Source organism: Meriones unguiculatus, chromosome 1 (assembly GCF_030254825.1).
Source record: "Meriones unguiculatus strain TT.TT164.6M chromosome 1, Bangor_MerUng_6.1, whole genome shotgun sequence".
Taxonomy (NCBI): Eukaryota; Metazoa; Chordata; class Mammalia; order Rodentia; family Muridae; genus Meriones; species Meriones unguiculatus.
The window spans coordinates 25,838,605-26,075,018 of NC_083349.1; the positions used below are offsets into that span (position 1 = coordinate 25,838,605).

Sequence of the window (236,414 nt, forward strand, 5' to 3'; positions counted from 1 at the left end):
ATATGAAGACAGGACTGAGACATGAAAAGGGCAGGGAGTAATACTGTAAGTGTGCCCAACAGGGAAAATGGGTGTCACCAACTATTGTATGAAGAAACTCACTCGTGTCTAGAGACAAGGGTTCCAGTAGTGGCAGTTACTGTTCTCTCCATGGGAAACAGGTCTTATAGTCTGGGCCCCTCCTTAACCCTGGCCAGGGAAGGCAAAATACTTGTGAGCAGGGCCCAGAGACCGTGTAACAAGGACTTAATAAGTCTGTGGCTGTGTCTTCACCTGAGAACTTCTGTCAGGCCCCAGGCCCCACCTGCACAGTAAGACGAGGCAGAACTGAGACACAGCGTGGCATACTGTCCTGTCCAAGCTGGCCAGCCTGGAGAGAGGCAAACAGTGACACAAGCAGTGGTGGTGCCTTCCACCTCTTTTATCAGGATGGGGCGGGGGGTTGTCACAGCTGTCATAACAGAAACCGCATCCCATTATCTGTAGAGGTTTGGGGTCTTCACAGTGAGGGAGGCAGAGCCAGCCAGAAGATGCTTACTCGAGCAGGGTGGTTAACTGAGATGGTACCCTGTTCCCCATACAGGGAGACAAAGGATGGCAGGAGAGATCTCCAAAAGGTCCAGGTCCTGGGCAGCTTCCTCCCAGGCTGAGTTAGTCCTCCTATGCTCCCCTCTTCTCCCACCAGAAAGGGGCCTGTGAGGCAAATGGTCCTGTGGAGTCTGGAAACAGCTTGTCACTTTCGCAGCTTCCGGCACCTAGGGCGTGGAGGAAGGCATATTAGTGCTGGCTGGAGCTTAACCTCAAGCTCTTCTTTTACATTTATGCATTTTGTTTTTTAAATCTTATCAAATGGGCTGGAGGGATGACTCAGTGGTTAAGAGCATGGCTGCGCCTCCAGAGGACCCAGCACCCACACGGCAGCTCACAACTGTCTGTACCTCTAGTTGCAGAGCATCTGGCACCCTCACACAGACACACATGGAGGGAAAACACCAATGCACATAAAAATAAATAACTCTTTTTAAAAATGAATGAAAGGGGACTGGCCTGTGCTCGTGGGTGGCACTGCGTGTGCCTATGTGTTTTATGTACTGTGGCTTAATCATCTACTTTGATCCTTTTTTTTTTTTAAGATTTATTTATTTATTTTACATGAGTGCTCTGTCTGCATTTATATCTGCATGCCAGAAGAGGGCGTCAGTTCACATTATAGATAGTTGTGAGCCACCGTGAGGTTGGCGGCAATTGAACTCCAGACCTCTGGAAGAGGTCTTTTTTTTACGACTTTTTTTTCTTTAAGATATTTTTTATTATTTATACAGTATTCTACCTGCATGTGAACCAGCAGGCCAGAAGAGGGCACCAAATTTCATTATAGATGGTTATGAGCCACCATGTGGCTGCTGGTAATTGAACTCAGGACCTTTGGAAAAACAGCCAGTGCTCTTAGCCTCTGAGCCATCTCTCCAGCACCCACAGACAGTGCTCTTAACTGGTGAGCCATCTCTCTAGTCACCACCTTTATCCTCTTTGCCAGGCATAAGGAGGCAAAGGCAGGCAGATCACTTGAGTTCAAGGCCCTCTTGGTCTACATAGTGAATGTCAGGACAGCCTGGGTTATACAAAGAAACCCTTTCTCAAAAAACCAAAAAGGGAAAAAAAAAGTATTTTACATCACTTTTAATCGCAGCATTCGTGAAGCAGAGGCAAAGGCAGGTGGAGCTCTGTAAGTTCCAGGCCTGCCTGTCCTACAATGAGAGTTCCAGGACAGCCGGGACTACATAAAGATCCTGTCTCAAACAAACAAACAAAAAAAACTAATATTCTAAAGCAAAAAGCAGGGTGTAGTAGCACAGCCTTTTAATCCCAGCATTCTACTGGAGGCAGAGGCAAGAGGATTTCTGTGAGTTCAAGGCCACTCTGGTCTACATAGTGAGTTCCAGGACAGCCAGGGCCACGTAGAGGTACACCGTCTCAAGAACAAAGCCAACCAACCAAATACGTACTTTGCTATTTTTATTCAGGGTGTGTGTGTGTGTGTGTGTGTGTGTGCGCGTGCGTGCATGTCTGTATAAAAACATGTATCCAGTACCTGAGGAGGCCAGAAAAGGGTCACTGCAGCTGGAGTTGCAGCCCTCAACCAAGTAGGTTCTGGGATCTATAGTCAGTCTTCTGCAGGAGTAGTGGCCACTCTGAGGCGTCTCTCTACACCCTCCTCTACCTCTTATCTCTTGAGACAGGGTCACTATATGTGAAGCCCCCTGAGTCTGCTGCTCTCCCAACACTAGGTTACAACCCATCACTCCTACCTTTTTCATGGGAATTAGGGATCCAAACTCAGGCCTTGATGCTTGCATGGCAGGTGCTTTACCAGCTAAGCCATCTCTCTAGCTCCTATGTACTTATTTATTTGTTTACTTATGGTTTACGTTATGTACCAGTAGTCTGCTTGCATGCATGTATCCCTGGTCTCTGCAGAAGCCAGAAAGCGTTGGATCTTCTGGCCCTGGAGTTAGGAATGGTTGTGAGCCACCATGTGGGTGCTGAAAACCAAACCTAGGTCCTCTGCAAGTGCAGAAAATGCTCTTAACCAGTGAGCCATCTCTCCAGCCCCTGTTTACTCATGGGAGCCAAGCTAGCTTCATACTCAATTATGTCACCAAAGAATGACCTTGAACTTTTGAGTGCCACCATACCTGGTTTCATTTGGTGCTGAAGATCAAACCCTAAGGTTCTTTTTGCAGAGTAGATAAACACTCTCCCAACCGAGCTACATCCCCAGCTCCTGTTTACTGTTATGTTTGTTGAGAGCACTTTGCTCTACAATCTAATTGTCCTTAAAAATCGTAATCGTCCTGCTTCTGCCTCCAGAGTGCAAGAATTACAGGTGTGCACCATCATACCCCGTCGAAGTCCCTTTTTGTCCTCTTGTGGGCTTGCTTTTGTTTTATAAACAGGGTTCCTTGCCGCCCAAGCTGGCTTCAAATTCTCTCTGCAGCTGAGGATGACCTTGAACTCCTGATCATTCTGCCTTCACCGGAGTGCCAAGACTCCTGGCATGTACCAGCACGCCCAGTCCCAGCCCTCTTGATGTATTTCCTATTTGAACCCACTTTATCCTGATAGTCTCTGGAAGCCTCCAGGGCCTGGCCCATAGATGAGCCCATGGCCTCTGTATGGAACCCAGAAGAGCTACGGAAGCACTCCAGGCAAAGGCAGAGGCTCGCATACATCCCTTTTCTCTCAGAGCCTGTAGAAGTGGCACAAATGTCTGTCTATCACATGGGCTTCTGGGAAGCCATAAAGCTCTGCAGATTGGAAAAAGCCTTCTTTAGGTACACTCCAGGAGGTGGCTGACTGCTCAGCTTAGATCAGTGCCCCTATCACATTGCTCAGCATCCTCTTCTGGTCACCACCATCTGACTTGTGCATCTAGTCTTGAGCTGAGTTTTTGCTGACCTGGTTGCCAGCGTATGCGCAGTGAATGTTTTAACATGTGGAGCTGGCTTCTCCTTCCCTGGTCTTTCTGCCACTGGCAGGCTCACCCGGACCTTCTCCAGGACACAGCCTTGCTGCCTTCCCACACAAGGGCCACCCCACAGACTCCTCACCTGCAGGTGGCTGGGTTGAGCTCTAAGCCCCGCCCTTGGCAACGGAGGAAGCTGCGGCGTCGGCAGCGGCAGCGGCAGGTCCTGGGGTCAGGGCGCTGACGGTGCTGGGCGCAGCGTGGACAGAGGGTCCTGGGGCTGGAGTGGGATGGATGATGTCAGCTGGGGAAGGTGCTCCCGGGGCAGAGTCCCAGCCCGGAACAGAGCGGGGCTGGGGACGGTGGTGGGGTGTGGCAGCCCTAGGAGGAGAAGCGACATGTCTGGGGTGGGAAAGGTCTTCCCAGGAGCTAGGGTTGGGACAGAGTGCATGGGTTTGGGGAATATAAAAGGGAAGGGGAGTCAGTTGAGAGGAGAGGGCAGAAGGGGCTGCAGCCTCCTCGCTCACTTGTGTACACGAGTTCCAAGAACTCACCTGTCTGGCTTCACAGCACTCTCCTTTTTTTTAGGTCTGAAAAATGAAAAATGAAAGAGAGAAAGAGGTTAGAAAGCGCAAGGGTCCCGTTCTCTCAGCAGGACCCATCCTATTGCTGGCTCTCCTCTTAGTTATCTGGTCCCTCCTACAGCACAATCCCATGCCTGCTACCCCCGCCCCATGCTACACTTCTCCGTGAACTTGGAAGTTGGGCCTGGCTGGCACCTGCATTCACATTGGCTGTGTTCTTCCTGGGACATCTCCCCCAGCTGACTGCTCGGGTACTGGATCATGAGGATCTGTACTCAGGAGAATGAGGAAGAGACAGTGAGTGGTGGGGACAGCAGAAAGAGAAAGGGGATACTCGGTGGGCTAGAGGAAGAATGGCCAGAGCCTGCCCCCTCCTGGATGCCTGTCTCTGGGCTGACCCAGCTCCCGGGGCTTTCCTGTCCCATCAGCATGCCTGACCTGACCGGTAGGCCCCCAGTACCTGCATTCGGACTTCGTATTGCCTAATGGGCACACATTCCAGGCCGTCGTCAGGGCAGCAGCCACCACAGCGCTGCACAGTCACACAGCTGGGCACTAGCTGTTTGACCACATTGCCCACGAGCTCCGTGCTCAGAGGCACCACCACCTTCCTGGGCTGGCATGAGGCACGTGCATAAACATCTATCCAGGGCACCACTGTGGGCAGACCAGATGGATTAAGTCCTTTCCAGGTTTCCTGCAGCCGCTTTGAGCATGTAGCCTCTATGATACGCCACCACCCCAACCTTCCTTTAAACCTGTCTTCCTCTGCCTTTTTTTTTTTTTCCTCAAGAAACCACTAGGCCCTCTGCCTCAGTTTCCTCCTCTGTGAAACGACATCTCCCAAAGGAGTTGGGATCACACAAGATAAGGGACATGAAATCACGACATATGCCAACCCCTCTTTAGTACTGGCTAGTGTCAAGTTATTGTTAACTATTGTTACCTTTCTTCTGGTGACTGGGGCCATCAAACTGGGACACAGGGGCCTGTGGGAAAGAAGATACCTGGGCCCAAGATGCATTCTAAAAGGGTTGGCCCTGTGGCTGTGTAAGGGCTCCGTGCTTGAGTTGGACATCTTTTCCTTTCTTTCCAGATTGTCCTGTTCCCAGGACTTGGGCTCTAATTTTCCTTGTACACTCGGCCATCTGGGACTTTCCCTGGCCCAAGACCCACCAGGCATACTCTGGGAATGGCACTAAACTCCGTCTTGGAGCTAGGCTTGTTTCAGGTCAGGAGCGGGATAGCGGGAAAAAGGTTCGGAGGGCACTGAGGCAGCTCCGCCCCCTAGGCGCCCAGGGAATGGGGTGAGACGGGGGAGTGGCCCAGGGGCTAGGGCTAACGGTCTTGCGCAGAGGGGCACCCCTAACAGGGAGATTCCGGGTCGGAACAGCGGATCCCTAGGCAGAGGTAGCGGGTGCCTCCCCACTTCCGCCAACCTTGAAAGGGCACCGCGGGCGGGTGAGCGGGTTGTCGCGGACGCACGTACCTGGGTGAGAGCCAGCTGCAACAGCGCAGCAAGCAGCAGGCGGCGGAGCAGGGGCCTCATGGTGCCCGCGGGGGCCGAGCGCCCGGGGCGCCTGCACTGCCCTAACCCGGCGGCGCGGGGGGCGGCGGCAGCCAGAGCCCCATGGCGCGGGCCCGGGTGCGGGAACCCGGGGCCGGGCGCGGAGGGCGGCTCCTCCGCGGCCCCTTCCCGAGCCCTAGGCGCAGGCAGCGCAGCGCAGAGCGGTGGCGGCCGGAGGAGCGGGACGGGCAGGCGGCTGGTGGCGGGGACTGCGGGCGGTGGGGACGACAGGGGTGGCAGGGGGCCTGGCCGGGGCTGGCGGGCAAGAGGCTCATGTGACCTAAAACACACGCTCCCCACCGGGCCACAGGCAGAGGCGGGGCGGGGGCGGGGCCGACCCCCCTCCAAACGCTCCCTCCCGCCACTGCTAGGGAAAGGGGACGCACCGCCCTGGAGGCTGGGCTCCCGGGGTCTCTGCCCACCAGGGGAGTGGGGAGATGTGTGACTTAAAGGACAGAAACCGACATGAGTCTGAAAATGAGTTTATTGCATGTATTGAGAAAAAATGTGTAGTCCCGCACGGGCAGCATAGAGAGGGCCAATGCTGGGGGACCTGGGCAAGCCTCTCAAGAGCTGGTGTCCTGGGGCACGATCCCGGAGCTTTCTGGAGATGGGGAGGGTTCTGTCCGAGGCTGCTGCCTCAGCTGGCGCTCCTGCTGAATTCTGGCTCTGTTAGCCCTGAAGAAAAGATAGATGGGAGAGGGATCCAGGGGGATGGTGCGGAGCAGGGAGCCAGATAGGTCGGGAGAAGAATCCAGGGGGGTGGTGTGGAGCAGGGAGCCATGCAAGGCAGAGCAGTGACACACCTGGCCCTGGCCCGAGTGTCATTGTAGATGGCTGTGATGATCCGGTCCTTTTCATCCATGAAACTCCGGTGCACCTGCTCCAGCTTCCTGTGAGGGAATTGCAATTAACCCCGGGTCTCCAGACTGCTGCCTGTGAAGCCCTGAAGGACCAGGGCCCTAGTGTCTTTTACGAAACTTTACATCTCTCTCCATAAGAGACAGTCCTGTGGTACACTGAAAAGAAAGACACCAAATGGCCCAGGTCCCAGGTACCCTAAGTCCCTGGCCATCCTGTGAAGGTTGGTGAAACAGTTCTAAAATCGGGGTGCCCCTCCCAGGAGATTAGGAAGGGGTGTGTCTCATCTCCTGAACTAGACAGTTCTAGCAGCCGGCATCATGCTTTGGGTTTCTGTGCTCCAGAAAACTGGCATTACAGCATTATTGAGAAAGTGGGGTAGAGTCCTGGCTTCTATCTCTCTTACACTGTATGTTTCTTCCCCTCACCCTCTCTCCCTCCCTCCCTCCCTCTCTCTTTTTGAGACAGGTTTTCTCTGTGTAGCCTTGGCTGCCCTGTTTTCCCTTTGTAGACCAGGCTGGCCTCAAACTTACAGAGATCTGCTTGCCTCTGCTTCCCTGAGTGCTGGGATTACAGGCGTGTGCCACCATGCTGGGCTCATTCTTTCTATATTGAGACAAAACTTAATGTAGCCTGGGCTGGCCTCAAACTAGGTATGTAACCAAAGGATGACCCTGAACTTAAAAACTTTGCTGAGCAGTAATGGCTCACACCTTATTCCCAGCACTCGAGAGGCAGAGGCAGGCAGATCTCTGAGTTCAAGGCTAGCCTGGTCTACAGAGGGAGTTCTAGGACAACCACATCTACACAGAGAAACCCTGTGGGGAATGTGGAATCTCTGTGTGTGTGTGTGTGTCTGTCTGTCTGTCTGTCTGTCTGTCTGTCTGTGTGCTATATGTATGCCATGTGTGTGCAGGTTTGCTTGAAGGCCAGAAGAGGGCATCACATTTCCTGGCAGTGTGACCTGTCATATGTGGTTGCTGGGAATCAAACTCTGTTCCTCGGTAAGAGCAGCAAGCAATCGTAACCACTGAACCACTTCTCCAGCCCCCAAGCTTCTGCTCCTCCTACCTCTATCTCCTGAGCACTGGGATTATAGGTACACACCACCATGCCTGCTTTATAACATGCTAGAGAGAAGCCCAGGGTTTTCTCCATGTCCTCTTTTGTACATGGTTTTGGTGGCTCCAGCCCCACCAACAACCAGCCTCAAAGATTAACATTTGAGATGGGTGTGGTGGCACATGCCTTTAATTCCAGCACTCAGGAGGCAGAAGACAGCCTCTCAGAGTTCAAGGCCAGCCTGTCTACAAAGCTAGTCCAGGACAGTCAGGGTTACACACAGAGAAACCCTGTCTCAATAAATAAATAAATAATAAAAAAATTAACATTCACATTATGAAAAACAGAAAACAACTTTAGCCCTTGCATGCAGTGCTGCCTTTACCCAGCAAGGCAAGGCTCCAAAGACTGATTTCACAAAGTTCTTAGCTTGAGAGAGACGAAGTATGCAGGTCATAGGCTGCTATAGCTGGCTGGACACACAGCTCTTGACCCACCCTCTGCCCAGTATTCCAGGAAGGATAGGGAGGCACCTGAAGGCGACATAGTGCAGGCCCATGCCTGCCACCATGAGCAGGAGGCAGTATCCCAGGACCCGCAGGTTGTGCTTATGCTGCTGCTGCCTTGACTCAGGCCCCTGTGGCCTCACATTGTGAAACTGGGCCCAGTATTGTGCGTTGGGGGGTTCCCAGGAGCTGCCGAGGAGCAAAAGAAAGACAATGGAAAGATGAAGCTCTCTGGAAGGCTTCAGGGTAAGGACAACAGGGGCCAGGACCACTGTACCTGTGTGTCTGTTGGGTATACTTAGGCTGGGCTGTGGTCCCTGAAGACCTTGGGGAACTGGCTGAATGCAGCTGATGGTCATAGTTGCGACGACTCTCTTCACGGCTGAGCACACGATATGCCTCACTCAGCTCCACAAAGCGGCTATGCAGGGCTGGGTTTCCAGGGTCTCGGTCAGGGTGCAACTGAGGTGAGGCAGGGGTCTCCTTATCTCATTTTCCATGTCTTTTCCCAGGGCCTATGCTGACGATGTCCACCCATAAAGACTGACATATCTCCTATAGACCTTGCCTGGACACTGACCCTCACGTACAGCTTGCTGACCCCTCCCAAAGGCCAGAGTCAGGAAGGACAGACTCCTACCCCTTTTGTTCAAGAAAACAACCAGAGCAGGGCATGGTGGCGCATGCAGGGAGACAGAAGCAGGTGGATCTCTGTGAGTTTAAGACCAGACAGGTCTACAAAGTGAGTCCAGGACAGCCAAGGCTACACAGAGAAACCCTGTCTCAAAAAAAAAAAAAAAAAAAGAAAGAAAGAAAACAACCTTTTGTTGTTGTTCTATCTGGCTTCTATCTCTCTTACACTCACTGTATGTTTCTTCCCCTCACCCTCTCTCCCTCCCTCCCTCCTCTCTTTTTGAGACAGGTTTTCTCTGTGTAGCCTTGGCTTTTTCTTCTCAGATAGAAGAAAACAACAAGATACAATAGCTCACATCTGTAACTCCAGTTCTAGGGAGGTAGAGACAAAACCATTTTAAGTTTGAGACCAGTCTGGACTACAATGTGTGAGCCTGTCTCAAAACAAAACAGAAAGACCCCTAGCCTTGCCTGTTCCTTTCTGATCCTTTTTGTCATAGAAGATATTGAGTGCCTCCTACCCATGAAGGTGGAAGGAATATGCTACCAGCTGGAGATAAAGGCCTACCCCAGGAAGCTGGGGTGCCCCTGTGTTTGGCTCAGATCTCTTCCTCCCTCCTCACCTTGGGGGCATCAATACCTCTTTTGACTTGGTGAAGAAAGCACGTTTAACCTCTTCGGCACTGGCACCGGGATGCACCCCCAGCAGTTCATAGTAGTTAGTAGGGGGAGACCTGTGGAGGGAAGCCCCAACCTGCAGAGGCGTAGGAGGCCAGAGGGCGCCATCGCCCTGCCCTGCCGCCCTTCCCGAGCCACACCTTCTAATCAGATTACCCTTCCCTTTGGGGTGTTTTGGGAATGGTCAGGACTTCTCATTTTCAAAGTGTAGTCCTCAGAGTCCTGCCCCTCTCTGACAATTCCCCCCACTTAACAAAACAGGGTCTCACTACCTCTGTCTGGCCTGCAGCTCCCTAGGTAGACAGACTAGCCTTAAACTCAGAGTTTGCCTTTGCCTCCCGAGTTCTGGGACTGAAGGCATGTGTGCACCACCATCCTGGCTAAAACACTTCTCTTCAAAACAGGGTTTCTCTGTGTAGCCTTGGCTGCCCTGGACTCTCCTTGTAGACGAGGCTGGCTTCCAACTCACGGCAGCAATCCACCTGCCTCTGAGTGCTGGGATTATAAGTGTGTGCCATGGAGCCTGGCTTGCTAAACTGCTTCTAAAGATTTTTTTATTTTATCTTGGATATATGAATGTTTGTATATATTTATGTGCACCCCTGGTGCCCCCAACAGGTAGAAAGAGGATGTTTTTGAGTCACCATGTAGATGCTGAGGAAATCAAACCTGGGCCCTCTGTGAGAGGGCAAGTATTTATAATCTCTGAGCCATCCCTCCAGCTCCTAAAAACGTCTTTAATGCAGCAGGTTTGGTGATATGAGATGGTGTTTCCCCCCCCTCAATCCCAGCAGGGTGCGCGGTGGAGGCAAAGTCAGAAGTTCAAGGTCATCCCTTGACTACTAGCAAATTTATGGCTAGCTTAGCCTACATAAGACCCTGACTCACATAAATAAATGATACAGATTTCCTGGTCTCTTATACATGTGGTTCCAGTGCCAGTACTGAGGGAAATGAAGGACTTCCAAGCCAGGCGTGCTATCTGTGCCTGAACCCTAGACACTATGGAGATTGAATTTGGAGGCTCACCTGGGCAACACAGGAAAAGTTCACCTCGCCAGAAAAGAAACAAAGCAGATCCCCAACCTCGTTCCTCCTGACCAGCATCTCCAGAAGTCTGAATCTTTGTACCTTACCTCCTCTTTCCCAGCGTACGAACAGTGAAGCCCAACAACATACCAGAGCTATGGAAAGAGCACTGAGTTTGACCTGAGTCAGATTCCTGTTCAGTCACTTAACTCACTTAATCTTAACTCTTGATGTTCAGTGTCCAGCACGGAAGGAGGTTATCTAGGACAAACCTCAAAAGACACTTGACACACACTGCAGAGACAACTATCTCACAACTATCTAATAACGAGCTCTCTACAGAAAACCACTGAACAACATGGCCAAGTTCTGACGCTCAACTCACCGCTGCCCCTTGGCTGTGAGAAGCCGGATGGGAGGGCTGCGGGGACACAGCTGGCATAGGCGCTGGGGCAGCAGGAGCAACAGGGACGGCATGAAGACGGCGGGCGGGCAGCTGGGAAAGGGAGGCCCCCAAAACTGCATTGGGTCCCGATCGGGCCAGACATTGGGGATTGGGGCAGAGGGAAGGGCCTTGCCTCGGTTTCCCACGAAAGCAAATTCGGGGACGGGCTCTTTACTCGAGAATCGGACACGGATGCCCTGGCCCTTCCATCACCGCCCTCCAAGTCCGGGCTACCCGCTCAGCACCTAGGACACCCCTTCCCACCCAAAGCGTTAGGTGGGCGTGCGAAGGAGGAGCCAGAGCCAAGCCCCGCCCCTGCCCCACTCACAGGCTCGGTGGTCGCCGCCATTTCCTGCCCTTGTGCGAGCTCCGCCCCCGCGCCCTCATTGGCGTAGACGCTCAGGCCACGCTCATTGGACGGCGGCAGAGGGCCCGCCCCCGCGTGCTCATTGGCCGAGAACACCGGGGCACGCCAAGAGGAAGCATTGGAGGTGTTGAAGGTACCAGTGTCGAGGGCGGGGGCTTCAACCGGGATATATGATGAATAAAGTGTGAAAAAAAGTAAATTAGAAAATAACAAGAGAAAGGTACCAGTGTCTAACACGAAAAGGCCGTGGGACCGAGAAGAAGGCCTCTCGCCCCGCCCCATGCAGTTCATTCATCCTTGAGGCGCTTTCTCGGTGTGGTGGCCCTCACTCCTCAGCTAAGAGGGTCACACAGAGCCCGCACCGTGGGTTTTCTTGTTTTGTTCTCTTTCTGCCACGTGCTCGGCCCCTCTTACCCACCCCGGGTTCTCTCAGAGGACCCCAGACTTGCAGGAAAGCAACAGAAGCCAACGGAATCCAAGAATGAAGTCCTTTATTGTCCTCAGAGCGGCAGCGATAGGGCTGGGACGCTAGGATGACTCAGGCCGGACTTCCCAGCGCCCGACTGCAGAGGTGGGCGATTGTAGAGGAGAATGGCACCCTTGGCCGAGGGGCAGAGTTGTGCCCACATTTCCGTCTCCTGCAGTCTCGGTACCTTCTGTGGGAAATCAACCAGACCCAGATATCAGGCTTCCCTTCCTTCTGGGGCCGTGCCCGGAATTGCTGAGCCTCAGTACTCCTGTACTGTCCCCGTTACTGGGTTTTTCCCCTTAGGTAGGAGCCAAGCTTTGCACCCCTGTAAACTCTGGGAGACTTGAAAATCCTCTGCCCCACCCAGATATGCTTTCCCCCATCACCTCTGTCTCCACAAAGATGATTCCTGTAGACTCGTGGGCCTCAGGTCCCCCACTCAGGTAATAATTCCTGACTTCCTCTGAGGTCAGGCTGCACCTAGACAAGAACACGAAGGTGGTGTGGTGGGTATCCAAGACCCGTGTAGAACTCCCGTTGCCTCAAACCACTCCTTCCCCACACACTTCACCCAAGATTCTGCAGCCCGGAGTTCACTCACTGGACATAGAACTCCGCACTGGCTCTGCCCGCGCTGGTCTCATTGCAAGCGATGCCCAACAACAGTGGCTGGCTCAAGGTGTGCAGTGGCAGGTTCACCTGTGGTAAAGAGTCCCAACCTGTCAGGCTGACTTCTCAGTGGCCCAGGGTTTTTGGTTGGGTTGGTGTTTTCTATTTTTGGTTTGTTTGGTTTGGTTTGGTTTTTTTTTTTTTTTTTTTTTTGAGACATGGCCTCCTGTAGTCCAGGTGATCCTTAAACTCAAGATAACCTTGAATTTCTGATCCTTTTGCCTCTGCCTCCTGAGTGCTGGATTACAGGTATGCATCACAGTACTTGGTTTACATGATACAAACACCAGGCTTGTGCATGTTAAGCCTGTGCTTCTCAACCTGTGAGTTGTGACACCTTGGGGTTGGGGGTGGAACAATCTTTTCACATGGGTTGCCTAAGACCATTGGAAAACACAGATATTTACATTATGATTCACAACAGTAGCAAAATTACAGTTATGAAGTAACAATTAAAATTTTATGGCCGGGGTCACCACAGCCTGAGAGTCACAGCCTTAGGAAGGTTGAGAACTGCTGTGCTAGGTAAACGAGCTATATCCCCAACCTTAAATAGCTTTGTGACCCTTGAATTTTTGTTTTACTGTTTAATGCTCCATAACACAAAATATAGGTTGTGGGTTTGTTCATTTTACAGTTGAGAAATGGAACAGATTGTCCAGAGAAGTCCTTTTACCCAAGTGAAGTTGATTTAGTAACTAAGACTCTTCACTCATTACTTTTTCAACAAATAATTGAGATAGACTAGACATCTTTCATTGTTCAGAGGATCAAGAGATCATGGGCCCAGCTTTAATGCCACACTCATCCTCAACACCAGCTAGGCATGCAGACCCTCACTCTGGCCCAGACCTGTGGATTTCTAGCAAATTCTAGCCCCTCACTCATGCCCCCATGCTGTCTGGGGCCCCATCACTCACCTCATCACAGATCTCCTGTAGGACACTGGAAAAGAGTTCACGTACCACCAGTTCCCCAGGGAGGTCCTTGTGCTGGGGGCTGCCACCGGAGCATAGGGCCTGTGAAAAGTTTAGGCCCAGCCTTCATCTGCCCTGCTTCCCACACTTTTCCTTTTGCTGGCCATGAGGGCCCAGGGCAGACTCTGTGTGAGAGCCTTGGCAATCCCTAACCCACCCCCTCCTATTCCAAATAAGCAGTCAGAAGCCTAGCTAGGAAGGATTACATGGATTGGCTAAGAAAAGTCATCTCCTTCCCTTCAGTCTCTCCTCCCATGTTCCCTAGCTTCCATAGGTATGCCCCAGCTTAGACCTATGGCTGGGTCTCCTCCCAGTAGCAGTGAGAGTCCTGGGCTGTGCTCAGCTGGGCCTCCAGCAGGGCATGCAGCATGGGAGGCTGCAGGCTCAGAAACCCCAGGCCAGTTTTCCCTTGAAGAGAAGGTGAAACCAGATCATCTCACCTGAGGTTCCGGGTGTCCACCGGGCACATCCACCAGCCCAGGTGCCTCGGCCACCTGCTGAGAGCGACGCAGGAAGACAAGGAAGTCATCAGCTGTAACCAAAGCAGCACCCACCCCTAGTGGGTCTGCCAGATAGGCCTGCTTGTCACCCCAATCTGCAGCTCCCTGCTGTCGCAGCCAGGAGGCTGAGCTAGACCAGTTGGTGCCCAGGAAGTCCCGGTAGGAAGTTAAACCCAGGTGCAGGAGCAGCTGTGGTCCAGGTGAGCTGGATGCCAGTGTGGCTGAGTGAAGGCGGAACTTGGGGGCATCAAAAATCCAGGGTTGAGCCTGTAGTCGAGTCTCCCAGATGGCAGTGATGGTCTCGTCTCCTCCAGGCAGTGGACGACGGTCATGAGCTGGGCTCAGCTCCACGGCTACCTGCTCCTGGGACAGTCCCCCAGGAGGGCACAGCAGCAGCAGGGACACCTCAGGGTCCATGGTCTGACAGGGCAGCTCTGGGGGAGGACACAAATGGCTATCCTGTCACTCTAGGAAACGAGTTGACCCTCTCTTTCACAGAACTCTTGAAAGTGCTCCCCTGCCTTTCTGCAGATCCCTGACTACTCAATTCTATCGGCCAGTATCATCCTAGCAAGAGTCCTGAGTCCAGCGAGCTCCTGGACTCCTCTGGACATCCCTACTACCCTGCAGCACTAGGTCCCCAAAACGCTCAAGGACCCCCAAACCCAGGAGTCGTACCTCCAACCTGGAGGCGCTTGATCTATTACTCCCAAGGTCTGAAAACTGGCTCTGCACCGGCCCTCCCGGCACCCAAGCTCCACCCCTTTTCTCCCAAGCGGAAGTACCCGCCCCTTTCCTTTGTGGCTTTCCCATTGGCCAGAGTGTGTCCGGGTCTGCGCCCCGCCCTCCTCAGTGGAGCGCTTCAGGTCCGCACCGAGCTCATCTTCCTGTCAGCAGCCCGGAGCAGCAAAGCTGCGATCTGATTTCCGAGCTCGGAATCTGGTCCTGACCCCTCGGGCCTCGTGGCTGCCAATGTGACCTTGAGCAAGTCTCTCTCGCTGGGCCTCAAGTTTTCTTGTGGAAATAGGGTAGGGTGAGCAGTGTGGTTCTCATCCTGCGCCTTTGTGACTTTCTGAGCGGAGAAGCCATACATCCCTGTTCCCTACAGGTTTTGGTCATGAACGCCTCTGGAGGAAGGAGGCAGGAAGGCAGAAGGACTCACAGACCCCGGGAACAGGTGTGCACCTTTCCACTCTCACCCCAACAGTGAGAGGACAGGGAAGGGACCCTCTGAGCCTTCGCTTCTTGGTGGCTTCTTCCTGGAGACCACAGGAACTGTTCTGGTCTGCCTTTGCAGTAGGACATTTAGTGCTGAGGGCTAGCTACTGAAACACTGGTCTCTTTCAGGACCGAGACGTGCAGCTGTCGAAGGCTCTGTCCTATGTCCTACGCCACGGGGCCTTGAAGCTGGGACTTCCCATGCGAGCTGGTAAGTGAACATGGTGGAGGCTGGAAGGAGTGGTGGGAGCCAGAGGAGCAACTGGAACCCTGTCTTCTCAAGTGTAACTATAACACTGCCCCTAGAGGAACGCAGAATGCATACACCCTCTGAATGCCTGTACCTCCCAAGTACTAGGTTTTTAGGCATATACTAATATGCCCAACATGAAGCCACCTTTCCATGCAAATTAAATAAAATGAGGCCTGGGTTAGAAATGTACTTCCTTACTAGACTCTCTCCTAACAGGTGCAAAGCCCTGCATTCCATCCCCAGCACAACCACAACAAAACAAAGGCTGGGCAGTGGGTGGCACACATCTTTAATCCCAGCACTTGGGAGGCAGAGGCAGGAGGATCTTTATGGGTTCCAGGCCAGCATGATCTACAGACAAATTCTAGAACAGCAGGAACTACAAAGAGAAGCCCTGTTTTGAGGGGTGAGGGGGAACAAAACAACTCAAGGCCCAAAAAGGGAAGCCTTCCTGAAGGTCACACAAAGGAAGCTCATGTGAACGCCCAGGCCTAGCCTGTGTTCCAGCTGCCCGTGGCTCCCCTGTCAAGCATAGCCCTGGCTCCTGAGCATACTGCCTCCTGACTACCTGCAGATGGCTTCGTACCCCTGGGAGCCCTCCTGCAGCTGGCCCAGTTCCACAGCTTCTCAGCTGAGGATGTGCAGCGCGTGGTGGATACCAATGGGAAGCAGCGCTTCACCCTGCAGCCAGGCGAGCCCGGCACTGGGCCGCTCATCAGGGCAAATCAAGGCCACTCCTTACAAGTGAGAGCCAAGGGGCAGGCGGCAGAGCCGGGTGGGGTCCCAGCTCATGAAGGGGTCTCACTGCTGCCCACTCACACCCTCGTTTACAGGTACCCGAGTTGGAGCTGATGCCCTTAGAGACACCACAAGCCCTGCCGTCGATGCTAGTCCATGGCACATTCTGGAAGCATTGGCCATCTATCCTACTGAAGGGCTTGTCACGCCAAGGAAGGACGCACATCCACTTGGCCTCAGGATTGCCTGGGGACTCTGGTGTCATCAGTGGTCAGTGTCACCCTCACCTATTCTGTCCGCCCAGGCCCTCCACCAAGGGCCCCAGCTTCTTCTGTGTGAGGCCACCACGTAGCCTTGCATGGAACAGTGTCTCCCACCCCACCACAGGGTCCCATTCTAGTTGTCCCTGCAGGCATGCGTCCAAATTGTGAAGTGGCAGTGTTCATTGACGGACCCCTAGCCCTGGCAGGTAAGTGTGGGCCCTGTGGCGGCTCTCCCAGGGCTGTCAGAGGGGGACACCGGTCACATCTCTAGCTCTGTGAGCAGATGGAATCCCCTTCTTCCGCTCCGCCAATGGGGTGATCCTGACTCCAGGGAATGCTGAAGGCTTCTTGCTTCCCAAGTACTTCAAGGAGGCCCTGCAGCTCCGACCTACCCGTGAGAACCAAACCACTGCCCACCCTGTGCCCAGCCCTCAAGCTCTTTGAAAGGTCCCTACCCTAGGCCCTCTTAGATGTTCCTCTTTCTTAGCAGCTTTTGTCTCTACCTCAGGAAAGCCTCTCTCCTTAGCTGGTGATAAGGAGACAGAGTATCAAAGCGGCACCAAGCACAGCTCCAGAGGAGGAAGGAAAAAGATCCAACAATAAAATATTTACTTATTTATTTAAAAAAAAATCTGGACCAGACACACCTAGTCTGGTCTGAAACCAGGATTCCTTGTTCCTTATCCACACCTGGCATTCCTCATGTGCTTAGGGTCTGTATATGGGTCAGGAGTGTGAGGTGTCACAATGGCAGGACAGCTCTGTGTGGCTCAGGGCCCACCATCCCTAGGCTGGGTGGTGGTAGCGCCTCTCTCAGCCAGAGCCCTGGCCAGCTGGTGACAAGTGAAGGTGCCAGCATGGTGCATGCTGGGAGTGGTGGGGCAGTGAGTTCAGGTGGGTGTGGTCTTGGAGGGTCCCCGGAGGTGGTGAGTGGAGCAGGGGCAGCCTGGCTGCCATCAGAAGGCCTCGTGGCCACCTGTAAGCTGCAGGAACAGATCCTCATCCAGCTCCTCCCCGCGGGCCCGCTCCCGAGTGGACAGGAAAATGTAGCCCCCAATGTACTCGTGCACGATCCGGCAGCTGGCAGACACGCAGCTGAAGGCCACATTGATGTGTTCATCAAACTCAATGGCCACCTGCGGGAGGTGAGCACAGGTCCGTGGGCGGGGCCGACGAGCGGCAGCCCCCACCTCGCCCTGCTTGGGTCTGAGCTGAGTGGCTGGCCCTGTCCCCGCCCTCCCCTGGGACCTACCTGCCGAATGTCCCAGTTGACGTTCCACTGACGCATGTTGCTGAAGCGCCAGGTCTTGACCACATCACCCACCGCCAGGTCAATGCGGATCAGCCGGTTGTTGGCAATGCCCAGGACCTCATCTTTCCTACTGCCCTTGAACCTGATTCCCAGGGGGAAAGGAATGAGTGAGAGTGCACTGTAGGTGGCCCTGGAACTCCACCCATGTGTATCCTGCTCCAGGGCCCTCGGGGTGGAGCACAGCCTCGCCTGCCTGGCCCAGCAATGCAGCCCAGCCCAGCCTGAGACAGCCATTCAGCTTCTCTTAGCCTTAAGCTCCTACTCTGAAAAAATGGGGTTTTTCATGGACTCATGCTAGCCAGGCATGGTACTGCAGGTCTGTCATCCCAGCAAAGGGGCTGAGGCAGGAGTTCACATCGGATCGCCACACATGCCGAATGAAGCTCTGTCTCAGAAACCGGAGGGGGAGGGCTAGGAAGATGCCAAAGCCGAGATAGCACCTGCCTTGCACAAATGAGGACCCAAGGTTGATCCTCAGACCAGGGGTGCATGCTTGTGATCCTTGGGGCTTGTTGGCCAGCCAGCCCATCCCTGCTGTGTGACTGCCAGGCCAATATGAGACCTTTTCTCAAAAACAAGGTAGACAGGCTTGGAAGATTGCCCAGTGGGTAGAGCTCTTGTCACACATGTGAGAACACACAACCGTCCCAACTCTAACGTATCTGCAGCGGGCCTGCAGCAAGCTGGGAGGCAGATCCAGGAGAGTCTGGACAGAATGGGGCCATCAAGCCTGGAATACACAGTGAGGATAGGAACTCTTGTCGCAAACAGGATGGACGGTAAAGACTGACCCAGAGGCCACCCTCTGACCCCCACATAACTGCTAAAGCAGAGGCAGGCAGATCAGATCGCTGTGAGTTCGAGGCCAGCCTGGTCTACAAAGCTAGTCAAGGACAGCCAAGGCTACACAGAGAAACCCTGTCTCAGGGGGAAAAAAGAATAAACGGGGAGATGGCTTAGCAGTTAAGAACACTGGCTGTTCTTACAGAGGACCCAGGTCCAGTTTCCAGTACCCACATGGGGGCACACAATCTCCTGTAACGCCAGCTCCAAGGGGAGCCCATGCTTTCAAGCCTGCAAGAGCACTGTGGACATGTGCACAGACATCCGCACAGGCCCACGCCCATGCACAAATAAATAAATACAAGTAAAGAAAAAAATAAATAGGACCAGCAAGATGGCTCAGCCACTCTCAAGCCTGGCGACCTGAGTTTACCCCCAGGACCACATGGTGGAAGGAGAGAACCAGGTTCCTAGAAGTTGCTCTTTGACCTCCACATGTGCACGCACAAAACAAATACACTGAGAATGTAAGCAGAGGGCCTGGGGAGATGGCTGTGCTGTTAAGAACGCTTGCAGAAGGGCATGGTCTGCTTCCCAGCGCCCACAAGGTGGCCACAACTCCAGTTCCGGGGGATCTGGTGCGTTCTCTGGCCTCTGCGGGCACTGGGCAGTATATGCAGGACATACATACATACACTAAAAACTAAATCTTTTTCTTCCTTTTTGTTTGTTTTTCAGGACAGGGTTTCTCTGTGTAACAGCCTGGAACTCACTCCCTCTGTAGACCATGCTGGCCTCAAACTCATGGAGATCCACTTGCCTCTGCCTTCTGAGTGATGGTTATTAAAGGCATGTGCCATTATCTCCTGGTAAAACTAAATCTTAAAAAAAAAAAAAGTGAAAAAGAAAACCCGTATGGGCAGCTGCTGAGGAACACCTGGGGTTACCCTCATCTACACAATGCACACAAGTGGGGGCATCATGACAGCAAATAGTTCAGGCCTCCAAGCAATGATTGTGTATGTGTGTATCGTCAGCCATGCGTGGCTCATTCCTCTGTAGACTCGGGAACCTCGTTCTTAGGGGCCTCCCTATAACACCATCCACCTTACCCCATCCTGCAGGACAGCTGGCCAAGGCCCAGAAAGGAAAGCATCCATGACAGAGCTGGGATAAGCACTGGGGCTTCTGCTTGCCTGCCTTGGTTCTGTCTCTTGGTTATCTATGGCAGTGCACATTGAGGAAGGCACAGAACTCCCAGGGAGAGGTGCCTCAGAGGACAGGGAAGGGAGACACTGGGTTGTGTGCCTGGAGTCCAGTTGGGATGTAAGCACACGGCATCAGACAGCAAGTGAGCGCAGAGACAAGGCTTGGTAGGGTGGAATCGTACCTGACCATCACATAGGAGATGCCAAAGTCAGGCAGGGATTGCCAGGCCTGGATGAAGCGCAGCTGGGCATCAGTCAGTGAGAGCTGGGCTACATTCTGGTGAGCTTCTAGAATCCGTGGGGTAAGCTGTAAGGCCATATTGGTAAGGGATTGGTAGGACTTCCCCTCATCCAAAGTCCCTGAGATCTTCTCACAACCTTCCTACCCTGTTGAGGGCACAGTATACTGAGGCAAGAGAAGACAGGCCATTGTGCTGCCACCAACGTACAGATGTGGCTGAGTCAGGTCCTACAATTGACCTGAAACTCTTCCAGGCAGGTGCCTGGGACACAGCAGAAGGAAGGTGTGAGCACAAGGGTTTCCTAAGGAGGTTCAGGGGTCAAGGAAAAACATGGTGCTGGGCCCCACCCCTCCCCTCCCCCAGGCACCTGCTTGGCCTTGAACTTTCTCTGGAAGCGGGGAGCCACAAGGCCATAGGGGTTAAGGCTCTCAGCAGAGGTTTCAAGGTTCTGAGGTTGGTTCCCTGAGCCTCCACTGCCACCGCCTGCCCGCTGCAGGCTGAGGAAGGCCAGGATGGCCTGCACCTCGCTGGCATAGCTGCTGTCCGCCATGGTACGGCCTTTGGAGGCTAGTCGGCAGGCAGCCATCCACTGTGCATACTGCTGTTCCTGGAGCAAGGACAGAGAGGCTGGTGAGTAAGCTGTCTTACCCTGAATGCTATTCCAGGCCTGCCCCGTGCCTCCTCTCACCCACGTCCCTCCCCCCTTGAGCCAGCCTGCTCACATCCTGGCACCGCAGGTAGATCTCACTCATGCCCTCGGGTGAGGGTACCAGGAGTTTGATGCAAAACTTCTGGCCAGACACATTGACGTCAGGGACCACCTCGCAGCCTGCAAGGAGAAGGAGGCGCTGTCTAAGCGGCCCCTGTAAGAAAGCCACAGACGGAAAGCAGTCACTCCCCGAATTCCCTCACCCTTGAGGTTGAGCTGCTGGACAGGGTCCCCCGGTGCTTCATCTTGGCTCTTATAGTAGGACAGTGTGGTGTCCTTGAATACCACCCAGTACTGGCGGTAGCCCTTCAGGGTCAGCTTCCGGGGCCTGGAGGGAGCGGGAAGCTTGTGAGCCAAGGCCTCCCTGCCTTCCCCCTCCTCCACTCTCTCCAGGCAGGCCCCACACTTAACCGAAAGATTCGGAGATGGTCCTTGAGTTCCGGGATGGTGGTGAGGCTATCCTAGGGGAGGAGAGAAGTCAGAGGGATCCTTGGGTCCCTACCTGTCCCTGACCCACTCCTATTCCCAGGCCCAAGCCCCGTCTCACCAGCATGTCTGACGGTGCTGACCCCTTCAGCTTCACCTCCAGGTTATTCAGCGCTGTATCCAGGTCATCCAACCCCAGGTCCCCAGAGGCCGGCTCACCCACATCCCCACTCAGGGTCAGTTTATTGATGTGGTACTAGGGAGACATAGGTAGAGCTGAGTCTGAGGCCCATCTGCCCTACAGAGGCCCCATGAAGGCTATCCTGGGGAGGAGAGACGTCAGAAGGACTTCTTTGGAAATGGGCCCCCTGCTGGAAGGCCTTTTGACCCTATACCCCATCATCCCCAGGGGCCCAGGCACCTGCAGAGCGGCAAACACCATCATTTCCTCTTCAGTACAGTCGATTTCCTCTGTGAGCAAGTCCCAGCGGGCCTGCTCATACAGCTGGGTCAGCCGCACTGGGTCTGTCTGGAGCAGCAGGGGATGGGGAGGCTAGTCAGATGGCACCCGTCCTGGGTACCCAGGCCAGCGCGGACAGCAGACTCCATCTCCACCCTGCTGAACTGCCCACTGCCTAGACAGGCAGTGCGGTTTTTCCCATATACTTCTGCTCTACTGTGCAATATGCTACAGGCTAGCCTCCTGCTGAGGGCAGACAAGTGAGAAGAAGACAGGCCTTGAATAAAGTGTTCCCAGAACAGAAAGAATCTATCCCAGTTTCCCCTGGGGTGGCTCCCTCGAGGAAGTGACCTACAAGGGACAGGCCTGCAAGGTGACAATGGACCACCAAAGGGAAGAGTGAGTAAAAGTACTCTAGAGTCAAAGAACAGGGAGGGCCTCCCAGGTACCCATGGAAGTTCATACTCTGAGGCCTACCAGGCTGGAGAGCAGGGGCATGAAAGAGGCAAAGAGAGCAGAGGCAGCCTTAAATGAGCAAAGCCCTTGGCTGGATCCCCAGTGCTGCCTGAAACTGAGCCTAGTGGGTGCTTGCTCATAAGCCTACACTTGGGAGAGAAAAGCAGGTGGATCAGGAGTTAAATGTCTGTGACAAAGGTCAGCCTGGGCTCCCTAAGACGGTCACACACACACAAATACAATGACAGAACAGAACGGTTTCTTAAAACTTAAGAGAATTAGAAGTCAAGCGAGGCATGATGGCACATGTTTTTAATTCCAGCACTTGGAAGGCAGAAGCAGGTGGATCTCTGTGAGCTCAAGACCAGGTCTACAGAGTGAGTTCTAGGATAGCCAGGGATACATAGAGAAACTCTGCCCACACACCCCGGGGGTGGGGGGGAGACAAAAGAATTAAAAGGCAAAGCATAGAAGTAAATTCAGGAGCTATCTCTCTGACAAATATTCCAGAGTGCATAGAGCACACCCACAAATTAGTAAGGAAAGACAGTACAGACACTGCCAAAAGTATCAGCAGAAATGGCACTGAAGAGGCTAATAGCTAAAAAAGAGCTAGACTCTATTAGTCACTGGGGAAACATGAATCAAGGTCACAGGAGAAGCTGGACTGTGGTTGTCTGGGGTGGGTGTTGGGGACAGAAAACTGAAAATGGGTAGTAGGGAATTTTCTGGAAGAGCAAAAAATGTTTAAAGCTTAATGTAATGGTGGTTGTATAACTATGCATAAGGACCAAAAACAAACTGCTCAAGCTAGACAGTGCTTGGGCATGTAAGTTGCACAGTGATGCTTTTAGCACTGTGTGAAAAAGGAGCAAGTGCCAAGGGCTGCTGAGGTTGGGGCCACCAAAACTGTCACTTGCTGTTAAGGAAGGAGGTCCTACTTCAGCTGACTCTGCGTGTCCTGAGCCCCACCTATTCCTCTGAAATATAAGCACACAGTGTATACATTCAGCCGCAGATCTGCAGGCTCCAAATCCTGATTCAACCATCCACAGACTGATTGGATCTAGTGAGGTGTGGTGGCTTATCCCTGTAACCCCATAATTTGGGAGGTCAAGGCAGGAGGATTATCACAAGTTCCAGACCAGCCTGAGTGACATATGAATTCTAGAACAGTCAGGAGTACAGAATGAGATAATGTTTTGTTTTTGAGACAGTCTCACTATGTAGCCCTGGCTGTCCTGGAACTCGCCATATAGACCTGGCTGGCCTTAAAACTCACAGAGAGGCTGGGCACAGTGGTGCACACTTGCAGTCCCAATACTCAGAAGGCAGAGGCAGGCAGATCTCTGTGAGTGTGAGACCAGCCTGGTCTACAAAGTGAGTCCAGGACAGCCATGGCTACACAGAGAAACCCTGTCACAAAAAAATAATAATAATTTGACCTCATAAGGTACATACATTTATACATATATATATATACATGTTTTATACATACAAATTATTATTATTGTTGTTGTTGATGTTGCTTGTTAGTTTGAGACGGCTCTTGTGCTGCCCAAGCTGGCCTTGAACTCATTATGCAGCTGAGGCAGGCCTTGAACTGTCAACCTTCCTGTTTCAGCTTCCCAAATTCCTGGAATTACATCACCAGGCCTGGCTTTTCTCACCTGCTCTGAAAGTGGTACTGTGCTGGGTACTGTGTGGAGGGGCTGGGTTAAGATGCCCTGTGCCCAGCAGCAACTCACTGTACATGGGGAATGTCCAGGCCAACTTTTTACAACCTCTCTTACCATTGTGAACAGTTAACTCTGGGTATAGGTAAAGCTCAGTGGTGGAGGAGCCCAGCCCTGCAGGCCCTGGGTTCAACCCATGACACCATATATGTCATCTATCAGCTCCAAAGAAATTTGCCCATGAAAGGAAATACAGCTATTCTGGGTTCTGCTAAGAACACTGTTTATATGTTACTATTTGTAGTCATAGCCACGTCGTTTTCACCAAAAACACTATAAACACCGCTAGATTAGTAAGACTCTCCGAAATGTGTGTGCTGTGTGGGAGGGGAAATGATGGGAGGGGAGGACGGAGGAACAGCTAAGCCTTCAACTTTCTGACAACCATAGCTGTGGGCAAAACTGCAAGGCCATGGGGTAGGAATCTGGGCTCAGGAACACACAGAAGTCCTAGCTGTTCAGGAGATTGAGGCAGAAGGATGGCTTTGGCCTAAGTTCAACACTAGCCTGGGTAACAAAGTGAGACTCCACTGAAGGCAGCAGAGAAGGAAGGAAGGAGGAAAGGAGGGAGAGAAGGACAGAGAGAAGTTCATTATATAGAAGCTAAGTTATAGGCTGAAACAGAGCAGAACGGTAGAGAACTTACCTAGCACATACGTGGTCTGGGCTACAGCCCAGCACACACAGAAAGGTAAATGTGGTACATGCCTGTCATGTACCGCACTTGGGAGGCTAAAACTGGAGGATTGCTTTGTTTGAGGCCAACCCGGGCTACGTGTGAGTTCCAGGAAAGCAGGCTCTGCAGAAACCCTGTGACTATAAGGCACTTAGAAATGGCTCAGTGTTTAAGAGTTTTAACATCAGTGTTTAACATCATCAGCTGTTCTCCCAGAGAACCTGGGTTTAGTTCCCAGCACCTACACGGTGGCTCCCAACTGTTCTAGGTGAGCCTTCACCCACTTCTGGCCTCTACAGGCAACAGGCACACACATGGTACGCAGACCACATGCAGGCAAACACACATTAATGAATAAACATGCCATTAATCGCAGCACATAGGAGACGGAGGCAGGTAGATCTGTGAGTTCAAGGGCTACGTAGTAAATTCCAGGACAGCTAAGGCTACATAGTGAGATACCTACCGTCTGAAAACAAAACCCAGCAGAACAAAGCTGGATGTGGGACAAGTTTGTAATTCCAACACCTGTGAGGCCGAGGCGGGGGGGGTGGGGGGAGGGAGGTAGGGGGAGAGAAGTGCACCTGTAGAATTAGTTGCACTTAATTAAAACTTAAAATTAGTTTGGGGAGGCCAGGAGGTGGTGGTGCATGCTTTTAATCTCAGCATAGGCAGGTGGATCTCTGTGAGTTCGAGGCCATCCTGGTCTACGAGTGAGTTCCAGGACAGCCAAGGCTACACAGAGAAAACCTGTCTCAAAAAACAAAACGAAATGAAACAATCAAAACAACAACAACAACAAAACAAACAAAAACGGCCTCTGACCCTGTGGTGGTTTGAAGAACGGCTCAGACCTATTTCTCCAGCACCATGTCTGCATGTCTGCATGTCTGCGTGCTACCCTGACAATATAATGGAAGAACCCTCTGAAACTGTAAGTAAGCCCCCAATTAAAGTGTTTATTTTATAAGAGTTGTTTTGGGCCAGGCAGTGGTGGCACACACCTTTAGTCCCTGCACTTAGGAGACAGATCTCTATGAGTTCTAGGTCAGCCTGGTCTACAAAGTGAGTTCCAGGATAGCCAGGGCTAAAAGAGAAAAACCCTGTCTCAACCAAAAAAAAAAAAAAAAAAAGAGTTGGTTTGGTCATGGTGTCTCTTCACAGGGATAGAACACCCTGCTTCAAAAACAAAATAAAAACAAAACACTTGAAAGTAAACACTAAGGGTGCTGGAGAAATGGCCCAGTAGTTGAGAGCACTGGCTGCAGCCCAGTAGTGGTGGTAGTGGTGGCACACGCCTTTAATCCTAGCAGAGACAGTCTCTGAGTTCTAGGTCAGCTTGATCTACAAAATAAGTTCCAGGACGTTCAAGGGCTACACAGAGAAACTCTGTCTCGAAAAACAAAACATAATAAAACAAACAAACAAGCCAAAGAAACAGCACTGACTGCTCTTCCAAAGAACCCAGGCTTAATGCTGAGAACCAATATGACAGTAAACAAGAGTCTGTAACTCCAGTTCCAGGTTACCCAACACCCTCACACAGACATGCATGCAGGCAAGACACCAAAGTGCAGGAGAAAGAGAGAGAGAGAGAGAGAGAGAGAGAGAGAGAGGAAAGAAAGAAAAGAAGGAAAGAAGGGAGGGAGGGAAGAAAAAGAAAGAAAAGAAAAAGAAATCAAACACTCAAAAAAAAAATATAACAAAAACCCTTCATCGTTTGATTGTTTGGATCTACTTTTCCCAGAGACTAGAAATCTGGGGTAGGGAGGGGCAGGACAGAGAATGGCTTTGCTGTGGGTACTGAGAACTTGCAGGGATGGAGTTAGTGTAGTTCCATCCTGGGTAGCAGCAAACTGCACAGAGCCACCTGCTCTCCCGGAGGAGGCCCGTGTGGTGGAGAAGCAGGCCATCCAGCAGGCAGAAGAGCTGGAGCCGAAAGAGCAGCAGGCAGAGGCTCACAGCTTACAGGCATGACACCAGCCCTGAGCATGCTGCCTCAGTCAGTCTGCACTGGCGGGATGGGGGGGGGGGAAGGTGAGAGGTGGGGGTTTACTGAGGTAAGCTAACTGGAGAGGTCAGACTGGTTTCCTAAGACCTTAACTCCATCCCCAAACAAGGACTTGAGCTCTTTATCTGCAGTGCTGTGGATTACTCCAGGGTCTTGCGCCTGCTAGGCAGGGGCTCCACCTCTGGGCTACATCCCAGCCCTGTAAACGAGACTTTGCAATTCTGTGATGGTCCGTGTTGTCAAATTGACTATAGCAGAAGCACCCAGGAGACGGGCGTCTGGGCATGTGTGTGGGAATTCTTTTATGTTAGTGACGTGGGAAGACCCACCCACTGTGTGTATTGGGGAAGGGATAGCCTTATCTGGGTCGTGCAAAATGGAGAGGGGGAGCTGAGCAGCACCAGCAGACATTCATTCACTGCCCTCCAGCCATCCGTGCGATGTGAGCAGCTGCTTCAAGCTCCCTGCTTTATGGACTACATGTACCTTGAGCTGTGAGCTAAAACAAACCCTCCCTTTTCTGAGTTGCTTTGTCAGAGTATTTTATCTCAGCATCAGGGAACAAAACCAAGAAAAAGAGCTAAAGAAGTATTCTACGAGTGATCATAATCTCAGCACTCTTTTTTTCCCTTATTTTTTCCCCCTCTGTATAGCTTTGACTCTATTTGTAAACCAGGCTGGCCTCAAACTCACAGAGATCCTCCTGCCTCTGCCTCCCCAAGTGCTGTGATTAAAGGAGTGCGCCACCGCTCTTGGCTAGTGGCACTTTTAAATAAATATGGGCTTGGGAAGTAGCTCAGTGGATTAAAACAGTAGCCATACAAGACTGATGCCCCAGGTTTGATACCCAGAACCTGCGTGGGAGAGCTCTATGTGATGACCCAGTCTGTGACACCAGCACCCAGAGGCAGATGGGACACAGAGACGGGAGAATGGCTTGGAAGGGTAAGGCCTGCAAGCCTGCTGAGGCAGTGTAGTCACAGAAACAAGAGACCTGGCTTCAGCAACATGGAACACGAGAGCTGACTCTCAGAAGCTGTCCTTTGACCTCCACAGACTGTTTTCACCATGCACACACCAGTGTTTACACAAAGGCACATGCACGCACACACACACACACACAAATAAGTAAATTTAAAGTGAACACATAATAAAAAAAATGTAAACACATTTCTTTCTAAAGAAGGCAGGGACACCAAAGCCCCAAGACAAGGAAGTCTTCTGACTCTTCTGAGCATATTAATGGTTGCTTAAGACAATCTAAGACACAAGGGGCTGGGGAGATGACCGCGGTGAGAGCTTTTCACAGTAGTGGGGCTCAGTTCCCAGCACCCACATGGCAGCTCACAACTGTCTGTAATTCCAGTTCCAGAAAATCCATTGTCCTTATCTGAACTCCATGTGCACCAGGCACATTCATGGTCACAGACATGTATGCAGGCAAAACACTAAGACAGGAAAAGTAAAAAAATGAATCTATTTATTTATTTCGGTTTGTCAAAACAGGTTTTGCTCTGTGTAGCCTTGCTGTCCTAGAACTCACTCTGTAGACCAGTCTGGCCTCAAACTCAGCCATCTGCCTACCTCTGCCTCCCAAGTGCTGGAATTAAAAGCATGCTCTACCACTGCCCAGCTGTAAAAATAAATCTTAAAAAGGGGCGTTGGAGCTGCCCATTCCAGGAATGAGCAGTAAGGTGCAGGCTTGCCATCCCAGCCACTGGAGGAGCTGAGGCAGAAAGACTGAAAATCCAAGGCGTGGCATGGCTACAGAGTGAGATCAAGGCCAGGTTCCACAACTTAGATAAATGAGCAAGACCCTACTTCCAATTGAAATAAACAACGAAGAACTCGGGGATGGAGAGATGGCTCAGCAGTTAAGATGGCTGGCTGTTCTTCCAGAGCACCCAGGTTCAGTTTCCACACCCACACAGTGGCTCACAATCCTCAGGGGATCTGACACCCTCCTTTGGTCTCCATCAGTACGAGAAGGAAACACTCTTATACAAAACGGTATTAAATAATTTCAAAGGGCCTGGGATAGTAGCTCAGTATTTGTCTAGCATGTAGGAAACCCTAGGTTCAATCGTTGTTACCAAAAACCAAAAAAAGTGTAAGTGGGATGCAACCATGGGACTGGCATGGGACAGAGATCAAGTACACCATGAAAAGATGAAATCTAAGAATAATAGGAATTGATGAAAAAGAAGACTCCAGGCTCCAAGGTCCAGAAAATATTTTTAAGAAAATATTTGTCCTTTTGTATCTGGGTGTGGGGAGAAGGTTCCAGCATAGTTTGGCTCAGAAGAGAGCACTGAGGGAGCCTGTGGACAGTTTGGGCCCAAGTGCTCTGTAGACCGCCATGTGCATCTTTGAAGTGGAGGGCCAGGATAGAAAGAGGAGCCTGTGAGGCTCTGGGCAGAAGCTTGCAATGTTGCCGAGGAGAAAACAGGTAGGGAGGCCTAGGAGCAAGCACACAGGCCACCCGGCAAAGCTCCTTCGCCTGCCAGGCCTTGCAGGTCGGGTAACCCCCCTTCTCCCTGCCAGAGAGCCATGGTCCCTAGCACATGACTCTCTTCCGTAACCCACGACCAGCCAGCAGGGCCTAAAGAAAGTAGCACTGACAGCCTTGTCTCCATCCATCTGCCTTGGCACTGAGGGCCTGCAGGGAGGGCACTGGTAGCATGGACACACAAAGGCACAGATGAACATACCGCCAAACTGAGCCCTCCAGTGGCTAACCTCCCAGAGCTAGACCCTCTTCTTCCAGAGCCTGGCTCACCTTGGGATCCAGGTCAAAGAAGCTGTAGTACTTAAATCGAAGCCAAAGCACATCCCCAGCCTTGACGCCTTGCTGCATGAGGCACCGTGATGAGTCCAGCCACCTGGGTATGGCAGAGGCAGGGTCAGAGTACAGAGAGGAAGAGCCTGGAAGGTGGAGGCAGGGTGTAGGCAAGCCAAGCCCTGGGTAGGGTAGCCTGGGTGGGTGTGGGCCATGCACCTGCTGTGCAGCTGAGTCTTGTCGGACAGGGAGCTGGGCCTCGGCAGGCGCTGCAGCAGGAGAGGGTCAGGCGGTGGCTGTGGCCGGCTGAGCATATGGTAACAAGCCTCAGTCTGGGCGCTGTCCGAGAAGTGTGCTGGCATGCCCCGGAATAAGGTGGGTGCCACACCTGCAGGGTGGGTGGGATCCAATCAGGCCTGGCTGTGGTCCTGACCCCACAGGTCTCACTCTGTCCCGGCCCCAGCCCAGGCCAGCCATGTTCACTTACCCCCAGCTAGGACAACCTTGGTCAGGTCATGCACCTCCTCCTCAGGCTCCTTCTCCTTTTTCTTCTTCTCCTTCTTTTCTGGAGCATGCAGCAGGGACAGCTCTTCGGGGTGCCTGATACCTGAAGGGAGTAAGACCTCAGTGCCAAGGGTCTGCTAGGTCACCTTCCTACCTTCTCCTCTCGGGAGGTCACAGCCCTTCGGTAGGCTGTGGAACAGGCTATGGCAAGAACAAGGTCATGTGGCTGGGCCTGGGGAAGGGAACGGCCCCCAGCTACTCACTGAGGAGGCGGCAGATGGCAGCCACAGTCTGGAAGAGAGGCTTGGAGAAACTGGCCCGCAGACGCAGCACCCGACGGTTGGGCAGCCGCAGGATAATGGGTCGGTGCTGAGGCCCAAAGAAGAGGCGGGCGTCTGCCAGGATCCCGTACTTGTCCAGCGTCCAGTGTGTCTGCAGCAGCCACTGCCTCTTCTGCTCCCACCAGATGGCATGGTCAGACCAGTCCTGCTTGCGATCTGTGAGGACCCGAGGTGCCCGTTGGCCTTTGGAGGCCCTGCCAAGCCTCTTCATCCTGTCCCAGCACTGGTGCCTCAGCTGGGCCAGCTTTGGTTGGCTCCAGAGTGATGGTGGAATGGTTGTTTGCTAGCTGACTCCCGCTAGTCCTTCTGGGCTCAGTTGTCACATCACTTCCCAGGGGAGCCCCCAACCCAGAATATGGGTACCCCAAATCAATGACCTCACCTCATGCACTATTGAGTTTACTCCACGCAGCTCCAAGTGTCTTCTGGGATGCTAGGTTCAATGCCCTTTCTCTATATCTGTTTGTCTATCTTTTCTTTTTTTCTTTCTCTCTCTCTTTCTTTTTCCCCCTGCCCCTCTTTTAATTTCTATGTGTACACAGGGTACAGGGTTACTCTTTGTAGCCCTGGCTGTCTGCTGGGACTTACTCTGTAGACCAGGTTATCCTCGAATTTACATATATCCATCTGCATCTGCCTTTCCTGTGCTGGGAATACAGGCATGTGCATGTGCCACCAGGCCCAGCTTCCTTTTTTTTTCTAGACAGGGTTTCTCTGTGTAGATCTGGCTCTGGCTGTCCTGGAACTCACTCTATAGACCAGGCTGACCTTACACTCACAAAGATCCCCCTGCCCCTGCCTCCTGAGTGCTAGGATTAAATACCCAGAAGCCACCGCATGGCTTCCTCTTGGGCTTTTGCTGTTAGTTTTTAAAACTTGAGGCAGGGTTTTCCTATGTGGCTGGTACTGCCCCTGTGCCTAGCAATCTTTCTTCTCTTCAGGAGACTGTCCCCACCTACTCTTTCTCTTTTCCCAGGGCTTTAGTCTGGAGCCTCTCCTCAGCCATGCCTATCCTGGGGGTTGGGGAGGGTCTCCTGTTCGCCTGGGCCCTGTTGCCAGGGGTACATTCCCCTGTTGCTGGAACACTAAATGTACCAGGACTAGCCCCACCTTCCAAGTGCTGTGCTGAAACCTTCTGGCTGGACAGAGGCGCCCTTCCTCCCCAGATGATCCACACTCTTGCGCTATGCTTCTCACTTCTAGTTCCACCTTGAGTTAATGTCAACATCACCTCTAAAGCCACCTTTTCTGTTTTTCCTGTCTGGCCTCTGGAGCCCTCATCATCTCTCCCATGGATGACTGGATGGCCTACTTGGATCTCCCTAGCTGCAGCCTGCCTCCCCCTCAGACAAAGCATCCTGCAAAGGTCTTCCTTAAGGCGGCCCCACCCTTCGTTTCCAAGGGAAGCACTTAGTCCCTCAGAAGGTCCTCAGGGCCTTCCCAGGCTGTCAGGGCATTACTTGGGCTTCCTTTTAGTCTTGTCACAAACCAAGTGTTTTTTACTGTTCAGACGCCCTAACTCAGAACCTCCTCAAGTCCTTGGCTTCAATGCTAGGTCTTCCCTATTGTAGAGGCCTCTCCAGAAATGTTCTTCCTATTGTCAGGTCCCCCAAGGAAGCTCTCACCGTTTGGCACCAGCATGCAGGAAGGTTGGCCTCAGCACTGACTGGCAGTGGACAGGTGGGGATAGTGCTCCTATTGCAGAGGGCTGAGGTTCTGGAATTGAAGCGACTTGGCCGAGGAGCCCAGTAGTGGTACGTGGTGAGGTCTACGGTCTACCTGGCTCTGTGTCAGCCCTCTTGGGGTTGCAGTTGGGACCCAGTGACCTCTCAAGCCCATCTGTCCTCACTTAGTCCAGATCAAGCTTCCAGCTCCATCTGACATCTAGTTTCTGAGGGACCAACACTCTGTTCCTTACTTCTGCTTTCACAGCCTTATTGGGCCCTGCCTCAGGCAGTCCCCCTCCCTGTCTCAGCCCCGTTATTTAGCTATTGGGGCTTCTCCTGCCCAGTCACTCTGGTCCCTGTCTTGGACTGCACACAGAGGGTTAGCTAAATCTAGAAAGCCTGCCCCACATCCCTGTCCCAACCCCAGAGGCCTTGGACCAAGCTCATAGCGCGATGCCTTCCGGCTCAGGCTATCAGGAGCTCATGGTGGGATGTCTTCCGGCTCTGGCTATCGGGAGCTTTCCTGCCATCCTCCCAGGAAGTGAGGGCGCTCATTCTATGCTAGGAAAGTTGAGGAGAAGCCCCCATGTGGCTTTCTGGGTGACTCTGGGTGACTGGTATCACCCCAGACTGCCCTGCCGTAACTTCCTGTGGGGGCAGGGCCTTTCACCCATTGTCACCAGCCTCTCACGTAGTTGGCTGGGGAGGAAGTTTAAAAGAGTAAGCTCCCAGGTCCCTGAACCCTCCTAGCCATTCTTCAGACCTCAGGAACATAACTGAGGCCTCAGCGCAGGCAAGGTGTACAGGGGACCATGTTCTGGTTGTCCCTCGTAAACTGGACAAAACCAGAGTGAGTTGGAGGAAGTATGGAGGGAGGGGAAGTTGAAGAAATGTCTTCCTTGGAACCAAACAATTAAGCTGTTGCCTGAGTCATTGTGACAAGGTTATCATGAGAGGCAGGGCAGAGGTGGCCCAGAAGTGCCAGGGATAGCCATCATGACTGCCTGTGTGCCAAACTGGATATATGGGGTCACGAGGACTCACTGATCTCTTCCACGATCTTCAGAAGCACCCCACCAATGTGCGACTCCCCTGTGACTCGGAGGGTGACAGACTGGGCCTCAGGGTCCTCCTCGCCCACAAACACCCGCAGCTCCCAGGAAGAGTCAATATAGTCCCCGGAGGCTGTCTTCATCCCCGCCATGGCTGCGGCTGCTGCTGCCGAGGTAAGGTAAGCAGATACTGGGACCCGCTGGGCTGCCTACAAATGAACAGGAGCCCTGTGTTAGCTTGGGTGGGTGGGTAGGCAGGCTTTAGGGGCACTGCCACAGACAGCTACTGTGATCAAGCCAACATAAGACCCTCTCAGTCATAAGTGGAGACCACGTTGTCCAATCAACTCAGGTCTCACAGAATGGGAACAAGGCCCCAAAAAGACTCACTCAGGAGCCCCTTGCTAGACGCCAGAACAGGTCAACTCTCCTCACAGCTCCTCCAAGCCCACCTATCCCAGCAAACAAGTCCCAGCCCACAGCTCATGGCCAGCACTCTAGCCCACACAAGCCTCTGGGGCGGTGGCAAGTGTGGCTGCTGTGCACAGAATGGCTGCGCAGGGGACGAATGGGTCCCTGGCCTTGCACTTACCTAGCCTGCGAGGGGCTGTGGAGCACCTGTTATTCCTGGTCTGGGGCTGCCTTGTCCTGCTTCGTTGCTTCCTTCAGAGATCAGCCCGTGGTGGACTTATCAAGAAAGTTGTGCTGGTCCCTCCCCAGGGCGGGCTGCTGCTGGGTACAGGAAGCACACTGCCAGCACGCAGAGGGCTCCACGGGGCCCTTGCTTCTGTTACCACAGGAAGTGAGGGAAGAACAGAGCTGGGTGACACCAAGAAGCTCTCCCCAACCCATTCCTAGGCGTCCACCTATGGCCAGCTGCGAATGGGATTTCCTACCCCCAAATAGGATGTTTCTAAACCCAGCAGCTTTAAATCTGCCGAAGTGGGCAGTAACATGTCAGGGCCTCTGTTACCCAGCCAGAACCTCTCTGCTTGTCAGGAAACCTCCAGGACCCCTTATACAGGGCTCTTTACAGGGCTCTGGTGGCCTAAAGCAGCTGCATGGCCATGCCTGGCACTGGGATGTAAACTGCTCTAAGTGCAAGACTCTCAGTGCTAGCTAAGCAGGAACCCAGGTTTTCAGAGTTAATTATGAAAAGTGAGGCTGTTCATAGTATTTTTAAAAATACATGCATTGGTGTTTTGCCTGCATGTCTGTGAGATCCCCTGAAGCTGGCATTAGAACTGTGAGGTGCCATGTGGGTGCTAGGAATTGTACCCAGGTCCTCTGGAAGAGCAGCTAGTGGTCTTTGCTGGTGAGCCATCTCTCCAACCTCAACCCCTTTCTTTTCTTTTTGAAGGGTTTCTCTGCGTAGCCCTGACTGTCCTGAAACTCAGTCTGTAGACCAGACTGGCCTTGAACTCCAGAGATCCACCTGCCTCTGCCTCCTCCAGTGCTAGATATTAAAGGTGCGTGCCCTCATACTCCAGTTAAGGCTTTCTAAGTGTGGGTAGGGAAAGCTGCTTTGGGGAGTCCCAAGAGGCGGGACAGGAAACCAGTTTATGCATGAATACAGGACATGGAAGTAGAGCTTGCTGCTGGCCTCAGCATCTTGCAGCCCAGAAAGCAGCCTTCTGGGAGCAAATGAGGAAGTTCAGTGTTGGCCCGTATGGAAGGAAGACAGTGGTATGGAGCTCAGGATTAGGGCGGCAGCTGTTGACGGGAGCTCTCAGAAGGTATGATTCCTGATCCACCTTGGGTGTAGGTTGGGATTTGTGTTCTCTGCATCTAGCTGCTTGACTGAGACATGCACAGAACAGGGTGAACATCAACCCAAAGCTGATCAGCTGTTGAGCAACACTTCCACCTAGTGGCCACTCTGACAAAGCCAGCAGTTCACTTTTCAGCACCTTCCTTTCAAGGCCACCAAGAAAAGGTGGCCATGTTCATTCAGAATGCTGGCTTCCAACTCAGTGCTAATGATGGGTCTTTAGAGAAGAAAAACTCACTGGAGACCATAGCAACATATAACCACGCCTGATTGGCTTGTTTTATTGAGGAGGAACATGGGGTGTAACAAGTGAAGACAGCTGGGACCCTAGATTGGGAAGAATCCCCTCCCCTCCCCCGTATGCACCCACTGCCCCAAATAAAAAATAACCAACTATAGGGGAGCAGCCGAGACAGTGACGGGGTGGCTGGGGGTGGGCAGGGAAGGACACTGGGAACTGAGGGCAGCAGTAAAGAGACCATGCGTGTGCTGGGAGGGCCCGTGGTGGCGCTGGATGAGTCTGTCTTCCTTGCAGGCATGTATAAATATAAAGATAAGCCTTTCTTCCCCGCCTCCTGCCCAGTGCTGCCTGCCACCATCCCAGCTCGCCTTTCCTCGTTGGCGAAGGGAAGAAGGAAAAAGCAAGCTATCACCGAATTGCGATCAGACCAACATCCATCAGCTTCTGGATCTTCTGTGCTATTACAGGGTTCTTTAAGTGTCTAGGAAAAAAAGATGGGAGTTACCAGAAACTTGTTCCTACAGAGCGGCTATCTCCCTCCATCCAGGTTCCCTAGCCTTCAGCTCATGCTCAAAGACCCTGTGCAGGCAGCAGTCGTCTTCAGGAGACATGGCAAGGAGAATCTGCATGCCCTACTGTATGCCTGCACAGCTTTAAACCTAGAAAAAACAGCCTTCACAACAGAATCTTAGGCTGTCAGACTAACAGGAAAAGAAAGGCTCGCTGCACTGCCAACTTTTTCTGCTATAACTTGGGGCTAAAGATATGGCCCAGTGGTTATTGATGGAGATGACTCAGAGCACTACTGCTCTTGTAGACCTTGGTTTGGTTCCTAGCACCCACATAGTGGCCCTCAACCCTCTGTATATTCAGTTCTAGGAAGTTTAACACCCTCTTCGAACCTTTTCAAGCACCAGGAGCACATGCAGCATACATACATACACGTAGGCAAAATGCTCATACATACAACCCAAATAATACATTGAAAGATTGATAGAATTCCACCTGGACATATTCCTCTCACTTCCCCAGCATCCCCACTGGACTTACTCGCTCAGAGCCTGGGGGTCCTTCTGCATCTGCTCCAGGATGAGCCTCATGGCCGGGTCACTCATTATCTGCTGCACCTCAGGGTCGGCCATGGCCCGCCGCTTCACATCCTCAGGGCTATCATGTCTATTGTACTGTGCCATCATACAGCGTTGGTAACCATCTGCTGCCTCCTGCATTCCAGAAAAGACCGAGGGAGGTAGGAGTCAACACTGCCTGAACCACTGCTTCAGCAAGTCCAAGACAACAGATCACAAAAGGAAAGAGGAGAGACAAAGAGAAACTGAAGCATGTGGGAAGGACATTAGGGACCACAGAAAACAGCCAAAGGAGCAACGAACGGATAAGGGTGGCCCTTGCAGGACAGCAGCCCACCTTACAGCTGGAGTCCAGGTCTAGCGCCTTCTGGTACACATCCATGGCTTTTGTATAGTCCTTCATGGCTTCCAGGGCAGCTGCTTTCCGTGTGTAACCCTTAACTACAAACAGGAGAGGTAAGGCACCGACTTAGTAGCTCCTGGCACCCCTTCTGCCTACATGCCCCAAATCCTTTAACCGTAATAATCTCTGGGGGCAAAATTAGGGCACAGAAGAAAAATGAAAGGAACTTACTGAAGGTTGGCTCCAGTTGGATGCACTCTTCACAGTCCTAGGAAGGAAGGAAAGTAATCAGGCTCTTTTCCCTCTAAGGTGTCAGTTCCTGTGCCCTCCTAAGGAGCCAGACAGAGGTCTTGGTGTTGACTCTGCTGCTTCTGTCAAATCCAGGCCCAGGAGATAGCAAGCTGGGCAGGGCACACACCTATAATCCCAGCACTCTGGGGGGGCACAGCAGGTAGATTTCTGTGAGTTCGAGGCCAGTCTGGTCTACAAAGTGAATCCAGGACAGCCAAAACTACACAGAGAGACCCCTGTCTCAAAAAGCAGACCAGACCAAACCAAAACAACCACCAACTAAACAAACAAATAAAAAGAAAAAAGGAACTAGATGAACTAGAGTACCAGGAAAGACAGCTCCCAATCAACACACTTGTTATATGAGAGCAAGCTTATGAACAACACTCACTGCCTTGAGACTTGTGTTCAAAAGCCTTACATACTTTGGACAAACAGAAAAATTGAAATAAATGATCTGAGTTCCAGACCAGCCAGGCTTACAAGAGACTCTATCTCAAAACAGAAACAGAACGGAAAGAAATGCTATAGTCACAAGTCAGTGCCTAGTCAGTCCAGTTGTCACCAGAGAGGCTGCTCTGGCTGCTAATGGGAGCAGATGGAGAGACTCCTATCCCAACCTGGAAGAGAGGCCAGGTTGGAGGTCTCCACTGGATCCTTTCCCTTGGAGCTTGAGAAAACCCATGAGAGAGAGAGAGAGAGAGAGAGAGAGGAAGAACCACGGAAGCCAGAAGGCTCAAAGACACCAAGGGAGCATGGCCTAAGGAATCAATTAAGCAGGGCTCAGGAGGACTAAAAGAAACTGAGGTGGCAATCATAGAGCCTGCATGGGTCTATGTTAGGTCCTCTGCATATTTGTGTTATGACTGTTTGGCTTGGTGTTTTGGGGAGACTCCTGAGGGTAGGATTTGGGTTGTCTTTGACATTTTGCTGTTTTTGGGACCCTTTTCCTCCTATTGGGTTGCCTTGCCCAGCCTTGATGTGAGGGTTTGTGCCTGGGCCTTATCTTGTGCCACATTTGGCTGATGTTCCTAGGAGGCCTACTCTTTGCTATGGAAACTGGGGAGTGGATCTGGGGAAAGGGAAGGTGGGTGGGGGAGGTTGTGGATGTAAACATGTTTTTGTTTTAATCCCAAGTGTGGGATATGGGACTGACTCAGATTGTCCACAGTAGCAAACTATTTGCTTCATGTGGGCTCTGAGAGAAGCCCTTTGCCAGCTGCAGATAGTTTAAATCTGAGGACTCAAAGAGAATAAAAACCAGAGCTTAGAGAGTATTGGGGAGTTCCCCAGACTGCTGATACAGTTGGATGAGAAGAAATTGGAGATATCCTGAAATGAGGATTGATTAGCCCTAAGGAACCTGAGACCCTAACCAGCAGGGAGCAGCTAAGAGAACTGTCCCCCCCAACCTCATTTTTCTCCTACCTGGTATTGGGGTGGAGAAGGGAAAGAGGATTAAGAAACCAAAATAAAATAGTATAAAAAGTAACACTAACAGGGGAAAAGACTGGGAGGAGTGGAGGGAAAAGAAGCTAAAGTTGAGATATTTAAAAAAAAATAAAAAGTCGGGCTGTGGTGGTGCAACATTTTAATCCCAGCACTCAGGAGGCAGAGGTAGGCAGATCTCTGATATGGAGGCCAGCCTGATCTATTGAACAACTTCCGGGACAGCTAGGGCTACACAGAAAAACCCTGCTTTAAAAATGAAGAGAAAAAAAAAAAAATTAGTTAAGAAAAGTACTGCTGGCACCTGGGTCAATCTTTATCTCCCATGGCTACCATTGCTGCCCAAGCTAATCAGGTTTTTTTGTTTTGTTTTTGTAAGACAGGGTTTCTTTGTGTAGGCTTGGCTGTCCTGGACTTGCTTTGTAGAAGACTAGCCTCAAACTCACAGAGATCCGCCTGCCTCTCCTCCGAGTGCTAAGATCAAAGATGTGCAGCACCACGTGCAGCTGCTAATCAGGTTTTGATGTCACCCTTGCAGCCTTAAATACAATATGTCACTTTCAGGCCACACCACAAAGATGCTGGCATCAAACAAAACTTAAAGCCCCATACTGTGGCACATCTCTAATTTCAGATGAGAGTCAAGGCAAGAGCAATTCAAATTTGAAGACAGCCTGAACTTATACTACTGAGACCCTGCCACAAAACAAAATCAGTATCAGGAGCTTATGGGCTGGCTGAGTTAGGGAGGCACAAGCATGAGGACCTGCATTCATTCTCCAGTACCCGTGTAAGAAGCAGAGAGGTAATACCTGTAATCTCAAGTACTGGGGAAGCAGTTAGACTGCTGGGGCTCACTGGCAGTAAGCCAAATCAGGACACCAGGTACATAGCTGGTGTACATATATACAAAGCAGGCAAAATACTCATATACATTTAAAAAAAAATACAGGAAAGGAAGAAAACATTGAGAAAGAATAGTGAGGAAAAAGCACCAGGGAATTCAGGGAAGCCAGGAACCATAGATGCTTATATAAGCTCAATCACTGACTTTTTTTTTTTTTTTTCTCTTCCAAGAATGGTTTCTTTGTGTAGCCTTGGCTGTCCTGGACTTTGTAGACCAAGCTGGCCTCAAACTCAAGAGATTCACCCGCCACTGCCTTACCCAGCATTCGGATTACAGGCATGAGCCACCAGACTAGGGTCAGGCAGACAAAGGCCTCCAACGTCCCCACAAACACTACCTACTGTCAACCTAGAATCCAAATAAGAACATTAGTCTACTGAGGAGAGAACAAGGAAAAAAGGCTTGGTTCCTACAAAGGCTTACAGTGACTGCAGGTCTCACCTTGAGTGCCAGCTGAAACTCCAGGAGCTTGGTGTAGCAGGCAGCTCGGTTGCTGTACAGTTTGGCATCTCTTGGGTTCCGTTTAATGGCTTCTGTATAGTGCTTCATGGCCTGGGGGTAGTCCCCTAGATAGTTATATAAAGACAATTTTTATTAGCTCAGCTGGCTTGGAACATATTATGCAGCCCAGGCTGCATTCCTACCTCAGCCTCCTGAGTATTAGGATTGCAAATGTACACTTCCATGTCTAGCTAAGGATGATTTGCTATCTATTTATGTGGTTTGAGACAGGGTTTCTCTGTGTAGGTCAGGCAGGCCTCAAACTTAGATCCTCCCCCCAGCTGCTTCTGTTTATTTTCACACAGGGTTTCATTCTGTAACCTACCATGTTCTGCCTATCTCAGACTCCCAATTGCTGAGATTTACATGGATGTACCCTCAAACCAGGGTGTACAGCTTACCCAATATATTCAACACAGTAGATTCAACCCCAAATATTACCACCACCACACACAAAAAAATAAATAAACAAAAATAAATAAATCTGTCTATTGCAGGATATTAGATCCCTCTATGATCCCCAAAATGGTGAACTGTAAAAAACCCTGTTTATTGTTTGGTTGAGCCCTAACATACACCTTTAATCCAAAAACTTTCTGTTTATTGTAAACAGATGATTGTGTGATTTACCCAGCCCTAGCACACACCTTTAATCCAAGAGCACTCTACACCAAAGGATCTAATAAAAGTTAGCCCTAGGTCAAAAGGCACAGCAATAAACCAGATGACAAGGATTAAAGAGTGGAAAGGACTTTAAGTTGAGGGGTATTTAAGACAGTGTGGAGAAGAGGCTTTAGCTTGAGCTTCAGCTCCTAAACTCTCTGGCTTTTTGGGCTTTGAACAAGCCTTCAGTCTTGGGGTTTTGGCTTTTTCCTCCTGGACTGTCGGTTGTACTGGTGAGCCTTTTGGCTTTTTCCATCTAGACTTGAGCTGAGAAGGAAGATTAGCTGGTTACCTTTTCTGCCTCTCTGAGCTAGCAGGTTTTCACCCCAGCATCAGGCTCCTGAGTCTTTATTGATAAAATAGAAGGTTGGGATTTTCATCGTTTATAACATGTTTGTTTTTGAGACAGGGTCTCACCATATATGATCAGCTGGTCTGAACTATTTTTTTGTAGACAAACCTGGAGTTCCTGCTTACATAAGCCACTCCCACTACCCAAAAAATTGGCTGGGCGGTAGAGGTGCGTGTGTTTAATTCCAGCCCTTAGGAAGCCAAAGGAGTTGGAAATGAGTTCAAAGCCAGCCTGGTCTACAGAGTTTCAGAACAGCCAGGGCTACGCAAAGAAACTCTGTCTTGAAAAACCAACACTCTCCCAACAAGCCACAACATTCAGCAAAAGAAGACTTTTATGATAGCCAAAACCACCCTTTCCCCACCTGCAATGTGTGCCTTGCAAGCAGGCAAAGGAAGCCACACACCAGAGCCAGGACTTCATGGACAGTACCTTTCTGGAAGCATTCATTGCCCTTGTTCTTCTCCTCCAAAGCCAAGTCAGGGTTGATATAGGCCAGTCGCTCTTGCTCCTTCAGGATTTTCTCTGCCTAAAAAAAGCAATCACCGGCATAGTAATTAAACATCTAAACACTGATTAGACTGAAATGCCAAATAGGAATTAAAAAAGAAAAATTATTTGTGTGTATGCACTTACAAACTGCAGTGTGTATGTGGAAATCAGAGGACAACTTGAAGAAGTAGCTCTCTTTAAGTTCCCTGAAACATGTTGGTTCTGTGGACTGAACTCAGGTTGTCAGGCTTGGTGGCAAGCACTCTAACCTGCCGAGCCCTTTGGGTGACCCCTAATTAGAATTTTGATTTTCAGAGTTCTTTGGCAAGATTTTCATCTCATTCTTGGGCTAGAGATGTTGCTCAGCTGAGCACACAGGCACCAAGGTATATATTAAAAGCATTTCTCCTTGCCAAGGCACACTATTACAATAGTACTTGCATATATTCGGCTCAGACCTATGCCCTACTTAGGGGGATGTAGCTTGGTTGGCAGCACGCTTGTTTATCACACATGAGGACCTACTTCCAATCACCAGTACTGCACAGCTCTGTTGTGGCAGCCCACACCTGTGATCTCAGTTCTCATGAGGTAGAGGCAGAAGCAACTTTGTCTTTTAAAACAAACAACAAAGTCTTACATGATGGGGCTGTCAAGCTGGTGGAAAAAGAGAAATGACTACCCTAGCCCTCTGACCTCCAAACCTACACTGTGGCATGTACCTAACCCCACACAAATAAAATGCATAAAATGTAAAAATAAATGACAACAAAGAACAAATCTATGAAAGTAAAACATACGACAATTAACTTTCTGACACTATTTAGAGGGAGTTAGTGAGGGGACTGGTTGGGATCCTTCACTATGCTACTCAAACTGGTCCTGAACTATTGTCTTGGACTCCAGAGTGGCTCAGAATACAGTCATGTGCCAGCATGCTGAGACTGATAAAGCATTTTGTGAAATTATTCAGTGCAGTGGCTTGAATAAAAACAGCCCCCACAGGCTCATATATTTGAACGCTTAGTTGTAGGGGCCTGTGAGAATATATGGGACATTGAACTGTTTACAAGAATTAGAAGGATTAGGAGGTGGGGATTTATATTAAAGGAAGTAAGTCACTGTGGATGGCCTCTGGTGTTTCAAAAGCCCATGCCAGGCCCAGTCTCTCGGATTCTGTGCCTGTGTGTCTGCCACCATGCTCCCTCACAATGACAACGGACTCTGAAACTGCTGGCATGACCCCCAATTAAATATTCTCTCTTAAGAGCTGCCTTGGAGGCTGGAGAGACTGCTCAGAGGTTAAGAACATTGACTATTCTTCCAAAGGTCCTGAGTTCAAATCCCAACAATCCCATGGTGGCTCATAATCATAAATAATGAGATTTGGTGCCCCCTTCTGGCCTGCAGGCACAAAACTGTATAAATAATAAATCTTAAGAAACAAAACAAAACAAAAGGCTGCCTTGGTTAGCAGGTTAACACTTAAAAAAAAAATGCCTTTAATCCCAGCACTCTGGAGGCAGATCTCATGAGTTCAAGGCCAGTCTGGTCTCCAGGATAGCCAGGATTTACAGAGAGAAACTGCCTCCAAAAACAAAAGTTGCCTTGGTTATGGTTTCTCCTCATAGCAATAGAGGAGCAAGTGTAAGACACTCTCCCACATTATTTATTACAAATAGTAGCATACTACTCTCGTTATTAAAATAATGAGATTGGGCATGGAGGTGCCAAATCCCAGCATTCAGGAGGCAGAGGCAACTGGGCCAGTCTGGTCTAAACAGAGTTCCAGGAAAGCCATGACTACATACTAGAGTGACCCTGTCTTACCAATCTCTCCAAAACAAGAAAAAAAAAAAAAAATGTAACAATGATATCGGAACCTTGCTAATAGGGCCACAGCATTTCCTATGTGACAATACCAAGCAACTAGGCTAGAATCATGTAAATGGACCCAACTTATCAAATGATAAACAGTGACAACCATTAAGAACATAACAGCCAAGGCTACAGAAATGGCTCAGTGGTTAAGAGTACTGGCGGCTCTCCTAGAGGACCTGGGTTCAATTCCCAGCACCCACATGGCAGCTTACCCTCATCTGTAACTCTACTTTCAGGGGATCCAATACCCTCACATATACATGCAAGCAAAACACTACTGAACATAAATATAAAAACAAAAACCCGCAAACAACAACAAAAAGAACCCAACTTACGATAGCACTATTCTTTTCAGACTCACCTGCTGGCACTTCTTCAGCACGTCTGGGGTTCGGTGCTCTGCCAGAGATTTGTTGTAGAAATGGATAGCATCCTTATACTTTTCTTCTTTGAAATAGGAATTGCCAATTCGGGCGTAAGCTCTGATGAATAGTGAAGGGAAAAGGGCAGAGTAAAAAAAGGTAAACCCTCAAAGAAAATACACACGGATTACAAGCAGAGCTGACTCTACAACCTAGAAACCCTGCCTCCCTAGGGTTTCAGTCTACCACGGCGGGTTCAGCGGCATACTTGGCGATCTGTCGATAGTCCTCTCGGTTCTCTCTGCCCACTTCAATGGCCTTTTCACAGAGCTCCCGGCATTTGTTGTAGTCACCCTTCTCAAAGTGCACAGCTGCCAAGCAGAAAGGTGAGAAACAGTCAGTCCTTGTTTCTTCCCTCAAGAGTGCCTAACAGCTCTCTTGCCCTTGGTTTCTGGGCCTCACCTGCTTGATTAGTTATGTAAGTCATATTGGTGGGGTCCAGTTCCTTGGCCTTGTCATAATGCTTCAGGGCCTTGTCAAAATCTTTCTTCTTGTAGGCATCATTTCCCAACTCCTTTTCTTTCAGTGCCTAAATGGGGTTGGAACAAGTGAGGGCTTAGCATCTCTACTAGATGGCAGCAAGAGCAGCAGAGTCCATACTCTGTCAGGTATCAATCAGCACGAGCCTCCAATATGAGCAGGAAGTAAGCTCTCCCTCAAAAAGGCCTCTTCATACACTAACCAGAGTCACATGAGTCTTGACTCTGTACTTTATCTTTACTTCCTGACACTGACTCCTTTTCCTCATCTATTCTCTTGGAGCTTTACCAGGTAGCAGAGGGATTCTCTGAGGGAGAGGAAATCCTCTCAACTCAAAGAATCTGAAGATCGTATAATTTTGAGAGGCAGACACAGGCTGGTTGTTGTGGCCATCTTGGGATCCTAGCTGTTAGGAACAGCAGGCATGGTAAGGGGATTGCAAAGGGCCAAAGGAACAGCAGGAGTCTTCAGCAGTCTTCAGAATCACTCTCTCCACCTACACAGAGGGCCTTTTTCCAGCTGAGACACCCTGAGCAGTCAACACTCCCCCATTTAAGAACACTATCTTTGGCAACAATCTGCTGTTCCTGACTATGAGAAGGGAAACACAATTCTTTAGGCACATGTCTCCTGCTCTCAAGTGTGTTGCTAAGTGGACACCCACCTCCCACCACATCTAACCAGGAGGCCAAAGCGTCAGGACTGATGCAGACACCATGCCCGATGAGAGCAGGAACCAGTATCCCTCACAATCTATGTACTCTACTCAATGTTCATGCCGGCAGCTCCATTTTCACTGCTGAAGCACTCAGAAATTCAGCATTACTGAGAAATGGCTTGTAAAGAGCATCATTTTCAAACATAACACTTAAAAAACAAACACCAGGGTCTCCCTATGTAATGCAGGCTGTCTTCTAACTCATAATCCTCCTGTAATCACAGGTATTATTTCTGATGTATCTTATATATCTACTAAAATAAATTTTGGGGCTGGAGAGATGGCAGTTAAGAGCACTGGCTGCTCTTCTGAGGACCGGGATTCAATCCCTAGTATCCACACAACAGGCCACAACTGTCCGTAATTCCAGTTAAAGGGGATCTGGCACCCTTTCACAAACATATACACAGGCAAAGCACCAAAGCACAGGGAGATAAAAATAAATGAATCTTAAACAAACAAACAAAAAGAGCTAGGTGTGGTGATGTACCCCTTTAATCCCTGCATTTGACACAGAAGAAGCTGTGATTTCAAGGCCAGCCTGGTAGACAAAGCTAGCCCAGAACAGTTAGGGCTTGATAGCTTGATACATAGAGAAACACTGTTTCAATAAACAAACAAACAAACAAACAAAAACAATCAAACAAATTTTTGGTGGCAGACGCCTTTAATCCTAGCACTCAGTAGGCAGAGACAGGCAGATCTGAGTTTGAGGCCAGCCTGGACTATACAAAGAACCCTTGTATCAGAAGTTAAGAGCAAGTGTTGCTCTTAGAAAGGGCCCAAGTTCAGTTCCTACTACCCACACAGTGGTTCACAACTGTTCATGTGTTAACTGCCAGATGATCTAACACCTTTTTGTAAACCTTCATGGAGTACTGGCATAGATACACACATGCAAGCAAAACACTCACACATAATCATAAACATATATTTCTTGGGGGGTGCTTTTTAAAAAAAACATTTATTTATTATGTATACAATATTCTGCCTGCATGTATGTCTGCAGGCCAGAACAGGGTACCAGATCTCATAGATGGTTGTGAGTCACCATGTGGTTGCTGGGAATTGAACTCAGGACCTCTGGAAGAGCAACCAGTGCTCTTAACCTCTGAGCCATCTCTCCAGTGGGAGTGGGGTGCGAAGGCAGCTTTTTTTTTTTTTTGAGAGAAGGTTTCTCTGTAAGCCTCAAACTCAAGAGATCTGGCTACCTCTGCCTACTGAGTGCTAGGACTAAAGGCATGTGCCACCAGTGTCAGGCAAATTTTTTTTGTTGTTGTTACTATTTATTTGGTTTTTCAACACAGGGTTTCTCTGTGTAGCCCTGACTGTCCTGGAATTCACTCTGTAGACCAGGGTGGCCTCAAATCCAGAGATCTGCCTGCTTCTGCTTACTGATTGCTGGAATTAAAAGGGTGTGCCACCACTGCTCAGCTATGGAGGCAGAATCAGGCAGATCTAGAGTCAGCATAGTCTATAAAGCAAGTTCTAGGAAGCTAGGCCTACAGAGAAACCTCATTGCAAAACAAACATTTTTTTTTTAATTTTTAAAATATTTTATGTGTATGAATGCATGCATACCATCTGTACACCTGGTGGCCATAGAGGACATCAGATCCCCTGCAACTGGAGTTACTAATGGTTCTAAGTCACCAAGTAGATGCCGGGAATCAAAACAAGGTCCTCTGCAAGGAATAACTGCTTTAATTGCTGAGCATCTCTCCAGCCCTACTGTTTTATCTACTTATGTGTTTAAGCACAGATGCCATGATGTGTGTGTAGAGGTCAAAGGACATGTTACAAAACATTTAGCTCTTTCTTACCATGTGGATCTCGGATGGAAATAAGGTTAACCTTTTCCTACTTAGCCTCTGGTACATGTATTTTTTTTCTTTCAGGCACAATTTCACTATGTTGCCCAGGCTGGTCTCAAAACACCTGCATCCCAGGTGATCCTCTATTCTCAAGTCACTCAAGTAACAATAATAAGCTTAGAACATACTAAGTATTCAAAATTATGGACTAGGGAGAGTCAATGGTCAGCTGGTGAAGTGCTTGTCTAAAGGCACAGGGACCTGAATTCAATTCCCCAAAATCCATGCAAAGAGTTAAGACAGGATATCGGTAGCCCTGGAGTGATGACTCTGCAGTTAAAAGCACTTGCAGGGGATCCACAAAGGTGGCTTACAATCACCTATTAACTCCAAATCCAAGGAACTGACAACCTCTTCTGGCCTCCACGGGCACTAGGCATGAATGTTGTAGTGGTCTGAATTGTAAAGCCCCATAGAATTGTATGTTTTAATGCTTGGCCATAGGGATTGGCACAATTAAGAGGTTGTGGCCTTGTTAGAGGAAATGTGTCACTGTAGAGATGGGGCTTTGAGGTCTTAAAAGCTCAAGCTGTGCCCAGTGTGAAGCACAGATAGTCTCTTCCCGCCTTCTTTCCAATCAAGATGCAGAACTCTTGGCCCTCCACACCATGTCTGTCGGCATACTGCCATGCTTCCCACTACCATGATCATGAACTAAACCTCCGAAACTGTAAGGAAGCCCCAATTAAATGTTTGCCTCTATAAGGACTGCCTAGATTGCCAGGCAGTGGTGGCACACACCTTTAATCCCAGAAGTAGAGAGGCAAAGAGAGGCAGGTGGGTCTCTCAGTCTGAGGCCAGCCTTTTCTACAGTAAGATACTGTTTCAACACTTACAACAAACAAAACATAAAACTTTACTAATTCCAGCAGCTAGAAGGAGAATCATCCCGAGTTTAAGGCCAGCCTGGGATGCAGAATGGAACTGTTTCTGAAGGTGTCAAACCGAGGGCTCTATGTATACTAGCAGGCATTCCACAAACTGAGCCATTATCCCCACCTAGCCCCAAACCATTTCTCAGTTACAGTCTGCACACTTGACCATTTAACATTCTTATTTCTAGTTGGTTTGCCTGTAGGTAAATGCACGATAGTTTAGAGGAGAAAAAAACAAGACCTGTTTCTTATTCTCTGGAAGATCCTCTTCCATTGGTTCTGGCTTGGCTTCCTTTTTGGGAGGAGGTGGGGGTGGGGGTGTTGCTGCCTCTTCCTCTTCATCCATACTGCCCAGATCAACCCCGAGGAGGACACTGAGAGTAGTCATGACCCGGGGATCTTGGAGTTTTCTAGATTGATAACAAAAAAAAGACTGGGCTGGAGAAATGGCTTTGTGGTTAAGAGGGCAAACTGTTCCTACAGAGACTGTTCCAAACCCCATGCTGGGTAACTCCCAACCTCTGGAAACTCTACCTCTAGGAAAGGCCAACCTCTGGTGCTCTCAGGCACCTCAACTCACACGCACATTCCCATACATAGACACAAGCACACATAACTTAAAAAGATAAAGTAAAAATGTCAAGCCAGATGTGGCAGTGTACACCTTTAATCTTGGGAGACAGAGGAGGGTGATCTTTGAGTTCAAGGACAGCCTGGCCTACAGCTAGGGCTACACAGAAAAACCCTCAGAACAAATTAAAAAGAGAGAGTGGCTGTGTACTGTGGCACAAGCCAGTAATCCCAGTATCCAGGGAAGCATAGGCAGGCAGATCTCTGTGATTTTGAGGCCACCCTGGTCTACAAAGCAAGTCTAGGATAGCCAAAGCTATAGAGGTTTTACCTCCCCCCCCCCAAAAAAAAAAAACCCCAAATAATTATCTTCAAAGAGAAGCAAAGGCTTGGAGAGATATCTCAAAGATTTAGAGTGCCTATGGCTTGGGGCTGGAGAGATGGCTCAGAGGTTAAGAGTACTGGTTATCCTTCCAAATGTCCTGAGTTCAATTCCAAGTGCTATGTGATGGCTCATAATTAGTCTACAATGAGAACTGGTGCCCTCTCCTGTCCTGTGTGCATATATGCAGACAGAATACTGTATAAAATAAATCTTAAAAAAAAAAAAATGGTGGAGAGGCGCCTGTGGCTCCAGCATGAGGGCCAGAGCTAGATCCTAGCATCCCTATCAGGTGGCTCACAAATGCTTAACTCCAGCTATAGGAGGAAAAAAAAATCTTTAAAAAAGCAAGACAAGTCAGGTTTAGTGGTACATTCCTTTAATCTGGCACTTTAGAGGCAGAGGCTAGTGGATCTCTCAGAGTTTGAGGCTAGCCTGATCTACATAGTGGTTCTAGAATACTCAGGGTAATGCAGAAAAACTGTCTCAAAAAACAAAAGAACAACAACAAATCAACCAAGTAGCTGGAATTACATGTACTATAATTGTGCCTGTAATTAATTAATTAATTGCCTGGCTGCTCCAATTGCCCCTACCCTGTTTACTGTTAACAGATTCCTATATATAGACAGTTCACAGAATATTTGCCTAGCATGGGCAAGGTCCTGGATTTGATCTGATCCTCAGCACTACAAAATAGGCAAAACTAGAAGTACAGGAGAGGAGGGATTAGAAAAAACATCTCTGAGTGCTCTGCTATTACAAGCTACCCAACCCTTTCTATAAATTACACCACCCACTCAGCGGTCCAAACCAGAGCACTTCTAGTATACCTGTGGCTGTACTTACGTGCCCAGGTCTGAAGGCTTGTTCTGAAGCTGTTCTATGAGTTCCCGGTAGGTGGGGTCATTAAGCAGGGTCCTTGTCCTGGGATCATTCTCCAACTTCTGGTACAGATTAGGCAAGTTGAAAGGATTCATGAATTTCCTTTCTGTCCAAATGAAAGAAAGTGCATCAGCATGAAATGTTTACGTGAGTCACCGTAACACCACATACCCCACTGACCCACCCACCCCCTTCACTTTGGGGACGGCAGGACTCTTTTCCATTACATAAAAGATGTGAGTACCCACCTGCCAGCCTGGCCTCCATGTTCTGCAAGCCTTCCTTAAGCTGGAGGTTATTGGCTTCATGTTTTAAACCCTCTTCGTAGGTTCGTTTGGCTTCTTCAAATCGGTTTAGAAACTCAAGGGCTGCTGCTTTTCGTGAATAACCCTTAACACCCCCAAAATTATAGAAAATAGAGGTCATGCACAAGTAAGGACAAATCAACTCAAAAGCCTACTAGGGTTTTGTTTTTATTCATGTAGTGCATAGGGGTTCTCCCTCCATGTGAATTTATACACCACATGTATGTCTGCTGTCTACAGAGGCCAGAAAATGGCCCTGGATTCGCTGGGGCTGGAGTTGAAGACAGTTATGGTCTACCATGTGGATGCTGAAAATTAAACCCAGGTCATCTGTGAGAGCTGCCGGTTCTCTTTAACAATAGAGTCATCTCACCAGTCCCCTCCCCCTTTACCTAAGACAGGGTCTCATTATGCACTCTGGGTGGCCTCAACCTACACCTATCTCTACTTCCCAAGTGCTGTGATTAAAGGCATATGCTACTCTGGTTGGCCCTCCTGTCATGTACTTTTTAGACCCACATGACATTCCAATGCTGACACTAAAAAGAATCCAGGCAAAGGTACATAAATCGCCATGCAACCCATGGGCACAAGCTGCCAGTTTCTTTAGCAATTCCTTATCTGTACAACTAATAAAACCTGTTTTACAACTGATGGTAACAAACTTAGAGAAATAAGTGTCTCCTTCAAGGGGTACCTTCAGATAGGGTGGGCAAGCAGATCATAAGGAGCAATCTATAGTCATCTAAACAGGTCAGGAGGGCCGCTGATGGGGAACTGCAGACCAGACCCATAGTCCTCAGGAAAACCGTACAGCTTGACTCGCCAGCTTACCTTGCCCCAGTCAGGCTTCAGGTCAACAGTCTTGCAGCCGTCCTCATAGGCCTTCTGGTAGTCCCCCTTCTTGGCATAGGCTGCAGAGCGATTGCTATAGAGCACATGGTTCTGGGGATCTAGTTTAATTGCCTCAGAGTAGCACTGTAAAGCATCGTCGATGTTGCCAGCACTCAGGGCCTTGTTGCCCTTCTCCTTCAGCTCATTCACCTGAGGAAAGGACGACATCAACAGACTTCACTCCACAGAACGCTCATTCTCTCCCCTGGGGTGTTAGATTACACTTAGTCTTCCTAAGTATGAACTAGGTGGTCACTACTGATCAAGAGAAAAAAAAAATCCTAATCCATCCACATTCTGCCACACCTCTGGAAACTAGCAGGGAAAACAAAGCAGAAGCACGAAGACTTCTCTGCCCTCCACTGGTGGAGGCTGGCAGAGAACTCAGCTCTCCAGAGCACACAGGCTCCTGGGAGATGCAAATTTACTTGTCAAAGCTTTCCAAAGACCTGAATTGTAAACTGGGTGCAGGAAGAGCTAAACATGTTCAGATATACGATTGAGAAGCCACATGGTGTCACACACCTGCACTCCCAGTACTCAAAGGCTGAGGCTGAAGGAATTTGAGCTCCAGGAAAGTTATACTAGAAACCACTGTCTATAAAAACAAAAAACAAAAACAATAACAAACAACTCATGATGTGGGCCCAATGAAATGGCTCAGTGTGATGAAACACTCAAGCCTGACAATCTTAGTTTGATACCTGGACAGTTAAGAGGGTGGAAGAGAACCAACTCCATGAGTTGTCCTCTAACCTCCACATACACACATCTGTCTGCACAAACCATGTACATACATGCTCTAGTGCCCTAGAAGCTTCAGAGGAATAGGCTCTTGTTTCTCTGTGTTCATTATGGCTCTACTGTCATCTCAAAGACAAATGGGACTTTACTGTGCTGATCCTTAAGGACAAAACTGGTCCCCACCAAGTTCCTGCTGAGACTTTACTATTAGGCTATCAGGAAGAGGATGAGTATAAAGACAAACATCAACTAATCCCATTGTCTGTTGCAAGGAGCTTCATAAGTGAAGGAGACCTTGCCTAAGCAGAATGCTGACTTTCCTTTGTCATAGTCACTACAAAGTCACATCTCCAGCCTTTCCCCCTCCCCTTCTTAACATCTTCGACAGGGTCTCAATTTAATTTTGAAGGTTAGACTTGAACTTGAGATCTTCCTGTTCTGGCCTCCCACTATCTGAGATTAGAAGTCTAAGACGGCGTTTCTTTTCATTATCTGTGTGTGTATGCATAAAGGGGTTTTCTTTACCATGCTGACCTATAAAAGGTCTGGAACTTCACACTGCTGAGCAGTGGGGGCCCATGCCTCGGGAGGTACAGGCAGGCAGACCTCTGAGTTCGATGCCAACCTGGTCTACAGAGCAAGTTCCAGGTTGGCCTGGGCCACAAAGAAACTCAGTCTCAGGAAAACAACAAAAAATACCACACATAAACTCAGCTAGGGGAAACTACAGCTTCATAAGCCCCCCAACACACATACACCTGGTTTTCCAAGACAGGGTTTCTATGTAGCCCTGGCTGTCCTCAATCTCAGGGATCTGCTTGCCTCTGGCTCCAGAGTGCTGGTACTAAAGGTGTGTGCCACCACGCCAGGCCCCACAGCTTCCTTTCAAAGGCAAGCACAAAGTGAATACAAGCAGAGTAGGAGTCACACTTATGCCATGGGGGTGGGGACGTAATGTAGCTGAAGACCAGGTTGGATTCCAGCACCAGGCATGGGGACATATACCTGTTATTACAGCACTTATGAAGTGGAGGAAGGAGAGTAAGAAGGTTCATCTCTTGGCTATATACAGTAAGTTCAAGGCCAGCCTGGGATACATGAGACCCTAACTCAAGCAAGCAAGGCCAATCCAGAGTCAAGCTACACTGAGGTTATTATAAAGCTTTTACAAAATTATCATCTACTCAAGATTTAGTAGGTTGACATAAAATTTACTTCTTTCAGATGCTTTTAGAACCCTAAGGCACACTCATCAGGAGCTTCCATGGAGCAGAGGTCCTAAAGCACAGGTAAACCGGGTTTGCCCTGTAATCTCAGTACCTAGGAAAAGGCAGGAGACCCTGTTCTCAAGGAAGGAAGATGAAGTAAAGATAAGCAGAAGTAAAGAAAAAGACCAAAATTCCATTCCTTTATAGGAATACCAAGGGAGAAAAAGTGCAAACAGTACACAAATAAAAATACATCTTTGTTTGCAGTCAGGGTCTCTATGTAGCTCTGGCTGCCCTGTAACTCCAGTATGTAGACAAGGCTAACATATCTGCTTCTGCCTCCAGAGTGTTGGGATTAAAGACCTGCGCCACCACACCTGGCATTAAAAATAATGTTTTGGGTTTTTTTGAGAATTGGGTCTCCCTAAACAACTCTGACTGTCCTATTACTCAGAGATCAGCTTGTCTCGGCCTCATGAGTGTTAGGATTAATGTCATGCATCACTACACCTGGAAAAAAATATATCTTAAAAATGCAAACTATGCATGACTATAGAATTAACCTAAGAGTTCTGTTCTTCAAATACACATCAATAATCAAATTAATTTTTTGTGTGCACGCCAGTGCAAGGGGCAGAAGCTGGAAGTCAGGGTGTCTTCTTCTATTGCTCTCCACCTTATTCTTTGAGACTGGATCTCTGAAGGAACCTGGAGCTCACAGACTGGCTAGTGTGCCCTGAGATCCTCCTCTCTCCCTTCCCCAACAACTTTTTAGTGGGTGCGACAATCTGAACTCAGGTCCTCATTCTTACACATCAAACTCTTTACCAACTGAGCCCTCTCCAAGCCCAACACTCAAATCTGCCCAACCTCATTCTAAGTTTGCAGTCCTGAGCTCAGTCATTCCCTTACAGTCTACATGTTCAGATGCACACTTGTATAATGGCAGGCAGGATCTTTTTTTTTTTTTTTTCTCCTGAGGAAGTTAGGATGGGTGTACAGCTATGGTAGACCATAAGCTCCGAATTCTCCAGGCCCTGGGTTCAATCCCCAGCACCACATACTAGATAAATGAATGAATGAATGATAAAAGAGAACAGTCCCTTTTTGTTCTAACAGAGCAAAGTGCTCCTTATTCCAAATAGTATTCTGTCTGTACTGCAGCCTATCTATCCCAGATACCCACAATTACTTCAAGGGTACAAAAACTTGATTAACTCCTCCACTTCCAGTCTTAGTAATGAAACATGGAGGCCCCGCTATTCCAGAACAAAAGGCTTCAGTTTGTCCATCACAGTAAAAGTAGTAAGCTGTTCTCCTTTCCGTGTGCGTCTGGATGAAACACAACGGTTCAATGACAGCTTCCAAGGTAACAAAACCTCTTCAGGCCTCTCTCAGATGCGGGCCACTGTGGCCCGAGCTAAGTCATCAAGGAAAGGGCACCAGGTTTGCCTCTTTGCCACAGATGCTGAGCGGGAGAGGCAGAGACTTCTAGCTCCTCACTATCGGCTCGCAACTGTCTGAAACCACTAAATCCCGGGTCATCGGAAACGGAATTTCCAAGCGTCGGATCCTCAGTCACCCTACGGCCACCAAGGAAAAAAAAGGGGGGGAGGGGCGACATATGTATCGGGAGCCTCGGGGAGCCTCGGTGACACTGTCCGCGCCCGCCTCCCCTGCACGGCCGCGCGGGCCCCCTTTCCCGGGCGCACGCAGATGCCGTGCCCCCCGAAGGCTGCCCGGGTGATCGATCACCGGATCCCTCCAAGTTCGCCGAGGCCGACGGGGGCCTCCCCGCGCCTAGACGGCCCGGCCCCCAGAAGCCTCGGGGCCCGGCCGCAGCCCGGGCCTGCGCCCGCTCCGCTCGGCGGGTCGCGGGGGCGACGGGCGCTCCCCACTCTCCCCTCACACGCCCGACCGCGGCCTCCTCGGTCGCGCGGCCCGGCCCCCGACCTCCCGCCTCTCCCCGCCGCTCTGCCTGCGCCGCCGCGGGGCTCCGGCCGCCCCTCCCCCTTCACCTGCTCCATAGCTTGGCCCGGAACCCCGTTGAATCGAATTCGTCCGCTCCGCGTTCCCAACCGCACGCGCCGCCTTCTGGAACCTACTAGAAGCTGCCGGGACCCCCGGGTTCCCGCCCCTTCCTCGCCTGCTCACTGGTTGAGCGCCTCCAGGAGCCCTTCGCTCTCCTGCTATTGGCTTTAAATTCCGTCAATCATCGTGACTTCGCTCTCATTGGTTCTCTGCGGGTCTTCTCTTCAGGCCTGCCTCCTCTGCATTTCGGGATTGGGCGCTCCGCGACAAGCCCCGCCCAGATCACGGCTCGGCGAACTGAGGGAGGAGCGGACCTTGACGACACGGATTGGTTGGCGAGTCCGTCAATTGTGGGCAATCTGGCCGCGCCCATTGGTCCTGTTCTTTCTGGAAATTTCCACGACTCTTATTGGGCTGGAGGACTCCTAGACAGAACCGCCTTCAAAAAAAAAAAAAAAAAGAAAGAAAAAGTTCAATTGGGCGGCTGGTGGGCAGAGGTTGGCGCTGATTGGTGCAGGCCGCTGCCCTGTAAGGAGGCGCTCGGCCGGTGGTTTGTGGGAGCAGGGATCTGGCCGGATGTCGCCCAGGCCGCGGCCCCGGCGTTGTGGGCTGGGCTCCCTTAGTCGGAGCGTGGCGGTCGTGGCGGTCCAGCCGGCTAGTTGACAGTCCCGGCCGGCCCGCATTTCCCACGTCCTGGCTGTTAGGCCCCGAAAAACTCCCGAAATGCCGCGGGGCGCTAGACAGGCCTGCGTTTTGCCCGCGGTGGCCCGACCGGCGGCCGCGTGTCCTCGGTGAAGCCGCACACCCTCTCTGAAACTCAAGTTGCAAGCTTCGGTCACCGAGGGCCTGCCGACAGAAATGTTATTTTGGTTGCAGGCTTGGCGGTGTGGCTTATGGAAAAATAGGGGCTGAGGAGGGGTTTGGGCTCTGTGGTGCTGTGTGTGTGCCAGCGGTGCCAGTGTACACCCTCTCCGTCTGGTTCTCCCTTACCTGTTCGCTTATACCTAGTTTTCCTGCTTTGCTCAAGATCAGAGGAGCGGGGCGGTGGTGGCATGCAGCTTTCGGGAGTTGCAGGAAACACTGCAGTTGTGCTCCCAGGCCACGTGTTGAGTGAGGCGTGCAGGAAGGTAGGCAACAAATGAAGACTAACAGGAGACCACTGAGGTGAGGCCAGAGCTACCTATACTAGAGCTACATAGTGAGACCCTGTCTCAGAGACAGACAGACATCTGGTCTACATGGTGAGTTCCAGGACAGTTACATAGTGAAACCCTGTCTCAGAGAGAGAGAGTGTATGTCCTGGGCTGGGATCTATAACCTGCCTGGAGTTGCCAGCCTTTCCCAACCCTTTCCAGGTGCCAAGCTCAAGCGATCTCTCCTAAGTCCTCTTATTTTCTTTTTGTTTTTTTCATTATTACTCTTTAGCCCAGGCAACGTCGAACTCCTGGCTTAAGCTTCCAGTGTCCCAGTAAAGTCACACTGAACACTCAAGAGATGTGAGCTCTTATCAGGTCCCCAACCTTGGCCTTCTCAAACCTTTGATATGAGCTAAGAGTTATGCTAGGAAAGCCAGTGTCCCCTTCTCCCCTCTCAGGTCACTTGAATACAGCAGAGTCACTACAAAGGCATCTGGCCCTGTGCATTCCCTCAGAGTCCCTGTGTGACTCAGGCCTGTGTTCCAGAGTGCTGTTCAGGGTGAGGAGAGGGAAGGGAAGGCTGTGTCTGGAGTCAGAGACCTCTGTTCTCCAGAGCAAATATGGCAGTGTGTGTGGTGGGGGTGGGGGAGAAAAGGGGGTCAACAGTGCTTCCTGCTCAGGATTCTGGGAGATCTTCCACTGTGGGAATGAGGATTTGAGATAACCCTGGCTTTCTTCCCCCACTAAGGACAAGGTTCTGTTGAGGGTTCTTTGAGGCCCACTATTCTCAGTGGTTCTGACTCCTGGGTCTCCTGCAAAGAGGTTGAGTCCTGTTAAGTTGGGGAAGAAATAAAAGAGGAGGAAGTTCTTTTCAGTTCTTATGAGCCTGCATGAAGCACCAGGCCCTATGCCAGATGCTTGGAGGACCAGAACAATGGTAATTATCTAATCACTAATCAGACAGCTGAGGGCAGCATGGGGGCTGGGTGTCTCCACCAGCCTCATAGCTATAAATACCATCTCAAGTGACTCCTAGAATTCCAGCTTCATGTCAGAGCTTACTCCCAACTCCCAGGCTTGTCTGACCGGCTACCTCCTGACTTCTTCCCTTAGTGTTTGGTATACACTTCCAGGAGTTCAGATCAAGATCCAATATTGTCCTCCAGCCTGGTAGTCTGTTGATAGCGACATCACTAGACCTCTAGTACTTTTATCTGGAAGCTGAATTTATGTTTCATTCCTCCCCACCCCAGAGCTCTAGCTGTGTAGCCCGAGTGACTTTGAATTTGAAATCCTTCTGCCTCGGCCTCCCACAGGCCTGAACCACCATGCTCAGCTTCCTTGAGTCTTGTCATTCACACTCAGTCCACGGGAAAATGCAATCAGCTGGAGGGACCTGGCACTTCTACCCAAGACTGCAAAGGAGAAAGCGTGTTGACCCCCTGCTGTGGTGGACAAAGTGAGAGGGAACGACTTTGGAGCCGCTTTTCAAGGGGCTTCCCAGCCTGTGCTCCCAGGCCACGTGTTGAGTGAGGCGTGCAGGAAGGTAGGCAACAAATGAAGACTAACAGGAGACCACTGAGGTGAGGCCAGCCACCTCGGCCGTGGCAAACAGGAGCTCAGAATCCCCTCCAGGGCTAGGGACTACACCATTTCTCATCTGGGGACCACTACATGAGGAAAGAAGCTCAGTTTCTGGGGTAACATTTCTTGACACTGAAAGAGGTTCATGAGTGTTTGCCTACATGTGTGTCTGTGCACATGTGAGAGCCTGGTTCCCATAGACACCAGAAGAGAACATGGGATCCCCTTGAACTCAAGTTGCAGGAGGTTGTAATCTACCATGTGGGTGCCGGAAACCAAAACCAGGTCCTCTGCAAGAGCGTAAGTGCTCCTAACCACTGAGCCATCTCACCCTGTCCTGTTCTTTTAAAAAAATCTTTTTTTTTTTTTTTTTAAGGCAGCTCAGTCTCCATGTCACTTAGCAAGGAGACCAGGAATTGTCTCTGACACGAACTCTGTTGCCTGCTTGTCAATCACTTCCCCCAGGCAAGGTAGACTTGCCAGGACACAGAGGAAGAGGATGCAGGCAGTCCTGAAAAGACTTGATCGGCTGGGGTCAGTTGGTAAAGGAGGAGGGCTCCCCCTTTCTGAGGTCTAGGGGAGGGATTCAGGAAAGAGGGAAGGAGGGTGGGACTGGGAGGAGACAAGGGAGGGGGCTATGATTGAGATGTAAAATGAATAAATTAATTTAAAAAAGGGAAAAAAAGAATAATGAGAAACGGAAAAAAGATGGTCTTTTTTATTTTTGAGACAAGGTATCCCTAAGTAGCCTTGGCTGGCCTGAAACTTGCTATATACTAGGTTGGTCTTAAACTCACAGAGATCCACCTGCCTCTGCCTCCCCAAGGCAGGGATTAGAGATGTCACCACACCAGGCCTTATAAATGTCTTTGAGACAGCATCTCTCGTAACTGGGACCTGCCTCCAGTTTCTGATCCTTCTGCTTCTACCTCCCAAGTATTGGTGTTATAGGTCTGAACTGCTAACTACTACATCTGTCTTTGGCTGTTTACCTTTGTTTTTATTTATTGTTTATTATTTTGTTTGTGAGATGTATGATGTGGGTGTGATAGAACACATATATAGTGATCGGAATTTGGTTTTCTTCCACCACCATGGGTTTGGGGAACTGAATTTGAATTACCAGGTTTTGTACACGTGCTTTTACCTGCTGAGTCATCTCATGAGGCTTACTTAACTGTTTTCAATGCAGAGTTGTTATGTATTCCTGGCTGACCTCAAACTCACTATGTAACCACTATGTAAGCGGTGGCCTTGAACTCTGGATCCCCTTGTCTCTGCCTCCCTCATGCCAGGATCACAGGTGTGCAGCACCATACCCAGCTCCTTTGACCTTTTAAATTTTTTATCTTATCATCTGGCAAACCTGTACAGTGCATCTCAAGTTACTTTAAAATTTCATTTACTAAAAAATTCTGTTCTTTGACGAAAATAAGCAAACCAGGGGCTGAAGGGCTGGCCTAGTGGTTAAGAGTGCTTGCTGCTCTTGCAGAGAACCTGGATTCAATTCCCAGTATCCATACGGCAGCTCACAACTGTCTGTAACTCCAGGTCTAGAGGAGTTAGCACTTTCATCTCTGTGGTCAGCAGACACTCATGCAGTGTACATGCATGCATGCAGGCAAAACACAAATTCAATAAAATTCAAATAAATCTATAAAGCAAAATAAGCGTCTCAGGGTCAGCTACTAAAAGTACCTGCTTCAAGGCCAGCCTGGTCTACAAAAGGAGTCCAAGACAGCCAGGGCTACACAGAGAAACCCCATGGGGCCAGGGAGGAGCACTTGCTAACAAGCCTAATGACAGGAGTTCAATCTTCAATTCTCAGAACCCAAAGAAAAAGCCTGACACAGTGATGTGCATCTGTAACGTCCAGGGCAGCAGAAAAGTGAGGGACCCTGACTCAGCAAGGTGCGGAGAGGCTTGAACTATGGCTCCTTAGTTGAAATCACATACTGTTCTTGTGGAGGATAGGAGTTTGTCTCCCAGGCCTGTTATAGCTGTCTGAAAGTCCAGCTTCAAGGGATCTGATGCCTCTGGCTTCTGCAAGCACTCAAAACTTAATCCTCCCCAACATGAATACATATATATACACATATATTTAAAAATAAAATAAATATGGGCTAGAAAGATGGCACAGCAGTTAAGATAAAGTAGTGCTCTTGCAGAGGATTTGAATCTAGTTCCTAGCTCCCATGTCACAGGACTCAAAGACTCACAACCCCATAATTCCAGCTCCGGAGCTGGAATTCTGATGTCTCCTTGGGTACCTGCACTCACATGCACATATATGCATACAAACACACACACACACAAAAAAAAAAAATATTTAAAAATAAGGTAGGTGGAGGGTAAGAACAAACTATTGAAAGTTGTGACGTCCACACGAATGCTGTGATGCTCACACCCACACGAACACACACAGAGATAAAAATAAAACCAGCATACCAGAGCCAGGTGGTAGTGGGGCACACCTTTAATTCCAGCACTCAAAAGGCAGGTGGATCTCTGTGAGTTCAAGGCCAGCCTGCTCTACAGAGCAAATTCCAGGACTGCTGAGGCTGAAACTCTGTCTCGAAAAACTGAAAATAATAAATAGCAGGAGAACCATCAGGAAAGACACTGATGTCACCCTGCACATACAGATATGCCTACACACATTTGAGTAGGTAGATACATGCACATACACACCACACATACATGCAATACATAATAATCATTTCATTTCAGAAAAAGTCAAACTAAATATTATTACATAATCATTTTAGTTTAACATTTTTTAGATTGTTTTACCTTGTAAGTATGAGTATTCCTGTTCACATGGATGTCTGTGCAGTATACAGGGGCAGTGACCACGAAGGCCAGAAGAGGGTATTAACACTGGAAATATAGATATGGATGTGAGCCACCACCATATAGGTGCTGGGAATTGAACCTGGGTCCTCTGTAAGAACAAATTCAATACAAACAAAGTGCTCTTAACATCTGAGCCATCTCTACATTACCAATTATTATATAATCTTTTAAAGCCTCTGAATAATGTAAGTTCAAAATCCAGCAAAAACCAAGCCATGTATTTCAAGGCCAGCCTGGTCTTCACAGCGATTTCCAGGTCAATTGGGGCAACACACTGAGAACCCTGTCTCAAAAAACAAAAAAACAAATTACTTTAAAGATTCTTGTTCACTTTAAACCGTGTCATAAACATCTACCTTCATCCATGTGGCCTCTGGAGGCAGAGGAGGACAGTGACAGCCTCTCTCAGCCAGTTCCTCCCCGGCCCATTGGAGTCTAGGAGACTGGTGCCAAGCTCTCTCCACAAGGTAAAGGACTTTGACAGGCACCTGACATGATGCTCAAGCACCCTCCCTCATGGGAACTAGGATAGCAGAGGGACATCCCGTGCCGGGTAAACTCGAAGTGCGAGCTGTCATGGGTCCTTGCTAGCACACCTCTACAATGACATACAGTAGCAGTGAAATAGAGGGTAAAATGCAATGTGGCAGGTGGGTAATTAAGTAAAATAGGGAGAGAGTAATACAACCTGAAGGAGGGCCAAATGCAAATTGTTACCACCCAGAACAGACATTAAGACCTGGGATGGGCGGGGACTACCATGCATCTGCTCAACGGAACAGTAAGATGCAGAAAGATGTCTGGGCAAACACCTGAAAGCCTCAGGAAACATCAGTTACATAGGATTTTCCTTTGGTGTGTGTGGGTGTGAGTGAGTGAGTTGCATGTGTTTGTATCTTTAAATCTGTTATTCATATTTAATTAATTTATTGTGTATAGGGGTGGGGGTGAGGGGTGGGGATTGCAAGTGCCACAGTGCACTTGTGATATCAGAGGACAGCTTGTGGGAAGGAGGTTGGCTCTCCTTCCATCTTCTGAGATCGGAAGATTGAACCCAGGACTTTAATACAAGCCCCTGTACTCGCTGAGTCACCTCGCTGACCTTGCTTCACTGCCTTAGGAAAGGCTTTCACTGGAATAGAAACTCACCATTTTGGCAGAGCTGCTTTGGAGGTCCATTTACATAGTTGGGGACTTGAGTTATGTCCTCATGCAGAACAAGCGCTCTTACCCACTGAGCCATCTCCCTAGCCCCTTGTTATGTTGTGTTTGAGACAAGGTGTCTCACTATGTAACCCAAGTTGTCTTGGTACTCCCTATGACCTGAGTAGCTGAAGATGACCTTGAATCCCTTTTTTTTTTTTTTTTTCCACCTCCCAAGAGCTGAGATTATGGGCAAGCCCCACCACATCTGGCTTTGGTCTCAAAGTTGTTTGTGTTTATTTTTAATTTATTTTTATTATCATTATTATTTTGGTTTTTTGAGACAGGGGTTCTGTGTAACAGAGCCCTGTGTTTCCTGGATTCTTTTTGTAGACCAGGCTAGCTTACAGATATCTCCCTGCCTCTGCCTCCTGATACTGGGATCAAAGAGGTATGCCACCACAATAGGCATTTGTGTTTATTTTAGACATCGTTATTTTTGTTTTATTTGTGTGTATGTGCACATGTACAGTAGCCCACAAATAAAAGTCCGAAGATAATTTGCCGAAGTCAGGAGTCAATTTTCTCCTATCATATGGGGCCTAGTTATCAAATTTGGCAAAGTTTGGCAAACAGCAGTGAGTGCTGTTACACTGAGGCATTTCATGGGCTCATCCAGGATGCTGAGGCTTGAACTCAAGTCCTTTATATGCAGAGTGAGAACTTTACTGAGTGACCTATCTCTGGGCCCTTGGAACTGGCTTATTTACTTTATTTATTTTGGCTTTTTGAGACAGGATCTCGCTATATAGCCCTGGTTGTCCTAGAACTCCAAGACATATAGAACAAGACATATAGACCACACTGATCTCTAACTCATAGACATCTAGACATCTACTTGCTCGGCATCCTAACTGGTGGGTCCATCACACTTGGCTTTGGAACTGATTTTTCTTTTTATTCTCTTTTCTTTTTCGTTTCTTTTGTTTTTGAGACAGGGGCTTCTCTATGTAGTCCTGACTGTCCTGGAACTTGCTCTATAGACTAGCCTGGCTTCGAATCCACAGAGATCCTCCTGTCTTTGCTTCCTGAGTACTGGAATGAAAGGCATGTGTCACTGCTGCCACCACCACCACCAGGCTGGAACTGATTTCTTTCTTTCTTTTTTTCTTTTTTTGAGATTTATTTATTATGTACACAATGTTCTATCTGCATGTACACCTGCACGCCAGAAGAGGGCACCAGATCTCAGTATAGATGGTTGTAAGCCACCATGTAGTTGCTGGGAATTGAACTCAGGACCTCTGGAAGGGCAGCCAGTGCTCTTAATCTCAGAGTTATCTCTCCAGCCCTGGAACTGATTTCTTAATTGTCCTGTCTTTTTCTCCCCAATATTGGCATTATAGGGGTATTACCACTATGTCTAGTTTCTAATGATCTATCCTTGCTGCTTTTTTTTTTTTTGTTTGTTTGTTTGTTTGGCTTTTTTTTTAGTTTAGTTTTGTTTTGAGACAGAACTATGTTGTGTAACAGTGTCCTCCAAGATTGAAACATTCTATTCTGCAAGGAAGCTCCTTAAGCAGGAAGGTAAACAACTAAAAAATAGCTTTAGGAAGCCCCCCCCAACCCACCAGATCCACTATGCCCCTCCCTGCCAGAGTAAGCAAAAAGGCTGAGAGTACTTAGAGGAGGAGTGCCAAGCATCAAAAAAGACTCTGAGGGGGATGGAGAGATGGCTCAGAGGTTAAGAGCACTGGCTGTCCTTCCAAAGGTCCTGAGTTCAATTCCCAGCATCACACAGTGGCTCGCAACCATCTGTAGTGAGATCTGGTGCCCTCCTCTGGTGCATAGGCACACATGTAGGCAGAATGCTGTGTAAATAATAAATAAATTAAAAAAAAAAAAAAGACTCTGAATCCAGACCAGGCCAACCTGAAAGAGGTTTAAACCAACTGAGTCACTTGGAAGGGACACTCTCCAACCTGCAGGCTGAGTTGAGCTGCCTGCAGGCTGAGCAATGTGTTCCAGGTTCTTAGCTTTTGTGAGCTGTCACTCACGCTGGGGTGGGCTTGATGATGTAAGTGCGTTTGAGTCATTTCTGCTCTTGTAAGTAACCCCTCACCCATATTACTGTAATACAAGTGATCAAACTCACTGCTTGACCAATTTGGATTTTGGAAGTATTTGTCATGGGCTCCCTATCCAGAGTGAGTAGACCTTTGTGCACTATTTCCCTGGGAAATGTCACACAACAAGGCATATTTCCCTGTCTGTCCTGGAACTTGCTCTGTAGACCAGGCTGGCCTCCAACATACAAAGATCCACCTACCTCTGCTTCCTTGTGTTGGGATCAAAATGCACCACTATCCCAGCTTCCACCTACTGTATTTCAATTCGGTGAAATGTAGTTTTTTTAAAAAAAATCTATTAGGGAGTTTAATTACATATGTTTATAGTAGGCATCCACTTTTAAAGAAACAGCTAATCTGCAGAATTTATGAGTTAATTAAATATTAATCAAAGAATAGTGAAACAATTGTTCTTGTTTTGTTTTGGGTTTTTTTCTGAGACAGGGTTTCTCTGTGTAGCCTTGGCTGTCCTGGACTCACTTTGTAGACCAGGCTGGACTTGAACTCACAAAGATCTGCCTGCCTCTGCCTCACAGAATGCTGGGATTACAAGCATGTGCCACCACACTTGGCTTTTAATTGTTCTTGTTTTTTTATAATTATTGGTAGATTTATAAGTAGAAAACTACCTTTGCAAGATGCACTTAGATGTTTAAGAAAAACTAGTTCTGGAGGCAGAGGCAGGCAGATCTCCATGAGTTCGAGGCCATCCTAATGCACAGAGTGAGTTCCAGGACAGCCAAAGCTACGCACAGGGAAACCCTGTCTCAAAAAAACAAAAACAAAACCAAAACCAAAACCAAAACAAAAAACCTAGTTCCTTTTAGATGCCTTCATTTTGATAAACAGCATTAATTTAAACACAAGCAGTGGTAGGAAGCACTCTGTGCATAAAAGCCTCTTTCTTCCCAACATTAGATTCTCAGCCAATAACACTCTACACTGGAGTGTAGCCTTCGGGAGGACTCAGCACTCCAGAGACTTCCGCGCCTTCCTTCTGCTACCAACATACAGCTATTTCTATAATACCAGTATTTGGGAGATAGAGGCAGGGAGGGTCAAGGGTTCAAGGTCATCCTTGGCCTTCTCTATAGAGTACCAGGCCAGGGATTATGAGTGTAGTTCAGTAGAGTGTTTGCCCTCACAGAAAACCTTGAGTTCCATTCCAAACACAACATAAATCTGCTGTGGATCTCACACCTTTTTATCTCAGCGCTGGGGGTGAGGCAGGAAGATCAGAAGTTTAAGGTCATCCTCAGCTATACATCCAATTGGAAGCCATCTGAACTACCTGAGACACTATTTCAAACAACAACAAAAGCAACAAAAGGCCCAGCTCAAATTCTGTGAAGACTTTCTCCAAATCAATCTCCATCAAGCCCCTGCCTCTCTGCCCAGAATCACCAGAGTGTGTGGCCCAGAAGGCTGACAGGCTGTAGTGGGATGTTGGCTGAGGCCTTCATGAGGCATCTATGTAAGTGCAAACCTGTGTCCCAGCAGAAAGAATGATGGTTGTGGCACAAGTTTATGGGAGGAAGCAGCCAATATCTGATTGAATCTAAGGCCTAATCCATGAGATGAAACCCATCCCCGTCACTTCTCAGGCGGCCAAGAATCTGAGACTAGATAGGCGAGGGACCCAGTGGAAAACCAAACTCCACTGTTCTAAAAGAACTTAGCATTAAAATGACTCCAAACAACATTCTGCTATACTCGTAGATGGGTGTCTCGCTCAGCCATCTTCAGAGAAATGTCTTCCTGTAGTAGATGACGTCATAAATAGAGACCCACAGCAGAACAATGTGAAAAGCCTGAGAGGCCGTGGAACGCTAAGTCCTAAACGGGGTGTTTCCATCAGATCCCTCCCTCAGGCTCAGGGAACCTCAAGAAAGACAAGGCAGAAAGACTGTAAGAGCCAGAGGGGATGGGGGACACGGAGGAAACAAGGTCTTCTAATCACAGCAGGACTGAAACACATATGAATCCACAGAGACTGGCAGTACACACAGGGCCTACATGATTCTGGGCCAGACGGGATCCTAGCGCTGGGGAGGAAATGGACACCGGCCCCATCCTTAACCTAGAGCTATCAGCAGTTGACAACTATTCATAAAGGAAAAATACTTTTTCTCCAATGGAATCACACTAAACACCACTCTTAGGCTCCATAGTAAATTGCCAACACCAAACAAACTCAATGGCATTTTTGGAGGTTCCTTATCTCATAAAGCTTTGTGGGCATTAATTTTATTTGTTTTTCTTTCTTGTTTTCCCTTATGGATATTTGATATGTATAACCTGGTTTCTCATGTTGTATTTTTATGGGATTTTTGTGTGTGTGAATATGTATGTCTCTGCATTGATAGTGTGTTTCTGGCTTTTTATGCTTTTTTCTTTGTCTCTTTCTCCTAGTTGTTTGTTTGCTTGTTCCTATTCCAGGTTTTTTGTCTTGTTTTTTTGTTTTTGTTTTTGTTGGTGGTGGGGTTCCAGACAGGGTTTCTCTTTGTAGTCCTGGCTGTCCTAGACTCACTTTGTAGACCAGGCTGGCCTCAAATTCACAGAAGTCCACCTGCCTCTGCCTTCCCAGTGCTGGGATTAAAGGTGTGTGCTCCCATGCCTGGCTTCCATTTGTTTTTATTTTATTTTATTTTTTATTTTGTAGATGCCTATTTGTATTCTAAGGAGAGAAAGGGCTCGGGTATGGGTGTGTGGAGAGTCAGGAGGGTTCTGGTATGGGTGTGTGCAGAGTCAGGAAGGATCTGGGAGGAGTTGGGGAAGGAGAAACTAATAAGAATATATTGTGTGAAAAATATTTTCAATTAAGAAAAAAAATGAGGACTGTACCTAGTGTGCACTACCTGACAGGGGACTGTCTTTCCCAGAAAGTTTGAGGCATCAAGCCCCAAGGGATATGGATTTCAGGCCCTAAGTAGAAGGCAGCCTTCTTAGGAGCCAAATGTCTTTTGTGTGGGACCTTGCCTTTTCCCAGAGTCCTCTGGAGGATGTGAAGGCCCTTCAAGCTGCCCACATCGTAACCCCTGGAACATGTGAATTTAACTTCTTAACAAAGGGAAACTGAGGTTACGAACCAGCTGATTGTGGGCAAGTATGGACTTTGTCCTGGATGCAGACAGGGCCAGCGTAATCACAGCCTTGGAAATGGTAGACAGAGAGCCAGAGAGCAAGGCCCCCTGCCACATGAGAGACAAGAGAAGCCAGGCTTACAGGCTACAGGAAAGGCTCTGCAGGAAGGCTCATTGACCACTGGCCCCTGGAAAACCCTGGGACAAGCTCCCTCAGAGCTTCCAGGAAGGAATGAAGCCAGAGGCATGTAATTCCGGTGACTCATGCCTGATTCTTGTCTCATAGAACTTATGACGACAGATCTGCATTGTTTAGGTTGCTAGATCTGTGGCGATGTTTTAGGAGGGGATTCTCTTGCTTTGATCTCTTGCCTTTTTGTTTTGTTTTTCAGAAACTAAATATTTGTTTGTAAAATTTTGGGAGCGTGACCTGGAGAACTGGCTCAGCCACTAAGGCTCACAACAACAATTTGTAAATAAATTTTATGTATAGCAGGGTGGTGGTGGCACATGCTTTTAATCCCCAGCATTAGGGAGGCAGAGACAGAAGAGTCTCTGTGAGTTTAAGGCCAGCCTGCTCTGCAGAACAAGTTTCAGAACAGTCAGGGCTACAAAAAAGGCATGTCTCAAAAAAAAATTTTTTTTGTGTGTTTGGGTGTTTTCCTGCATATAGGTCTATGTACCACTTTGATGCCTGGTGGCTGGGAAGGCCAGAAGAGGGTGTGGCTTCCCTTAGCACTGGAGTTATAGATGGTTTTGAGCCACAACGCCCGCACTGCCAATGGAACCCTGGTCCTCTGGAAGAGCAGCCAGGGCTCTTAATTGTCGAGCCATCTCTCCAGTCCCAGGATTTAAATCTTCTCTCTCTCTCTCTCTCTCTCTCTCTCTCTCTCTCTCTCTTTTCTTTTTTGCTTTGTTTTGTTTTTCAGATAGGGTTTCTCTGTGTAGCCTTAGTTGTCCTGGACCAGGCTAGCCTCAAACTCACAAAAATCCGCCTTCCTCTGCTGCTCTGGATGCTGGGAGTACAGGCATGTGCCGCCGTAATGGCTTTTTTTTTTTTTTTTTTTTTAAATAAAAAGCAGGGTCACACTGAATAGCTCTCAGGTAGACCGGGCTGGTGTGGAGTAGTGGCTAACCTGAACTCCTGATCCTCCGGCCTCCCTCTGCCTCTATAATGTTGGGATTAGCAACATTTGTCATTAGGGAAAATGAGGGGGAAAATTACCTTAGTTCATCAGAGAGTGCTCCCGGGCACCCAGATTTTCTTTTATTTTTTTCCTTTTCCTTCTCTTTTTATATTGATAGATGGATTGACTGGGACTGAGTTTAGCTAAGTGGCTTCCCTGTAGTCAATCTGGCTTTAAGCTTTCCTAGGATCCTCCCGCCTTCTGCCTCCCAAACGCTGGGATTTTAGGTATGCATTACCATGCCTGGCTTAGCACCCAGGTTTCTGCCTTTCAAATCTCGTCACTGCTTTGCTGGCTACTCTGGACTTCAGTCGGCGTTGCTTGGCCCTTGGAGTTTGCCGCCCAGCTCGAGAAAAGTCGCCCAACCTGACACATTGGTCCGCCGCACATATCACCTCCCCTTGGCTGAGGAATCTGAGGCTGCTGTGGACCAGATGTGGTGAACTGTGGAGCGGCCGGTCTCTCTGCCCGCAAAACACGCGGTAGGGAGAGAGTTGAGTTTGAGCTACGGCAGCTCAGCGGAAAAACCCGGGCGCCGAGTGCTGGGCCGAGTCATTGAGCTTCAGGAGGTTGGCTGCGGTCCCAGCCCGGAGGACACAAACAGGCTGGGCGCGTACGAGTGTGTACGAGTGCGTGAGCGCAGTGGCCCGACCCGGACTACAAGTTCCAGGGTGCCCAGCGGCGCGCCGCCCGCGGTCTCTAAGCAGGTCGCCACGAGCTGGCACGCGCCACTCTCGTCCCAGAGTAAATAAGGGACCGAGTGCGACTCTCCGGAGCACCGTAAATAGTGTCCGAGTGGGCGGGGAGCCGCCCGGCACCGCCTGCTCATGTCGCTGCAGAGCCAAGTGTCCGGCCGCCTGGCACAGCTGCGCGCGGCGGGGCAGCTGCTGGTCGCCCCGCGCCCCTGGCCCGGCCGCTCGGCGGGTGGCCCGCGGCCCCGCGGCAGTGCTTGCGGTCCTCTGGTGGCTCTGGGCGCGCACGGCTACTGCGCGTGGCTCTCGGCGGGAGTTGGGGCTTGGGGGGCGGCGGGCCGTGGAGCCCGGGTGCGCACCTGGGCCCCCCTAGCCATGGCCGCGAAGGTGGACCTGACCACCTCCACCGACTGGAAGGAGGCCAAATGTAAGTTTGAGCGCAGGGCGTGGGCCTCCCCGGCAGAATGGCACCCCACGAGCACCCGAGACGTTTGGGACGTTTTTCCCCCACCCCGGCCCAGCCCACAGCCATGCCCAGCTCCCACACCAGGCCACCCCTTGACCAAGCGAATGGGGAAGGCGGCCCCTCAGCAATGGTCCCCAGGCAGCCCACCCCCCAGATCGTCTGGGACCTGCCACCTTCCTCCATGCGCAGGAGGGAAACTGAGGCCCAGAGTCCACTTCCCCAGGGTCAGGGTCAGAGTGTGCCGAGGCAAAGTGTGGAATCTTGGCCTGCTAGGCAGATCAGATAGCCCCAAGAGTGGCAACTCGGGTGCCAGCCTCTCTGTGAGTACGGTAGGAGCCCGTTTTGCCCTCCTGTTGGCTTCTGGCCCCTTGCCAGCACTTTGTCCCCTTCTTAGGGAAATGGGCTTAGAGAACTTGGAAAGCAGTCTGACATCAGGCGTGAGCTGATGAGAATTATTAGGAATGAAATTATTTCTCCTCCTGGACGGCATGCCAGGAAAAGGCCATGGGTCCCGGACAACCGAGTCTCTAGCTGGAACGCAAAGTGCAGAGTCCCAAATAGCCCGTGTGGCAAGGCAGCGCAGCTGCTCCTGCCCTTCAGCGCCAGTCCCTCCTCTATGGCTCTGAGCTGCTAAGGCGCCTGCCTCATTGGCTAGTCTGCTGGTGGGCGGGACCGCGGGGACTAGGCCACCTGGGTCAAGCAGAGCTGAAGGTAACCTCAGATTGGGACTTTTAAGATAAAGAACTTCTCTCTGTGGTTTGAGTTGCATGTCTGTTCAGGATCCTAAAGCGCTTGGCTGTCCTGTCTGGGAGCAGACGGAACTTGCCACTCCTTCAGCCTTGGCTGTGAATTGGGGGCTAGCCCAGAACTGCAGCAGAGGGAATTACTGTCCCTCTTTAGTGTCCTGCTTTCTCATGGGGATCAGCAACTGAGGAAGGTGGCAGAGAGCTGGGACAGTACCATACCTAGTGTAGGGTCTGCCCCTGTTTCCAGACTTCAGCGCTCCTTCCCTTAGCTCCCCTTTCCTTGGGGACCCTAAAAACCAGCCCAACTCGGGAAAGCTGATGGGACCCGAGGTCCTTCAACTGCTGGACTGATGCTGAGTTTTCTCCCCTTCTGTGCCAAGCTGGGTCTGTGTGAGCCAGGCAAGGTGGTCCCTGAGGCTGTGGAGACTCTGATCTCTGTGCTTTCCATTTCCAGTGCTACTGCACTTTTAGGCTTTTGCATGGGTTCTTGCGATCAAACCCGGGTGTCCAGGCTTACATAGCAAGTGTGTTTACCCACTGAGCCATCTCCTGGGCCCTCATTCAGTAAACTTTTACCTCATGCCCTAGGGGGGCCAGCTCTGTAGGACTCAGCAGAAAGTGGTCAGGCAACAGTCTGTCTAGTGGAGACAGCTATTGACACAGGATGATGTCCTGTAAGCACTATGAAGAAACTGGTGGTTGGTGTCACCTGAGCTGGGAGGTCAGAGGACCTGAGGCAAAGCAGCTGGCCGGGGAAGGCATTCCAGATTCAGAAGATGGGCTAGATTTGGAGGAGGTAGTCCCATTGTGACCAAATGCAGTCCCGAGGCAGCAGTGACAGTGGCTGGCAGGTGACACTGGGTAACTCATGTTTTAGTTACCTAGTGTGTGGAAGAGGTTACTCCAAGCCTCCATGACCAGGCTTTAGGCATGGAAATGTGGGGGTAGTCTGGTCCAAAGACTTCCTTGTATTTGTTTGAGTTTTGGTTATTTGAGAGACGGTCTCTCTACGGTAGTGTCTGTCCTGGAGTTTGTTATGTACACTAGGATGGCCTTAAACTCACTGAGATCTACCTGCGTCAAAGACTTTGTTTGTTTGTTGTAAAGAAAGAAAGAGAGAGAGAAAGAAAAAAGAGAGAAAGAAAGAAACCTAGGGTTGGTGACACATGCCTGTAATCACAGCATTTGGTTGGCAGAGGCAGGCAGATCTCTCTAAGTTCCAGGCCAGCCTGGTTCACAGAGCAAGTTCTAGACCAGCCAGGGCTACATAATGAGACCCTATGTCCAAAAACAAAACAGCAAAGTCTTCTTCTATAGCCCAAGCTGGCCTGTTCTCACTCTGTATGTAGTCCACACGTACATATTGTGACAGTAATATCATAATATTTCCTGGGTGATCTTCTGTCAAAGCCTGGCACACAGTGATTAGACTCACATTAGACTAATGCAGAGGCAGTGTAGGGTGAAAAAAAATGTAATAGCAGTGGGTGTGAAAACGCCAGAGCCCATAGGCAGGGCCTCCTCGTCCTGCGGGAGAGCCAAGGCACAGTCTCGGGGCTGCTTGGTGGCTCATGTTCTCACCAGGGCAGCCCACCAGTTGGTTTTTGCTTGGCTGTGACCATAATAATCCCATTTAAGGGGGTGGAGAGCAAAGATTTATTTTTGGTTCTCGGTTGCAGAAGGTCTCTTGGCACAAGGTACCATGGTGGTGCCTACCTGTGATCCTAGCACTCTGAAGAAGAGGCAGGAGGGTTGTTGTGAGTTGGAGACTGGTTTAAGCTATATAGCAAAGACTGTGTTACCTGGCAAGACTGAATCAAACAAACAAAGCAATCATGGTGGCAGGAGGGAGGGACAGACGAAGAAGCAGAGAGTGAGGCAAGAAGTAAGGCCTAAGGCATAACCTGCAAAGACCAGCTCCTGGTTCTACCAGCCAGCCCCTACCTTAAGACCAAGCCTTTGAAGCCTGTTGGAGGCTTTCAGATTCAAAGCATGATCTCAGGTAGCAGCCTGCAGGCAGACAGCAGGAGGGCAAATGAGAGGCAGGAAGGTTAGCATCAGTGCTTAGGAAGGGCTCAACACTCCCAGAAGAATATCCTGCGTTTGGGCTGGGCCCTGTCCATTGCGTGGTCCAGCTGGAGAGGTCTCACTCCTTCTTCACCTCCATGTTGGCCGTCTGCTTCTCTGGATTCATTTTCCACATCAGGACAGCCACTAGGCTGGATCCCCTCATCAGGAGATATGTAGGCTTTTTGTTTTTGGTTTGTTTCTGAGACAGTGTCTCCTGTAGCCTAGACTGGCCTTTAACTCCATGTATCCCATTTAAGGAAAGAAAGAAAAAGAAAGGTTTTTTTTGTTGTTGTTTCTGTTTTTTGGCTCATGGTTGCAGAAGGTTTCCGTGCACAAGACATGGAGAAGTAGCTCAGATCATGGTGGTACAAATCTTTGAACATCTGATCCTTCTGCCTATTCATTATTCCGAATGCTGAGATTACAGGTGTGCACCAACAAGTCTGGTTTATATGATCTTGGGGACCGAACCAAGTGCTGAGCCATGCAGCTTTGTTGGTGAATATTTCTGTCAGATCTGATTATACTGGTTAACCTAATCCCCTTGGTTCTTGGATGCCACTGTGCCCTTCTCCCAACTAGGACCTGTTTAGAAGACTGGGAATAGGAGTTGGAGAGATGGCTCAATGGTTCAGAGCCCTGATTGTTGTTGTTCTTTTTGTTTTGTTTTTCAAGACAGGATTTCTTTGTGTAGCCTTAGCTGTCCTGGACTCACTTCATAGACCAGGCTGGCCTTGAACTTACAGAGATCCATCTGCTTCTGCCTCCCTGAGTGCTGGGATTACAGGTGTGCACCACCATGCTTGACCTGATTATTATTCTAGGAGGACTTGGGTTCATCCTGATGTGGTGGTGCACACTTGTAATCCCACCACTGAGGGAGGCAGAAGCAGGTGGATTGCTGTGAGTTCGAGGTCAGCCTGGTCTACAAATCGAGTCCAGGACAGTCAAGGCTACACAGAGAAACTCTGTCTTGGAAACAAAGCAAAACAAAACAGAAGAAGAAGAGGAGGAGGAGGAGGAAGAGGAGGAGGAGGAGAAGGAAAAGGAAAAGAAGAAGAAGGAGAAGGAGAGGGAAAAGAAGAAGAAGGAGAAGGAGGAGAAGAAGACATCGACGATCTGGGTTCAATTTTTAGCACTTACATAGAGGTTCACAACCACCCCTAATTACAGTTCCAAGGGATCCAGTGGCCTCTGAAGGCACCAGGTATGCAGCTGGTGCACACACATATATGCAGGCAAAATACTCATAAAATAAAATAAAATAAATCTAAAAAAAAATTCCATCAAAGACTGGATGCTGGGTGGTGGTAGAGCATGCCTTTAATCCCAGCACTCAGGGAGGCAGAGGCAGACAGATCTCTGTGAGTTAGAGGCCAGCCTGGTCTAAGCGTGTGTTCCAGGACAGCCAAGGCTACATAGAGAAACTGAGGTTCAAAACAACAACAGACTGGAAATATTCACAGTAAAAGGCAGTTGGCTTACGGGGACTTAGCTGGGGCCATCAGGAACATCATTTGCCTTTTTATCCCATGCTAGGGCAGAACTGTGTACTAAAGAGAGAAGGAATATTGGCGCCATCAGAATTCAGGGAGTCCAGGGTCACCATTTCATGCTTCCTGAGCCTCTTTCTTCATCTGTGAAATGGGGCCAGTAGCTCCTGCTGTTGTGCTGGAGTCACATTAGAGTGGTAGCATACAGAGCTGCCACTTTCCTCATCCCTTCCAAGGCTCCAGTCCTCTGTGCTGGGCTCTCACAGACCACCTGCACTCCCTCTCCCTGGGGGCACATGGTGAGGGTCCGGTGCCCCAGCTGCAGATACTGCTGGAGGGGCCAGGACTCACTGAGGACCCGGGGACTCTCATCTCAGTGACAGTGTCTCTGAAGGGTCTGCCCAGCCAGCATATCATCCAGGCACACCTGATGATGAGGCACACAACTGGGGGTGAGGACCTCTCCTCCATGTCGGGATGCAGTCTCGGCATACCCCAGTGTGTGTGGAGGCAGGTCCAGAGCTGCTGTGGCCTTCATGCTCTGTTCACTGCCTGTGCCATAGTCTTGCATGAGTCGCTGCCCTGGGGACCGGTGAGCACAGGTGATTAATGCCACAGAAGCCGCACACTGCTGTGTTCGGGTGACTACCTTATCAGCTGTGCCCACCTGGTGTTCTGCAGACTCAGCCCCCCTTCCCCCAGGCCCAGCCTGTCTCATCTCTCAGAACGACGTCTTGCAAAGTGCCATAAAGATACTTCTTAAAACACATCATTGAATTCCCGTTTGCCTGGCAAGCTTTATGGCTCTGGCAGAGCTTGCTTCCTCCTGCCCAGCTTTTGTGCCCACGAGCCTCTGGAAGCTTAGTCTGGGGTCAGGCTTCCCCATCAAAATTTACTGCGAACATCTTTTTACAACACCTGTCTCAGTGAGCCGTGAAATACTCTCGCCTCTTCAAAAATGAAAGAGAATGAAAATGCATGTTTTACATCTTTTATAAAAAAATAAAACCCACTTGTGCTTTAAGTCTGCGTCTGACTTGGAGGAAGGAGATGGGCAGTGATTCTTGTGTGGGGCAGAGGAGGCCTGAGAGGTGACCCTAAAAGATGAAGCTAAGCTGAGGAACAAGTGTGTGGGCTTTGGGGCAGAGAAGCAGCTCAGGCAGCTGTGTGACATTCAGTACTCAGGAACCTGCCATGGCCATGACCTTGTTTGGAGATGGGAACACAGTACTGGCATGCTGGCCTTTATTTGTGTCTAAGGTAGCCAGGGCTGGCCTTAAATTCCTGATCCTCCTGCCTCTCCCTGGCAAATGCTGGGATAACGGTTGTGTGCCACCATACCTGGCTCACGTTGGCATTTTGGGGTTGTGTATTTGGGGCTGGGCACTGATAGGGACAGACTGACAGGTTGTCCCTGAGGTCGGTGTAGTGATTGGTGGCAGAGACAGGGTGCAGTCTCTTGGAAACAGTGCCCTGTCTGGAATCCATTGGATCAAGTGGGCCTTGTGAGCTGTGGCCACTCAAACCAGGTTATCAGGGTCACGAGGCACAGATCCACACCAGGTTTCTTTGCCTAGGTGTGGCAAGGGCTGGATCGTTCTGCCTCTCCTCTAAGGGGGTGACATCTGTCAGATGTGTCTGCCAGAGGTCTAGGTGTCCTTGAGCAATGGGACTCATTTCATAGGGTGCGAGGGTTGGTCCCAGCTGACCACCTCAACAGCGCCTGTAGGTAGTCTGCAGTGGCTGGCAAGCAGTTGGTCAGTGTCACCACATCTTGGTGCCAGCTCCTGGTCCAGCCAGCTGGAAGCATCCACGCTTGAGTGTGCCAAGGTTCAGGGTGTCTTTGGTCATGGTTGCACACAGTAACTACATTGGGGAGCTGAATCATGGCCAAAGCTCCACCTGCCCTGCTCTTTATCTGAGGAAGGCTTTCTACTCTCACATCCTGTGGTGCTACAAAGGTGATACACTGCAGCCCTGCTTTCTTCTTCTGAAGCTGGAGTTGGGCGTTGAACCTAGGACTCGTGCATGCTAGCTAAGCACATTACCCCTGAGCCAATGTTCTCAGCCCATACACTGGATCTCGATGGCAGACCTTCAGCATCTGGGTGCCATGGAGGGTAGACTTCATCGCTGACCTAGAGAAGGAAATTGAGGCTCAGGCTGTGACTTGCCCTCGAGTATAGTGGGAGCCAAGGAAGAATGAACCCATCACATGGCTTCTCTCCACCCCTCTGTGCCATGACTTCACTCTCTGCTCAGGCTGTTCCAGCTTCCCATCACATCAGCCCCAAATGCTCCTTCTCGCCTCAGTGCTTCTGCACAGGCAGCTCCTGATGGCTCAGCCTTCAGGTCTCAGCTCTCCACTGGGTCATCCTTGGACCCTCTGTGCACTGTGCTGGTGGTGAACAGGGTAGCTCCTCTCATGCATCTTATTGGTCAAGGTCCAGGAAGGAACATACATAAGCCAAGGCTTGGTGGGGAGTGGAGAAGGGAATGGAGAGGGTAATGAGGAGGGGACCGGAAAGGAAAACTATCTCACGTATAGCAGTGAAGAGGCCTCGGGCAGGGGATCAACTAGGTGTTTGAGGAACAGGTTGGTAAACTGCCAGGTCAAAGGGTGTGGGAGTTAATTAGGATAGATTTGGGGACGGGAGTCAGCTAGGTAATGCTCTTAGATCTGGAGGAGGGTTGGAACCCAGCGCCTCGCGAAAGCATCCTACTAGCTGGTCTACATCCCCAAACTCGACTTCTACCTGCTTTCTGATGCCATTTGGGTTCTTTCATGTGACCTTTTCTGTGTGCTGTCCCCTCTCTGGTAATGGTGAGGGCCACACCGTTCTATCAGCCGGTGTTTGAAGGAACCTGGCTGGACTGAGCCTAAGTGTATAGATGGCCTTTTGCCAGCAGGGGGAGTCTGTGAGCCACGGGCCTGGATTAAGCTGTTAGAGAGATGCCCCTGAGAGAAGGCCTGACATGGGGTAGAGGAAGGCCTGTGAGCACATGGGGGCCTGGGTCCTTACCATCTGAGTGACCTCAGGCTGCCTCCCAAGTCTCTGCTGCCTCGTCTATGAACATAGGAACATTTGACCACAAGCTGGGAAGATGCTGACAGTAGGCACTGGATCTGCCGGACTCTGTCTTCGAGGACCCTAGGCTTGCTGTCAGTGACATTGTGACTGACAAGGGACAGAGCCTCTTTAGCCTTCCTGGCTTAGTGTGTTCGAGTTTGAAGTTGTCCTGCAAGGAGCATCTTACCCCTACAAATGAAGAAATGAGGGACCTAGAGAAATGTTCAGGTGCCAGGAAGTGGCCAGGTTGAATTCTAAACTGGGGCCTCAATGGCTAAGACAGTCCTTCAGTCTCCCTGGACCTTCGCTTACCATCTTGAACAAAGACAGTAGGACAAGATGTTGTGGAGTCTACAGTGGCTCTGTCTCTGAGGGCCGAGGGAAGCAGGCTGGTAGGATTGGGTTGCACCCTCGGACTTAGCAGGAGTCCTCAGGAGGAAGAGGCCCAGGCAGGACTGCTCTTTGCCCTGCCATACTGACTCTCTCCTTCCTACCTGTCCCGCCTCTGCAGCCTTTTTGAAGGGCCTGAGTGACAAGCAGAGGGAGGAGCACTACTTCTGCAAGGATTTCATTAAGCTGAAGAAGATCCCCACATGGAAGGAGACAGCGAAAGGTAGGCCCCACTCCCTGGGCATTGCAGGAGAATGGCAGGGAGGATCTGCCAGAAGCATCTAGGAGGACCAATTGAGTGCTCCCTACATCCAGGCTCTCTGCATGTGTCACCTCATTTCATTATTAACACTGCCTGGGGCCAGTTTGCTTTTCCATCTCATGACAGCATTAGGAAGCCAGCTCCAGGCTACATGAGCCATCTACCTCTGGTAACTCAGTTACTGGGAACTGGGGCTTGATGCCATGATGCACTTGCTTACAGGGGCATGCTGGGGAACTTCTGAGCCCTACAAGTGCAGGTGGGATAACCCATGACCTGCGTCAAGCCACTTATCCCGTCTCAGCCTCTGCTGTGATAGTTATAAAATGGAGCGTGTGAAGCCAGGCGTGGTAGGACATTCCTATAATCCCAGCACTTGGGAAGTAGAGGCAGGAAGATGAGTTGAAGGCCAGTCTTGGCTATGTAGCAAGTTTGAGACCAGCTGTCCCAAATAATAGGAAAATAAAAGGGGGTGTGCGCTATCACTAAAGCTTCCTGGAGCATTGTTGTAAAGGCCTGTGTGCACACAGTAGGTGCACATTCGGTGTAGGATGTCATCACCAGCATCAGTGGTCACTATTCTTTAGGCTCTTTGCTCCTGGGTTCTGGCTGAGACACTCTTTAGTGAAGGCCCTCTGTGTGATCCCCTTGACTCTGTCTGTTCCAGGGGTGGCTGCAAAGGTAGAGGACCCCAAGTATAAGAAGGACAAACAGCTGAATGAGAAAATCTCCCTGTTCCGAGGGGATATCACCAAGCTGGAGGTGGATGCCATTGTCAACGCCGGTGAGTGACTGGCCTGAGTCAGAGGCCAGGGGGGGGGGGGCGCTCGTCACCTTAGGCCTGATTGCTGTGCCAAAAACCGGGTGGGCGCCACTTGGCTCCAGAGAGGCTTCCAGTTGCTGGTGTGGATGGCCTGCTGGCGCCACAGGAGTCCAGTGTGGCGGACACTTGGGCTCTTTTCCTTTTGAAGCCCTGACCTGTCTTGTGGGGCCACCTCCCTCTGCCAAGCTGCCTTGCAGCTCTGAGGCCCATTAGCAGTGGGGATGGGGGAGAGCTTGGCTGGACCGATGCCACACTTCCCTGCCTCTGAGCTGGAGGCCAGAGCCAGCGCTCTTCATTCTAGGGTGGGGGTAGGGATAGCGGCTGCTTCTCCACCTCCACCAGCCCTGCCTCACTCCACACCTGGCCGGGTGAGGGAGCTCAGGGACGGAGGGGAAGGTGCAGAGATGTCCCTACAGGCCCCCTGGCAGCTCTCCAGAGCCTGCGCCGGGAGCTGCTCAGCTTCCTATGTGTATTCTCTTCTTGCTGGCTCCGAGGTTTATTGTGATGAGCAGAGTGGAGGCAGCTGCTTCTCTGGGGTAGGGAAGAAGGCGGTGTTTGTCTGGCTGAGGTGAAGAGGCTCTGGGAAGGGCTCTGGAGTCTCCAGGAACTGGTGTCTAGGGTTAGTAAATCTAGCATGTGCATAGGAACTTCCTGGAACAAGGTCAAGTGGCTTCCCTCCCTTCCGTATACAACCACCAGGAACTACAGCAGGCACGAGAGGTGTCTTTTCCTATGATTCTGTGAACATCAGGGCAACTCACAGCAACTCACAGCAGAAACTCCATCGTATCAGCCCCCTTCCCTGTGCAGCCCAGGGCACCCCAGGTGCTTCTGGACCCCCTTTCATCCTCTGGCTCTCAGCAGTTCTGCCTGACCTCAGTCTTGACAAGGGAGTAGGTTCTTCTGGGACTCTAGAACGAAGCTGCTGATGCCGTCAGTGCCTACTTGGCTTCCTTAAGTAACTAGGTTCTGAGTAGAAGCGGCTGCTTGCATTTGTGATCTGGGGAGCACTGTTGTCAGTGTTTCTAGTCTGGTGTTTGCAGAGGCACAGCACTTCCGCCTCACACTGCTTGTCTCAGGCACACAGGTGACGGATGGGTGGCACTCAGTGCCAGAGAGAACTTGGGTTACCTTTGCATTTCTGCTGTTGTTTCTGCGTGTCTCCCTGCTGCACCTGACATGTTAGGGAGGCGGCAGCGAGTCGATGAATCTGAGTGAAGACTGCCTTGTCTGGGTTTGCACAGTTGCCCTGGCACTTGGCCCTGCCAGTCACTGCTGAAGGTATAGGAGGCACACAGTGGTTCTTTCCCCGCCAAGCTGTAAAATGGACAGTGGAAAAACAGGTGAGATCCTGGGCAGTCCGGCTGGTGAACAACGGTGGGCTCAGGGACCAAGGTGAGCGTCTTAGGATCCATGGAACAGGAGAGGGCTCTGGAGGCTGGGGCATGGTGCGCGGATCGGCAGTTCTCTCCCCGAGGAGCACTCCGGCGCTAGCTGAGCTGGCTGTCCTGGCCAGGCTGGTGGCCCTGGTGGCCATGCTTCCCCTAGGACCTGGCATCCTCGCACCTGTCTGGCTTCTTTCTGTCTGTGTACAATGGGGATGGTGAAAAGTGACCCAGCAGGTTCTTGGGGACAGCTAAGGTGGGGATGACACTCATTTACCACCTGCATGGGGGCCAAGGGTTCAGCGCCTGCACTGGTGGCCCCGTCAGCACATGCTGAGTGCCGACTCAGCAAGGCCAAAGACTTGATGGCTCCTGTAGATGACCGCGTCCCTTCTGCTTGCCTTAGTGGACCTAACACCTTTTAGTGTGTTTTCTTGAGATCTTTTTAGAGAAAGAGCCTCGATCAGGATCCAGAACCCTTCCAGAATGGCAAGCAGTGGCCGAAGTGGGTGTTGGACGAGGGTCTCCCATACAGAGCCTGCATCCCTAGTGTTTGGTGTGGTGTTGGCACTGGTCAGAGGAGTGTTCCTCAGTGGCCTTGGCTCCCTCCGCAATGCCCTGGGGTCTTTTGGGCCCTGGCTTCACCCTGGCACCGTCACCCACCAGGGGGCAGCAGAGATTGCATTTCCGAGGAGCCCATAAATCAGCCTTTATTAGTGAAATAAAAGTCGCAGGCAATGTGGGGCTTTTCAGGGCTGCATAAATCTGCGTCCGAGCCTCGTGAAACCCATATGTGCTTAATTCATATGTAAAGTTTCAAGCAGGAAGAGAATGCGTGTCCATTAAATTCTATTTGACTTGATTATAATCATTAGCCGTGAATAATTGCTTCTCATTGCCGACCGCAGAGCCACCACAATAGGGGAGAGGAGAGAGCAATTATCTTGGGGTGGGAATTTTTGAATTTTTATTTTTGAAGCCAGGGGTAGCACTGGCCTGTGGGCATTCGATGGCCTGTGGAGCAGCGTGGCCTGGGAGTGGCTGGAGTCTTGAAGTCCCACCAGGGCTTTCATACTGTGTGTGTGTCCAGCCTCATTCTGTTCTCACTTTGTGTCTGTTTCCAGATGGGCAGGAGTGTCCCCCTGGGCCTCACAGCAGCTGCAAGAATATGGAGGAGAGGGATGTAGAGGGAGCTCGAGGGGCCCTGTGAGGAGATGGGGAGGGTGGAGCCTTACCCAGATGCTGAGGAAAGGGAAGTTTAAGGAGAGCATCTCTAGATCGTAGGCATCTCTGTCCCTTAGTAGCAGACTCAGGGAATGTTTGCAGACGGCAGGGCCAGCGCACCCCCTGCCCCCATCTTTCTACTGGCCACCTGGCATTTTGAAGCCCGGGACTGATTTTAACGCCATCTTAATGGTATGTGTACTGTGACTGGCATGTGTGAGATGCGATGCGATGTTGTACCTGTGTGTCTGTGATATGATATATGCTGTGTGGCAGGGGTGGAGGCCTGGAGAGAAAAGGAGAAATGCCTGGCTGGTAAGTGGCAGGGCTTCAGGTCACAGGGGCAAGCCAAACTCACTTAACTTTCCCCAGAGCTGCCCCACGGGCTGATGGCCAAGGCCACATGCTAGGGCAGCGCCCAGGAGAGCCTCAAGCTCTTGCCATCTGTTGGCCGTGGCTCCTGCCCACAGGGGTATGCCACATCCATCTTAATTAAATTGACCGCCACACTGGCAAGATAAGCTAGGGAGCCCCTGTGGCCACTCCCTCCCTCAGGCACTGGAGATGCTGGGGGCAGTGCCTGTCTTTCTAGCTTGTCCTCCGACCTGGGACTGTGTCTGGGGGGAGCTTAGGTCTGGGTTTCTCCACTTGGGGAGGGAGGTGTTGTGGCTTTCACAGTGCTTGGGTCTTCTCTCTGCCTCAGGGGATATGACCCCATGTCCGGTGTCTGTGGGCGCCTGTGCCTGAGATGGCCAAGCCCCAGGCAGGAAGTCTGGACACAAAGACCCTCATTCTTGGCCAGCCCAGGGGTCCAGTGGCCTGGCTTTGGCCTCAGAGTCACCTCAGGGCAGAACATACATGAATGTCACACTGTATGCAGAGACACAACCATTTTTCTCTTCAGAGCAATCTCAGGCTATGCATGTGTGTCAGGCCTCTGAGGCCTTTGGGGTGGGACCTGGGGGCTCCTGCCAGCACCTCCCTACCCTCTGGTCCTCATCTGAAAACTGCCATTATCCTCAGCCGCAGCCTGTGTGGGAGTGAGGATGACACATGTTTAGGCCTGACACACAGAGGGCCCCAGTAAATTAGTCCTGGGGAAGTCAGGAGCAAGAGCCGCTAAGTAGAATATAATGTGACACAGCGCCGGGAGGGAGGTTTGAGTAAAGTGTGCGTGAAACCGCAGGGACCAATTAATTCTGTAAGGAGGTGGCTGGAGGTGAGGTGGGTCAGGGAGGCCTTTGAGGGGCCTGGGTTCTGGGGCCTGGCCTTAAAAAAAATGGGTGGGAAGCCATGTCTCACAGCGACAAGCTGGCCTGACAGGGAGACTTTTAAGCTGCTTATTTATTTAAAATAAGGCACGAGTGGTGCGCTGCTTCTTTAAGTCCTGGGGCTTTGATTTGTGAGAGCCTGCCCGCCCCTTGTCCCCCGCCCCCACACCACCATCCCTAAAGCCCTTGCTTCTGCTCTGAAGGGTAGTGGAGCCTGGTGAATACAAGAGCCTGCAACACTGAGCGCCCGCCACCAGTGAGCGGCCACCGAGTGCCCCGCCCTGCTCTGGCTGTCCCCTAGCCTGCCTAGGCTGGACAGGAGTGGGTGATTTAGAGACCGCCTTGATGGACTAGCAAGCAGGGGGCCGCAGGGACAGCGACTGCCTGGTGGGAAGTGATCTGACGCTAAACTGTCGCCGTAAATCGCTTTATCTGTCACTTCAGATTTAAATGTGTTTGCTGAGGCTTGCCGGCCGCCGACAGCAAAAAAAAAAAAAAAAAAGCTTGGGCAGGGGCAGTGCTGGCCAGAGCAAGCAGAGCCAGGGAGCCACTATGGCAGCCTCTGCGTGGCCTGTTCAGCTTAGAACTGCAGGGCCTGTCCCTCGGCTGGTCACCTCTCTCTCCTTTTATCTTCCTCCCCCTCCCCCCTTTCTGCTTCTTTCCTCCCTTCCTCTCCATTCTCTAGCCCCTTCCCTCCCTCTTCCTCATCATCCGCCTTCCTCTCCTTTCCCCTCCTCGTCTCTCCTCATCTCTCTTCTCCTTTCTGCCTCTCTTCTTCCCTCTTTCCCCATTCTTCCCCCTCACCCTTGTCAAATTTCCACTCAGCCTCCACTGCAGCTCAAGCCCTCCTCCTCGTCAGCCCCCTCCCCCCTTTCCAGGTTGCATCCCTTCTACGTGTTGCCATTCACGTACAGGTCTTCTCAGCCCTTCTTAGGTCTGGTAGATTGCATGTATGACCCACTCCACCCCCAACATTCTGTAGGTGACAAGTTCTAATTCAGCGTCTTTGCTGGCCGCTGGGAAGTGGAGCATGGACAGTGAGCAGGTGCTTGCTTTGGGGACCACGATTTGCATTTACTTCCTGCTGTCCAGTTGTCTTGGGTTCTGAGTCCCAGCCCCTAGTACTGCCAGGAGTGCCCATCCAGGGCTGCCCTTGGCTGGATGCTAAGGCTTACTTTACAGAGTAAGAGACTAAGGCTCACTCAGGATCTCAGAACCAAGTAAGAGTCAGGGCTCCAAGGTTGGTGTGGTGGCACAAATTTTTAATCCCATCACTCAGAGGTGGAGGCAGAGATGAGCTGGTCTTTCTAAGTTCAAAGCCAGCCCGGACTACCTAGTGAAACCCTGTCCCAAAACCAGAGAAACAAGCCAAAACCCCTTGTCTTTGACCCTGTGGTTTAAAGGGATGCAGCCAGCTTTGCTTTTTCTACCAACCCCCACTGGTCAGAGCCTGGTGTGGGAGCAGCATGGAGCAGGGAGGCCCCTCAGGTGGCCTGAGATCCAGCAGCCTCCCTCCCCATGTCAAAAAGCACCGAGATGCCTGATGCCTCCAGAAGAGTGTGGCTCATTTCCACAAGGTCGAGCCATGTTATATAAATTCATAAATGATGGATCCCTTCTGAATTATTGAGGCTCCCTCCTGGGCCTTCAGGGCTTCATCCAGTGAGGTGAACCTGACTGCTGGGTAAGACTTGGAGAGTCCCTGTTAGTTTCTTCTGCCTCCAGATCTGCTGATTTCCCACTGTGGGTCAGGACCCACCTGTCTGTTGTCCCCATGGGGAGAAAGGGGTATTCCCACTCTCCTGACCTGAGTTTTAATTGACCTTTGGCGAATAAAAGTGACCCAGTGCTGTTGAGAGCTGGATGGATGGCAGGAGCCAGCTCTAGGACCCCTCTTTCTGATCCAGCCTGACCCCTACCCTGCATCTCTGGGGCCCGGAGTAGTTTCTTGGTTTCATAGATCTGGACAGAGGTTAACATTCATAGGCCTCTTCTAGGTTTCCTGGAAGTATGTGTGCCTCTGGCAGTGAGGAAAAAAACACAAGACTAGATGTTCCTACATGCAAAGCACTTGTAAGCCTTGTAGCAGAATATAGGTGAACAACTAGGACTCAGAGAGGGATGGTGACCTGCTCAGGGTCACACAGCAGGGAAGTGGCAGAGGAGCATCTCAAAACCAGGCCTCCTGCCTTCTATCTCTGGGCTGCTATCACTAAACTTATGTCAGAAAGCCTTCTTCAAAGGGCTGTGACTTACCCGTATGGAGTGGTGGCTGGAGTACATTCTGTCCTGGGCCTTCTGTCCTTGAAGGCCACCTGCCCTCAGCTCCCGCACCTGTGCAGCTGCCCGTGTCCCTGATGCTGTCCCAAGCACCGAGCTTATGGGAATGTGTGTGTTTTGAAATTAATGGAGACTATTAAGTTGGTGGAGCATGAAAAGGGCTAGAGCTGCAGCTGTTGGCTCGCTCTCCTGGAATGATCCGCCAGGGACTGGGAACAGCCTGCCTGGAGGGATGGGCCCTCTGCATCCCTCGAGAACCAAGGGTCTGGCCTTAGTGTTGTGAGGCAGACATGGGTGTCCCTTCTAGGAATCACCATCCTCCCAGCACCCAGTCAGTGAAGACAGCAATGTTGGGGGTGTATTGAAATGAATCTTTCCTTCATACTTTGATGGTCAACTTCAACACACTCCAGGTCTGGACCTTGTCTTCCTGGACAGGACAGAGGACGCGCCCCCAAGGAAGCCACATGACTGAAGTGGGCCCTATCAGGGTTGGTTACATCCACTGAGGTCAGAGCTGGCAGAGTAGAAGCCATCTAAAGCCCCCTCATAGTCCCCCAGGGCTGCCTGTCTCAGAACCTCGCCTTAGAAGTACCTTTATTGGTTTTTGCAAATTTCCTGTCCTGCTGATACTCTAAGAGGACACTTTATGGCTCCATCCTGCAGTCTGTGGTCGACATCTGTCAAAGGGTGCAGTTAGTGGAGCTGCTGTGCTTAGGCCGGGGCCGAGTAGAGGGACCTCTGGGTGGGAGAGGGTCAGCCTCACATGCCCTCGTGACCTAGCCTCACCACACTGACTGCCACGAGGGGGCCTGGTTCCTCTACTGCCTCCCACAGGCCCGTCCACCTCTCGTCATGTTTCCCCACAGGGGTTTCTCAAGATAGTTCAGAGAAGAGAATAGATTTCAGCCAGGGTGCCCAGTGTCCTGGAGGGTCTACACATTGTAACTCCCCACATGATAACTTCCCCACAGGGCACACTGGGAAATCCCTAATGGCAAGTGTGAGTCTGAGATCTGTGCCTCTGGTCTGGGAGGTTGTCTCTGGGAGCATTCAGGCTGTTCGTATAGTAGTAGGTCACAGTAAAGACACAGGAATGCAGGACCTAGTGATTCCCCAGAGCTGGGGATCCTACAGTGGAGGTGGCTGCCATGGGCACCATGTCAGGATACCTATTCTCTTTGTCTGCAGTGGGCGGGTTAGGGGATATGGTTTGCTTTGGTCCAGGTAATTGAATTCAGGGCCTTGTGCATGTTAGGCAAGCACTCTACACCTGAACTATATCCCTTACCTCCACTGTGTCTTACTTTTCGTTTGAGACAGAGACTATCAGAAAGTTGCCTAGGCTGGTCTTGAACTCACTTTGTAGTGCCTGGAATTTGTGATCCCCCTGTCTCAGCTTCTCTGGGTGCTGGGATTCCAGGCAGGCACCAAATCTATCTAGGGACATGCTATTTATAAATGCATGGAGGTGTCAGAAGAGGCTGGCAGGGGAGGAGGGTGCAGCCATTCTGGGAGGGTAGGTGGGGTTCATTTGAAGGGCAACCCCCCTGACATCGCATAACCACTGCCCCCTCCCAGGGACAACAAGTGGCCCTCCAACGGCACCTCCACAATGCCCCTCCTCCCCCCACCTCCTCCCCTTCTGGGCATTGTATTGCCATCAAAATGGGAGCACTGGGTGGCTCTTGGAAGAGAGTGCCGGCTGTCAGCTGTCCCCTGCCAGCAGGGCCCGCGACTGTTTGATTATTGCCGCCTGGCTGTATTTCACGTTCGGTTTAAACATCATCAAACATCCCTTTTGAGAAGCGAGGGCTACCTTGCTGTGGATGTTGAAGAGAAACAGGGACATTAAAATCCACGAAGCAAATGGCCTAGAATTGACATTTGTGGCGGCGGGGAGCTCTGCTGTGCCTGTCAGAGAAGCTAAATCCCAAAGCTGGCAGGAAGCTTTCCCCACAAAGGTGGCAGAAAGCGGGTGAGTCTGGCCAGGGGGAGACCAGGAAGAGCCAAGGAGGGAGTTGTGTGGTCACTTGGCCACTTGTTAGTGCCCCTCTGGCCTTGACCTCTGTCTGCTCAGCCTTTTCCTCTTTCTGATGTGAGGAGGAGAGCTCCCGTCCTCCCCGCAGAGCGGGGTGCTGGGCCTGTGTCTCCGGGGCCAGGGGTGGGGTGCAGCGTAGTTATGCCTGACAGGGCTGTGTTCAGTTTATACGGCCTCTGAGGAGCTTTGTGTGCTCCATCAAGGCCCTGCTTTCTTCATCTCTGGACCTCAGAGAGATGTCACCCAGCAGGGAGATGGCAAGGGTCAAGGTAAATCACAATGGTGCCTGATAGGTGGTTGGAGCTTGATGGATGGTGAAGGTCATTATCAAGGAAGTGGAAATGGAAGCTAGAGTATTGAGTTTTTAAAAAGGTTTGTTTTATTTTTTTATTTCTGTGGAGGTGTGGGTAGGTGTAGCTTGTAGGTCACTTGTGTGCAGATGTCTTGAGAGGCCAGAAGAGGGAGAGTGTCAGATCTGGAGTTGAGTACAAGTGAGCGTGAACTGCCTAGCATGAGTGCTGGGAACAGAACTCTGGTCCCCTAGAAGAGCTCTAGAAGAGCAACAAGAGTTCTTAATGGCTGAGCCATCTCTCTAGCCCCTAACCTACTGAAAAAGAAGTGCAATAAAACCAGGGTCAGAGCTGAGCTCGCAGTGCCCTGTAGTGAGCCTTGCATCATGCCTAGTGAGGAGCTAAGAGCCCTCTGGGACAAAGTCATGGTGTGCTGTGTACTGCCTGGGTGGTCCTAACCCAGCCTGGGATCCTTGCCCGGGGTAGGCGGGGGCAGGCAGAGCTCTGTCTCTGCAGTTTAAAGCCAGCTTTTTCAACTGCAGGCTGCCAGCTGAGCACACACATGTGCACATATTTGTACAGTAATACACAAAGCGGAGGAAGGCAGGGTTGAGGGTTGGCAGTGTAGCTCAGTGGCAGAGAGAGGCCCTGGGTTTCATTCCCAAGGCTGAACAAGGAAGGAAGGAAGACTAAGCCACTTTAGGGTATGACCCTTGCTCGTGGCAGACGTTCCTTCTGGTTCTTACCTGGTTCCTTGAGGCCCTCTTTCAAATCTGGCACCTGCCACTTGTGCTGACCTGTGATCTCTTCAACGAGGGTTCAGGGCTCTCTGTGGCTGCACCATGGCTCACATTTTGCCATGGCTTCAGCCCAGATGACACCCCCAAAGTGTCCCTACGCTGACTGTTCGTTTTCTTTACAGTGTTTACAGTACTCAACTGGTGTTTTGTTTTTCCATTATTTTTATTCTGAGACAGGCCTTACTATGTAGCCCTGTGCAGTGGTTCGGATGAGATGTCCCCTTGGCATTAGAATACTTGGCCCCCAGTTGTGGTGCTGTCTGGGGAGGCTTAGGAGCTGTGGCCTGGTTAGAGGAATTGTGTCACTGGAGGCAGTTTGGAGGTTTTAAAGCTTTGTGACAGTCCCGACTTGTGCTTTCTGCTTGTGGTTCGAGATGTGAGTTTTCAGCTGTTCCTGTCCCCATGTCTGCCACCCACCAGCTGCCACAATTGCCTGCTATAATAAACTCCTTTTTTATTTTTAAGATTTATTTAATTCTGTTTTATGTGCATTAGTGTTTTGCATGCATGTATGTCTGTGAAGGTGCCAAATCCCCTGGAATTGGAGTTACAAACAGTTGTGAGCTGCTATGTGGGTACTGGGAATTGAACCTGGGTCCTTAGGAAGAGCAGCCAATGTCCTTAACTACCAAGCCATCTCTCTAGCCCCTATGATGAACTCTTGTCCCTCTTGAACCATAAGCCCAAATAAAACCTTCCTTCTATAAGTTGATGATGATCTCAGCAATAGAAAATAACAAATATACTCTAGCTAAACTTGCTATGTAGACCAGGCTGACTTTGAACTCAGAGATCCTCCTCCTCTCTGCCTCCCAAACCTAGAGATTAAGGGAATTTGCCACCATGCCAGCCTGCCTTTTGTTTGTTTGTTTGTGTTTTGAGACAGAGTTTCTCTGGGAAGTCCTGGCGGTCCTGAACTCCCTCTCTGTTAACCAGGCTGGTCTCTGAACTTAGAGAGCTGCCTGTCTCTGCTGATGAAAGGCGTGTGCCACAACTGCCCGGCCAGGCCCCCTCTTTTGAAACATAGTCTAGGTCTTCCGTTTCTCAGTCTGGGTTGGAATTTAGAAGGGGGTGGGAGATGATCTCTCAGGGGCTGGGGTCGCAGGCGTGAGCTACCACACTGAGTTTATAGGGAGCTGGGAAGGAACCTAGGGTTCACAGATACTGGTAAATGTCGTATCAACAGAGCCTGCAGCTCTCAGCTGTTCTTATTTCCCCCACAGATGGCTTATTCATTGTACCAGAGCCTCACTCTCACGGTTCACCTCCCCTCCTAACTCAGGAAGCCCTCTGCTTCCTGTTCGCTGCTGTGATTCCTGCCTCTTCTCCCCTGGTGACCTGGCCTCTGGGCCTCTTGTCTTGCCCAGGCCCACTGAGTCTGCCACTGCGATTTCTCTCACGTGAGCCTGTGACTAATAAGGGTTCCCCCCAGGGGGCCTTCAAAATCTTTCCCTCCTTAACATCGGAGTTTAAAAATGTGTCACCATCGATTTGAAGGAGAGACTTGTTCCTGCTGAGAAAAGCGGCCTGGAGATTCGTCTCGCCTTAGGAACCACGCGGGCGGCTGCATAAATTCCAGCAAGCCACCAAGGGCTCCATGCAGATGTGCACTGGAGCCCCTCGGGCAGCACGAGGTCCTGCCAACTTCTGCGCTGCTCCCAAGAGCTGTTCCCCACACCCCCAGCCTGCTGACCTTTTGGAAGGCCTAGTATGGGGGGGCAAGGGAAGGGTTATGGGGGGAGATCCTCTTGTCCCTTACTTCTCTCCCAACTCTTCATTCAAGCTAACTCTATGCAATGATGTAGTTAAACTTCAAGAGGGGGACAAGTGATGAGGGGCTTTGGGAGTGGGACTAAGCCACCCTGGTGTCCCCTCCTAGCTCAGGAGCCCCCATTCTCCTTGGTGAAACAGTATGTGTCCTGAAGAGGGAGCTTTTGTGTATGTGTGTGTCTGTATGGGTAGGTACTTGTATGCATTCATGTGTGTGTGTGTATGTGAACTATTGTGCCATGACATGCATGAGGCCAGACAGAGGACAACTTTTAGGAGACATATTTTTCCTTCCACCAAGTGAGACCTAGGGCTCAGACTCAGGTTGCCAGGATTGGCAGCAAGCCCCCTCCTTCACGGAGCCATCTTGTTTTTCTGACAGGGTCTCTTACTGTTCCTGGCTTGGAGCTCACCCATTAGACTAGGCTGTTTGATCACTGAGCCCCAGAGATCTACCCTGTGCTTTCCTGGGATCCTGGGTTTTGTGGTTTGAAACATAGGTTGTGGTGACCTGAAGTCTTGTGTTTACAACACCCACTGAATTATCTCCCCAGCTGGTTTCTGTTTATTTGAAGCATGGTTTCAGGGAGCCCAGGATAGCTTTGAACTGCTCATCCTAAACATCTCTGCCTCCCTAGTGCTAGGATGACAGACATACACCAGCACATCAGCTTGATGGGAAGACTTCTGTCCTGGAATTCTTGGCTCCCAGTGTCTTCATGATTCCCTGGCAGGGAGGGACTTTTGGGATCTTTGGGGCTACTTCAAGGCAACTCTCCTCCCTCAGTGCAGAGCTCAGTGGGAGGTAGGGCGTGGTGTGGCCTAGGGTGTCAGGTAGCCTCTGATGGTTCTTGGGCAGGTGCAGAGCCAGAGGGAAAGGAAGAAGGAGCATGGAGGCTCTGTGGCTGCTGTGGGCCCAGAAGCATGTGTGAGCCCCCATTTACCAACTGGGCAGGGACTTCTGCAGCCCAGCCTGAGAGCGCCTGCAGCTGCAGAACGTCCTCTGAGGGCTCCCAGCAGTCATTACTCGGAGAAGGGAGGAGGCTTAATTTTTCCTGTCTCCCTAAATGTTATTGCCTTTACGGGCTTTGGAAATCAGTTTTATGGCCTGTGTTATTTGTCTACTGAAATATGGGAAGCACTGGAGGAAAAATAAACGGCAGAGGTGCTCTAGGCCTGAAAGGTCAGGAGGCTAAAGATGGGGCAGGTCTTGTGTGTGAGTCCCTCAAGCTAGGGTTACTCTTTAGTGGCCGTGGCAGCTGGAAGAGGGTCTGGGAAGGTGTGCCATGGACTAGGGGGAGGGATTCCGGTCCAAGTGTTTGCCTGAGTGCTGGGGACCGGGCACGCTTTATCAGTTGGTCCCAGCCTAGCCTGGAACCATCCAAACCTCTATTCTTGATGCCCAGTTTACCTACTTCTCCCATCGAGTGCCACCCAGGGTACCCAGCCAGCCTCTGGCAACGAGCCTTTTCATTAAGTAAAAAAATAAGTCTGTTGGGGTTTGCCATGCAAGTTGTCGGCCTGGCAGGGGCTCCACCTGCAGAAGGCTCCTTATCTTCTGGCAGAGTCAGGAGCTGGCTAGACATGCAGATCCAGTAGGGACATCCAAAGCCCACACTCCACTTTCATCCTGTTCCTGGGACCCAGGACCCTTCAGACAGGTCCCCAGGTTCTCCCTTCCTGGGAGAAGGCTGCTTTTCTACTCTTCTCTAAGTATGCAAAGAGCTCCTTTGAGTCCAGAAGAAAAATGGGTGGAAGATGGGGGCAGACGATTCCCGGTAGGAGGAAAACAAATGGCCAGTAAACAAGTGAAGAGAGGCGGAATTTAGCCAGCAATCAAGAAAAAGCTAATTGAAACAAAGAGCATCATTCTTTACCCACCAACAAGATGGCTGTGGGAGTGCCCACTGGAGCAGGTGCGGCACAGTCTCAGGGAATGGCTGTTTCTTCGGTGCCCCCCTCATGTCTCACACCAGCACATAGTAGGTGCTCACAAATGCTTGCTGTATGACTTCTTTCTGCGTGCAACGGAGCTCCGGTTGCTTTGTTCCTGGCCTTCCCTCCCACCACCGGCTATTTCCGGAATCCCGCCCCAGCTTCTACATGCTTCCTGGGCTGTGGCCAGTGTCCTTCTGGGCCAGGACTTACCTCAAGGGCATGGATGCTGCTTCTGGGTTTCAGCTTAATAGGTGCGCACTGCTAACTCAGGGTCATGGGACGGAGCAGGCCTTGAGTTGGGTGAGTCAGGTTCTTTTGTTTTGTTTTTCAGACAGTCTCACCATGTATCCTGGCTGGCCTAGAGCTCATTTTGTAGACCAGACCAGGCTAGCCTCCAGCTCACGGATATCCCCTGCTTCTGCTTCCCAAGTGCCACTACATGTGGTACCACTGCATGTTTGCCTTTGCTGTGGTTTTTGCTTTTTGAGAAAGGCTCTCACTCTGTAGCCCAGCATGGCCTGGATTTACTGTGCAGTTCAGGCTAGCTTCAGACTTGCAGCAGTCCTCCTGTCTCAGTCTTCCAACCGCTAGAGTTACAGACAGAAGCCATTCCCAGCCTTTCCTGCTTCTTTTTGTTCATCTCTTCTCCAATCCTCTCATTGCAGGCAGCTAAATTTTCTTTGTTTTGGGTTTTGTTTTGTTTTGTTTTTTAAGACAAGATTTCATGTAGCCAAGGTGGCTTAAAACTCAAGCCACCTTGAACGCCCAATCCTCCTGCTTTTATTTCCTGAGATCAGGGATTATAGGTGTGCCACACCATGATGGCTTTATGACGTTCTGGGGATGAAACCCAAGGCTTCATGCAAACACTCTACTAACTGAGCTACGTGCCCAGTCACAGGTTTGAGGTTTCCTAATTGCACATTCTCTCCCACCTCCTAGCTTTGGCATAGGCCATTCCTCTGGCCAGGAGGACTCTTGTATCTACTTTTATTCTGGCTTGCTCTGACTGTTCCCCAGGTCCTGGCTGAGCCACCACCCTCCTCTAAGAACTTCCCTAGACCGGAGTCAGATGTTCTCTTGTTGGTTGTGACCTGTGTGGGTGCCAGGACTGCAGTGGAGGACGATGGGAGAGACAGTCCATACAGCTGGCATATGGCATACCTCAGAGTGATGTACAGTGTAGTGACCCAACTTTGGAGGTTGGATAGAGCATCCTAGTTGTGAGGGCAGTCTGCTGAAGTGGCTTATCCCTCTGTTTCACATTGGTATATATAGAGAGAGCTGGTGGCAGGTAGCAGGTGGCAGTACCTTTTCTTGCCAGCCTATCCCACAAAGGGAGGCCAGCATGACCTGACCACAGTGGAGCTACTTTTTGATGGGGAGCTCACACATTCCGGGGGCAGTCCTGGGAAATCTGGATCAGCAGTGCTTGAATCCTCCACCTACCCACCTGGTGTGTATACTCCTCCTTGCAAAAGGAGCCAGTGGGAGAGCTGGGGCCTGGGAGCTGCCTGCCTGGAGCTCAGAGCCTGGATCCCCCTCAGCTCTCCCTGCTCTTAGCTCACCCACACATGCACCTCTAGCTTCCAGCCAGCCTTCTCTTCCTAGTGCCTTAGACTGAGGCAGTTACCACCTTCCTCTTCCACTTGGAAGGCATGGGGTGATTTAGACCCAGACACTTGAAACTGGTACCCAGCTCTAACTTCTACCTGGACCATAACACAGGAGCTATGTTACAGTGAAGGGAAGGCTTCCGATGGGGCTAGAGTTCAGGGCGATGGAAGACACCTACTTAGAGAGCTGGTTTCTATGTCAACATCAGCTACTGAGGCCTTGAGGAAGCTGCTGAACTTGGGGACTTTCATTGTCATCATCATCGTCATCATAAAGATTAATTTTTGTTTTTAGATAGAACTGGTGTAGCACTCCATACGTAGCCGAGGATGACCCTGAATTTCTGATTCTCCTGTGTCTACCTCCTGAGGAGAAGGAGATTACAAACAGATAGCTCTACTCCTGGTTTATGTGGTGCTAGGGATGGAACCCTAGCTCCTTTTAGGACAGGAATAAGGGTCGGGGCTGTTCTTCAGTTGGTAGAGTGCTTATGTAGCATAGAGTTCAATCCTTAGTACTGCAAGGATAAACTAGGCTTGGTGCTGCACCCTTGTGATCCCCAATCCTCAGGGAGAAGCAGGAATATCAGGAGTTCAAGGCTAGTCTCAGCTACATCATGAGTTTGAGGCCGGCTTGCGACATATGAGGCTCCATCTCAAAAACAAAACAAATCAACAACAAAAATGGTATTTGCTTATAGTGAGAATAATCAAGGCAACTCTGTCACGCTGCCTTGGGGGTGTAATGTGGTGACACATGGTGACAGATGCCTGGTGCCTGGCACCATCAGGCCTGCTGCTTTGCCTCTCACAGATGGGTGCCCCTTTAGGAAATCCCCTCTAATTATGAAGTTAGAGAGCTGAATGGTCACATGGGGAAGAGGCACACACTCATTAGGAGATTGGGACACACAGCCTGGGCTACGTCAGAAGCCCAGCTCATGCCAGCTTCCTGAAGACAGCTCACAGAGAACATCTCCATCCTCCTGATAGCTGCTTCCATCTGCCAATTCTCTGGGAGTCACTGGCTGGGGAGGGCCCCATCGGGAGTCCTCCTGTCCCCAGAGACTGCCCCTGGGCCCTTCACCCCAGGCTTGTAATCTCTGTGTTAAAGAGGACTCAGCTCCCTTCCTCCTGCCCCCACCATGACTAATCCATTCGCCAGGGCCCCCATCCAAGAGAAAGCTAATTAAAGAATTTCTGCTCTTGGCTCAGCCTGGACTTTGAAGATTCCCCTTGGTCTTCTTGGAGTATCTGAAAACAGGTGGAGAAAGGGGGTGTTGCAAAGGGCATTAGACAAACCCCCAGAGCCTCTGTAATAGGCCTAACCCCCCACAGCCTGCAGGCATCAAAGAGTCCTCCACCACTGCTGCTGAGGAAGAGCAACATGGGGCTGCTTCCCACCCATGGCCCGGACTGGAGCTCCTTTGATCCCAGCTCTTGGAGAACAGGAGCGTCTGCATTCTTCAACAGTCTGGAGGAGGGGAAAGGGAAAGACTGGGTGTTCTCCAGAACAGTGAAGGGCTGAGGTCCGCCTATAGCTCTGGCATGGACAGGTCCACTGCAGTGATGGGCAGGGAGCAGATGCTGGGTGAAGTTGGGTTCTGCTTCCCCAGCCCTGCCCTTCAGAGCCTCCACAGGAAGACTGTCTGGCACCCAGTGGTACTTTCCTTTTACTGGGGACTGGACCCAGGGCTTTGCACATTTAGGCAGTGCCTTAGCACTGAGCATCTCCAGCCCGGGGAATATTTATTTAAATTAGCATTACTTCTGAGGCAGGGTCTCATGTAACCTCCTCTAGCCTAGAATGGTGCGTGTAGCTGAGAAGGCCTCTGAGCTCCTGATTCTTCTGCTCCCACCTCTTGAGTGGGATTTACAGATGTAAACTCCACCCCCAGTTTATCAGTGCTGAGCTCAGAACTCAGGGACTTGTGCATGCTGGGCAAGCCCTCTACCGATTGAGCTACATCTCCAGCCCAAAGGTTCTCATTAGCCATCAGGAATATTTATTGTTTGTTTGCTTGTTTGTTTTTCTTTTTCGAGACGGGGTTTCTCTGTGCAGCCCTGGCTGTTCTGAACTCACTGTAGACCAACTGGTCTCCAACTCCCCAAGTGCTAGGAGTAAAGATGTGCGCTACCATCGCCCGGCTGGAATATTACTTCTTATGGTAGAAAGTGGCCTCTTTGTGACATGGGGGCCCCTTGGCAGCTATGTGCTCGGTCCGAGCAGAGCCTGGCACACCCCAGTTGCTCAGTAAAGGCCAGTTGATCATGTGGCTGGCTTAAGGCAGAGAGTGCTGATGCAGCTATGCCTCTGCTGCCTCCGAAGGCCCCGAGTGCTCTCAGAGACGTGTGTGCGTGTGTGTCAGGGCCTCTCAGAAGCTTCCTTTCCCTTCTGGAAACGCTGAGCCTTGGTGATGCCCTGGGGAAGGTCTGGGGTTCTGCTGCCACTGTGGCCCTACCCTCACCCCAGTTCCCACTGGTGTGCCAGGGTGGGGGAGGCAGGAGGAACACTAAGCAGGGGTCTCTTGGGGTGTCTGCCTGCATCACGGAAATAAAAATGATAAAAACCTGTCACTGAATTCTGGGTGGCAGTAAATTACTTAACACCTGAAACAGGTTGAAATGTGGCCACCGTGGCTTTTAATAAGCCCATCTCTGATGCAGCAGCTTCCGCGAGAAGCCGGCCGGGTCTCTTCTCGAGGCATAATTTCATCTCGGCCCCAGCTTGGCAGCGGTGCAAATAAGATTTCACTTCCCCTGTAAATCTCTGAAGGGGGAGTGCAAGATTTCATTTGCGCTGTCAGCGCGGAGAGAGCCTATTTACTTTGCTGCAGGAATAGAGGGTCCTTTGGAGAGGCCGGACGCAGAGGCCAAGGGGAGTTGGCTGTGTCAGCACTGCGAGATGACGTGGGTGGAAGAGGGCAGGGAGGTGGCCGGTGTGTGCTCTGGGGAGCACAGATTGTCTGGAGTGCTTCAATGGGACCAGCAATACCAGAAATACCTACATTGTTTCACGGACAGGGGAGTGGCCTCTAAATAGGGTGCCAGGAGTCTGCCACAGGACATAGCACTGTGGCCTGGGGTGTTGGGCCTTTCATAGGTTTGGATACAACATGTCCAGGATACTTTGTGAGACCAGGTATCCCTCCTAGGAAGAAGGGGCAGGAGAATGGAAGGTTCTAGAATGCAGTGGTAAGATAAGGGGAAGAGACTTGGATTGGAAACTTTCAGGTTAGAGTCCAACCAAACACTGAAGCAGGAAACATTATACAGGGGCCCTGGACTGCAAGGCAGCCATTCTGACTCACTTTCTTTTTTTCTTTCTTTCGTTCTCTTTCTCCTTTTTTTGGAAACAGGGTTTCTCTGTGCAGTCCTGCCCTGTAGTCCAGGCTGTCCTTGAACTCAAGAGACTCACTTGCCTCTGCATGTCATTCCGGTTCTTACTTCACACCAGTCCTCACCCTCAGTGATAAGCAGTTCTGTTAGCTGCTGCTGTGTGAACAGCTTGAGAACACAACCCTCTCCCCTGACTCGGGGAGTTTTACATCCCATTATTTTATTTATTTTTTGGCGCTGTCACAGGTGTATAGAGGGTAAGGCGATCTTGGGGCAGGACTGTCCCCGAGGGGGGTAGGGGAGAAGATAGCTGTGATCACTGGGCCGCTGGGATGCCGCCGTGCTGGAAGGTATACTCCTTGATGACCTTGTTGACCAGCAGGGCAGGTGGGTGACCCTTCACTGTGTGGGGCTGCTTGTGGTTGGTCAGGGCCCTAGCTGAGCAAGTGTCGCTGTGCTGCAAGTACTGTCAGCAGACCGTGGGCTGGGTTGGGGCCTCTCCTGAGTTGAGCCCTGAGGTCCTCGTACGGGGAAGGCTCGAGACAAGACAAGACCTGCCAGGGAATTCTCCAAGGTGTAGCCAGGAGCTGATCCAGCTTGGGCAGGGCAAGAAACTTCCAAAGAGACTAGAACTGAACTCATCTTTTGTCCTTGCCTTAGGTGGTGAATGGGGCCCAAACTCTCCATCTTTATCAGCAGAAACACCCTTAGTGAGAACCTACCTCCCCAGAGGACTCCCTGCCCCAGTCAGGGCAGCCCCTACCTCACTCCCGGAGAATCCTCGCCACGCTACTTCTAGTCTAGCCCTAGTATTCCCCAGTCCTAACACATAGTAGGCCCTCAATAACTTTCTCTTGGCTGACTGGCCGGCCGATTCATTTTCTAGAAAGTTCCCCCAGCAGCTTGTCTTGAGTGCTGCCTCGAAGAATGGCCCTCTTAATTAGCTCCTGCCCCCAGCATGATGGGAGGGGAGGTTGGTGGGGGATGGGAGAGACAGCTGTGGGGTCAGAGTACCCAAGGTCATCTCTGCAGGGGCCACCAGCCACCACGGCTTGTGGAGAAATAACTGCTTCCATGGAATATAAGGGGAAACTCATTAACCCCCACTGAGATGTGAGAGCAGATCTAAGGGGGAGTAATGAGTTCTTGCTTTATCTGAAATTTAGCAGGAATTCCTGTTGTTCTCATGAAAATATATTTTTCTCTCTCTCTCACCCCAGGGTGCAAGGAGCCCCTGAGGGAGGCCCCTGGGGTTGTGAATCTGGTGGGCAAGTGCAGGGAACAGGGGCATCTTGAGCAGGTGCACACTGGGGTGGCAGGACAAGCACATATTCCCAAATGCCAGGACAGTTCCGCTCTTATCTGGGTGCCCACATGGCTGCCGGAGCCTCTTAGGGGATAATCCTCAGCTTTTATTAATAACTCTCCAAGTGAAGACCCTCTGCGCGTCTGCACGTGGCACGGGGCTGCCCTGCATGGCTGGCTTAAGAGGCTTCTGGTGTCGCTGGCCTCCCTTGGTCCGAGCCCCTTCCTGCTCATCACAGAACATCAGAGAGTCTTTGTAATTGAATCGCTTTGTTCTGGCTTTTCTTTCTTTTTTCTCTGTAACAAGGTCTCAAGAAGCTCAGGCTGTCCTCAAACTTACTATGTAGCCACAGGTGACTTTGAACCTCTGATCTTCCCAAGTGCTGGCACTATAGCTGTGCACCACCACACCTGTCTGCTTCTGCCCAGGAAATGCGTTAAATCCAGTCTCTATCCTGTCCGCTTTACCCTCTGCCTGTAGACCCCAACAGCAGGGTGCCCTCCCACCCCCAACAAGGCCCAGGACGGTTCAGGAGGAGCATGCCAGCCACCTGGCTCCTGGCAGGCTGGGCTGCTGAGCCCTGAGTCAGCAGCGGACAGGACTGTAAAAGTTAAATCTTTCTATTTATTTCAAGAAAGGACAAGGCAGGTGGACTTGGACATTTTATATGAAACAGACAAACAGAAAATAGGACCAAGTAGTTAGTCACATTCATCTCAACATTGAAGTTTCAAGGCACCTACATTGAAGGAGGCCAAAGGGCGGTTCGGAGTGCACTTTGGTTTGTGTTGTTGTCGTGGTGGTGGGGTGTCTGGTGGTAGAGTCGGAGTGAAGCAGGTGGACCGTGAGGCTGGGCGCAGCCAGGCCTTCCAGGGAGCAGGGCCTTGTCTGCCTGCCAGTTCCCAGCTGCAGCCGCCGCCGCAGGGGCGCTCCTACCACTCTGACCCCCGAGACTGCTCTGCCCTTAAGAGAAAAAGAAAAAGAGAGAGGAACAGCAGCCAAGGGACATCAGGGCTCTGAGTCTAAGCTGAAACAGGCCAGGGGCTTGGAAAATCGGTAGTTCAGGGGCCTGCCTCACTGTCACGGGCTGGGAAGGCATCCCACCTTCTTTAGCATTCCCCAGAGGTTTGCTCTGGGCCCCCTCAGAACTGGGGACCAAGCTATACTTCCCAGTATCTGTTCTCATTTTCTTGGCAATACCAACAAGCACCGTTTGCACAGTGGGATGCCACCGGGAGGATGGCTCCGCCAAAACCTCCACTCTGCAGTCCTTACATGGGAATGGGGGTCCTTTAAGGTGATCTGTGCCTCTGGCATCTCTGCTCACACCTGCTGGTGGCCCTAGCCAGCACAAGCATAGGTCTCCAGAGCCTGGTTGGGTGCCTTCCAGCCTCCAGTATCTCCTCTCCCTTTTTCTCTCAGATGACAAGCCTCCTGTACTGGGCCTGTGGTTTCCTCCCCACAACCCTAGGCCTCCTTGGAGGGACTAGAGGACACCAGGACCTCATTCTCACACTATACCCGAGATGCCCAAGTGGCTTCTCGGTTGAAGTGATTCTCAGGTGGTCGTGCTGGGCTGAGGAAAATACCTAAGGCTACTTTGGGGTTTTGCGTGTAGGGCCTCCCCACGTTGTGCCCAGAACCATCAGAGATGGGACTGCCCACAGGAGGGGTGGGTGTGAGGGACCTGCTACCTTGCCTTCCACCCAAGGCAGGTTGAGAGCTGTTTGGAACCATGAGCCCTGAGGGAATGAGCAGTGGCAGCCTGGGGCCTGCTGCGGCTTTGATTGTCGGTTCATGTCGAGCTTGTTTTTCTGTCTTGAAGAGAAAGTCTGATTAGTTCCTCCAGGCGGGTGGCTGGGGTGCGGGGACTCCGCAGGGGTGTCAGGCAAGGCAGGCTGTTGCCTTGGATCTTGTTTCTTGTACCACCCCCAGGGTCTCTCTAGTTTTCTGCCAATCCGCATCACCCACTTGATGCAAATCTTAGAGAAGGGAAACTGAGTCACCCATTTGAGCTGTGGTGCTGCCAGATCTTGGTGAGTCTTCATTTCCTATCTGCTGGAAACACACCAATCCCGAAGCAAAGCAGAGGGTGGGATGCTTGTCGGAGGGGTGGCCTAGGTGAGCCCCTCTCCTCATCAGGCCGCTAGCCAGGTGCAGGACAGGAGAAAGCCCCGCACTGCCAACCCTCAGGTCGTTCCCATGAGTGGACAGATGCCAGGTGAGAAGAGAAGGTGGTAAGGGGTGTTCCAGGTCCCCTGCTGGTCCTCAGTGACCCCAGGCAGGTGGGCAGGGAAGCCAAGCTGCCGCTGCTGTGACTGTTACGGCTGCAGTGTCTGGGGAGTGGGGCTGTACAAAGCAGGGGCTGACCCACCAGGCACCCTGCCCACCACATACCCACATTTCCCCCCTAGCACAAGCCGGACAACTCAGCAACAAGGAATAGTGACAGTGGCTTCGCAGAGCCAAGGGTGGCTTCTGGAAGCAGGGGCAGCTGCAGGCTGGAGAGCTGCCTGGACACAGGTCAGGGCAGACATGAAGGCAGCTGGTACCCCTACCCTGGGTGGCAAGCCCCCTCATAATGAGAAAGCAGGAGTGGCCCCAGGAACGAAATCCCCAAAATCAGGGGAAAAAAAAAACATACATTAAAATCTGAAAGAGGTAGAGACAGGAGGATCAGAAATTCATTGTCATTCTTAGCTACATAAAGGGTTCGAGGCCAACCTGGGCTATGTGAGCCCCTGTCTCAAAAAAAAAAAAAAAATTCACAGGAGGTAGCATCAGAGGATCAGAAGTCCAGTGTCAGATTCAAAATGTCAGGGGTGAGAATGGGGTAGAGAAAAAGAAAAAAATTGAAAAGTGTCAAGAGAGAAAGGGAACGTTTTTGTCAGTTGTTTTAAAAGAAGCCAATGTGGATGTTTTATACCAATAGTTGGAACACTTCAAGAGAATCGGTAAATGCCTAAAAATGGTGAGTGTTCGAACAGAGCCCCAGGCACTGTCAGCTGGCTGTGATGGACAGACCTTCGCTTACTCCTGGGTTTGAGGCAGCTGGGCTTGAGGGAACAAGTCCAGGGACATCCTGGGGCTTGGAGCACTGAGCCCAGCATGTATCCTGTCAGCACCGCCTCACTACCCGCTGAGCACAGGCTGGAGAGGGATGTCTTTGCACATCCTTGTCCTGGGGGCTGTGATAAAGCAAACATGGGGACCAGAATTTTCTAGACAAAGACCTTAGCTCAAGCTGGAGAGCTGTCGGTCACATCCTGGGATAACGCTCGGAAGCTTCACGGGACACAAAGTTCACCGGCTGCTTCCTTTGCCGGCCTGAGCTTTTCTCTCTCCGACCTTCAGTTTTCTCTTCACAGATGGCCTCACTTGTTCTCTGGCCCCAGAGAGCAGCAGGTCCCCAGCAGAAGGAAGCAGGAGTCTCAGGAGTCTTATTCTCTAAGTGATGGCACAGGCTGCTTCCTCTGATCCAGATGTGGCTTGCCATCTCTCAAGGCAAACTGACCCCTAGATGACAGGATCAGAGTCTGCCCAGGGACTGGCACAGCTGCTGTCCGAACAACAGTGACCCTTCCTGCCCCCACGGCCCTGGTGAGAGCTATTCAATCCGAGCAGCACTTAGCGATGCCAGCTCCTTGGGGAGCTGGGCAGGAACAGCTGCCACCCCTCCCACCCAGGCCGGGAACATGCCTGCTGTGTGGGCGACCACTTGGGGCAGGTTCATAACCCACACAAAAAATCCCCCTTTCCCTTCACCTCCAAGGAGTTTAATCTCTTCTAATCAATTTAGCAGACTCGCTTGGTTGTAAACGTTAATGATTTGCATTTTTGAGCCTTTTTATCCTCCTTACCAAAAAAAAAAAAAAAAAAGTCTCTTCTCTCTGCTCTCTGGAAAGCTTGTGAATTGCTTGTTAGTGCTCATTCTGGCACCCACCCAGCCTCGGCATCAGCTGCTGTCACCTGCGCCACAGTCTGTGTGAGCAGGGAACGTGGCTCATGGGAGGCCTGCAGCTCTGACCCTGGCCGTGACATGTCATCTGGCCCTTGGGGGACACAGGCTGCCATGCCCACTCGAGCCTGTCCCTGCTGCCTCTGCATAGCTCTCTGGCTGCTGCATTCAATTTTCCTTGTTGTATTTTTCATAAGCCAGAGACTCTGAAGCCTGGCCTCCTCTCCCCGGTGTGTTCAGCGGAAAGCAGATGTCTGAAGAGGGCTGGCTTCGGGACTCGAACTGACTTGTCGGGGGTTGGGCGGGAAGGGGCCTAAGTATGGCTCTGACTTTTGTTCCTTACCCTCCTTGCCAGTGGCAGCGAAGCAGGAAGCTCAGGCTGAGAGGCTATTCCAGACACACTGCCCATCCCTTCTGTGGACCCAGAGTCCACACTGGCTCTTCCTACCCAGAAGTGGTTCCCCCACTGTCTTCAGCCCATTAGAACCTTCCAGGCTCAGCATGACGGGGTTGCTCTCACAGGGCCTTCATGAAGCAAGAATCTGCCCCAGTCATCCCCACTTTAAAGATGGGAGCCTCACATTTGCATAACACACACCTGGCTCCCTTGCAGGGGCTGAGCTGGGCAGCTGGTCTTCTGTAAGTTCTGCCCACTGAGAAGGAAGAAGAGGCGTGGAGACATGGGGTAGGGGCGGGCTTCTGGCTCCAGGAAGGGAAGGCTGGACTCTTTCTAGCCACAGCTGCCTTCCCAAGGCTGCCCCCTCCCCTGTCAGCAATGCCCAGGGTGAGGACAGGCCAGTGTCCCAGCACTGGTTCTCCAAGCCACACAGGGCCACAGCAGAGCTCCACATATGGAGGAGGCAGGCCAGGAGGCAGCCTTTCAGGGAAGATGGAGGCTTCCTCAGGAAGAGGATGCAGATGAGGGAAGAACGGGAGCTTTTGATTCACGTCATGTCTGCGGAATTGAGTATGACTAATTAATAGATTTTATTCTTAGTAATCTCTTAAGCATTCCATACGTTGGGCCGCATGCCTGAGCTGAGCCTACCAGAGGCTTCATTCGCAAAATGCAAATGCCCGTGGCCCTGCTGCCTCTCTCCTTCCTTGCCTTTTCTTCCCCATTTTTTTTTTTAAAGAGGAAATTTAAAGTAAAATTGCCATGTAATAGAAAAAAAGATTCCAATCGCTGCATCTAATTACCAAGAAGGGTAAACCACTTAACCAAAGAAGTGTCACTGGCTTTTTTTTTTTTTCCCCTTAGTTTAAACTTGCCTTAAATGCCACAAAATAAACTCCCCAGGGGCTGGGGCAAAAGGAGGTTGTTCGGGCTGGTTAGAAACTGTGAGGGTCAGGATGGCCGGCCACAGACTTCCCTGTGGAGATGTCAGCTGCACAGAAAGAAGATTCCACAGGCCTTCCAGTGTTAATCCCGGCTTCCCTCACTTCTGTGGGTGGAGGCGGCTGGGTGCCCTGAGCCTCTTCTATTGTATTGTGAGGCCAGAAGCCAGCTTCTCTGTCTCCTTTGGAGAACTGGGACAAAGGTCACACTGGGGGCTTTCTGAAAGGACACTAAGGAGTGGGGTGCTGGGAACACACACACAGCTCAGTGGTAGAGTGTTTGCCTGGCATGGCTAGGCCCATGATTCGGTCTCCAGTATTCCCCCATCCCCAACACACACAGAATAAAGGGTACTGGGAAAATGTTATGATGTGAAGAGGCAGAAATGCCACGGGAAGGGCTCTTAGAGGGGCTACAGGGCCATGGTTAGGCAGTGTTCACCCTCACTAGCACCTAACTGCTCCTTAGGGGGCAATGGCAGCCCTGGGCTCTCCAATTGGGTGTGATAGGAAGTGAGCCCCTTAGAGCAGGAGGCAGATTTTGGTCCTGAAGCTGTGACACTCTGCCAAGGCTCTGTGTGGTGGGGGAAGAAGTTTACCACAGCCCTGGCATTTGGCCCACAGGCTCCTGAATGTCTAAGTAGGGCCTTCCAGGCAGCTCCCAGGGTCTAGGCCACCTGCTGTTCCTAAATGTTGTCCTGGCCATCAAAGAAAGTGAACAGACTCCTTCTGGAGGAGGGAACAGGGAAGGTGGACATGAGTGAGCCTAGGGGGCAGGGCAAGTTACAGGTGCAAAGTAGGGGTTGGGAACTTAGGGTTTTGCTTTCTGGGGGCCCTGGAGAAGGATGGCATAGTGCCCTTGATGCCTTGTTCAGCATTTGGGACTCTCCCTCACATACCTGTTCCTCACAGGCAGGTGTCCTCTGAGCCTGCCTTAGCCATCAGGACCAGGGTGCCGTTGGGGTCACTGGGAACAGCAGGGCTCCGGGGCGCATGTTTATACAGACCTGAATCTGCAGCTCGGGAACATTTCTTTCTTGACCTCATTATGTGGGGAAATGATTTGGGATGAAGAGGAAGAAAGGTCTCCTTTGGAATGATCCATGTCCATACCCCTTGGCCATTCCCTGGGGCTGGTGGGTTGGGGGTTTCTGTTTGGTGTGATGACCCCTTAGGCTATGATCAGGAGCCTGTGCCTCTTTCCACTACTCTGAGACACCTGCTGGGTCCATTTCTTTCAATCTCATCTCTTCATTGAAGGGCTAGTTGGCTCTTTAATATCCAGCAAGCAGATGCCCTACCAGGAGCACTTCAGGCAGCCGCCTGGCCTCTTCTTCCTGCCTTTGCTTTGGACCAAGTGGCAGAGGTCTTTTGAAAACACCACTATCAGGAGCTGGACCCCCTTCTCATCTGGCTGCCCTCAGACCAGCGTCTCTCCTTTGATGACTTTTTTTCCCAGTGCAGGGCAAAGCGATGCATTGGCAGATGATGACCCGTGCTCCCCGAGTGCGGACGAAGCAGACATCAGAACCCCAGGCTCGGCTCTTCCCTCCTTTCCGGATTTGCTGTCATTATTTTATCATCGTTTTAATCTCATGGCTCACCACGCTGTGGTGTCAGTTGATAAATGATAACGACATTGATTCCACAGGGAGGGAATAAAATCTTAGCTCTTCCGAGGGCCCCGGTCAGTACCCTTTTGGAGGTTGATGTTTTTTTTGCAAAGAAATCTGATTTTTCCCTTTTGAGAACAGAGCCCCTGGTGTAGGCAATGGCTGAGGTGTGTGTGTTTGTGTGTGTGTGTGTGTGTGTGTGTTTTGATGTCTCCCAGGGATTTTCTGAAAATTTTTTTTTCCTTTTTTCTGGGCTTTGTTTGAGCAGCCATGGAAACCAACAGGTCTAGCCAGCGGTCTAGATGTGTGTGTCCACACACACATTCATGAACAGTCGCTGCACTGATGACCTGTCCCAGGAGGAAACATAAACACTATCATGGGGATAGCATCTACTGAGGGAGCGACAGATGAGGCCGGTGGTCATCAAGGAAAGCTTTTTTACATATCACTAAGTAGAGTGGCCTGGCTCTGGGCCGGCTGACAGGATGGAATCTAAAGCATCCTCAGCCAGCTTCTTAACTCCCTGCTGGGATGCAGTTACCAGGGCCTCTAAGAAACAGTAATATCCTCCACCTGGACTGAGCCCTCCTGCCACCTGGACTGAGCCCCTCCTGCCACCTGGACTGAGCCCTTCCTGCCACCTGGACTGAGCCCCTCCTGCTACCTGGACTGAGGCTCCTCCTCTCCACCCACACATGATCTACTTAATGATTTCTAGAAGAAAGCAAGATTTTTCAATTCTATTGTCTGAGGAAATGTCTAGGACTGACTGAAGAAGTGCTGAGAGGACAGACACGCAGCTCTGTCTACCCATCTGTACCGAGACACAGGACACAGCGATAGGTGGGCACAGAGACGCGCCTCCACGTGGTGGGGAAAGCTACAGCCTTCGTCAGAGCTTCTACAGAGTTCGGTGAATGGGACCGAAGTGCTCGGCATTGGAAGAAAAAGTTTTGACTTTTTTTTTTTTTCTTTTAATTGCCTATGGTATTGTTCAGAGAATACCTCAAAGAACGTCATATTTCTGCAGATCTGGAAAGGGAACAGCATGGAAAGAACCAGGGAAGAGATTTCAGGACACTGTCTCCGTAGCAAAAAGTCTTTTCTTCTCTTGGCCCTTTTGTGAGGAACCCAGAAACCTTTCATTGAGTTGTCACCGTGAGCGGCCAGCAGGATGGTGGCATGGGGGCTCCATGCCATATGTGTTTGTTATCTGCTTCTCTCTGATGGCCCTGAATGAAGCCCGAGGTGTATATAAATGTTGTACAGGTAGTATCAATCTGGTTCAGGAAAAAAAAGTTCCAACCCAACCCTTCCTGCAAGATTATTTTTAGTTCTTAACTCTCATGATCTGGTATAAATGACATTTCCAACAATGTTGAATCCCCCTCCTGCCTTCTATGTACTTATTGTTATTATTTTTTTTTACCGCACTGTTGTATACCCTCCCCAAACTTTGCTTTCTGCTAGGAAAGTCACTGTGGAGTTTCTCTTCCTGGCTCCTGGCGTTGCAGTGGGCTAAACAGAGCCGTGTGATCACACTGGGGGCGGCTGGCTTCATGTGTAGGAATAGTCCACGTCAGGGATGCCAGCGTCCCGGTAGCCCCGTGTGGTGCCGTAGCCAATGGTGTGGGCGCCCTTGCAGAGGCTGCTGCCATTGGAGGGGAATATGGTGTGCACCACGTAGTCCTCTTTGGAGCGGTATGGGTTGATGGGTAGCATCTGCAGCCCTGGGCCTCGGATTTCTAGAATGGAGTTATCCTTCTTGGTCCCCGACTCCATGTAGTCATCCTTTTTTCTGCTGCCCCTATTGTAGACCCTGTCTCGGGTCAGCAGCTCACCAGCCCGGTGCACATACCAGCAAATGGCTCCCAGGACCAGGAAGAGAAACACAAGAGCCACGGCACCACCAATAATGCCAGCCAGGGGCAGCCCAGCCATAGGGCCAGCGTTCTGTTCCTGATTGAGCGTAGTGGTAGGGCCGTAGCTGTCAGCCGTCTCTGCCTTGGCACACACAGGTGTCTCATCAGCCACATAGGTGTTGCCAGTCTCCATGGTGACCATACAGATGATGTAGGTGGACTTGGGCTCCAGGGCCGTCAGCAAGTACTCTGTCTTGTCCCCCTGCACCAGGGTCTCTGTGATGGAGCCCACAGCCGGGCTGTGGCCCAGACGCAGCCAACTGAGCCGGAAAGAGGAGGCAGGTAGCATGGCCTTCCATGTGATTCGGATAGAGTCTGCTGTCAGTGGCTTCACCTGGATGACCAGGGTCTTGGCACCATCACCAGTGGACATGGGGTAGTCAATGTTGGAGTCAGGGAGGCGCAGTCCTGGCCTCTTGGCCTTGAGAGTAAACAGAGAGCCCTGGGGTGTGGTGGCAGAGGCATGGTTGCTGGCTGTGGTCTTGGCAGCTGCATTGGCTGCACTGCCCTGTGACCCTGCCTCAAAACACTCATCCATCTCGCTGGTGATATCTTTGATGGCCATGCCCCGGACCTTCTCCGGGCCCTGGCACATGAGGCCCCGCACATTGACCACCGAGGCCCGTGCCTTCACCCAGTCCCGCAGCCACATGAGGTTACAGCCGCAGAACCAGGGGTTGTTCCTGAGGAGCAGCTGTGCCAGGTTCCCCAGGTCATCAAACAGGCCTCGAGGCAGCGTGGTAAGGTTGTTGTTGGACAGGTCCAAGCGCTCCAGCTCCCGCATCTTGGCCAGCGTGTTGTAGGGGATGTGGCTGATGGCGTTGTCCTGCAGGTAGAGCTTCTGCAGGTGGGCACTGGGCAGATTGAGGGGTGGGGCGGCCAGCGAGTTACGCACCAGCGACAGCTCTGTGAGGTTCTGCAGGCGGCTGAAGGTGTCATCGGCGATGCGCTGGTTGGCCAGCAGGTTGCCGTCCAGAACCAGGCGCCGCAGGCTGCTGAGGCCCTTGAAGGCGTGCAGCGGGATGGTGGAGATGCGGTTGTCGTCCAGCCGCAGCTCCTCCAGCGTGTGGGGCAGCCCCGAGGGGATGCTGCTCAGGTGGTTCCTGCTCAGGAAGAGAAGCTTGAGCTGTCTGCTGTCGGCGAAGGCGTCCTCCTCGATGCTCACGGTGGACACAGAGTTGTCATCCAGGTGCAGCTTCTCCAGCAGCGGGATGCGGGCCAAGGAGTCCCTGGCGATGGTGCGCACATTGTTGTCCTGCAGATGTAGCTCTCGCAGCGATCGGGGAAGGTTGATGGGGAATTCATCCAGGTCATTCTCATACAGGTATATGACCTGCACCTTGACCTTGGTCTTGAGGTCCTGGGGGATGCCTGCATTGTTGATCTGATTGTTCTGTAGGTAGAGGGTGGTGGCATCGTCAGGAATGTCTGAGGGGATGGATGTGAGTCCCCGGTCGTTGCAGTAGATGAAGCCGTTGTCACAGCGGCACACTGACGGGCAGGTGGTGCTATCGATGACCTCTGTGAGGAAGGCGATAAGCCCGTAGCAGAGGAATAGCCAGTCCCGCAGGTCCATGGTGGCCGTGGTCATCACGACAGTGGCTGTGACAGTGGCAGCGGGTGTGGCGGTAGCGGTGGCAGTAGGGTGTGCCACCACCATGGTGGATGGCTGGTGGAGGCCTGACCCACCTAACCTGGAGCCTCAATACCTGCAAGGAGCACAAGATAGGTGTGCTGAATGTGAGACAGTGACAGGGCCTGGGGAGCGAGTCATTAACGTTGGGTCCTGCAGCGCTGAGGCCAGGCTGCAAGCGAGGCCTGTTTTATACCAATCTGGAGACAGGTAAGCTCCCTAGCCAGGGCAACTTTAGTGACTGCTGTTCACTGTGAATCTCATTAGGAGGGTCTGGTCCTCGAGAGGAGCCAGCACCAAGGGCATTTAGCGTGACCTCACAGCCTCACGATTAGCCACCCTTACGGGTCACACAAATGGTGCCGGCAGTGAGATGATTTAGGGTGGATTTCATGGATGAGCCATCATTTTCCTCAGGACTGGGACAGCCCTAACTCCAGCAATGGACTGAAAGGAAAGCTTGTTTCTGGGAGGCTATCAGCTCAAGAGGCGTGTCGGCAGAAACTTCAGGAGAGAAACAGCCAGCGCTGTCACTGGTGGGCATCAGAGAGCGCCGCGCTCACTGCCGGGTGGGGAAACACCATGCCCTGTTTGCCGTGTTTCATACACAGAAGGATGAGGTGTCAACAGATTTGGTTCCTGGCCCCATGTTCTGTGTTTTCTGGGGGACTGTCCCATACCTTGTCTCTCTCTCTAGCGGAAATAACTTTCAGCAATTTCAGGGACCACACACACACACACATGTGCACTTACACATTAGTTTTCTTGATTTAAAGAAATGAGACAAATAAAAGGCAGGAGGTGTTGACTGCACACGGAGGAAATTTTTCTGCAAGGTATAATTTCAGTTTTCGCAAATAGAAAAATTGGAGCATAGACTTTTCTCGTTATTTTACTGTTCACTGGTAAAAAATCAATTAAAGAGAAATTATCTTTCAATCTCAGTTAAAAAAAAAAAAGGGTGTCTTCGTACAGCTAGCAAAAGTCTGCAGTAAAACTCAGGGTCAAGGAGGCTTTCAGGGCAGAATGTAATGGCTTCTCAAACCTGATCCGAGGGCCTGGCCCCGGAGGACAGCTCTGGAGTGTGGAGCATGGTCCTGCCGAGTGACCAGCGTGGCCCTCACTAGAGTGCTCTAGGAGCCAGGTGTCTCCATTTCTCAACTACACCAAACCCTTCTCCCTCACCCTATGTCTCTCTCTGTTCCTGGCAGTTCTTCGCCATCCAGTGACCTCCTTTCTCTTCACCCTTCAGGACCCTGCTCAAATGCTCCTGCCTCTACTAGGTCTCCCAGGTGGCCTCTGCCCTGTCCATCCCCTCAGCCGTGCGTCACTTTGTCCAATCCATCTATCTCCCTACTCACTCACTTAATGCAGCCTGCTTGACTCACACGGCCATGACCCACTCACCCTTGTCCCCACAGTTCCTCAGGCCTTGGCGTTCCCTGCATGCTGAGCCCTTCTGCCCCCCTCTCTGCCTGGCCCCGGGGTTCACCTTGGTCTTGTTTCCTTGGTAGTCCTCACAGGAAGCCCTGACACCAAGCTGGTCCCTGATGAGGCTTCCTAGGCCCCTCTTCTCCCCTCAGCTCTCTCACCCAATCCCTAGCCTGCCTCCTCTGCTAGGCACCCAGACTCCAAGCCGCTCCACCATCCTGGTGGCTGTCAAAGCCAGGTAGCAGGCACTGTGACATTTCTTGCTGTCGTTCTCTCCTTGTGAAGCAGTTGGAGCCACCCTCTGCCCAAGACACACTTCCCTCTGCCCATAGCTGACCCTCAGAGACACACTCTGCCCCATACCAAAACCGTATACTCTATGCCTTCTCTCTGCTCAGTGCTTGCTTACTTACCACCAACTAGTGTGTGCTTTACTTTTGGACTTTGGGGGTATCTTACCCATTAGGTCTAGCCTAGTACTTGGTGCACAACGGGCCCTTATTGAGTATTTCTACAAAGAAATTAATACTGAGCCATTCTGAAGAAACTGAGGCACAGGTCTGCTGGCAGGAGGCCGTGGAACTGAGATGTGCACCCAGGCCTAGAATCTGACAGTCTAACTCCTACACTCCACTGAGCTGGGGCCCAGCCAATCAGTCTGGGCACTACCGTGGGCTCAGGCTAAGGGCTCTCTTGTCCTCACCAGCCTCCTGTTGCTCTGTGTGTGGTGTGGGCATCCCAAGCTGTCCCAGGCCTGACCTGATCCTCTTGCCCCTCATCACCTTGGAATCCAAAGCTAAAGGCAGCGTACACATCCAGCAGAGCCAGACCCCTCTGCATTCACAGGCCATCTATGCAGCACGCCCTCATTGTGTTTCTGTGCCTGGCAGTCACATATACAGCCTGTTCTACTTTACAGCTTGAGGCCTGAAGTTCAGAGAGATGAGGGGCCCTGCCGTTCCAAGGCCACTGACATCCAGGCTTCCAGCTACACTCCAGTCTCCTCTTAAGGGAGCCTGAAGGGCCCATCACAGTCACTCTCGAGCAGCGATGAGAAGTGGGATGGGGCAGGGCTTAGGGCTTAGGCTTGCTCCTAGGCTGTTTCACTTTGTCTCTGGGTTGTGGATCTCTGCCTGAGCCTCAGAGTTTGGCCAGAGGACATACCTGCTGCTGGCCAGCTGATGAGTACTATCAAAGGGATTTGGGCAGCCTCTGCCCTTAGCTGTTCTGGGCCAGTGCCCTGAGTAGGGCGAGACTTGTTAAGGCCAAAGCCAAGGCTGCCACCACAGTCTCTAGCTTGGGCGTCTGTCCTCCTCCTGCTTAACTCATGGCCACAGTCCCCAGCCTCCTGAGGCTCCGCATCATAATAGAGTCTAAATTGCACCTCTCAGAGATGTTTGATGGATAATGGAGCGGCAGTGGGAGGCAGGGACCCAAGGCCTTTCCACTCCTCTGTCTGCTGCCCATCCATCTTGCCCAAGAGTCCCTGGCCACCTTGCTTCCCCAAGGCCAACTCCAGTCTCAGCCCCATGGCAGCTTTGGAAACAGGATAGACCCGGCTGGGGAGGGAGACTGCAGCCTCCCTGGAGGAGCCCTTAAACTGCCTGGACGCTTGGTGGCCTTTTCATTCCCTTGTTGTGTTTGATAGTTTATGTGGCCATCAAATTAAACCTGGTAAATTGCCCATCTTTTACGGGATCACTGGTCGTCATTGTGTGGATCACACAGACAAGTGTGGTATGAGTTACGACCTGCCAGTTCTGTGATTGACAGCAGGATGCTGATACTCCACTGGAGGGGTGCAGAGAAACAGTTCAGGCTAGTGGTCTCCATTAGCTTGAGAGAGCTAGGGGACAGGGGCTGGGAGCAGTTACTGGCTTTTGCCAATGGCCAGGATAAGAGTGCAGTGGGCTCAAAGCCTGTCCACACCACTTCCAGGCAGTGTGATTCAAGCAGGCTGTACGCCCCCTCTGGGCTCCAGCCTCCTTGTTTGTGTATGTGGCTGACAGCTGCTCTTATGTGAGGATTTAAGGTAATATGATGGGATCATGTGTGCAGAGTACCCCACACGCACAATGCCCTTCCTAAGTGCAGCCTCTGTGTCCATGGCTACCCGCTTCCTCCTATACACAGGCATAGCCTCTGTGTTAACTGTCCTTCTGTGCCTCTTCTTCATGCCCTTTTGTGCCACTGTGTCTCCTGCACGTGCACTTTCTTTCAGCCATGGGGAAATAAGGGAGAAAGGGTGGGGCTACAACTCAGCTTTCTTTCTTTCTTTCTTTTTCTTGTTGCTGTTTTGTTTTTTCAAGACAGGGTTTCCATGTGTAACAAGCCCTGGTTGTCCTGGACACACTTTGTAGACCATCTCACAGAGATCTGCCTGCCTCTGCCTCCCTAGTGCTGGGATTGAAGGGGTGCACCACCGTGCCTGGCTGTAACTCAGCTTTCAAACTCTCAGGGCCCTTAGCATTCTGACATGCTGCGCACACCATCTCACTTCCCCAGGGCCTTTGCACATGCTGTCCCTGCCACTGTGACTGCACTGTGATTTTGCCTTCACCCTCATAGGCCAGCATGCACCCTGCCCCCAGGCCTCAGCTCTCCTGCCTCCTCCTGGAAGCTTTCTCTGACCCTGACCCTCCAGAATCCAAATCTGCTTCCATTCTACCTGGCAAAGGCAGCTGAGCAGTATCTCTAACAGACTGCCAGCTGGGGAGATTCAACTCCTAGCTGTCCTCCTGTGGCCTTCTAGTGCCCTGCCTGGATGTGTCCCTCCAATCTTGCAAGGGGCAGCTACAGCCCCAAAGCCTGGCATGAGTATATGATATGATAGGGAATGCCACCTACTTCCTGGCCTTTGAGGGGGCTGAGCTGGGCCAGGCACATTCCCAAAGGAAGCCAGGCTGGGAGGAGGTGGAAGACTGGGCAGACCACCCCTGCCTCCTAGCCCCACTCCTCTTTTTGTTTGTTAATGAAGACAGGTCCCTGGAGGGGGTGAGTAGCTCCCTGATGCTAGGTATCAGGCATGGTCTCAGCTCCTGTTAGAAGGATGTCCAGGATGGTCCCCAGCCCCAAGGAGGAAGAACACGTAGAAAGGGCCAGAGGTTCCATGGCCTTCCTAGCCTCACCCATGCCCTGGATCTCTTTTTCTCTGCTACGTGCTGCTGAGAACCCTGTGTCTCTGGGAAAAAGCCCCAGCTGGACCCTGAGGAGAGACCATCCCACTCTGCCCTGTATCCCCCAAGTGTACTTCTCATATTGAAAGCTGGGCTCAGGGTGCCTGTCCTGTAATGTCCTCAGCCAGCCTTTCCTCCTGTTATTCCTACAGATCTGGAGAGGGGCAAGCTGTGCTCCTGACGCCAAAGGCCCTGTGGCTGCAGCCTGGTCTTGCTGAAGACAGTGGCCCAGGCCTTATGTCTGCCATGGAACTCGGTGGCGCCATTTTCTATTTACAGATGTCATCCCAGGCACTTCCCAAAGCCAGCAAGGGAGCTTAATGCTATCTGCCATAATGCCACTGACCCAAGCCCTGTTCTGTTTCTCCCCATCCACATTGCTAGGGTAGGGGTTGGGCTCCCAGGCAGGGCTATTAGAAAAGGGGTGACCTGTGACCACAGCATGCCTGTAGAGAAGGCAGAGGTGTGTTCTCATGTGAATGTAAGTTTCCTGAAGCTAACTAATGGAGACTTTCCTCCCTTGTGGACCCCAAATCCTCCAGTTTCTCCTCCTCCATCCCTGAATTAGGGCCTCAGGTGATATCCTCCCCTGGAATTCACTGTGACTTTCATAAATCTCTTAAGGCTTCCAGGTCCTTCCAAATGGCTGAGCCTGATGCCGAGGCAGATTAAGTTAGAGGCAGCACTCGGCCCCACCAGGGAGAAGGCTGATAGGGGCTCAGCCCACAGGGTGCAATGTTTGGCACTTACCCTGCCTTACCCTGTTAGGGCTGCCTCTGTCTCTGTCAAACATTAATGAAGGGTCTCTCAGTTCTCATCCAGTAGCTGGCAGCTACTTCTGGGGCTCAGCTGCAAGCAAGACTCAAAGAGGAGACTTCCCAGGTGACCCCTCTCCTAAGAAGGCTAGACTTTCCTTCTCTCAGTCTTGGCCTATGTAGAAGGGTGGCTTCAGGTCTCAGGGCTTCTGTGAGATGGGACCAAGCATAGTGCACTTCCTTGGGTTCTTCACTGAGCACTCCCTGGTCACAAAGAGGGACAGGTTCCTTCGTCAGCCTCATTACTTCACTGGCCCAGACGTAAGTAAGATACGAGGCCCAGGGACTTGAAGCTTGTTCTAGCAGATACCATGGGGGGAACCTCCTGCACACCCTGACTCTCTAGCACCCAGTCTTGGCTGCTTTGGGGTACCAGCCAGACTCACCCATCACCCCAGACAGCTTAGCCCCCACGCCTTGTCCGGTGGCAGCACTCAGCATTTGTAATGCCTGGAGAGTCGGGGGCGGGGATTCTTTTCAAATTTAAAGTTAATTATTTTTCTAATTTCATGCTGCATGCATTATGTATCAGCCGTTATCGCCGGCAGTAATTGCAGACAGGTATGCAAATCCACCAGAAATGAACTGCGAGTTCACCTAAGCGCGTGGGCCGCTGGGTGGGGCTGGGCAGCAGGATGTCCTCCTTGGCTTCAGAGAAAGTGAATCGCTTTAAAAAACAAGACTTTCAAATTGTGTCTTAGGAGGTTAATTATATTGATAGCAGTGTTCGATATTAAACTATGCAGGGCCAGGAAGGGGGAGGGAGATGAAAGGAGACACATGTAATTTTGTTTCTTTCTCTCTCAGCATCTCTTAATGAAATGGTCCTCCACCTGATAGTGCCGCCTGGGTCCCTTTGGAGCAAAACCGCCTCCACTGAGACTTAATTCCTTTGGGGAGGGAAAAAAAAAAAGAAGTGTATTTAATGCCAGTGGGAGGGACAAGGAAGAGAAGGGACAGTGCCAGCTAGGCAAGTGACAGTCCTCAAGACCAGGGCTGGGTCTGGGGTCTTTGCTGCTGAGCTCCTTGGTAACCTGTAGGAGCCTGGAAGAGAGAGGAGCAGGTGTGTGGGAAGGGCTGATCAGAATGGATTCCAGGCAGGCATGGAGACTAAAGCTCTCAGAAGCAGCCCTGCTCTAAATGAGGATTTCTTTTTCTGATCTCCCGTTTCCTGGACACCCATTAGAGCGTCTGGTTCTGGGAACTAGACCTACACTCCTGCTTTTAAGGTGTGGTCTATCCTGTGCCCAGAAATAAACCTGGCCCAGAGGGGCTCTGTAAACATATTTTGTGTCTGTGTATATGTGAGGGCCACAGGTTGTTGTGGGATGTATTTCTCTGTTGCTCTCCCTCCACCTTATCTTTTGAGACAGGTCTCTCACAGAATTCAGAGCTCACCAACTGGCTAGACTGGCTGGCCAGGGATCTTCAGAGATCACCTGTTTCCGCCCCCACCCCCAGTCCAGGGTTACACACATGCACCGCCGTGCCTGGCTTTTATGTGGGCACTGGGCATCTAAACCCAGGGCGTTGTACACGGCCCTTTACTGATGGTGCCATCTCCCTAGCCCACAAGTTTTGAATAAATGAGGCAGGCTCTATAATCTAAAGCCCAGAACTAGGCAGTTGGAGGAAAGATGGAGGTGAGACTTTCCCATCAGCACCACTCCTGAGGCCATGATGATCTGGCTGTGCTTGCTGTAACAGTGCTGAGAGTCGAAAAGTTCTGTCTGGACCATGAAGAACTGTCCACCCACCCAGGCCTCAGACTCACTGCCCAAATCCAGCTGCTCTGGAGAAGGCCTGGATGAAAGCATGCAAAACTGGAAAACCGACAGAACCCTGGGAGCGGGAAGAAGGGGATTCAAAGCCCATCTACCTGCCTTTTATAGCTGTTGGGGAACAGGCTCAGCGGCAGAGCCTTCTAGCAGTCCCTCCTGGGGCTGAACTCTCAAATTCTTCCCCACAGGGTTGTACCAGCAGGTGATGGGACACGCCCCAGCTCACCAACATCTCTTGCCAGCCGCCAGTTTGTGGACTCTTCTCAAGGGTCCGGGTGGGGGGGTCTCCTAGGAATAGCTGGCCTTCTCTCTTTTCAGCTGGCCCATGTGTACAGAAGGGCACATTCAGGGAGGGAACTGGCCCTAGTTTACATCACTCTCAGCCAGAACCCCCAGGCCCATCTCAGGCACCTGTCCCCAAAGCCCAGTGTGTTGCTTTTTGTGCCTCTGCCTCTAGGTGCAATGAGGCTGCACTGAGACTGCCCAGCAGATTTTCCATCAGCACTTTGAGCAACAGGATTTTCAGGAGGTGGTTGCTGCTCCCCTCTGGCTTAGCCTGGCCCCAGGAATTATCCCCTAGCTCCTCCTATGGGCTGGGAAGAAGTTGAAGATGCAGAGAAGGGGACCATAGGAAGGCGGGGGCCCAGCTGTGTGCCTGCGGCCCTGCTGCTAGGTTGTCGTGCCTTTATAATAAATAACAGCAAATAGCCCATCCGCAGGGCATCCTTCACGCCAGTGGCTAATAACACGGCTATTAATGCCCCCACAGACGGCGTGCACAGTGCGCAGCTCTGACTGATGTCCCAGGCCCTGGTGCAGTCATAAATCAGCCCCTCTCTTGGGGCAGAGCGTGGGGAAGTGTCATTTTCCATCTTGGTAATGAATTGGGGCTTCCCTGCCCTGCCTAGGGCTCTGAGGGGTTCTGAGGTTGCCAGGATTACTGTTTGCAGAGGTACCGCCCCTCCCCTCTTCACCCTTGGGGAGTCCAGGAGGAGCAAGCCTGGCCAGCCACCTGCTGTGTAGCCTTGGGACACTCACTCCACCACTCTGAGCCTATCTGTCCCCTCTAACCAACAAAAGGGCTGTACTGCAGGTCAGGGTGGATGATGCCAGGCATGGCTCCTGATCAGCCCCACCCTGGATCTCTCTGGCCAGAGCAGGACAGGTCTGCATGGAAGGGATCTCGCTAGTTCAAGGGTAGCAGGTATCAAAGCCAATGGCCTTGGTCCCCTAAGCTCTTGCCTAACCCATCACTGTTGTCTGTCCCCTTTGTACAGAGCAGGTGGCCATCAGCCCTAGCAGGGAAAGGCCCAGAAGGAGAAGACCCTCCCCGCTGTGGCTCACTCCCAAGCGGTCTCTCTTACGCCTGGCAGAGATCTCTAGATGATCCCGACCCCAGCAAGCAGAAGCCTCCTGTCTGGGGCCTCCAAAGGACAAGACTCAGTTGTCCCTCTCACGCACTGTGCTCTCTCCAGATGGTAGAAGACTCTTGTCCCCTTTCTGGGCCACCAGGAGCCCTTTTTCATCTCCCTTAGCCCATGCTCTTACCTCTTCTGTAGCTGCTCCCGGAGCCACTGGGTCTCACTGGTCACTGCTTTAGAAGCTCCAGGCTTCACATCCCTGGTCCCATGTCACCTGCAGGCTCAGAACCACTCAACCACAGACCGCAGCCCAGTGCAGGGGGAGCACTGAGGCACACAGAGAGTGAGGAGGTCTTCAAGTCTTCCTTGCGGCCAGGCCTCAGATATGGCTGCAGGTCCCAAGCTGCATCTTTGGCACTCTAGGCCACAGGAACAGATGGCTTGGCTCTCTGGAGTGAGGGGTGGTGTATGCTCTGGGTGCACAGGGCACCCCCGGGGACTCCTGAGCCGGGCATGCCCTACAGCCCAGCGTTAGTCCCCGGGGAGTGTGGCCTCTCACTGGCCATCACTTCCACCATAGCTCTTTGTAACTTTGGTCCTTTGTCCACAGGCTGTACCTCTTCTGAAACGCCTCTGCGGGTGGGGGGGGCTGTTACCCCCTTTTTCTTTAGCAAGTTTTTTCTTTTAATCCCTTTAAGTCACTTGGCAGAATGGCTCAGTGCAGAGAGCACTCTTGCGTGACAGAGCTGAGAGGGAGCCACTCTCCAAAGAATCAGTATTCCTGCCACTCAGGCTGCCTCTGTGTGTGTGTGGGGGGGTCTGTTACCCCTCTAAGGAGTTCAGATGTTTACCGCAGGCTGCAGCCACCTCGCCTCGCACTGCTGAGCTGTCAGGCTTGTGTGCCCCACTTCGGGACGGGGGCTTGTCTGCTTGGCTGCTCCTGTTTGTAGAGAAGCTTCTGGGGTTGGGTGAGGTGGAGGGGTGGGTTCTTCCTGCTTCAGCCCCTGGCTCAGCTGTCCAGAGTGGAGCCTTCACCTACTCCCTGCTTCTTCACCTGCCAAAGGCAACACAAGTGATCAAACCCAAGGAAGTCAAGAGCCACAAGGACGAGTACCACAGGCAGCCATGGCCTCAGCCCCATTGTTCTCACCCCTTCCCAGTCTCTGGTTTGTTTGGTTTTGTTTTGGGACAGGATCTTACTGTGTATCCCCGGCTAGCCTGAAGTGTAGACCAGGCTGACCACAAACTCACACAGATCCCCAGGTCTGGTTTTGGCTTGCAGTGCTGGAGATCAAACGCAGGGCTTGGCGTGCCAGGCAAGCGCTCTGCTGCTGAGCCACATCCCCAGATCCATATTCCTGAACAAATACGACTTCCCTTCAAGCCTGGCAAGGGTCTGAGATTATCGTCCCCACCACCTGTCACTTTTTAAATCCAGGTAGCAGGTAACGAACACAACCCTTTCCTGTAACCACCTGAAAGGACTGGGCAGAGAGAAAGGAAGTTTGGGGGCTCAGCAAGATGGCTTAGTGGGTAAAGACACCTAGCTAGCATCAAGCCGGAAGACCTGAGTTCCATCCAAGGGAGCCCAGAAGGCAAGAACTGACTCACAAGTTGTCCTCTGACCACACACAAAGTAAATAAATTAAGTGTAATAATTAAAAAAAAAGTTTGGGGAGCTCCTCAAAGCCCCCATTTCCTCAGCACTTGCTCCTCTTACTACATGTCATTTGAGGGTTTCAACTGGGCTATCCTGGTCTTGGCTTCCAGAACAAGTTCAGCTTCTCTGGCTCACCAGGGGCCTATAAAGGTGGGTCTCCAGTGTTCCTGACCTCCCTCCTTAAGCTGTCTCTCTCTCATAGGGCCAGATTTCCACACCCTGCTGCCCTTCCTTCTGTAGAGACCTGGGGTACTGCAGGCTGCCCCTAGGAATACAAAACAAAAATAAAGCTGTCCCCTCCCTCTCATTAGCAGCCAGCCAAGAAGGCCCAACTCTGGAATCTCCATTCCCCTGAAGACTCTATGGAGTCTTAATGGCAGATGTGAGAGCACAGGCTCTGGTTAGGACCAAAAGGGCTGGTTCAAGGCCTGATCAGTGCCTGCAGCTGGCACATCTGGGGTGCATATTTAATAAGCCCATGTGCCAAGCAGAGGTAGCTGTCCACGCTGCAGCCCCCAGGGGCCACAGGGAGCACATGGGAAGAATAGAGCATGTGGCCAGTGTGTGAAGGAATGACGGGGTTAAAGGGCACTCTCAGGAGACTTTCCCAGGAGGCCAGACAGGAACTCAGAAAAGCTAGGGCCACCAGGGCTTCGGGTGCCAGGAGGCAGGTGGCACAGTCCCGGGCAGGCGCAAAGTGAAGTTAGGCAGGAGGGAAGATAAGCCTATGCCTGCAGAGGGGCCAGTGGTAGCTGCAGCCTGAGCCATTATTGCTATTACCACCCGCGTGATTTCATCCAATTATAAACTGTAATTTCTCTATGAAAGCGAGAGATGGAAAGAGTCCAGTGAGGTCATCTGCCTTCCTGGACAGGCCAAGGAAATTGTTTTATACTGCTGGGGGTGGGGTGGGAGGAGGCAGCCAGACCACCGCGCACACACACACACTGGATGGGGGCTGTGTCCCAGGAGCCTGAAACCCCAGCATCCTCTTCACAACAGATGCAGACCACAGAGTGTTGCTTTTGAAATCACAGGCCCAGGAAGAAGGCAGAGCATTCCACTGGCTGTGTGCTTGACTCAGCCTCCTCTAGCTCTCAGGAGCTAGTGAGCGCTGGCCTCCCACCCGTAAGGCCCCTAGAGCTGGTCAGCCTGGCTCACCATTGCAAGCCCTACCTTCCACGTGGCCTTGTAATGCCCCCAGTGAGACTCATTCAGACAGCCATGCATGTGTTGACAGCCGCGCAAGCATATGAAAATATATGTCACATACATAAAAGTAGGCTCACATGCAAAAACCCCAACACAGGAAAACAGAAGTGTACACACACACGAGCAGATATATGCATCCCTGCATATTTAAATCCTTGCACATGCGCAGAAATGAACACATGCACACATATGGACGAATGCATTGCCAAGATGTTCACACGTTTGCACCCAGGAATGCACATAACACTCCCACAGGCATGCATGCCTACTCATGAACACGTTTACACATGGACATGAGAAAACACAGAGACCGACAGGAATGTGCACATACACATGAAACAGCGCACACATGTGACATGCGGGCCTTTCCCTGCTCTGTCCCCCTCCTGTGAAATTCTCATATGCCAGCCCTCCCTCCCTGCCTTAGGCACCCTCCCTCCAGATACGTGGTTCCACACGTATATAATGGCAGTTTATGTAACAAGGGTAAAGTGGGCGAATATGAAGGCCGGGTACTCTAGCACCTGGCTCAGAGCCACGAACACAATAGGTATTTAATAAATGCAAGAGTATGTCATAAACTCAACTAAGAGAGTATGCTGATCCTCTTCATTCTGCTTTCTCACTGGAAAAACCAGAACGCAAGCGAGGGTCTGCCTTGTTGACTCACTCCGCTGCCTTTCCTGAGTCCTTAGAGCGTCATGGGCCCCTCCAGTGTGTGGACAGAAGGTTTAGCTAAGGTCTCCTTTCTGGAGGGTCCTTTCAGGTATCTTGGGACATGTACGGGCTTTCCAAGCCAGCCTAGTAGTGTGAGCCCTGCGCAGTGCTGTGGCTCTTTTCACCTATGGGTGCTTGATTATGGCCACCTGTAGCCACTGCACCAGCTACATGTGGCCTGGAAGAAATATGTGAGTATGCCTGCTGGCAAGCACCTGTCCTGAATCCCTGCAGACTAACAAGAGCCATACCCCTGCAGTTGCTGTCTATGCTATCATGGGTTAGCCAATGAATCTGCTGGGCCCTAGGAGACCAGGAATGGGCCCTTCTTCCCTTCTTAGCCCCCATGGGGCAGCCCTGCTGAGCCCAGCCCATCTCTCTTGTGCCCATGCTCCTCTGGTCTAGTCTTTGTACGAGTAAACCTTTTTTTTTTTTTTTTTTTTTTAAGTCTACTGAGTAAAAGCTTCCATCTGTCAGCTTTTTGTCACACATGGGTCCTTTTGTTAGCCACAGCCGTAGTGAAAAGATTGCCAAGCGCTGGGTCCCCAGCTCTGCTTTGTCCTTTGCATTTTGGTCTGATGGACCCACTCATACGATCATCCAGCAGGGGGGCATACACTCTGTCCTTTCCCAGTATCTCTGTGTTGACATCTCCCCTAAGCCCCAGGCCTGGCTGGTGGGTCAGGAGGGACAGCCCATCACACAGGCTGAGAAAGTGAGCAGGAGAGCCAGGGCGCCTAATCTAGGCCATTTTTCCTCTCCCCACACCATGCCAAGACCCAATGAAGCACGACTACGTCACTGCACAAACACAGCATCTCCAGACCCTGAGTTCCTCCCAAGGCCTAATTCTCATGCCTTCTACCTCTCCATTTTCTCTCTCCATTCCTCTGTCCATCTCCTTCCCATCCATCTATCCATTCAATCCGCCAACCATCTCTCCTCCATCTTGTCTGCCCACCTACCCACCCAGGATTCATTCATCCATTTAACCAATCACTTTTCTTCCATCCATCTCTCTGACCATCTATCCCTCTAATCTATTCAACTATCCAGCCACCTCACCTAGCAAACTCAGTCCAGTAATGCTCCAGGTACCGTACCAATGGGGACTAGAGGAGCCAGCTCTTTAGGAAGTCTCAGCCCTGTGGGGAAGCCAGTGGCTAGCAGATACTACAGTGTGCATGAGATGCACACCAGGCACGGTTTAGGGGGAAGGGAGGAGTTTGGGGGAGAGGAGCTTCCTGAGGAAGCCCTACCCTACGATTCTGGCATCCTTCAGGCTCCCCTGACAGCCACTCAAGAACTTGATGGCAGTGCAGTCCACTTCTGTCCCTCAGGGCTTGCTGCCGAATTTGATAGGTCTTTAGCTTTTCTGTTCACGCTGCCTTCCAGACCTATGCTTGCTGATATTAATTCCTGTATTAGCAATTAGCCCACCTGTTTCGCTTCAACCTCTAGCTCTTAGGGATAGACTCTTATGTGCATGGTATTAATCAGATGCCTGGTGTGTGCTATGCAAACTGAGGTGGGGTGGGCTCCATCCCATGGCTAGCCCATTTAGCCAGTCACATTTGAAATGAAAGCATGCTGCCTCCTTGGGCACAGCTGCCCTGTAGCTCAGAGGGCAGAGTTCCCATCACAGCCGGCAGGTTGGAGATGGAGTGAGCTGGGAAAGTGGGATTTGCTTTCGTTAGGACTACAGGCTGCAGGCAACGTCTGTATCCTACTTTTCTAGATGAAGAGGCTGTGATCAAACAGACTTTGTTCTGAGGCTGCTTACTGCCCCCCGAGGATGGCCAGACACAGGGCCTGCTCCTTTCCCCTTCATCACTGAGGGTGGCCACTCTTCTTATGCCAGTAGAGGCACCACAGTGACAGGGCAGGGTGACAAGGGCGAAGGATTGCAGCTAGAGTCACAGGCCAGAAGAGGGGCTAAACTGCTCTTAAGACAAGGTCAGCACAGTTGAGAGGTGGAACAGTAATTGAGGCAGAGGGAACAGCACGTGCAAAGGGTCAGAATGGGAGGGCTTGCACCCTCAGAGAGCTGAGAGTAAAGCTCGGGCACAGTGGAAGGCAGCGAGGTAGGGGATGGGAACCTGGCCTTGGGGGAGCCTGGACTGTGCTGAGGGACCATACCGAGAGTGGCAGGAAGCCTGCTGGCACTGTCCAGGCAGGGAAGAAGATGGCCCAACTTGGAATTTAGGCAGATCACTCTTTCTCATGTGGATAACTGGGGTGAGGGGGCTGGGCTGGGAACAGTAAGCACAGGGTCACAGGGAAAAAGCTGACTCAGGAACCTTCTGGGTTCTGCTCCTTGAAGACATGCCTGGTGCTCCACAGGGAGCCAGCCATTTTCCTTGCAGGCAGGGGGAGCACAGCATGGCCTCCAGAGGCTGTGGCGGGCAGCTGGGGTCCCAGCTCCTTTTCCTGCTCTAGAAGTAGGACTCCTCCCTCTGTCTCTTATTGCTTCAGGCAAGGCCTGGCACAGCATGGCACCCGAGGAGCAGTGGGGTGAGATGGGCAGAGCTGAGCGTCTGCTTGGTAGTGTGAACCTCCCCGGTCAGTCTGCACTCTGCTAAGTGGACTGCCTCCTGACAAAAGACAGACGTTAAGAGACTGGTATGTCTGTGCCAGCCAGGTCGCAGGTGTCCGTGGGAGTCCCCACACTGGACCATTGCCAGTCCCTACCTACCTGTAAAGACAGACACATGCAGAGCAGGGAGGTCAGCAAGAGCAGAGCCCCAGAGGAGCATGTTTGTGGCTGTGTGAACACATATGTGCATGTGTGTAGGTTAGACGACAACCTCAGGTGTTGTGCTTTGGATGTGGTGTGGGACAGACCTACCCTGGAGATAAACACAGGACCTCTGCGACAGATGCCTCTCCCTTCACAACTGTGGTCACAGGTGCTCTCTGACTTTATTCCTGCTCCCACACTGGGCAAGGACAGATGCCACCTACACTGTAAGGTGATCCTCGAATGATCCTGCTTCTGCAGGTCCCAGGGCTGGGGAGAAAGAGGCCCCAGATTCCTAGGATACTGGCTCTCCCCAACGTAGCCAAACAGTGGAAGTGATGAGAACTGCTGCCAGGAGGGACAAGCATCACTCTAGCAGGGAAGAGACAAGAGCAGGGAGGAGCCACAGAGGCCCTGGGTATCCAGAGTGGGCCCTGGGCCTGTGACTTTGAAACCCCTGAGCAAGGGCAGTAGAGCTCCTGGGCTGCAGAACTGTGAGTGGGCGCCAGGCAGGGCGGGCCGATGGTGGCTGACACCCATCTGGACTCCTGGAGGGACAGATGGCTGTCCTGAATCCCTGCAAGGAGAGCTCCCCAGGAAGGCTTGGAACCTGTTAACCTAGGAGTGGGTCATGGAGGCCGTGGCCTGACCTGCTCCATTGCTCTTGGGAGGTGGGGCTAGAGTGGCAGTCCCTGGTCCACAGGGACACTGCTGGCCCTCTGTCTACCAGGGCCCAGTTAGGAGGCTGCCCTGCTGTCCTGGCCTCACTTGGTAGGCTTTGCTGTACCTTGACCCCCACACCCAGGAGGGCCTTGACAGGCCTGGGAAACCATGATGATGAGCCTGGTGCCAGTAGCTAAGGTCAGAACCTCTGTTTCAGGAAAATGGCCCACTTTTGCCAGCAATATTAGTGGCTTCTTGACCCTGCCTACCCCACCATGGTGACCTCAAGTGGTCCCTTAGACTCCCTGCTCCCTGCCTGCCCCCACCTTCATTTCTGAGCACTCTCATATATCCCATAGCCCCAGCGATACTGGAGAGAGAGAGAGAGTGTGAGAGAAAGAGTGTGTATGAGTGTGTGTGTGTGTGTGTGTGTGTGTGTGTGTGTGTGTGTGTACATTTTTGGTGGCTTTTTGCTTTTTTGATGGAGTGTCTCGCTGTGTAGCCTGGTCTGGCCTGGGCCTTGCACTGATCCTCCTGCCTCTGCCTCCCCAGTGCTAAGGTTACAGATACGCATCACTGTGCCTGGCCTCACACATTTGTAGCTCTTTCCATTTATTTGTGTGTGGGCATATGGGTGTGTGCCAGTGTGTGAGGGTGAATTGTGTGTGTGGATACATGTGTGAATACATACTTGTTGGGGCAGGAAGAGGTCAACTTCAGGTGTCATTTCTCAGAATCTATCCATCTTAGTTTTGGGGATGGGGTTTGAGACAAGGCTTCATTAGGTCTAGAGCCTTACCCACTAGGCAAGGCTGGCAGGCTGGCTAGCCACACAAATCCTCCTGTCTCCATCTCCCAGCACTAGTATGACAGGGCTGGACTGCTTTACCTGGCTTTATTTGTGTGTGCTGGGGCTCAAGCCTAGGGCCTCGTGTGTGTGTGAGTATGTTTGTGTGTGCTTAGTCACTGACTAAGCATCTCCCCGCTCTTAGTAGATCCTGAAATAGTGCTTTACTGGCCCTGTGCCTCAGTAGCTCATGGGTATACGGTGGGTAGTCCCAGATGGATGCCCGCCAGGGGGGAAAGACAATGGGGTGACAGGGATCCCAGGCCTCCTCTGCTGGTGCTAGGGATCCAATGTGGATCCCAGGAATCTGCTAGCACCCGCTCCTGGTGCTCCTAGCACTCAGGAGGTAGCGTTAGAAAGGAGGATCAGAAGTTCAAGGCCCAGCCTTAGCTACATAGTGAATTTGATGCCAGCCTGGGCTACATGAGATCCTGTCTCAAACATAAAAATTAAAATTAAATTAAAAAGTTAAGGAAAGAAAGAAAGAAAGAAAGAAAGAAAGAAAGAAAGAAAGAGAGAACTCAAATATCCAGTCCTCTTAAAATAAGTCACTAGCTTTACTCAAAGCCACAAGCTGGGGGTTCCTGGCCACACTCCTGCCTGCTGTGCCTTTCTGCCCCCTCCATCTGCCCCTACACCAGAGGTGCCTGAGCCAGAGGATCTTCACACATGCTGGGAGTCTCTGCCCTTCCTTCCTGTAAGCTGGCTCTGTGGGCTGGGAAGGCTGGGAGCAGGCGCTCAGGCCAGGCGGCCAGACTGTTAATATTTACAGCCAGGCTCAGGAAGCCATTAGCTTCCTTTTCTTGTTGTTAATTGAAAGAGGAGAAAGTGGTTGTAACACTTCAAAAGGACTTAAAGCGCAGCCTGAGAGACCTGCTGAACTGGGAAGAAGGGGAAAAAGAGAGCGTTTCATAAATGCGGGCAGCACCAGCCTCCCCAGAGGGTAGACGCGTCTTCCTCTTTGCTGCTAGGCAGTGCCTTCCCTCCAGGCTTCCTTACCGCCTTGCATTATGCGTTCCCTTTTCATTTGGGAGCCTGCCTTAAGGAGAGAGGGAAGGAGGGGAAGGATCCCCACACACTTTTGTTAATAACAAGCCTCTTTGCAGCTATAGCTTAATGAGGCCCCTGGTACCACGGATCCGGAAGCAGCAGAGCCTGGCGGCTGCACGCCATCCCCTCCCAACATGCAGCCCAGAGTCGGGCGCTTGATATAAGCCATGACTGGGCCCCTGACCACCCGTGACCTTGGATGTGCTTTTGGCTCAGACCCACTGTAGACCCCAGGGCTGGCCAAGAAGGCTGTGGTTTGGTGGACTGGACTGTGGAGGACTGGTTTGGTGGAGAGGACTGTGCGACTTCCAGTAGACACTCTGGCCGGGAGTGGCCTCTGGCCTTGTCCTTGATTTCCTCCAGCCACCTTCCTCCACACAGATGATCTTGCTGCTCACCCTAAATGCTGGGCTGGGGAAGGCTTAGACCTAGGAACTGTGAAAAGCAAGGGCTCCGCCCCAGCCAGGCCAGAGGGGGATTCTAAAGGGTTCCAGGGCAGAGCATAGATCAGGGTAAAGCACTTGCTTCATATACCAAGCCCTGGGTTCCATCCCTAACACATAAAGAGGGGGGAGCTGGGGAGCTAGCTCAGTTTGTAAAGAGGTGCTTGCTGGACAAGCATGAGTTCACGTTTCATCCCAGAACCCACGTGAAAAAGCCAGAAGTGGTGTGAATGATCCTAGTCCTGGTGCCGTCGGGAGGTGGTCAGCCAACCTAGCCTTAGTAAAGAATTCACCTTCATTCACCTTCACTCTCTCAGAGAAAATGTGAACCCACACGAGGGTCAGTGCCTGAGGTTGTCCACAGGTCCCCACCTGTAGTTTGGTGGGCACACACCAAGCACTCCAGAAACCTGAACAGCATCCAGCTGGTAACTGCCCCTCTTCCAGGCAGCCTTCTCTGGTCCTTCCTTGTGCCTGGCCTCCTTTACTGTGTCCACTCGGGCTCCCCTGCACCTTGGTTTCTCTGAGCCTGCACTCTGCCAAGCTCAGCGGCTAACTGTACCAGACATGGCGGTGAGGGGTGCATACGCCCCAGGTCCTAGGTGCTCAGCAGGTTACATGAAAGACAGAATGCACACTGAAGGAGGCGAGCTCCATACCTCCCTCCCTTCTTCCACTCTGCTCAAACTCAACAAGGATCTCACTCACTTGTGGGTTCCACAAGACATGTAGCCACTGTGGAGAGCAGGAGTCCTGTGGAGGTGAGGAATGAGTGGGCTAAGATACACGGCCCTTATCTTAGGCCTAGAAGAAGACTGACGTGTCTAGAAGACCCAAGAACTCCAAGAGCAGAGGGAAGGAACAGCCTTTCCCAGTGGCCAGTTACAGAAGGTCTGTCTGTCCTCAACCAGCAGAGGCTGCAGGCTCACCGGGCACGTTAGTAATTAAAGGCTGCAGCAAAGACAGCAACTGAGGTTGCCTTGTTAGAGGCTCCCATCTGACCCTGCCTTTGTGACACCTGTTAGCCCCTCAGGGTTGGAATAGTCTTCAAAACAAGCCCAATACAGCCTGCTTACAGCAAAGCAGTATCCACACTGGTGGTGCGTCTCCCGATAGCCCACACCCGGCACAAGGAAGGTGCCTGCACACGCCCAGGGGTGGGTGTGTGTGGGCTGCCTGGAAGGGAACATGGGGTCAGTGAGCTGGCTGGGGCACACGAAGCCACTCATTCTGGCCAGACACAGGCTCTGTCTTCAACTCTCCCCTTTCTCCTCCTCCCCCTGTCCTGGATTTCAAGCCAGGCGGGCCCTCCAGCCACTCTGGCCCCCACCTCAGCAGAGCATCTAGGAAGCCCAGAACCTTTTGTGGCAGGGTTAGCACCTCTGCTCACTCCAGTGCCCCCACTCCCCAGCCCCTGCTCCTTTGCTTAGCTTGACATTCTGTTTGCATCTCCCCATTCCCAGCCCCCTCCTCCTGACTAGAATACTGATTTTACTCAGTGTTGTTGTTGTTGTTTTTTAAGAGCCAGGCAGAAGGAAAAGGAGAGTTCGTGGGTAGAAGCAAGTAAGAGACCTCCACGAGGCTCTTTCCATAACCAGCCACCTCTGGGGTGCTGGCCAGAGACCCCACTGGGCCACCCTGGGATACTACCCAGCCCCTAATGTAGGCCAAGGATGGCACCTGCCAAGACAATAGGCTTTTAATACTCTGGGCATGCTGTTCGCCCTGGCCTGGGATGGCTGTTTGGGTGGGTGGGTGGGGCTCTGGAAGGAGGCCTTGTTAAGGAGAGTGAGTGGGCAGGCTGCCTTGTCTGTTTGCAAAGCAGGTTCTGATGAGCATTGGTCAGAAGACGGTGCCTCTGGGACCCCCCCCCCACAGAGCTGGTGTCAGGCGGCACAGTGACCCCCACCATCTCTAAAGCAACCTGCGCATGCTCAGAAGGAACCTAGGTGGTTCCACAGTCTTCAGGATTTTTTTTTTTCTTTTTGAGGGCCCTGAGAGAGGCCTGAGGTCTTGCAAAGAGCTGACAGAATGAAGGGTCCAAATCACTGGGTGACTGGAACAATTCCTTGATCCTCCAGGTCTCAGTTGCCCCCCTAGGGGCAAGGCTGTTGGAAGGAGGGCAGCCTCAGAACACTGTCACTTGCTGGGCTCCTTGAGATGAGCATATTGATAGCTCTAAACAGCAGTTTTCCTTCTCTGTGATGGAAGCGGCATTCCAGAGTCACGGAGGGTTTACAGAGCAGGCCCAGCAGGCTCCACATTCCAAGCCACCAGTGCCACCCAGAGCAGGTGCTGGGGAGGCCATGTCCCCAAAAGTGGCTGAACGGCCTGCAGTCTGACCCCCATCCCAGACCCACCCAGGGTCAGCCCCTGGAGGCTTTGCCCAACTCTAACAAGACCCACCCCAAGCCCCAGTTGAGCATCCTAATGTCCCCAGAGTAAAGAGTGAAAGTGTAACGGCATGAGACCTGGCAGAACACGGACCTCGATAAAGTCAGCATCTAAATTATGAAATGTGACTGGCAGCAACTCAAGTGGCGTGGTGGCTGCCATCGCATAGTAGGCTATCAACGCTCCTCATTCCGTTCCTAGCCCCTCATCCTCTCATCCTGCTTGGAGCAAAGTGCCGTCTGGGACCAACTGACTAAGGCTGCCTGTCCTGGAGCAATGTCCCTGGTCCTTCCCCTGCCTCACTTCCTCTCATGGGCTTCCTCCAAGAACTCAGTTGCTAATCTTTGTCTCAGGTTCTGCTTCTGCCAACGCTACCCAAGATGAACCCAAACCATTTGGTGGGGACTCTGCTGTACCCGCCTTCCCTAGTTCAGTCTGCTGCCACTGAACAGGGATCTGCTTGATGGCCGGGCACGAGGCCTGGGCTGCCCAGCGCGTGGGCTGCTGACTGCTCCTCCTCTAGCAACGCTCCCTGCTGTGTCTCTCTGCTCAGTCCCTCGCGCCCCAGCCACCTGTGAGCAGGCTCAGCTGTCCAGGTTGGGTGATGAGTGGCAAGGTGGTTATTCTGCCACCTTCCTTCCCCCTGGGGCCTCGTCATAAATTACCATCGATCTTCCGTGGGCCGGGCTGGAGACGAGCTGGGAAATAAAGCACTGGGCTCAATAATTGTACCCTGCTGCCCGAATTTACTTATTTGTGGCTTTCCTACCCACTAGGAAACCCAACAATAAATAACTGCTGACGATTAGGCTCCCAGACAGGAAAAACACTGTGCAATCATTTCCAGGGGCCACGGGGGCTCAGGTCCCACCTGCCAGCTTGCTAGCTTGGATTTGATTTGCACTTTCTCAGCCCCTATCCTGGGCTCCAGACCCAACTGTTTGGGACATGAAAACTGGGGTGTGGGAGGTCAGGCAGGGAAGGAGCCTCAGCCCCCAGCAGGGTTAGGGTGGCAGGGCTGCTGGGCCCCCTGGCATGCTGTTGTCTCTCCCTTTTGTTGCCCAGGAAGATATTAAACTTTACTACACCTTCTGGGGGTGTAACCCAGCCTGTAGAGCGTTTGCCCAACACAGACTCTGGAACGGCACAAACCAGGTATGGTGGCACACACCTGCAAACTTAGCACCCTGGACACAGATGCAGAAGGAGCAGAAATTTAGGATCATCCACAGCACGTTCAAGATCAGCCTAGGCTACAGGAGACCTTGTTTCAAAAACCTAAGAAAGATACCAGGCAGTGGTGGCTCACACCTTTAATCCCAGTGCTTGGGAGGCAAAGGCAGGGCAGGCAGTTCAACACCAGCCTGGATACAGAGCAAGTTCCAGGACAGCCAGGACTATACAGGAAACCCTGTCTCAAAAACAAACAAACAAACAAACAAACAATAAACAAAACCCAAAAACAGGGGCTGGAGAGATGGCTCAGAGGTTAAGAGCACTGGCTGCTCTTCCAGAGGTCCTAAGTTCAATTCCCAGCAACCACATTACAGACAACCATCTATAATGAGATCTAGTGCCCCCTTCTGGAGTACAGGTGTACATGCAGACCAAACATTGTATACATAATAAATAAATTTAAAAAAAAAAAGACATTAAGCAAACAAACAAAAACCTCTAAAGACAGTTCAAGTTTTCTGTCTCAAAGGAGAACAGAACAAGACTGAGGGGTTAAACATGTGTCCTGCCCAAGGTCACACAGGAGGTCTGGGGCTTATGCCAGCATGCTCATCATTCATCCCTCTGTAAGTGGTTACAGATAACCCCTCTCAGCAGCATCTCCATGACTACTTCATCCTCTGTGTCCCTACCTTGTGCCAGTAGCCAGGCACTCAGGATGCCACTGGACTCACCTACCCCAGGAGGGGCCAGCTGGAGCTGGGGGGTAGTGTGAGTGAGAGAAGCTGAGGGGAGCTTGAGGAGCCAGGGGAAGGTTCACCCTGCCTAGGGCCATCCTTATGTTGAAGCCTGTCCCATTTTAAAGCTCACCATTTTAAAGTTGGTGACTTCTCTGTTACAGACAGGAAAGCTGGTGGCTGGGGTGCCTGGCAAGCTGAAGGTGGGGTGGGTGGTATTTGGGGGGCAATATTGGAGAAGTGTTTACCCCTGGGGCCGGAGCTCACACCGCCCATCTCTTAGTCTACCAATCGCAAGTATCATTTCTCCAGAGCCACCCACTTTTTCTTTTTGAGGTGGCTTCTCTCACTGGCTTGAACTCATGGTTTGCTGACTCCTGGCCAGTGAGCCCAGCGAACCATCTGTCTCTACCTCTCCAGTGCCATGGGACTTTGTTGGTTTGTTTCTGTTGTTGCTTGTTTGTTATGTGAGTTCTGGGGATAAAACTCAGGTCCCTGAACCATCTCTCCAGTCCCACTCTTCCCATTCCACCAAGAAGGCAGCTCAGACCCAAACCAATGACTTGTCTTGCCTTGGGTCACACAACCTGAGCGGGAAACCGGAATGAGGCAGGCAGAGCAGAGTGCATCAGCCACTGACTGGCTGTGGAGGTTTGTGACGGCCATGGTTGGAAGCTCAGCAAGGGCAGGTGAGGTTCAGAGAACCTGAAGCTTCCAGGGCAGCTGTGCCCCAGGTCCCTCTGTCCTGAGACGGTCCCTCTCCCCACTGCCAGCCCAGACCCCACCTGGCAGCCGAGCCTGGTGGAGTGACGCACATCTCTTCATCTCCTGGTTACGGCTCCCCCAGGTGCCCACCCGGCTCCTCCCTGGGGGAGGCAGCGACTTTTTATCCACTCACCTGGGCCACCTGGTCTCCAGGCAGCTCAACTTTATTTGTGCCAAGCACTTTCTGAGTAACAGAGTCCCCAGGGCCATGGAGTGAGGAAAGGATAGAGCAAGAGGTGATGGTGGGAGAGAGGACAGTGAGGACACATGCTACTGGCCTTGGATCGCCCAGGCCTCCCTGAGGGACTGTCACACCGTATCAAGCCACCAGCATCCCTCTTGACTCAATCGAACCCAGTTTCTCTCTGCCTCTCCTGCCTCCAGAGAAAGGGGGCTGAAGACTACCAGGGTATAGAGCAGGCTGCCCTGAGCCGGGGATCCAGCTCCCTACTGTCAGTTAGATGTCTGCACCCCACAGCCATGTCCTGTTGCCCAAAAGTGGGACCATGAGGGGGTCCCAGTCAAGCACCTGAGAGCAGGGCAGATACTGGGATAGTTGTTCAAGTAATTGAGCCTGAACAAAGAGGAGCAAATGACAGAGGCAGGAGTCACTGGCATGCTCTGCAAGGTGTCTGGGGTGAACAGACTGATGCTGGCCAAGAGCTGTGTGCATTTCATGACCTCAAAGGCCTGAGGGACACTACGCCACATCCGAGAGCTGGGCCTAGCCTAGAGCTCTGGATGGGAGTGGAACTGATGGCGCATGATTGGGCAGAGGGATGAAGAGAGGATAGTTGGGGAGTGATGGGGTCATAATGGGAGGTACAAGCCCCACCAGTGCCTCTAAACTCCCAGGGAACATGATCTTTATAGTTCAGGAGAAAACATGGGCTGAGGCTCTCTCCTTTGTCCCAGGCCCTAACCTGCTGTCCTAACCAGGAGTACTGAGATTCCCGAGGGTTTGGGAGCACGGCTCAGGCTGGTAGGGTAGAGGGTGGCAGGGAAGAGGGCATAGTGATGAGCCTTGACCCAGGCACCATCGGGGACTCCAGGAGAGCAGCAGCACATGTGGAAGGGGAAGCTATGAGGCACGTGGGGGGCTGGTGTGCCTCTGCCAGACAGCAAATCCCAGGTCTCCTTTAGCTGCACCGTCATTTATTTTAATGCCTTTGTGGCCCACGTTTGGGTGCAGGTGAAATATGGCTGCACCGTTTACTGGTGGGGATGCTAATTGCACACCACAGAGAACTACAAACCCACATTGGAGGTATAGATCACTATGGCAGCCCAGGAAGCCTGGGTGGGGTTGGCGTCTGGGGAAGGTAGGCAGAATGAATAGCTGAGGGACGTGCTCAGAGAGCCCCAGTGAGCAGCTATGGCGGGGGGGGGGGGAGCGGCGCAGGAGTGTCGTCTCCCCGCACGCGTGTCTCTAGTTTGTACATCCCCATCTACAAAAAAGAACACTGTAACCTCTCCCGAGGGACAGCTAGGGCTGTCGACCACCTCTTGCCACTCACCGCCCTTAGCGCACTCACAGGAGCCGCAGGGTGCCAGCGACAATGAAGAAGGGTTAGCCAGCATGGGCTGCGGCCCGCAGTGGTCTCGGTTGATCTGGGTGGTAACATCTCAAAACTGCGGGTGTGATGACCTTCGTTCCTCCTTCAACATGGCTGAGCACACTGTATCACCCCTGGGGGCCAGGAACAGGAGTCAGCAAGGGAAAGCGAGCCCTGCTGTGGAGAGGACAAAAACAGCCCAAGTGCAACAGTAGCAGCATGTGCAAAGGCCCCAGGGCAGGAGGCTGAATTTAGTGTCTGTGGACAGCAGCCCAGTGTGGGAGTATGTCAGTGGGGAAGCCGTCTAGACTTCATCCCGAGGACAGGAGGGTGTCACTGGAGAGTAGAAGGCTGCAAGGGAGGGTGGGTAGGAAGGTGGCAGGAGCCTACACCACAGGAACTGTCCTTTCCTTTGCACTGATAGGAAATCATGAGATCATGAAATCCCACTAGGGACAAGGCCCAGGGCAGGTGTGTGACTGATTGCAGACCTTTATACCTCCACAGCTCCACTCTTGCCCTGTAGAGGGGACCCAGGCTCTGGGGCTATGCACTGCTGAGTCCTGGGATACACATGGCCCACGCTACCTCGGCCACAGAGCTAGCAGGAGACCAAGCACCCTGCCCCCGGAGTCCTAGCACCCACAGGGGTTCTCTACTACCCTAGTAGACAGGTCACAACACAAGGTCACTTGCCAACTACAGTACAAGAAAGGGACCCAAGGCTACTCCTCCTGAGCAGAGACAGCGTCGATGGCCCCCAGGGCTTCACCTCAGTCTCCCTGTACCGCAACTTATGTGCATTGCTGAGGAAACTGAGGCCCAGAGAAGTTAGGAGACCTTGGGCTTAGCACAGAGCTTGTCACTCAAGCATGAGGACCCAAGTCTGCCCCCCAGAACTCACAGTAATTAAAAAAAATAAATGAAAAGCAGGGTGTGGTAGCACACACTTCTTATCCCTGTGATACAGAGGTGAAGACAAAAGGATCCCCTTGGGCTCACTGGTCAGGGTGGCATAACTGATGAGTCCCAAGACAGTGAGAGACTTCGTCTCAAAGTGCAAGGATGGCGCCTGAGGAATGACATCCAAGGCCGAACCCTGGTCTCCACTTACACCGTCATAAACATACACATTAGGAAACTTCAATTGCCGGGAAGAGGCCCCACTAGATCCCAGCTCTGGCCCATCACCGATTCCCACTCTAGACAGCCCGGACCAAGCCCTTTGCTGGCCCCTGTGGTCAGTGGCCTGTGAGGCTCGAAACCTGCCTGAGGTCACTCTCCTACTCCCTGAAACAGGCAGGCCCTTCAGCCCAGTGCCTACAAGGGGTGAGGGGACACGGTCCCTGATTCCAGTGCGGCCATGCAGCAGCAACTGTGGACTGGTGGTGGCAGGGAGGGACTTGGAGGAAGATTTATGAGCTGGGTTAAAATTTAATTTGGGTGGAAGATCCCGGCCAGCCAAGCCGGCTGCCCCAGACAAATGGCCTCGTCCCTGCTGGCTCTCACACCCCATGCCAGCCTCCCTATTCTTCTCCGGAAGGCTGCCCGCCGCCCGCAGAGAAATCATAGCACCAATTTGATTTGGGCAGGAGCGCCGGGTACTGGGGCTTGTTTGCACTTCGGTCTCAAATTGAACAGGACAGAATCGGCACTGGCCTCTACTGGGGCCTCCCAGCCTTCCCATGTGACTTCTCTCCCTCCAGCGGGGCCAGCGGGGCCCACCTGCTCCCAACACGAGCCCCCCGGCAACCCTGGGGCTCCTTCTGACCTCCCAGCTTCTGTCTGCCAAGCATCCCCAATTCTCCCCATGGTCTGGTAAGCTGGGGTCTTGAATCCCATTGCCATGCCAGGGAACTCAAGCAAAGGATGGAAACTCTGAGCCTTGGTGTTCCCATCTGCACAATGAGAACACTGTCCCTGGGTAAACAGGCTGGATAGGGGTAGCTGGGGCTGAAACATGGAGTGCTCTGACATACATGAACATGAGTCTCCCACAGTCCTCTGGGTTTGCTCTCTGCCGGGTCATCTCCCCTTTGGCATGGCTCAGAAGCGTTTGGGCTTTCCCAAGGGCTGTTTGGAACAGTGCTAGGGTGCCCGGGGATGGGATGTAGGGTAAGAGCGCTCGTACGCACGCTATTCTCATCCTCTGCCATGTGTTAGATCCCTTCTAGTTCTTTCCCAAGTGGGCACAGCGCACCCACATTACAGATAAAAAAAGTGAAGCTCAAGGAGAGGGGGCAGGTGTCCACTCCTCCACATCCCAGCTCCTGTCCAGGGTGAGGTGCCAGGAGGAGGTCCGGGGGCACTCTGGTAGGAAGCCAGGGTGGAGACGTGCAGCCAGGTAGATGTCGGACTAACCGGTTCACTGTGGCTAGGGCAGGGCCCCTCTCCCACCTCCTCCAGTGCCCTCTCTCCCTCATGCTTGTGCTGCTGCTGGCAGAGATCCAGGCCCAGAAATAGCCATGTCACCTTGGGAGGCTGAGTCCTGGTCCTCTCTGTCCCGGGCCCGGAGGGCTGAGATCAGCAGCCCTGGGAAGCATGTGTAACCCATGTGCATGCAACACACATGCTCCTGTATGCAGGACTGGGGTGCTGTGTGGCCCCCTCCACCTGGCGTATGCCTTCACATGCTTCATAAACAAGCCCCCACAGCCTCACACACATCCAGGATGAAGGCCTCAGTCAGGGCCAAGACACCCTTCCCTGGATTCTTGGGAGATCTCCCGCCTGTTAGCCATCCCCAGGGCATTCAGGGTCCTTCTTGCGGTCACCTTGAGTCACAGAGCCTGGTTTCATCCATCCCCATCCATGTTACGCCCTGCGCCCATCCAGGCTGCCGGGTCCTGCTTCCTCTAGCTTGGGGGACTCAGCCCTGCCCCTTCCAAGTGCAGAGCTAATCCTGCCGGTGTGGTGTGCTCTGGTGGAGAGATTAATGTGTCAACACATTTGCATTGAAGCAGGGACAGAGAAATGAGGAGAAGCTAGCTACTCGGTGAGGGGTGGCTAAACACGGTGCCCCCCACCCCCACGCCCAGACAGTGCCTTCCCAGGATCACATCAGCGCATGGCAGCTCCTGCTGCCCCAGCCTTGGCCTGGAGAGGCCAGCTGCTGTACCACAGCCTACACTGTCGCCCACTTGGATCAGGACAGCAGGTCCCAGCACTGACCCCGCGTCAGCGTCTCGCTGCAGCCTCTCATTATTTACTTATTCGCGTATTTATTTATTCCCGGCTCGACTCCGAAAGGATTTGCAGTGCTTACAGAAATTTAACAAGCGGATCGGGAGGGAGCGGGAAACCCAGGCGGCTGGAGTTCTCAGGCTGGGGTTCAAATCCTGATACTCAGTCTTGTCTTTGCATGGAGCCCGTTTACCTCTGTGAGTGTGGTTCGTTCGATTCGCTGGCTGTACAGCGGGGTGATGATGCTGGGCACAGAGTGAGCGAGACCAGGGGGCAAGATGGGGGCCAGCACCAGGCACGTGCTAATTATGGGGACCCCAAGGATCCTCAACGAAGAGGATGAGGCTGGAGTGAGGAGACACTACCCTGCTCAGCTCTACATCCAGCACTTGCTATGGGCGGCCACATCCGCCTCCGCTGAGAACAGGAGGTCTGGGGAGGCATGTGACCTCCAGGGGTCTCAACTGTCTCACGTGCCAAGCGCAGAGATCCTTCAGGATCCTTCTGGAGAGGAGCCCTGTGGGTGGCGACATCCCGGTGTCCCCACACGGGGTTTCATCATGTTCAGCACCAGCACCAAGAAGTGGGGTCTTCACTCCCATCCACCTCAGCCTCCCCCAGCTTGGAAGTTCACCCCCAAGTACCAGTACAATGACCCAAGCCCCTGGTGTTCAAGCTGTGTGGGCTTCCTGAAGCCAGACACCTAGCCTTTCATCCTGCCTAAGGATTCTCTAAATCCTCCTGTCCCATGTTCCTTCCCCTGGCTGAGAAGGACTTCCTCCCTCCCCTCAGGACTCAGCCACCCTCTTCCCACCGTTAGCACTCCCACAGGGGCATCAGTATTACATGATGCTCGTGTGCCAGGCGCTGGTCCAGCCTTCCTGCATGTGCCCCCCACCCCCATCAGGTGTCTCAGCTCAACACTGAAGCCCCACGCTTCTTAATCTAGTTGTGTGACTTCACCATGGGGCCACACATGACCCGTTTATTGCCCCAGCTGTGGAGATGGTGTGACCATTTGGAAGGCAGCAGGTCAAAGCACCAGTGCAGAGAACAGAGGTGCAGAATACTGTCAGGCCCTGGCCTTCAAGTGCCTGGGTCTCACCTTCATGCTCCTTGCCGTTCCTTGGCCACCCTGAAACCGTCCAAGGCAGCTGTTAGGGGGAGCTATGGCCCTGTCCTACTTGGCTGGGGGACTTGGTGTGTGGGCTCTCCCAGCAGCGCTGGATCTTGCCTCACCTCACCTGCTCAGGCCAAGATGGAGTGACAGCCGAACACGGCCTACCCCTGTTCTATCTCCACCTGCCTCGTCCCTCTCTTCTTTGGCCAGTGACCACACCCACCTGCCCTGACAATACCCATGGCTTTGGTACTGATGCTCTGATGGATTTGAGATCCGTGCTCACAGAACTCCATGTATCAGGCAGCGCCCTTGGAAGGCCAGGGCCAGTCCTGAGCCACTCCTGACATTCTGCCAACCCTGTCAGGAGCATCTGGCCACAGGACCAGAGTGCTGTGATGTCACTGAGTGCCTCAACCATTGTGCAACCAGGGATCAAATAACTCATGGTGTGGTGACTGATTTCATTCTTTGTACCGTCATTGTTTTGGTGCAGGGACAGAGCCTGTGGCTTTGCATGTGCTAGGATCTATCACTGAGCCACATCTCTACCCACGATTGAGTCTAAAAAATCAAGAAGGGTACTAGGGCTTAATCCCAGCACTCAGGAAGAAGAGAAAGGTGGGTGGGTCTCTGAGTTTGAGGCCAGCCTGGTCTACATAGCAAGTTCCTGGACAGCCAGGGCTACATGGACAGACCTTATCGAAAAGGAGGAAGAGTGAACACCCTTTGAGGGAAAGATAGACCTTGAAAATATCACCTAAATGTGATATGAGGGCTTCAGGGTTATTAGGGGTCCCCTTGAAGTGCCCCAGCCCTCATGAGTCCTTGCTGTCAGCTGTGGTCACTCCTGCCCGCTGTGGCCACCTGTCTCTGGCCTCTCGGAGCAGCAGCTGGCTCTCAAAGGGGCCACTGGAGGCCTTCTTCCCTCCCCACCTCCTCTTCTGCCTCCTGTTTCCACCACCTGCTTCTAGGGTCCTTAGTGGTGTAGATGTGTAGGATGGGCACTTAGGGGAGGGGACATCCTGGAGGGTCATACAGGCAAGAACCGTGGGGCAAGGACTGTGTTCCTGTATCCTAAACTCGATCAGCACCAGCTATATGCCACGCACTATGCAGGGCTCTACCAGGCAGCCTGCACGTGGCCCTTTGACTGGGCTGCTTATTTTTGTCCTTATTCATAGATGACAAACCTGATGCTGCTTTTGGTATGACAAAAACGCTCTAGGAATGTAGCTTAGTTGATAGAGCACTTGCCAAGCACGCACAAGGCTCTGGGTTCAAGCTCCAGCGGTGCATAACATGGGTGTGGCACAGTGCTCGCCTGCCATCTCAGAATTCAGGAGGTGGAAGCAAGAGGGCCATCCTTGACTGCATAGCAAGTCTAAGACCAGCCTGGAATACAGGAGACCCTGATGGGGAGTGGGGTAATGCTCTAGAATCAGGCAGAATGTTTTTGTACAACTCTGTGAATACATAAAAAGCTACTGTAGTCAATTGTAAGGGGTTGAAATTGTGTGTGTGTATGTGTGTGTGTGTGTATTTATGTGCATAAGCCATGTTAGTGCATATGCCTATCGGAAGAGGGTGTCAGTTTTCCTGGAGCTGGAGTTACAGGAAATTGTGAGCCACCTGGATGGATGCTGGGAACTGAACTCCAATCCTCTGGAAGAACAGCAGGCACTATTAATCGCTAGGCCATCCCTCCAGCCCCCAAGGGGCAAGTCTGATGGTCTGAGAATTATAGCCAGCCCTCCAAACCCATAGGTTCTTCTTATATCTGCAAATTCAAACCAAGCCTTGGGTGCGGGGGTGGGGTGGGGTGGGGGTGGGGAGTGTCTATACTGTACAACAATAAAACTGTGCCTACACCAAACAAGCAAGGAATTTTTCCCTGTCATTATTCCCTAAATAACACAGTGTAACAAGTATTTACATAGCATTTGCATCGTATTCAGAGCTAGAAGGAATCCAGACATGACCTGAAGTACAAGGGGGCTGGTAGTTACCTGCAAATACCTCATCTGTTTATACAAGGGACTCTGGCATGGGCAGGGTCTGGAACCTCAAGAAAGGGCCACCCCAGAAGCATTCCCCGTGGATACTAGGGGTTGATTACACATTTTAGTTTTCAAGTGAACTGAACGGCTAAGCGGAGTTTGCCAGGCATGTAGGAGGCTCTGGGTTCCATCCTCAGCTCCACAAAAAAAAAAGAATTTTAAAAGATGGGGCTGGTAAGATGGCTCAGCAAGTAAACGTGTTTGCCATCAAAACTGGCAACCCGAATTCAATCCCTCAGGCCCACGCGGTGGCAGGAGGGAAACGATTATCAGTCTCCTTCAGTGGTCGCACATGCGCCATGGCATGTGAGCCACACACAGATAAATGAACAAACATGAGAGTAACTTGTTTTAAGATTTAAAAGATGAAACTGAACCAAGCTCATAAAGAAAACACCCCCGGGCTGAGAGAAGGGAAATAGGTTGCTCAGGGTTTGAAGGAAACTTGGACCACCCAGGTCAGTTTAGCTCTTTCCAGGAAACCTTGCGTTCCCCTTTGACCATGGAGCAAAGTTTCCGCTGCTTCTCTCTTCCCAAGAGCATCCACTAGCTGCTCATTCCTGGGGCCTGGCGGTGCTCCCCACTGGCTTCGCCTCCACAGGGAAGTGTCCTTTACTCCCCCCCCCCATCTCCACTCTAGCTCCCTAGCCCTACTTCTCCAGAGATAGCATGTCCATCTCCTGCCTTCCCCTCCCCTTCCTCTAGTCCAGGCTTAGCACCTGCTGGTCCCTCTGCTTGGGACACAGTTCTCGTGCCTGCCCCTCCCACTCCAGCCCAGCCTCTTATCCTATGTTTGTCTCCACCATCCGCTGTCCTGTGTACTCACAGCTGTCCCTTCCCTCCTATCACCTCCCCCTTACCAGGACCTCCCAGAAAGCCTCACCCTCCCTAGCTAATTCTCAGAGGTACCCACAGGCTGGAGAGGCAGAATTGTGTACCAAATCAGGTCCACCAGCAGGTTGGCGGGGGCGGGGGAGGCCTCTTCCACCGTGTAACCAGTGCACACACACACACACACACACACACACACACACACACACACACACAGTGGTCTACAAGGCTTTATTAAAGAAAGGAGAGCCCACCCTGCCCCCACCCTGCTCTGGATTCTCCTGCCTGTAGACAGCAGAAGCCTGCACTGCTCCAGGTCCACACAGCCGTCAGCCAGTTGGCCTCTAGGAACCTGAATCGAATTCCACTTCAGTCTTACCTTAGGACAAACTCATGGTCTTTGCCAGGCTCCCCCATCTGGTTACCTCCCCCACACCTTGGCTTTCTTTTATGTTCTGGAACTTGCCACATCTGTCCCCACTGGGTGCTTGCTGGACCCCCACCAGGACACTCCCCAGCCATCCAGCTCCTTGTCCTCAAGCTGGCCTCTGCCCAAAGTCACCATCTGTTGTCTCCTCAGTCACTCTATCTGAACCAGCCCCTCAGATTAACCCTGGCATCCCTGAATGTAGAGCTGTCTCCCTTCCCTGTGAGGTCCCTGTGCCCCAGAGACTGGGCACTGTGCTGCAGGAGTGGTCATAGGATAAAGGAAGGCCCCTGTCCCTGTCTGTTGGAACAGTCTGGCTACCTCTGAGACCAAATGGTCCAGACCCCCGGGCCGTGCCCACCCAGGTAGCTCCCCTCTAGGTTTCTCCATAGCTTGGAGGGCTAGCCGGGGTGGAATAACCAGATTAGCCTAAGTGGCTCCTCTTGTTTCCTCACGTAATTGGATCGAGGCCGTGTTTCAGTGTGGCTGCATTTAATATTGTAATTCTGCAGCTGCCTCTCCTCTGAGCGCAGCCACCAGGCGCGGCCACGCAGGGCTGTGGGCAGGGGGCTCTCTGCTAACAGGGCCAAAGGGCAGGAAGCAGAGACACGCTGGCAGGGCTGTGGAAGGGGCCTGCCACACACACGGCACTTCCCTGTGCCTGACAGCAGACCTGAGACACAGGGAGGACCCAGCTGGGGGAGGTCTGGGAGAGGGGCACCACTGAGGTTCCTGTAGCAGCAGGCCATAGTCTCCAGGAGCCCAAACATAGACTCTGTTGTCACTTTTCTTGGAACATGGCTAAAGAGGACTGCCTGTGGCCACAGCAGCCAGGAGCCCAGCCAGGTTTTGTATTTGTGGGTGCTCCCTGGGCTGTCACATTGCTAGGTGACCCCAGAAACCTAAGCTTGGCTATTGAAAGAGCACCCAGGGACTAAGGCGAAAGGACCTGTGGCAGCGGGTGTGTGGGCGTCCGTCCTTTTGTGAGTGTGCCCATCAGTCTGTTGGTCTTGGTGAACAGATGTCTGTACTGAGAGTCCATCCATGTAAATAACACTCCTTACCCTCAGCCTGAAGTGCTGGGTCTTGGCATCTAAGTGCCTGGATCCTTAGCGTGGATCAGTTGGTAGAGTGCCTGCCTGGCATGAACAAGGCCCTGGGTTCGAGCCCCAGATCCACATAATGAGGGAAGATGGTGTCACACAATCTCAGGACTCAGGAGGTGCAGGCAAGAGGATCAGAAGTTCAGAGTCATCCTGGGCTATATGTGCATTTGAAGCCAACCTGGGCTACATAAGACCCTGTCTCAGAAAAGAAAGGGGGCATGAGGCGTTCTGAGAACAGGGCCCAGCTGAGGAGCACCACAGCAGTTCTGGTCTTAGACAACCCTCCACAAGGCATGGCTTCTGACCCTGACCACACCTGGGCCCTGTCCAGGGTCAGACACATCCTACCACCTGCCCAGACACCTGGTGACATATGAGTTGCCAGCCATGTGGCTGGTGGCTCCCACCGTGGGACAGCCCAGCCTCTTATACCCAGTGCATGGTTCAGGCCCCACAAGTCTGAGTGTCACCCCACTTTATGGGCACTGGGACTCTGGGTCCCCCACCATGCCACCCACCCACCCCTGCTTCCCACCCGCTGCACGTGACTGCAGAGTTGGCGACAGCTCCCATCCATCACTCAGCCCTATTTTTAGGAGGTGATAACCCAGCTGTGAAAATTCACTCCCCGTGAGAAAGTCAGCCTCAAGCGGATGGTGAGTGAGGACGGCAGGGTACACAGGGCAGCCCACTGCAAACTGGGACCGAGGCTGGGGGTGGGCGTTGCCAGGCCTGCGCCTTGGGCAGCACACATAGCAGCCGTATGGGTATGCAGAGCCAGGCCGGACCTCTGCCCTGCCAGTGCCCAGCTGCTGTGAGCCTCAGTTTCTCCAGGTAAACAGTACACTGTCAGCCTTGTCACAAGAGGATTCATACTTCCTGGGTACCTTGTAAACCTCTTCCTTGTAGAATCGACAGAGAAAATATAGGAATGTGTTTACATGTGTATTCCAGACAAACGGCAAACACAAAAGTCTGTCCCACGCCTTGTAGAAGGTAAACTTCCCCCACAGGAAAGAATGTTCTCCTCTGAGATTCCGTTGTTTGGGTGTCTGGTGCTCCATTTACTCTGCCTCCTTGGAGCAAGCCTCTCTCCCCCCTCTGTCAAACAGGATCCAGGCGCTGTAAGGGTGTCCGTGCAGCCTGGCTGTGCCCCCTCCCTCCCCACAGCTACCATTCCCTCCTTTTTTATACCACAAACCACCCACCAGCAGCCCAGGCTTTGCCTGGGTCAGGCGTCCTGCTCCTAAGTGCAGGGGGGCCAACTTTTTTCTGGGCTGGGAGGACATGTATGCCTTGCCCTCCTCTCTGAGCCTCAGCTTTCCCCTCTGGAAAATGGGACAGTAGGTGTCCCCAGGGAATGTTATGAGGAGTACATGAGCAGACCGACCGAGCTGTTGGAGCAGTGAATTAAAGCTGCCTGCAGACCCCCAGAGCCTGCTTCGCCCATTCAGCAGGAGCTGTGGCCAGCCTGCAGTATGCTGAGTGTGACTCCGGGTGCTGGAAGTGATGAGGGAGATGGATGCTCTGGGTAAGGTGAACCGCTAGACCTGCCATGCCTTGGAGGTGTCACACCCCAAGTCAGAGTGCAGTGAGCCCCTCTTCCACCTCTGGAGAGAAGGGTCCTGAGGCACCTCCATGGGGGCCCTGGGGAAGGTCCCAGGTTCTTGCCTGAGGTTGTGGAAAGTCGAAGCAGGAGGCTTCAAGGACAGTGGGGAGGAGTCTGTCCCTAGGGTAGGGCGGCAGTGCCGGGAGGTTCTTCTGGTTACCCACCTGCTGTGGGAAAGGGCCGGGGCGGGAGCAGTGGAAGGGGGCATTGCTCCCCTCCAGTCTTCCTGCCTCGGTCTCAGCCAGGGTCTTCCCCGTGTGTTGCCACAACAATGGAAGTTGTCTAGTGTCTGGTGCAGTGGGCCAAGAACCTGGAAACAGAGTGGAGGAGGCAGGAGCCAAACAACCCGCCCGCCTGCCTACCACCTTGCCTTCATTTCGCGCCCGTCTGGGGCTCTGCGGCCTAGAAGCTAAGCAGCTCTGGATTAGTTACTTGGTCTCTCTGAGCACCCTGCGGGGGTGGGGTGTCGCTGTTGTAAAACAGGAACAAGAAAGCGGATGGTGCCCGTCAAACACCAAGCTGTGATGGTGTCCATGGAGTGGCTTAGACCCAAGGAGGGGTCTTGAGGGCACCTCAGCAACTAAAAGAAGACAGGGAACCCTCCCTCACAAGGGGACATATGGGGGAGGGGCATCTCTAGGGGGAGGGCGGGGCAGCATCCAGACATGACCCAGGATTCTCTGGGATAACGGGGCTGGCATGTGTTGATCATGGCCTTGAACCCCTATGAGCTGCCCTGTGCTGTTAGCCCCAGCTCCTGGTTTCCCCAATGGAAAAACAATGCGCAGAGAGGGTGAGGCGCAGAGAGGGTGAGGTGCTCCCTGTAGTCACAGTGGCATCCAAGCTTGCCCCACGGCCAAGGGATCCCTGTGCCTACACCCTCCTTCATCTCTGGATCCCCAGCTGTTCTTTCTAGCCCCGAGGTCGCAGTGGTCAGTAGCCAGGCTGATCTGACGGGAAGGGGCCCTCCTGCCCTGGGTGCCATCTTTCTGGCCAACTGCAGGGGAGGGTATAGAACCCAGAGTACGGCCAGCCATCACCAGGCAAGCCTCTACCTCAAGCCTAGGAGCTGCAGGTAACTCCATCAAGACCTGCTGGTTCAGAGTGAAGCACGGAGCCAAGGCACAGGGGCCTCTGGGACAGCAGTTTGGACTCAGAGGACAGCTTTAATGGGATCTTGCCCATGAGAGGAAGGGTCTCTGAGAGGCAGGGCAATGGACTAGGGTCTATAATGGAAGGCTGCAAAAGGGAGTGAAGGGCAGGGGTGACATAAGGATTGCGTCTCCATCCCTTACTTCACTGTGTGACTGTGGGCCAGAAACTTAACCTCTTCGAACTCCTCTCCTCCTCTAAAATATGACGGAACCCCCTCCTCATGCTGGGGGTTAGGATCTTCTTGTGCTGTGCCTTCAAGGCAACCCTGTGATGGGGCAGAGCCCCAGTATTCTTTGGCCCCCCATCTCCATAGTCAGTCAATTCTCCATCATCACCCAGCTCAGAGGTAGCCATATCAGTTGGGGGTCCTGGCAGGGCTCTTGGGACTGTATGGCTCTGAGCTGCAAGGGTTTTGGCTTTGGAGGCTGTGGGGGTCCAGGAGCTGCAGTGTCTGGAGGCTATAACAGTATCTGAGGGGCTACAGTGGGGGTAGAAGCTACAGGGCATGTAGGATGTGCAATCTGAGGCTGCAAGGGACTGGGAGCTCTGGGACCTGCAGACGTCTGGAGGCTTCAGAGTCTGGGTCTGGAGGGCTTGAATAGGTCTGGGTGTTGTTGATGCTGGAGAGGGCTACAGAGAGCTGCATGATGCTGAGTTACTGAGTTTCTGGGACTGTGGAGCATGGGGTTGAGCCCCTCCCAGAGACAGAACTGAATGGGCCTAGGTTTCACCTCCTTGGGAAACTGCAGTGTATACTCTACTGAGGCCCAGCTTTTGCTCTCCCAGGAGCATATTTAGGAGATGAGAAATCCCCCCACACACACACACTCGCACACCATCTGATGCGCCAGACCGCCCAGGCTGGCAGCCGGCACAGCTGTGCAGCCCCAGCGCCTGTCTCTGGCCCTCGCCTCTCATACCTGTACCTGGGCCAGCATGGACAGCCCCAACTCAGCAGGCGGCTGGCACTAATTGTGAATTAATAAGTTAATTAATAAGTGCCACATCCGACCTCAGTGAATCCTTCCAAAACCCGCCAGTTTCATTCTGCCCATCTTAAGTATGCCAAAGTGCGACTTTTGTAGCCAGAAGAGAAGGCAGGCATGGCGAGTAGGGCCCATAGGCATATCCCTGAGGCCTGGGATGCCTCAGGGAGCAGAATGGGCCTACGTGCAGAGAGCCACAGGAGGGAGGATGGACTACAGCCTCCGGGTCACACACATCTTGGTCCCCACAGCACACAGCAGGAGCCTAAGAAGTATTTCTTAATCAGTGGATGGTTGAATGTGCAGAAAACTGAGATAGGCAACTGGTGACCCGTGCTGGGTGCCCACTGGCCCTCAGAAAGCTGGGATTTGGGTCTGGACATGTGGATCTGCCTCAGACTAAGTCGTGGCCCTTTCCTTAGCCACGGAACTGGCAGCTGGAGCAGACCAGAGTTGTCTGCTCTGGAAAACGTCACTGAGGCCCCAACCCCCTTTCCTAGAAAATGACACTATCATCAGATACATGGACGTGCAAGGAAGTATCAGGGTTAACAGGTCCCCAACCCCTGAGTCATACATAGGAAGAGGCCACAGCCCAGACCAAAGCAGACACTCCCCAATTCTGAGAGCATTCCTAGTTAATGTGCCCTGGCACTTTGCAGATCTAAGCTGAGGCTGACTGTGTATCCAGGGCATCAGGTGCAGGGCGCCTCATTATCTCTGCCCCAGGGCACTGGAGACCAACGACCTACACTAGCTTCATTTGCATACAGGGGTCATAGGCATTTGGTTCATTACTATGCTTCATAACCACGAGCTGGCACACATATTCTTTGCTATTTAGCAAATGTTATGTAATTATTATTTAAAAAAAAAAGAAAAAAGAAAAGAAACAGATCGGCTGGACCTAATTTTAGTTGCAGGGATTCCTGCCTTCTGGCTTCCAGGGCATCTCCTGGCCCCTCCCAGGGCCCTTGATACTACTGTTCCCCAGCCTGACTCCTAGCCTGTGCACAGGGCCAGAGTGCTGTTGTGCTCTAGGCCCAGCTGCAGCTCCGCTCACCCCTCCCCTGGATCTGGGGGTGGGGCAGGGAGGGGCGTTTTGAGTTCTGAGTCCATTCTGTTTGGGCTCACATCAGCTTGTCTGCCCGGAGGATTTAGTGAGCGGGCGCAGTCAATAGTGCGTTTGTTTTGCTATCGACCTGCCAGGCAGCTCCGAAGCTGGCTGCCTGTCCCCGCCACAGCTGAGACCTCTCCAGGCCAGGGAGCTGGGACCTCGAATGGTCCTAATACAAAAACTAGGGGAGCCCTGCAACCTCTTGGCACTGCCAGTCCCTGCCCACAACCTGACCTGTGTGACTCTCAGTTCACAGCCCCTTCACGGTCCTGTCCTTGGGTTCCACAATCCGACAGAGGATGGGGTGTTGCAATTGCTGGTCCCATCAGCCTCTGGGGCCTCCTTCTTGACAGAGAACCCCCATAGGCACCAGGGTGGGGGCCTTTGGGGACCTACTTTGTGGAAAACAAAGCCCAAAAGAAGTGGAGTGGCACATTTCATAGAAGAGCAGCAGTTTCCTGGGGTGGAGCACTGAGGCCCCCTACCCTGTCTTCAGCCCTCCACGTCTGCTACCAGCTCTTTTTAGAGCAGTGGCCACTTAGGGAACCAGCCAAGGGGACACTCCTCTTGGCCTCTGCCCAGCCAGGCCCCCGGTTGGGGGAAAGTTGACAGACATCGAGTCTGACTTGCACTCATTCATTCACTCAACAAACATTACCAGGGAACTGCTCTGGGCTGGGGCCACAGGCTGGAACTAGGAGCCAGGCACTCCACACAGCTTTGCACAGGGTGGAAAAGAATGTGGGTTCCCAGAGAAGCCTCGGGGAGTGCTGAAGCTGGGAAGGCTGCTGCCAGGGTCTGCTTGGGGCCCCATGGGAGCCTTGGTGGAGGCCTTTCTGCAAGCAGTTCTGAGGGATGAGAGGAATTTTGACAGGGGAGGAAGGCACAGCAGGAGGAGGGCCCAGCGGGGGGGGGGGGGAGGGGGAGACAGAGGCCTGGCGCACAGCCACAGCCGGGTGCACAGGGAAACAAGAGATGCACGAGGCCCCTCTATGAACCGTGGAGGTCTTTGGAGCGTGGAGCTGAGCCAGCCCCTCCTTGTCTACTTAGCCAATCTCTAGCGGGGCCCAGTCATATACACCCCCTTCCCCAACTGCCCCAAAGAGGGTCCCCACCTCCTCCTCTTCCTCCCCTCTCCCCTCCAAAATGAGAAAGAGGGAAAAAAACTATTATTGTTCACGCCTCATCTCCCCCCAAAGTTATTAAATTTCATTCCACGAACAAATAAATCCATTTTTATTGCAGCAGGAGGAGCGGGCAGTGGTTTGACTGTTTTACCTTTTTTATTTTTCAAAGTCCTGTTAAATCTGCTGGGATCAGCTGGGACGTCTCCACTGCCCCAGCACACTCCTCCCTCCTGCCTTTTCTGCTCCTCTTGGCCCAGCAGGCGGGGCTGGGTCCCACCTGACCTGCCCTTGTGCTGGCTCTCAGGAGGCTTTCCAGTCCCCAGCCTGCCTACCGGGCGGGAGGAAAAGCTCCGCCAGCCTCCTGTTTGTTTGGCATTTTATAGTTTTCCTAACACTTCCCGCGCACACCTCCCGCAGAGCCCCTGATGGGGAGGCATTGCCTGCTCCATTTTGCAAAGAGAGAAAATAAGCCGAAAAGCTGGTGGCTCTGAACCCTCCTGGTTCAGGGGGTTCCTGGGGCCACAGGCTGGAAGTAGGAGCCACGCACCCCACACAACCTTGCACAGGGTGGAAAAGAACGTGGGTTCCCAGGGAGTGCTGAAGCTGGAAGGCTGCTGCCAGTTCTGCTGGGGTCCCATAGGAGCCTTGCTGGAGGCCTTTCTGCAAGCAGCTCTGAGGGATGAGTGGTTTTGACAGGGGAGGAAGGCACAGCAGGAGTCCCAGGGTCACCCCAACTCAGGCTCTGCTCTCCCCAAGCCTGGCCTGCTTGGCTTATTCGGGTTGGAAGACAGCATGACTTTGTTTGGGGTCTCAGACATCCGCACTGGATGCAAAAGGGGTGTCACGCCTCCCATTTCTGCCACATAAAAGCTTTTCGAGTCCCAGTCCCAATCTCTGCATCCATGGCAAGGGCATCAAGTCACCGTGGGGAGTGAGAGGATGTGGGGACAAAGCCCCGTGCTTCCCTTCACCATGCCCTCCTGTCCACAGTTTACCTGTCCCCTGCTCTGCAAGCCTGTAGAGGGACATGGAAGGGCTGGGGGAGGGGTGTGGGGAGCCTTCAAAGCTGGATCTGGGCTAGACTCCCAAGGTAAATAAATTCTCTTCAAGGTTATTTTTCCCCCTCAACCGTTTGCTAAAGACTTAATGGCTGTCAATAAGGTGCCTGTTGCATCGGCAGAGCCAGCAGCTAGAGATTCCCGGGTGAAACATTAGTGACTCCACTGCCCAAACCAGGCCTGAGTGTAACCGTACAGAGCTGAGTGTGTATCCTTAGGAGAGTCGCAAGTAACAGCCTCCCTGTGTCCAGGTTCAGGCAGTTGCAAGGATGAACTGGCTCCCACCCCCCCAGCTGGGATTGCTCTGGGCTTCCCCCTTCCCTACCCTAGGGTTAGCAAGGACTCAGGAGGAGGCATCAAGACCCTGGCCCTGATTCCAGCCTGTGGGAGTGATATGACTGTGCCTCTAATACCTGTCTTGAGCCACCTACTTCATCAGGTAGAGCCTGGAGAAGAGCCTTAGGGCCCATCTCCTCTCCCAGAAGCTCCCCTCTCAGCCCTCCCCACCCCAGGTGCTGACAGCTGACAGCTCTGTGCACAGCCAGGCCTAGCAGCACCTTCCCCTCCAGGATGGGAGATGTCTCGGGTGTCACATGGGATTGTGGCTCCAGGTGAAAATGTCCATCACCTGCCACATGCACCCTAGCCCTCTCTCCACTGCTTTCCTGCTCCTGCCTCCCCACTCCAGGCCAGGAGAGGGGTTGTTACCACACTCCACCTACAATTCTAGGCTTCTATCTCCTTCCCCCACGCCACCCCACGAAGCTCCCTAAGGACTCCCTCTCTTCTTTCTTCCCCCCCCCCCGATTAGCACAGGACCCTGTCAGACCAGACAGCATCATCAGGTAATCTTCCCCAGGGCTGTCTGTCGGGCTGTCTGTCTGTACCTGGAGCCACTCTAAGCGGGTACAGGTGTGTGCAAACACAGATGCCCATCACTTCAGAGAACCTCCAAGGCTGCCCTGACCAAGGCAGAAGTGCTGCTGGAGGCCTGGGCCTGTGATGGGTAGGAAGAGGAACAGCAGGTCTGAGCTCACTGTCTAGGCATCTGGGCTGGCTGCCTGCAGCTAGAAGAGACAGGGACGGTGAGCCCAGGGAATGCAGAAGCATGGAGTTCAATGAGGGCTGCTGGGTTTCCTTGGCCTCACTTTGCCTGTCAGTCAGATTGGGAGTGCTAGGGCTGGCAGCTGTATGGGGATGCGTGATTCACTCTTCAGTAACTGGTCATCGTAGGACCTCATGCGTACAGCTGTACAGATGTTCCAACTTCCATTGTACCCATTCCCCTCCATGGTTTGTACCCACAGAAAGGGGGGTGCTCTAGGCCTCCCTAGTTTACAACTTCCAGGCCTGCCTGGGGATGGTAAGTGAAAGGATGGGACAGGCCGATGTTAGTTGTGGCTGGGCAGCCGCACCCTCTAGCTTCCGGCTGCCTGAACGGAAGGGGTCTCTGGCACAGCCTGGTGGCATCAAGGCACCTGAACAGAAGGTAGAAGGCAGAAGAAGCACTGCTAGCATTCCCCAGTGTGATGCCTGCCAGTTCAAACGCATCTCAATGCCATTAATTTACATTTTGATTCCACTTTCTTAATTTTACTTCAACTTCGTAAGACTCCAGTTTGAGAATCATTTTAGTGTATTTATCTGTGAGGCAATTTGTTAAATAACCCCCAAGACTCGGGCGGTTTTCCCGTCCTGAGCTTTTATTGCAAGGCTGTTTTAAATTAAATTAGTCGTCAGGGTCCCTGAGTGCATTGTAACGGGATGAGTTCACCGCCAGCCCACTCGTAAAAGTTGTGCAAACCTCTGGCTAAAAGCACACGCGCAGGAAAGCAGGAAGCGGTTGCTGGGCTGCTCAATGGCCCTGGGGGCCCTTGGGAGGGATGTGGCGTTGGCATAGCCATCCACCCCTGTCTGTGAGACACACCGCTCCGGGAGGCAAGCCCAGGTCACAGACTGCGGCTGCAGCCAGCCAGGCCTCTCAGGAACAACTGTGAGATCTCTGCAGGCTGAGACCACACCTTCCTCTGTTGGCTCTGGCCTCAGGCCACCTGCTGCAGAGACCCAGCAGGTGTGTGTTGGGGTCAGTGAGGAGGGGCTTGGGAAGCCTGTGGCCATCATCCCCCTGGAAGCTGGTAGGGCAACTGAACCTGCATCCTGGTCTCTGTTTTAGGTCCCAGGCCACAGAGAAAACTGCTGGGAGGACTTGGTGGGGAGTGGGGCCTGTCCCCCATTCCCTGGCTTGTCCCCTCCCTCCTGTGATCCGAGCTGGCTTCTATGCCGGCTGTCACCCGTGTTGGGGGCACGGTTTTGTGAGTCGAAAGGCGCAGGTATTGAATCTATATTTCATTTTCACGTCCGCAGCTGCTATTTTGTGCGATAATGGATTCCCTCTCCGCATCCTCTGGGAGCCGGGCAGTGGGGAGGGCTGAGTGCTGTTAATGAGGACCTCGTCCTCTCCCGGGGTGCTCACAGGGCCTCTCTCCCCACCACTCTGCACCCATCTGTGTCTCCCACCACGCACTTGGGGACACCTCATTATGTCACATCTTGGTTTACCTGTCCTTCAAGCCTTTCATTCCTCAGGAAACCGCCCAGCCCTGGGAGGCCAGGTCATGGGGGGGTCATTTGACACTCCATGCAAGTCTCATGAGGACCACCAGTAAGGGAGAGGGTCAGGGTGCGGGGGCTCTGCAGTGCATGGGAGACAGTGCCGGGGCAGTATCAGGCTGTAATTATAGGAGAGACATCAGGGGCAGAAACCTGGCCCTAGCTCCCCGTTCTGGGCCTTGGACCATATGCTTGATAGTCTGTGCCTCAAGTCACTCCTCAGTGACACGTTTCTCGTGGGATTCACATTAGGTTCAGTCTGGTGCCCAGAGTACCTCACAATGTGGGGTGGCAAAGTATCTCCTAAGCAGCATTGATTATCTTGAGGTTTTGTTGTTGTGTTTTGTTTTGAGACAGGGTCTCACAGTGGATCTCGGGCTGGCTGGAACCAGGCTAGCCTGAACTAAGAGAGTGCCACCTGTCTCTGCCTCCAAAGTGCTGAGACTAAAGGTGTGCCCTGCTGTGCGCTTCTTTTCTTTTTCCTTCTGTGTACAGAACGGGGATTGAAAGCAGGGCCTTGCTTGTGCCAGGCAAGCACTCTGCCACTGAGCTACATACAGCTCCAGAGTGACTCTCTAAATTCATCTTTCTCTCCCTTTGGCAAGGTCCTATGCATGCACCCAGACCCTTGCAAAGGTCACCTCCCCTGGGAAGTTCTTTGGGACATCAGCCAAGTACTCTTACTTTGGAGAGGAGGGAATCCGGAAGTGACAAAACTGCCCCGGTAAAGACCTAGCTCCAAAGTGCGGTATCAGGTACTCCAGAGTACATCCTACACCAAGCGTTTACAAGGCTCTGTGTTCTAATCTCAGTTCAAACAAAAACAGGCAAACCCTTCAGGAGCCGGTGCCTTGCGAACAAAGCCCAGCCTGGTGCCAGCGCCGGGACAGGCCTGCCCTGCACCCTCACTCACAGTGCAGCCACACTCCATCCCCCTAGCTCTCAGAGCTGCTTGAATCCTAAGCCCAATCTACCCTGTCTTCCGCCTTAGACTCTGCTCCAGGGGGACCAGGTACATGCATCATGGGTGGGTTCTAGAAGTACTCATGAAATGAAAGCTTGAACAAATAAACCCGGTCCTTGTGGACCTAGCCTTTGGCCTCTGAGTGCCTGAGGTGTTAGCCGCTAGGAGCCACCCTCTAGCAGCCTTTGCCAAAGCCTGGCTGGGGCAGCTGGGGAGGGCAGCAGAGAAGGCAGAGAAAGGCCCTACCTTGCCAGAGGCCCAGCGCTTTGCATCTCACTCTGATCTTAAAGGGATGCATTCTGGGTTTTAACAAGGCCGGAGAAGAGAAGCCAAGCCTTGGCAGCTGGCAGCCGGATCTCAGGAGAGGGGCTGTCATGCACACATGAAGCACCCTGAAGGCCCACCCAAGGCAGGCCCACGGCCTCTGGCTATTGAGCCAAGAGAATAAAACAGAATGCCTGCCCCAGGATCCAGAGGCTGGGGTCAGGCCCAGTCCTGACCCTGCTGTCCGTCCAGGACCCATTCTAACTGGTAGGATCTCTCTTGAGGAGGCCCCCACCTCTAACACAATCAGGACTGTCTACAGAGACTGCGGTCTGGCTCCACTGCTTCCTGTCCCTAACCCTGGGCTGTGTAGTTTGGGGTTTCACCCCCCTTCACTGATGTTTTATTCATGTAAACTCAGCCTGCATCTATGCTTAGAAGAGAAAATATGGAGAGAGCGACAGAGACGGCGACCAAGGCCTCTGGGGGTTTGCGTGGGTGCTGCCCTTCCAAAGGGCATTCTAGAAAGATCTAGATGAGTTCTCTCCCTCGGATGCCTGACAACCAGGAGCTGGCATTCCGTTCCACGGCGCTCATTGTCACCTTTTAGTCTCTCACCGGTTCCTTTCAAACCTCTCTGCAGCTCCCAGCTCACTGGGGAGGGCCTGCAGCCCCCGCCCTCACCCTGGGAAGCCGCAACTGGCTGGGGGCCTGGGAGGAAGCAGGAGGCATTGTCTGTGCTAATTGCATTGTTAGACCGAAGGTGCTCATGCTCGCCTGTCTAATTTGGGGCCTTTATTTAACATGATTGCTGGCTGACAGCCGGGCGAGGATCAGCCATTGCTGCCCACGCTGCTGCTGCTGCTGTGTCCTACCACCCCTACTCCTCTGTCCTGACTTGCCATCCTCCAGCACTCTCCCATCACTCACTGCCTTCCCCATTGCAGTTTCAGAGAACAGAGATGAGGGAGGACAGCTCAGGGGTAAAGCCTCTTGAACCCCAAGACTGGCCTGGACTCCCCAGAAAACTCTTGTTTACCTTTCAAGAAAAGCACAAGGTCATTCACCCAGAAGCTCCCCACCCCAGTCGCCTCCTGTGCACTGGGGCTTCCCAACAACGTGCAGGCTCAGTCTCCACCGTTTTGAGGGGGGACAGGTGCGTGGAACTTGCCCTGCTCGTTCTCCTGGTGTTTTCACCTGTTAACTCACAAGCCAGTGTCAATCGCAGGACGAACACACTTACGCTACTCCCCAGTGGTTCAGCTGAGGAAAGTGAGGCCCAGAGAGGCTAAGTGACCACCAGCCCAAGGGCACACAGAGCTGTGTGGCCTTTCTGCTGTTGCTCCTTGAAGATTCTATGGAGATAAGCTTCTACCAGCCGGACTCTGCCTCAACTGGCTTCACTGAACCTCACAGCTGAAACACAGTGCCTGTCCCCTCTGTGGTTCTCTCTGCAGCACCCTGGACAGTCCCTGCACCCTGCTGTTCTGTGCATCTTCCCAGTGTGGGTGACACAGGGCAGGGGCAGGCTGGGCCTGGTCTGCTAAGACCTGTGGGTCCCATGAGAAGCAGTGCTTGCTCTCTATTCCCCTCCCTCCCAGCCAGACTGCCCAGTTAATCCCACGGTGTGGATAAATATAAAATCCTAAACGTGGGAGGACCTTGGAACAAAACAAGCCCCAGCCAGCCCATCCCTGGATCCCCTATCACTCACCTGCTAATTCATGCACCTTGTGTTTACTAAGCAACTACTGTGTGCTAGGCAATAGGCAAGGTTCGGGAGCTATTTCAAGGAGTGAAGGAAGGAGGCTATGATGTCCAGCTGTAGGAACCTCTGCTTAGTGAAGTCCAGGAGAGCATCACAGCGCAGGAGGCACGGGCACACAGCCAAGTGACCATCTCCCTGAAAGGGTGGGGGTGCATAAAAGCGCACCAGGCGGGGAACTGGAGAGTATCTCAAAGGAATGAGCAGAGCCAGATTTGTTTGGGAAAGTGGCCAACATATAAGAGAGAGAAAGCCGGGGTGGGTAGTGTGCACAAGCATCTGATTTATTCCTCTGAACCTTGTTGCTTCCAGAAGTCCCCTGGAGACATGGGGGTAGGGTCGGTTACCTTGATTGGCTGGCGTTTGTGAGACAGGGTTTCTCTCGGTAGCCCTAGCTGGTCCGGAATTCACTATGTAGATCAGGCTAGCCTCAAACTTGCCCCCATCCTGCTGCTCTGGAGTACTGGGATCATAGGTCTGTACCCTCACACATGGATGGAGGGGCCCGTGTTTTAACATGCAGATTCTGGGATGGCTCAGTGGGTAAAGTGAATGCCTGATGAGCTGAGTTCAACAACCAGGGGGACACACAGGGTGGAAGGGGAGGATGAACTCCTGAAAGAGTCCCCTGACCTCTACACGAAGTGGTGAACATACTCACACATATACAAATAACTGTCATTTAAAAGTAAAATGCAGCTTTTAGAGTGCCAGCTACAAATAATCTAGTCTCGCAAACAGAGGCAGTGCCCAGGGCCCTGCTTGGTTTGTTTTTGTTTCTAAACCGGGTATCACTGTATCTCGAGCTGGCACTGAACTCAGCAGGTGTAGCCTGAGGGGGACGCTGAACCTCTGACCTTCTTGCCTCCATTTCTCTAGTGCTGGGACTGCAGGGATGCAGCTCCATGCCATGTATATGTAGTGCTGGCAATAGAACCCAGGGCTTTGGGCATGGTGGGCAAGCAAGTGTCCCACCAACTCGGCCACATCCCCCTGCCTTTTAGATCAGGCGTTGGTGATGCCTTACAGAGAGGCTGAGGGCATTGTGGGTCACAGGTGAGTGACTTGGAAAGCCTACATGGTGCAGGAAGGACCCGTGAGAGGCAAACAGGCCAGGCCCACTCCTGTCCCCAAGCAAATGCCCCTCACCTACAGGCTAGGGGCTGGGGACCCAGCGGATGCACGGCGTGAAGGAAGGGCAGACAGCGGTAAAGTCAGCGCGGGAGCATCCATCTGCCCTGACAGCCAGCAATTACACCGCGTGATCGCCAGATTACTCCAAATGCATTTATTACAGGGGTTAGAAGCAGGGGACTTATTTACTGGCAAATCCATACTCATTACAAGACTCAGCCTAGCCTAGACTGAAAACAGCTCAACTGAAACAAATAATTACCAAAGTCCTTCCAGCGCGAGGCTCTCAGGTGGTTGTGTGTAGGGGGGACACCAGGCCCTTCCTTGAAGCAAAGGGAGGCGGCGGCTGGTGGAGGATGCCAGGGTCGGCAAGGGGAGATGCCGCTGTCCTGCGATGGGGCGGGCCGTCCTTGAGCCTACGCTGCAGTGCGCATGCTTGTCAAGGTCATGAATATGCAAACGAGTTCTAGGGCGGTGGCGGCCACGCCCTGCCTGGAAGAACAGGGGGAGACTTGGGGGCTGTTGGACCTCCGAGGTTGAACCTGGGACGTAGCATAGGAGTTGCATTTTTCGGGAAAAACACAAAGCACCACTTCCAAGTTGTTGAATGAGAGAGTGAACGAATGAACGAACAAATAGAAAACAACGAACGAACTAAATGGAAGCGCAGACAGCCCTTGTCCCAGGTCACTCAGGCTGGAGAAGCCAGTTTCCGGCACTCAGGAAACCCTGGGTGTGCTCTCAGGCACACACGGCATTATCTGTGAGGCGCCAGGTACTCTGGGAGGATGCGGAGTTACTGAGTAAAGCAGCACAGTGGGGTCCCCAGGCCCAAAGGCTTTCTATACCCAACTCAGGCTCTAGAATTCAAATCTGCCCTTGAACTCCGTATGTAGCTGAAGATAACCTTGAACCCTTTACTCCTCCTGCCCCCACCCTCACAAGTCTTGGGGGTTACAAAGGTTACAGACATGAACCACCACACCCAGCTACTCTGATGTCTAAGAAAGGAAGAACATGCATCGGGCTTAAGTCCTTCCTCCCATTTTACAGATAACGACATTGAGGCACAGACAGGGACAGGACCAGTCCTGCTTCTTCAAGTGGGCGCACGCAGAACAAGCACCACTGTGCTCTGGGGCCCCGGAGTGTGGTGGCAGCGATCAGTGCCCGAGTGGGGAGCTGACAGGTCGATTGAAATGTGGGCCCAGCCTTTGCCCGCTGGGCAGATGCTGGAACCACTACCCAAGCCTTAAATATTCATTCACTTGACAGAACACTAATTAAACAAAGTAAGGTGCATTATTACTTGATTAAATTTTTTATTGGCAGCTTAATTGGTCTGTTAGTTGCCCCTTAGGGAGATGTTTCCGCTCTACCCCCACCTCACCCCTGTCATGTGGGAGGGAGCCCCCAGCCTCCTGCACTGTCCTTTCCTGTGTGCAGTGCCCAGGGCACCCTAGACACATCTTCCCCTGTAGCTCTGCCCACTGTCCCGCACAGCCAACTGCACCCCTTGGCATCAAGATCTCTTCCCTGTTGTGTCAGCCGCAACCAGTTTGCACCTGGAAGGGAGCTTCTCCGTCAAGACCCCCTGAGGTCCTCAAAATGAGTATCTGAGACCCTTTAGAGCTGGAATAGATCCAGATTTGAGGGGACAGGCTGGAAATGTAGCTCAGCTGGTAGTGCCTGCCAGGCATGCCCACGACCCTTGAGCTCGATCCCCAGAACGCCACTAACGGGGAATAGCGATTCGGGGACATAATCCGTGTAGCTGGAAGGCTGAGGATCAGGAGTTCAAGACGAGCCTTACCCTGTGGCAAGTCTGAGGCCGACCTGGGCTACATAGCTCTTGTGTCCAAAACAAACAAGACCAGGCTTGTAGGATGACGTGAGCTTGACTGAGCGGAGTGAGGCTGACGACCTGGCCCTCTCTGTGGCGGTTTCCTCATGGTCGCAGTCTCGATTGCTACCTGTCACCCAAGGCTGGAAGTTTCAGGCCAGGGATGTAGCTCCGTGCTAGAGCACCTGCCTACTCTGCACAAAGCCCTAGGTTCACTTCCCAGTGCTGGGTGAGGGGAAGCATGAGTAGTCTGTCAGAGGAGGAGGCCGAGGGTCCCTGAGAACTCAGGGTTGGCCTGTGGAAAGGCCTGGGATGCCTCCACAGAGCAGGTGAGACCATCTTGCCCTGTGTGGCCTCCACAGTGGGATCTCCAGACCCCAGATGCTTTCTGTACCCAGCTCAGGCTCCAGCATTCAAATCATTCTACCTTTTGGAGGGGAGAGGTGTTGAAGCAAGGTCTTAATAGCTCACACTGCCCTTGAACTCCATATGTAGCTGAAGATGACCTTGAACCCTTTGCTCCTCCTGCTGGGGAAGCTCCACCCACCACCCCTACAGATAGCACAAAGCCCACCTGCTCAGCTACACCACATCCCTCTCAGGATGCACACCCAATACTTCCCAAGTTGGCGACACAGTCATCCACCTTTGGTGGAGCTGAGACTGGCAGCTGGCACCTTTACTGGCATCTCCCATGACCCTCAGGTGCCAGGCCACCCATTCTCCCAGTCTATCCTCTGGTACAGCAGAATTGGGGAGCAGTCACAAGCTTTCCTGTCCTCTTAGCGTCAGCTACGTAAGCGCTGTGAACCACAGTTTCCCCCAATGCAAAACAGGTGCTTGAAGGAGCACAGGACAAGGCTGTGGAAGGCCAGGCCAGGGAGGTGCTAGAAAGCCCAGGCTGGGCACGGCTCAATTGGTCTGTTCACAGCTCCTCAGCCCATTTAGCAAATGCTAAACCCCTCTTTGGGTAGTTGAGTCAGGGAAGAAAATGGGGTCTTCCCAGAGTGTCTTAGGTCTACACATAACCCCCACTTTGGCTGCACCAACCTATCTGGGCCAGACTGAATCTGGGAGCCACTCTATTGTTGTCCTCTCTGAATCCTTCCACCTTCCAGGGAGGATCCAAGCCCCACTGACGACAGAGGGATGATCTGGCTGCCCCAGAAGCCGCCTCTGGCAAGCAGGAGGCTAGGTAATTGGCATCGTGGGCTTCGAGTGCAGGAAATGAGTGGCCGCAGCCGTCACGGAGCGGGAAGCTACTCAGTGTCACCGGCCTTATCTAGGAACAGGCTGCCCAATTACAGGGCTGTGCCCGCCACACCAAGCAGCTGCCAGCTCCTCCGCTGCCCCTCCCCAGCGCCCTCACTGTATCTCCAGGCTGAGGAATCTGCTGCCCCTTCCCGAGGCCTGGGGCAACTCTCCAGGAAAGGCTTGACCTGACGCTGCCCCCTCCCAGGTGCGCAGCCACAGGTGTTCTGAAGCCAGCAGGAACAGGGCACCCTGTTCACATGCCCGCTCGGCTCTCCCAGCAGCCGAGAGAGAGGACTGATAATAATTTTGTGCGTGGACAACACTCCAGCGTCTGTCTGGGAAATGCAGTCACTGGGGGCTGCGATAGGGTGTCATATATTAGGAAAATAGGACTGTAATGGGTTTTCAATTGTACATAACGCAGCCAGTATTACAAGATTACACTGTGTGGTACTTGGTGGCTCACAGATGGCTGAGGGACTCGAGTCCCAGAAGTCCTGAGCCTAGGGTGTGGCTGGATGGGAGCTGCGGACCGCCTGATGGTAGCGCTGAGTTCCGAGCCACAGCCCAGACTTGGCAGGTGCTGTGATTTAGGGTCGGCCCCGTCACTAGCGATTTCTCCTGTATGGGCTCTGGTTTCCACATCTGTAAAGGAGGGGTGCACCCACCTGCCCACAGGATTTATGAGGATTAGCTGAGCTATACAGAATGCGTGTTCAACAAGTCATGGTCCCTGTCCTCCTCCTGTCCCTGTCATGTACTATTTATAGGGGAAATCTCCTTCTGTGTGGACAGAAGGGCAGTGTGGCACCCCTGAAGACCTTGAAGCTCACTCTTTCAAACTTGACCTCCTAAAAGACACAAGCCCTGGGCTTTGGGTCTCGACTGCACGTGCAGCCAGACGGCCTCTAATTCTGCACCAAGGGCCAAGACGATTTGTTCAGCTTATGGAGCACGGATGTGTCTCCTTGTGGCCCGGATTCTTGCCCAGCCAGAGCTTCCTGGGGCACAGGACCAGCCTAGCATTCTATGCCTTGAAAATGGCATACACATGGCACCATGCCGCCTGCTCCCATGAGTTTTCATTCTACCTGGGCAGGTGAGGTACAGCTGCTCCAAGCAGGAGCTATGCAAGGACAGGGCAGATGAGGGTTCCTACTGTCCCCACAGCCTGACTGGATTTCTGTCCCCACCTCTGAATTTAGCACCCTGCCAAGCTCACCCCAAAGCTGCCCTTTCTCCTAACCTTATAAGCCAGAGCCTAGCTACAGGCCCAGGGTAGCCTTAGACTGAAGGGTATGCCTCAGTGGCCTATCCTATCAGAGCCCCACCCAGAACCAACTGGAACTCAAATGGTAGAGTAATACTCAGTTTCGAGATTTGCAGGTGGCCTTGTTATAGCTGGCCCATGAAGTCACCGGACAGAGGTCATAAGGCCGGTCTTAGGTTGGGCTGCTGAGCGAGGAGGAGTGTCCTTCAGTGTCTGCCAGGTAGAAACCCCCAGGCCAGAGCCTGGGGCCTTGAGTTTGATCTGTTTAGTAGCAGAGGAAACTGTTGGGGGAGCAGGACAGTTCTGCTACCAGTCAGACCCCTTACTTCTGTCCTCAGTTTACCCTATCCCACTCTATACCATAGAGCCCCCAAGACTGACACAGCACTCCTTCTGGTTCTCAGCTGTTCCTGGCGAGTGCCAGCCAGAGCTGTCTGGTATCACCTGGACTCTGGCCCTCTGGGGCATTGGGTTGGAGTGCGTTAGGGACGGGACTGGCCACCCGCCTAGGCCCTGAGCTGTCACCTCCAGATGGAGCACTGGGTTCCGTCTATCCCCCCTTCTGTCCCTCTCTAGCGGAGCCTCCTGTTCCCACAGCTGCTCCCCCATCCTCACCAGGCTCATCCCACAGACAGCTTGGTGAGGACGTGGGTGTGAATTTCCACAAGAAGGGAGGCCCTCCCTGTCACTGCAGCAAAGAATCCTAACTGGGCAAGAAGAAGCAAGGAGGGAGGATGAAACTCAGGGAAGATACCCAAGCAAGTGGGGACCCCCAGTTGGTTTGCCAGACAGCCTCAAAGACAAGGAAGCAGCACGTGCTGAGACCCAACCACCCAACCCCATATTGCTGCGGCGGCTGAGTTAGGCTCTGGATCCCACTCTCAGCTCTCTGCCAACCCATCCCGCAGCCAGGACAAATCCGACAAATTGTGCTCCAGTTCCAGAGACACTCTGGGGACCAGAGGCCTGGGCCGGAGGTCTGACAGCAGATCCCTCATCAGAGCCCCAGAGGGCCTTGCCTGCACAGCCGTTAGCAAATGCCAGCATGGCCTCGGTCCCACCCTGCCTTAGTGGCCCTGGGGAACAGTGGCACACTCCACAGTTACTAGCCAGGACTAGTGCTAAGAGCTGTATTCCAAGGAGGCCAGAGCATCCCCTGTTCTCTCCCTGCCCAGGGGAAATGGAGGCAATGTGGAGGAGCCAGGCATCCAACTGGCACTCCATCTGTGGCCATCATCTGTCCATGTGTCCATCCACGTACAGATGGGTGCTTCTAGTTTAATGAGCCAGGCCCTGGGGAATAGAAGCCAGGGAGGTTTCTGCAGAGCTCGCTGCCTCGTGGGGGTGAAGGAGACAATGGACAGCCAGAATTTCACATGCCTAGTGCCCTAACCCCTGCTCTCCTCAGCCCCATGAGGCCAGAAGCTGCTGAGCCAGAAGCTGCCCCTCTGTTCCACCCTGGCCTGTGCAACACGCCTGTCTATATGTCTGGTGTGTGTGTGGGGGTGGAGGGGTGCTTGCTTGATGAGGGCAATTCCACCCACCCGGAACCCAGCTGCCTCCAGCTGGTATTTAAAGAGGTGCCCCAAGGTGACTGTCGTTTATTCCACCCACCCTGAAGAGACCCTCTCAAGATAAATCAAAGGCAAAGCTGCCAGCTACTCTTCAACGACCCCCCCTCCCCCGCCGCCGCCAACATTGTCCCCGAAGGTGCCTCAGTCAGGCTGGGCTCTCAGGCAAGCTCTGGGCTAGAAACAGGAGACTTGGGGGCAGTAAAGTGCCAAGGCTGCTCTCAGGACACACAGGTCAGTGTGGTGCTGACATTGGCTGGGGAAGCAGGGAAGCCTCCCCGGATGAGGGGGTGCCCACAGTAGCCAAAGCCGGAGGACAGGCTGTTTAGCTGATGGTTTGCAGGGGGTCGGGGGAGAGGGGTGCTGAGAATCACAGCCTGGCACAGTCTCCCACTAAGCAACGTCCTCAGGTGAAGGAGGCCTAACCTCTTTTTAATAAGCAATACTAGAAGGCCCCCAGAAACTGGATGGATAATGCCACCCAAGGTGGTAGCCACGGAAGAAGAAGATGGGTGACAAGTGGATACCCTGTCCTGGCAGGGAGGAGCAGGCTCTGTGGGGGGTACAAGCAAGGAACAAGACAAAGACAGTTGGTCAGAGTGGCAGCAAGAGGGAGGGGTCTGGCCTCTGAGAGTTGAGAGGTGCAGTTCCCTCTCCCCAAGGAATGTTGGACCCATTTAACACAGCGAGGAAACTCCCAGGAACTGGGGCTTGCACTGGTGTAGACAGGGCCCACCAACTGATTGCCTCCTGCCAGGTGCCGTAAACACAGAGGAAATGAAAAGGGGGGAGGGCCACTGACAGCGTGTTCCGGGGAGCCCCACCCCCACCCTGTTGATATTTACTGGAAGCGCAGCTTGGATTTATAGAACTTGTGTTTCCAAAGAGCTCAGAGCCTCATCGAAGGCCAGGGCTTGCTGTCCTGGGGGAGGGACATATCCTGCCTTTGCAAACTTGTTAATAATCCTCCTTGTCAGGCAGTTTCTCCTAGTCTAACCTAAATCTCTCCTGTCATGGCTTGAGCCAACTGTCTCTGCCTTGGCTTAGTGCATCCTGGAGGAGGCTTTGATCTGTCCTCTGTCCCCCTGGGAGACATGAGGACATCTCTGAGGAGGCAGGGTGGACTTCTTTTCCTGGCCCATGGTTCTCCCTTGAGCAGCAGCACCCCTCCCTGGCTAGAAGTAGGCTCCCCTGTCTTTGCAGGAGCAGTCAGGAGTGTGGAGCTGGGGTTTCCCATCACAGACAAAGGCCACAGCTGCTTTTTTGACACCAGGACGCAGGCCTCCCTTCCCAAAGCTGAACTCACTGGAGAGAAGTGAACCATCTCTCAGGACCACCAAGCAGAGCGCCTGGCACAGAGAAAACGCTGGGTGGAGGTAGAACTGCCTGGCTCTGCTGGAGGGAAGCCGACTGTGCCAGCAGAGGTGGGTGGAAGGGAAACAGAGATAGGAGCATATTCTTGTATCTCAGCTCTGCCACAGAACCCAGATGCCCTTGAACAAAACTCCTTCTGCCTCTACAGGCAGATAAGGGGCTCTGGTTGCCTTGGCCACAGGGTCACAGGCCTTTGTCCTTGCTGGGCTGGAAGCAGCCAGGGCCTAGAAGCCCCAGAGTAAGGACAAGAGGGGAAAGTGGGGACGGATGCCAGTCATCCGTCACCTCCTAGGCTGCTGCACCTGCTGAGGTTCCCACAGAGCAAGCTGCTCTTTAGAGTCTCCCTCTGGCTCCCAGCTCCAGCTCCCGCCATCTCAGCAAAGCGTCTCGGCTGCACCTAACCCTGCAGCCTCAGACCCTGCTTGACCCCCAGCTCACCCTAGGTTCTTGGCCACACTCCATGGGGGACACAGCCATCCCTGGCAAACCTGACCCTGCGCTTCAAACACTCTAAGGAAGGCCTGGCCTAGCAGCTACCTCCCAACCCAGACCTTCAAGAAAGTACAGGCTGAGACAACTCCCCACTCCCACCCCGTTTGCAGAGCCTGGCCTGGTTAATCTGCTTCATTAAAGGCACTAATTAATTGGCTTAATTAAAAGGGTAACCTCAAAGCCAGCAGATCTCCTCTTGATGAGCAGAAGACTGAATGAGGAAGCCAGAGTTGAAGAGGTGCATCTCACCCACTCCTGTCCCTACCATGTCCTCCTGGGACCACCAACCCAGCCATGGCTCTTGGTGTCTGGCCTGGGAGATGCCAAGTAAGTCTCAGCCTGCTAGCCTTCTGGCTGGGCCCCTCCCCCGCCCCTTGGTAGGCAGAGGTGAAAGCCCACCTTGACTGGATGCAGCACTGCTCAGCTGCAGTTAGGAGCCCAGAACAGAAGCACCATATTGGAGCCCAGGACAGGCAAATTGCAGCCAATAACACTTAACAGGCCAGGAGGGACTGCCAACTGCCATAGGGGGCCAGGGCTAGCCTCACTGTGCCTGTTTGGCAGGAAGCTGGGCCAAGCTGTGTATGGTAAACTCTAGCAGGAGTTCTGCTGGTGCTGTGGCAGGACCCCACGGGGAGCAGGGAAGGACCTCAAAAGAACTGAGCTTAAATCTCGGCTCAGTTCAGGAGCTAGAAGACTGTGGCAAGCTTCCCCTCTCCCAGTTCCCCATACACAGAATACCTGCCAGGGATACCCAGTCTATTCCCTTTCCAAGTAGAGCCTTCCAGGCTCAGCAGGAAACAGAGCTGGGATTGATTAGTCATGCCTGCCAAGAGTGATGGTTAAGAAGCATAGGTTTGTGTACTATTCTCATTCAGCTCATTCTGCCAGGCCCCAAAAGGCTAAGCCTGCAGTCAGCTGAACCTTTCCTACCGTCACAGGGAATCATTCTCACAATCCCTCAAGCCTTTACAAAGGGCTCGGCTCAGTTTCTTCTCTAGATACCACCCATTTGAGCTCTCTGCCCCCTTTCAAGAGAACTAACCATGTGCAGTTTAAAACCGAGGCTCTGAGATTGGCACGTGTAATCCTAGCATGTGGAAGGTAGAGGCTGAAGGATCAGGCATTCAGTGCTATCCTCTGTTACCAAGGTCGAAGCCAGCTTGGGACTCCATGAGGAGAGACAGAGACATGACCTTCGTTCATGGAGTCACTACCAGAAGCATCGTTTGCTCTGAGTCTACTCTTTCTCAGGGAGAGAAATTCGGGGTGGGGTGGGGGTGGGGCTTCCTCTAAGAGATCTGTAGTGATTCAGAGACCTTCCTCCTCCCCTAAAAGTCGCCTCAGTTGCAGCCCTCTTCACTGACCTGGACAGCCTCCCCACTATGTAGCAATGTTGAAAAGATTCCACCCAGTGCCCAGGGACCACTAGTGATCTCGAAACAGTCACCCTGCCTTTCTCATGGGCCCCCAAAGAGAAAAGAGCAGCCCTCAAGATGAGTCTGGTGGCTTACAGTATTCAGAGGGGCTCCAGCCAGCTCCCCTGCGGGGCGACCTGCACAGAAGTCACAGTGAACCCACGGGCCTGGGCCTGGCCCATCTGATGAGGCAGCCTTGGGCAGTTTGGCCCCTGCCATGAGTGGCCTGGGCCAGCACTCCATTGTCAGCTTGCAGCTTCTCCATGCTGAGCCCACAGCAGAGGCGCAAGGCTGCCTGTCAGACCCAGACAGATTCTGTCTCTGCACAAACAGCTGTTCAACAGCTCGACAGCTCTGCCACCCAGGAGAGGTTCCAGCAAGGGGCCCCGCCCTGTAATGATGAGACTCAATCAGCGGCTGCCCTGGGGAGGGCGGGGCCACTGGGCGGCTGTCACCACAGCTTCAGGCTGCCAGTGAGGAACAGGCCACGGAGCCTCTTGAGCAAGGCTATGGGTGTAGGAGGCTCAGGGTTCAAAGGGTGAGCCTTGGGTCTGGGCCTGGCTAGCACCCCTTCACAGGAACCTGTTTCCCATCAGAGCCCTCCAGGGAGTAGGGTGGAGGGGGGACCTGTTCCAGGAGAATCTAGCACCACATGGGGCACAGAATGAAATCAGGAAACATCTACCCTGGATACCAATCACCACTGTGTCCCTCCTCAGCCTGGTCAGGCCACAAGGCACATAGGTGGGGCCTGTCCACACCAGGTGATCAATGGAACTGAAATACTGTTCTAGTCAGGAAGAGGAAGGGCCAGGACTGGAACCCAGGCACTGGGTAGTCACCGCTGCCACACTGAAGGCTACAAAGGATAATCCACCTACCCCAGGCCACCAATATACAGCAGAACCCTGTGCTGAGTGTGCATAGCTGCCCATGGGTGGCCTGAACGCATCCAGAAGGGTCAAGGGGAAGCACTAGATATAGATCCCAGATCTGGACCCCAGCCAGATCACTTGATAGTCAGGTCCCCAGGTCCCTGCGATAGGAAACCAGTTGCCAGTTTGCACCCACATCCTGAGGCTGGAGTCTGGGAAGAAAGGGAGGGAGCAGAGCTGCCAGGGTTGGGAAGGGGTCCCAGAGCCTCACTTCCCACCTGCAGGAAAAGCCCCAGAGGAGGGGCCCTCACACCCACACCCTCACTAGAAGAGGCTGTTCATCATTCATTTCGGTAGCATTGACTATGTGTATAGTCTGGCTATCCAGATGGGCAGGCTGAGAACAATCCATAGTCCAAGCACCCTGAGGGAGGCTTGGTCTCTTCCCTCAGGGCGACGGAGCTCAGCCTGGAGCAAGCCTTCCTGGCGAAGAGACAAGGGGTCTGCAGGGAGAGAGCTAGGCCACAGTTCAGCCAGACCATAGCCCTCTCTACAGAGTACACTTCACCTATGGGTCTCATAGAGGCTCAGCACTGGTCTCACAGATGGGGAAACTGATCCTGCTCAGGGTAAGAAGGCAAGCTGGTTTGCAGCCCGCCATATACAAGACCCCTAAGCTGTCTGTTTGTCCTTATGAGTCCCCTACAATTCTGGCATCAACAGATCCACCTTCTACCCTGAAGGCTTTGGGAGTCCTAGGCCAGCCCTTGTCCTTCCAAGTGTAGTACGACCAACCCTCCGGGAGGCTTAGCCCTCAGCCCTCCTAGTCGCCTGAGACTCCTTTCTTCCCTCCATCCCCACCTAGTGACGCACCCACAAAGTTCAGACAAGATAGCAGGAGGGCTTAACACAGTCTGCCCACCTCCCACATTCAAACAGGGGCACAGATACCCTGGCCCGTTCCTGAAAAGGAGATCAGAAGTTCAGGGCCTAGGACATACAAGAAACTGTCAAAAAAAAAAAAAGGGCAGGGGGAGGGTTTCAAGAGAGACCTGGTTCCAAGCTCCAGCCTTGGGGTCCTCTGATCTGGGTGAGCTTCCTAAGCTTAGGGTGCCTCAGTTTTCTCATCTCTAAATGGAGAGAAGAGCTGCATCCAACTGGCTCTGGGGAATTCAGCAAAACAAACAAACAAACAAACAAACAAAGGTCTTCCAGAGCTACAAAGGAAGCAGTGGCCCCGGCATTGCTGCAAGCCTTTCCTCACCGCCGCTGCCACAATTACTGCTAGCGTTTTCATTTCCTCCTCCATATTGTCCTTATCCCCACCCCTTTCAAGTCTGGGTTCTGCCTCCATGGCTAGATCTGCGGGCAGGGTGTCCCTGGGCTGCCTGGGTAACACAGATCACAGCCATCCCAGACCTAGGGTAGATCCAGGGCAGGAGGTCCCCAGCCCCCCACAGATAAGGACCCCTGTCCTGTTGACCTCTTGGGTCAGGGCAGGGGCAACATGCTGGCACAAAGGCTGAGCTGTCTGTGCCTCTGTCCTGGCAGCTGCCCGTGGCCAGCCCTTTTGCCACAAAGAGGCCTTTGAGTAGCCGCTGGCGGGAGCAGTGCTCTCCTTGAAGGCCCCCGGCTCTCACAAGCCCTGTCTGTCTGGAAGTCCATCAGCCAGGGAGACAGCTGCCGTGGGGGCAGGGTCCAGGCCCTGCCCTGCTCCTGGGCACATTGTTGCCCCAGCCTCCTCAGCTTTGTCCTAGGATACCCAACAGGCCTGAGATCTGGGGTTGGCCTCAGGCTGGCAGGACAGGACTTGATCCTATGAATTCATAACCTCAGGCCTCCACAGAGGCACAGGAAATTGCTGCAGGGTTGGGGGATCTGCCTTCCTTCTTCCCTTCCTGTTCTTGGCCCCCGTTTTCCCATCTGTAGAATGGAGCCTCCAATTTGTACTTGGCCACTTCAGAGACCCTCACTTAACCGTCCACTCAGGGCAATGCCTGTAGTGAGAGCTCAGAGAATGGCGGCCCAGCTGCTGCCCCACCCGCCCCACAGCTGCTGGAGGTGTAAACGGTATAGGAATGGGTCCCAAGGCAGAGAACTGTCTTGACCCCAGTACTGTGTCAGAATGTTGGGGGACCTTGGCCCGGTGAGGGAACCCCTCACTCTTGAGTCTCAGGTTTCCCCTCAGTAAAATGGGCTAGCAGGTATTTCAAGTACTGTGCTAGAGAGGCTCGAACAGGAACTGTTGTGACTTCTAGGCCAGACTGGGCTACAGAGCAAGTTCCAGGTCCGCTTGGGCTAGAGTCAGACGCTGCCTCAAAATTACAAAACAAGGGTCAGTGAGATAGCTCAATAGGTGAAGGCACTTGTTTGGTAAGTCTGGTGGCCTGAGTTCAATCCCCAGAACCCTTGTAAATCTGGAATGACAGCCAACCTCAGCTGTCTTCTGACCACCAATACATTCCACAGAGCTCGGGCACACACACACACACACACACACACACACACACAAATCTTATAAAAATAATTAAAAATTAAAGGGAGCCATTTATGGATGAGCTAATGAATGTCAGCTAATGATGTCACAGGAACCAGAGGAAGGTAAGAGAGGAAGAGGGCTGAGTGTGAACCTAGCCACTGAAAGTGAGGCCTGCCAAAGTGCTGGAGGGAGGGGCCAGGAAATCTAATTTCTCAGGGGTCAGTCAGGTAGGGCTTCCTGCTGGAGGTGGCCTGTGTGGCGGGGAGCACACAGTTGAAGATTGATAGCTGACAGCCATACTTGAGGGGTGGAGGTGCAGGAAAAGGAGGTAAATCTGGGGGGGGGGGTGGAGCAAGCTAGGGCCAGGCTGGGCAGGCTGGGCAGGCTGGGCAGGCTGGGCAGGCCGGGCAGGCCTGAAAGGCCAGGCTCAAGGTTTTTGGACTCAATTCCAGAGGAACTAGGGAGCTACTGACAGTCTCAGAGCCAGTAAGTAACTGGATTGAGTTAGACATTGTAAGAACGTCTGGTTTTGCCCGAGAGAAGAAAGGGCAGTGGTGAGCGGTGAGCGGTGAGCGGTGAGCAGTGAGCAGCAGTCCGCAGGGCACCCAGACCTTCCTGATAAAAGCCAGCTGGAGCCTGCTAGGAGTGTGTGAAGGGCACCTGGGCCAGAGGAGGGTCATGGCCCAACCCCTCCCCAAGCCCCTCTCAGCCTAACATGCCTGGCAGCCCCAGGGCACTGTCACACCTAGCACAGGGGCCACTTTGGGCCTGGATCTACCCTTCTTTATGCGGCCACCTGTGTGAGCCTCCAGACGGGAGGGAGGGGCGCCAGGGTCTGTTTCCACATGGCCATTGTGCCAGCTCAGTTTGTTTTGTTGTGGTTTGATTTTGAGGTAAAGGGGAGGGAACATGGGATCTTACCCGGTCAAACACTTCACGACCAACCCCCTGCCCCCTCCTCCCAGCCTGCAAACTCTAAGGCTCTGCAGGAAGCGACCCTGCCCTGGGCTTCCTCACCATGGCAGGGAGTGCCCGAGAAGGAAGGGAAGGTGAGCCTTTGGGGACCAGAGGCAAGAGCTGAGGGAAATGACTCAACACCCCACCACCACCACCTCCACCTCAATGCTGTGCCTCAATTAAGTGAGATGCAGCCCATGACCCACAGAGCCACTATAGCAAACAACAAACGCTCAGCATGGCCTACACGACTAGTATTTCATCTTTAGCTTTGAACTCCTTCCCACCACTCACATGAAGGGTGCCTGAATTTTGGTGCTCAGGGACCCTAGTCTTGTCCCCTCAGGAGCCAACAGGGCTGCCACTGAGCAGGAAAGGCAGAAGGAGGCTCCCAGGAGCCCCATATGTCACAGCTGTGGATTAGCTTGCCAACAGCAAGTGTCCTGGTGCCATCAGCGCTCCAGAGATTCAGCTCCAGCCCCCGCCGTGCCCACCCAGCTGCACCTCCGTGGAACTTGCTCCTCTACTCTAGAACTGGGTCCCAAAGAAAGAGAACTAGCAGCCAGGGTGAGTGTGGTGCATCCCCATGAGAGCTGCCCAGCAGCCCAGCCTGGGCCGCCGAAACTGGCGGAGTAAATAATGACATTTCCCCCTCTTCTCTCGCTCTTCGCCCCTTTCCCTTCCACAAATAAATTATCAACATGCCCAGGTCCCGGCGGAGTGGAGCATATCGCAGGGAACAATGAAAAAGCTTTTAATAGGATTCCAGGAGCTGCAGCCACTCGCTCACCACCCTAATGGAGATTGCTCTGTGACCGCAGGCCACCGGCGCCCTCCCAGGACCCTTGCTGCCCAGCTCCTCCCCAGGGCACCAGTAGTGGCACAGCCCAGCTGAGCTACCTGCTGACGTCACAGGCCAGCGGCGTCCTCAGCAGAGTGAATGTGCCTCCCCTCCCCGTCAGTGTGCACCTCAGGAAGGCTGTCCTCTCCAGAAACGGCACCCTTTGCCTGCTCTGCCCTCACACTCCTCTCCCTTGTGAGGTCGAAAGCGTGTTGAAAGACACCACTGCCCTGACCCTGAGGGCACACAAAGAGACCTCAGGAAAGGAGGCTGAATCTGGAGAGGATAGACACAAGGCTGTTTCCCAGTGGAGACTGCCCTGAGGCTCTGGGCGTGTGCCCCACTGTGGGAGGCACAGGACTGTCAAGAGGGAGGAGAGAGACTCAAAGCTGCCACCCTTCGACGTGTGCCTCAGTCTCCCTGCCTGTCCTTGTAAAGGACCCAGACAGAGACCAAGTACTTCTCAATAAACAAAACCAAAACCGTCGTCCTTCTGCCTCTGTGCGACCTTGGGCAGCTAACTTTACCGCTTTGTACCCTAGTGTAGCCCCAGGATACTGTCACTCCATCATATAGCGAAGGGAAACTGAGAGTATGTGCTTGCAAGTTGCCATATGCTGGCTGTGTGACCTTGGTCTGGTCATTTTCTCTGCCGGAGCCTTGGTTTTCTCCTCTGTAAGATGGGACAGTTGTGATGATGAGAGTCTATACTCTTAGACTCTCAGCATGGTGCTTTGGAAGTTATGCGATGTATACAGTGATGGTAGCTTGCCAGGAGGCCACACTTAGAAGATACCCAGTAAGGGCTGGAGAGATGGCTCAGTGGTTAAGAGCACTGTCTGCTCTTCCAAAGGATCCGGGTTCAATTCCAGCACCCACACGGCAGCTCACAACTGTCTATACTGCCAATTCTAAGGGATCTGACACCTTCACACTAATGCACAAAAAATTAAATAAGTTATTTAAAAAAAAAGAAGAAGAAGAAGAAGATACCCAGTAGACCTAGCAGGGTTCCTTTTGGCCTAACCCCAGGGAGCCATCCTTAGCAAAAGGTGACATTTGGGCTCTACACTCTGTTTCCCACAAATTGACTCTGTCGCCTAACATGTCCTCAGGGGCCAGGTTCTCTCTAGGGAGTTACCAACACCTGCCTCTTCATCCCCTTCATCCCTCCCACTATATGCTAACCCTGAGTGCCAGGCCCTAGCAGCTCTGTAAATGTCCCATGAGCCCATTGGGAAGGGTAGGGTGTTGCAGAGACAGAAGGTCGGCCCCCTGGAAGCCTGGGGAGGTTGTGTCCTGGCACTGTACCTGGCTTGCTCTCTGGCCTGTCATTTGAGTACAGGAACCTCTGGTTTCCACCTTGCTCTCCAGTAGGCCTACAACATACCATCTTTGTACCGCCCCCAAATGTGTGCTTGCTTGTCCCATTTTATTGGTGTGCAGACTGAGGCACAGAGATGGGAAGTAGGATGTCCAGGGACCCAGCTGGCTGGTAACAGTCAGGGTTCGAACACAGGGCCAGTGCCCAGCACTGTTAACCTCCTTCCTGGCTACATGGCAGTAGACCCATGCATGTGGCCTTGGACAATGCTTGTCTTTGCTCTGTGTGTCAGTCTCTCTTCCCAGTAGGAAGCAAGCAAAAGCTTGTCAGGCCAGAGCGTCCTGGAAGCTGAGGTGTGGTAGTACCGGGTCCTCACTAACCCAAGTCTGAGGGGTAGTCTGAGGGCTCAGAGCCACAGAACTAATGATGATGCCAGGTCCCTTGGAGGAGCTGTTGTCCAGTTTGCAGTGGGGGAAACCGAGGCTGAGACCACGTACAGTGATGTGCAACCTCCCTGGGGAAGGTCTGTGGTCTGTGCCGCTCGTACAAGCTCAATGAGGAGGTAAGGAGGTCTCAAGACTCACTGCTCTGTGGGTGAACAGCCCACAGAGTGACAGAGGCAGGACAGGGAGGGTCCTGGGGCAGCAGCTGCCTGCAGGTGAGAGTGAGGTGGTTCACTCTTCAGAGCTGGTTCAGGCTGGTTCAGCGAAAGCATGCGAGGGAAGCAGAGTGTGCACAGGAAGGCAAAGCGTGAGCATTCGAGAACTGCAAACTTGGCACAGCTGGCGTGAGTTCCTGGCCTGGCCTTGGGGCTGGGACTTGACTGGACTCCACCTATCAGCCACCAGCCTGAGAAAAGGAGCAAGGGAAGGAGGGAACCTCACTTGGTTCCCATTAACCCTCCCATCCACCCAGAACAGAGACTAAGGACCACTGTGTCCCACCCTGCGCTTTAACTAAACCAGGCAACTTCAGGAATTGAGCAACACTCCCATGATCCTCTGCAACCTGCATCCCCTTCACCCCTCCCACTATGTGCTAACCCTGGGGTAGGACGCTCACCGACCCAAAGTCACATTTCCTAATCTAGCTAAGGTTTCCAGGCCTGGCCATATGCTGCAGCTTGACAGATCACCGCATGTAACCCAGGGCCATGTGTCCCTAGGGCAGGTCAGTCTGGTGGCACACGCTGAGCTCACCACAGGCAGATTAGACCTCCTACTTAGAGCCACACACAGGAGAGCCAGCAGTGAACAGGACTCCTACCTCTGCCACCCCTCACCTCTTTTTTGGTTTGTTTGTTTGGTTGGTTGATTTTTTTGTTTGTTTGATTTTTCAGGGCAGGGTTTCCCTGTGTAGCCTTAGCTGTCCTAGAACTCACTCTGTAGACCAGGTTAGCCATGAACTCAGAGATCTGCCTGACTCTGCCAACCGGAGTGCTGGGATTAAAGGTGTGTGCCAGCGACACCCCTCACCTCTGCACAGACCCTGAGGTGCCCTCTGCACCCTGAGTTCACTGCAACCCCACCTTCCTTCCCACTGCTCCTCCTTGCAGCCCTTGGAACATTGCCCCCAGGAAGAAAAGCCCATCCTGGCTCCAGCACCCAGCAGCAGTTTTTGAAGACATTTTCCTGAGCGGCGCTTCCCAGGCGTCGCCTGTGGGGGAGGGGTGGAAGAGTGGAGGGGCTGTGGGGACAGGCTCGACAAGAGCGATTTGCTCCTGTAGATAAATGCCATTTCCTCCAAAGTCTTCTCCCCTTTTTCTTCTCTCCTTCTCTTGCTCTTGTGAGCGATCTCTCTCTCTCTCTCTCTCTCTCTCTCTCTCTCTCTCTCTCTCTCTCCCCCTCTCTTACAGTTTGCTAAATCTGTTGTAATCTGGTGCCAACGATTAATTCAGGCAGAAGGAGGGAAAAGGGAGTGAGGAAAAAAATACGGCCACAGGAGCCACAGAGACAGGAGCAGCCAGAGCTAGTGCCTCATGACCCCAGCCTCAGTCTAAAGACTCCCCCCCACCCCCCACCCTCCATGCCAGTCACCACAAAGCCTGATACATCCAGGCCCCAGGCACAGATGCCTGGGTTCTGTGCTCTGCCTGGGAGGCAGTGTCCCCTAGTGGTTAGCTGAGCCCTGCACAGCTTGGGCCTGGTACCTCAGGAGACCTCCTCTCTGCTGCCTTCTCCCTTGGCCTGCACCCCAGCCCTGCTTCTCAGTTCCAGCACCCCTCCCTGGAACCCCCTTTATCACTAGCTGCCTTAACTCTGTATCATGGCCACTGCTCTTGTCACGAATAAGCCCAGCAGGTCCTGGACATCCCATCACTGTGCAAATGAATACACAGCTTTCAGTACTGGGAACCTGTCAGGCTGAAGCCCTAAATGGGCCAGCCTGGGTATTCCCAGAGAGGAAGATCAAGAACACAAGCTATCAGTTCCAGTCCCCATTCAAACACCCGAGGCCACCTGCCAAGGGGTTTTAGGGTAGCCCTGTCCCTTTTGCCCATAAGCTTCTCCTTCCTGCCCTCTCTCATGACTCTAGCTCATCCTTCCTGTCTTCCCTCATACACACCCTCCCCAGAAGCCTCCTCCACCCAAGCCTTCCAGGTGGGAGGGTGTGTACGTGACTGAGGTCTGACCCATACTTGGCTGCCGGCTGCCCAGGGGTGCGGGGTTTTGTTGTTGGTATCGTTTTGAGACAGGGGCTCCCTGTGTAGTCCTGGCCGACCCTGATGCAGCCCATGCTGCCTGGAATTTTCTGAAATCCTCCTGACTCGGCCTCCCAAATGCTACGGTTACAGACATGTGCTACCATGCCCAGCTTCGGGACTGCCTTTTTTGGTTACTTATTATTATCTGTAAACGAGTCTCACTATGTAGCTCCTAGCTGTTCTCACAGTAGCTATATAGACCAGGTTGGCCTTCCGCTCACAGAGATCCACCTGCCTCTGCCTCCTGAGCACTGGGACAGAACTGCTTTTGTTCTGGACCCTTGTCCCAGAGCTTTGGCTAGTGTCAATTCTCCTGAGTGAATGAATGAATAAAGAAATGAGCTGGAAAGAAGGGAATAAGAACTGAGGAACGGAAGTGTCTTAGTCTCAACCTCCCTCCCCTCAGGACCTCTCTCCATGCTCACTACCTTAGCCTCTGCAGAGTGAGGACACACCACACACAAACCCATCAGTGGGTGCCCCAGAGCCAGGGCTGTGGCTATGGTGAATGCAGCAAATATATTCCACAGAGCAAGCAGAAGCCCCAGAAACCTGACATCATCTGCAGGGCGACTGACCCTGGGGAGCAGCTGGGCTCTGGGGACCACGGGCAAGTGCACAAACAGAATCTACCCATCTCACAGGCAAACACAGGCCTGCAGGCACAGCTGTCCCGAACCCTCGGCGGTCCAGCTGCTGCCAGGGAACACCAAGCCAGCCAGGGCTAGGAGGCGTGGTAGAAGTACTGTTCTTTCCTTTGTCCACCCTGGCCATCCAGTCTGCCTCTCCCAGGCCCTCGCCAGTGCAGGGTGACCCCTACTCTAAACCAAATGACAGAATGCAGCTGTCCAGGCCCAAGACAAAGCCAGAACTAACAAGACAATCTGGGTTCTAGGGAGGTATGCCCAGATAGGGCCACATAGAGTGCCAGGCCTCAAGAGCAACAGCCAGGGCTGAGGCTTACACTACCCCCACCCTTCCAGAGCCGGGTGCTCTCCCTGCTGGGAGGCCAAGACTGGTAAAGTCTCCTCAGCCTCCAGGGAGGCCTTAGCACCCTCAGCCATGCCCACACTCTCACATATCACAGTTCACGATGGGACTGAAGTTGAAACTGTGTCGCGTCTGTTGCTCTTGGATCTTCCCAGTGTTCCTTAGACTAGAAGGTACTGGTGTTGAAAGACCCTGCCATCAGGGCCACTGGCAAGGGACAGAGCAGTCCTGCTTGCTTCCCCAAGGCCTAAGGAAGCGCTAAGTACAAGGCCACAGCAAAGGAGAGCCACTCTGTGAGGCAGGCACCCTGCTGGAGACTCGCACATTTCTTCTCATGGTGGGTACCCCGAAATAGGCTCCACTACTGCCCCACTTCCCAGAGGAGGGAGGCAAGGCCCACAAAAGTAAGTCTTGCTGAAGGCCAGCCGGCTAGGCAAAGGAGTCCTTTCCAGGCACCACCTAGGTCCTTCGGACCCGCAGCCGGCATCCCGGTGTCCCAGGAACAAGATCAACTGGGATGACAAGATGTTTGATGTCATTTCCAGATCCCGGATGAGCCAGCCCAGCAGGATAGCGCCTGGCACAACCCCTGTCAAGCCCCACCTCCAAGATCAGGCCACTTTGCAGTCCTGACTGAAGTGCTGAGGATGGCTGGGAAGGGGTGATGGAGAGGTCCCCAAGTCCTGAGGGGCATACAATGAAGCCCCTGCCCAGCTCCCTGACACTGCCTTTGTGCCACCTGATTGCACAGAAGGTAGCTATGCCTAGCTCTCCCCAGAGGCCTGCTCATTACTGCTCCCCTGCACCAAAGCATTTTTTTTTTTTAAGACAAGGTTTCTCTGTGTCCCCCTGGCTGTCCTACAACTCTCTCTCTTTGGACCAGGCTGGCCTCAGATCCAGTGATTCCCTTCAACGGCCTCTGTCCGCCGAGTGTTGGGATTAAAGGCATACACCACCACGGTTGGCTAAGCACCTACTTTTTTACATCAGCCACGGCAGTGGCCTCTGCAGGCAGGCAGCTGGCTCAAGGCCTGCCTCTCCGTCTCTTCAACACCTGAGGAGTCAGGTCCACCTGGGGCTCCAGTCCCGCTCTCACTGACTTTACGCTATTACCACTCTCCCGGTCTTTTTTGCATGCTGCCTTTCCCTGCTCTCTCATTTTCAGAATCATGGTGCCCTTCCCTCCTCGCATGTCACAGCTATACCCTCCTTTGCAGGCAGGTCCCCAGAAGGGAGGCTGTAGGCCTGGAGCACAGGTAGAGCAGGTAGCATAGGCTAGGCCACTAGGTCTCAGTCCACACAGAGCTGTAAAAGGCCCAAACCCTGCCTGCACAGCCCGGGCAGCAGGTGAAATGAGGGAGGGACAGCCCTCCTGCCTCTGCTGCCTCCTTTGAAATAACCTGAGTGGGTCTCCAGAGGGCTTCCACAGGACTCTAAGAGACACAGTTGCCCAGAACCCACATGTAGCTGGATGGAGGAACCTCACCCCTTCACCTGCCAATCTCTCTGCAGACACCCTCTGCCCTTACAGACCCCTGAACCAAAGGGCAGGACCATTTAAGACTTACAGGAAGTGCACATGTGTTTTACAAAGAACTCCCTGTCCCCCAACTAAGGCCCAGGGAGTAGTTATAGCAGGCAATCTATAACAGGAAAGAAAAACCGAGGCACACAGAGGTAGAAGGACTTGGAACCAATTATTGTAGGGTATGGATGCATGGGCCCCAGTAGCTTCACGGACTAAGTCTAGGGGAACTGGGGCTGGCCATCATCCCTGCGTGGGGGCTGCCGAGTAGCCTCCCTGGCTTCACTCTCCTGGGGAGGTTTTCCCTGTAATCTTTCTGAGAACTGAGGTGGGCTGTGCACGCCTAGTTTCCCTTAGCGTCCTCGTCCTCCCCAACCTTCCCTGTCTCGCCCCCACCCCCAGCCTGTAACCCCTTCAACCTCAGCTCCTCCTACCCCTCAGACCTCCCAGCCAACCCAGCCAGGCACTATCTCCTCCCAGGCACCGGGACTGGCAGCCTGGGCCATTTCCATTTTAAACCTTCGGAGGAAGCCCTGAGCAGTCGCCCACGGCAGGCACCAGCTGACAGGTGATGTTTGTGCCTCTCCTCCTGGGGCTGGCAGGAAGACACGCAGTTGGCTTTCAACTCCCGAAACCTGAGCCTGGAGCCCCTGTGTGCAGCCGCCTTCCCCCGCGCTGGCAGGGAGGGGAGCCCCAGCCCACATCCCTCCGCCAGGAGCGGCACAAGTCCTGGGTACTGCTCTGCGTACACCCCCCTCTCCCACCCAGACAGCCTCCCCCAACTCCTAAGCTACCTAGGGATGGAAAAGGGTGGGGCTGGTCTCCATCCTCCAAAGGATGCAAGGACGGAGAGGAGGCGAGGCTGGACCTTGTCACCTCTCACCCCTCTTCCCGTGCCTTGGCTTTATTTATTCACATCAGACCTCTCACTTGGGCCTCCAGGGCCTGGCACACCCCAGCTGAGCTGTGTTCTCTCTTAACCACACGCCGGGGAGAGCCTGGAAGCCCTCCCGGGGCCCCAGGAAGCCTGGGGCAGCTCCCTGATGTCGCCGCTTCACAACTTTGTCCTCCTCAGAGAGCTCTGATCAACCAAGGCTCCCTGCAGCTGGGCAACAACGCTCCCCAGCTTTCCGCCCCTGGGCCTCGGATCCCCACGAGGAGGGGCGTGCTCGCGGTCTATTGCCTCCTTGTCTAGGGAGCTGGGGCGGGGGGGGTGGGGGGACCCGCGCTGTGCCCCCAGCCCGTCAGTCCCTCCGATCCACCTTTGCAGCCGCCAGGTGCACAGTGTCACCCCCGCCGGCACTAGGCTGCCAGTCCACAGCGCGCGCAGGGAGGGAAGTTGGAGGCTGCCTGTGCCCCCCTTGAAGTCGTTTTAAAAATAAAACCTCGCTCTAACCGTGACTCACGCGGCTAGTGGGGACGGGAACGCGGCGCCGGGGCCGGCCCGCTGCCCTCGCCGCGCTCGCCCCACACCCTCCTTTTCCCGGGTGCGGGGCAGGAACTGGGATCGACCTGCTCAGCCCGGCGCCCCCCGCGGGCCCGGCTGCCGTCCCCCGGGCGCAGCCCCGGCGCGGCTCGGGGCTGCAAGCGAGCCCCCGCCCTTCCCAGCCTCCGCTCCGGAGAGCGGAGCCGCGGGCCGCGAACCCCGCGCCTCCCCGCGGCGGGGCCAGCGTCACCCGCACTGGGCTCTCGACTCCCGACCCCCGCCATCTACACCCCGAATCCCAAAGGCTGCCCGCTCCCCGCCACGCCGGACCGACTCCGGCAACACGATCCGCCCGCTGCGTGCAGCGCGGCCCCCGCCCCGCACGCCCCAGCGCCCCGTCCCGACCCCTGGCCCGCGCAGCTCGCCTTACCTGCGCAGCGGCCGGGGAGGCGGGTCTCCTCGGGAAACTTTGCAGCGACGGCCGGAGCCTCAGGGGTTATTCCAAGGAGCGGGCGGGAGCCCCAGCCGGAGGGCACCCAGGGGGGCCGGGGAGAAGAACCCCCGGCGCGCGGCGGAGCTCTGTGGCGGGCCCGGGGCGCGGGGCGCGCGGCGGCGCATCTGCCCGGCGGAGCGGCGGGAGGAGCGCGCGGGGTGGCGCCCGGCGGCGGGGTGCGTGTGCCCGGGCGGGTGCGCTCAGCGGGGCGAAGGCGGCGGCGGCGGCGGCGAGCAGGGCGCGAGGAAGCAGGCTGTGCGGCCGCCTCTCCCCTCGCGGCGGCGGCGGCGGCGGCGGCGGGGCTGTGCGTGCAGCGCGGAGCGGGGAGGGCGGGAGCGGAGAGGGAGGCGGCGGGCGGGGAGGAGGCGGCGGGGGCGGGGGCGCCGCGCTGCGCACTGGCCGGCGGGACCCGGAGCGGGAGGCTGCGCCGCCGCGCGGGGACTCTGGCCCAGCCCGGGAGAAACGGCGTCCGTGCGCCCCCCTCCTCCTAGCTTCGGCTAAAATGTCTGGGATGAGGGTGGGGGAAGACGAGTTGGGGAGCTGGTTCCCTCTAGAGACTAGGGGGAGGGAGGCTCCCAACACCAGTCTCCAGGGCGGGAGGGAGGGTGGCAAGAGAAAGGGGTTCTGGCTCCGGCGCCTCCTCCCCCTCATCGATCCTCCCAGCACCCAGTCATTCATCTATCCATTCACTCATTCATCCGTCCTCTCAAACATTCATTCACAAACAGAACCCACTGCCTACTCTGCGTGCCCAGGTAACCCTATGCCTCCCTGCCAGGTGCCCCTTTCCCGGTTCAGATCCCCCCTCCCTCCCCACTCACTTACATCCCCTCCTGCACAGGCCCTCTCTAAACTCTTTGCTGTTCTCAAAACAGGACCCCACCCAGATATGTAGAAGGGCAGGTAGGGCCTGGTGTCGGGCCCCCTCTTTCCCTCCCCAGACGGCTGACCTTTGAACAACTTAGGTACCCTCTCTAAACCTCCGTGTCCTGAGTGTGAAGAGAGAGCATTAGCCTCTGGACCCCTGGAAGGTTTGAGGAGACCTGCAATGGGAAGGTGGTTGAGCTTTCAGAGAAAGTTGTGATGTGCGTCCTGGGGTAGGGGTGGATGGACCAGACAGTTATTTAGCAGGGAAAGTACCCAGGTGCAGCCTTGGAGACAGTGCCATCTCTCCCTGCCCGGCCTCACCTAGCAGTGCAGACTTGTCCAGGGGAGGTCCCTTCCAGACTTAGTTTCTTTTGGGTGCTAGCTACTCCCTGTGAGTCCCTAACTCTGCTTAGACCACCTCCGAGTTTCCCCCTAGCTCCCAGGCCCAAGCCAAGACCTCCATAATCCGTCAGGAGCCTCTCCCTGCCGGACCAGACCCACTCCAACTTCTCCCATCCCACCATCCAACTCTAGAACCTTCCAGAAGTCCAGCCCAGCATGCACTTTGTTACCTTTCCAGGCTTCCCAGACCACCTCCCCTCAGGAGGCTCCCCCCTTGCCCCTGAGGGGAGGCTCGCTGCCCACCCCCTGTGCTCTCCTGATCCTCTCTCCCCAGAGCTGCCTGGAGCCTTGTCTGTGGCTACCACCTCTGCCCCTCCCCCAGCACTGTCTTTGCCCTTCCCACCTCTCCTCGCCTCCCAGCTCCCTTTCTTCCTTCCTTTCCTGAGCTGGTACTCAATTCACCGAACAGCTTTTTTTTTTTTTCCTCCCCATTTTTATTTATCGCCCAAACAGCATTATACCAACAATAAAGGAAGGGAAAAAATCACCCACAATGCCACCGCCCTGTGGCGTCAACAGCTTCCCTTCCCCTGCTCCCTTCCAGGCTTGTCCCAGCACAAAGCTGGCTGTAATTTGTGCAGAACTGTGGTTTCCGTTCCGCCTCCCCAGACCCCCAGATGGACTCGGGGGCCCCCAGGGCTCCATCATTCCTCCATCGTGTCACTTAGCGTGTGGCTCAGTGCCTTCCTCCTTTCCCAAACCAAACCCCCCTTTACCTCCGTGCCACCCCATGCCAGGCACCAGACTGGCGCCAAGCAAGCATTTGGCCTCATACTGACGTGGATAGTGTGAGCGGAGCTTGACTTGACACATCACACTTGGATATCAAAATATCACCTTCGTAATTGTGGCTTTAATGGCTGTGTGACGCTCCTTCAGCTGATGGACTGTAACTTGCTCAGCGGCAGCTCCTGCACACAGTCCAGGGAATATTGGGGGAAGTCCACTGTGCTGGGTACCGTCTGCCACGCCAGGAGACCGTTAGGAACCAGGCTGCCCTGGAAGCAAAGCTGGGGTTCTAGAAAGGCTGCCCCGCACATAGTCATTGCTGGGCAAGAGCTATCCGAAACAGGCTTCTCTGTGCGACCCCAGAGACTAGGGCCAGGTCAGCTGGGACACCAGAAATCTCCCTAAGGGCAGTGGCTATTTGTTTGTTTGTTTTGGGGGGCACGAGGAAGGTTCCAGATCAGGTGCAGCTGGAGCCCATTACAGCAGTGAATGCCTGGGTGCCACTGAGCTGGAGCGGGGGCTCAGTCAGCTCAGGACGTGGTGGAAGACGTTGATAACGGCAGCCAGGCCTGGTGTGCAGATCTGGACAGACAGACTTGCAGGAGCTTCATCTGAGGAGAAAGGGGGCAGCAGGCAAAGACTGTAACTCCAGGACAGTGACACAGTCAGCTGAGACCAGGAAATACAGTTTGTTCAGTCAACAAATACTCGCTGAACTCCACACTGAACCTAGCTACCGGCTGCACGGGAACGCAGGATGATAGGGAAGGCTAGAGTTAGTCCTTCGAGCTGGGCCCTGGTGGGAGGCCGTCAGCGTTGAGGGCAGCTCAAGTCACCCAGGAACACTTTGTGGCTTCAACCTTGAGCTCGCCAAGCCCCGGCTCCCCCACTCCGAGGGAGGCAATAACCAGAACAATGCCCTGCTGCTCAGAGTGGGCCCTCCCACTGGGCAGCAAGGTCATCCTGGCCCGCAGCCTCCCAGCCGCCCCCTGACCTCTCAGGGGGATGTGGCAGAAGCCACCTGATTGTACAAGAGCCAGTGAGCCTCAGCACTATCCAGTCCTCCCAGCTCCACCTCCAGTTTCTTGTGCTAATGGGGCCACCCCACCGCAGACTTCCTATGGCCAATGTGACAGTCTGTAAAGATCCTGAGATGTTTTCTGTACTCTGATTGCTGAAATAACTGGACTTGGCAATGTTAGACTGTTGTCAGCCAAGGCTGGGCCCGTCTTAGGCTTGTTCTGGAGTGGGGAAGGATGGGATCTCCCACACTACACATTTCACCCAGCATCACTAACGACCTCCACTCTGGGGATTCCAGAGAGCCGTGCTCACTGACCACCGAGCCTCTCTGAATTCCCAGGGCATTCTGGGACATTCACACAGAGTTGTGAGCCTGTGGGCTGTGGGACGGCTGTTGGCACTGCTTCGGGTACACTTGCCTGGCCCACCAGCCCTCATTTTCCAGCAGTGCTTCTGATCCAAGTCCCAGCTCCGCTGTGCTTGCTCCCCTATTGCCATTCTGCCTGAGAATTCCTGTAGGCAGGACACATAGGGTTGAGGCTTCTCACAGAAAGCTCACAGGGCAAAGGCTCAGAGAGCAAGACCTTCAGCTTAAGGTAAAACCTTAAAGAGGGAGATCCAGGAGCAACCAGGAGTGGGGCAAAGTCCGGTATGCTGAGACCAGCGACTCCTAAGGACCAGGACTGAGGCAAGGGGACCTTGAGGAAAGACCAGGCCAGGGGCAGCTGCTGGCTGGAATCCACCTACTGAGCTGGCACCAATGTTGGCCTCTCTGAGCCCCCATGTCCCCTGAGACCAGGGCCCCACTTCTACACACACACACACACACACACACACACACACACACTTTTCCCTGCCCAAGTGACTCACCCACAGGCCAGAGCCTGGACATCCTGTTCACTGAGTTTTTCCCCTACCCCCACCCCACCCCCACCTTTCTTCTTCCTTGTTGGGGCTATAAGGGAATACCACAACCTGGATGCTTTATAAAGAAAAGAGGTTGTTTAGTGAAAGGTCCTGACCAAGGGGCACATCTGGTGTTTTCTTGCTTATCATGTGATAAGACAAAGTAAGCTAGGCATTATGTCTTTTTCTTCTCTTTTTTTCTTCCTGTTTTTTGTTTGTCTGTTTGTATGTGTTGGTTTGCTTGTGAGATAGAGCCTCATGTAGCCCATGCTGGCCTCAAACTAGCTATGTAGCCAAGGATGACCTTGAACCCTCTGATTCTCCTGCCTGCATCTCCCTCACCATACCTGGCTATTTTCTCTCTTCTTAAAAGGCCACTAAGGGTGCAGCTCGGTGGTCGAGCACTGGCATAGCATGTGCATCCTGAGCTTGAAAAAGTGGGGTCGGGAGCCACTGACTCCACCATAAAGGGCCCATGACCTCCGCTAACCCTAAACCAGTACCTCTGAACACCGCTTCAGAGACTAAGGCTTTCTCATTTTGTTTTTCTCCAGCTGGAGAGGGAATGCCGGGCTCTAGGTCAACAGGCTACCACAGAGTTACAGCTAAAACATGGCCCTGAACTTCTGGCAGTCCTGACCACAGGGATTGTAGGTGTGTCACCATGCCCTGTGGTGCTGGGGATGGAACCTGCCCGAGCACTCTGCCAACCTAGCCACGTCCTCAGCCCCTCCATGTAAGTCTTGGAGGGCAAGCAATACAGCAGGAGTGTTTTCATACTTAAATGTATTGTGTGTATGTGTGTGTGGCTTCGAGTGTGGAGGTCAGAGGACAACTGCCAAGAGTCAGTTCTCTCCTTCCGCCATGTGGGTTCCAGAGTTGAACTCAGGTCATCAGGCTCAGCACCACGTGCCCTTACGTACGAAGCCACCTCGCTGGCTCCAGCAGTCTGTTCTGTGTTTCTCTTTGTGACAAGCTCCATGACTGCCTTTTGTGACCCCACTTTTCCAGATGTTGGACAGCACTTGTCAGAAGCCAGGTAACTGATGGCGTCACAGACGTGCCTCCTTCCTGGATCATAGTAAATTAGTAGCAGATGTGAAGGTGACTTGGGCCCAGGGCCTCTGGACTCTAGGATGGGCGTCTTAGGAATGCTTGCCCTTTTTCCCCCTGGTCCTTGGAAGGCAGAGCCGGGGGCCTGATGTGGTCTCACAGTTGATAGGCCTGCCCGAAGGGACAGCACTGTCTGCTGATGCTAAATGAAGGGATGGTCATCAGGCTGAGCCAGTCCAGGCAGCAGTGACAAGGATGTCCCAAGGCCAGCTGTGATCACAAAACTGGGAACTACATGGAAAGACTGTTCTGAGGACAGAAGTGTCCAGACCCCAGCTCAACTAGCAGGGAGTGTGCAGGGCAAGGTCTTGGTGTGTGTAAGGACACTGGGTATGGGTGGAGAGAAAATTCTAGAAAGTGTCAGAAACCAGGCTTGGGCTGGAGACAGTGTTTTCCCTGGTAGCCTGTCTCTCCAGAAGGGCCAGGACTGCTTCTCACATAACTCTCCTTTCCATGAAAGCCTCCTTTTCTCCCTCTGAGTGACACTACCTCCCCCCAAGTCTTTCCCTCAGGGCTGAGTCCTTCTTCCAGACATTATTCCCAGCAAAGGACACTTTTTCTTTCTTTCTTAAAGGAGGTCATTTAAGCCTCCTTTGCCTCTGCCACCATTCATTCACCTGTTACACAGGTATCGGGGCTGTGGCTCTGAGAGCACTGTGTCGGAAGGGACCAGCATGTATAAGAATTAGGGCTAGACTGAGCTGGGGCTGGTGGGCAGGGGTGAGGCCTAATCAGAGGCCATGCCTCCTGGCAGAGAAGAGAATAAGTGGTGGGCTGAAAGGGAGTAGCAGAGGACTGCTATCTAGGAGAGATGAGGGTAGGATCCCAAGATAGAGGGGGGCCCAAGGGCCGCCCTGGATCACCCCAGAAGGGAGAAGGGAAGATACGTTGACGATATCACTGTCTGGGCTCTGTACTCCAAAGGCCCCAGCCTGTGGCGATGTCCTTCTCTATCAGTGTGTCTCTGGCCTCTGCTCTCTGCTCCTCCTCACCTGCCCTCTCTACCTCCTGCCCTGGGCACAGTGGCTTTGTGGGTTCAGTGATGCTCAGGACCTAGGCAACCTCACAGGGCCAAGGAAGACACCTCCCATCAGTCCCCCGTGTCCCCTCCACAGATTATGGCACCACAGGTCAACTGAAGCCACTACAAGTGGTGCCCTGGGAAGAGCTGGAGTCTGAGCATTTTTGTTGGGAGCCCAGGGTCCCCTCCCAGAGCTGGGACAAGAGAGACAGACATATTCCAGACCCTCACCTGCCTGCCTAAAGTACTGTGGGGGCGAAGGAGCAGGGGAAAGGGGCTGCTGAGCCAAGGCCTTGGACCTACAGGTGCCGAGCCAGAGTTAGGGGTTGCCTAGGGTGGGCTCACACAGCTGTCCTCACCTACTAGGCACCGGTGCCCCAAGCACCTAGCTGGACCTGCCGGGTTTTGAGCTCTCAGAATGCTGCTGAGGCTGGGCATGTGGGGAGCTATAGGAGGAGGGGGAGGGGAAGAGGGCCAGTGCCAGCCACGGGGCGGGGTGGGATGGTGTTACCAGGCAACCACCACACGACTGCCACCAAGGAGGGATTCTTAAAGAGCTGAGCACAGAGGCTGGGCCACTGAGGGCTGAGGCTGGGCCTCGCATACCAATGGCAACCACACAGGTCTCCTCCCTCCTCCTCCTCCCTTCCTCCCTTCTTCTCCTTTCTCCCTCCTCCTTCTGGACAAAGAGGAGGGACACCTATGTGAAGAGACCCCGGGGCTGTCAAGGCTAGGACCAGGCTGAGTTCTTTATCCCCACAGAAAGGGCTTGGATGGAGTCAGACGGCCACCTTGAGACCTACCCGGCAAGTGACACTCTCAGCCCCAAGACCTCTTTACATAAGCTCTAGTGCCAAGAGTAGGAGGGAACTCGGCCTCCTGGGCAAGTCCCTGCTGAGTGGTATTAAACTCAGACAGAACAGGGCTCATGTCTTCAGGGCCGAGCAGCCTTGAGCAGTTTCTGTCCTGAGAACCCTGCATGACCACAGAGAGCAACCAGCCCCGAAACAGGAGACAGGCTCTTGACAAAGCCGTGTCTGGTGACAGAGAAAGTCCTTTGTGTTGTCTAACTTAAATTTCCCTTGCAGAAAGTGCTCCCTGTCTTTCTCCTGGCTTCACTGCTTCGCTGGCTTCGGACAACCTTGTGTTCTGAAGCCATAGCGGCAGGGTGGCTGCTTGTCCCTCCTTCGAGGGGTGCCTTTTCCAGCCATACAGGGGAGCTAATTCTCTGGGGGGTCACTGAAGCGTCTCAGGGTATCTGGCCCCCAGCCAGGTCATAGGCAGTGTTTTGTGCTTATGGGTGGCGTCTGGACAAGAGTCCAAAGTTGTCCTTGGGACACAGGAGTCCTTTGAGACCCTCGAGTGCAAGGGGCCTGCCCTGAATGTGTACAGAGGCGCTTTCCAGCTACAGACCCGTGTTTCCACGACTCTTCCTGCTCTGCCAGTTACAGTCAGCACAGCCTTTCTGCGCGCCCTCCAACTCTATGTAGACCTGGCTGCTCCCTCTGCCCTCAACCCAGACACTGTACTCTCTCCAAAGCTCCCCGCCCTGAGTCCCAGAGTCTCATTCTCCACCCCATCCGGACCCCTCAGCACCCCCACAGACACAATGCCTGTTCAATGAATAAGCCATCAGCCTGCTTGGTTGGCAAAGGGCTGATTTGTTTGGGAATGAGGAGATGACTCAGCAGGTACAAGAGCGCTTACCTGCGCAAGCATGAGGGCCTGAGTTCAAATCCCTCAATGCCACACAGAAACCTAGATGTGGCTGCATGTGCCCCTGTAATCACACACTGTGAGGGATGGAGACAGGAGGCTTGCCACCTTGAATTTAGTGAGAGATGCTGTGTCAAGGGAGGAAGGCAGAGTGGTCCATCAGGACTCCAAATGTCTTCCTCGGGCCTCAGCACGCACCTGCACACACATGTGAACCATACGTTTAATCAGTTACTATTGGTTTCCATTTTAAAGAGTTTTCTTTTTGGCTTGGTCTCACAGTGCTGAGGATGGCATTTGTGGCCTCAAGCACCCTAACCAAATGTTCCATCACCGAGTGACACTCCCACATCCCCATGTCCACCTTTGAGACCCACAAATAAAAAATGAGCCCTTCCTGACATAGGCGACGGGGCTGGTAACAACCCACCATGCAGATGAGAAAGTGAGGTCTTTGTGGACCCACGGCGATGTCGCCTCCAGTGGAAATGAACAGGGTGGTAAAAGGAATGTGAAGAATATGTCTGGAATATGTCTAGATGTTTTAGTGGGTGGTCAGGGGAGGCCCCTTGAGGGAGAGGACAGTTCCACTGAGACCTGATGGATAAGGTAGTGCCAGTTTAAGAAGAGCTGGGAGAAAAAGGAGACATTGGAAGCAGTATGTGCAAAGGGCCTGGGGCATGAGTATGCCAGACCCTTTAGAGGAGGAGAAAGGAAGATAGGAAATTAGGGGGAGCGAGTGTGGGATGCAGCCGAGCATTCGTGGAAGAGAATATGGATTTTATTCTAAGTATAATAGGAAGCGATTTGAGAGGTTTAAGCAGGGAAGTGACATGATCTAATTTATATTTTAAAACGATCATCCAAACAACCACTTTGGAGAGCAATTTGGCAATAACTAGTAAAGTTAAAGATGCCAGCCTGCCCAGAGAAATGCTAGCAGACAAATGGGGTGGGCAAAGATGCCCCTGCCATGTCTACAAAAAGCCAGGCTGGGCCACCCATCTGCCTGTGTAGAGAATGGGGGTTGCATGGAGGGATATCTCCCTGGGAACATCACAATTGACAGCGCAAGCGCACCCAAATGAACGTCAGTGTTTAGATACAGGACAGTGAGATATGAGTTTTAGGAAATCCTTTTGCAGGACCTACACAGCAAAACTAGATAAAACAATAATTTGTTAGCTGGGCAATGGTGGCACACACCTTTAGTCCCAGCACTCGGGAGGCAAAGGCAGGTGAAGCTCTATAAGTTTGAGGCCAGCCTGGTCTACAAAGAGAGTTCCAGGACAGGCAGGGCTGCTTCGAAAAACCAAACCAAATCAAAAAAAAAAAACCAAAACAAAAAAACAATAATCTGTCATCCAGCACTAGGGGAGCTGAGGCAGTAGGCCAGCCAGGGCTATCTAGCAAGACCGTGTCTACAAAAAAATCAAAAAGGAAGCACATGCCATTTCAGAGTACTGCTGTTTCTGTGATGGAAGCACCTCAATGTTCTGTGACAGTATAGGTCTGTTTGTTGAAATAGGGTCTCTATCCCAGGCTGATCTTGAACTCCAGATCCTCCTGCCTCCATCTCCCTAATCCCGGGGTCACAAGCATGCACTCCCATGTTTCTGCAGCGCTGTGGACTGTCCCCAGACCCTAATGCACACTAGAAAAGCGTCCTCCCAACTGAGCCCCATCCCCAGCCTCATGAGTTTATCAGGCTCGGTGGTAGGTCTGTTTCTGTTGCTATAATTGAATACCAGAGGCTGAATGGAGCAGAAATTTACTTCCATGATGGCTCTGCAGCCTGGCACTCCCAGAGTATGGTGCCAGCATCCGGTAAGGGCCTTGCACTGTGTCCTTATGGGGCCCGCAGGACACCTTGGCAAGACAAAGCAAGGTGACGGCTTCAGCCACTCTTGCTCTTAGAAAGCCACTCATGTCCTTGAGTGTGGTGGCACACACTTGTAACCCCAGCACTTAGGAGGATCAGAAATTCAAGGTCAGTTGACAGCAGAGAACCTTCCACATGGAGCCACTGGCACTTTAATTAGCATGTGTTCAAGCCTCAGCTACAAAGCCAGTTTGAGGCCAGCCTGGGATTCATGAGACCCTGTCTCAAAAACCAGAACCACCACCAAAACAAACAAAAAATAAAACCAGCTCGGGTTTTCTCTTTCAAAAGGAAGCTGAAACTCAGAGAGGGCAGAGGGCCCCTGGATGTCACCTGACTTTGGCCATGGTAGGGCCTGCCCTCCTCACCGGGATCCATCCATAGCCTGCCACAAGCCTTTGCCCAGCCCCATCCACTTGCTCTGGTTCCCTCCACTCCCAGCTGGCTGCCCTAGGTCCCAGCCCCTCATTCCTGCAGATCTGGATTCCTGAGCTGGAGCCGACACCCGGCTGGCTGGGGCCCAAGCCATCTCCTGGTAATTGGGTTTCAGGGATGCTCTCGGATATGCTAATGACAGGACAAGAGTGCTGCTGGGGCTCCTGGGGGAGGGGAGCCCACTGCAGCTGGGGTCTTGCAGCCCTACAGGACTCCATGAAGGAGATCAAGCAGCCGGATTCCACCCCAGCCTCTGGCTTTCCAGCCTCACAGCCCTGGGCCAGTCCCTCAACCTCTCCTCCTTCTAAGCACATGTGTTAAAGCGGCAAAAATAGCAGGACTCCATGCAGGGTGGCTGGGGACAGGTGGAAGGAAGAGTCCACTGGACACACCTGGCTGAAGCTGCCCACAGGACAGGCTTGGCCGAGGCTTGTTCTTTGGTTCTGTGTTAGCTTCTGATGGGTCCCCCAGGGTTTGTGAACAGGGGCCTGAGGGCTGAGGGTGACGTACCTCTCTGTACCTCTCTTGCTGCTTATGTTGTCCCTACCAAAAGGCCGGCCTGAAGAGTGGGTGCCAAGTGTCACCTGACTTGGGGCTGCTGACCTAGATGGGGCCTGGGGTGGAGGTGGGGATCATCTCCAGGAGCTCTCCAGCAGTGGCCAAGCCCAAGGAACCCAGGCAGGAAGGGGTGGAAGCCCAGGCCCAGGCAGGCAGGAACAGTGGCCCCAGCCAGCTAACCTACTTCCATCTCTAAATGTCTGACTAGGCAGCTTTTGTAGGGAAGGGCGGATCCTGGGGTACAAGAATGGAGACTACAAAGCAAGGCAGTCAGGGTGAACAAGCAAGGGACGTCATGAAGGTGTGAGGATGAGAGAGCCTCATTCAAGATTCAGGGGAAATGGAGGAAGGAGACCTGACATCGGGGACAGTAGGAGGATAGGAAGTCCCTAGAAGAGCAGGCTCAGATTCAGCAGTGTGAGGCAGGCGTGTCTTGAGTAAGGTTGTGAGGGGTTCAACCCTGGGACTAAAGAAGCCAAACCTTTGTGAGGCTTCCTAAAGTATAGGCTCCAGGGTTGGACCAAACAGAGATCAGATCCTGTCTCTCCCACCTTAGTGACCTCGGGTCAGGCGCATATCTGAGCCTCAGTTTCCCCATCTCTAAGATGGAGCTACATATCCAGCATGGCCACACAGCCCTCCCTAGGAGTTGGTGAACCAGTCTTCATAGTTGGTCACCTTCTCCTGGGACCCTCTGACCCGCATGCCTGTCTGAAGCCCTGCTATGGTATCTGTGTGTCCGATAAAGGATCATGAGTTGGAATCTTAACCCCAAGTCCAGATGCTGATGGTGTTTGGAGGCAGGACCTTTGAGGTGAGTAGGGTTAGATGGAGTCATGAGAATGGGGCCTAACATGGGGTTAGTAGCTTTTTTTTTTTTCAGTCGAGATTTTATGTATCCCAGGCGAGCTTCACTAAATAGCCAAGGCTGGTCTTGAACTTCTGAGCCTTCTGCCTCCATCTCCTAAAATGCTGAGATTACAGGCGTCTGCCACTCCATGTAAAGGCATTTTTTTTTCTACCTCAGACATTCTTGTCTTCAACATCTAGCTAGGCCCATGAGGACCTGATTAAATGACTCCCTCGTCAGTAGATAAAGCAACAGAGGCCCCAGATCACAGGTCACAGCTGGGGGTTTAAGATCAGCCCTGGCAAAGGATGGGGTAACTGGCTCTTCTGCTCAGGGCTCTGTCCTGGGACAAGTCCCTTCTGTTTCCCCACCTGTAAATGGAGCAGGAGGGCATATGTGTCCATGTCAGGGTGGCCGTTGAGAGCCTTCGTGGCAGCTGGCTGGGAATGGGTTTGGTAATAAGTAGCAGCCCTGTCTCCGCACAGTCCCCCCCCCCCCCCCCCGCTTCTGCCCGTGCACCGCCAGGCCCAAGCTGACACAGCCTTGCTTTCCACTTTAGCAGCCACACCTTGAAGGACAGTGACCTTGGCCTGGGGGCACAGAGCTTGTCCAACATGGTGACTGCTCGCCCAGCTTGAGGTGCCTTTGAAGCCTCTTGCTTTATCTTCAGAATTCGGCACATTTTACATCTCATTCCATCTGCCGGTGTTTCTAATCTAAAGCATGTTTTAAACGACTCACCCTCTCGGAACACGGATCTCTACTGCCGGCCTGCGGGAGCGGGGGAGGTAACGGTGGTGACTTCCCCGGAACAGAGCCTGCCTCCTAAGCTCCCTGGGTCCCGCCGTCAGTCTGTGTGGCAATGGAACAAAGCCTCTCCAGAGCCCTCCTTGCAGGTGGCAGCCTTGCGCCTGACAAGCTGTGGGGGCTCTTCAGGAGGGGTCAGGGCCACGTGGGCAGCCTGACCTGTTCGGAGCCTGTCTGACACTGCTGTGCCCAGAGACCCTTTCAGTTGTCCAGCTCCAAAGACCCCAGGCCTTCTCTGTCCCCTCCCCTGCACCCTTCTCCTCGTCTCTCCTCCCTACCTCAGCCACAGGGCCTTACGCTGTATACCTCCCAGCTAGGCTTCTGCCTCAGGCCCTTTGCACAGCTATCCTTAGCCTGCTGTGTGCTTCTCTGGTCCAGCTTCCCCATTCAGCAGGTCCTTGCCACACGTGAGAGGCAACCTGCCAGCCCTCCTCCAGCTTTCCTTTGATCACCTTCATGACCTCTGGTGCTAACTAATTCTAGTTCAAGTTTATGCCTGTGTAGCTTTGACCGTCACCCTGCAGACAGTTTTGTGCCAGCAGAGTCCGCCTTCATCCCACTGCTCAGCTCACCGTAGCAGCAGAGAGCATCTCTGCCAAAGCTGAGGTCTGGCTCCCTCAGGAGGGATGAGAAAACAGACCAGTGAGGGTTCAAGGGTTGAGGGGAGCAGTGCCCAGATCCCCAGCTGCTCCAGGCAGGTGAAGCCAGGATGCCAGGACAAGGTGTACGGAGCTGAGGCAGGCATGTGGAGGCAGCGGCCTCCTGGGGCAGGTGCAGGGGGCTGTGCCAGCCTCAAAGTCACCGCTGTGCCTGCCTGCCCAGCCTCTTCCTGGCCCGGGCACCTGCTCAGCGCTTTCCTCGGGTCACTGGCAACTGACTCTCCTCTCTGCATCCCCCTCTCCCATCTCCCTCAGAGGACTACCCCCCTCTTCCCAGGCATGAAGGACTTAGTCTCTGTCAGGGGAAACCAGAAGGTCGCTTGGCCACTGGCCTCAGCTTGTTGCAGCACCATTCCCCACTCCCGGGCTGCCTGCTGGGCTGGCTGGTAAGAGCGTCACATAAGGAGCCGGCAGAGCCAGGTCCAGTCCCTGCACATGTGACACGCTAGGCTGAGTGACTTCGGTGTGTACAGTCTGTAACTGCCCAATTCCTTCTAGAATCATTGCTGAGGTTTGAGGTTTGGCCTGGTGGTACGCCTGTAATCCCAGCAGTTAGGAAGAGAGGCCGAGAGATAAAAAGTACCAGGCCAACCTGGGATACAGAGTGTGTTCACGACTCTGCCTAAAAACAAAATAGCATCTGGGCAGTGGTGGCGCACACCTTTAATCCCGGTGCTGAGGAGGCAGAGGCAGGCGGATCTCTGAGTTCGAGGCCAGCCCGGTCTACAGAGTGAGTTCCAGGGCAGCCAAGGGCTACACACAGAGAAACCCTGTCTCAAAAACAATCAATCAAACAAAACCAAAAACAATGAGCTGGGTACGTGGTTTAGTGCAAGTGTACTTGCCTAGCATGCAAGAGGGCCAACAGTCAGTCCCCAATACCGAAGAAATAATGTCCCTAGACACCTGCTATGTACCAAAGCTCTGTGACAGAAGCTGCAGGTGTGGCATGCCTAATGGCAGTATTCAGCAGGCTGCGTACCTGAAGAGCAGGGATGCTGGGGGAGTGGGCGAGGGTCCCAGGCCCGGGTGGGCGGTCAGCAGGTGTGCACCTGAGTGTGTCTCAGACAGGGTGGGTAATTTCTTCCAGACAGAGCTACCAGCCACGTGAACTTGGAACATGGCAGAGGGAGTCGCTGAGAGTGGGGAAAGAGAGGGGGTAATGTGTTTGTGGGGCTCTTGGCCTCCAGGCCTCGCTTGGAGCCTATTCTACATCCTGAGAGCAAAGAAGGGGTTCTCCTTACTCAGGAAGTTCAATGGGCTCCCCGTTGAGGTTTTGGGGCTTCTTCTTGGTGGTGCTGAGGATGGAACCTGGGACCTTTTCACAGTGAGCTAGGCTCTGCCTCTTAGTCATACTCCCACCCTGGGAAAGTTTTCATTGGGCAGCTGAGGTAAAAGAGAAACGGTTCAGTGTACACTGTGAGGAGACTGTCCCCGTGGTAGGGGCAGGGTCTCCCCAGATTGGTGAGCATTGCATGTGCCCTGTCCAGCCAAGCTCAGAGCTGCCATGTAGGCTCTGTGCCTTGGTGTCCCCCCGCCAAGGAAAAACATTTTAAATGCCATCGCGTGACTTTTTTTTTACAGAAATATATTAATATTACAACATTTGTGGGAGGGGGGTAGTGTTGCTTTAGCTACACACTTTGTACTCACTTTGTAGACCAGGCTGGCCCTGAGCTCACAGAGATCCATCTGCCTCTGCCTCTGCCTCTGCCTCTGCCTCTGCCACTGTTGGGATTACAGGCATGTGCCACCAGGACCAGCAGTATTACAACATTTTAAAAACGTTTCCTAAAGCTGGGCGTGGTGGCTTTTTACCTGCAGTCCCAGGACCCAAGATCCTGAAACAGGATGATCAAGAATTCAAGGTCATTCTCCCTTGCATAGATAGATAAATAGATAGATAGACAGACAGACAGATAGATAGAAATAAGATGTTGCTTGTTGAAAGTGAAGCAGGGCAGGGTGCCACCTTTGTCCCTGGACTTCCTCTGATCTTTAGTGGCACTTGCCAAACTCTCGGGGCCTGGCCCTCTCCCTCTCACTGGGCAGTGGCCACCTGCCAGTACCTAACTAGGCCAAGAGCCTGGCCACACACTTGGGAGTCCCTATTCTGCCGTCCTCAGGGAAGGCAGTGATAGAGTAGAGTAGGCACCAGGGTGTGAGAAGGTGGAAGAGAGGTGGCATGCCACATGAGCTGGGGGTGGACATGGCAGGAGCAGCAGGAAGGGCAGAGGGAGCCTGCAGGACGTGTGGGAGGCTCGGACGGAGGCACCTCAAATCTCAGCTTTCGGTATTCAGGGGACTTGCAGTGAGTGACCGGAAGGGGCACCTCAAGCTCACAGGGCCCAAAGCCAGCTGGGTAGGTTCAGTGGAGTGTGGTGAAATCACACCCACCCACGGGGAGGGAGCTTCTCATCTGCAGTGTCCGTGACAGGTGACAAGCAGCCCCCTAGAGCAGGCAGAGGACTGCAAACCTTACAACCTTCCATGTCCTTACAGCCACATGTGTGTCCTCTGGCCTAGAAACTGTACCCTGTGATTTAGATTTACATGCCACCAGAGCCTGGACCAGCTCCAGCCCCTCCTGTACCTCAAAGAACCTTTAATCCCAGCACTTGGGAGGCAGAGGCAGGAGGATCTCTGTGTATGGAGCTACAAGACACACAGGAATACATAGAGAGACTCTGTCTCAAAAAAGTAACAAATAAAAAGGCTGGATACCTGAAGAAGGGGGAGGGGAGAGGGCTGGGGAGACGGGCAGTAGTTAGACTGCTTGCTGTTCTTTCAGAGGACTGAGTTCAGTTCCCAGCACCCATTAAGGTGGCTCACAGGTGTCTTCCAAGTGACTCCAGGAACTCTCCTGGCATCCTCAGGCACACACAGACGCACAGACACATAGACAGTAAGCCAATCCTTTAAAAATAAGGTAAAGCAAGATTCTGTGGCATGTGCCTGTACGCTCAGCTGAGCTGCTGGGAGTCTGAAGCAGGAGGATTTCGTGAGCTCAGGACTTCTGGCAGATGGGGCAGCAGAGTGAAACCCGGTTTCTCTTGAAATAAGCAGACATCTAGGGGTGTCATTCAGTTGGCAAAACGCTCCTAAACATGCACAAGGCCCTGGGTTCCACCCCCAGCACAGCATACACTAAGCATGGTGATTCAGGCCTGGATTCCCAGAACTCCAGAGACAAGACGAGAGGATTCCAAGTTCAGGGATGACTACGTAGTCATCCTTGGCTACATAGTAAGTCTGGGGCCAGCAGGGGGTATGAGACCGTGTTTTTTAAAAAGATAAACAAAAACAAAAAGACTACCTTCATGGGCAGGTTGGCTGATCACAGATCTCTCCACAGGCCAAGAAGGTGACAGGCTTCGCCTACCCTTTTAACACCTGGCCTGTCCCAGGTCCACTCCTCTCTCTCTGACCCTGGCTGGGTGGACATCACTCATTCACCCTACTTGCCTCTCCCCAGGGTCAGTGGGGGCCTGGTTGGAGTGTCAGACGGCCGGGGTTGACATTCTCTCTGACTGGGGTCTGCGCACCCAGCCCAGGTCTCTGCCCCTCCTCTCCTGCCCCAGCAAGGCTTCCTGCCAACCCATTTGGCACTGTGCCCTCTTTGAGCAGGAGCCAGCTTGTTTGCAGCCGGTGTTAATTAAGAGAGAGGTGATGGGGGGAGGTGGGAAGGGCCGTGGAGGGCAGCTTCCGACAGCCGCCAGTGCTGCCCCAGGGGCTCAGGGGGCTGGAGTCAGGCCTGGGCCCACCTGAGAGGTCTCATCTTCCATCCCATGCAGGACTTCGCAGAGTACAGCCCCTGGTGTTTACAGCCAGGCCTGCTCCACTTGGAGCAAGTGCTCCTCCTTGCTTTGAGGAAGTAGGCGTGGCCAGGGGGGTGTAGCCTCTGGCCTGCCTTCCAGTTCAGAGAGACCCAGATTTAGCCTTTATTTATTTATTTAGAGCCGAGGTCTCCCGTAGCCTAGGTTGGTTTAGAATTCCTTATGTACTAGAAGATGACCTTGAACTTCTGATCCTCCTGCCTCCACCTCCCAGAGTAATAAAATTACAGGCATCAGCTACTATACATGTCTGGTCTATACATGGAAACCTGTATATCTGGTATATGCATGATTGGAAATCCAACCCAGGGATTCCTGCAATCACAAACCCTTGAAATGGACGACATCCCCAGCTCCCATCTACCCTAACCCCACACCCGCACCGTCCAATTTCTCTCTCTCTCGCTCGCTCGCTCTCAGCTTCAGCTTCCTTCTCTGTAAAATGGGAACAGGAGCCCCTCCCCGGTGGCTGTGCTGTGATGATAAGTGGGGCCCTTTAAGAAGAGCAGCAGCCTGTCTCTTGCTCAGGATCTGCTCCTTCCATAGAATCATGTCCTGGAGAGCTTCCGGGGACCAGAATGGGACCTGTGCACCCTGCCCCTTCCTGGGGTCCCCTCGGCGGCTGACCTCAGCTCTTAGCCTGTAGTGTCTCCAGCTAACTTGCCTACACGCTCAGCTGGCTCCTTCCTTGTCCCCACGGCTCCCGCTCGGTTCTAGGAGCTCCCGGCCGCTCCTCACTTCTCCATCTTAATTAGCTGCTTGTATTAATCTCGAAAGTAACGTGGCAACTTGCAGCCCTGGGTTTTCAGGCTGTGGAATTAATTATTCCCCAAGCGAAGAGCTGTCAGGTCTGGGAGGCCAGCCACTGCAAGCCACCCGACACCACTTAGCAGCATCCAGAGCTTCCGCACAAAGCCCTGGGCCACAGTCCGGCCCCTAACCCTAAAGCCCAGGAAGGCGGGTAAAACTCAACCCTGGAAGGAGCTGAAGGCCCAGCCTGGGAGCCAGACCGCCTGGGCCTCCCACTCGGGCAACAACTGGGTCTCAGGGGATCCTGTGGCCTTCCTTAGCTCCTTGTCTGGTTGGCATTGGGATTGCTTAGGGATGCAGGCCTTGTGGCCAGAAGGGGACCCCAGGCTGAACAGGGCCACTGATCATCACAGCTCTGTCATTCTGACAGAGGGGCTGCCAACCTCCCTCACCTATAGGTCAGCCACATGTCTGCATGGTAAGGCAGGAGGGGCAGCCAGCTGGGCAGTTGGCTCTGGCTAACGTGGAAAGCAGCAGCATGGTGGCTGTGAGGCCCATTGTGAGGGTACCCTGAGTGGGTACCCTCCAGGCAGGCAGAAAGCAGGGAACCTTCCTATAGCAAGGCCAAAGCTAATTCCTTTCTCGTGGCCTTTCCCCCAAACCTGTGCGCTGTGGTGTTCTTCCCAGTTTGCGTTGGAAACAGGCCCGAAGGCGGTGGCCCCACCCATCAGGTGCTGGTTGGTGCTCAGGCTTTCCTCCTCTGTCAGGTACTCCGTGGCCTCCTGCTAGCTCCCTAACAGTGCTTACCCTGTCTTGGTGCAGTTCCTTCTTCTCTTTTGTTTTTTTTTTGTTTGTTTGTTTTTGTTTTTGAGACAGGGTCTCTCTGTGTAGTCCTCACTGTCTTGGAAGTCACTGTGCAGACCATACCGGCCTCAGATTCACAGAGGGCCAGCTGCCTCTGCCTCCTGAGGGCCAGGATAAAAAGTGTGTGCTACTATGTCCCATGTGCAGTCCCTTCTAAGTGGCCTCCAACTGTGTGACTAGGCAGCCTGTGGGTCATGAGGGTAAGGACCATGCTTCCCTAGCCTCCCCTTACCTATGCTGGTCTCAGGAAGCTCTGTGTTTAAAAAAGAGGGTTCGAGGGCTGAAGCCAGGCAGTGGTGGCGCACGCCTTTAATCCCAGCACTTGGGTGGCAGAGGTATTCGGATCTCTGAGTTCGAGACCAGCCTTGTCTGCAGAGCCAGTTCCAGGACAGCCAGGGCTATACAGAGAAATCCTGTCTTACAAAAAACAAAAGGGGTGGGGTTGGGGGGGGGTGTTGGAGATGACTCAGTGAGTAAAGGCATCTGCTGCTAAGTCCGACAACCTGAGTTCAGAGCCCGGGGTCCGCACTACGGAAGGAGAGAACCAGCTCCTGCTGGTTGTCCTCCGACCTGCACATGTGTGCCCTAAGCCTGTGTGTTACCACATATTAGCGTCTTGGTGACCCTCCTATGCCCCCCCACTCCCTGGTCCCCTAGAAAACCCAGGCGCACTAGGAGCTCCCCAACACCCCACCGTTGGCTCTTGCATAAAGGGATGGGAATCCCCGTGCCCAGAGACTCAGGACCCAGGCTCCCCGGCTATCTGATTGACCCTCTGCCCGTGTACAGCTCCTTCTTGGACCCCCCCCACACTTACCTGCTTTTGTCTCTCTCTTTCTGTCTTGCAGCCAACAGCTCCCTGCTTGGAGGCGGAGGAGGTATGTACCCAGACCTTCTGAGTCTCTGGTAAGGGTGGGGGAGGGGCTGGGTGTGGGTCTCCCGTGTCAGTAGTCGGTGGTAGGCTGTTTCAGTCAGGGCACCACTGCTACGCCCATCGATAAGGCTGGGCCCCTTTGCTGGGTGACTACCATCTGAACCCAAGCCTCCTGGCTTGTAAACGAGGAGGCTGGGGCTGGGGCTGGGGCCTGCGGGATAGTAGACAAAGTCTCACTCGGTGGCTGACACCTGCTTGGCCTTTGGAAGCTCCTTACTCATTGCCCTCAGTCTCTCTCCGCTGCCTCTGCACAGTGTCCGTTTCTGCACTGCAACACCAGGTGGGGAGTAGGTGAGTGACAGGGGGTGGGGAAGACACCCCTGCGTGCCCTTGGAGCACCCACCACGATGCTGAAGCCACCCCGGTGGAGAGCAGGGTGGCCGGCCATTGGGCATGCAGGCCAGTGTAGCAGGTGCCTCCAGAGGGGCAGCCTTGTGGCTCCACATCTGCTGCAACTCGCCTCCCGCCGCCCAGTCAGCCCCTCAGCCCCCCGGCTGCTGCCGGGCAGCCACTGTCTGCACAGCGGCAAGATGATTGGTGAGCCAGGGGGCAGGGGTTAATGCGCCGTCGGATAAATCCCGGGGGCCGTGTTTACGGCAGCGGTGGCGGGGCCCAGGCCAGGTTTTAAAAGGGGGAAAAATAAAAGGGGCAGCGAAGGTCAGGAATAAATAAGCAGGGCGCTAAGAGCTGTCGGTGACCAGCCAGGATGCAGGGGGCTTGTTTGTGGCTTAAGATGCTTTCCCTCCCTCCCCGCTGTCCTCTAGCTGTCCCTGTGGAGGTCACTGCTTCCCAGGATGGAGACCTCTTCCCAGGCCTGCCCTATAAGGGGATCAGGTCCCTCCACGGTTGGTGACACCAGTGCCCCACCTGCACACCCACCCCACACCCATCCATTCACCACTCAGCACCTATTGTTCTCAGGACTGCGAGCTGGACAGCTGGATGCTGACAGATCCTGCCTGGGGTCTGGCCTGAGGCACCAGACATGATAGGGTAGTGAGGGGTCCCCCACACACCAGGACTCAGCCAGAAGCGCCTGCTCAGCTTGAGCATCAGGGAAATTTCAGGGAGAAAGGTAGGGCCTGGACTAGTGAGGAGAGGTGGGAAGAGTCCTGGGTGGAGGGAACCGACAGGTAAAGGCCTGAAGACGAAAGGAGGAGGGCACTGGGGGCCTCAGCTGGTCAGAGGCCTCAGAGTCCAGCCAGGAGGCCAGAGGAGCTGCAGGAGCTTGAGAAACCTTGTGAGGAGTTAGAGTTTTAGCTGTCCCTCTGGGGCAGGTAAAAGATGAGGGGAACACGTAGGCCTCTTAGCTTGTTGCTCCTGACCAGCTCACCCGCTTGAGAATCACAGCTCAGGCCCTCACTGTGCTCAGGAGGCCCCCAACTACCTCTCAGGCTCACCTCTGCACTCCAGGCCTTCCCTACCAGGCTACAGCACAGGACAGGTCCACTCCCACCTCAGGGCCTCTGTACTGACAGTGACAGCACCGGCACACTCTTGCCTTGGGGGCCTCCGCACCGACTGCTCCTTCCACCCTTCCACGGGGAAATGATTTTCCTTAGGGTGTCAAGTGTCTGCTCCCTTACCCCTTCCAAGCCTTTACTTGAATGCAGTTTTCCCTGCGGGGCCCACTCTGACTGCTGGCTGAGTCTTCAGCTCTCTACCCTGGCTCGCATTCTGCTGTGGTGGTTTTTCTGAGAACCTCGCTCCTTCTACCATGTGGTTATTGCTCGTCTCTGACTTTGGTCCCCTCAGAAGGGAAGGAGTCAGTCAACAGGACCTGGGTCTGGACAGCTTTCCCACGAAGAGAGGAAGTCGCCTGTGGATAGCCCACAGACATAGGCTGAGCAAAGCGGTGGCCTATGGGGTGCTCTGGCTCCCTTTTCAGTGTTAGGAGTGAAGGGAGGCTGACTAATGAGGAGCTGGGTGGGGCGGTGACCCTGGGGGAAGTAGGCCTGGAGGCCGGACTTTCATCATAATGCAGCTAAGATTTATAGAGTCTCTGCAGCTAGGGCTATTGCCCTGCTAATAAAATTAAAGCAGGTGTTGCTGAAGAACAGGATTTTGGAGGGAGGAGGCAGGGCCTGGTGGGGCCTGGCATCCGAAGTTGAAATGCAGCCTTCCAGATACCTGGACATGTCCCCTCTTCAAATATGACACATCTGTTACCCCATCGCCAACCTGACCCCAGGAAGACCCTGGGACCTCCCGTGGGAGCCCGAAGGTCTTCCTGTAAGGGCTCAGCTCTCAATCTGCCCCTATCTGTCCTTCACTCATGATGGCCCTGGAGAAGCCACACCCTTTCAGCCACAGGCAGCAGACACACTGGCAAGTCCTGCTGCATTCCTTTTTTGCTTTTGTCCCTAACTCTGGGCCCTCAAAACACACTTATACCTTACAGTGTCCTCCTCATTCTACCACCAGAATGTCTTCCCAGTGATGGTCAGGACCCAGGACACTGAGCTCCGGAGCCCCTCATTGTGGCCTCTGCTGAGCCAGCACCGGTGAAGCAGACAGGGTGCTCTCCATGTGTGTACCTGTCTGCCCAGGGTTGAGGGGCAGACAGTGGGCCTGTGGTACCTACTGTCTGCTGGGACTCAGGACTTTGCTCAGCACTCAAGTGACCCAGTTTAGAAGTAGGCCTCTCAAACAAGTGATCCTGGACTTGAGCCTTGAAGGTTGAACAGTAGAAGCTTAGCAGGTTGGCAGGATGGAGAGACACCAGGGAAGATGGCCTGATGGCCTGGGACAGTCCCAGTCTGCTGGTGGAGCTGTTGACCATCTGGCCCACTCTTCTCCCATGCCTCTGCCCTACCTCCCTGTGGAAAGCCAGTTATTGGCTCAATAAAAGATGTCTCCAACACTCCTCTATTGTATGGTAAGGAGGGAGGCGGGTCCTAAATCAGGATGGGGATCGGCAAGGCCCAAGCACCTCAGCTGTTTATTAGCGCTGAGATGTTTACTTGGCGGTGAGAAGCCGGCTTTCTCGGGGAGATTTGTGCGTTCTTTTTCAATTACCCCTCGTCTTTCTCTGCCACTTTTGCACTAAAGGGATAATAAATGTATCGGAGCGTTTCAATTATTCATCTAAATCATGACTTCGCCTGCCATGGCCAAGTCTTAGTGACAGATTAATTCAGGGCCGCCTCCTCTACCGGCATGGCCGCCATCTCTGCTCCAGCCAGCCTGCGCCCCAAAAGGCCAACTCTAGGAGCCAGTGGTTGGGGTCAGGCAGGTCCCCGGCAGGAGGGCAAGACAGTCTAGGAGGGAACCCTCTACCCCTGGCCTGGGCCTTCCAGGCTATCAGCCCCACACAAAGCTGCAGGAGCCGGGGACACCTCAGTTCCCAGGCCAAGCTGCACTAACTCACCCATACAACCCGATCCCAGCACCACATTGCTGGGAGAGGCGAGGATGGTGGGGCATCCCTCACAGCCATCTCCTGGCACCGGGCCTTTGCACCTGCCGCTGCTCCTCTGCCCTCTTGCCCAGACTCCTTACCTGACCGTGATCCCTGGCCTGCTGGCCACACCTCAAAATCTAGGGATTGGGGGTGGGGGGATGTCCCGCCTTGTGTCAGCACTGTCTTCAGCTATGCTCGGTACACTAGATGATTAGTCAAGATCTGTTTGCCCACACACACACCATCAGACCACTTAAGGGGCAGGCACAAGGTGGGCAGCATGTGCTGGGTGCAGAGTTGTCAGTGGCCGGCCATGCTTAGCCATGGCCTGATAGTTGTGTGTCCTCTGTCCCCTCACACGGTACCCAGCCCTCAGTGGCTGGCTGCACCCTCTCAGCGGCTCCTCTCCCATGTGTTCTATCTGCCTGGATCTCTGCCCTTTCCAACCGTTCTCTTGCTCCCTTTGGCCTGCCATGCCCTTTCCTCTGCTTTCTCATCCTCTCACTTACCTCCTTACTCTGCTCTGTCCCTGCGAGGACTAGCAAGGCCTCTGAGCACGGGACCCCAACAGGCCTTCCTGTCGATTCTTTCCAAGCCGCTAGCTGACATCACTGCCGCTAATCTGTGATTGTTTCCGTGGCCTCTGGGCGAGCTGACACTGCTGCCCTGATGAATGGTGGCCGGACTCAGTGGATAACGTGACCTCCACAGCCTGTGGGCTGCACTGGGTGCTCCAGCAGCCCGGGTGTGTGGGGCTGCCCTGCCTCTCTCTGCCACCCGTGGGACTCGGAAGCAGCAGGCAGCCTGAGGGCTCCCAAGAGCCAGGAAGTGCATGGTGGACACACAGGGCTGGGCCTGGGGCTGTCTGCAGGAGCCGGGGTGCAGCTTCAGCACTGAGAAGGATGAATCACAGGAGGGAAGGTGGCCGGGTGCCGCCTGAGAGGGTCCGTGTGCTCAGCCAGGCACACTGTTAGGGTGAACCCTGGATGCCTTACCCACAGTTCCTGCACCCCCGCCTCCAGGGCCGCAGTTCTGTGCTCCTGCCCCTGGATTTACAAGCTGGGGTTCTCCTCTTTTCCCCGTCCTGGTAGATTCTATTACCCAGGGCTCCACTGCAGTGTCCCATGCTAGAGGGACATTTTGAACCATGCAATGGTCATGTTCCCAACCCTCCCCACCTCCTGGCCCATTCCATCTTCTCATGTTAGCACTGCTGTGTCTTCCCTGGTACGGTGACATGCAGGACTGGCACGTGGCAGTCCCATTACATGTCTGTTACTGGGTACAATGTATAGCTTTCCAGGGCCCAGAGGCTCCTGACTTGCTGTCAGAGTTGAAGTCTTTATATCGTGGACTGGTGGGAGCCACAAGAGGTGTGATAGCAAAGCAAGGCGTGGTGGGTCCTTGCTTACACACGCAGAGGCTCTGGGTCACCAGCTGGCCCTTCCTGACCATCACTGGAAGGACAGTGCCCTGGGAAGCCAGACATTCTGGGTGTTCATGGGTTATCTGGAAGCTCCTCCCCCTGAGTGCCACGGGAGGCTATCTACAGCTTCATTTTGCAGATGAGGAAACTGAGGCTCCCTACCCTACCTAGCAGCCGGCCTGCCCTGAGTAATAAGGAGTGTGGGAGGAATCAGTTCTCCTTCAGCAACTCTGGCCCCCGCCTCATGGCCACTGCACTCATGCCCTGCCCCCAGTAGGCAAGATGCCACCAGGCCCTGCACACGGCTGCTGCAGATCTTTAATAACACGAGTGATTTTGCATGATGAATGAGGTACCGTGGTTGTGTACATAATGAAGCCCTAATGTTTTCAAATCCCCATTTAAGGAGCTGATCTCACCCCGTAATGAATTTCAGATCACATCACAGTGATGTCGTCCATCCGTCTTCTCCCTGGGGTGCCCACCCTACTGGGCATCTCCAGAATGCAGCCTCAGGAAGGTGGGCTCTGGGTCCTTCCCTGGGCCCAGCACAGGCCTCATCTAGAGCAGAGATTGGCATGGGGCTGTCCACTGAATGAAGGACCAGAGAGGACAGGTGGAGGCTGTCTGGGTTCTTACTGGGCAACATCAGGGTCTTGGTCCACAAGGTTTCTCCAGGAAGAGGAAGGAAGTGTGGGGCAAGCCAGGAGGGAAGGACTCCAGGCCTCAGTGGCTCTTCCTAGCCCTCTTTGAGGGGGGGAGCCCAAAGGTTAGCAGCTCAGAAATCTGTCATGGCTGGGACTCCTTGAAGACTCCTCCCTATCTGCCCAGCTGGGCTTTCCTCTGAAAAAGACATGGGAAAGGCTCAGTGCACAGGATCTGGCTGGCAGCTGCGTGCTGCACCGATGTGTGGCTGCTGTGAGCTGTCCCCGGGCTGGAGCCCAAGCAGGACTGGATGTCCTGGTGAGGAGAGGGCTCCCTATGCCTTCTTGGACAGGGCCCCCCCACCCTCCACAGCCCCTGTCTAGCCTAGAACAGCTGCCGCCAGACCACTGATCTAGGCAGAAAGTACTGTCTTGGGAAGGCTGCTTCCCCGCTGCCCCTGAGGTCTCCAGCTGAACCTGGGCAGTGTACCTGGGAACGTTGACAGTGTGATAAACAAAGGAGCAGACTCTTCCCAAGTGCCCACGCCAAGCAAGGAGGGCTTGCTGACAGCTGAGGAAACTGAGGCACAGAGAGAAGACTGTACCCTGGAGACAGGGATGAGAGCTACCCAGAATCCTCTCTTACTCTGTGAGACTGAGCTAATGTCTCTGAACCTTTGCCTCCACTTCTTGTAAGTCAGGGCCTACCCATAGAAACCTTGGTTTCTGCTCCACTTCCAGCTGTGAGAGCTCGGAAAGTTGTTGACTCCTCTGGCTTTCGGTTGCCCACCTGCTAGCTACCTCCCAGCCTAAATCAATGTTCCCTACAGATCTTTGGACACCTAGGCTCTGAGATTCACAAAGATTGAATAACTAACCCAAAGCTACCACCAATCTTAGGCCTGAATTTTTTGGAGACAGAAATCCCAGAAGGGGATGTAAAAGGGCCAGCTCCACAGAGCGGCAGAAAGGAACGGGGATATCTGACCCTTTGGCAGGGGTACAGCTGCCCTCTGTGTCCCCTAGGCCACTGGCTCCTCTTGTTCCTGTAAATAATTAATTAGCCCCTGCTTGCTTGTTTGTTTAGCATGAGGAATGCTCCCCCACTGAGACACATTTATTGCTGAATAAATTTAAATATCTAATCTTCCCTTCATGAATATTACAGCACCCTAAATAGCAGCCAACAGTCCTCAGTGCCTTACCAGAGTGGGCCTCACTGGAGCCTGCCCTGGGTAGTCTGCAGAGGGTCAGGCCCCAGACCTCTGGCCCTGGCATGAGAAGGCTCCTACCAGCCCCACTCTCCCTCCTTGCTGGGGAGAATTATTCTGGGACAGGAAGGGAGGTGTCTTCTGAAGGTCCCCAGCCGAATGTTAGGATCAAAGGTCTGTCCACAGTTATCAGGAGGATGTCCCTCAGCTCTCCCCGGCTTTGAGGGTCTGACAACAGGAGGAGCAGGAGGAGTTCAGCAAGATGTAGCGGGGATTAGGGAGGGCAGCAGCAAGAGAGAGGCCTGGGACAGAAGAGCTCAAAGTGGTCAGGGGGGAAAGAGCTAGTGTCTCTGAGACAGCCTTGGTGGGTGGCCGGAGTATACAGCCTGTGGATGAGCTGACCAGTCCAAAGAGATAAGGGTCCCCAGGGCAGACACTCTGCTGGATGTGTTGATTCTGGAGAGGACAGTGGTAGACTTGCAGGGGTGAAGAGCGGCAGAGGCAGGAACATAAAAGACAGGAAAGGGCTGCAAGAGGCAAACAAGCGCTGGCCCACTGAGGGTAGGGAGGTTGGCAGGGCGGGGGCGGGCAAAAGTAGCCACATTTTAGTCCCAGCAGAGCCCCTAAATCTTCAGCGGCAGTGTGTGATCTGTGCCACGTTTTGCTATCTGTGCCTCAGTTTCTTCTATGAAGAAGGGCTTGGCAGCACCTCCTGGGGAGGGTGTGGGGCTGCCACAAGCCAATCAATGGCTGGCTCAGCACCCTGGGTGTTTACTGCAAGGAGGTCCAAAGGGGAGGAAGGGCGGCCTACTGGCTCCACCACAATGGAGGAATGCTCATCCTGGACCTAGTAGACAGGGGGATGACCAGGGACCGAGTCCCATTTGTTGTTACTGTTTTTTTGTTTGTTGAGGCAGGACTTTACCGTTTAATATAAGTGGCCTCTGTCTCCCAAGTGTTGGGATTAAAGGTGTGAGTCACCGCACTGTGCCCAGGTGAAAGGCAAACCACCATGGGCCATCTAGGCTGATATATGGGTGGGAGATTGGATGGGAAGTAGGAGGCCCAGGCAGTTGAGGCCTAGATTCCAGGGCCAACCTGTTTGCGGGAAGGTAACATAGATGTGGTGGCTGGGGCCCGTCCCTCGTCTTTGTTTTGGGGGAACACCTCTCCTAAGTACTCACAGAGTCACGTGGTCCAAATTCCAAAAGTTGGTAGAGGGCTCCTGTGCCAGTCCTCTGTGTCCTCACTACCCCAGGTCCGTCCCCCCCAAGGCCTGACTGCAGGCCTGTTCATTTGAGCAGGAAACATTAGGTCTCTGAAGTACAGATCTTCTAAGCTGTAACCTCCACATGACCCTGCAGCCAGCCAAGGTCACCTGCAGGATGCTCCACTCTAGAAGAGCAGGCAGTGGAGTGCCAGGAGGCTGAGGTGGCCAGTCATGGCGTACAGGCCCCAGGAGTATCACGGCTTCAAATCCCTGTGCTCACCTCACATCATGGGTTCCCAGACCCACTGTGAGCCCTACACTGTCAAGTTATAATAAGGGCTGAGTCACTTTGTACCCAATCAAGCCCAACACTGGTTAACTAGCAAGAATTAGAGCCTGGAAAAAAAGAATTAGAGCCTGACTTCAGGGGCCAAGAATCCTTGTTGCTCTTGCAGAGAAGCCAAGTACGATTCCCAGAGCACACATGGTGGCTCGGAACTATCTGTAATCCCAGTTCCAGCAGGATCCAGCAGACACTGTGAGCATACCTGCATGTAGGCATAGTTCATACACATAAAGTAACATAAATATATCTAAAAATTAAAATAAAAAGAATTAGAGCCTGGCATGGTGGTGTACTCCCTTAATCCCAGCACTCAGAGTGGAGGCAGGAAGGTTAGTAAGTTTAAATTGAGGCTAGCCTGAGCTACATGAGATCATGAGGCGCAAATAAAAATCAAAACACAGCAAATAAGAGGAAAAAGACAAGAGGTCAATTTTCTTAGTGCTGAGGGGTAGCTCAGCAGTGGACTGTGTGCCCAGGGTTCCATCCCTGGCACTACAACCCCCCCCAATTTTATTTTTCCAAATCCTATGAGGTGGGCACCATCACTCAGGCTGCTCAGCACCCCTGCCGCTGCTCTTCTGTACTGTGCTGGGTCCTCCGTGGCGTCCCACTCAGAACAGATGTACTGTGCCGCCTGTGGAGCCCAGGCTTCACACAGGCTAATCTGTAGGGCATGGACTCTCAGCTCTGGCTCTACAGACCCCTGCAGAGGAGGACGGGGGATAGAAGACCCTGCCTTGATCGTAGGGTTCCCCAATCTGGGGACCCACCCAGTGCCAGCTCCGAAGAAAGTTGAAAATGAGGTTTACTTGGAAACAGAAGAAACAGGGGGCGTCCAGCTGCTGTGCCCTAAACCGGCACCAAGAAGTTGGGGGGCTGCGGGAAGGATAAAGGGTCTCGTGTTAGGAATCTGTAAAATGGAGCCAGAATGGTTTTTGCCTGATGCCAGTGCAGCCAGATGGCAGGCAGTAGAGCTTCTGGAGGGTAGGCCTAGGTCCCATCAGCCCTCCCATCTCAAGGGCCACTGTCCCCATTTTGCAGTTGAGACGGCGGTAAAGCAGGTGCAAGTCTGTAGCAGGCAGGGGCAAACCAATCCTTGCCCCCACCTGCTTGGGCAAAGCTGCATGGGCCTGGATGAGTCAGTCGCAGAGTTGCCTCTGGGTCTCTGCTGGATCTGGGGTATCGCTGCACTGAGAGTTGTTTACCTGGGCGTGGGTCCCCAGGGCGGCGGATAGTCTCGAGAGCCTCCCTCGGATAAACAAGCCCGAGCCTGGCCTCGGCTAAGCAGGAGGTGCTAACGCTAACGGGTTTGCTGGTTGCCTCCGCAAGGGCTTTCAGCGCCTGGAGACACCTGAGGCTGGTCCAATGGGAAGGAGCTGGAAAGGCTAGGCTCAGGCCCCGGATTGGATTGGATCTGCCGTTTGGAATTAGGAGGCCTCGGTTCCTCAGAATGAATCAAATGAGGCTTAGAGACTGGCATGGCCTTGTCAGAAGGTGGGCTTTGGGATCCCACCAGATTTTTGGATCTGAGTAGAAAGGACAGGAATGGCACATCCGGGATAGAGAACCAAGAGGGTGGGCCAGGCGCGCCCCCTGCCGGTTGCCCGTGCCTCTTCGCTCCAGGGCCCACTGCAGCTCCTTGGAGCCTCAGTTTCCCTAGATGTGAAACAAGGGGTGACAAGAGCAGCTGGGGGCCTTGGAGAGAACACTGTGATGCAAAGCTTCGGAGTTTCTCGGGATTGGGGTATCATGCACGATCCTTCAGCAGTGTGGGAAACCCGACGGCTCATTTCTCCTGGTATCCCGCAGTGGACGGCTGCATTCACCGGGCAGCGGGACCCCTGCTCACTGACGAGTGCCGCACCCTGCAGAACTGTGAGACCGGAAAAGCCAAGATCACGTGCGGCTATCGGCTGCCGGCCAAGTGTGAGTGCACGCGGGGTACTGCCTACAGCCCCAAGGGGGCATCTTTAACTGTAAGGGCCTGGTCCCTTTGACACATGAGATTGCAGATAGAAAGGGGCTGGAGCTGCAGCGGGCAGGTGAGTGGGAGAGCAAGGGGGCAGTGTCAAGGTGTGTGCGGCAAGGGTAGGCTCCTTCTGGTGAGATGATGGGGAAGACCTAGGCCATCTGACTGAAGCCATCACTCCACCCTAGATGTCATCCACACGGTGGGGCCCATCGCCGCGGGCGAGCCCACTGCCAGCCAAGCAGCCGAGCTCCGCAGTTGCTACTTGAGCAGCCTGGACCTGGTGCTGGAGCACCGGCTGCGCTCCGTGGTAAGAGTCGCCACAGCGGGGAGTCGGGTGACCAGGGAAGCACCTACTGACCAAGTCCCCGTGTCGTCCCGCACTCCTTTCCCTAGGCTTTTCCGTGCATCTCCACAGGCGTGTTCGGTGAGTGGAAAAGCAAGGCGGGCATGGGCAGTGGGGACCCACCTACAGAGGTGGGCGGGGCCAGATGTGTACTCACCAGACCCGGCCCCTAGGCTACCCCAATGAAGGGGCTGCGGAGGTAGTGCTGGCTGCGCTGCGGGAGTGGTTGGAGCAGCACAAGGACAAGGTGAGATCTGAGGTGGGAGCAGGGGAGCTTAGTGACGAGCTGGTATGGCCAGTTGGCACCTGCCCTTCGCGAGGCCACTCCCTGGGTGGGGCTTGAGACAATGATCGTGCAGTCTCACTCCCCTTTGCATGAAAGGTAGTGTATTTTCAAATCCCAGCGGCTGACAGTGTACCCATGGTAGGCTAGCCCCTGCCAGTGTGGGGGAGCTTGGGGGAGCGAACAGTGCTAGGACTTAGGGGCCAGCATAGGCCTCGCCCAGGCTGAGCAAACCCTGGCACAGGTGGACCGGCTCATCATCTGTGTGTTTCTGGAGAAGGATGAGAGCATTTACCGAGAGCGCCTGCCCCACTATTTCCCAGCAGGTATGTGCCCTTGTTTTTCTCGCCCCACCCCACCCCACCCCAGGACGGCCTACCCCTCCCCGTGGCCCTGGGGCAGCTCTCACTGTCCTCTGCCTTCCAGCCTGACTCCCACAGCCCACCCCGAACAGGACTGGTAAGCAGGGCCTGGCCCAGTGTGGTGTGGCAGCCCTACACTACTAACCCAGCCCTCTAACATCTGCTCAATCTGCCTTTGCCCACCTCCACGCACTGGGGCGGTGAGGCTGGGGAGGGGGCTCGGGGGCTTTCCGAAGTCTTCAACTCCCTTTAACTTATCTGCTCTGCCCTCAGACCCACCTGGGCCTGTGGGACCTCGCTCCCAGCTCTGAGAAGTCTCGGAAGCGGACAGCTTGTTCCAGCCTGGCCACCACGGGGTTCTGTCCTTTCCTTCGTGTGTCCTGCCCTGCCTTTCAGAAGCCTAATAAAGCTGTCTGATTTAGCCCTCACTGTCTGAATGCTGGGGTCTGGTCTGGCTGGGCCCAGAGAGGAAAGTGGCCCGTGGTGGGGATAGTATCTTGGGCACCGCTGTTCTTGCTTCCAGAGGCTCCCAGGGCCCTGGGTGAGCCATGAGGGTAGATGCAGGCCAGACAGCAGAGGCGGCAGCAGCAGCACTTCACATTTATTGAGGGCCTGCCCCCAAGGAGCTCACAGCCTGGGCTGAGACCCCACATGTGCTGGGGATGGAGAGGAGAAGGCAAAGAGGCAGGTAATGCAGATATGGCCCAAGCAAAGGGGTGCAGAGCAGGCACAGGCAGGGGCTCCAGGGAACAGGGAACAGGCAAGCCCTACCTAGACATGAGGCCTAACGTTCCTCTGACAACAGGTCAGCTCCCCCAGGGGCCCACTGTGGGTGCCTAGCGCCTCCACCTGCCCTGGGTCAGCCTCTTCCCTTAAAGTTCTCATCCCAGGACTCCTGGTCATGCAGACCCCTGAAGGTGGGCAGCTGTGATGTAGGGCCCTGGCCAGAGTAGCAAGTCTCTAAGGGGTAGATCTGAGTGTGGGTAACCTGAGACCTCTGGCCAGGTTCCCAAAGAACTTCAGCAGCTCACACAGAGACTCCTGGAAGGTCAGGGAGAAAGGGGGCAGGCCTTATGGGTAGAAAACATAACTCCAAGGAACCAAGAGGGGGCCTAGAGCCCTCAAACTTCTCTTGGCAGGAGTGCCTGGGAGTAAACAGGTAGAAAGCTGAGGAACCCACCCCAGGGAAAGGGGCAGCCAGACACACAGCAGCCAGTGGGCAGGTAGGGAAGAGCAGCAGAGCAGGGAAACGCACACTCAGGCTCACCACCAGCATCCCCTTTAATAAAACATGGAAAGTTGTGACAGGAAAAGGGAAGAGTGAAATATGACCATTTACAACCACAAAAAAAAAAAAAGAGAAGAAAGAAAAAAGAACAAAAACCCTCTGTACATGTCTAGCGCCCGCAGCGCCTGGCGGGGGGAGGCAGGCAGGGCACAGCAGGCCGGCAGCCCTATTTGTAGAGGATATCGTAGTGTCCAGGTCGGTAGAGAAGATAGACCTTGGGCTCGGAGCCCTCAGGGAAGACGTGTGGGTTGGTGGTGCCACCCTCACCGCGGTCCATGTACTCCACTTGGATGGACACGCTGAGGGCCTGGGCCAGTGCAATGATGTGGATATGGTCGCTCTCCTTGCACATAGGTTCCACCTCCTGTGGCATAGAGGCAGGTCAGGCCTGTCTCGGGACCACTCCCCCAGGTTCCACAACTCACCCTGGCATGCCCCACCCAAACACAGAAGAGAAAAGGAGGGCCCCAGGGCAGAGTTAGAGAGGAGATGGCACCTGCTGGCAGAACTCCTTAACAGTCCGGCCACCCTCTATGAAGTGCTCGAAGAACTTGCTCTCCCGCTGAAGGTAGCCTGAGGTGAGCAGCCGCAGGTAGACTACAAGGTAGTCTGAGGTGCTCTGGTCATTGAAGGAGGCCAGCAGGTCAGCTACTGAGGTCTGCTTCTCCACCTGCTCAATTAGGTCCATGAACTGCTCCACCAAGGGACAAAAGATGAGTAAGAAGAGGCCACCCTCCCTGTTAGCCCAGCACACACTACGCCATCTTCTATAGACAGGGCTGGCTGGCCTGCCGTGCCCTGCCTGCCTCCCCCTGCCAGGTGCTACACAGGCTAGCTCACCGTATTGTGGAAGTCCTCAATTGTGAACTCAGTGAAGCCCTGGGACACCAGGTCCTCTTTACTCTTGGCAGACACAGCCTTGAACCTGTGGGTGGGAAGGGATGGGAAACCAGAATGGGCTCCTCAGGCAGTAGAACAAGGCCCTAGCCAGTCCAGTCCTACCTAGAACACCCACCAAGCTCAAAAGGAAGCCCCCAAGCAACCCAGCTGATGGTTGGCCTAAGGCCCCAGCTCCTATTCATCAGGAGCGGCCCCAAGCCCCCAATGCCCATACGTCCTCCTCACCGCTGTAGCTCCTTGCTGTCATCTAGCAGAGCCTCCAAGTGGGAGAAGCCGAATGCTCGATAGAAGCAGTTGCCATCGGGCCTGGTCTTCCGGATGTAGGAGTACTTTTTGTGGAGGTCCTGCAGAGGAGCAGTCCAGCTTAAGACCTAGCCAGGCAAGGAGCCAGCCCAGGAAATGGCCAAAGCAGCAGGTGGCAACCTCCTGGCTGCTGAATGGGGACACCAAGTCCCCCACTGGAACAAAGTCCTGGAAGCTGTGTATTTATGTGTCAACGGGTGTACGGTCATCTGCTGCTGGCTGTGTGGGTGCTGCTGGCTCCAAGAGCTCTGCTTATAAAAACAGGTGACTAAATCTGTCCTGACTAATGCAGCTTTTCAGGTCTTTCAATGCAAGCAAAGCAGGGGAACAGGACAGGCCTAGCAGGGCTCCAGCCACACAGAGCAGCTCTCTCTACAGCCTGAGGCTACCCAGCTCCCCATCCACTTTCACTTTCTAGCCATGCTGCCCACAGCAGGGAACATCTCCTTCAGCCTTTTCTACTTCCTTCAAATGAAGCACATCCCCATGACAGTGATTCCACCTCTCACCCACCTGGACACCCTGCCCCTAGACACCTCTTCTGCCTGCTCCTTCCTTAGATGACTACCCTTAGACAACCGCCCTCAGGCAGCCCTCAGTAATGAGTCCGTTCACACTGAGAACACAGCCCTGACATCTCATCTGCCCCTAAGCTGCCTCAAAACTCACCACCAGCTCATGTCCTCCTTCAGATTCAAGGACAGCTCCCTACTAGTTTTGACTCCAGAGGCATGTAAAATCCAGGTAGGTCTCCCAATTTAACAGAAACTACTGTGGGAGGCTACAGCTACTGTACTAGGCCCTCTCCACCCCCAGCCCATCTAGGCAGTGGCAGCACTACCACCCATGTCCTTCCTACCTGCTCTCTACAGGCTGCACCTTCTCTTTCTTCAGTCTGAAGGGTAAGGCTCCCACCAGCACACAGCAGCCTTCCTCAAGACACCTCCCAGCTACAACATAACCAAACGGGACTCCCTGCCTGTCCTGTAAACTCACACGCCTGACAGTAACTTCACCCCTTGTGCACAGACAGCTTTTTCTTTCATTTTGGTTTTGAGACTGGATCTCCTTTTGAAAGCCAGGCTGGCCTTGAACTTGCAGTAACCTTCTCGCCTCAGGCTTCTGAGTGCTGAAATTGTAGGTCACCAAACCCAGATAAAAGTTCCACCTTAGATGCTCTGCCTCCCTACACCTCTTCACTGTCTCGGACATCTCCAATGCCACAGCTGGGTTGCGCCAACTTACACTTTCCGAGGCTTTGGACTATCTGACTGGCTCATTTCTCCAACATATCCACCCACCAGTAGCTCCCTCAGGCTCTTTCTTCAACACACCTAGCACCCAAATGTATCATGACACAGCCCACTACCAGTCCATTATACCTGTTTCCTATTCTACTGCCAAAGCCCCTTAATACTCCCTCTGGCTCCGCCTTGTCCCCTGAAACCCATTTTCACCCTGAAGCAACAGTAACCTTACAGACAAGCCCTCTTCCTCCCTGCATCCTTGAAGGCACTCACACTCTGGCCAAACTGGCTTTCATGGTAGCCTCCACCTGGCCAGATGTCCCCTCCTTAAACCACTTCAGCCTCCACTCCTTTTGGATGCCCTGTCACTTGTTATCTTGTGCCTCTCTGTTCATCAACTACATCTTTCAGGGAGGCTCTTGCCCACTGCCCCTATTTAAAATGCAAATTCTTCTGCTCCTTATTTCTCTTCACAGCACTAACCACCTCCAACAACCAAACTTGGTGTGTATGGGGGGTGCAGGGTTGGGACAGGGTTCTGCTATGCTTAGCCAGGCTGCCCTTGATCCTCCTCCGCCTCATTTTCTCCCAGGGTTAAAGGCATATACCACCACACACACCTTTTGGGTCCTCCCCACCTTGCACCATCCCCTGTAAGCATCACAGAAGCAGGACTGTGTTTTAGTCCCCAATATCTGCAGGACCTCCGGGGCCTGGGGACTGTAACATGACCACTGCACTAAGGCTGCTGAGAGCCCAGCCTATAAGTTCCCTGGACAGATACTGTCAGGCACTCTGTGGAATGCTCATGACCACTTCCTCACAGAGTCCATTCCACACAGCAGCTCTAACCAGCCTGGCTCTGCTATTACCATCAGGAAGAACAGGAGGGTCTGAGCACAGTACACAGAAAGGAAGTTTACTGGTGCTGAGGTATACTGCTGCAAACACCTCTCTTCAAACATTCAAACATTTTGCTAAATGACTCAATGATAAGAACCTGAGGCTCGGGGCTGGAAAGATGGCTCAGAGGTTAAGAGCACTGGCTGCTCTTCCAGAGATCCTGAGTTCAACTCCCAGCAACCACATGGTGGCTCACAACTATCTATAATGATAGATATAGATATAGATATAGATATAGGTGTCCTCTTCTGTTGTACATGCAGTCAGAATATTGTATACATAATAAATAAATCTTAAAAAATAAAGAACCTGAGGCTCATCCTGTTGGCTTTATAGGGCAGCCTAGTCCAACAGGTGGCCCTTGATGGGTTATCACTCTACTAACTGGCCACATGGGCCCTTGCTGGGCAGCAGCAGCAGCACTGAGTTCAACATCCTTCTTAAACTTGCCCCATAGGCTGAAAATAACTTTAGCCACAGATCCAGCATTGCCTGAGGTCACACAACTGGAGAGCAAAGGCCTACCTGGCTCAAAATTCTGGGCCTTTTCTCCTCGCATATATTTTGGAGAAATCCCAACCCCTATGAGTATGAGCAGATCACAGACTGCGGACAGCTTCTCTAGGCTGAAGAGGAGTTATTTAGCTCACACATTTCTCCTTGGGTGCTAAAGACAGAACTTAGAGCCTGGCAAATACTAGGCTCATGCTACTATTGAGCTAGCTGTACCTCAGCCCTATACATTTTAAGTTTTCATTAATTGCCAACTGCTCAAAGTCTAGAAAAGCAATGAATTCTGGCTTCTCTGGCAACAGGAGAATAACTGTAGATACTCCCTCCATGCCTGGCTCTTCCTGAACTGTGATGCCCTCCTAGTTAACCTCTCAGGCAGCTTCACTCACTGGGTTACCTGCTTGGCCACCTGAAGGCCCCAGCTCTAGGGAGAGGATATAAACGCCCATGATCTCTGGAGGAAGACTGGAAGTACACCATTTCCTAACTCCTCAGGCTGTCTCCTAAATACCGTTTTCATAGCAGCACCACAGTTCAACCTCCATTGTTCCCAGCCTTTGGGATGGTGGCAAAAAAGCTTGTCTCAGTTTGAGTGATAGATGCAGCATGGACACACAAAGGGGGCCTGTCCTCCACAAAGATCCAGTAGACAGACTATAGACAGGTCCCTGTGTGACCAATGGCCCCATCCCAACACCAACGAGTTTGGCCCCTGGCTGGGTACTGAGTTGTCAGTGCCCACCTGGTCCCACCTGAGCATCACCTACCTCAACCTTACAGCCACCCTACAGGCAGATGCTTTCACTGTCCCTATTTTACAGATGAGGACACCCAGGGCTCACAGACACTGAAGGACCTGTCAAGAAGACAGCTGCTGAATGGCAATCTGATATGAATGGAGGTCTCAGTCCAGAGGCTGCATACGTCAAGAACTAGCAATGAGAGGTGTGTCCCCCCACCAACACCCTACCCTCTCAAAGATTAGGCCTAGCAAGAAGCAGGGCTGAAAGAGGTTCCCTCTTGCCCCTCTGGCCAGGATCCCACCTTGATCTTCTGTTGGTAGATGTTGTCATCCTCAGCATACTCCTTGTACAGGACTGCGAGTTCCAGCCGCTCTGACACCAGGGGATTCTGCACAGCAATCTGCAGGAGGCAGGAATCCATCATGCTCTGGCAAGGAGGTTGAGTGACACCTACCCTGCCTAACACCTACAAAAGGGGTTCTGGGCTGCTCATTCAGTGACACAGCAAGCCCCATAAAAGCATGAAGAGTCTAGAACAGACTGGAGACGGAAAGGCTTCAAAGTAGACATTGGGCATCAGGCCATGACTATACATCTCTACCACGAAGTCCTCAGCCTCCCCAACCTTCTTCAGCACCTCACCTCCTGCTGAATTCGGTCCTGCTGAGCCATAATGGCTTCATCATAGGCCAGACAGTTAACACCTAGAAAAAGGAGAAGAGAAAAAAAAGAAGTGCCAACCAGGGTTACTGTGGGGCCTGGCTAGCTCTAAGGGAGTCAGCTTTGGCAGAACAGGTTTGGAATCTGGAACCCTGTGTAGTCTTAGCAAAGTCCTTCCCTCTTTAAGTTTTCACTTCCTCATCTTTTGGAGACAATAGCTGGGTATGGTGTCATTTGGGAGTCTAAGGCAGGAAGACAACAAGTCTGTGTAGCTATCATGTAGCCAAGGCTACACAAAGAAACCCTGTCTCAAAAAAAAAAAAGTAATAAATAATAAATTTTTAAAAATGACAGAATAAAGAACCCCAAGGCAATGTCCAACTCTGATATTCCTTTCTTCCTGCTTTCTCTCATCATTTTGTAGCATCTTGGGAATGCTCTGGGAGTCTCTGGGGGAAGGCAAAACGAGGGGGTGGAGCCCTAGGTGGAATGAGAACATCCCATAAACATGCACTTTACTAGGACACACCCTTTGTCCTTCTGTGGTCCTGTGTATTGTTAATGTTGTTCACTTTTCAAATGACAAAACAAATACAGAGAGCTGACTCCATCTTACCCAAGGTCAAAACCGGTAAAGAACTGTGGCAAGTCCACATTTGTACAATTGCAGTTTGAGCTCTTGGACTGTCACTTGCCACTTCACTGCAAAGCCTTCTCCCCTCACCTGCGTAATGAATTAATGCCATCACCTTGCTCCCATTATCAGAATATGCTGAGACTCTGAAAGCAGCAACTAATACCTAAACACTCTAGAGTCATCCACAGATTCGGGAGGTTCATCCTGTGGACTCTACTCCAAGCAGCTACCGGATAGGAGTCAGGAGACAGTAATTCTAGTCCTGGATCCTTCTTAGTGTGTGATGGAGAACAATTTCTTTCTGCCATCAACCTCTATAGTGTGGAGTTTGAGTAAGGTGTACGTGTGCTGAATGACTTTTAAAGTCATTCCTTTGCGGCCTGGTTATCCCAGGTTCTCGGCTGAGCATCCCATGTCACACAACAGGACCGTCCCTCCAATTCAAGAGACTTACTCAACCCCAGAGCCCAAGTTCTTGGTAGGCATGGAGAGGGTGTGACCGTTTTTTGTTTTGGTTTTTTTGTTTTGTTTTTAAGGACCCGGGATCCAGAAAAACAATGCCTGGCTCTGCTCAAGGGGGACTGGGAGGCAAGAACGAGCACTAAGGAAGAGGGCCGCCCGTGGCATCCCGAACGGCCCACCAGGAACTTCGTCCTTGGCAGCCCGGCGTCACTCAACGCCTTTCGGCAGCTCGGGCAAAGGCGGGCAGCTCCGGCCAGGCCTAGGCCTCGGCTAGACGGCAAGGACTCCCGCAGGCGGACTGTGGGAGCGGGCCGAGGCCGCGGGACGGCGGAGGCGGGGCGGTCCAGGCCCCGCCCCAGGCGTGCGCGAGAGGCCAAGCCGCAGACCCGGCCGCCCCTCCCGGCCGGGGGTCGCCGCAGCCCTGCTTCCATTGTGAGGGGGAGGGGAGAAGACGCGACGGAGGGTTCCGTCGCACGCTACGCCCGGCCCCCTGCGGCCCTGCTTCCCCAGGCTCCTCGGGAAAGGCCGGCCGAGCCTTGCCCCCGCTAGCCCAGGCAGGACATCCTTCCCTCAGTCCGTACCTTCGGAGTCGCTGCCCAGCGGCTCCTGCTTCTGCTGCTGAGGTTCCTCCGCCGCCATCTTTAAACAGCGCCGCACTGCCGACCGCTTCCGGGTTATTAATTGCCTTCCTCCCGGAAGGGAGCCCCTCCTTGTGGCCCCTCCTTCGCAACGCCCCTAGCAACAGGCTCCCTTTGGCGGTTGTCAGGGGCTCCTGCGGCCAGAGAGCCTGGGGCCGGAGTACCCTGGAAAGGCTGACAGTTCGGACGCACGCCTCCACATTCCCACCCTCCTGAAGGTCCTGCGGTGCTAAGGCCTCCCCGAGTCACCTCTGTTTTCTGTATACTTAAGTTTGAAACGCGGATTGGGTAATTGAGACAAAGAACAAGATGGAATTAAAGTCACTGAAGGTTCATCTCTGCTGTGCTTGCCCTCCCGGTAGGCGACGGTAGCTGCAGTGCGGAGCGCGGAGCCACCTCGAGACAGGAAGTGGTGACAACATCCTGACGCCCTTCACAGACCCGAAATCTCGGCCTCTCGCCCCTCACTACTGAACCTGTTCTCTGCTGGCTTTGGAGATCTGTTTCCAACCAGGAAAGCATCTTCCCTCGATAGCAAAACCATAAAACTCGACCTAACTTTGAGCTCTATGTCCTTCTAGTTGAGAAAGCAGGGCCATTTAAAAGCATGGACTTAAGTCCATAATCCGAGCGGAGACACGGAAGATCAGTAGTTCAAGGTAATCATCGAATTTCAGGCTAGGCTTGGCTACAAGAGACCCTGTCTCAAAACAAACGGGGCGGGGGAACTGAGCCAAAATAAAAATAAAAAATAAAAAAATGACCATCATTGCCAGTTTTTACAAAGCTTCCCATTTTCCTTAGGTTATGTCTACATTCTGAGAAATGGGGGCTGACCAGTGGGACACTTCCCATTTGCAGGCCCTGTGTACCCTGAAATGCAAGCACCAGACTGAGTTTGCAGAAGAAGGAATTCATTTACTTGGGAGGTAGTCTGGCTATAGGCAGCACCGGGTAACAAGGCCAGGGTGGAGTTTTGTAGCTCTCTTAAAGATTAAGAAAAATCAAGTACAGGTGGGGCATGGTGCAGACCATTAATCATAGCACCCAGGAGGCAGAGGTAGGTAGGTGGATCTCGAGAAGACACAGAAGCCAGCCTGGTCTACGTAAGTTCTAGGCCACTAAGGGCTACACAGTAAGACTTGGTCTCAAAACAACATAAAAAGAAAAGCTAGGCCTGGCGGTGGTGTCACATACCTTTGATCCCAGCACTAGGGAGCAGTGGCAGAGGGAGAGCACCCACACCTCTGAGTTCGAGGCCAGCCTGGACTACAGAGTAAGTTCCAGGACAGCCAGGACTACACAGAGAAACACTGTCTCAAAAAATAAAATAAAAAGGAAGAAAGAAAAAAGAAAAACCAAAAAGAAAGTGTGTCTTTGGTTATCAGCTATCCTTCTTTTGTTAAAAAATTTATTGTGGGGGCTGGAGAGATGGCTCAGAGGTCAAGAGCACCAGCTGTTCTTCCAAAGGTCCTGAGTTCAATTCCCAGCAACCATATGGTGGCTCACAACCATCTATAATGAGTTCTGGTGTGCAGGTGTACATGCAGGCAGAACACTGTATACATAATAAATAAATCTTAGGGAAAAAAAAGAATTAAAAAAATTATTGTGTCTATGATGTATCAAGGTGCTTGTGTGAACGAGCACAATTTTATAAAACCCATTCTCTCCACTTCTATATGGGTTCTGGATATGGAACTTAGGTTGTCAGGTTTGTATGGCAAACACACTACCCACTGAGCCATCTTGCCAGCCAAGCTCTTTTAGTTAAATTTTGAAGATTTATTTATGCATATGTTCCACATGCATACCTGGGGCCTGGGGGAGGCTAGAGAGGCCATCCAGGGGCAGAGGTAGAGTTACGGTAGTTGTGAGCTACCCAACCTGGCAGTTCCACAAGTGCTGATGGACTATGGTCACAAGAAGGACCTTCTTTGGTCTGGTGAGATGGCTCAGAGGTTAAGAGTACTGGCTGTTCTTCCAAAGGTCCTGAGTTCAATTCCCAGCAACCACATAGTGGCTCATAACCATCTATAGTGAGATCTGGTGTCCTCTTTTGGCCTGCAGACACACATGCAGGCAGAATGCTTTATAAATAATAATTTTTTTTTTTTAAAAAAAGGAGCTTCTATAGTGACAAGTTGGGAACCAGAGCCTTAGATTATAACCTTAGTGTTTTTTGCCTTTAAAAAGTTACTTATTATATATAATATATATATTACAAATATATATATATGAGTGCCATGTCTTCATGAACATAAGAGAATCAGATTCCAATACAGATGGTCATGAGCCACTATGTGGTTGCTGGGACTTGAACTCAGGATTTCTGGAAGAGCAGCCAGTGCTCTTAACCACTTAGCCATCTCTTCAGCTTCCTCCTAAAAGAATACTCTTTTTTTTTTTAGATTTATTTATTATATATACAATGTTTTTCCTGCATGTGCACCTGCACATCAGAAGAGGGCATCAGATCTCATCATAGATGGTTGTGAGCCACCATGTGGTTGCTGGGGATTGAACTCAGGACCTTTGGAAGAGCAGTAGCTAGTGCACCTAACCTCTGAGCCATCTCTCCAGGCCCCCAAATATTCTTATTAAACATTTTTTGTGTGTACTGGTGTGTGGGAGATTGTGCTGTGGCACACGTAGAGGTCAGAGGACAACTTGTAGCAATTGATTCTCCCGTTCTATCGTGCGGATCCAACTCTGGTTGTCAGGCCTAACAGCAAGCACCCTTACCCTCTGAGCCTCTCTTCCTCCCCGGGTCTGTAACTTCTCTTAACAGCATCGTTAGTATCCGGTTTGTTGTTTTTTTAAGACCAGGTTTCTCTGTGGATCCCTGTATGTCTTGGAACTTGCTCTGTAGAGCAGGCTGGCCTTGAACTCAGATATTTACCTGCCTCTGCCTGCCTAGTGCTGGGATTGAAGGTGTGTGCCACCACTGCCTAGCTCATATCTATCTCTTGCTATTGTTTTGTATTACACTTTCTGGATGATTCACAGGTGACTCTTTAAAATGTGTACGTAGAGGAAGGAGTGTATTCACTTGAGTGTAGAAACCCATAGAAGCCAGAGGCATTAGATCCGCTGGAGTTAGAGGTGACTGTGAACCACATGAGAAAGAGTGCTGGAAAACAAAATCAGCTCCTTTGCAAGAGCAGTACATACTTTCAAACACAAAGCCATCTCTCCAGCCTTTTTATTATTTTAAATAAAGACCTTATATAGCATTCACTCAGTTTCCCCCACTGGTGGTAAGCACACAGCAGGACATTAATCTTCACACAGTAGAGATAAGCAGTATCTGTGTCTCTGCAGGGCCTGTTTTACAGTCACTCATTTCTTTCCAGCCCCTCCTGACCCCTTCCAGCCTCTCCTGTTTTCCTTTTCTGTTAAGCCTTGGTTAACTTGCTCTTTTACGTAAAAGCTTCCCACACACTGAGCTTATATTCTACTGCTGAATCACATTACCAGTCAAGTCCTTGCTTTAATTTATATTTTATTTATATTTGAGACAAGGTTTCATATAGCTCCTCTGCACTGGGATTTCAAACCTACCTGCCTCTAATTTCTGAGTGCTGGTATCACAGGGCGGACAATCGTGCATTGCTTGCCCAGCTCTTTTCAGAGTCCATTTATATATGGTAGTTAGTAACTATTCTCTTACTCCCATTCCATCTGTCTTGCACATTTCACCATTCCCAAAGCATGTAAACCCGCCAGCAACTCCTGGAATAGCCTACCCGCTGTCCCTGCCTCCCAACTCACCAATCTGAAATTGTCCAAGGCTGGTGACAAAAGCAGGCAATACAAGTTGGTCTGGTCATTCAGATCTGTAGTACCAACACTCAGGAGGCTGAGGCAGAATGACTGAGTTCTAGGCCAGTATGGGCTACAGATTAAGTTCCATGCCAGTCAGGACAGCAATATGAAATCCTTTATCAAAAGGATTATCCTTTATCCCCATAGTGGCTGGGGAGATAGCTTAGTGGGTAGCATTTGCTGCAAAATCATGAGGACCTAAGTTTGGAGACCACATAAAAGCTGGGTGTAGTGGCATAACTCCAGCCCTAGAGGAATGGCTGCTAGTGGATCTTGGATCTTGTTCTGCCAATCTAGCCAAAACAGCAAGCTTTAGGTCCAAATGAGGACAATACCTGACTGAACTTCACACACACACACACACGGGACAATATTCCCCAGGTGGAGTGCTTGCCTGGCATATACAAAGCTCTATTTGATCCCCATCACCACAAAAAATTGGGCATGGCACTGTTGCATGCCTCTAATCCTAGGACCCTGGATGTAGAGGAAAACCAAAAGCAGGTGGTCATCTTCAGTTCCATAGGGAGTTTGCAGCCAGCTTGGTGTATACGAGACCATGTCTCAGAACAATAGCTAACAGGTGGATGGGTAGGTGGCTTCGGGCTGCATGTTGGAAGGTCACACATGTGACAGCAGCAAAGGATTAATATAGCACAGGAGTCTCCTCCCACGCAGTCCTGCCACCTGGAACATGTCAGCCCATCTATGTCCAGGGGGTTGTCAGGTGGGAAACGAAGTCTCCATACGAGTCAATGATCTATGAAACCTCACAGAGATGCAGCTTCTCCAGGGTTGAAGCCGTGGTGAATGGCCAGGACAAAAGGGACAAGGCTCAGCATAGCCATTTCTTTGCAGGAAGTCCTGGCGTCGGGAGGGTAGGCCCTCCTTCCTGGGGCAGGCTTGTGAGTTTTGCAAGGCAAGAGCATGGGTATGTGAGCCCCAGATAAACATCTGGAGCTGTGCTAGTGGACCCACCAGGAACCCACAAGCCCTGCATAGGCCAGGCCTGCAGAGCTGAGCAGGGGCTGGACTTTGGAGCTGGTAACCGAGTTGTGATAGTCACCTGTAGGATCCAAGCCACTGGAGCACGGGACAGTGGCACTGGGAGTTCTACCCATACTCCTGGTTGGGGACCCATTTGGAAATGTCATATATGCAGTTCACTTCATGTCATCCAGAGGTCTGATCAGCTGCTACAGCAGTCCTGATGGCTCATGCCCCAAGAACTCGGCTCTGGAGTGCAGAACAAGGTTCCCTTAGGCTTGCTCCTCTCCAGAGGCTGAGGGGTAATCCATCTCTTCCTTTCCATGACGACTGGCCAAATCCAGATCATCGTAGCTGTTGAAAGTCTCCCAATCCTTCCGGCAGTAAACTGAGAGCTGTTTTCCGCTCTGGCCACAGCTCTCCTTAGCTGCAGCCCACTTCCTACAAAGTGACAGCCATCGAGAACGGGCTTGTTTGCAGAGTGTCTGGTGATGACACTAGGCCAACCAGATAATCCAGGATGATCTCCCATCTCAAGGCCCAGAACCCTAATCACATCTGCAAAATCACCTTGGCCATTTAAAGTAACTTCGTGGATTCCTGGGGTTAGAGCTGTGACAGTATCCTGCCTGTCACATTATCCTTATTTTGCAATTCCAAAAATTGAAACTAGATTGGATGACTTGCTAAGGTCATACAGGAGTCTCCAAACCCCCAGCCCACCTCATTACTCAGCAGACAGAACACAAGACATGGCTCACAGCACAAAACCTTACTTTGTGGGACACCATTTAAGGATCCCTGACTTGATGAAATAAAACCAATGACAGGTGACAGATGCCAGGCCTGTGAGGATGACTCCAAGCATGACAAATCAGTGGGAACCTTAAGTCCTCCTTCAGGTCCCCAAGACTCTGCCCACTCCCACCTCCCCTGCAATGTTAAGCCTGCTTAAGAGCTCACACCAGGATCTGGGACTTAGAACCACTTGGCTTCCCTCCAGCCTGAACCACCTGACACAGCTTTGCAGTTCCTCTGTGACAGGGTGTCTGTCATGTATTTCTTGAGTTCCAGGGCCACAAAAATAGATAACTAATCCCTGGCAGAGCAGTGAGGTTACTATAGAAACTGGAACAAAACTCTTCTGGTGCATGCATGCTTGCTTCAAGGCAGCCCAAGGATGAGATACAGGTATAATCTGTGCCTGTGTCCACAGAGCTGAGCCCTCTTCTGGCAGCAGAGGCCTAGCAAGGAGGACCCTGCCATCCTACCCTCCCCCTTCACTTCCAAGGTCAAGAAGCTGACTGACATGCAGCTTTTACTCATCCTGTGCCTCTGTGAGCAGGAAGGGCTCCCAATGTGAGGTTTAAGCAAGAATAACCTTGCTGTGAAGGAGGGAACAGCTATGAGGCCACTTGGCCAACACTCAACTTAGCCTTGAGTATCTCAGGCTAGCCTGGAAATCAGCATCCTCCAGCCTCAGCCTCCAAGTGCTAGAACAGGGATGGTCCTCACACTGGGCCCTTGAGACCCAGCAATAGCCTATCTCCTCCTGGCCAACATCCCAAGCCATGCATTCTCTTCCCACTCTGGCAACAAGTTCAGGAGGCTGGTCCACAATCCCTACAAAGTTGGTTTGCATTGAAGGAAACAGCCCCTCAGGAGGCAAGGAGCCCTTTCCTACCCTTAAAGAAGCATCTCTAGCCTTGGGTGTATGGGAATCATCAAGCATGGAGAAAAGCCAGGAGTGAAGGGATGGAGGGAGCCAGCGCCACCTGTAAGCTTTCAGGAAATGTGTTTACAGAAAGGCTCCTGAAAGGTGTATGTCTGACATCTGGGGCCTAAAATTAACTACAACCCTCAGCTCTCACCTGTCATTTTTGCAACCCCATGGCCACAGAGAATACTGTCCCTGTGTCTATCTGGAAGACAACCAAGTCATCAAGCAAAGCATGAAAAGTGAGGGAAAGCCATTTCTCTGGGAAGCCAGAGCGCTGCTCCTTCCAGACCCTGGCAGGATCCAGCTCGGCAGGTACGGTTTCAGATGGCTAGGCTGGCTCCTGCTGGCTCCTCTGAAAATAAGGAGGAAGGACAACAAGGAAGACCACTCAGCTGATAAGCATGTAGAGTGCTAAAAGCAAGGACCCTAAATTTGACATAAAGTGGTAGTAATGCCCAGCATAAAATGCACTGGGCACCACCACACCCCTACTTGCAAGATTCTGCACATGGACATCCAAGCCAGGAGCAATGCTTGATAAAGGATCCCAACTACAGAGCTGTCTGTAAAGAGGGAGCCCCACACATGTGCACACACACTTACAGGCAGCCAATGAACTTGACACGGGCAAGGGAAGTGGAAGGGATAAGCAGCAGGGTGGAATGCTCAGTAACAGGTTGTTTCCCTGAAGCTGAGAATCACTTATATGAAGGGGACACACACCTGACAAACCTCAGATAGTGCCAGGGCCTATACCAGCCATATCTTCCTCCACGGACCCCAGTCCAACACCATCCTCAGTTCCCGTGTGCATGCAGGAGCCCAGTGCAGGAGGGCACAATATATTTCTGGAGCAAGGTTTAAATAGACTTTATTGTTACAGGGGGACCCCATCAAGCAGATCGGGTATGTGGTCCCAGTTGTCACCATGGAGACTTCGAGAGGTCATGATTGCAGAAGAGGTGACTGGAATGGAATACCATGATCCCAGGGAAGGCCAGCCGGGAATGCAGGACACATGATCAAGGTGGGCTGGCAAGAGCGGTCTAGTCACAGGATGAGAGGAGGACAGCTCCCTTCACTCCCGCTTCTTGTAGCTGTCCAGGTGTGACAGGACCCAGCCCGCAGGCAGAAGGCAACACACGAAGCTGCAAGTGAGCCCAATGGTGAGATCCTATAGAGCACAAGAAAGAGGGATCCTTCAGGGCAAGAATTCTGTAGGCACTCCAAAGTTCCAGTAGTCCTTAGGCATTGGAAAGTCCAGCAGACCCACACTAAAGAAAGCAACTTGAGCCTGAGTTCAATCCCCAGCATACGAGAGGGAAAGAGATACAGACACAGAGACTCTAAGGAGGGAGGAGACATCGTGCCAAGCCCATTCTCAACCTTGAAATAAAGGTCCTTGGTTTTCTAAAATTGATTGATTTATTTATCCATGTGCATGTGTGTGTGTAAAGGTGAAGAGGCAGAAATCTTACTGTATACCCACCGGGCATGGGCTTGAACTTGAGATCTTCCTGCCCCAGATTCTCTCATCCAGGAATTAATCATGTGCCACTGAGACTATTGGGGTATGTGTGCATGTGTGTGTGTAAAGGTGCTTGCTGTGGGTAAAAGCAAGAGCTTGATGTCCGGCATCTCCCTTAATTGCTTTCCGTCTTAGTTTTATTTTTTTGAGACAGGTTCTCTCACTGACCCTGGAGCTCACTAATCTAGCTTGACAAGCTGAACAGTGGGTTCCAAGGAGCTCCTTGCCTCAGCACTAGGGTTCAAGACTAGCTGTCTGGGGCTGGAGAGATGGCTCAGAGGTTAACAGCACTGGCTGTTCTTCTAAAGGTCCTGAGTGAGTTCAATTCCCAGCAACCACATGGTGGCTCAAAACCATCTATAGTGAGATCTGGTGCCCTCTTCTTGCCTGCAGTCACACATGCAGGCAGAATGCTGTATAAATAATAAATAAATCTTAAACAAACAAACAAACACTGGCTGTTCTTCCAAAAGTCCCTGAGTTCAATTCCCAGCAACCACACGGTGGCTCATAACCATCTATAGTGAGATCTAGTGCTCTCTTCTGGTGTGCAGGCAGGATGCTGTATAAACAATAAACAAATATTTTAAAAACAACAACAAAAAGAAAACACAGAGCTGGCTGCTGGGTATCTAAACTCAAATCCTCATGATTATGAGGCAAGTACTTAACCAAATAAGCCATTTCCCCAGATCCTTGTTCTTTGTATATTTTCTTTCTTTCTTTTTTCTGGTTGTTGTTTTATCAACACGGAAACAGAGTTTCTCCAGATAGCCCTGGCTGTCCTGGAACTCACTCTGTACACCAGGCTAGCCTTGAACTCCGAGATCCACAGTCTCTGCCTTACAGGTGCTGGGGCTAACAGCATGTGCTGCCACTGCCCTGTTGTTTTTATTTTGTATCTTTTAAGAAGATCTGTTTTATCTGTATTTGTGTGGTGTGGATGTGAAGGAGTGCACACAGGTATGTGCTCATGTGTTTTCATAAAGGCCAGGAGAGGGTGTCAGATCCCTTGGAGCTAGAGCTACAAGCATCTGGCTTGTTACATGGGTCCTGGGACCCAAACTCCAATCTTCAGGAGATCATGCACCAAATGCCCTTGGGTCCTGAGCCACCTCTCCAGCTCCCAGGCTCGTTTTTGAGGTGGGGTCTCATGTTGCCCAAGGGGGCCAGAATTCCTGAGCCCCATCTTTATGCTTTAAGTGCCCCAGAAAATTGGAGTACAGCAGGACATGACTTGATTGTCACTGATTCCTCAGTGGCAACGCTTTGGTTCTATCCCTAATTCAAGGCCCAGCTGTCTGGATTCACGATCCACTGTCACTTAAAACAGAAAAGCTCCAAAAACGGGAGGCGGCCTGGAGTGAGGTGTAGCTTTTGAGAGCGTGCTTGCCCAACACACACAAATTCTGGGTTTCATCCCCAGCAGCACATAAAGAGTGGTGGCATATGCCTGCAATCCCAACACTAAAGAGATGCAGACAGGATCATCAATCAATTCAAGGTCAAATATGACTACAAGTTCGAGGCCAGCATGGGTTACATAAGACCCTATCTCAATAAATAAATGTTTAAAAAGTGAAAATCGTCCTCATACCTAAATGCTCCTTACATTTCTGGGAATCCCAAAGACCCGATGGGTCTTCTGCACCCCTTAATCATAAAAAGCAGCGGTTACAACCACAGCGTCGCTGCCAGTTACCAGGCAGTCCCCGCAAAAAATTGCAAAGGGAAACGGGCTTGGAGAGGCTGCGCAGCGAATCAGCAAACAGACAGGGACTGGCGGGCTGACCTGAGGTCCAGGGATTTGGGCTTAGGCGCATCCGAACCACTTGTCCCTCCCTGCCCTGCAAACAGGCCCGGGCCAGAGCCGCAGGTTCCCCACCCCCGCGCGCGCCCTGTCCGTCCCGCTCACCACGACCCCGAGCTGCTCCCGCGGCGGCTTCGAGTGGATCTGAGCGCGCGGCGCCACGAGCCGCCGGGCCGTGCCCGTCAGGCCCCTCAGCAGTAGCGGCGTAAGGGCAGACATGACGGCGCGGAACAACCGGAGACGAGCACTAGCGGGAGCCCAAGGTCAGGAAGCCAAGATGGCCGCACCAGCCGGAAGTTCCGGCGCTGAAGTTGCCGGACGCAGCAGCCCGGAAAAACTGAGGAACTGACGTCAGGAAGTGTCCCTCGCCGGCCGACGCTGTTTCTGGCGCGCTCCTCGAAACAGCCAATAGTCACCGTCCCACCACAGGTGGGCGGAGAAAGGAGACCCTTTTGTCCCACCTCCTCTCTCGTCGACAGTGGCAGGTATAGCTACCCAATCACGCAGGCGAGAAGTCTACTGCCTCCTTGACTCCTCCCTCCATTCATAGAACTATTTAGGAGGCCGTCTCCCCGCACTGAACTAGTTACTCCAGCGGCCTCCCGAGACGCCTTTCATCTTAGAAACACCGTTATTATTTGTGTGCAGCATGAGTAAACACTCATGCACATGTCTGCATGTGCGCCCGTGCACCACATGCGAGCAGTGCGCACAGCGGCCTAAAGAGGGTGTTGGAGCCTCAGGAACTGAAGTTACAGGCAATAGTGAACCGTCCTGTGGGTGCTGGGAACTGAACTTGAACTGGTCTTTTACGGAAGCACCTAGTGCTTTCAACCTCTGCGCTACCTCTGCAGCCCCCAGATGCCTCTCATTGACTATCACCCTTTTAGACACTAGTGACAGTGTAACTGTTAATTGTTCTCAGCTTCTGCCTCTCTCCTTTTGTGTGTGTTGTGGGAATTTTTATTTATTGTCTCCTTTAGCCCAAACTGTCCTAAAAATCACTGCGTAGATGTGATGAGATGACACTGAACTCCTGATTTCTCTGCTTCTACCTCCCAAATGTTGCTGTTACAGATAAGTGCTACCTTGCCCAGTTCCCTCTTCTGTATCCATCTCCCTTATGGGGGAAGGGGACAGAAGGCAACATTTGAATTCTATAATAACCCTGTGCCTACACCTCCCTTTAGCCTAATGAAAGGCTTTCTCTTACAGTAACAAACCATATGTAATAATGACAGTTATGAAAATTATTAGGTAAGATTTGCATTTGTATTTTGGCACCCTTGAATAAATTATTTTATTACCTATCAATTTCTATCATCCTAAACAATATAACTGTGAGACTATAACTATCTAGTCTTCAACCCCATCAGAGACTTAAGAATGAAAAAATATTACCTAAATATGTAGGAAGTGCAGCAAGCAGCTTCCAAAAGTATTAGAGATGACAGAGACATTTAGCTGCCTGGGAAATCCCCCAAAATTCTTCCATAACATTGGAGCATCGTCATCAGCCTTCTGGCTCAGAATATCAAACAGATTTTTCTGTGAAGCAGGGATTATAAAGGACTTGCCTACCTTGTCCTTGCAAAGCTCATCAGTCACCTCTCAGCAGAAGTCTGTCCAGTTTTGGGCAATACTGTAATTGACACAAGGGCATTTTCTCACCCAGTAGCTGGCTTGCCACACATGAAGCCTCTGATACTCTTTGAAGTGGAATGGGGGTGCTGCCAGGAGCAGATCTGTCTGATGTCAAAAAAGCCTAAAGTTAATAAAATCTTTTATTTTTTTATTTTTTTTTTTAATAAAATCTTAAAATGCCATATTCTGTAGTGGTCTAAGGTTTTGAAGACTATCTTATCTGAATTGTTTGTTTCTAGCTATTTTTTATCTGTCAATCTAGGAAACATTTTTGTAATTAACTAAACTAGTATCTAATAAGACCATAAGTTTGATTGTCTGCCTGCTAATATGCATTTTTAAAATATATATTTATTTACTTTATGGATATGAGTGCCCTGTTTCCATGCACACCAGAAGAGGGCACCAGATCTCATTATAGATGGTTCTGAGTTCAATTCCCAGCAACCACATGGTGGCTCACAACCATCTATGAGATCTGGTGCCCTCTTCTGCCGTGCAGGTGTACATGCAGGCAGAACACTATACATAAATAAATAAATCTTTATTTTAATTCTAAAAAAAAATATTAAATAGTTGGTAATAGCAGCTTTCAGGAAGACTAGAATTTAACACTGCAATTTTAAGAATTACATAGGTACAATACCTAGCATGTTGTAACCAAATATAATCTTAAATCTATAGGTTTTTAAAAAAAGATTTATTTATTATGCATACAATGTTCTGTCTGCAATAGGGCACTATATCTCATTATAGATGGTTGTGAGCCACCATGTGGTTGCTGGGAATTGAAATCAGGACCCCTGGAAGAACAATCACTGCTCTTAACCTCTGAGCCATCTCTCCAGCCCTTAAATCTATATTTATATACAAAGATCTATATCAATGTAATATTTTGGCTTTTTTATGCTCTTTGGTCTAAAAGTAAATTCAACTATCTTTTATTTATAACTCCTATAACCAACCCCTTTAAAACAATAACAAACATCTATCACCTATAGAATGACCAAAATCCATCCACCCTGTCTTGGGAATGGAGTATAGTTTTCTTAAACTGCTTCTTGCTGATTTGGGACCTAGTTTTTCTTATTGCAGGCCCAAAAAGACTGGTATACTGTTCAGTCTTAAGAAAGCTAGCTGTAACTTTTGCTTTCCAGTCTCTGTGTGCTGAGAAAGTTCAGAGCGTAACTGAAAGTCCTGACTGAAACAGTCTGTGATGCTGGATGATCTAGACAGCCATTTTGAAATTCTTCCAGATGCAGATTTTTGAGGAAACAGTTATTGTGAAGTAGGATTATCTGGGCTATTTGTCTTGTCTTTTTTGGTGTCTGATCCTCTTGCTTTGTAAAATATATAAACTTTCAACGGCATTATACATTTTGTACTAATATATGCATTGACTATGCATTGAGCACAGCTCACTTAAAGATGACTCTCTGTAAAATAAAATTTTATCTATGTTACTTAAGAATGGCATGATAAGTCTTGGGGATTTTGTTGCCAAAGATTCCTTGGCGTGCATAGCTGAAGTCCTGGCTGGAGAGATTTTCATGTCCCAGTCAGTCTCAGAGATGTTCCCATGTGGAGGAATCACCAAATGATGTTAGCTGTCCTTGATTTCTTGGTCTTCTTGATTTCTTTCCTTCTGTTTGCAGCCAAGATCTTCAGGAGCTTTCCCTTTGTCAAATCTGATTTTTATCAATTTGGACAGACTACATAGCTTTTTGTTTCCTGTTGAAACAAGAGCATATTCTCCTCCCCAAAACAAGACATTTTCTGTCTTCTGTTTTGGAATTAGCACCTTTATATGCTGATCTAGTTCAGCAGTCCTTTCTAAAATCCAGTGTATCTTAGCAGGTGTGCTACTTGTCTCGTTTAATTTTGAAATCAATATATCATTATTTAATCTATTGGGGGGGTGAAATTATGTTCTCCTCCTGTTTTTCATTTGTTTGTTTTGGTTCTTTGAGACAGGGTTTCTCTGTGTAACCCTGGCTGTCCTGGACTCACTTTGCAGACCAGGCTGGCCTCAGACTCGCAGAGATCTTCCTGATTCTGCCTCCCTAGTGCTGGGATTAAAGCCATGTGCTACACATCCACACCCCCTTCTGTTTTGTGACCACCCTTTAAAATTTATTGTTAGATCTTTTAATAAGTGTTTGACCTATAGGATTATACGTTATATCTGTAACAGGTTTCATGTCATGTCTAAAATTATGTAGTATTCCAACGGATATGCATGTTGAAGCACTATCAGCCCCAATTTGCAAAGGCATCTCCAAGACAGTAACCAACTCTACAAATGTGCAACCTTAGAATCATGCTCTCTAGAATTTAAGGCCTATTGTAATTCTAAATACGAAACTATGGTGTGCTGCATGTATTTCAGTTCTCCAAACTATGCAAATGGAGCACAAAAGCCACTGTATGACCTTGTTCCAAAGCAACACCAAATAGGATCTGCATTACCACTTTAGCATATTAGACCTTCATCCAATAATTGAACCTTGACAATACACACGTGCGCACACACAATATCTAGTCTGACCATTTTGGCCTATAGCTGAAGCCTTTCTATCCCAATGGGCTGCCATTCTAGAGTTTCTTCAAGCCTTCATGGACTTTTCTCATCTGAAACTACCTCTTTTGGTGTTACTGTAAGTTCCAGCTTGGATTTATATGAAGGTTCCCTATTTTGATTCAAAGATTCCTCCAACCTCTGCTCTATGGCTTTAATTTAATATCTAATTGTTAGGATATATTTAAAAATGCCACATACTCAACAGATCTGGATATGAAGAGATTTATTTGGGGAAGGAAATGGAAGAGGAGTTAGAGGAGAAGATAAAGAGGAGCACAGAGCCCCTGCCCCAGAGAAAAGTCAGAGAGGGGGGAGGGGGGAAAGAAACCCAAGCAGAGAGAAAGAGTGGGTGGGAGTGGCAAATGGGCTATATCTGGAGCACCTGGCCCAGGTGAAGCCATAGGACACAGGTGGTGACATAGGACATTGTCAGGACCCAAAAGACCCCTGAGGGTAGGTCAGTTGAATTGCCTGTACAACATAACACTAATTTCTTAGGCTTTTCTTTCTCTAAGTCTGTCTTATTCTGATCTTTCCCAAAGAGGATATACAAAACTGAAATTGTCACTGAAAAAAATTATTTGTACGCTAAGAGAAACAAACTCAAATGGAATTCAGAAGCACTGTGTCACTGTGTCTTCCGCCAGTTCCTTTTTTCTTTCTTTCCTTTTCTTTTTTCTTGAAACAGGGCTTCTCTGTGTAGCCCCAGCTGTCCTGGAACTCACTCTGCAGACTAGGCTGTCCTTGAACTCAGAGATCTGCCTGCCTTTGCCTACCAAGTGCTGGGATTAAAAATATGAGCCACCACCACCCAGCTTCTCCATTTTTCAACATAGCAAATAATCTTATTTAATCTCAAAACCTCTCCCTAGGGCTGGAGAGATGGCTCCGAGGTTAAGAGCACTGGCTGCTCTTCCAGAGGTCCTTCCTTCAATTCCCAGCAACCACATAGTGGCTCACAACCACCTATAATGAGATCTGGTGCCCTCTTCTGGCATGCAGGTGTACATGCAGGCAGAAAAATGTATAAATAATAAATTAATCTTAAACAAACAAACAAACAAAAAAACACCTCTCCCCTAAGAACTTTACTTTCTTAGACCCAGCTTCCCTTCTAGACCTTACCAGTTCAAATGCTTGAGGCTTCTTTGTCTCTGACTCATGCTTCTAAAGACAGGCTTTTTTTTTTCTGCCTCCCTCACTGGATCCTGACCCCTCCCCCACTCTGAGAAGTTTTTGGGTCCACAAGTGTTTGCTCCTCTGGCCTGCATGAGTCAGACCAGCAAGAGTCCCCTTCTCAAAGGATTTAGCTTTCTAGGAAAGTCTGGCTTTGGGAAGCTTGCTTGTGTTAAAGAGCCACTTTTTTTTTTTTTTTTTTTTTTTTTTTTGTCCTGCAGCTGGCTGTAAACTTTGCTGCTCTGCAGAGGGTCTAAGCAGGAAGCTGTGCGCTCTGGCCTTAGAAACTGAGGTGTACATGCCTTTAATACCAACACTCTTTCTGTTGAGATTACCCTTGTCTACAAATAGTTCAGGGCTCTTTGTAACAGAAAAACCCTGTCTCAAAACAAAACAAAACAAAAAACCGAAAGAAAGGAGGAAAGAAAGAGAAAGAAATTGAGGCTGCTCTCTCAATGAAAAGAACTAAGAAACTACTCTGTTGGTTTACTATCTATATAAATTCTGGCTAGATTTGTGTAAATTCTGCCCCACACTGGGCACCAGAATGTTAGTTATTTTTATAAAACTGTGTTTGTTTCTCAGTCTTTCTCTTAAACGAGCTATCTTACAACTAGTCAAGACTAAACTAATCGCGTTTGTTTATTTAAACAAACTTCAAAGCACAAGAATTGAGAAGTTATTACTCTCTTCTTAACTCTCTAAAATAATCTGGTTTCCTCCCAGTGTACATCCCAAAGATAGTTGCACTTTGTAGCTTTCTGCTCCAGCTTCTTCTCCTCTTGGGCTTCTGACCATCATCTTTTGAATTACACAATAACCTCAAGCCTACATTCCCTACTGCCTTTATTCTTTCTATCCCTTTTCTTCCCTCCTTCCTTCTTGTTCTACAAGACACACATCTGACCAAGTGGTTCCCCATTGCTTTCTAGGCGATTCCCAGATCCTGGATATTGCCTTCAGCCTTACTTCTCAATATCCCTTGTCTTTGTCCTGCCCCTATGTCCTTCCATCCCTCCAGGCTTTGCTCTTTTTTCCTTTATTTATTTATTTATTTTTATGTGCGTAGATGTGAGGGTGTTAGATTCCCCTGGAACTGGAATTACAGACAGTTGTGAGCTGCCATGTGGGTGCTGGGAATTGAACCTAGGTCCTCTGGAAGAGCAGCCAGTGCTCAACCACTGAGCCATCTCTCCAGCCCTGGTCTTTTTACTCTTTACATTCTACCTAGAACTCCTTTTCTATTGTCCTCCTTTTCATCATGCCCACTGTATACCCTGGCCTCAGCATACTAATGCAACCTTTTTTCAACAAATACCCATTAGCCCCAATGGTGTACCAGGAACTATTCTAAGCAATGTACTGAATGAGCAATCAAATATCTCATCCTTCAAAAGAAAGATATAACAATAAGCAAACATTTAAAGGTATGGGGAAAATAAAACTGCCATATATTACAGGATGTGGTGGTGTACACCTTTAATCCCAGCACTTGGGAGGCAGAGGCAGGTGGATCTCTATGAGTTCAAGGCCAGCCTGGTCTACATAGTGAGTTCCAGGACAGCCATGGCTAATAGACCCTGCACATAAATAAGCAACAAACACATAAACAACAAAACAAAAACCTGCCATCTAAAGCTGGGCAATGGTGGAGCACACCTTTAGTCCCAGTCCTCGTGGAGGCAGAGGCAGGTGGATCTCTGTGAGTTACAGACTGGCCTGGTCTATAGAATGAGTTCCAGGACAGCTGAGGCTACAGAGGGAAACCCTGTCTCAGAAATCCGAAAACCAACCAACCAAACTGCCATCTATTTGGCAGTATCTTTGGATGGACTCTAGATCTGTACCTCCTCCACATTCTAGAGTAGCAGTAGCTTATCATCTGGTGGGTCTCTAGACCCTGGGAGGTCACCTGAGAGCAGAGGCTGTGTGCCCACACTGTCTCCCAGTGATCCCTCGAACACTTGAAGAATGTATTGCATTCAGGTAGGTAGGAGGCAAAGTAGAAAATGAGGTAGGGCGCGCTTTAGAGCCAAGCGCAGCTGCACTGTCTTCCTCACAGCGCCAGGAAAGAAGCTGCTGCTGTTCCTGTGATGTTTCACCAAGAGGGAAACAGGCTGCTCAGAATGTGCAGCCAAGAGGCTGCCAGGCAGGATTCCAGGGCAGGTCTGTGCCCTGAGGCCACACTTCGAACAGCACACCAGCTGCTGCCGAGAAAGGAGTCTCTAGAGCTCAGGAGGGGTTTGTCTGTTTGAACAAGGTCTCACGTATTCCCGGCTTGAACCACTGGGCAGTATAGGCAGGCCCTGAACACCACCTTCCGCCACTATCTCCTAACTGTTGGGATCACACGCCTATACTGCCACCATGCCCAGTTAATGCAGGGCTGAGGCTTAAACCCAGGGATTCACGCATGTCAGGCAAAAATTTCACCAAATGAACTATAACCGTAGCCCTAGAGTTTTTGCTTGTTTGCTTGTTCCATTGTCTGATATGCTGAGACAGGACCTAGCTCTGTGGCCAAGTACTCAAACTGGTACTCTCCCTGCCTCAGCCTCCTAGATGCTGGGATCACAGGCCTCCACCATAACCCCAACTCCGGAAGTGCATTTTACAAAGGCATCAAAAGCTGTGGCAAAGGATGGGAGCACTAAAGAAAGACAGGGAAACGGGAGCTTCGAAGGGAACCTCAGCTTTTAGGATGAGGTGGTAGGGAAAGTGAAAGGCGGGTGAGGCTGGACCCAGGGTGTCTTACAGGGCAAGCTGTGTCCTGTGCCTCCTCGGGATGTGTTCCCTGGTGCTAAATGAACCTGGTCTAGGTCCACCCTCAGTTACCCCCCTGCCTTTGCCTTTTCCCTGGCAAACAGCCTAGGATAGCTGCTTCTAAGCTCCTCGCTCTCAAGCCTAGGGACATGGTTGGAGCTGCTATTCCTGGGGAGAGGACTGGGCAAGGACATTCCTGCTGACATTCCTGGGCTTCTTGGTCCTAGAAACAAGGGAATACTTTCCAGGGAGAAGCGCAGCCAGAAGGGCCTGGAAACGTGTTAGCAAGGCTTCCTTGGAGATTGGCATCTTGAGATAAGGAGGAAAGCTTTAAGTTTGCCCCAGGGTTTCCTCAGGCCCCTTTGACAAGGCTTGTCCTAGAAGCCCATCAGAGAGGAAAGAAAGTGGGAGACAGAGCTTGCCCCAGAGCTTCCTGCCTAATTAATACCAACACCTCCACCTTCTTTAAAAAAACAAACAAACAAGTCATTCTGCCTGTATGTTCACCTGCACACCAGAAGAGGGCACCAGATCTCAAGATAGATGGTTATGAGCCACCATGTGGTTGCTGGGAATTGAACTCAGGACCTTAGAAAGAACAGGCAGTGTTCTTAACCTCTGAGCCATCTCCCCACAACCCTTACCACCCCTCCACCTCCCACCCCTGAATTCTTTATTCAACACTTTGTAGCCAGCAACCCTTTCAAAACAGACAAGCAAACAAACAAAAGCAGGGACAACCTTTCTATAGGAGAGGAGACATGGGCCGGCAAGATGGCTCAGTATGTAAAGGTGCTTACTGCCAAGTCTGGTGACCTGAGTTCGATCCCCAGGACCCACTCTCACAAGCTATCCTGACTTCTGCGTGTGTGCAACGGCATGTGCACCTGCACCTTCATGCTCGCACACGCGCATGCGCGCTCACACACACACACATACACACACACACACACACAGAGAGAGAGAGAGAGAGAGAGAGAGAGAACACAGAGAACCCATGAGGAGGAGCATTCCTATTTGGAACAATGGATATGTATAAACTAGACTTTGGTAGCATTTGACTGTAATCCCAGCTACCCAGAAGGCTGAGGTAGGAGGATCACAAGTTCAAGATCTGCCTGGACAACTTAGATTGTCTTGAAATGAAAATACAAACAAATAAGGGGTCTCAGAAGATGGCTTAGTAGATAAGTCTTGTAAAAACAAGAAGACCTGAGTTAAAAAAAAAAAAAAAGTCTAAGGTTAGTTGTAGCACTAGCTTTTAAAACTATTTTATTTGGGGTTTCTTAAGCCTCTCCCTTCCTTCAAGACCCCCAACCCTAGGTAGGGGAGAAAGAAGGTTTGAAGGGAAAGGGGACACAGGCCTCTTTACTTCTTCCCCTTGGGTAGGGTTGTTGGGTTCTTTGGTGGCAATACCCACCTCAGCAGTCATGATACCCAGCAGTCCGGGTAACCAGCAAACCAGCAAATGCAGTAAGCAGTCTTCTTTGAAGTGTTATCGAAGTGTTCCCTCTGGCTGTCTTCTCCTAGACCTTGAGCATTCCCCCTCTGGGTTCTCGTGTTTATACCCCTCAGAGTCCTCAGACTTCAACTAACTCCAGCTGGCAAAGACCACGCCCCTGCACAAGGCAGTTATCAGCTCTGGAGAAACTAAAATCCCACACTTAGGATTAAAACAAACACGTTTTCATAACCAAAACTTCTGTTACAGTCAGTCAGACTTCTCAGCAGGTAAAAACACTTGCCACCAGCCTGACAAACCCAAATCTGATCTCCAAAACCCACAGCAAAAGGAAAATATAGACTCGTAAAAGTTGTCCTCATGCACCTGAAAATAAGTAAATGTAAAGTAAAAAGCCAGGCACAGCCACCCGTGCCTGTAAGCCTGGTGCTGGGGGCGTAGACACGGGCAGCCAGCCTAGCATAAGCGGAAAGCTTAAGGCTTGGTGAGCGATCCTGTCTCCCTTCCTCCGACCTTCAGATGTGTGTGCACAAGCACGTTTACCTACACACATCTGTGCAGAGACACACCCTCAAAAGGGCTAGAGTTTAGGTTAGTGGTGGGGCACTTACCTAGAGTGCACAATACTTAAAGTTCAGTCCCCAGTGATAAAAGTAAAGGGCTGGAGAGAGGGCTCCGTGGTTAGGAGTACTAGGGCTCCTCTAGAGGACCCCGGTTCAATTCTCAGCACCAAAGGGCAGCTCACAGCCGTCTGTGACTCCAGTACCAGGGGATCTGTTTTTGTCCTCTGGACTCTGAGTACTGCATGCATGTTTTGCACAGATATGCATGTAGGCAAAATACCCACACACATAAAAGGGTTTTTGTATTGTTTTGTTTTTGAAGAAAGGCTGAGCGCCAGGCGCAGTGGCACATGCCTGTACTCCCAACCCTCAGAGGCAGAGGCAGGCAGATCTCTGTGAGTTCAAGGCCAGCCGGGTCTACAAAGTAAGTTCAGGACAACCAAGGCTACACAGAGAAACCCTGTCGAGAAAAAAAAAAAGAAGGAAGGAAGGAAGGAAAGAAGGAAGGAAGGAAGGAAAGAAGGAAGGGAAGGAAGGGAAAGGAGGAAGAAAGAAAGAAAGGAAGGAAGAAGGAAAGAAAAGAAGAAATCGGGCCTGAGAGATGGCTCAGTGGTTAAGAGCACTGTCTGCCTGATCTACATAGTGCAGTTCCAAGCCAGCCTAGACTTCGAAAGACCCTGCCTGGTGCGGTGGCTCACGCCTTAATCCTAGCACTTGGGAGGCAGATGCAGGTGGATTTCTGTGAGTTCTAGTCTAGC

The 236,414-nt window shown here is 52.4% G+C and overlaps 10 protein-coding genes across 20 annotated transcripts; 2 read left to right on the forward strand and 8 right to left on the reverse strand.

The window, feature by feature from the left end:
* Nucleotides 1-400: 400 nt before the first annotated feature.
* On the reverse strand, nucleotides 401-5,896 carry Vegfb (vascular endothelial growth factor B). Of its 2 annotated transcripts, none has more exons than XM_021642283.2 (7): nucleotides 5,540-5,896; nucleotides 4,997-5,039; nucleotides 4,511-4,707; nucleotides 4,246-4,319; nucleotides 4,021-4,056; nucleotides 3,612-3,746; nucleotides 401-755 (listed from the first exon to the last, which is right to left on the reverse strand). In XM_021642283.2, exons 1-7 carry the CDS (start codon nucleotides 5,597-5,599, stop codon nucleotides 734-736), a joined length of 567 nt encoding a protein of 188 aa, XP_021497958.1. In that variant the 5' UTR covers nucleotides 5,600-5,896; the 3' UTR covers nucleotides 401-733. The 2 variants fall into 2 exon arrangements, with proteins under 2 accessions (XP_021497958.1, XP_021497957.1); XM_021642282.2 differs by having other exon boundaries at nucleotides 3,612-3,847.
* Nucleotides 5,897-6,083: 187 nt separating this feature from the next.
* Dnajc4 (DnaJ heat shock protein family (Hsp40) member C4) lies at nucleotides 6,084-11,489 on the reverse strand. 6 transcript variants are annotated; one of them, XM_021642279.2, is made up of 7 exons: nucleotides 11,160-11,296; nucleotides 10,772-10,882; nucleotides 9,320-9,413; nucleotides 8,324-8,508; nucleotides 8,074-8,235; nucleotides 6,424-6,510; nucleotides 6,084-6,295 (listed from the first exon to the last, which is right to left on the reverse strand). In XM_021642279.2, the coding sequence occupies exons 1-7, from the start codon at nucleotides 11,216-11,218 to the stop codon at nucleotides 6,184-6,186; spliced, it is 810 nt and encodes a 269-aa protein (XP_021497954.1). In that variant the 5' UTR covers nucleotides 11,219-11,296; the 3' UTR covers nucleotides 6,084-6,183. The 6 variants fall into 6 exon arrangements, with proteins under 6 accessions (XP_021497954.1, XP_060241606.1, XP_021497956.1 ...); XM_060385623.1 differs by having other exon boundaries at nucleotides 6,084-6,510; XM_021642281.2 differs by lacking the exon at nucleotides 10,772-10,882 and having other exon boundaries at nucleotides 11,160-11,260.
* A 183-nt stretch (nucleotides 11,490-11,672) lies between these two features.
* Nudt22 (nudix hydrolase 22) lies at nucleotides 11,673-14,605 on the reverse strand. Of its 2 annotated transcripts, XM_021642278.2 has the most exons (6): nucleotides 14,492-14,605; nucleotides 13,754-14,247; nucleotides 13,257-13,355; nucleotides 12,269-12,366; nucleotides 12,054-12,147; nucleotides 11,673-11,854 (listed from the first exon to the last, which is right to left on the reverse strand). In XM_021642278.2, the coding sequence occupies exons 2-6, from the start codon at nucleotides 14,228-14,230 to the stop codon at nucleotides 11,699-11,701; spliced, it is 924 nt and encodes a 307-aa protein (XP_021497953.1). In that variant the 5' UTR covers nucleotides 14,231-14,247; nucleotides 14,492-14,605; the 3' UTR covers nucleotides 11,673-11,698. The 2 variants fall into 2 exon arrangements, with proteins under 2 accessions (XP_021497953.1, XP_021497952.1); XM_021642277.2 differs by having other exon boundaries at nucleotides 13,754-14,589.
* Nucleotides 14,606-14,738: 133 nt separating this feature from the next.
* Nucleotides 14,739-16,923, forward strand: Trpt1 (tRNA phosphotransferase 1). Its single transcript, XM_021642259.2, has 8 exons — nucleotides 14,739-14,841; nucleotides 14,922-14,990; nucleotides 15,161-15,242; nucleotides 15,859-16,028; nucleotides 16,118-16,292; nucleotides 16,435-16,491; nucleotides 16,569-16,679; nucleotides 16,794-16,923. Exons 2-8 carry the CDS (start codon nucleotides 14,931-14,933, stop codon nucleotides 16,886-16,888), a joined length of 750 nt encoding a protein of 249 aa, XP_021497934.1. The 5' UTR covers nucleotides 14,739-14,841; nucleotides 14,922-14,930; the 3' UTR covers nucleotides 16,889-16,923.
* Fermt3 (FERM domain containing kindlin 3) lies at nucleotides 16,886-33,413 on the reverse strand. The gene is made up of 15 exons (XM_021642255.2): nucleotides 33,240-33,413; nucleotides 32,640-32,856; nucleotides 29,851-30,084; nucleotides 29,571-29,690; nucleotides 29,303-29,471; nucleotides 29,084-29,186; nucleotides 21,387-21,494; nucleotides 21,087-21,221; nucleotides 20,951-21,000; nucleotides 20,743-20,867; nucleotides 20,553-20,659; nucleotides 20,198-20,437; nucleotides 19,771-19,895; nucleotides 17,538-17,679; nucleotides 16,886-17,421 (listed from the first exon to the last, which is right to left on the reverse strand). Exons 2-15 carry the CDS (start codon nucleotides 32,797-32,799, stop codon nucleotides 17,242-17,244), a joined length of 1,998 nt encoding a protein of 665 aa, XP_021497930.1. The 5' UTR covers nucleotides 32,800-32,856; nucleotides 33,240-33,413; the 3' UTR covers nucleotides 16,886-17,241.
* A 1,256-nt stretch (nucleotides 33,414-34,669) lies between these two features.
* On the reverse strand, nucleotides 34,670-54,146 carry Stip1 (stress induced phosphoprotein 1). Its single transcript, XM_021642257.2, has 14 exons — nucleotides 54,002-54,146; nucleotides 49,972-50,181; nucleotides 49,081-49,222; nucleotides 48,797-48,938; nucleotides 47,237-47,405; nucleotides 43,451-43,577; nucleotides 43,257-43,359; nucleotides 42,988-43,108; nucleotides 40,686-40,782; nucleotides 39,179-39,303; nucleotides 36,322-36,358; nucleotides 36,085-36,188; nucleotides 35,710-35,882; nucleotides 34,670-35,140 (listed from the first exon to the last, which is right to left on the reverse strand). The coding sequence occupies exons 1-14, from the start codon at nucleotides 54,008-54,010 to the stop codon at nucleotides 35,068-35,070; spliced, it is 1,632 nt and encodes a 543-aa protein (XP_021497932.1). The 5' UTR covers nucleotides 54,011-54,146; the 3' UTR covers nucleotides 34,670-35,067.
* A 13,679-nt stretch (nucleotides 54,147-67,825) lies between these two features.
* Nucleotides 67,826-207,721, forward strand: Macrod1 (mono-ADP ribosylhydrolase 1). Of its 3 annotated transcripts, XM_021642273.2 has the most exons (11): nucleotides 67,831-68,251; nucleotides 76,182-76,283; nucleotides 76,990-77,106; nucleotides 196,015-196,044; nucleotides 206,150-206,266; nucleotides 206,498-206,619; nucleotides 206,706-206,736; nucleotides 206,829-206,902; nucleotides 207,183-207,264; nucleotides 207,365-207,397; nucleotides 207,574-207,721. In XM_021642273.2, exons 1-10 carry the CDS (start codon nucleotides 67,960-67,962, stop codon nucleotides 207,367-207,369), a joined length of 972 nt encoding a protein of 323 aa, XP_021497948.1. In that variant the 5' UTR covers nucleotides 67,831-67,959; the 3' UTR covers nucleotides 207,370-207,397; nucleotides 207,574-207,721. The 3 variants fall into 3 exon arrangements, with proteins under 3 accessions (XP_021497947.1, XP_021497946.1, XP_021497948.1); XM_021642272.2 differs by lacking the exon at nucleotides 207,365-207,397 and having other exon boundaries at nucleotides 67,826-68,251; nucleotides 206,498-206,616; XM_021642271.2 differs by lacking the exon at nucleotides 207,365-207,397 and having other exon boundaries at nucleotides 67,829-68,251.
* Nucleotides 97,010-177,020, reverse strand: Flrt1 (fibronectin leucine rich transmembrane protein 1). Of its 2 annotated transcripts, XR_009592409.1 has the most exons (4): nucleotides 176,686-177,020; nucleotides 115,624-116,490; nucleotides 102,601-106,948; nucleotides 97,010-97,368 (listed from the first exon to the last, which is right to left on the reverse strand). XR_009592409.1 is itself a non-coding variant. In XM_021642270.2 (3 exons), exon 3 carries the CDS (start codon nucleotides 106,897-106,899, stop codon nucleotides 104,875-104,877), a length of 2,025 nt encoding a protein of 674 aa, XP_021497945.1. In that variant the 5' UTR covers nucleotides 106,900-106,948; nucleotides 115,624-116,490; nucleotides 176,686-177,020; the 3' UTR covers nucleotides 97,010-104,874. The 2 variants fall into 2 exon arrangements, 1 of the variants encoding a protein (XP_021497945.1); XM_021642270.2 differs by having other exon boundaries at nucleotides 97,010-106,948.
* A 163-nt stretch (nucleotides 207,722-207,884) lies between the features above and the next one.
* On the reverse strand, nucleotides 207,885-215,669 carry Otub1 (OTU deubiquitinase, ubiquitin aldehyde binding 1). Its single transcript, XM_021642274.2, has 7 exons — nucleotides 215,538-215,669; nucleotides 213,840-213,901; nucleotides 213,499-213,597; nucleotides 209,714-209,832; nucleotides 209,429-209,513; nucleotides 209,085-209,279; nucleotides 207,885-208,952 (listed from the first exon to the last, which is right to left on the reverse strand). Exons 1-7 carry the CDS (start codon nucleotides 215,593-215,595, stop codon nucleotides 208,755-208,757), a joined length of 816 nt encoding a protein of 271 aa, XP_021497949.2. The 5' UTR covers nucleotides 215,596-215,669; the 3' UTR covers nucleotides 207,885-208,754.
* Nucleotides 215,670-222,983: 7,314 nt separating this feature from the next.
* Nucleotides 222,984-225,797, reverse strand: LOC110551609 (cytochrome c oxidase subunit 8A, mitochondrial). The gene is made up of 2 exons (XM_021642300.2): nucleotides 225,573-225,797; nucleotides 222,984-223,303 (listed from the first exon to the last, which is right to left on the reverse strand). Exons 1-2 carry the CDS (start codon nucleotides 225,684-225,686, stop codon nucleotides 223,208-223,210), a joined length of 210 nt encoding a protein of 69 aa, XP_021497975.1. The 5' UTR covers nucleotides 225,687-225,797; the 3' UTR covers nucleotides 222,984-223,207.
* Nucleotides 225,798-236,414: the final 10,617 nt, after the last annotated feature.

Excerpts from the sequence above, each read along its gene's own strand:
- Vegfb (XM_021642282.2), bottom strand. The coding sequence starts at position 5,599 with ATGAGGCCCCTGCTCCGCCGCCTGCTGCTTGCTGCGCTGTTGCAGCTG. Across the intron at positions 5,040-5,539 it reads TGCAGCTGGCTCTCACCCAG|GCCCCTGTGTCCCAGTTTGA; the intron begins GTACGTGCGTCC and ends TCTTTCCCACAG. Across the intron at positions 4,708-4,996 it reads CCCCAGTCACCAGAAGAAAG|TGGTGCCCTGGATAGATGTT; the intron begins GTAACAATAGTT and ends GTCTGCCCACAG.
- Dnajc4 (XM_060385617.1), bottom strand. The coding sequence starts at position 11,489 with ATGAACTGCATGGGGCGGGGCGAGAGGCCTTCTTCTCGGTCCCACGGC. Across the intron at positions 10,883-11,159 it reads TGGCGGCGACCACCGAGCCT|CTGCCCGCCCGCCGTCTTCA; the intron begins GTGAGTGGGGCA and ends TCCCTTTCCCAG. Across the intron at positions 6,511-8,073 it reads CTGCACTATGTCGCCTTCAG|GAAGCTGGAGCAGGTGCACC; the intron begins GTGCCTCCCTAT and ends ATTCCCTCACAG.
- Nudt22 (XM_021642278.2), bottom strand. The coding sequence starts at position 14,230 with ATGGACCCTGAGGTGTCCCTGCTGCTGCTGTGCCCTCCTGGGGGACTG. Across the intron at positions 13,356-13,753 it reads GTGGACACCCGGAACCTCAG|GCCCTATGCTCCGGTGGCAG; the intron begins GTGAGATGATCT and ends AACTTTTCACAG. Across the intron at positions 11,855-12,053 it reads TCATCTTTGTGGAGACAGAG|AAGGTACCGAGACTGCAGGA; the intron begins GTGATGGGGGAA and ends GATTTCCCACAG.
- Trpt1 (XM_021642259.2), top strand. The coding sequence starts at position 14,931 with ATGAACGCCTCTGGAGGAAGGAGGCAGGAAGGCAGAAGGACTCACAGA. Across the intron at positions 14,991-15,160 it reads CTCACAGACCCCGGGAACAG|GACCGAGACGTGCAGCTGTC; the intron begins GTGTGCACCTTT and ends GGTCTCTTTCAG. Across the intron at positions 16,293-16,434 it reads GGACTCTGGTGTCATCAGTG|GCATGCGTCCAAATTGTGAA; the intron begins GTCAGTGTCACC and ends TTGTCCCTGCAG.
- Fermt3 (XM_021642255.2), bottom strand. The coding sequence starts at position 32,799 with ATGGCGGGGATGAAGACAGCCTCCGGGGACTATATTGACTCTTCCTGG. Across the intron at positions 20,868-20,950 it reads GACCATCTCCGAATCTTTCG|GCCCCGGAAGCTGACCCTGA; the intron begins GTTAAGTGTGGG and ends CGCTCCCTCCAG. Across the intron at positions 20,660-20,742 it reads CCAGCAGCTCAACCTCAAGG|GCTGCGAGGTGGTCCCTGAC; the intron begins GTGAGGGAATTC and ends TTCTCCTTGCAG.
- Stip1 (XM_021642257.2), bottom strand. Across the intron at positions 49,223-49,971 it reads TGAAGCCTGACTGGGGCAAG|GGTTATTCACGAAAAGCAGC; the intron begins GTAAGCTGGCGA and ends GGGGGTGTTAAG. Across the intron at positions 39,304-40,685 it reads CAATGAATGCTTCCAGAAAG|GGGACTACCCCCAGGCCATG; the intron begins GTACTGTCCATG and ends ATAACTATCTAG.
- Macrod1 (XM_021642271.2), top strand. The coding sequence starts at position 67,960 with ATGTCGCTGCAGAGCCAAGTGTCCGGCCGCCTGGCACAGCTGCGCGCG. Across the intron at positions 206,267-206,497 it reads CTATCGGCTGCCGGCCAAGT|ATGTCATCCACACGGTGGGG; the intron begins GTGAGTGCACGC and ends ACTCCACCCTAG. Across the intron at positions 207,265-207,573 it reads GCCCCACTATTTCCCAGCAG|ACCCACCTGGGCCTGTGGGA; the intron begins GTATGTGCCCTT and ends CTCTGCCCTCAG.
- Flrt1 (XM_021642270.2), bottom strand. The coding sequence starts at position 106,899 with ATGGTGGTGGCACACCCTACTGCCACCGCTACCGCCACACCCGCTGCC.
- Otub1 (XM_021642274.2), bottom strand. The coding sequence starts at position 215,595 with ATGGCGGCGGAGGAACCTCAGCAGCAGAAGCAGGAGCCGCTGGGCAGC. Across the intron at positions 209,514-209,713 it reads GACAGCAAGGAGCTACAGCG|GTTCAAGGCTGTGTCTGCCA; the intron begins GTGAGGAGGACG and ends TCCCACCCACAG. Across the intron at positions 208,953-209,084 it reads TTAAGGAGTTCTGCCAGCAG|GAGGTGGAACCTATGTGCAA; the intron begins GTGCCATCTCCT and ends TCTATGCCACAG.
- LOC110551609 (XM_021642300.2), bottom strand. The coding sequence starts at position 225,686 with ATGTCTGCCCTTACGCCGCTACTGCTGAGGGGCCTGACGGGCACGGCC. Across the intron at positions 223,304-225,572 it reads GGGAGCAGCTCGGGGTCGTG|GATCTCACCATTGGGCTCAC; the intron begins GTGAGCGGGACG and ends TGTGCTCTATAG.